General features: G+C 37.4%; 1 protein-coding gene and 1 pseudogene across 3 annotated transcripts; one reads left to right on the top strand and one right to left on the bottom strand.

The window, feature by feature from the left end:
* The first annotated feature begins 76786 nt into the window (after window positions 1-76786).
* Window positions 76787-78156, top strand: LOC122454194 (annotated as a pseudogene).
* A 79777-nt stretch (window positions 78157-157933) lies between these two features.
* EMB (embigin) lies at window positions 157934-280550 on the bottom strand. Of its 3 annotated transcripts, none has more exons than XM_043488930.1 (11): window positions 280291-280550; window positions 206000-206092; window positions 203633-203722; window positions 184121-184201; window positions 183825-184008; window positions 183274-183362; window positions 173112-173239; window positions 167602-167881; window positions 166581-166614; window positions 164379-164433; window positions 157934-163816 (listed from the first exon to the last, which is right to left on the bottom strand). In XM_043488930.1, exons 1-11 carry the CDS (start codon window positions 280520-280522, stop codon window positions 163799-163801), a joined length of 1284 nt encoding a protein of 427 aa, XP_043344865.1. In that variant the 5' UTR covers window positions 280523-280550; the 3' UTR covers window positions 157934-163798. The 3 variants fall into 3 exon arrangements, with proteins under 3 accessions (XP_043344865.1, XP_043344867.1, XP_043344866.1); XM_043488932.1 differs by lacking the exon at window positions 280291-280550 and adding an exon at window positions 220152-220616; XM_043488931.1 differs by lacking the exon at window positions 184121-184201.
* Window positions 280551-288358: the final 7808 nt, after the last annotated feature.

Below are 288358 nucleotides of genomic sequence, written 5' to 3'. Positions count from 1 at the left end.
ATGATCTCAAACACGTATTTATAGCTACATGTTTAAGGAAAGAAGACAGCTGTTAGTGCATATTGGGTGGCTTTTCTTTTTCTCGTTTAACATTTTACCGTTTTGTTCATAGTTACAAAGAAGAATGTTTTGGTGAGTTTCATCACGGAGAAATAATGTGTGCAAAAGTAAACTTAGGCTATTTTCAGCATTGTTACTATTGTTACTAAGCAATGCTAAGTTCTAGGTATTGCTGCTCATTAATGCCTCTGGAAAACACACTGAAGAGAAGGTTTGCATTATGTTGCAGATATGTCACCTATTTTTGAAACAATACTTTAGCACTTATTGTATACTATGTTCCTAAGGCCAAGATAGACTATTTTCTCTGCCTTGTAACTCCTATTTTAAATCAAATATAATGGGCTATTTGTACCTTTCAGAATTTTAACAATAGAAACTTCAACATGGTGTGACTAACCTTAAACAAAACCACCAAGTCAAACATCAAGTATTGGAGCAAAGAGAAATAGGGTGGTAAAATGTCATATTAAAGTCATCAGTAAAGCACAGGTTAGCCATATAATCAATACAAGATAAAGGGCCATTGCCATATTATTGTTGTTTGGGTTTTTTTGTTTGTTTGTTTTTGGTTTGTTCTTTTGAAGTCACATTTTATGCATATAAAAATAATAGCTTGTGAAGGAAATCATATTATTCAGGGGCCAGAGCAGGTAATGTAGAAATGGTCCTTCTGAATGGTATTCATATGGAACAGAATGTTTAGTAATCTTTGTTTGAGGTTTGATGAAGAGAGAAATAGGTTTCAGCTTCTGAGGCTTTAAAATTGAAAAGAAAGGGAGGGTCAGGATGGGGAAAACATGTACACCCATTGGTGATTCATGTGAATGTATGGCAAAAACCACCACAATATTGTAAAGTAATTAGCCTCCAACTAAAATTTTAAAAATAAAAATAAATAAAAGAAAAAAATTGAAAAGAAATCACTGTAATAATTTATCAAATATATTTTACATTTTGTATTTTTAAGTGACTAAAAATCTCAAAGTTACATAAATTGTATAAAGTAGGTGAAACCCAATCAGTGTTGTAAAAGTGAAGAACAAGGAGAAATGCTTTGATAGTCACTGACATATTATCTGCTGGTTCATCTGGAAGCTAATATCTGTACTCTTAGGACAAGCATATCCTGGTAGGTAGCCAGGGATCTTAAAGTGTATCAGGATCATAAAATGTGATGTTGATGTAATCTAATCACCTGCATAATTCTGACTTCTCCAAATTCTCACTTATCATATTCAAAGTAATAATAAGCAGTCCTGTGAGAGCAAGTTTTCATCTTTTCACAACTAGGCTGTTCCCTGTCTTAAATTAAATTTTGTCATTACTTCAGATATTTTGCTTTCTCAATCTTCTTTCTCTGGGCTTTCTGAGGACAAGCAGAACACCATGATTCCCTGTGAGGCCTCAGATCTGTTCTTTCTTTTCCAAGTTGACCACCACTGCTCCACTACTGCTATAATTAATTAACTTCTTTGCAAGGACAAGCTATTTTCTGTTCCATGTATAACACAGCACTGATACCCATTCAGATGTTATCTGATTATCATGTTTATAGTAATAACAGCCGGATTCATCATTCATAGCAAAAAGATAAATATAATTTGGGGAAGTAAAGTAGTAAGAGAATGGTCTTGGCTTGCATATAGATTTTGGTATATGGCTTCTTGAAATCTACTTTGTGGGAGAAAAATCAGAGAAAACATTACGTTGCACAGACAGATAGAGCATGTTAAGAGATGGAAAAGTTGAAGTTTCTTAAAAAACTATATATATTCTCTCTTTATTGGTCTTTAGATGCAAAATAATTTCAAAAAAAAATCAAAATGGATATTTGGGTAAATTTACAAGCTGATTCTTACTTTAATGCAAAAGAGCAAAGACATAAGTATGGTCAATATGCCTTGAGGAACAAAAATAAGGCAGGTGAAATTGCCGTACGATGTATCAAGACTTACTAGAATGCCACAGCAACTGAAAGAGGTGGTTGGGGGTCTCAGAAAGAGAAAATAACTTAAACTCAAGAGAAAAAAGAATACAAAATTCAAGATAGCAACAGACTAGGGCAAAACTAGCAGGAAGATGAAAGCAGTACATACAAGTAGCTTCTGTGGTACTCATAATCTTCAAATTTTTCAGATGTGAATTATTATGCTTCATAACTCACCTATAAATGTACTATTTTGTGTTACATATTTATGTTTCAAATAAAACATATTAAATACGGTAGCAAAATAATATATCATTATTTAAATAAATACAAAAAATAAAACTATACATTTAAGTGCATAAGAAAAAAATGTGGCAAGATTCACACCAAACTTGTAACAGCTTTTAGTCTCTGAAAGTGAGAATGGACTCAGAAAGAACAGTCCGTTATCTTGGTGCACTAGCTTTTCACCATAAGAAGCCACTCATACTTTTGCTTCATTAATTTGAAAACATTAATAAAAAATGGGAACTTAGCCAAAAAACTTCTTAATATAAATCTTTACAAACCATTTGCATTACAAAATATTTTAAAAAAGTACCATCTTCCCAGTTTCACTTATGCCAAATAACATGAGTATCCATAACTTTTTTTAACACAGCAAGTTAGAATTGGACTGCAGATTACACTGGTCTATTCTGGAAAGAGAGCCCAAGTATTTCAGCTAATATGACCTCAGATGATAGACTAGCATAAAAAATTAATATATTATATAACTAATATAAACAGTATATTTATAATTCATATAATTAAATTATGCATATTTATATATGATATATAAAATATATAATGAAGTGAAAAATTGAATGTCATATTTTTGGGGGTATGCTTAAATATCTAGAAATAGCTGCTATGATAGTCATTGTTACTTAAAATTCCTAGGGACTATATAAATGAATGTAATAACTTGAAATACTTCACCAATTTATAACAAATGCCTCTGCATCAAGGGGTAGAAATCACCTGAGGAGGCCCCCAAATAAATTAAACTCCTTTTTCCTTCTTAAATTTCAGTTGATCAGGCTGTTCCACTTTTTGTGAGCCCATCGACTGCAACACGCCAGGCTTCCCTCATCAGCAACTTCCGGACCTTACTCAAACTCATGTCCATCCAGTCGGTAATGCCATCCAACCATCTCATCCTCTGTTATCCCCTTCTCCTCCTGTCTTCAATCTTTCCCAGCATCAGGGTCTTTTCCAATGAGTCAGTTCTTCGCATGAGGTGGTGAAAGTATTGGAGTTTCAGCTTCAGCGTCAGTCCTTCCAATGAACATTCAGGACTGATTTTCTTTAGGATTGACCAGTTGAGTCTCCTTATAGTCCAAGGGACTCTCAAGAGTCTTCTCCAACACTACAGTTCAAAAACATCAATTCTTTGGTGCTCAGCTTTCCTTATAGTCCTACTCTCACATCCATATATTACTACTGGAAAAACCATAGCTTTGACTAGATGGACCTTTGTCAGCAAAGTAATGTCTCTGCTTTTTAATATGCTGCCTATGTTGATCATGGCTCTTCTTCCAAGGAGCAAGTGTCTTTTAATTTCATGGCTGCAGTCACCATCTGCAGTGATTTTGGAGTCCAAGAAAATAATGTCTCTCACTGTTTCCATTGCTTCCCTATTTGCCGTGAAGTGATGGGACTGGATGACATGATCTTCGTTTTCTGAATGTTGAGTTTTAAACCAGCTTTTCCACTCTCCCTTTTCACTTTCATCAAGAGGCTCTTATTTCCTCTTTGTTTTCTGCCAAATGGGTGGTGTCATCTGCATATCTGAGGCTATTGATATTTCTCCTGGCAGTGTTGATCCAGTTTGTGCTTCATCCAGACCAGCATTTCACAAGGTGTACTCTGCAGGTAAGCAGGGTGACAATATACAGCCTTGACATACTCCTTTCCTGATTTGGAACCAGTCCATTGTTCCATGTCTGGTTCTAACTGTTGCTTCTTGACATGCATACAGATTTTTCAGGAGGCAGGTTAGGTGGTCTGGCATTCCCATCTCTTGAAGAATTTTCCACAGTTTGTTGTAATTCACTCAGTCAAGGGCTTTGGCATAATCTTAAGCACAAGTAGATGTTTTTCTGGTATTCTCTTGCTTTTTCTATAATCCAACGGATGATGGCAATTTGATCTCTGCTTCCTCTGCCTCTTGTAAATCCAGCTTGCACATCTGGAAGTTCTTGGTTCACGTACTGTTGAAGCCTGGCTTGGAGAATTTTGAGCATTACTCTGCTAGCGTGTGAAATGAGTGTAATTGTGTGCTAGCTGGAACATTCTTCGGCATTGCCTTTCTTTGGGATTGGAATGAAAACTGACCTTTTCCAATCCTGTGGCCACTGCTGAGTTTTCCAAATAAGCTGGCATATTGAGTGCAGCACTTTCACAGCATCATCTTTTAAGATTTGAAATAGTTAAACTAGAATTCCATCACCTCCACTAGCTTTGTTCATAGTGATACTTCCTAAGGCCCATTTGACTTCGGGCTCCAGAATGTCTGACTCTAGGTGAGTGATCACACCATCATGGTTATCTGGATCATGAAGATATTTTTTCTATAGTTCTTCTGTGTATTCTTGCCACATTTTCTTAATATCTTCTGCTTCTCTTAGGTCCATACCATTTCTGTCCTTTATTTTGCCCATCTTTGCATGAAATGTTCTCTTGGTATCTCTAATTTTATTTTTTTTAATTAATTAAATTATTTATTTTAATTGAAGGCTAATTACTTTACAATATTGTAGTGGTTTTTGCCATACATCGATGTGAATCAGCCATCAGTGTACACGTGTCCCCAAACCTGAACCCCTTCCTACCTCCCTCCCCATCCCATCCCTCAGGGTCATCCCAGAGCACCCGCCCTGAGCACCCTGTCTCATGCATCAAACCTGGATGGGAAATCTATTTCATGTATGGTAATGTATATGTTTCAGTGCTGTTCTCTCAAATCATCCCACCCTCGCCTTCTCCCACAGAGTCCACAAGTCTGTTCTTTACATCTGTGTCTCTTTTGCTGTCTTGCATATAACAATAACAGGGTCATTGTTAACCATCTTTCTAAATTTCACACATATGCATCAATATACTATATTGGTGTTTTACTTTCTGACTTACTTCACTCTGTATAATAGGCTCCAGTTTCACCCACCTCATTAGAACTGATTCAAATGCATTCATTTTAATAGCTGAGTAATATTCCATTGTGTATATGTACCACAGTTTTCTTATCCATTAGTCTGCTGATGGACATCTAGGTTGCTTCCATGACCTAGGTATTTTAAGTAGTGAATTAGTAGTAGTAGCAGTAGCAGTGAAAGTCACTCAGTCATGTCCGACTCTTAAGACCCCGTGGACTGTAGCCTGCAAGGTTCCTCTGTCCGTGGGATTCTCCAGGCAAGAATACTGGAGTGGGTTGCCATTTCCTTGTCCAGGGGATCTTCCCGATCCAGGAATCGAACCCATGTCTCCTGCATTGCAGGCAGATTCTTTACTGACTGAGCTAGGAGGGAAGCCCAGGTATTGTAAACAGTGCTGCAATGAACATTGTGGTACACATATCTCTTTCAGTTCTGGTTTCCTCGGTGTTATGCCCAGCAGTGGGATTGCTGGGTCATATGGCAGTTCTGTTTCCAGTTTTTAAAGGAATCTCCACACTGTTCTCCATAGTGGCTGTACTAGTTTGCATTCCCATCAACAGTGTAAGAGGGTTCCCTTTTCATCTGCACCCTCTCTAGCATTTACTGTTTGTAGACTTTTTGAGAGCAGCCATTCTGACTGGCATGAGATGGTACCTCATTGTGGTTTTGATTTGCATTTCTCTGATAATGATTGATGATGAGCATCTTTTCATGCAGTTGTTAGCCATCTGTATGTCTTCTTTGGAGATATGTCTGTTCAGTTCTTTGGCCCATTTTTTGATTGGGTCGTTTATTTTTCTGGTATTGAGCTGCATGAGCTGCTTGTATATTTTTGAGATTAATTCTTTGTCAGTTGCTTCATTTGCTATTATTTTCTCCCATTCTGAAGACTTTTTTTCACCTTGCTTATAGTTTCCTTCATTGCGCAAAAGCTTTTAAGTTTAATTCAGTCCCATTTGTTGATTTTTGCTTTTATTTCTGTTACACTGGGAGGGGGGTCATAGAGAGTCAGAGAGTGTTTTGACTATGTTTTCCTCTAAGAGTTTTATAGTTTCTGGTCTTACATTTAGATCTTTAATCCATTTTGAGTTTATTTTTGTGTATGATGTTAGAAAGTGTTCTAATTTCATTCTTTTACAAGTGGTTGACCAGTTTTCCCAGCACCACTTGTTAAAGAGTTTGTCTTTTCTCCACTGTATATTCTTGCTTCCTTTGTCAAAGATAAGGTGTCCATAGATGCATGGTTTATCTCAGGGCTTTCTATTTTGTTCCATTGATCTATGTTTCTGTCTTTGTGCCAGTACCATACTGTCTTGATGATTATAGCTTTGTAGTATAATCTGAAGTCAGGCAGGTTGATTCCTCCAGTTCCATTCTTCTTTCTCAAGATTGCTTTGGCTATTCGAGGTCTTTTGTATTTCCATACAAATTGTGAGCTTAGTTGTTCTAGTTCTCTGAAAAATACTGTTGGTAGCTTGATAGGGATTGCACTGAATCTACAGATTGCTTTGGGCATTTTCATTTTCTTATTTCATATTTCATTTTCACTATTGATTCTTCTGATCCATGAACAAGGTATATTTCTCCATTTATTTGTGTCATCTTTGATTTCTTACATCAGTGTTTTATAGTTTTCTGTAGATAGGCCTTCTGTTTTTTAGGTAGATTTATTCCTAAGTATTTTACTCTTTTCATTGCAATGGTTAATGGAATTGTTCCCTTAATTTCTCCTTCTGTTTTCTCATTGCTAGTGTATAGAAATGCAAGGGATTTCTGTGTGTTAATTTTATATCCTGTAACTTTACTATGTTCATTGATTAGTTCTAGTAATTTTTTGGTCTCCTCGAGGTTTTATATGTAGAGGATCATGTCATTTGCAAACAGTGAGAGTTTTACTTCTTTTCCAATCTGGATTCCTTTTACTTCTTTTTCTTCTCTGATTGCTCTGGCTAAAACTTCCAAAACTATGCTGAATAGTACAGGTGAGAGTGGGAACCCTGGTCTTATTCCTGACTTTAGGGTAAATGCTTTCAATTTTTCACCATTCAGGATAATGTTTGCTGTGGGTTTATCATATATGGCTTTATTACGTTGAGGTACATTTCTTGTATGCCTGCTTTCTGGAGGATTTTTATCATAAATGGATGTTGAATTTTGTCAAAGGCTTTCTCTGCATCTATTGAGATAATCATATGATTTTTATCTTTCAGTTTGTTAATGTGGTGTATCACATTGATTGACTTGTGAATATTTAAGAATCCTTGCATCCCTGAGATAAAGCCTGCTTGGTCACTATGTATGATCTTTTTAATATGTTGTGGGATTCTGTTTGCTAGAATTTTGTTAAGGATTTTTGCATCTATGTTCATCAGTGATATTGGCCTGTAGTTTTCTTTTTTTGTGGCATCTTTGTCTGGTTTTGGTGTTAGGGTGATGGTGGCCTCATAGAATGAGTTTGGCAATTCATCTTCCTCTGCAATTTTCTGGAAGAGTGAGTAGGGTAGGTGTTAGCACTTCTCTAAATTTTGGGGAGAATTCACCTGTGAAGCCATCTGGTCCTGGGGTTTTGTTTGTTGGAAGATTTTTTATTACAGTTTTGATTTCTGTGCTTGCGGTGGGTCTGTTAAGATTTTCTATTTCTTCCTGGTTCAGTTATGGAAGGTTATACTTTTCTAAGAATTCATCCATTTCTTCCAAGTTGTCCATTTTATTGTCATACAGTTGCTGATAGTAGTCTCTTATGATCTTCTGTATTTCTGTGTTGTCTATTGTGATTTCTCTATTTTCATTTCTAATTTTGTAGATTTGATTCTTCTCCTTTTTTTTTATTGATGAGTCTGGCTAATGGTTTGTCTATTTTATTTATCTTCTCAAAGAACCAGCTTTTAGTATTGTTGATTTTTGCTATAGTCTCCCTTCTTTCTTTTTCAATTATTTCTGCTCTAATTTTTATAATTGCTTTCCTGCTACTAACCCTGGGGTTCTTCATTTCTTCTTTTTCTAGTTGCTTTTGATGTAAAGTTAGGTTATTTATTTGATTTTTCTCTTGTTTCTTGAGGTAAGATTATAATGTTATGAACCTTCCACTTAGCACTGCTTTTACTGAATCCCATAGTTTTGGGGTTGTCATGTTTTCATTTTCATTTGCTTCTCTGCATATTTTTATTTATTCTGTGATTTGCTGGTTATTCAGAAGCATGTTGTTTAGCCTTCATATGTTTGTATTTTTAAAAGTTTTTTTTTCCTGTAGTTGACTTCTAATCTTACCTCATTGTGATCAGAAAAGATGTTTGAAATGATTTCAATTTTTTTGAATTTACCAAAGCTAGATTGATGGCCCAGGATGTGATCTATCCTGGAGAAAGTTCCGTGTGCACTTGAGAAAAAGGTGAAATTCACTGTTTTGTTGTGAAATGTCCTATAGATATCAATTAGATCTAACTGGTCCATTTTATCATTTAACATTTGTGTTTCCTTGCTAATTGTCTGTTTAGTTGATCTGTCCATAGGTGTGAGGGGGTATTAAGGCTCCCACTATTACTGTGTTACTGTTAATTTCCCCTTTCATACTTGTTAGCATTTGCCTTACATATGTGGTGCTCCTATGCTGGGAGCATATATATTTATAATTGTTATATCTTCTTCTTGGATTGAGTCTTTGATCATTATGTAGTGTCCTTCTTTTTCTCTTTTCACGTCCTTTTTTACAAACTTTATTTTATCTGTTATGAGTATTGCTACTCCTGCTTTCTTTTGGTCTCCATTTGTGTGAAATATCTTTTCCCAGCCCTTCACTTTCAGTCTGTATGTGTCCCTTGTTTTGAGGTGGGTCTCTTGCAGACAGCATATACAGAGGTCTTGTATTTGTATCCATTTGGCCAGTCTTTGTTTTTTAGGGCATTCAACCTATTTACATTTAAGTAATTACTGATAAGTATGATCCCATTGCTATTTACTTTATTGTTTTGGGTTTGAGTGTATAAACCTTTTCTGTGTTTCCTGTCTAGAGAAGATCCTTTAGCATTTGTTGAAGAGGTGATTTGGTGGTGCTGAATTCTCTCAGCTTTTGCTTGTCTGTAAAGCTTTTGATTTCTCCTTCATATCTGAATGAGATCCTTGCTGGGTACAGTAATCTAGGTTGTAGGTTTTTCTCTTTCATCACTTTAAGTATGTCCTGACATTCCCTTCTGGCCTGAAGAGTTTCTATTGAAAGATCAGCTGTTATCCTTATGGGAATCCCCTTGTGTGTTATTTGCTGCTTTTCCTTTGCTGCTTTTAATATTTGCTCTTTGTGTTTGATCTTCATTAACTTGATCAATATGTGTCCTGGGGTGTTTTGCCTTGGGTTTATCCTGTTTGGGACTCAGGGTTTCTTGGAGTTTCTTGAAGGCTATTTCCTTCCCCATTTTATGGAAGTTTTCAATTATTATCAAGTATTCAAGTATTTTCTCATGGCCTTTCTTTTTGTCCTCTTCTTCTGGGACTCCTATGATTCGAATGTTGGGGAGTTTAACATTGTCCCAGAGGTCTTTGAGGTTGTCCTCACTTCTTTTAATTCTTTTACCCCTTCTTCTTCATTTACTTTCACTATTCTATCTTCCACCTTCACTTATCCTATCTTTTGCCTCAGTTATTCTACTGTTGGTCCCCTTCAGAGTGCTTTTGATCTCAGTTATTGCATTATTCATTATTGATTGACTCTTTTTTATTTCTTCTAGGTCCTTGTTAAACATTTCTTGCATCTTCTCAATTCTTGTCTCTAGTCTATTTATCTGTAACTCTATTTTATTTTCAAGATTTTGGATCATCTTTACTATCATTATCCTGAATTCTTTTTCAGGTAGACTCCCAATCTCCTCCTCTTTTGTTTGGTTTGGTGGGCATTTATCATGTTTCTTTACCTGCTGAACATTTATCTGCCTTTTCATTTTGTTTAACTTGTTGTGTTTTTGGTGGCCTTTCTGTAGGCTGGAAGTTTGTGGTTCCTCTTTATTGCGGAGGTTGCTGCCTGTAGGTGGGGTTGGACGAGTGGCTTGTCAAGGTTTCCTGGTTAGGGAAGCTTGTGTCAGTGTTCTGCTGGGTGGAGCTGGATCTCTTCTCTCGGGAGTGCAATGAAGTGTCCAGTAGTGAGTTTTGAGGAGTCTATGAGTTTGGTGTGACTTTGGGCAGCCTGTATTTTAATGCTCAGGGCTGGGTTCCTGCGTTACTGTAGAATTAGCGTGGTATGTCTTGTTCTGGAACTTGTTGGCTCTTGGGTGGAGCTTGGTTTCAGGGTAGGTATGGAGGCTTTTGGATCAGCTCTTGTCAATTAATGTTCCCTGGAGTCAGGAGTTTTCTGGTGTATTCAGGTTTTGGATTTAAGCCTCCTGCCTCTGGCTTTCAGTCTTATTCTTACAGTAGCCTCAAGACTTCTCCATCCATACAGCACAGATAATAAATCACATAGGTTAATGGTGAAAAAATTCTCCACAGTGAGGGACACCCAGGGAGGTTCACAGAGTTACATGGAGAAGAGAAAAGGGAGGAGGGAGATAGAGGTGACCAGGAGGAGAAGAGGGGAGTCAAAAGGGGAGAGAACAATCTAACCAGTAATCAGTTCCCTAAGTGTTCTCCACAGCCTGGAACACCCAGAAAGATTCACAGAGTTAAGTAAAGAAGAGAAGGGGGAGGGAAAGATAGAGGTGACCTGGGGAAGAAAAGGGAGAGTCAAAAGGGGAGAAAGCAATCAAGCCAGTAATCATACCCCTAAGTTAAAATGAATTCTGAAGATTAGATTCTTAAAGGTACAAAATTGATAACAAATACCAAAAAGCAAAGATTAAAAATCTAGAGTAGAGGTTAGACTCTCAAAAATACAATATTATAAACACAAAACAAAATCAATCACAAAATTATAAAAAATATATATATGAAATTTGCCTTAAAATAGGCTTTTTTTTGCAAGGTAATAGTAGGTTATAAAAATGAAAATTAAAGGAGTAATAAAGAACCTAAAATAAAAAAATTAAAATTAAAAATTAAAAAGTGATAATAGTAAAAATATATCTAGGAATTTCTCTCAAGCTGTTGAGGGCAGTGTGGGGTCAGTTCGGTTTTAGATAGTTCCTTGTTCCAGCTTATACTTCTTCTCAAGGTCTAGAGGCCCCTTCCAATGCTTTTCCAATGTTAACTACAGGGTTTTAATCTGTTGTACCTGTCACTTCGAGAGCGGTTCCCTCTTTGTTTATTTTGGCTTCTTCTGTTTGCAAGTCTCTTTGGTGTCTAATTTCCGCCCTGACACAAGGGGGTGAAGGTGGTCACTTATTTAGGCTCACTTGTTCGGTTGTGCTGTGGGGAGGGAGGACACTGCAAACAAATATCACTGGCGTGTGTGGGGAGTGCTCGCAGTGTGTGGACCACGCTGGGTTTGCCCCAGCTCAAGGCAGCGTGTGCTTTCCGGGTCTACACTGCTCTGGCTCCAGGGTGCTCTGCAAGGGGACTGTCCGAAGCGGGCCCTGCAGTTTTGTGCACTTCCCAGGTCTAAGCCACTCAGGTTCAGGTTCTCAGGTACTCCATAAAGGCACAGACTCGGTCGGGCGTGCATTTTGTGCTCTTCACAGGTCCGAGCAACTCAGGCGACCCGGTGATTGGAGAGTGCACTGCCCCATGTGGACTGTGTGTCTTAATCCCCCCAGGGTCCCAGCCACTCGGTTTCCCAGGTGTGCCACGAGAGTGCTGTCCCAGCTGTCTCCTCTGGGGAGCTGATCTCTGGCTGCGACCCTCCTGGCAGATGTCAACCGTCCAGGATCCCCAAAGACTTGGTTAGCAACTGGGAGCCTGCTCACACTTTGGTGGAGGATACCATCTCTGGGGCCGAGATTGCCCCTTGCTTTCCTGCTCTGGCTGTCGCTTGCCTGCCTCTTTGCCTCAGGCGGGGAAGGGGGATGGGCCGGACCACAGCCAGCTAGCTCTCCTTTGGTATTCCCTCAATCCTTTGTTCTATGAATGGGCCAGGCTACACCTTAGGTTAGAGCTTTTCGCAGGAAAGTTCTCTCTCTGTCTCTCTCTCTCTCTCTTTTTTTTTTTTTTTTCTCTTTCTGGCTATCTCAGGGTTAGCTCCCTCAGATTGTCCTCAGGGCATTCAGACCCAGTCCTTACCGGAAGCATGCAACCTGCACCTCCCCGTCCAGCCACCAATCAGTGGTGGCAGCCACGAGCATCTGGGCTACTTCTCTGCTGGGAGTTGTGGTTAGGCACCTATTCTGTGGGAATTTTTTTTTTTTCCCTCCTGGTTATGTTGCCCTCTGAGATTCCAGAACTCCCCACAGACCCACCAGTGAGAGGGTGTGGAAACTTCTCCTCCTTCACGACTTCCTCCCTGGGACGGGTCTCTGTCCCTAACTCTTTTGCCTCTCTTTTTGTCTTTTATATTTTGTCCTACCTCCTTTCAAAGAGAATGAGCTGCCTTTCTGGGTGCCTGGTGTCCTCTGCCAGCATTCAGAAGTTGTTTTGTGGAAGTTGCTCAGCATTCAAATGATCTTTTGATGAATATGTGGGGGAGAAAGTGGTCTCCCTGTACTATTCCTCCACCACCTTAGGACTGCCTCTTTAATTTTCTTGAAGAGATCTCTAGTCTTTCCTATTCTATTGTTTTCATCTATTTCTTTGCATTGATCGCTGAGGAAGACTTTCTTTTCTCTCCTTGACTAGTCTTTGGAACTCTGCATCCAAATGGATATATCTTTCCTTTTCTCCTTTGCCTTTCCCTTCTCTTCTTTCCATAGCTATTTGAAAGGCCTCCTCAGACAACCATTTTGCCTTTTTGCATTTCTTTTTCTTGGCAATGGTCTTGATCATCACCTCTTGTACAATGTCATGAACCTCTGACTATGAACAATGACTATGAACCTCCATAGTCCTTCAGAAACTCTGTCTATCAGATCTAATCCCTTGAATCTATTTGTCACTTCTACTGTATAATCATGAAGGATTTGATTTAGGTCATACCTGAATGGTCTAGTGGTTTCCCTACTTTCTTCAATTTAAGTCTGAATTCAACAATAAGGAGTTCATGACCTCCCTACTTAATTCTGTTTTATTAAAAAGTAAAACAAAGTGTCAACATAGAGATTGAAGCATCATCCTTATTCCTAGGAGGTGAAGCAGGTGGCTGTGTTCTACTTCTTTTGGCCAATATGACTTGTTAATATGTGAAAAAGCTGATGTTCCCACTCAGTTCTGTCAGTGCTAGAAGTGGATCCACCCCAGAAGGGGCTGAGACCCTAAGCACTAGAATGGCCTCATGCTCCGCATCCCAGGAGTGCTAAGGGGAAAAGGCCTGCTAAACCAACTTCTCACAGTGACCTATTAAATAAATCACTCCACACCCAGGGGGTCTTAAGAGGTTAAAAAGAAAGAAACAAGGAATGTCACACAAACAGTTCTTTTTCTGTCCAGAAGGTGATATCTTTTCCTCTCCTCTTCACCAACACAGAACAATGCTCAGGCTTGTTTCTCGAGGCATCTGCAGGATCTGAGAGTGTGGTAGAAATGCTCTGGGCTCTTTCCCAAACATAAATCAGAGTCTCTGAAGGTAGGTTCCAGCAGTTTGAGTTTGAATAAGCTTCCAGTGATTTTAATGCACCTTAAGTTTGAAAAATGTTTTCCCTTATTGCATTTCATTATATACATGAACTTAGATTTTTCTGCTTCAACATGAAGACAAATAAAATAAGACACTATATCTAAAATAATAGTGCAAATACTTTGATGAGATTTGATTAAATGAAAAGATCAATACACTGGGGGAAAAAAAGAGGCCAGTGTTGAAATACTTTTCCCATTTATTTCTCTCTTAAATTCTATCAAATACTCAGATTCATCTTTTATAACTACAACAATAAGATTGGACCAAATAACTTCTCTGGTTTCTTCAAACTCAATTTTTAAAATTCTTTTTGATCTCTGAAAGTGCAAAAATCATACTGAAACATGATCTTAAACATTTTTTTAACCATTTCCTTACCCCTGTTTTGTGGACTCTGGTCCTGTCAGTCACTCATGTAGTCAACATACATATATTGGATACTACAGTTCAGGCTTTGAGGAGTGGGGTGAGAAATACAAAGATGAATAAAACCCTAACAGAATACACACACCTATAAGACAGAGGTGTATTCCCAGTAGAAATAAGGGGAGGAAAGTGACATTGTGACTTAGAGAAGAGCTACTGTAGCCATTTAATTAAAAATCAGAATGTATTTATGATAATAAAAACAAAACTTACAACTTATTTGTTGGTTATTTCATTTTTAGTGATTTAGTGAATAAGAATTATTATTTGCACTAATTAGAATGTTAGGTTTTCTTAGAACTATTATTCTTTGTGCCAAATTATTATATAGAAAACAGACTTTAAAAAAAGGAAAAAAAAAGAAAACAGACTTTCTTTTATACATTCTTACAAAAAACAAGCCTATTTTCTCCTGCTGATGCATGCTCACCTGGAGAAAATGAGCTTCTGCTCTGCCATCTCTCTTATTTTGCTAAGACTAGATTTCAGTTGGGGTTTGCCCTCAAAACAAAAACAAATCTTTTTCAGCTGTCCAGTTCTGTTCCCTGAAACACTAACAAAAAACTCTTCATCCAAGGGTCATTATTTGAGGTTACTCAACTGCAAACTTCTACCCTTAAAGTCTGAAAAACAACCCAAGTTCCTCTTAGCCTCAAGGTGACTATACTGATATTCTTAGTTGCCATAAAATTATTAATGTATTTTCATGAATTGAGTTCAACTTTTAATAAAACATGGGTTCAAGGAGCACAGTTTGCTTCTCTGAATTTACCTAGATTTTTATGGAGAAAGGTGGTTCAAGAAAAAAGTGGTTGTTCCAAACATTTTTTCAATATTTTTTTGACCTACGTGCTTAGATCTCAATTGCATTTGGACTTTGAGTATTATCATTAAGAGGAGTGGCAGATCCTCATTTAAAGTCACAAATTAAATTTACTTGGAATGAATTTTGCATTTATATTCATTCCCAGGACAATAATCAGCCAAGTCCTAAAGATAGCTCAAGACTGTGATTCTTCCTCACTCACAACTTCAGTCTTCCTGTATGCTACCCAGTCTATAACTACTTTTACTCTGTCAAGAGTCTCAAGCAATCCACTCATGCATTCTTTAATTTATTCTTTAATGTATATTGCAAGGGGTTTTCCCAGGTGGTGCTAGTGGTGAAGAACCTGCCTGTCAATACAGGAGACATAAGAGACGAGGGTTCAATCTCTGGGTCCAGAAGATCACCTGGAGCAGGGCATGGGGGATGAACCCCACTTCAACATCTTTGCCTGGAGAATCCCATGAGCAGAGGAGTCTGGTGGGCTACAGTCCAGAGGATCTCACAGAGTCACAGAGGCAGACATAGCACAACACACATATGCAAATCTATTGTGTGCCACACACTCTACTGAATGCTCCAGCAAATACAGCATTGCTTAGACACTCAGTTCCCTAAGATCTTGCAATCTTAAGGGAAAGATGTTTGAATGCAAGTGGTTGAAATATATGTGGTGAGTCCCCTGTACAAACTTCATTACAAATCTACTTCAAAATAAAACATTAAACATATACTAAGAAGCCAAAATAAAAAGTTTGGAGCTTTCCAAAAATATCTTTTTGATTTATATCTTTATTGTAGATATAAGAATAATTCCTTATAAAAATTTGCTCCACAAAAAATAAATGGATTGCTTAGAACATTATAAAGAGTCCGAGTTTAGTTGAGGAGTCATAAGACCCTAGTCTTATTCTCAGACTGATGACTCTCCATGCATGTGACCTTGACAAAAATAACCCCTCTGAACTTCAGTTTCTTTATCTGTACAAAAAGAGATATTAATACCTGTTTGATTACCTTTCAGGTATAATATGGATGAAAAGTAGAAGTTAATTTTAACTTGTAAACACAGTAAGTGCATTTTTTATTTATGACTAATGAGCTAAAAGATAATGGACCAATTTATTTAACTATTGAACATCATCCTTAGTAAAGGATTTCTGAAGGATTTGTGAAGCATTGTTACCTATTTTCTCTGTCTTGTGCAGTGAGTCACATCCAAATGCATAGAGGATAAGAAAGTCTTACTTTTCAAAAAAAAAGAAAAAGAAAGTCTTACTTTTCCTCCTCTTCATTTCTGATTATTATTAACAAGTAAAAACATTGTCTATCTGAAGCTTCACCCCTTTTCCTTGCTCTTTCTCTCTCTCTAGGACAGGTGCTAATGAGGAACAAAATGAGGAAAAGCAAAACATCAGGAAAGCAAGGACTTTACATTTCACACAGAAGATAATCAAACTCTAAATAATTATAACTTGATATCAAAGGAGTGAGAATGTCTATGAGTTTCCATAATTGCTTTTTCTAAAATAGAAACAGCATTTCAACTTTTGTGATATTTAACATTTCAGGTTCAGATTCTTTTTAGGGAATATTTACTGGGTATTTCTAAACTGAAGGCTTATTCAAAGGGCATCTTTTTATATAAATCAATATCCAGACATGTTGAAAATAATTTAACCATTTTGAAACCAATTCTACTTCCTTTACTCAACTAATTTCAGGGCATCATATTAATTTCAATAGAACATAGTATTAGATTAATTTACATTATAAATTATGGGTAAAATTTTGGTCTCAGTTTAGTCTGAAGGGCAACAGACTGTGACACCAACCCTGCCACAAAATGCGTGACCACAAGTCAAGTAAACTCTACAGGTCTCTATTATCTTGTATATTAAAAGAGAAATTAGTTCTAGTTGATCCTTATGTTTACATCTACATTTAACTTTCTGGTTTTTATTTCTTTCCTTCGTATAATTACTAGCTACATATGTACAAGAAAATTATTATCAAAGATTAATTTGTGGAACAATTTCTCTGAAGTTAACAGCCATATTTAGGAAAAGATCTTTCTCCAGGACCTCAGAAATACAACATTCTAAAGATTGAGACTTACGGACCATGTCATTGCAATACAAAAATCATATCAGGCGGCAGGCTTTCTCAGCTTTGGCCCTATTAATACTGTGAGCCTGATGACTGTGTCAAGGGAGAGGCTGACTTGTGCACTGTAGGATTTTAACTGCATTCCTGACCTCTACCCTCTAAATGCCAGGAGCGCTCCCCCAAATCTCAAAAAATTTCCATATATGGCCCCAAATGTTCCCTTGGGGAAAGGAGACAAAACCACCCCTAGCTGAGAACCACTGAGCTATAAAAATGGTCAAATTCTTGGGTTATCAAGATTTGTTACTCCAAAATCACTATTTTTTTTACATAAGTATATTTTATGGTCCTCAAATACCGAAAATTTTCCTGAAATTCTTCAATTCTATAAGCAGCATTATCAACATAATGATTATGCAATATTTCTGAATATAACAATAATTTCCTTTAGAATTAGATAGTGAAAATATACATGGTATATTAATAGACTAAGATATTTTTACTTCTACAGTTATCTTATTAGACTGTTAATTTCCAAAAGAAAATCCTGGGGCAGCAAATTGCTATGGGATTTTATTTTTAATGAGTGAGCTAGAAAGAGATTGAACAAGAAAAGATAGTTTCTTATGATGATAGTTCAATACGGAAGAAAACAGGCTTAAGTCTCTGGAAAATTAGACAACTGTAATGCCACTTCCTTTAAGAATAACCTCTAATAAAGCAAAATTTTTTCTGATGTGGTTTGAGAAGGAAGAGTAGAAAGTGGTTCAAAGATGGGGCGAGTGTACATAAGTCACGTGTTGACATTTTAAAGATCATGCAGTTGTTTTGCATATAGGGTTGTCGTTACCATCTTTCTAAATTCCATATATATGTGTTAGTATGCTGTAATGTAAGCCACAGTGGTTACTCTTAAGTTATGAAGAATTTTCTAATAGTTCATGCCCTGTAGGTTTACTACTCATTCCAAACAGGTTTGCTTGAAACATGCTGTTCATTCAACACGATTTTTGATAGTTATTTATATTTTAGCAGACTGTTTTGCATAAGATATAGGTGCTTTTAAAAAGTAATGCCTGAGGACAAGGCATGACTCATATCTTGAAATAGAAACTTTTTAAAAGTACTGCACATTGCAGGTGCTGTGAAACTAAAGACTAGAGTGGCAAGTGTTTTTAAACACACAAGTATATGTAGGCCTACACTATTTAGTCTTCTTTCCCTGTTCATATATACATTCCATGAGAAGATATTCCCGAGATTTTTCTGGAGAAGTATGTCAGGGAAAAAAGTTTGATTGCCTTCACTTCCTTATGATTCTCTGCTAAAGTTAAATTTAGTTGAATTCTAGAGTTTGATGTAACTTTATAAATACAAAATTCAGATCTACAATGTCATTAGCATCAACTGGCCCATTAATGATTTCATTGTCTTGGTTTTACAAACAGGTAACATTTTCATTCAAAAAGTGAATTGGTATTATGTGATACTGGGGACTAAGATATGTATTCATGTATCATTTAATGAGCTCATTTCTTTATGTATCTACTTTTGATCATCTGTTCATTTGATAATCTTTTCAGCTTGCATGGCACATGGTTAAACTGTGCTCAAATTTAAGTATACAGAGGTTCAAATTTTATGTTAATAACAATGTCTTTGCAATAGCAATAATCTTGTTCAACTGATCTCATTCCATTCTCAGGTTTGGACCTTATACAGGTCTATTGATACGGTTTTTTTGAATTATTTACACACTAGTTCACAAAGCTATTGTAAGCAGTCTCTCCAATAGATTCAGAAAACAGAAAAACATTTTAGGCAGTGAAGATACACTTCACAAAGACACATTTTCCTCTAACTGTAACGTAATTAACAATTAAAAGCCATTGAGTTGCTGCTTGGGAAAATGAGGTGTAACTATAAATTAATGACATTGATTTTGCTAATGTGTCTTTAGAACTCAAGCACATTAACTAAAACTCACACCACACATGTTAATCCTAAGATTAAAGACAACCAGATCTTGGAAGGTACATTACTCTAATTAATAACCCAAGTCAAGGTCTATCCATTTCAGTTCCTTGGTTTACTTTTCTAAACTCAAGTTCCACCTTGGAGGTGTTTTCTTAGCTTTTTAGGTTTCTGATAGATCCTTGTAAAACACTCCTGTTAAAGACAAAACTAGTAAAAAGGAAATGACTTGCCTTTCGTATAGAACTTAGAAGTTTTTTTGGGAGAGATTGGCCTAATCTAGAAATATTGCTTTTGATACATAATGCCCACATCTTTACGCTAAGCATCATTTTAGGGAAAACATTTCAATCTTTCATATTTTGAGTTAAGTATCACTTCCTAAAAATAATACATTAATAACACTAAAGCACTAAGCCACTAACCCCTTAGACCCATATTTTTTTTACTACTAAAGATGCTATTAATATATAGCAAGGAGCTCCAAATTTTATGAACTAGCACTTTATGTATATTCAATAAATATGTTATTTCACACATACTTGAGCACATGAGGCTAAAAGACTTGTAAGCAGATAGATTTTAATTCCAATTCCCATATAACTTGGAATGTAATTTTAGACATTTGATCTTTTGAAATGAATTTTTGCAGGTTTAATAAATAATAAGGGCTTCCCAACTGGCACTAGTTGTAAAGAACTCGCCTGCCAATTCAGAAGACATGAGACATGGGATCCATCCCTGGGTCAGAAAGATCCCCTGGAGAACTGCATGGCAACCCACTCCAGTATTCATGCCTGGAGAATTAAGGAGTAGTCTCTGACACACAAAAATACACAGAAATTATGAAATTATTAAATATTATTTATTAATTTTTATTCAGTATAGATTCTACTTTGAAAATATTTTAAAATATTTATATTGAAGAAAATATATAAGTTTTTAATTATTCAATTTCACATATTTACAATCAATTTACACTGAAAATACAATTACTATCTTATGGAGCATGCATAAATTTTGACTATAGAAAGAGCTTCTCACTATAAAATTTTGAGTACAACTGCCATGGGAGAAAAGACTGTCTTAAGACCACACAGTATATCATACAAGTAATTAGAACAGGAATCAGAGGGTATGAGTTTGAGTCCTGAATCCACATTACCCAGGTGTGTGACCGTGGGCAAGTAATTTAAAATCATAATCCCAATCTCTTAAACGAAACAATGAGAATAGCACATTTTAACATTCTTAATTAACAGAAGAGACAAATTGAACTATGTGAAATCACTTTAAAATCTTAAGTACTAAAAATATAACTTTAAATAAAACTATTTCTATCTTGAACAGGAAAGGTAGTCATAAAATGAATGGATTCCAGACAGGTGGCAAAACTGTAAAGAAGGAAAAAAGATCGCCAAAATTAAACTCAGCCTATTTATGCTGACATGGAAATGAGAACCAACTTCTAGCCAGTAGAGCAAACTTCCAGCTTCACTGTTTCCTGGATTGAGGAATGTTTGCAAAGTTACTTAAATTTTCTATGATAATTTTCTCATATAAAATGAGGTGAGAGAACTATAAATTGGCTAGTAAGTATTCCCTCTTCCTTATTAATTAAATCCACATTTGTTTAGAATAGTTGGATATCCCCAGGCAAAGAGGAAAAAAACAAAAAACAACCTCACCATTCTTTCAGCTATGAGTTACCAATGAGAAATTGGTGGCCAAACAATAGCCAGTGATATCATAAGGGTGAATCAAAATGAAAGTTCTTTAGAAGGAAGAGACCAAGCTGAGTTGGACTATAAAGAAAGCTAAGTGCTGAAGAATTGATGCTTTTGATCTGTGGTGTTGGAGAAGACTCTTGAGAGTCCCTTGGACTGCAAGGAGATCCAACCAGTCCATCCTAAAGGAGATCAGTCCTGAATATTCATTGGAAGGACTGACGCTGAAGCTGAAACTCCAATACTTTCACCACCTGATGCAAAGAGTTGACTCACTGGAAAAGACCCTGATGCTGGGAAAGGTTGAAGGCAGGAGGAGAAGGGGACAACAGAGTACAAGATGGCTGGATGGCATCACCGACTCGATGGACATGAGTTTGAGTAAGCTCCAGGAGTTGGTGATGGACAAGGAAGCCTGGCATGCTGCAGTCCATGGGGTCGCAAAGAGTTGGACATGACTGAGTGACTGAACTGAACTGAAGGATTTAAGAGACAAACTTGGGAAAATAAGAAACCCTTGGATTGATTGGGGACAGTTGTCTGCTATCAAAATTTTAGAAATTAGATATAGTTTTATTAATACCATTCAGTTACAGAAAGGTATTAAATCATGTTTTCCTTGGTGAAAAGATCCAGAAATATAGAAATATAAATGTATATAACAAAGGAGGTCTCAAATGGAAAGACAACTACACTCATCTTAAAGTTCCCCCATGCTTGGAGGACTGGTAGATTGAATACACAAGTGTCTCACTAGGATATGCTTGAGAGATGGTGGAAATAACACCATAGTTTTGGAATTGTTCAAAAGTTTTCCTATGAAAAGGATTTCCCACAAGCATCACCTAAAATCAAAGATAAGTAATATAAGATAGTCTCAAAGACTAAAATACAAGTGGGTGGCAACCAACAGCAATAGCTACAAGACCTGTCTGGTGTTAGTGGCTATGGAGAAGAAAGTAACAGGTTGTCTTATAAGTCTGAAAACTCGAAAATATATACAATACATTCTTATTGATAACTCAACAAAGCCACTGGAAGATATCAGTTAAAATTGGGAGGGTTTTCAGAATACGATAGGAGATGAGTAAAAGATGTCCATGTAAAAGTTAAAAGATGACTCCTATGAATTTTAAAAAACTAATTAGAAAAACCTAAGACAGGGGCATGTCACAAGAACAGAAGAGCTAATTTAAAGGGATTATCACTGGCTTGGACTTCCCTTGTGGCTCAGACGGTTAAGCGTCTGCCTACAACGCGGGAGACCCAGGTTCGATCCCTGGGTTGGGAAGATCCTTTGGAGAAGGAAATGGCAACCCACTCCAGTACTCTTGCCTGGAAAATCCCATGGACAGAGGAGCATGGTAGGCTACAATCCATGGAGTTGCAAAGACTCGAAGACGACTGAGCGACTTCACTTCACTTCAAAGATAAGATAAATTGAAAATAACTAAGGATATTGATAGCAGGAGAACAAAATACATTAAATATGCTTTGATCATTGAATTCATAATAACTTAAGAAACAAAACAACTAATTGGTCAACTTTGTAGAATCTTAGAAAACTATTTAGTTTGAGAATAAATAAGTTTGAGGTAAACAAAGTTTGAGGTAAATAAAGTTACAAATCAAACACTAGCCTTCCCCTTGTATTGTATTAACCAATACAAATCTGGTTTGTATTGTCTAGTCCTTCACAAGTCTCAGGAAACAGACATGACCTCAAGTCTAAGTGGCGGCACAGCCCAATGTAGATGGGATGACGGCCATGAGGAAAAAAGGAGACATCAAATGAAATCTATGAAGATGCACAAAGTTTGGTGCTATATAGATCCAAACTTCTGTCTCCTAAATGAATTAACATTTATGTCTTGACTAACTTACTTAACCAATTAATTAGTTGCAATTCTTATATCAGAATATTGTCTAGAGTGTCTCGCAAATTATGCTAAATAAATCAGTACAGGGGCATTGAAAAAAAAGTCAATAAATATATGATAAATCACTCAAAGTTTGTAAAGGGATTTTATAAAGGGAAAACACAAATAAACAGTAAGGAGCCAGGTAGGCTACAGTCCATGGGTGTCACAAAGAGTCCCACATGATTTAGTGACTGAACAACAACAACAAACAGTAATTGAATTGTAGTTCAAAAGTAAATGAAGGAGATTCTGGGAAGATAATAATAATAGTGTCATAGTCTCTGACACTGTCCAAATTGCAACACAAAATAAGTCTAACGACATAGCCAAAAGCCCAAGGACAGCATTTCTAATGAAACTTTGAATATCCATTAAAGTCAAAATAAAAAGAGACATTTGAGTGACATCAACAGTCATAAGAACTGCATGATTTCAGTGTTGGTGCAGGATCGAGTGGAGGAAAGAAATATGTCATCTAAAAATCTGAGAATAGAAAAAGCCTGGAAATAGTCAACATATATTCATTGGAAGGCACATAAGGTCAGGTAATGGGAGAACAACAGCTGACACTGGGAGAGATCTGGCTCACCACAATAGCAGATGAGTTCCAGTGGCCTACAGCATGACCATGGTGGGGGGTACAGTCCACCTCCTTATAGACTTGACACCTGGCAAGATGTCCTCCCTGCACACAGCCTCACACATGGGAAACAACACAGAGTAGAAGCAAACTTGAATACATAAGGTGTGACAGAGATGATTTACCGTCTGAGCCACCAGAAAAGCCCAAAGGAAAGAGGACGACCGCAGAAAAGTAGAGGCAGGTAGACATAGGCAGGCAATCTCAGAGCAAACTCTCTAATTTTAACACAACAGGAAAACCACAGAAACGGGAAGTGTGAACTTAGAAAGTCTACTCTGGACTACATCTAGGTGTGTGCATACTCAGTCATGTCTGACTCTTTGTGACCCCATGGACTGGGGTCAGGCTCCTCCTAAACCCAGCAGGCTCCTCTGTCCTTGGGATTCTTCAAGCAAGAATACTGGAGTGAGCTGCCATTTCCTTCTCCAGGGGATCTTCCCGACCCAGGGATCAAACCTGAGTCTCCTGCGTTGGCAGGCAGACTCTTTACCACTGTGCCACTTGGGAAGCTTAACTATAAGGAAAACTAATTTTATGTTAAAATGAGCAAGAGAAAACTATTGAGGTCAAATCCCATACAAAGAAAAAAGAGAAAAAGGAACAGAATAATATCTGTAAAATGCCTGCTAGACATCTTGTAGAAGAGATAAAAACAATAATATTCCTCTTTAAAACAAGCTAAAATACATTAATAAAATAATTAAAAACATGAAAAAATAAAATTAATTAGAAATAGAAATACTCAAAAAATAAGAACATAGAACTCAGGAAAGTAAAAAGAATAAAAGGAAAAATAATTATTTCAGGAAAAAACTAAACTAGAAGGTACACAAGAATGTAAAACAGATTATGTCTTAAGAAAAATAAAATACTAAATAAAAAAACAAGTTCAAAAGTAAAAGGAAATGACTCAAGAAAAAACTGAACATTAAGTAGACAAAGAATAGACAGGCTCTTATGTTTGACTCAGTTTAAGACAAGTGTTTAACTTAAACCAATCAATTGCAGCGGGGCGGGGCGGGGCGGGGGAACAGCATCAAATTGCAATGTATAAAAACAGTTTTCTCTGATGTTTTCTAAACGCACAGATATTCCCTCAGGCCTCAACCACCAGGACAAATCCTAATAAATTGCATATACATTTTTTTTAAGTTTATAACTTGGCTCATCTCTTCTTCGGTATTAATCTATTATCACCTATCAGTATTACTCAGGATTTACGGGCTTCCCTGGTGGCTCAGTAGTAAAGAATCCACCTGCCAATGCAAGAGACGCAGGTTCAATCCCTGGGTGGGGAAGATTCCCTGGAGAAGAAAATGCAACCCACTCCAGTATTCTTGCCTGGGAAATCCCATGGCTAGAGGAGCCTGGCAGGCTACAGTCCCTGGGGTCACAAAAGAGTCGGACATAACAACTCAAGATTTATAGGCAATATTTAGAAATAGTTCAACATTATTGTTAATATATTCATGTACACAAAAGATCTTTTTTCCAATATCTGTTTTTGTTGCATATATCAGCTTTTGCTGATTGGAGAAAATATTGTTTTGAAACACTTCTGCTTAACAGTCCCTAATATATACAAAGACAGGATCCTCTATTAAGCCAAAAAAAGCTAGATTATACACACAATAATACCTTTATTATAATACTGCACACTCAGAAGAACGAACAGTTCAGGAAAAGGCAAAAGCAGAATGGTGTATCTCCCAAGAGCACTCCCCAATAACCATGTGTGGTCATCGGTCTCAAAGCCTGTTTCCAAGAAATTCAATCTAAGACAGCAGGATCCCATTCAAAAGCTACAAAAAAAAAACACGTTTTTTTCCTCTACAAATGGAGATCTTCCACTCCAAGAAGCTCCTTCCTGCCTTCTTGTCTCTTTTCCTTCATTCCAAACTCCTCCATTCCCTAGTCCAATCCATTGTGAAATTTGTCTTTGAGATTGTCTTTCCTCCCTAGGTCAGATTTCTCAGACACTCTGAGATAAAGACTCACAAGAGAGTGATTTTTTAAGAGAAGTTCCTCAACATAGGAGTGTGGAAAACATTCTGGGCAGGCAAGGAATCCAAGGAAGGGAGAAATCTCAGTTAAAGTTTCATGGAGCATCACTTTGGCTCAATCCCACAGAGAAGCTCTGAAGGCAATGTCAGTCTGGGGTAAGAAAGTGGAAGTATTTCTAGGCTGCAGCATCACTGGTTAAAAGATAAGCAGGGAGGATGTCAATTCCCAGGGACTTCTGTCCTCCAGACACACAACAGTTTCCATCAGCCTGAGGGCAATCCTCCACAGAGCCCCAGGGGCTGACCTGAAAGCACAGTGGGAGTCCAGGAGCACAAAATGAAAAGGATCCAAGAGGATAAGAAAGGACTGAAAGTAGGCTACAAATCTAGCTTCTTCTATGCACCTGCAGATTACTGTCCTTTCCAAAGCAAGCAAATTCAGCTCTCCAGGCACTTCTCTGTTCATCTGTCTTCTATAAACCACTTCTGCCCCCAGATTGGGAATTGAACAAACAGATTCAGAGTTCTCCTTTGTAAAAGAGATTTCTCTTTTCTTTAGTGTTAGGAAAAGGATATGACTTTTAAAATCACATTTATACAAACTTCAATCTGTTTAATAAAGTTTCAGATTATAGAAAACAATAGATATCTAAGTGAAATGGAAATGCTGTTTTCTGGTCAATTCAGGGTAAAACCAAACATAAATAATTATGTTGGCCCTGATTAGCTGCTTGGAATAGGGTAGCACATTTTGATTTGGATTATCCAAATAATTATATAGAATTTCTATTTAAATACCTTTCTACGATTTAACCTTAGTGTATGAACTTAACTACTTCTAACCATAAATAATAATAATAAATAGTAGTAATGTAAAGTAAAGATTAGCAATGAAAAGTTTCAGAAAAAACTAATTACTTCAATTTAAAGTAAAAGTCCACTTCCACAATACTAGATGACATCATTCAATTTTGTAGTATGGCTTTTCTTCTGAAAAGAGGAGAAATATAACAAAATAATACCTAAGTTTAAAATCCTGAAGTGAAAGGAGCTAAAATAAAAACTGTTTTCCTTTAATGAGAACAGCATAGTTAAAACAGCTCCTCTTTTCTATTCACTTCTCCAAAATATTCTACTACATAAAACCTGGAATCTTACTTCTATTTAAAAGATAAAGTGAAAGCATTCTTTAACAATATACAGAAAAAGAAAGTGAGAGTGTAATTCTTAACGTGATATTTCCCAGTTTATTATTGAAAACATTTCCAGTCACATGGATTCGAGTCTTATTCCTGCCACTAACTAGCTCTGTGATCTTAGACAAATCTCTTGAACTTCTCTAAGCCTCAGTATTCTCAATAATATGTTGAGTCAGGCTTAACAGTATTAAAGATCATTTTCAGGTGAGGGTGGGATGATCTGAGAGAATAGCATTGAAACAAGTATACTATCAAGGGTGAAACAGATCACCAGCCCAGGTTGGATGCATGAGATGCTCAGGGCTGGTGCACTGGGAAGACCCAGAGGGATGGGATGGGCAGGGAGATGGGAGGGGGGATTGGGATGGGGAACACATGTAAATCCATGGCTGATTCATGTCAGTGTATGGCAAAAACCACTACAATATCGTAAAGTAATTAGCCTCCAACTAATAAAAATAAATGAAAAAATAATAATAAAGATCATTTTCAATACTTAGAGTATGAAATAGGATATATGGCTACAACATAATGGGTCTGATTTTTAACAAGCACTGAAGAATTTTAAAAATGAAAAAGTTTCTGTTCTTTAATATTGGTATGTGGAAAACTATACACTTATTCTCACTTATTCTATTGATTTTGCAATTACACCAAACACTCGTTAATTTTGGGGGGTCTTGTACTATGAGAATTTTGGTTGCTATACAAAGAAATAAGGTTGACTAATTTAAGTACATATTTGCCTTTTAAAACAAATAAGATAGCATAGCCTACTAAACCACTGTTTTTATTAAATTAACTTGGAAGGAATTTTAATTATTTCAAAAAGTAACATCCACCCTAGTGGATTCAGTTCAGTTCAGTTCAGCCGCTCAGTCGTTCTGACTCTTTGCGACCACATGAATCGCAGCATGCCAGGCCTCCTTGTCCATCACAAACTCCCGGAGTTTACTCAAACTCATGCCCATCGAGTTGGTGATGCCATCCAGCCATCTCATCCTCTGTCACCACCTTCTCCTCCTGCCCCCAATCCCTCCCAGCATCAGGGTCTTTTCCAATGAGTCAACTCTTCACATGAGGTGGCCAAAGTATTGGAGTTTCAGCTTCAGCAACAGTCCTTCCAATGAACACCCAGGACTTATCTCCTTCAGGATGGACTGGTTGGATCTCCTTGCAGTCCAAGGGACTCTCAAAAGTCTTCTCCAACACCACAGTTCAAAAGCATCAATTTTTCAGTGCTCAGCTTTCTTCACAGTCCAACTCGCACATCCATACATGACCACTGGAAAAACCATAGCCTTGACTAAACGGACCTTTGTTGCAAAGTAATGTCTCTGATTTTTAATATGCTATCTAGGTTGGTCATAACTTTCCTTCCAAGGAGTAAGCATCTTTTAATTTCATGGCTGCAGTCACCATCTGCAGTGATCTTGGAGCCCAAAAAAATAAAGTCTGACACCGTTTCCACTGTCTCCCCATCTATTTCCCATGAGATGATGGGACCAGATGCCATGATCTTAGTTTTCTGAATGTTAAGCTTTAAGCCAACTTTTTCACTCTCCTCTTTCACTTTCATCAAGAGGCTTTTTAGTTCCTCTTCACTTTCTGCCATAAGGGTGATGTCATCTGCATATCTGAGGTTATTGATATTTCTCCTGGCAATCTTGATTCCAGCTTGTGCTTCTTCCAGCCCAGCATTTCTCATGATGTACTCAGCATATAAGTTAAATAAGCAGGGTGACAATATACAGCCTTGACGTACTCCTTTTCCTATTTGGAACCAGCCTGTTGTTCCATGTCCAGTTCTAACTATTGCTTCCTGACCTGCATACAGGTTCCTTAAGAGGTATGTAAGGTATAGTCATTGAGAAAAATGGGTGAAAAGTATAAAGGAGTTCACTGAACTACCTTTCCAACTTTGCGTGTTTTTAATCAAAATAAGAGCATTCAAAAGTATATAACAGATTCAATATCCCATTTACAGTAATACCTGTACTAGCTAGGGTTCTCCAGAGAAATAAAACTGATATGATAAAACCAACTGTCACAGCAACCTAGCCAAATATTGAGGAATTAAAAGAATAAGGTATAAGCATAAAGTAATGTATTTGATTTAATCCCCAGTTTGGCATTTTCTTCTTTTGACATAATAGTTTAGGCCAAGGGTATTGCCAATGTTTTTTTTTAATTCTGCTTTTGGAATTATCATTCATTAGTAGTTTTTTTTTTGTTTTTTTTGTTTTTTTTTTACTATTCTGAGTATAGCAAAGTTAAAAACATTGGCAATATCCAAAAAATATTTGGCTAGGTTGCTGTGACAGTTGGTTTTATCATATCAGTTTTATTTCTCTGGAGAACCCTAGCTAGTACAGGTATTACTGTAAATGGGATATTGAATCCGTTATATACTTTTGAAAGCTCTTATTTTGATTAAAAACACGAAAAGTTGGAAAGGTAGTTCAGTGAACTCCTTTGTACTTTTCACCCATTTTTCTCAATGACTATATCTTACATAATTATAGTACAATATCAAAACCAGGATTTCCACAATGCACAATGTGTGTATGTAATTCTAGGTCTTTTGTCACACGTGTAGATTCACATAACCACTACCATTATTAAGCTATAGTACTATCTCATCATGACAAAGATTTATCTTGTGCTAGCCCTTTATAATCACACCCACCCAGCTTCCTTTCAACTCTAGCCCCTGATAACAGCTAATCTGTTTTCCTTCTCTATAATATTACCATTTCTGTATATATGATGAAATTAAAGAATATATCCTTTTGAGATTGGCTTCTTTTACACAATATAGTACTTTTGAGATTTGTCCAAGTTGTACGTTTCAGATGTTTATTGCTTTCTACTGCTGAGTAGCATCCTTGGTGCAAATATACTACAGTTTAACAAGTCACCTACGAGGGACTTTTTTGTTGTTTCTGTTTTTTTTGTTTTTTTATACTACAGATAAAGCTGCTTTGAATAACTGTGTTCAGGTCTGTGTGTGGACATAAGTTTTCTTTTTTCTGGGGCAAATGACAAATAGTGCAATTGCTGGGTTGTATGGTAAGCACTTGTATGTTTCCTTTTAAGAAACTGCCAAACAATTTTCCAAAGTGACAGCAAAGTTTTATATATGAGTGATCCAGTTTCTCCACACACTCACTGGTTGTTGGTATTGCCACTATTTTTATTTTAATTTTTCTGATAGGTATATGGGCTTCCTTGGTGGCTCAGACAGTAAAGAAGCCACCTGCAATGCAAGAGACAGATTTGATCCCTGGATTGGGAAGATTCCCTGGAGAAGGGAAAGACTATCCACTCCAATATTCTTGCCTGAAGAAGCTCATGAACAGTGGAGCCTGGCGGGCTGTAGTCCAAGGGGTTGCAAAGAGTCAGACACAACTGAGTGACCAAGCACATAGCACAATAGGTATATTGTGGTGATATTTCACAGTGATTTACATTTATATATTTCCTAGTGGATACTGAGTTCAGACATCTTTTAACATCTTTATTTACCATCTGTATATTCCCTTCAGTTAAATGAAACTTCATGTTTTTTGTCTGTGTTAAAAATGTATTGTCTTCCCTTTTATAGCTGAGTTTTGAGACCTATGCATGTATTCTAGATATGAATGAATCCTTTGTCAGATATGTGGTATACAAATGTTTTTATCAATGAGCAGTTTTATTTTTATCCTCTTAGATCTTTCAGAGAGCACAAATTTTTGAGTTTTTTTGATAAGGTCCCATTTATCTTTTATTTTTAATAGAATATGTTTTTGGTAGCATGCTTAAAAACTCTTCCACATGCCTTGGGCCCAAAGATTTTCTCATGCTATCTTCTAAAAGTTTTATAATTTTACTTCTTGCACTTAATCTAGAAGCTATTCTTTGGTAAACGGTCTGAGGTTTGGATCAAGGTTTTTTGTTTTTGTTTTTTGCCCATAGACATGCAATTAATCTAATTCCATTTAATGAATATACTAGCTATCTTCCATTTAACTGCTTTTGCAACTTTGTCAAAAGTGTGTGGGAAATAGTTTTGTGGGGTCATCTCTGGGTTTTCTATTCAGTTCCATAGATCCATGGATCTGTTCCTCCACTAATATGACATAGTCTTCAGTACTGTATCTATATTATATCTTAAAATTTCATAGAACGATAACTCCAATTTTATCCTTTTTTGAAAATGTTTTTGTTATTTTTCTTTTCATATAAATTTTACAATAATCTTGTTAACATCTACAAAAATTCATATTGAGGTTTTGATAGGAATTATGTTAAATCTGTTTACTAATTTGGGAAGAACTTGAGATCTTTACAGTGTTAAGTATTCCAAACTATTAAACAGTATGTCTCTTCAATTATTCAGATCTTTGATTTCTTTTTTATCAGCATTTAGTAGTTTTCAGCACAAAAGTCATGTTCTTTGCAAATTTCTCTTTTTGAGTAATTTAAATGGTACTGTAATTTTTATTTCAGTTTTCACATTTTCATTGCTAGAAATAAAACTATAGTTGATTTTTCTGTATATATTTTATACCCTATGGCCTTAAACTGGCTTAGTGGGTAAGATTTTTTAATTCAATATTTTGGATTTCCTATATAGAAAATTGTCATCTATAAATAGGGACAGTTGCATTTTTTTGTCTTATCCATTTTCTCAAATATTTTGTCTTCATTTTCTTTGATTCCTGCTCTATATTTATTATTTTCTTTATTCTGCTTGCTTTCGTTTGCTCCCCTTTTCCTAACTTCTTGATATGGAAACTTAGACTACTGATTAAGGATTTTTTTTTCTAATTCAAATGTAAGCAATTAGATTTGTATGTTTCCCTCTCAACACTGTTTTAGGTGCTTTACACATGTTATAATGTATTTTTATTTTTGTTCAGTCCAATTTGCTTCCCTTGAGACTTCTTTGACCCATGGATTATTTAGAAGTGTACTGTTTAGTTTTCCAATGTTTCAAGGATTTCCTGTATGATTTCAATTTTACACTGGCTGAAAGTTGTTTTATGATCCAGGCTATGGTTTATCTTAGTATATGCTCTGTGGGCAACTGATTTTAAAAAAAGTTATTTTCAGCTAGGGTTGTGAAAATTGTTCTATAAATGTTGGTAATATCCTTTTGTTTGATAATAGTGAGAGTTCTTCAATATTCATACTGATTTTCTATCTAGTTGTTCTATGAATTATTGAGGGGTATTGAATTGGTGGCTCAGATGGTAAAGCGTCTGCCTACAATGCAGGAGACTCCGGTTCAATCCCTGGGTCGGGAAGATCTCCTAGAGAAGAAAATGGCAACCCACTCCAGTATTCTTGCCTGGAAAATCCCATGGATGGAGGAGCCTGGTAGGCTACAGTCCATGGGGTTGTAAAGAGTCAGACATGACTGAACAACTTCACTTTATTGAAGTTTCCAATTATAAATACGTTTGATATTTGATTAGGCTGATATTGTAAACAGGATATTATGGTTCATAATATTTTAAAAGAGTTTATTCCTTATATTCAAAGATGTTACTCGATTTTTTACATTTGTCTTTTACCTGCATGCTAAGCCACTTTGGTCGTGTCTGACTCTTTACAACATCAAGGACTGTAGCCTGCCAGGCTCCTCTATCTATGGGATTCTCCAGGCAGTGGGTTGCCATGCCTTCCTCCAGGAGGTCTTCCTGACCCAGGGATGGAACCTGCATCTCTTACATCTTCAGCATTGGCAGGCAGGATCTTACCACTAGTGCCACCTGGGAAGCCCCTAATATCCAGTCAATTTCTATGCATTCTTAAAAGTTCTGATAATTCAATTAGTGCTCTATATTCTAAGTAAATCATCATTTCATATGCAAAGAACAAACATATTCACTTTGTTTTCAATTCCTTTATGCCCTATTTCTTTTGTTATTTACATTGGCTAAAAATTCTGGAAAATATTAAGATGGTTGTCATCACTGTACCTCATATTTACATACTTATCTTTTCCAGTAGTTAAAAACGTTAATACTTAATATGTTCTACAGCGTGGAAAATATGTAACAACATAAAAATTCCATACTGAACTCACTTTTTAAAGTGAGGGTGCAGAAAGGAGAAGGGGAGAAACTTAGTGACTGAGACAATTCTCTTATGCACCTTCAGCAACATCTAAGGGAAACTGTGGAGGTCAGGCAAAAATATTCTCCTACTGAGTAGTATATGCTTCGGTCTCCTTACTAAACTCAATAGGATTAACTGATTTCTATTGCTCCAAGACCTACTCTTTTTTTTAACATCCTCTCTGTATTTTCTAATTTGTTTGTCATTTGTTATAATGAATATAGATAGATATATTTTTATCAGGATCGAATATTGTAAAAGGTAGTGATTCATGTATATCATTAACAGAAAAGTAAATACTGAAGAGTACAAAATGTTCTGAGCTTGTATAATGGAATCTAAAAGATGTTCATATGTTTAAAAAATAAATTCATCTTCTATTTTCAAACTATTTTGCAACAAGCGCAGACTGTTTTAGAAGCTGTTTTCTCTTCTACCAATATAGGATGAGGTTACAATGACCAGAAAGTCAAAGGACAGAGATAATTTGATCATTATGGTGGTTTCTCATAAAATTTTGTATTTATAACAGAGAGTACAGATCCAGGTAAATTGGAGAAAGAGAAAGAGACAGACAAAAACAGAGCTAGATAAAGGAAGAGGGAGATAGACTCTGCAAGGAAAAACTTAATTTGTGTGAGTGGCTGGCCTACTGGTGTTATAAAAGTAAACCAGTCTATAATAAATTTAACTAAAATTTTTAACCATAACTATGGTTTAAAAAAAACTTTAGATAATTTTTGACACAATGTTGATAATTGGGTGCTCTATAATCATGCCATCCAAAAAACACTTTTATACAAACAGAATGAAATATTTATTTGAACAAAAAGTAGAGTATTAGGAATCTTAAAAAACAATAATAATACTGGTGTACCAACCCACTGGGCTTCCCTGGTGACTCATTGGTAAAGAATTCACCTGCCAATCCAGAAGATGCAGTAGACTCGGGTTCAATCCCTGGCTGGAGAAGAGCCCCTGGAAAAGGAAATGGCAACCCATTCCAGTATTCTTATCTAGGACATCTCATGGATAGAGGAGCCTGGTGGACAACAGTCCATGAGGTCATGAAAAGTCAGACGGGACTTAGCAACTAAGTATGTGCACACACATCAACTCCTTAGTTAATCTTCTTTCAATAATATTTTTCATAGAAGAAAGTTATTATGCATTTCCTGAAAGAATGAAAGTAAATTTAATTTAAATGACCTATGGGTATATATACTTTTAACTCACCATTTTTCACTGGAATAATTATAAGTATGTATATATAAATATATTTTAAAAGAGATCAATATTTTAAACAAAATAAAAATTCTACTTAAAAGTCTGTTTTACAGAAATAGTCACCCCTCAATGCAATTATCATGTGAAACTTAGAGGAAAAATAATCAGTCCCACCAGGCTCCTCTGACTATGGGATTCTCCAGGCAAGGAGTGGGTTGCCATGCCCTTCTCCAGGTGATCTTTCCAACCCAGGGATCAAACCCAGGTTTCCCACATCGCTAACTAATCTTAAATATACACCCAGGGAGAATATGAGAATGCAAATATGGGTAAACCAGGATTTGTAATGTATTTATTTTTTATTTAAACATTTGATAAGATTTTTTCAAAAAGAAATTATGTGACAGAAATATGTAAAAGGAATTATTTCCTGGCTTAGAGGGAGGAAGCAGGAAGAGGATAATTGAAAAGTCCTCCTAAGCCTGTGTAAACAACAGATTCCCTGAGGAATACACTTGGACCAGCTTTACATGGTATATTATAAAATCGCTACTTAAAAGTCTGTTTTACAGAAATAGTTGTCCCTCAATGCCATTGTCACGTGAAACACAGAGAAAAAATAAGCAGTCCTTAGTAATAAAACAGTACTTGTTCTGTCTTCAAAACAGGTTTTATAACAGTCAAGGTTCAATGTAGCTGAAGACGCTGATACATGTAAGTAAGAATATCATTAAGCTCATATTGTATTCATTCAAGGGTGAAAAGAACTGAGAGGAAATGTGAATCCTGTTTTTCAAAACAACCCTGGCGTTAAAGATATGCAGAATGCTTGAATTAGCTCTACACATGCAAAATCATTTGAGGAAAATACTGAATAGGAATTCATCTCGTTTTGGGCAAATTGACCAACTCTGAGGTGAAATACCAAATAAGCCAACATAAATTGTTTGTGCTTGGTGAGGGCCAAGGACTGTGGGGAGACTCATGTCTAACTAATCTTGAAGTATTCACCCAGGAAGAAAATGAGAATGCAAATATGGGTAAACCAGGATTTGTATTTATTTTTTATTTAAACATATGATAAGATTTTTCAAAAAGAAATTATGTGACAGAAATATGTAAAAGGAATTATTTCCTGGCTTAGAGAGAGGAAGTAGGAAGAGGAAAAGTGGAAAGTCCTCCTAAGCTTGTGTAAACAACAGATTCCCTGAGGATGACACTTGGACCAGCTTTACATGGTATTTTATAAAGATCTCCAATCTTCCAAATAATGTTAAAGTTTCCATGGACTCAAATGTCATTCTGATGGATAGAAAGCAGCCTTAATGTAGAAAAATATGAGTGGATAGAAAAATAGTAACTGATTTTTAACCTTCTATATATGATACGTTTGTCAAATTTATTCCCAAATCTACTTATAATGAATTAGATTCCAAAGAAAGAACTAAACCAAAGAGCTACATTTTTTTTTTCATTTATTTTTATTAGTTGGAGACTAATTGCTTTACAATATTGTAGTGGTTTTTGCCGTACATTGACATGAATCAGCCACGGATTTACATGTGTTCCCCATCCCGATCTCCCCTCCCGCCTCCCTCCCCATCCCATCCCTTTGGGTCTTCCCAGTGCACCAGCCCTGAGCACTTGTCTCATGCATCCAACCTGGACTAGTGATCTCTTTCACCTTTGATAGTATACTTGTTTCAATGCTATTCTCTCAGAATATCCCACCCTCACCTTCTCCCACAGAGTCTAAAAGTCTGTTCTGTACATCTGTGTCTCTTTTTCTGTTTTGCATATAGGGTTATCATTACCATCTTTTTAAATTCCATATATATGCGTTAGTATACTGTATTGGTCTTTATCTTTCTGGTTTACTTCACTCTGTATAATGGGCTTCAGTTTCATCTATCTCATTAGAAATGATTCAAATGAATTCTTTTTAATGCCTGAGTAATATTCCATTGTGTATATGTACACAAGAACTACATTTTAAAAGTCAATGTAAATTTCCAACTGTTGACCAAAACCATCAGGGTGGAATGTTGACTAAATGACTGTAAGTGAAAAATAAGTAATGCTGGCCATCATAAAAACAATTTATTAGAAGAAAAACAAATTATTCATGTACCATTGTACAAAGACAACATTTGTTTGTGCTTGGGAATCTTTGTTTTGTTTTTTCCACTGATCCTCATAAAAGCTAAATTTTTTAAAATAATAGTCCTGTTCCTTATAATGCCCTGATGCTGCATCTATTTACACATGTTGTCCCTGAAGAGAGAATGCAGTATAGTTCAGAGCCAAAACCATCACTTTATGGATGACAGAAATTTAAGAAGTTAGTTCTACTTAGAGAAGAAAGTTAAAGCCACATAGGAATGCTGTTTGCTGTTGTTTTTTCTGTTGCTCTTATTGTTCATGGTGGTAGCGGTTTTTGGTGGGGTAACTATTATTATTATTCATCTTTTTCTGGAATCTACAACCCAAGCAGGTGAACTGATAAAACAATATTTGGGCTTCCCTGGTGGTTCAACTGATAAAGAATCTGCCTGCAATACGGGAGACCTGGGTTTGATCCCTGGTTGGGAAGATCCCCTGGAGAGGGGAATGGCTACCCACTCCAGGATTCTGCCCTGGAGAATTCCATGGACTGTATAGTCCATGGGGTCACAAAGAGTCAGACACAACAATATTTACCATAGGTCAAATAATTTTTAATTAAATTTTTGCTGATGAAGAATCTTCTACCCCATTAACTGACACACTCTGTGCTCATAAGAAGATATCAGTGACAGATTAGACCAGCTCTTCACTAGACCTCAGATAAAAATAATTTTCGTTTATTTTGGTATGCTATTATTTGGCTTCATTTCAACTTGGCTGTTCTGACTTGCCATCCAAAATGAAATTAGGGTTTGATTGTAAAGAAAAGAACTATAGAGCCCTGATTCCATATTTCAGATAACATTAAGACTTAGAATAAAGAGAGAAATTAGTTTACCACAGAGGTATGACATCATATCTCTAACTAGTAGTTCAGTAATTTGCCTGGCTTTGTCTTTAACTCACATCTCTCCTCTGTAACACCGAGGCAGCTATAAGAAGCTAGTTGAGGATTTCAAGAATTAGGATTTCATCCATCTCAAATACAGTTTTATCTCCTTAGAAATAAGAGACAAGTGAAAAAAATTTTTCTGCTACAAAGGACATTCTAAGATTAAATGATAGAAGACTTTATATTGATTCTGATGTGGTAAATATAAGATGCTAAGGGGAAAAATTCAACCTCTAGGAGATTTTGAAGGCCAAAACAGTTTTAAACAATAACAAATGTCGTAACAATATTAGTCAATTTCATTCAATTCAAAGGCAAGATCTGAAGGAACTGCCATAGTGAGTCAGCATCTACCTAAAGAGAGCTGTTGCTGTTTGGTAACGGTGGTTCACTTCATTGTCAGTTTTGTGGCCTGTGGCCATTTGTGATTGCGTTCTTGATTGACAGTGGTTGGATTGAAAATCAGGTTGGAAATTAATGAACAGGAAATCCACTCTTGCTTTCAAAAATCACTTAATCAATTACAATCACTCCATATTCTCATCACTCATCACTTAATCCCTGGAAACTTCCTAAATACTGATGTAAAAATAAATAACTATTTTGGAGATACTGAATATTTCTTGATAATTCCTGAGTTCAAGAAGTTATAACTCAAACGAGGAGACAAGATTAACACATCTGATATAGTAACAAATAAAATGTACAAAATTATGCTCTGAGATAGAACAAATATAAGCTGAAAGGAAAATGATGCTGTGAAGATTTTTCTAGACTGAAAGTAAAAGAATAAAAAAGGGGGGAAATGTAGATTTCTTCAACTCAACATTGATTATGGGTTTCCTTGGTGTCTCAGATGATTAAGAATCTGCCTACAATGCAGGAGACCCAGGTTCGATCCTTGGGTCAGGAAGATTTCCCTGGAGGAGGGCATGGCAACCCTCTCCAGTATTCTTGCCTGAAGAATTCCATGGACAGAGGAGCCTGGTGGGCTACAGTCCACAGGGTCGCAAAGAGCCAGCCACGACTGGGTGACTAACACTTTCACTTTCATTAGTGAGAACTCTACAATTTTCTAGGTAAAGGGGATAATTAATCATAAGTATACTCGGGTATATTATGTATGAAAGTAAAGGTCAAGTGATCGAACCATCAGAACTGCAGAGAGAGCCCATTTAAGCCTTAGGAAAAATAGAAACAGAATCAATTTTCTTTTTTTTTTTTTTTTTCGTAATTGAAATAATTAAGATCTAGTCACTTAGCAGGCTTGATGATTATAATGCAATATTATCTGTTTCACTATACTGTGATTAGATCTCTGGGACTTATTTGCTACTAGTTTTAAATTTCTGCCTTTAACATAAGACAGGTACATTGAACTATCACTGCAATGGCTATCATATGACAATATATAAACATATCAAATCAACATGCTATAGACCTTAAATTTACATGATGCTATTGGTGGACTATAGTCCATGAAGTCTCAAAGAGTCAGACAACAATTTAGTGACTAAACAATAACAACATATGTCAAATATTTTTCAATAAAAAAAGAAAACAGAACTCAAATGCCACTAACAGTACAGTTTGCTCTCTCTCTCACTCTTTCTTGCTCTCTCTCTCTCTCCTCAATTCCAGGCAAAGTTAGAAAAAGAAATCTAGGATCAGACTGGCCTAACTTAAGTGAAGTGCCTATCTGATCTGGCAAATAAAATGACCCCCCCACCTCTCTCCCTGCCAGGGGGTAGAGGCAAGTAAAACATTATTCTATGAAGCAGGTTTCAAAAGAAAAATAGGGCATGCAAGAAGTTAAGGATTCTCAGTAAATAAATAAACAATACAACTGTCCAACTTTGGGGGATAACAAAATCTATCAAATTAAACATTCTAGTCAATTACAGAGCATATTTTAGATGGTATAAATATTAAAATGTCAAAAGTGCATATATCTAAAGTTTTAAAAATACATCCACACCAAAGTTTCAGAAGCACTAAGAATATTCAAGAAAATAATGAGGAAAGAAGACCTGAACTCTAACTCATGAAAATAGTAAACTTTACTAGTTAACCTGAAAGAGTAGGTAAATGTACACACACATAAAAGCCAAACCAACAAACAGCAACAAATATAGAAAAAAGTATATTTTGTTCAAGAGGCATTGAAAAATTATTCAGAATTTGTTGCTCCTTTATTTTTTTTAAAAAATAAGTAAAAATAAAGCATTCACACTCTGGATATGTGCTGTGCTTAGTCCGTCAGATATGTCTGATGCTTTGCGACCCCATAGACTATAGCCCGCCAAGCTCCTCTGTCCATGGGATTCTCCAGGCAAGAATATGGGAGTAGGTTGCCATTTCCTTCTTCAGGGGATCTTCCCAACCCAGGGGTCAAACCCAGGTCTTCTGCATTGCAGGGGGATTCTTTACCATCTGAGCCACCAGGACCTTGATAATATCCTTCATGCTGTGCTTTGCTTAGTCATTCAGTCTTGTCCAACTCTTTGACACCCTGTGGACTGGCTCATCTATCCATGGGGATTCTCCAGGCAAGAATACTGGAGTGGGTTGCCATCCCATCCTCCAGGGGATCTTCCCAACCCAGGGATCGAACTCAGGTCTCCTGCATTGCCAGCAGATTTTCTTTATCATTTGAGCCACCAGGGAAGTCTGAGAATACTGGAGTGGGTAGCCTATCCCATCCCAGGAGATCTTCTGGACCGAGGAATCAAACCAGGGTCTCCTGCACTGCAGGTGGATTCTATACCTCCAAGCTACCAGGGAAGCCCAATATACTTCATAGCTAAGAGCCATTCCCAGTGGAAAATAGAGGCAGTATACTTGTAATTAAAAGGCGGTGCTCTATTTACTTGTTTTGTATAGTAATTTTCTTGGGTTGTCAAATTTGATTACTAAAAAAAAATCACCTATTATAGAAGTGAATTGAAATAAAATTGGCACAATTATTAAAATGGATGAAGTATTATTACTGAGAGAGAAAAAAATTACTAAACAGAAAGATGTCATATATTAAGCTGCCTTTTTCTCTTAAACACTAGAAATTTTAAATCTCCTCAAATGTAGCACTTTCTTAGGTGAGAATTTTCCAAGAAATATTCTGTTTTTTAGTGTAAAATCTGTGCAGATGTCAAACATCTGATGGTGAAAAGGCAAGATTATATTTAGCTTTAACTCAGACTCTTTTGGAAAAGTGGATTTATGTTTACTTTACAAAGGCATATGTTCATTTTGAGTGTTAGTGTGTTGATGAGAAGAGAAGAGAAATATTTTAAGGTAACAATTATAAAGGCAAGAGGAATTAAAAATAAATAACATTTGTTGCTGAAATCTCAAAGATTACTTAATCCAAACAAGTTAATATGCATGAAACTATATTTTCTAATAGATATGACTCTAGAAAAATTGAAAGTGTCTAACATAGATGCTTATTAGAGTGTCTATGTTAGTGTCTACATAGTATGTTCCCATTCTAATATAATGTTTCCCATTTCTACCAAGAGTCTAATAAAAATATTATAAAATTAAGCATAATCAAGTTTAACTCAGAGTATATATTTCTGCACTGTATATGCAACTAGATCATTTAAGGGTTATTCACTCTGTTATAAAAATTTTTTTCATTTCTGTTTAGTTCCTAACCAGCCAATGAGTAAACTATATTAGCATGTCAAAAGCTGACATTTAAAACCTAATTTTATTATTATTAAGACTTAGATATGTGTGCTAAGTTTCTTTCATAGTGTCTGACTCTTTGCGACCCTATGGACTGTAGTCTTCCAGGCTCCTCTGTCCACGGGATTCTCCAGGCAAGGATACTGGAGTGGGTTTTCATTTCCTACTCCAGGGGATCTTTCCCACCCAGGTATGAACCCATGTCTCTTAGTGTCTCCTGAATTGGCAGGAGAGCTCTTTACCACTAGTGCCACTTGTGAAGCCCCTAACTCAGATATAGCTGGAAACAAAAGCTACTTTCTTGCAATTCCAAGATTGCTGGAAAGACTGCCACCAGCCTAAAACAATCTCTCCATGTTTGTTAGTACCTATACTTCCTGTATAGGAGTTTACAATTCTTCTCATGGTTTTGAATCCATTAAAATTAAAATCACATGGAAAGGGTAATACTTTGAGGAAATTATTTGTTAAATATCCTTCAGAACAAGGGAGATTCAGACTAGAATGGCTATTATCAAAAAGGCAAAGAATAACAAGTATTGGGAAAGACATGGGAAACGGGAATTCATTTACTATTGGTAGGAATGCAAATTGGTGCAGGCATTATAGAACAGTGTGGAGGTTTCTCAAAAACTTTAAAATAGAATTACCATATGATCCAGTAATCCTACTTCTGGGTATATATGCAAATAAGCAAAAGCAATCTATTGAAGAGATACCTGCACTCCAATTTAACTACCACTTACTCAAAATAACAAAGATAAAACAACATAAATGTCCATCAATGCATGAATAGATGAAGACATGAATGTGATATATACACATAATGAAATTTTATTCAACCTTTATAAAAAGGAAATCCTGCCACTTGCAACACCACGGATGAACCTCCAGGACGTTACGCCAATTGAAATAATTCAGACACAGAAAGACAAATATTGCATGATGTCACTTACATGTGGAACCTAAAATAGTGTAACTTATAGCAGAGAGTTGAATGATTGTTGCCAGGGGTGGAGGGGTAGAGTACTGGAATTAGGAGATGTTGGTCAAAAGGCACAAAGTTTCAGTGATGTAAGCTGAATGAGTTCTGGAAGCATATATCAAGGGGACTACAGTTAATAGTACTGAATTCTATACTTGGAGTCTGCTAAGAAGACAGATCTTAAATTAGGTATTTTCAGTATACACACACAATGGTAACTTAATAATGGTGACAGATAAGTTATTTAGCTTGATTGTGGATCTTTTCACAATGTATAAATATATTGAAACATCAAGTGCACCATGTTAAATCTATACAATTTTTAAATGTCAAAGATTTCTCAATAAATTTATTTTTTGAAAAATAATATAATTTGAATAGGAAACAACATCATGATTCTGGGATGTAATATGGAAAGAAGAAAAACTTGGGTAGGAATGAGAAGTAATCTGGGGAAGGATAGGCTTCCCTGGTAGCTCAGCTGGTAAAGAATCCGCCTGTAATGCAGGAAATACCAGTTCCATTCCTGGGTTGAGAAGGTCCCCTGAAGAAGGGACCAGTATTCTTGGGCTTCCTTGGTGGCTCAGATGGTAACGAATCTGCCTGCAATGTGGGAGACCTGGGTTTGATCCCTGGGTTGGAAAGATACCCTGGAGTAAGAAATGGCAACCCACTCCAGTATTCTTGCCTGGAGAATCCCATGGACAGAGGAGCCTGGCGGGCTACAGTCCGTGGGTCGCTAAGAGTCAGACACGACTGAGCAACTAAGTGCACACAGCACAGCTGAGAGGCTTACTCAACACCCACACAGGACTTTGATGAATCAGGAAACAAGTTTAAGAAACTACAGCAAGTAGCTAAAGACTCCAGGATGTATTACAAGTCCTAAAGCACTCAAAACAATCATACCCAAATAATATATCATTTAGGGCTCTACATTTGTGATAAACTGTTTTTTTTTTAATAAAGGGAATAATAAAACAAAAATTAGATTTGTGGTTACCTGAGGGAAGCTGGCAGAGCACTTAGGTAGTGTCAATGCTATTGCCAAGGTAATTAATCTTAAATTGGAAGGTGGATTCTCAGGTGTTTATTTTAATTTCATGCTTCACAGTTTTCATATGCCCTTTGATATAACTCAAATATTATTAATTTTTGAATGAAGCACAGAAGAAAATAGTTACATTCATACAGTGCTGAAGACTGGCACTAGGTTAAACAAGGCTAAGTGTGTGCAGAAGTACTGGAAAGAGGTCTTGGATTTCCATATATATATATATATTTTTTTTTTTTTTTTTGCATTAATGATTAGCTCCCAAGCTGCATGCATGAGGACTGGAGGTACTGCCACAAGACCAGGAAAACTCTCTGGGAGGTGTGCATGATAAGAACTCTGACAGGTCTCTGGCCCTTTGAAGACAGAGGCAGACAAAGAAATTGAAACTGGACACATGAATCTGGCTGAAAGGCAAAACTCACCCTGGTGAGCAACGTCAGAGCAAGGCAGTAGCTAAGTCAAGAAATATTTCAAGTTGCTGTGCTGTGCTTAGTCACTCAGTCATGTCGCACTCTTTGCAACCCCATGGACTGTAGCTTACCAGGCTCCTCTATCTGTGGGGATTCTACAGGCAAGAAAACTGGAGTAGGTTGCCATCCCTCCTCAAGGGGATCTTCCCAACTCAGGGATCATACTCAGGTCTCTGCATTGCAGGCAGATCCTTTACCATCTGAGCCACCCTGGTGAACAATGTCAGAGCAAGGGAGTAGTTAATTCAAGAAATATTTCAAGTTGCAAGAAGACAGAAATAACATAGGAGGTATTTCAGAGTTTAAAAAAAAACTTTTATTAAAAAATAAAAGGATAAGACAAGACAAAGACAGGGACAAAATATTTACAGAAGACATATCTAATAAAGGACTGTTACCAAAATATACAAAAACTTTTAAAACATAGCAATAAGAAAATGAACAGTCCAATTAAAAGATGGGCAAAATACCTGAACAGATAACTCAGCACAGAAGATATATAGATGTCAAATAAGCATATGGGAAGATGTTCAAAGTCACATGTCATTAAGGAACTGCAAATTAAAACAATAATGAGGTACCAATAAATATCTGCAAACAGTTAACTCATTGGTAAAATCCCTGATACTGGGAAAGATTGAGGGCAGAAGGAGATGAGGGCTTCAGAGGATGAGATGGCTGGATGGACAAAAATGTGGGCAAACTGCAGGAGATGATGAGGGACAGGGAGGCCTGTCCCTGCAGGCATGCTGTAGTCCATGGGGTCGCAAAGTCAGACATGACTGGGCAGCTGAACAACACCACCACTAAATAACCTATTGTGTATTAGTCGCTCAATCATGTCCAAGTCTTTGCAATGCCATGGACTGTAGCCTGCTAGGCTCCTCTATCCATGGAATTCTCCAGGCAAGAATACTGGAGTGGGTAGCCATTCCCTTCTCCAGGAGATCTTTCCAACTTAGGGATCGAATCTGGATCTCCTGCATTGCAGGCAGATTCTTTACCATCTGAGTCACTATAGAAGGCCACCTATTAGAATGACAAAAATCCAAAACACTAATACCACCAAATGCTGGCAAAGCTATGAACCAAAAATTACTCTCATTCATTGCTAGTGGGAATTCAAAATACTTCAGCTATTTAAAGGACAGACTGGCAGTTATCTTTTATCCTAAGATCTAGTAATCATGCTCCTTGGTGTTTACACAAGTGAGTTAAAAAGTTAAGTCCTCACAGAAACTGTACACATATTTGGACAGCAGCTTTAATCATAACTGCATAAATCTGGAAACAGCCAAGAAGTCTTTAAGTAGGAGAATGGATAGACCAACTTTGATATATCCAGCCCATGGAAAATTATTCAACACTAAAAACAAATGAGCTATCAAGCCATGAAAAGAAATGGAGGAAAATTAAATGCATATCACTAAGTCACAAAAGCCAATCTGAGAAAGCTAAATAATGTAGGATCCCAACTGTAAGACATTCCAGACAAGGCAAAACTAGAGAGAGTAAAAAGGTTAGTGATTCCCATGTGTTGGGGCAAGGAGAGAAGGAGGGATGAATAGACAGAGCGCAGACAATTTTTATGTTGATGGCATTATTCTGTATGATTCTACAATGCTAAATGCACTTATTAACACACGGAATGTACAACATCACAAGTAAACCCTAATATAAACTGAGGACTTCAGGTGATAATGATGTGTCAATGTAGGTTCATTAGTTATAGCAAATGTACCACTCTGGTGGGAAATATTGACAGAAGGGAGGTCTTATCTGTGTAGGGTCTGAGAATAATTGGGAATTCTTTGTACTTTCTATTCAGTTTTGCTGTGAATCTAAAACTCCTCCATTTCAAAAAATCACCTTGAAATCACTGAAGACCAGGTATAATCAGAAAGTGGATAATGAGAGTATATTGGCATCAGGAACACAGATAAGCAATCTCCAAAAAAGATTCAAATAAAAGTAAATTTTAATATTAAATCAACTTTCAATCCAGCAAGAAAACACATTTCAGTCTGTAAAGAATCAAAGTTTAGAGTATCAATATGAAAGTAGGTGAGCCATGTTTTTTTAAGAAAGGATAATTGACTGAAGTAAAAAATATGAGTGCATAAGTAAATTTAGATGTGGATCCAATAAGTATATTCCCTTTAAAAAGAAGTCAGGCTTAAAACAGTAGAATAGTGCTCAGAAATGCAAAGATTTGAATAATCAAAATCAACTATCCTGTTAATATTGCCATTATAATGTGCATTCAAGAAGCAGCTTCTACTAGGTTTGAGCAAGCTTGTCAGATGAGTAGAATAAATGTCAAGCTCCATCTAGGATAGGACAATTCTTATATCCTGTTCATCTCAGAGATCTGAATTTCATCAGGTTTGCTCTGAATAAGATTTAATCTTCCAATGTGAAATTTTAGATACACCATCAGAATAATAGAATAGATTTGCTACAGTAAGACCAACAGCAGAAACTATCAGAAAAGCTCTTTTTAAATGATGATCCAATTATAAAACTATGGGATTGTATTTCCAAAACCCAGATAAGGAAACATATCCAGGTATAGGAAGCATAGGGGGGTGGGTCCCAAACAAGATGACCCCAAAGAGATATACAACAGGACATATCATAATTAAAATGGCAAAAGTTAAAGAGAGGATTCTAAAGGAAGCAAGAGAAAAACAGAGTTAGTTACAAGGGAACCCCCATAAGGCTATCAGCTGGATTTCTCTGCAGAAATTGTTCAGGCCACAAGGGAGTAGCAAGATATATTCAAAATCCTGAAAGGTAAAAACCTGCAAACTAGAATACTCTACCCAGGTTATCATTTAGAATAGAAGGAGAGATAAAAAATTTCTCAGAAAAGCACAAATTAAAAGAATATAGCAATACTAAACTTACCCCAGAAATGTTGAAGGGTCTTCTCTAAATGGGAAAGAAGCAAGAATCTATAAAAAGGAAAAAAAGTCACAATAAGAAAGGCAAATATATAAAATGATTGAAGATCAATTAAATAATCCAGCACATAGATGAAAGAATAATCAAAAAATTCAGCAAAAGGATGAACAAGAAGATGTAAAACAGGACATCAAAATCACAAAATGTGGGGGAGGGGAGTAAGAAAACGTTGGTATTTTAGAATAAATCTACACTTACATGACTTCCAGTCTGAAGCAAGTGGATATAGTTATGGATTAATGTGCTTGAAAATCAGGTTTATCACATATCAAAGACATATGACAGATTTAAAAACAAAATAAACACAAGCATAATACAAAAGAAAACCATTAAACTACAAAAGGAAAAATGAAAAAAAGAAAGGAACAGAGAATAAATTGCACAAAATCAACTGGGGAATAAAGTTTAAAATAGCAGTAAATATACACTTTTAAATCATAACTTTAAATATCAATGAACTAAATGTTATGACTAAAGGACTAGAATAGCAGATTGGTTAATAAAACAAGAACCTACAATATGCTGCCTATAAGAGACACACTTTAGGGCAAAAGATACACACATACTGAAAGTGAGGGAGTGGAAAAAGACACTTCATGCAAATGGAAATGATGAGAAAGTAGGAGTAGCAATACTCATACCAGACAAAATAGACTCTAAAACAAAGGCCATAAAGAAAAGAAGGATACCATATAATGGTATGAGTCAATATAAGAAGAGGATATAGAATCATCAGGCAGCATCACCCCTCAGCATTTTTCATTCTGTCTCATTTTTCCCTTCTTTAATTTCCTTCTCTCTGAGTTAACTGCAATATCATCCATGTAAGAAGGTATCATTTTCTAGATGCAATCCTTTCTATTACCAAGAACTTTTGCTTGAGGGAAAGCACTGAAAGATTTTTTTTTCTAATTCATAAAAATTCTTGTTATTATGCAAAACTAGAAACAATAGAAAATTTAAGCTTAAAAAAAATCTCAAATTGCAACTGTAACACTGGGAGAAAACAGTAACTATGTTGTATATGAATTTATAAAAATCTTACTTGGGCTACCTGAAGCTTTTGTTTGTTTGATTGTTTAAATCTGAAGCTTTGTACTCTCACTTTTAAAGTAGATTTTTAAAATATTTAATTAGCTTTCATATCAGCTGATTCATGAAACCGGGGCAAAACTTTATAGTCAAGAACTAAGCATAAATGAAGGCACTATTCTATTTAGAAGTCACTATTCCTTTGACCTGGATAAAAATATGCATGGCTATGTTAGAACTCAATCTGAGTTCAGATCACATAAAACAAGTATAATGATGAATTATACAAATTTCCTACAAAAGAGTTAATTTTTGTTGCCAAAACTGAATTTCTAAAAGCCGGAATACTTCTCATGCATCAGCTTTTTTAAAAAAATACTTCAACTGAATAAGAACAAAACTTACATGAAAGTGTTCTTAAGAGTTTGGAGAGTGAGAAGTAAAGGAGACAAGCAATAGAAAATAGAACTGAACCATTTCTTGAGTCTCTTTATGCAAGTTTTGCTGATTCTTTAGTGAGTCAGAAGATTAAAAAAAGAAAAATAGTTACAGATTCCATGTTACTCTTTTTTAAAATATGTGCCCAATACAAAACTTCTTTCCCCAAACACTTCTAACTTCTTACATTGGGAAGGGTCCAAATTTGGCACCTTCTATCTCAGAGCCAGGGCTGGGGCTGCGGCAGCCTGTGGCCGGTATGGGAACAAGGCGGGGCTCTAGGAATGTGAACTCTCTCAGGTCCAATCTTTGCTCATCCGTCCCTGTTTTTCCCGACTCCTTCCTCAGCAGAATGGTGAGATGAGTGACACACTTGGATATGTTTCCCTGCAACCACCAAATGTCTCTCAGTTAATAAATGAATCCATGGAGAAGACATATTTAGACAGAGATATCAAGCATTATGTCTGAATCACCTGTTAAGCCTGAACATAGAAGAGGAGTTTGTAAGTAATGAAAACAGTCTTCTAGAATTGTCAGCAACAGGGTTAAAAAAAATCTAAATTCACGCAGTTTTTGGTGGTAAAATGTATTATCTGTAAATAGCTAATGGGCTTCCCTGATAGCTCAGTTGGTAAAGAATCCACCTGCAATGCAGGAGACCCCAGCTCAATTCCTGGGTCAGGAAGATCCCCTGGAGAAGGGATAGGCTACTCACTCCAGTATTCTTGGGATTCCCTTGTGCTTCAGCTGGTAAAGAATCCACCTGCAATGCAGGAGACCCCAGTTCGATTTCTGAGTTGGGAAGATCCCCTGGAGAAGGAAAAGGCTACCCACTCCAGTATTCAAACTTAGAGAATTCCATGCACTGTATAGCCCACTAGGTCACAAAGAGTCAGACATGACTGAGTGACTTTCACTTCACTAAATAGCTAAATACAGCCAGTACTGAAATTTTGAAACTTTTAAGGAAAAAAAATCAAGTAAATTATTCAAAAAATACTAAATAGTCCATAAAATATTAAATACTAAAAAAATATTTCACAAAATAAAAATAGCAACTAAGCTTTTATCATGTTCAAAGAAACTCTGGTCAAAATTAAGGTCAACTTTATTCCAATCATCTCATTTTTTCTTAGCATACTAGATTCCAAAAATTAGAATATTTTTATTTTTTAATTAAAAATTATTTCTAAGAGACATAACTAAATGTCTTGGTACTTACTAGAGTTTCCCAATCTACTCTAATCCATAAACTACCTACTAATATAATGACCTACCTCTCTCCCTACCTGATGCATCTATTGTACATTTTAATGTATATCATATTGTCTAAAATCTATTTCTCTTCTCTAGAGTGATAGTGGATATTCACGACACTGGTGCTAAGATTCCTTCTAAGTAACCCCAAAGAGAGAATATTACATTTTGACTAGTTCTGATGCCCTGTGTATTTTTATCAAATAGAAAATAATTGCATTGTTGTATATTTGTCATCTTCTTGTCAGTAGGAATTAAGATTGGCATTTCTTTTTAGCCTCACTATATCAATATTACCTCACTACTAGTCAATGCCCTTCGAACACACATGAATTGTGTGTCCAAACTGTTCATGAAAAGGAAGTTAATCTGTCCACAATGGTCACTTCTCTTCTAAGCATGTTGCATGGATGACATAGAAAGAATATCATAAACAGTCTGAAGACAGCCAGAACACACAAAATAATGACAACATGTCTTTACAACACCTTAAAGTATTCCAGAGAATGTATTATGATATATATTTCATTTATTTTAAATGAGCCTGACTCTTGCTACAGAATATTCAAATCAACATAAAACTGTGTAAGGTATAATAGTTTCTTATAGGATATGGGAAACTGAATTTGAAGAGGTCACTGTCCGAGACTGAAAAAACACTCTAAACTGAGAAACGAGCCATTCTCATCCTTAGAGATGATTTGTAAGTGTATTGCTGCTGGTTGAGATGAAGTCTTCCTCAGTCTCCATCAAGAGGATCAAATTATATTCACAAGATACTGTGAACATAACATTTTAAAGAAATTAGTCATTCAGTTAAAGTGTAACTTAACTGACTTAAAGATGATCCTTGTCTCTTTAGCCCAGAAGGGACACTGCCCATGCAAAGGAGAATTTTACTTCATTTTGCCAGGCAGAAGCTTACAAGGAAAAGGGAATAAGAAGCTAATATAATCAGATGAAACTGTTCACTAATATCATCCAGCTCTCTTTCCACTGGTTCTGTATAAACCAAGCTACCTTTTTGCATTTTCATGTAAATTTTTTTCTAAGTCAATTTTTTTCTAAGAGAGAATATGCTGACCAGCTGTATTTCCTTCCTCTTGGCAGATTTATTTCTAATTATGAATTACAGAACTAGCCTTCTGCTCATCATGGGTCTCTTACAAGTTTCATTAGCATGAGTCAGTTCCCCTGAGTCAGATCAAGTCTGTGTTTAATGGTGGGATTGAATTTCTGGGCTCACAAAGCTGAAAATCTAGTCTCTAAGGACCAGCAGACCCACAAAGGTATCACATGCCTAGGGACTATAGCTGAATTTCCAACTGAACTTTTAGCATGTCTCTTTAAGTGAAAAAAAAAAAAGAAGTATTTGAAAAGCAGGCAATTCCCTTTCAAAAGTTCAGAAAAAGATAAGTTACCTAAGAGGTTAGGTAGGCATATCCCAAGGGAGAGGCCCTCTCAGCACTATTTCAGTTCTCACTTGGCCAGTCTGAAAGTGCAGAGTGAAGCACAAATGTAAGCATTTATTAGCTGAATCACATCAACTCAGATAATTATATCTCAGTCAAATCAGGCCACAAAACCTGCATGTCTGCAACTCAAAGAGGGTTAGGGTGGTCAATGCTTACTTTATCAGACAATTGCAACTGTCCATCTTATCTGCCTAGATAGATAAAAACTTGCTCCCTCTTAGGTAACTACAGGCAACTGTTTAAAAAGTACAAAATAAAATTTAGAAACTCATCATCTGTTCTTTCTAATTTAGGTTAATGTGGAGATTCTTCAGTTGTCCAAGGTGAGAAATTATATAAACCAATATTTAGAATATACAGAGTCACATTACAATTTTAAAGACAGTGCATTTTATAAATGTAATTCCAGTTGAGCTATTTTAAAATCCTAAAAGATGATGCTGCTAAAGTGCTGCACTCAATGTGTCAGTAAATTTGGAAAACTCAGTAGTGGCCTAGAAAAGACCAGTTTTCTTTCCAATCCCAAAGAAACACAATGCCAAAAAATGTTCACACTACCGTACAATTGTGCTCATTTCACATGGTAGGAAGGTAATGCTCAAAATCCTTCAAGATAGACTTCAGCAGTATGTGAAGCAAGAACTTCCAGGTATACAAACAGGATTTAGAAAAGGCAGAGGAACCAGAGATCAAACTGTCAACAAACTTTGGATCATAGAAAAAGCAAGGGAATTCCAGAAAAAAAACATCTCTCTCTGTTTCCTTGACTATGCTAAAGCGTTTGGCTGTGTGGGTCACAACAAACTGTAGAAAATTTTTAAAGAGATAGGAATACCAAACCACCTTACCTACCTCCTGAGAAATCGGTATGCAGGTCAAGATGCAACAGTTAGAACTAGACATGGAACAACAGACTGGTTCCAAATTGGGAAAATAGTACTTCAAGGCTGTATATTGTCAACCTGCATATTTAACTTCTATAAAGAGTACATCATGTGAAGTGCCAGGCTACATGAAGCACAAGCTAGAATCAAGATTGCTGGGGGAAATATCAACAACCTCAGATATGCAAATGATACCACTTTAATGGCAGAAAGTGAAGAGGAACTAAAGAGGCTCTTGAAGGTGAAAGAGGACAGTGAAAAAGCTGGCTTAAAACTCAACACTCAGAACACAAAGATCATGAGTCCCATAACTTCATGGCAAATAGATGGGGAAAAAGTGGAAACCATGACAGATTTTATTATCTTGAGCTCCAAAATCACTGCGGACAGTGATTGCAACCATGAAATTAAAAGACATTGGATCCTTGGAGGCAACACTATGACAAACCTAGACAGTGTATTAAAAAGCAGAGACATAACTTTGCAAACAAATGTCCATATAGTCAAAGCTATGGTTTTTCCAGTAATCATGTATGGATGTGAGAGTTGGACCACAAAGAAAGCTCAGCAGCAACAAATCAATGCTTTCAAATTGTGGTGCTGGAGAAGACTCTTGAGAGTCCCTTGGACTGGAAGGAGATCAAAGCAGTCAATCCCAGATGAAATCAACCCTGAATATTCACTGGAAGGACTGATGCTAAAGCTGAAGCTCCAATACTTTGGCCACCTGATGCAAAGAGCTAACTCATTGGTAAAGACCCTGATGCTGGGGAAGATTGAAGGCAAAAGAAGAAGGAGCTGTCAGAGGATGAGATGGTTATATAGCATCACCTACTCAACAGACATAAATTTGAGCAAATTCTGGGAGATAATGGAGGACAGAGGAGCCTGGCAGGCTACAGTCCATAGGGTCACAAAGAAATCAGATACAACTTAGTGACTGAACAACAACAATGGACACCATATTTCAGCACTAAGATAAGATATGCATTATGTTCTCATCAACCCAAGAGACATGGAAACCAATCACATATACTGCAAGTAGTCCTGACTCTTCTCTACATATCAAAGAAAACGTTGTTTCATTGGCTTACTAGAATATATTTTCTGAAATGCAACTGGAAAATATGTTAAATAACCATAACCACATGAAAAATAATGCTGATACTATTTTATTGGAAGCATTTATTTACAAAATATTTTGAATAAGCTGAAAGATACTATGGTGAAACATCTTTGAAAAAAGTATTTAGAATCCCCTTTTCTCTTAAGATTGCTTTAACTATTCAGGGTATTTTGTGATTCCAAGCAAATTTTAGGATTGTTTTTCTATTTTTGCAAAATGTCACTGGAATTTTGATAGAGATTGCATTGAATTTGTAGATCACTTTGGGTATTATGGACATTTTAACCCTTTCCATCTATGAACACAGGATATATTTCCATTTATCTATGTCTTCAATTTATTTCTTCAGTGTTTTATATTTTTCAGTGTACAGAACTTTCACCTTCTTGGTTAAATTCTTTTCTAAGTATTTCATTCTTTTTGATGCTTTTATAAATGGAATAGTTTACTTAATTTCTTTTTTGGATAGATCATTGTTAATATATGGAAGCACAACTGGTTTCTGTGTTGCTTGTATCTTGAAACTTTACTGAATTTGTTTGTCAGGTTTAATAGTTTTGGGGCGTGTCTTTGGGGTTTTCTATATAAAAGATCAAATCATCTAGAAAAAGAGACAGTTTTACTTCTTCCTTTCTGATTTGAATGCTTTTGTTACTTTTTCTTGCCTTATTACTTTAGCTAGAACTTCCAGTACTACATTGAAGAGAAGTGGTGAGAGTAGGCATTCTGTTTTGCTCCTGATCTTAGAAGAAAAGCTTTTAGTTTTTCACCATTGAGTATGATCTTAGCTGTGGGCTTGCCATAGATAGCCTTTATTATGTTGAGTTACATTCTATCTAATCTAATTAGTTGGGTTTTTTCACTAAAGGATATTGAATTTTGTCAAATATTTTTTCTATATCTCTTTAGATGAGCATATGACTTTTATCATTTCTTTTGTTAATGTAATCTATTAAGTTTATTGAACAAGAGAACAAACCTGGAGTCATCACACTTCCTGATTTCAAACTCTATTAAAAAGTTGTAGTAATCAAAGCACTATGGTTATGTCATAAAAAGGCATATAGATCAATGAAACAGAATAAAGACGCAGAAATAAACCCATGAATATTTGGTCAAGGAATTTTCTACAAAGGTCCCAAGAATACACAATGAAGAAATGACAGTCTCTTTAATAATTGGAAAACTTAATAAATGAATAAATGGAGTTGGGAAAACTGGATAGCCACATGCAAAAAGATGAAACTAGACACCTATCTTACATACATACACAAATGTCAACTCAAAATAGATTAACGACTTAAATGTAGGGCTGAAACCATAAAACTGCTGGAAGTAAACATAGGGGAAAAATTCCTTGACATTAGGTTTTTTGGCAATAATTTTTTTGGGTTTGACACCAAAACAAAGACAACAAAAGAAAAATAATTAAGTGGGACTAAACCAAATTTAAAAATTTCTGCCCAGCAAAAAGCAAACAAAAATCAAAAAAATTTTTAAAAAGTATACGAAATGGAGAAAATATTTGCAAGTCATCTATGTGAAAAGGCGTTAATATCTAAAATACATTAAAAATTCATGAAGTCAACAGCAAAAAAAAAAAAGACAACCTAATTAAATAATAGCAAAGGCTCTGAATTTAACCTAGTTAAATTAAAACATGTCAGGTTCTGACATTTTCCAAAGAAGATCTACAAATGGCCAATTGGAATATGAAAAGGTGTTCAGCATTACTAAACATCTGGGAACCACAATCAAAACCACAATGAAATACCACCTCAAACCTGTTAGAATGCCTATTATCAAAAAGACAGAGATAATAGACGTTGGAAAGAATGTAGAAAAAGAGAACCCTTGTATACTATTAGTGGGAATGTACATTGGTATATCAATTATGGAAAATTGTATGGAGTTTTCTCAAAAAAATTAAAAATAGAGCTGTCAGCAATCTCACTTCTGGGTATATATCTACAGGAAATGAAATCACCGCATTGAAGAAATACCTGTATTCCCATGTTTGCTGCAACATTATTTTTTTTTTTTGCAACATTATTTAAAACAGTCAAGATATGGAACAACCTAAGGGTCTGCTGACAGATGAATGGGAAAATGAGATACACACACAGACAATGGAACATTATTCATCCTTAAAAAAGAAGGCAATTCTATCATTTTAGCAAATAGGTGAACCTGGAGGACATTACGCTAAGTAAAATGAGACAGGAAAAAAGACATACAGGGACTTTGTTGATGGTATAGTGGTTAAGAATCTGCCTCCCAATGCAGGGGACCCAGCTTTGATCCCTGGTCAGAGAACTAAGATCCCACATGCCTTGGGGCAACTAAGCCCTTGTGCCACAACTAGGGAAGCGCACATGCCACATCAAAGAACCCACAGGCTGCAGTGAAGACCCAGCTCAGCCGAAAGTTTTTAAAAAGAAGACAAATACTCTATGTTTTCACTTATATGTAGAATCTTAAAAAAAAAAAAAAAAAGTTGAGCCAGAAAGTATAATGGTGAGAGAGGTAGAAGAAATAGAGTGAGATTCATTAAATGGTACAGACTTTCACTTACAAGGTGAGTAAGTTCTAAGCATCTCTTGTATAGTATGGTGACTCCGGGGAATGGTTGTGTTAACTAATTAATACCTTGACTGTAGGAATCACTTAAAAACAGATATATCAAATTATCACATTGTATAATATAAATGTTTTATAATTTTACTTGTCAATAACACCTCAGTAAAATTGGAAAAAAATTAAATCAAATAAAATTTCCTTTTCTGATTGTCATGGTACATTTTTCCAAGTCTTAGAATAGTTCATGCCAAATCCAAATCTCTTTTCTTCATGGGGATGATGCTGAATCAGGTCAAGTGGAATAAGAGGATTATAGATGTATTTCTGCTAATGGATTTAGCAATCTGGCCTCAATCATTTTGAATCATATAAGTCAAGATAAGAAATATTGGGTAAAGGTGTGGACATGATACTTGGAACAAAGAAAACTGTCTCACAGTGGTGTTATATGATTTATTAAATAACACATGCATATAGTTCTAATATGAGTGTAAGCTATACTAGGATCATGAAAATTAATCAGTAAAGATTTCAGTTCACTAACAGTTACAAATGCCACACCCACTGTGTGAAATATCGGATAATGATGAACTGTTACTTTAATGACAAAATCATTATACAGGTAATATAGGCAATAAGAAGAGATGTCTAGACAGGGAAAAAATTAACCATTCTTTAATTTCATAGGAAACCACTACCAAAATGAAGAGGAGTTGACTATTGCTGTTGTTGTGTAAAGTGTGTGAACTGACAGTCTCTCTAAAAGAAAGATGATGGCCAGGAGTTTCTATTCCAGTCAATCTAGAGCACATTTTTTCAATGGCAAGAAGTCATTTCTTGAATTTGAATTGTAGATAGTGAAGATGCACTGCCCCCAGGTGTCTGCACTAGGATTTATTGGATTAAGAAAAGCATTATTTTTTGCTCAAGGCAAATTGGCCTTCAAGAAAAAGAAATTTGTATTTTTTATCATCGTATTTTGTGTTTTTGTTAGAGCTTTGGTTCTTTCTTCAGTTGTATCACAAAAGATAAAAATGAAAATACTGAAGTAGCAAAATCTTCTTGAAGAGAACTGAAGAAACTGAAGAAACTATTATAATTGCAGGTATATTTCAATGGAAGTTCTTTATTTGAAATTCTTTATCACAGAAGTATAATAGGGCATTTATCAACATTGCAAGCTTTTATGGCATAGGTAAAAATGTTGAATTGTGTTGAGAAACCAACTATCTTAAATCATATGCCAGAGAAATAAACAATTTCTTTTAAACAAAATAACAAAATAAATAATTTCTTTTAAAAACCTAACCCTCCTAGGACTTTCTGTTCATGCATTAAATAATATATTTGAAGCTATATATATATATATATGTATATATATATTCAAAGTTAGATCAAAAATAATGTGTACTGCCTTTTTAATGCATGTAATATATTTTTCTAAATGCTTTCATGTGCATTATAACACCTGATTTCATCTTGGAGTCTGGAATCAGTAATCCAGCAAAATGAGTCAGATATGTTCCAAAGATGGAGTAGTATTGCAGCATTTTAAGTATATATTCAAATGCTAATACCCAAGACTATTACTTCATAACACAGACCCTTAGAAAATGAAAAATTCCACCTACATTTTATTCTCCTGAAACAGTCACTAATGTTCCTATGTCTAAGGACATGCAAGTATAAGAATAATTGCAAAATTCTGCCAACCCACTTCACTTTTCTTAAAAGGCAGTACACATTATCTCTAAGAAGTTTGCAGAAATAAAATTAATGAAGTTTAATTCTGTAAAGTTGCAAATGTACCAAAAAGTTGTTAATCCTAGATACATACACAGGTACAATAAGAAAGACCAAATAGTCCTTGCTCATTTATCTATTTAAATTTGAAATAAAACAGACCTGAACTTCTACCCCTGTTGACTGAAGTGTAGTCTTTGACCACGGTCAGTATAAGTCAAAGGTTGTCCCCACTGGGTTTATCAACTAGTTTCATTCCAGAATTCTACTTCAGTCTCTCAGACTTCAATTTTCCCAGCACCTGACAATAAAGATTCTAAAAATTCTCGCTCAAGGGAATAAGAAACACAAGTTTGCTTCGTGTGTGTGCTTAGTCGCTCAGTCATGTCTGACTCTTTGGACCCCATGGGCTGCAGCCCACCAGCCTCCTCTGTTCATGGGGATTCTCCAGGCAAGAATACTGGAGTGAGTTGCCATGCTTTCCTCCAGGGGATTTTCCCAACCCAGGGATCAAACCCAGGTTTCTTGCTTTGCAGGCAGATTCTCTACCCTCTGAGCCACCAGTTCAGTTCAGTTTAATCGCTCAGTCGTGTCCGACTCTGCGACCCCATGAACTGCAGCACGCCAGGCCTCCCTGTCCATCACCAGCTCCTGGATCTTGCTCAAACTCACGTCCACTGAGTTGGTGATGCTATCCTACCATCTCATCCTCTGTCGTCCCCTTCTCCTCCTGCCTTAAATCTGTCCCAGCATCAGTGTCTTTTCAAATGAGTCAGTTCTTTGCATCAGGTGGCCAAAGTATTGGAGTTTCAGCTTCAGCATCAGTCCTTCCAATGAATATTCAGGACTGATTTCCTTTAGGATTGACTGGTTGGATCTCTTTGCAGTCCAGGGGACTCTCAAGAGTCTTCTCCAATGCCACAGTTCAAAAGCATCAATTCTTTGGTGCTCAGCTTTCTTTATAGTCCAACTCTCACATCCATAAATAACTACTGGGAAAACCAAAGCTTTGACTAGATGGGCCTTAGTTGGCAAAGTGTCTCTGCCTTTGAATACGCTGTCTAGGTTTGTCATAGTTTGTCTTCCAAGCAGACAGTGTCTTTTAATTCCATGGCTGCAGTCACAGTCCACATATGTAAATTATGAATGATAATAATTTCTCATTTATCTCATAAATTAATTTGTTAGAATGAAACTGGTAAAATGCCAGGTCCTATAAGAACAAGGTTATATTCAAATTAAAATTTTTATAGAGGACTTAATCTCTCCCTTTCTGTGGATATCTCTAAATGTAATTCATAAAGCCTAAGTGGAAAATGGTTGCAATATCTGACTATTTACAATTTAAAACTATTGTAAAATAAAATAGCATATAAAATAAATGACCCAATAGAAAATACATTATGATTGTGATAGATAAGCCACCAGGGAAACCCTCACAAAAATATCCTAATAGCCAAAATTGCAAGAAATTGGTGTTGAATAAATCAAGAAAATGCAAATTGAACTACATACATTTCTGTCTCTTCCACAGCATAAGGACACATATTAGAATACTGCATAAGAGCCTCTGCTTACAGCAGATCAGGAGCTAGTAAGGCTTTTTTTTTTTGTCTTTGGAGAACAATTTGATAATATTTATTACAACAAATATGCATAACCTTTGATAGAGCAATTCCACAATCAGTAATATCTCCAAAAGTATAAAAAATGATGCTTAATGTAGCATTGTTTGTTGAAGTGAAAAAAGTTGGAAACAATCTAAATATTCATTAATAGAGGATATTCTATCTAATACATTAGAACCTTCTACCAAGTGATTAATGTAAAGAAAATGCTCATATAATATTTAAATATCTCTGAGAAATACAGTAAATTAAAGATAATGAAAGAAAATTATGAGGAAAACATATTAATAAAACAGAAACAACCATGCACATATACATGCTATTGTGCTAGTACTGTGTATGTGCTAGATCAAAACAGAGAGAGAGAGAATATGCAAGCTAAACCATTATCCTGAAAGTGAAATTGTGAACTGTATGATGACAAAAAGAAAAATTCTCCAATTTTACATGCATACTTACAGTGCTTACATATTGTACCAAAAAAAAAAATACATATAGATATGCATCATTTGAGACAAACTAAACCAGACAGATGGGATTGAAAAAGGCACTGGGCTCTATTTTATTCATTCGGCCAACAAGGTTGTTATTAATTAAGATCAACTGTATGTGTTTTCCAGGGGGCACAGTGGTAAAGATTCTGCCTGCCAATGCAGGAGATGCAAGGGACATGGGTTCAATCCCTGGGTCAGGAAGATCCCCTGAAGGAGGGCATGACAACCTACTCCAGTATTCTTGCCTGGAGAATCCCCATGAACAGAGGAGTCTAGAGGGCTACAGTCCATGGAGTCATAAAGAATCGGACATGACTGAGTGACTGAGCATGCATACATAAAAAGTATACATGGGATATCAAAAATCAGGATAAATGTCATAAAACATGTGCCTTAATGATTAAAAAAAGAGAGAATACAACAAAGATTAAGTATCAGGACTATAATAAATGCTTTTCTTCCCAGGAAGAATGAGTATTTTTGTTTATCTATATTTTATTTGTTTACCCATTTATTAATCATTTTTTAAATATGTCCTAAGTACCTGGTTTCCTGCATGCCTTTGGGCACAGCCAGATAGAATAATAGCTAGTCTTTAAGGTTCCACAAGTTAGTGAAAGGAAAAGCCATGAAACTTTGCCCCGAAAGATCAGAAGAAATTTGATTGAGCTTAAAGACAATTTTGAGTTCTTCAGGAGGATCACAATAGGAATGGACATCTATATATGAAAGCAAGAGGATATGAAATAGCATGACCTACTCTGCTTTAGCCCCATGCTTTTGTCTGGGGATCTGAAGATTAACAGAACACAGGGAAGAGATAAGTAGGTTGTGTGAGAGTGGAGTGTTTGTGGCAGCTGTGGATATCAGAGTGGAAAAAGGGTCAAGTCATGTCAAGATATATTAACAAATGGTCTTAGAGAACAATGAGATATTGGCTATAAGAAGGAGGAATGATGCCAAGTTTTCTAAGATTTTTTTTTTTTTAATTTTGACACCAAGAACTAAATGGGATAAGCAAGTAGAGAAACAAGTTTTGGAGAAACATGAGTTTTGTTTTCAATATAGTAAATCAAAGCTGTCTCTTCAGAGTGAATCTTTGTAAACAGGTGGACACAAGGAAATAAAACTAAATAAAAAAGTAGCACTGAGAGTTATCAGTAAGTAAGTGGAAATTTATGCCAGAGTAAAATGGTGAGCCAAGTTAAACAAAATACAGTAAAATGGGAAGGGAGAAAAGAGTGGAGTTCTGAGCAAAACCAAACAATACACAGAGGATACATTAGAAAATATCTACAAAGGAAACAAACTGGAATAGTCTTCAAAACAAATTTCCAAATAGCTATAAAAAAAAAAAAAACTGTAAGATTAATTAGGAAAAGGAAGTAAGGAGTAAAAGAGAGTAGTAACTAGTTGGGGAGGTCCCACAGACCCTAAACTACAGTATCTGATTCCTAGGAAAAGAAAGCAGACATGCAATCAAAATTAAAGGAATTGGATATACATTCACTAGGAATGCCAAGTCCTAGGATTCCTACAGAAAAGAGGTTTTCCTCATGTGAGATACTCATGTGCTTAGTAATACACATGTTTTAGGTGTACAGTTTTTATTAAGCTAAGAAGAAAATGCTTAGAATAAAAATATTTGAAGTTCCTTGATTTATTCCAACAGAGATTTGTCCTTGTGCTTTTTGATATTTTCCCATTTCTCAGTTTTCAGTTATATATAAAGTAGGCATAGGTATTCTCGAAATTGAAACATGAATAAAGCAGAGTCCAGAAATCAACATCTGATTTTTTATCAAAGGTGCAAATGCAATTGAATGAATGAAGTAAGCATGATCTTTTCAATAAATGATGCTGAAACAATCGATGTCCATATGCAAAAGTAAAAAAAGGGACCTAGATGGAGATCTCATATCTTACACACACACACACACACACACACACACACCCCACTCAGAGTGGGTAACAGACCTAATGTAAAATGTAAAATTACAAAATTTTTAGAAGCAAATGTAGGAGAAAAATTATGTAAATTTGAGTTTTGAGATGAGTTTTTAGGTATAATATCAAAAGTATGACCCATGAAATAAAAAAGGTAAGCTAGACTTAATTAAAATTAAAACTTTCTGCTCTGCAAAAGTCATTCATAAGAGAATGAAATGACAAGACAAATTATGGACTAGAAGGCAATATTTGCAAAAGATATGTGACGAAGGACTTATCCAAAACATGCAAAGAACTCTTAAAACTCAGCAATAAGAAAAAGAACAACATGGTTAAAATTAAGCAAAAGATCTAAAGAGGTATCTCACCAAAGAAGATAAACAAATGGCAAATAAGCATATGAAAAGATTCTCCACAACTTTTCTCATTAAGGAAATTCAACTTAAAGCAACAATGAGATACTATCGCACACTTATTAAAATGGCTAAATTCCAAAACCAGACAAAGCCAACTGCTGGCAAAGATACGCAGCAACAGAAACTCACTTTCATTGCTTATGGGAACACAAATGGTACAACCACTCTGGATGGCAGTTTGGAAGTTTCTTACAAAACTAAAAGTGGTCTTATCACAGGATGACAAAATTCCATTCTTAGATATTTACTCAAATGACTTACCCATGTACATCCACATAGAAATCTACAGCAAATGTTTAGAGCAGTTTTATACATGATCATTAGTTAATGATAATGTGTTCATATTGGTTCATTAATTGTATGACAAATAGACAATACTAATGGAAGATATTAATAATAGAAGATACTGCATATGGGGTATACAGCAACTCTGTACTAACTGAATCTTTTATGTAAATCTAAAGCTTTCTAAATTTAAATGTTTACTTCAAAAATTAACTTTGACATGGGATAGAACCATTTTATAAAACACTGAAATTCAAATAATAGTTATTAGTGACTAATCTAATTCGGGTAACATGATTCTTTGGGACACTAGCCCACCATCTTCTAAGTCTGCTGCTTTCCAAATAAATTTGCCATTCCTTGACCCAACAACTTGTCTCTCGATTGATTGGCCTGTAGTGTGGTAATAAGAGCTTAGACTCAATAACAAATCTACTTGGAAATCTATAGGCAGCCCTGAGAAAAATGTTCTCTGTTTGGGGTAAAGGGTATTAGAGAAAGGAGAAAGACAAAGGAAAGATTCAGAGTAAACAGCCAAATAAAGCACAGATGAGGATAGAAAAGATGCAGGCCATGAAAAAAACTGAGACCGTCCCCCCCCTTCAGATTGGAATATCTATGTTTAACAAAGAACGTGATGGAATCTTAGATAGAGTCATTGCTGTAGTAGTGATGTCACTGGCTCAAGTACAAGTGCGGTGAGATTAAAGAATGAAGTTGTTCACACCCAAGTTAAATGAGTCTTTCTAGTCTCATTTTATTTCAAACTTTTTTCAGATTTTAATAGTGAGAAGTGAAATTCTTTGCTGAGAAGTAATTAAAACCATACAGCTAATTAAATAAAAGCAGATTGGAAAATAAGCACGTTTTTAGTATACTGAGCTTGTGAGTTTACTGCAAAATGTATGCACTGGGAAAACAGCTTTGCTATGAATTAATCCCCAATGGGCTTTTAAACTAAAATCATTTACAACCAAATTTAATTTTTAAGAAGTCATTAAGCTTCTCTTGAACAAGATGTTTATTTGAATATTGCTTCTATTAAGTATTCATAAAAAAAACCCTAAGCATTTAATCTGACATAGTACCTAATTGACATAGAGGCCAGATATCAAGGTTATAGTAATCACTGACACTAACTGACTTTGCAAACTTTGGTAAATCAATTACTAGTGTGAGTCAACCCCACTCATAGTACATATGAAAAGCTATTTCTGTCCCACCAATCACAGAATTGTATTAAGGTTCTAGAAAATCCAGTGTTTAAAATATACAACATGTAAGAGCATCTTGTAAAATTTAAAAATGGCTAAGTAATATAAATTGAAAAGAATAATCCAAAATAATAAAAGATATTTAAAATATAGTAACTATCCACTATTTACTAGACAGATAACTTTTAGGAGGAGTAGTTATATAAACTGAATTAAGTTTCTAAAAGGAAGCCTAAGGAAGTGAGTCATTAAAATATCTTAGCCATTAAAATTTCCTGGTAAATCCCATGTCCTGAGAACTAATCATGTCCATTTTAAATTTCAGGTATATGTTGAAAATTTCAACTTTATAATGATACAACAATTAATTTTATTTATTGAAGCTCTTTTAAAATATACAGGCACAATTTTTCAAATTTCATAAATATCATTTGATCTAGAGAAATTAAAATAAGAATCTATGTAAACTGAAAAGATAGTTTCAACACTGAATAAAAATAAAATACAAAACTTAAAAGCTTTTGCACTACAAAGGAAACTATAAGTAAGGTGAAAAGACAGCCGTCAGATTGGGAGAAAATAATAGCAAATGAAGAAACAGACAAAGGATTAATCTCAAAAATATACAAGCAACTCCTGCAGCTCAATTCCAGAAAAATAAATGACCCAATCAAAAAATGGGCCAGAGAACTAAACAGACATTTCTCCAAAGAAGACACACAGATGGCTAACAAACACATGAAAAGGTGCTCAACATCACTCATTATTAGAGAAATGCAAATCAAAACCACAATGAGGTACCATTACACACCAGTCAGGATGGCTGCTATCCAAAAGTCTACAAGCAATAAATGCTGGAGAGGGTGTGGAGAAAAGGGAACCCTCTTACACTGTTGGTGGGAATGCAAACTAGTACAGCCACTATGGAAAACAGTGTGGAGATTTCTTAAAAAACTGGAAATAGAACTGCCATATGACCCAGCAATACCACTTCTGGGCATACACACTGAGGAAACCAGATCTGAAAGAGACACATGCACCCCAATGTTCATCGCAGCACTGTTTATAATAGCCAGGACATGGAAGCAACCTAGATGCCCATCAGCAGATGAATGGATAAGGAAGCTGTGGTACATATACACCATGGAATTTTACTCAGCCGTCAAAAAGAATTCATTTGAACCAGTCCTAATGAGATGGATGAAACTGGAGCCCCTTATACAGAGTGAAGTAAGCCAGAAAGATAAAGAACATTACAGCATACTAACACATATATATGGAATTTAGAAAGATGGTAACGATAACCCTAGATGCAAAACAGAAAAAGAGACACAGAAATACAGAACAGACTTTTGAACTCTGTGGGAGAAGGTGAGGGTGGGATGTTCCAAAAGAACAGCATGTATACTATCTATGGTGAAACAGATCACCAGCCCAGGTGGGATGCATGAGACAAGTGCTCGGGCCTGGTACACTGGGAAGACCCAGAGGAATCGGGTGGAGAGGGAGGTGAGAGGGGGGATCGGGATGGGGAATAAGTGTAAATCTATGGCTGATTCATATCAATGTATGACAAAACCCACTGAAATGTTGTGAAGTAATTAGCCTCCAACTAATAAAAAAATTTAAAAAAAAATAAATAAATAAAATAAAATACATACAGTAATATAAATGGACTATAAAGATTCCATGTTACTTTGACAGTATTATTTTATTTTAGCATAAAACTACAAAATGGAAAGGTCAAGAGATAGACAATCTACCAGACTGATAATCAATGAATTTACAAAATTTGTCTAGGCAGTACTAATAAAAACTGTAGATACAATAAATTAACCAAAGGGCCAAGGAATGCCAAGAGCCCAAATTCCCACCAGAGATGTTCAATCATAAATGTGCTTGTAAGCCCCAGACTAGGATTCTAAAATTAGATAAATTTCTAATTATTACATTATGTATATACCAACCGGTCTGATCCCCTGAAATAAACATGGACTCTTCTTTTTTCAGAAATCCATAGTAGTTGGCATTTCTTATTACATTCTATCTTCTTTTATAGCAATTGTTTCTTCAAATTATTTGATCACAAACCTGCCTGGGTTTTCTTTTTTTATGTTTTGCTTTTTTTTCCAAGTTATCATCTTAAATAAGATGTTCTTTGGAAAACATTTGGGAAGTGGTTATTTGTAACCACTGCTGTATTCATCAAAAGATGACTTCAAGAACACACTTGAAAAATGTGCCATGCCTTATTCATAGATGTGTACAGTGCTGGATTTACAGTGTCATGTACACAACATATGACACTTATTGAAAAGCACTCACCAGTAAATTCTGCTTCTCATTTGAAGAATTTAGTAGGCACAGGATTTTGAAATATGATAATTTAATGTCCAGAAAGACTAAAAAAATCTAAAAGATACCATGTATTAATTTAAAGTATAGTGAAAGCATTTAAGGCAAACTTAAAGAACTTAAAAATTATTAATTATTTTAGAAATGATGTAGTCTTAATGCCACCATTTAGTAAAATACATATAATAAATAAAATATTTTTATTTAAAAAAATAAAAAATAAATAAAATATTTTTATTTTTAAACTTTTATTTACATATAAACAAACTAGTTGTGAAATAGTTCTCAAACTTTACAGTAAATTTTATGTTCATTTAAAGATACAGGTATAAATTACAGAGGTTTAAATATTATTTTAATTTAAAAATATTGGATGTGCGCAGCACTGTTTATAATAGCCAGGACATGGAAGCAACCTAGATGCCCATCAGCAGATGAATGGATAAGGAAGCTGTGGTACATATACACCATGGAATATTACTCAGCCGTCAAAAAGAATTCATTTGAACCAGTCCTAATGAGATGGATGAAACTGGAGCCCCTTATACAGAGTGAAGTAAGCCAGAAAGATAAAGAACATTACAGCATACTAACACATATATATGGAATTTAGAAAGATGGTAACGATAACCCTATATGCAAAACAGAAAAAGAGACACAGAAATACAGAACAGACTTTTGAACTCTGTGGGAGAAGGTGAGGGTGGGATGTTTCAAAAGAACAGCATGTATACTATCTATGGTGAAACAGATCACCAGCCCAGGTGGGATGCATGAGACAAGTGCTCGGGCCTGGTGCACTGGGAAGACCCAGAGGAATCGGGTGGAGAGGGAGGTGGGAGGGGGGATCGGGATGGGGAATAAGTGTAAATCTATGGCTGATTCATGTCAATGTATGACAAAACCCACTGAAATGTTGTGAAGTGATTAGCCTCCAACTAATAAAAAAATTAAAAAAAATAAAATTAAATAAAATTAAAAAAAAATAAAAATATTGGATGTGAAATAAATAATAAAGTGTTCAGCATTAAAAATTGTAACATATCAACATCTCACCAAAATGGCTAAAATTTAAAAGACTGACAATACCAAGTGCTGATGAAAATTTGAGTAACTGAAATGTTTTGATAGCAGAAAGTAAAATGGTAAAAACACTTCAGAAAACTACTTAAATACTTTTAAAAAATCAACATATATATCTCAAAAACTCAATCATAAAGACATACATCCAATTGAAATAAATACATGTCCATCAAAAGATATGTACAAAAGCTGGAATAACCAAATATCTATCAAAAGTTAAATAAATGCATTGTTGCTTATTATTTATTCAAGGCATTCTAAGAAACAAAGAAAAAGAATGAACTACTGCCATGCAGAGACAAGGAGAAACCTCACAAACATAATGTCGTGAAGGAATAGAACTAATAACAAACTAAAACTATAGTGGATACAGATTTTCAGATATTGGGCAACAGGTAGCAAAGAGATAAAAAGTGAAGTGAGCCCACAATGTGGTCCATGACTAGGGGTACTCTACGCTCAGTGATGGACAATAGACTGATGGTCTCACTGAGCTTTGGAGACAGAAATTGGAATCTGGGGACTGAAGAGGAAGCTGGGAAGGGTACCAGAGAGAAAGCATCTCCAAAAGAGAGAACTAGGGAGTCTAATAATATTGATCATACAATTAATCATCTAAACTATTTTAGGGAACAAAAGACCATACTATTAATAATCATGACAGGACAACACATATAAATTTGACATGTCTTTAGCAAACAGGTATAATCAACCCACATCCATTTTCCTTGTTTCCACAAAGAATTTCTGTTGAAAGTTGGTCCTAAACTTTATTCTGAAACATATTGGTTGTCTCTGTTGGAGGCTCTTTTCCTGCCAGACCCAGTTGAGAGATTCTCTCCTGCAGTCCATGTTCATAGTGCATCTGGTTTATATGCATATATGCAGTCACTGTTAACTGAAACTCCATGATGGATTAGAGATTCTGGCTTGAACAAACTTATAGCATCGCTCATATACTTTGCCAAACTCAGCTTCCATGGATCTTTTTAAGGGGCTGTCATGGTTCGCCAATCTTAAAAATATACTAAAAAATGTGAATTGTGCACTTTAAAAGGTTAAGTTTCAGTCAGTTCAGTTCAGTCACTCAGTCGTGTCCAACTCCTTGAAACCCATGGACTGCAGCACACCAGGCCTTCCTGTCCACCACAAACTCCACTTACCCAAACTCATGTCCATCGAGTCAGTGATGCCATCCAACCACCTCATCCTCTGCCATCCCCTTTTCCTCCTGCCTTAAATCTGTGCCAGCATCAGGGTCTTTTCCAAGGAGTCAGTTCATATCAGGTGGCCAGAGTACTGGAGTTTCAGCTTCAACATCAGTCCTTCCAATGAATATTTAGGACTGATATCCTTTAGGATGGACTGGTTGCATCTCCTTGCAGTCCAAGGGACTCTCAAGAGTCTTCTCCAACACCACAGTTCAAAAGCATCAATTCTTTGGTGCTCAGCTTTCTTTATAGTCCAACTCTCACATTCATACATGACTACTGGAAAAACCATTGCTTTGACTAGATGGACCTTTGTAGGCAAAGTAATATCTCTGCATTTTAATATGCTGTCTAAGATGGTCACAACTTTTCTTCCAAGGAGCAAGCATCTTTTAATTTCATGTCTGCAGTCATCATCTAGAGTGATTCTGGAGCCCTAAAATATAAAGTCTGTCACTGTTTCAATTGTTCCCCCAACTATTTGCCATGAAGTGATGGGACCGGATGCCATGATCTTCGTTTTTGAACGCTGAATTTTAAGACAATTTTTGCACTCTCCTCTTTCACTTTCATCAAGAGGCTCTTTAGTTCTTCTTTGCTTTCTGCCATAAGGGTTGTATCATCTGCGTATCTGAGGTTATTGATATTTCTCTCAGCAATCTTGACCCCAGCTTGTACTTCATCCAGCCAGGCATTTCGCATGATGTACTCTGCATTTAAATTAAATAAGCAGGGTGACAATATACAGCCTTGACATACTCCTTTCCCAATCTGGAACCAGTCTATTGTTTCATGTCCAGTTCTAACTCTTGCTTCTTGATCTGAATACAGATTTCTCAGGAGGCAGGTCAGGTGGTCTGGTATTCCCATTTCTTGAAGAATTTTCCACAGTTGGTTGTTATCCATGCAGTCAAAGACTTTGGCGGAATCAATAAAGCAGAAGTAGATGTTTCTCTTATATTCTATTGCTTTTTCGATGATCCAACAGATGTTGGCAATTTGATCTCTGGTTCCTGTGCCTTTATGAAATCCAGCTTGAACATCTAGAAGTTCACAGTTCACGTACTGTTGAAGCCTGGGTTGGAGAATTTTGAGCATTACTTTGCTAGTGTGTGAGGTGAGTGCAGTTGTGCAGTAGTTTGAGCATTCTTTGGCATTGCCTTTCTTTGGGATTGGAATGAAAACTGACCTTTTCCAGTCCTGTGGCCACTGCTGAGTTTTCCAAATTTGCTGGCATATTGAGTGCAGCACTTTCACAGCATCATCTTTTAGGATTTGAAATAGCTCAACTGGAATTCCATCACCTCCACTAGCTTTGTTTGTAGTGATGCTTCCTAAGGCTCACTTGATTTCTCATTCCAGGATGTCTGACTCTAGGTGAGTGATCACACTTATCAGGGTTATCTGGGTCTTGAAGATCTTTTTTGTAAGTCCTTCTGTGTATTCTTGCCATCTCCTCTTAATCTCTTCTGCTTCTGTTAGGTCCATACCATTTCTGTCCTTTATTGTCCCCATCTTTGCACAAAATGTTCCCTTGGTATCTCTGATTTTTTTGAAGAGATCTCTAGTCTTTCCCATTCTATCCCATTTTAAGTTTCACAGAGTTGAAATAAATTTCTATGTCCAAGATGGAGCCACTCCATCTTGGCACATCTTTGGTGCCATGTCAGTACCAGAACTTACATAACTTTGCCATCCCTGTAAAGCCATTTGATTAGAAATGCAGTATATCCAGTCAGTCAATCCCAAACACCAAACCAACCCTTGGCTCTATACTTGCTTCCCTGTGCTTAATCCATTTTTTATTTTTCTTATCCTTGCTTCTTATTCTTTACCCTATAAAAAAGGTTCCTGCTTTCTGCCCTATGTTGCAGTTCTCTGGATTCTTGGGAATGAATACTGCCCCCTTCATGAAATATTAAACTACTGAAATGTTACAAAGAATTTTTTTTAACTTGTGTCGGGCATAAAACACTAGTCCAAACTTTCTATCAAGTGATTTTACTTTGGGATCCTCATGAAATCTCCACTTCAGTCACGCTGTTCTAAATTTGCATCTCAGCCGACTTCCCTGATGGGAAGTTGATGGTTGATAATCCACCTGCCAATGCAGGGGACATGGGTTCGATACCTGGTCTGGGAAGATTCTACATGTTGCTCAGCAACTAAGCCTGTGCACCACACTCTGGAGCCCACAAGCCACAACTACTGAAGTTCAAGCACCCTAAAGCCCATATTCGGCAACAAGAGGAGCCACTGCAGTGAGAAGCCCACCCACTGCAACTAGACAGTGGCCTCCTGCTCACTCCAACTAGGGAAAGACTGCACACAGCAACAGAGACTTCATGCAGCCAAAAATTATATAAATAATAAAAATGGTAGATATGCACCCAAAATAAAATCAATATATTTAGATTTCAGAAAGTACAAATGGTGAATCTCCAAATGTCTCTCCCATAAGGTTAGCTCTAGTTCTCTTAAGTAAATTGGCACACCAATCATTTCATTGTGCCTCCACTTTATCTCCTATGCCAAAATCTAGCACAAGTGATTTGAGCATCTAGTTGGGGAAAGGAGACAGGTTTTCTCTGTATAGCATGTCTCTTCAAAACAATTGATATTAGAAGGACAGTAAGGGGAGGATCAGAGCTAGCTAAAGAGTATTCTTCTATGTAGTAAATAAAAATTTTGAGAATTCCTCCTTGCAAGGACTTGATTTAAACCATCTTTATATAGCTCTCACTATAGTTCATGTTTTACATTTATCTATTTATCTGATCTTTCCCTTCAAACTACAAACTCCCTGAGGGCAGGGTCTGTGTCTTCTCTATCTTACAGTTTTTTCATATCACCTCTCCCAATTTTCTTCCTACAGAAGGCCCTTAACTGTGTTTTGAATTAATAACATTGGGTTGTATTCAGGTTTGGAGTTTAGAATGCTGCATAATGGTTCTCTTTCTGGAACTCATGCTGCTCATAGTGGAGAGCAGTAAGTAAACAATTCATTATAGGAATGAATAAACAATCCTGCATTCTGTGAAAGCATCCAAGGAAATGATACCTATGGACACAGGATAAAAATAAAAGCAATGTTGTGGGCCCTCTCTCCCAACAGCTTCAAATATGTGCTTTGATTTGAAACAGATGGATTTTCTTTGAGCACAATACTCTGACAGCTAAAAATAAAACAAATGCCCTTTCTGATACTTTAGAATACCCAAGGCCCATGATTCAAGAAAATATATGGAGAAATGTTATCACTTATTTAACTCCTGTAAAGAGTTTCCAAAATAAAATTGCTGATGCTGCTTAGCTTGGTTCGTGTAAATATTTTTAAAGGAAAGAATCTAGATGCCTTTTTGTGCCTCAGCACTATGATAGATAAGATGTAAAAAGACTCTTAAGACCCTAGAAATAAATCAATAATATTTTTATATATATTAGAAGCTGTTTTAGTTCACAGAATACTCAGAGAGGCCTCATTTGATTTCTTTCTTGTAAGCATTTGGGAGATACAAGTGTTTTATTTCAATTTTATAGATGAGGAAACTGAAGGGTACAGAACTGAGGTGATTTTTCCAAAGTCATCACCCCAAGGTTAATGCGTCCACATCCTGAACTCTTTTATTTTTTAAATCATGCAGTTTTGCTACTGATCTTTTGGTACTATAGTGTTCTTATTCCCCTTTATTCTACCTTGGTGCCTGTGGAAAATATTACTAATGAGGTACTTTCCTCTAGCAGGGTTACCATATGATAGCAATTTCCACCTTGACTCAGAGCAGTAGGAAAGATAACAAAGGAAAAATCACAAAGAGCATCTGCTGATGATAGCAAAGGCTGTAGAGGGGCTAGAATGGAAAATTCTGGGAACAAGACTAAAGCTTCCCTTAAAAGCTACACAGCACTTTATGCATGGATCTCTCAACAATTTTTCTTCAGTCATCAGTAGATGACAATGATCTAGAATGTAGGACTGCAGTAAGCAATTTTAAGTGGGCTAACCATAGAAAATGACCTGAGAATTTGCATGTACTGCCACAATTTATATACAACCAAGAAATTTTATGGTACAGCATTAAATAAGAATGACAGCTAGTTAATGTCTATAAGTGATGACCTTCCACTTCCCTCATGTCTTTGCAATAGCAGCGGATGCCTTATACCAGTATTGATTCCTGCCATTCTAAAGCTGCTTTCAAAGGCTTTTCTACTGCTGCAATAAGTGCCAATGCAGCTATATTGCTCCGCTTTAACTAAGCTCTTTCCATTATAATCTAAATCCTACATGCTTCATGCCAATTACCATAACTATCGGCTTTAATCTGACATTTCAAAAAACAGAATTTCAAATATCAAATACACATTGCATATTTCTCTTCCTACAAAAACATTCAAACTGTGCCAGTACATGGTTTCAGGATTCATTCATCTGATCAAAAATTAAGTAATAAACTGGTTGAAGAAAAACTCTCAAGTCAATTTTGGAAGAATTGAGGAAAATTTTATTATGGACTGGATGTTAAATGATATTAAGAAATTATGTTCTTTTATTAGGTGTAATATGATATTATGCTTTTTAGGGGGAAGACTATTTTTAGGAAATTACCAATTGAAGTATTTGTAGGTAAAGTGTAATGATATCTGCAACTTACTTGTTGAATTTAATCCAAAAGTAAATATACATATGTACACACAGAGAAAGTTATAGATGATAATATAGATTAAACATATGAAGCATATATAAAAATTACTGAATAGTTTGTGGATACATTTGCTAACAGAGGAACTGAGGTAAAACAAATAAAACAAAGTTCCTGACTTCATAGTCCAGTAGTCTAATTAAAGGTATGCAAATATAATAACTATTGCAATTTGTAATGAATATAGTACTAGCAGTGGAGGAGGTAATGGCAACCCACTCCAGTATTCTTGCCTGGAAAATCCCATGGACAGAGGAGACTGGCGGGCTACAGTCTACAGGGTCGCAAAGAGTCAGATATAACTAAGCACGCAAGCACACATAGTACTAGCAGTAGGTTGCAAGATACTTGAAAGCATAAAAGGGGAAGAAAATAATTCTACCTACAGATGTGAAGTAAAGATTTCCACAGGGAGTGATGCTTATAGAGGGACTTAAAAATATATAAATGAAAAGGGAAGACATTGGCAGAGGCAAGGGATGGGCATCACCGTAGAAGCCTGAAATAGCATAAAAGGGTTAGGAAACAGCACACTCTAGGTGACTAGGCCACTGAGCATGAGCTGGAAAGAGTGAGAGATGAGTCTGGAAAGTCATGCAAACTGGGGATCTGATAAGAAGAGTACATTCTATTAAAGAGTTGCAGCATTTTCCTAGAGGCAGTATGAATCTTTAAAAAAATTTAAAATTGTTGTTAACTTGACTTATTGTGGTGATCACCCCACCATATATACAAATATGGAATCATTATTGCATATATCTGAAACTAACAATGTTACATGTCAATTATATCACAATTTTTAAAGAGATGTTAAGAAAAGGATGGGCTTCCCAGGAGGCTCAGTGGTAAAAATTCCACCTGAAAATTCAGGAGATACCCGGGGTTGGGAAGATCCCCTGGAGGAGGAAATGGCAATCCACTCCAGTATTCTTGCCTGGAAAATCCCATGGACAGAGAAGCCTGGTGGGCTACAGTACATAGGATCACAAAGAGTTGAACACAACTGAGCAATTACACATGCACATATGCAAGAAAGGGTATGGCATGCTCATTAATCCGTGACTTATCAACTGAGTAGTTATTTGAACTCAGATCAAAGCAACTTCTTGGTCAGCATCTTACAGAAATAATCCTAAATATCCCAACAATTTGAAGAAAATAATGACAATTTTTCTGATTAAGTGAGCCAAGTCTAACCAATTAGGCCCAGAGAAAGTATACCAATGGAGATTAAATACTAGAAGCTGTTAACTAAATAACACATAAATAAATATGTGCCAATTAAGAAAATATGACATGCACTTATAAGGACTAAAAACTAAACCAAAGAAAAGATAATTTAAGGAAAATGGTTCACAAATATTAGAAGATTAACTTTTAAAGGAAACCAACCCTGATGTTGGATAGCATCACCAGTTCAGTGGACATGAACTTGAGCAAACTCCAGGAGATAGTGAGGGACAGGGAGGCCTGGCATGCTGCAGTCCATGGGGTCACAAAGAGTCAGACACAACTTAGCAACTGAACAACTCTGAATATTCATTGGAAGGGCTGATGCTGAAGCTGAAGCTTCAATACCTTGGCCACCTGATGCGAAGAGCTGGCTCATTGGGAAAGACCCTGATGCTGGGAAAGATTGAGGGCAGGGGGAGAAGGGGATGACAGAGGATGAGCTGGTTGGATGACATCACTGACTCAATGGACATGAGCTTGAGCAAATTCAGAGAGACAGTGAAGGACAGGGAGGCCTGCTGTGCTGCCATTCATGGGTAAAGGGTCAGACACAAGTTAGTGACTGAATAACAACTTTGAAGAACTTTTCACCAGTGTGTTAATCCACCCATGAACACTGAATTTTTTTCATCAAAGATAATTGGCTATTCATTCAAGCCTATGAACAAACAACCCTCCTAAATTTTTAGGAGTCAGTTGATACTGGATAACAAATGGCAAATGAAGATAAGGTCTCAGTGAAATGATTATCCAATATGGAAACTATGTTTTTTTTTTTTTAAGCCTATATTTACCTTTTTTTTTAAGCCTATATTTACCTTTTAAAATTTGGTTTGTTTTTTTTTAAGCCTATATTTTTTTTAAGCCTATATTTACCTTTTAAAATTTGGGTTTTTTTAAGCCTATATTTACCTTTTAAATTTTGATTTTTTTTAAGCCTATATTTACCTTTAAAAAAATTTTTTAAGCCTATATTTACCTTTTAAAATTTGGTCAGTATAAGATTAGCTTGGTTGCATCCTCAGACTCAATTTCCCTATTTTTTTTAATTTTAACTTTTTCTTCACAAATCATATATACTGAATACTGTAAGAAAGTATATTTTAAGTAATTTTTCATTTTAGTTCTGTCAGATGCTGTGTGTATGCTGGTAATGCTGTATATTATCACCCTACATATTTAACTACTATGCAGAGTACATCATGAAAAATGCCAGGCTGAATGAAGCACAAGCTAGAATCAAGACTTCTGGGAGAAATATCAACAACTTCAGATATGCAAATGATACCACTTTGATGGCAGAAAGTGAAGAGGAACTAAAGAGCCTCTTTTTTTATTTATTTTTTTTAATTGAAGGATAATTGCTTTACAGAATTTTGTTTTCTGTCAAACCTCAACCTGAATCAGCCATAGGTATACATGGGAGCCTCCCTCCCATCTTCCTCCCCATCCCACCCTTCTAGATTGACACAGAGCCCCTGTTTGAGTTTCTTAGCCATACAGTAATTCCCGTTGGCTATCTATTTTACATATGGCAATGTAAGTTTCCATGTTACTCTTTTCATACATCTCGCCCTCTTCTCTCTCTCCCCATGTCCACAAGGCTATTCTTTATGTCTGTTCTTCCACTGCTGCCCTGTAAGTGAATTCTTCAGTACCATTTTTCTAGATTCCGTATATATGCATTAGAATATGGTACTTATCTTTCTCTTTCTGGCTTACTTCACTCTGTGTAATAGGTTCTGGGTTCATCCACCTCATTAGAACTGACTCCAAGGCATTCATTTTTATGGCTGAGTAATATGCTATTGTGTATATGTACCACAACTTCTTTATCCATTCATCTGTCAATGGACATCTAGGTTGCTTCCATGTTCTAGCTATTGTAAACAGTGCTGCAATGAACAATGCGATACATATGTCTTTTCAATTTTGTTTTCCTCAGGGAATATGCCTAGAAGTGGGATTGCTGGGTCATATGGTAGTTTTATTCCTAGATTTTTTAAGGAATCTCCGTACCATCTTCCATAGTGGTTGTATAGTTCCCTTTTCTCCACACCCTCTCCAGCATTTACTGTTTGTAGATTTTTTGATGATGGCCATTCTGACCAGTGTGAGGTGATATCTCATTGTAATTTTGGTTTGTGTTTCTCTAATAATAAGCGATATTGAGCATTTTTTCATGTGTTTGTTAGCCATCTGTATGTCTTCTTTGGAGAAATGTCTGTTTAGGTCTTTTTCCCACTTTTTTGGGTTGTTTGTTTTTCTGGTATTGAGTTGTATGAGTTGCTTGTATATCTTGGAAATTAATCCTTTGTCAGTTGTTTCATTTGCTATTATTTTCTCCCATTCTGAGGGTTGTCTTGTCACCTTGCTTATAGATTCCTTTGCTGTGCAAAACTTTTTAAGCTTAATCAGATCCCACTTGTTTACTTTTGCTTTTATTTCCATTACTCTAGAAGGTGGGTCATAGAGGATCTTGCTTTGATTTATGCCATCAAGTGTTCTGCCTATGTTTTCCTCTAAGAGTTTTATAGTTTCTGGTCTTACCTCTTGATGAGGGTGAAACAGGAGAGTGAAAAAACTCATGTTTCAGAGTGAAAAAGTCACGTCTGACTCTGCAACCCCATAGACTGTAACCCAGTAGGCTCCTTTGCCCATGGGAATTTTCAAGGCAAGAATACTGGAGTGGGTTGCCATTTCCTTCTCCATGGGATATTTCCAATCTAAGGATCAACCCACGTCTCCTGCGTTGGCAGGCTGATTCTTTACCATGGTGCCACGTGGGAAGCCTGCTGTGTATACAACATACTCCTAATTACATGAGATGTTCTAACTTCACTTTTCAGACTTAAAACTTTTTCAGGGCTCAATATAACACTATTTAATTTTTTTTCTCTAATGTATAAGAATGAGGGATTAATGGCTTATAATCACATGGTTATAATCCAGTATGGAAGAAAAATAAGAATTTTAATGCAAAGATCTATTTAGAAGATAGTTTTTGAGAAATTTTAGAAATAAAGTAAATATACTTAAATATAGTTTCTTAATAGATTGCTGGAAGAGTACTCAAAGAAAAGAAAAGAGACAAGAAACTTTAAAGTAAACAACATTAAAATCCTTAGTAAGCACTTGTATACTAGATCCCTAGGAGGAATTATCACATCTGCTGGGATTTTTCCTAATGTGAATTCCTGGGCTACCAATTAGAAATGGAAAATTACTTGAGTTGTGCATGTAGCCCAAGTAACTAATCAGAGTCTAGGATTCTCCCACACTAGCCTTTGGTCATACCACTAGAAGAAAACAAAGAAAATGTTGACATTGTCAAAGAAGAAACAGGGAGGTCTTTATCTACTTAAAACTAGGATGGGTGGAGTAGAGGGAAGCAGTGAGGTTCTGAAATCTCCTTGAAGCAGCTCAGATTAAAGAAATCAAAGCCACAGTCTTTGCTACCTGGGGAATGGACAGTTTGGGTTCCTTCAGCAATGATCCCTCTGATAAGCCACCTTGCGGAGGCTGCTCCTCCTGCCTCATGGAGCTTTATCTCAAGTGCGCAGTTTCCTTTTTTCCTCTGCTTACCGTGTTTCATTCGAGGATTTGAGTACAAGAAACATCAAAGTGATCATACTTATGAAATAATGACCTCAGATTTTCCTGTTCTTAACCCTAGCTGAACTTCTCAAGAAGAAATGGCCCTTTTACAAGCTGTGATGGACTGTGGCTTTGGAGATCGGCAGGAGTAACCAATCAGATGTGCACCAAGACCAAGGAGGAGCGTGAGAAGCACTCTATTGAAGCATTTCATCAATAACCCTCTGTTCGCATTACCCTGCTGAACCTGAAGCAAGCGGAGGAGGCAAAAACTGCTGACACTGCCATTCCATCTCACTATGCAGATGACCCTCCCCGACCTACCTCTGACTCCTTGCTTTCTCAGGACGTGGCGGGATACATGCCAGCTCAAGCAGATTTCATAGAGCAGTTGGACAATTATGCGAAGTGGGACTTAAGAGATATTGATTTTGTCGAAGATGACTGGGACATTTTACACGCTCTGAAGATGGCTGTAGTAGCTATCTATCATGCCAGGTTAAAGGAGAGACAAAGATTAAAAAAAAGTTATGAGATTAATCAACCTTGGGAAGTTTCAGTTAATGGAACGACGATACCCCAAGGAAGTCCAAGACCTTTATGAAAAAATGAGGCAATTTGCAAGGATAGTGGGGCCAGTGGAGCCTGACAAGTTCATTGAAAGCCAGGCATTGGAATTTGAACTCCGAAGGGAAATCAAAAGGCTCCAGGAATACAGGACAGCAGGCATTACCAATTTTTGTAGCCCCAGAATCTACAATCACCTCAAGAAGAGGAACCCATCAAACGCAGAATGCACTCCGAGATCCCCCAGTACATCCAGGACAGCAGCGTCTGCCTGCAGTGGCTCCGCCCGCAGGCTGACATTGATTCTGGCTTGAGTCATTCTGTTGGAATGACTTCGAATTCAGGTAGACGAAGTGTACTGCCCTTGAAACTCAGTGGCCTCCCTGGCACAGAGAAGTTGAGTGAAAAAAAAAAAAAAAGGAGCTCTGTCAGATGGTGAGGTTGGTCCCAGGAGCTTATTTAGAATACAAATCTATTCTACTGAACAAATGCAACAAGCCAGGGGGCTTGAAACTGGCACAGGCAAGAGCACTCATCAAGATAGACGTGAACAAAACCCAGAAAACCTGTGGTTTCCTCATCTGAGAAGGATACATCACCAAAGCCTGTGAGGCTCCCCAGGAGTGTTGTAGGCCAAAGGGCCGCAGGGCATTCTGGAGCCTCGTTTTTTAACTGACTTCTCATTGAGAAAAGAGGGAAAGCAAAAAGGAAATCTTCAGTTGTATTACAGTCTACTTTCTTCTCCACCCTGCTTTAAAATACTCCTGTTGTTGGTATTGTGCTGCAGAGTTATGTGCTAGATAAGCTATTATTAATTGTGTGTGGGCATTCATTCCTAACACCTCTTGTAACTAAAACAAGAACCATAGTACCTCACATCACAGTAGTGGTAGAAATAGAGCTAAACCAGTCTGTAGTCCCAGGAGTCCAGTTCAGATCCTTGTACCTGTTTGGGAGGTTGGTTTTCTGATTATCTGTTTTGCCTTCAAACATTACAGACAGACGTAAGATAAAGAGGCTATATAAAGAGAAAGCTTTCTCCTTCTGTCTGAGGTTTTCTTTTTAAGCTAACAACTTGTATTTATGAGCAGAAAGGAGGAAAACCTCCCCCCTGATGGTCTTGTCCCAAACTGTACCTTGAACTTGAATGTCTGGCTCTATAATCTGCAGTCTGACTCTCTCATCTGCAGAAGACTTTTCGAGTAGGTTACACCAGATATAAAATGTCTCTGTTATTTTTAGAATGAATGGATTAAAATGTTTTGCTACTTAAAAAAAAAAACTAGGATGAAGAATGCAAGATGCAAACAGCCAGATTATTATTACTTTTTAATCAAGAAGCACCTGAAATAATCCTGCTAAGTTTTCCATTGAGTTCATGGCCTAGAAAATTTAATACAGCCCTCAGAGAGCCTGTGGGCACAACACAAAGGTGCCATCTAAAATTTGAAATATTTAAAGTCCCAGTATAACCTTTAAAAATGCTTGCAAATTTTGTATTCTTCTCCTTAATATATCAATGCTTCTTTTGAAGTAAAAATGGCTTCAGCTACCTACAAGTTAAATTACTAGCCTTTTTCATAAATCTTTGAATAAAATCAATGCTTTCTAAGAGAACCATGCTTATTTCCAGCTTTATATCCCCAAAGCATACTCAGCTGGAGAAGAATGACCCAGAAAAAATCTAAAGGTTTCCATGTAAAGATCATATGCTTAGGATAACACTGAGGTCTCTAGTGCTCCAGAGAAGGACTATCTGCTCTTCAGTTAGTGACGACTTTTGGTATTTTATTCACTCATTCGTGTCTGATTCTTGCAACCTCATGGACTGTAGCCCACCAGGCTCCTCTGTCCATGGGGATTTCCCAGGCAAGAATACTGGAGTGGGTTGCCAGGGGATCTTCCCCACCCAGGGATTGAACCTGAGTTTCCTAAAATGTAGGTTCCCACCAGGGAAGTTGATATTTTAAAGATATTTTTCATTACTAGGGGAACTACTAGTACTACGATACTACTGGTCATGTCTTGAGATCAGAGAAGAAAAAGAAATTACACTTTAGGTTAAACTAAGAAAAATTCAAGGGAAAAACAATGATTTTCCCAGCTTTGGCCATGCTATGCTCATCTTTAGAGCAACAGCAAGTGAACTTAGACGTGAATGCCACGATTTTGCCAAAAGAAAACTGTAAGGTTTTAGGTCCCACAGTAGTCAGACAGCATAAGGTGAGGCAGTATGATTAGAAATCTGAACAAGAACTTTCTTTTCCTTCTTTTTTCAACTGACCATATAACTGACTATATTTGTTGCAGGTGTACAACATAGTTTTTCAACACATACACATTATGAAATGACCTCCATAAATCTAGTAACCATCTATCACCATACAAAGTTTTAAATTATCATTGACTATATTCCCTATGCTGTACATTACCTCCACAGGACTAATTTATTATATGACTAGAAGTTTGTACTGGGCTTCCCTGACAGCTCAGTTGGTAAAGAATCCACCTGCAATTGCAGGAGACCCTGGTTTGATTCCTGGGTTGGGAAGATCCCCTGGAGAAGGGAAAGGCTAGCCACTCCAGTATTCTGGCCTGGAGAATTCCATGGACTGTATAGTCAATGGGGTCACAAAGTCAGACACAACTGAGTGTAAATGCTTTGCTCTGCAAAAGTTTATACTTATTAATCTCCTTTGCCAATTTATCCATTCCTCCACCTGCCTCTCCTTTGGCAACCCACTGGTTTGTTACCTGTATCTATGAGTCTGTTTCTGCTTTGTTTGTTAATTTGTTTTTATGTTCCACATACAAGTGAAATTATACAGGATTTGTCTTTCTCTGACTTTTCTCACTTTGCTTAATACATTCTCGATCCATCTATGTTGTTGTAAATGGAAAGATTTCATTCTTTTTCATGACTAATATTCCATTTCATAAATTAACAACATCTTCTTTATCCATTCACCTATCAATGGACACTTAGGTGGCCTCCAAGTTTTGGCAACTATAAACCACTGTGCTGAACAAAGGGTTGCATATATTTCTTCAAATTAGTGAGTTTTGTTTTCTTTGTATAGATTGCAAAGAGTGGAATTGGTGAGTGGTATGGTAGTTCTATTTTTATTTTTATGAAGAATCTCTATGCTGTCTACCATAGTGGCCACACAAATTTATATTCTAACCAATAGTGTAAGAGGGTTCCCTTTTGTCCACATCCTTTCTAGCATTTATTGCTTGTAGATTTTTTGATGACAACCATTCTAACTGAAGTGAGGTGATACCTCACTGTAGTTTTGATTTGCAACTCTCTAATAATTGGTGATATTGAGAATCTTTTCATGTGTTTGTGTTCCATCTGTATGTCTTCTTTGGAGAAATATCTATTTAGGTCTTCTGCCATTTTTTCACCAGGTTGTTCGTTTTATTATTGAGCATGTGCTGTTTGTATATTTTTGAGATTAATCTTTCATCAGTTGCCTCATTTGCAAATATTTTCTCTCATTCTGAAGACTGTCTTTTTGTTTTGTTTATGGTTTCTTTTGCTGTGGAAAAACTTTTAGGTTTAATTAGGTCCCTTTTGTTTGTTTTTATATTCATTACTCCAGGACATGGGTTACAAAAAAATCTTGCTGCAATTTATGTCAGGGAGTGTTCTGCCTGTTTTCCTCTAAGAGTTTTAGTGTCTGGTCTTACTTTTAATAAGTCTTTAGTCCATTCTGAGGTTTGTGTGCATGTGTGTGTGTGTGTGTGTGTGTGTGTATGGTGTTAAGGAGTGTTCTAATTTCATTCTTTTACATGTAGCTATACAGTTTTCCCAGCACCACTTATTGGTGAGACTGTCCTTTCTCTGTCGTATACTCTTGGATCCTTTGTCACAAATTAGGTGTGTGGGTTTATCTATGGGCTCTCTACACTGCTCCATTGATCTATTTTTTTGGTAATGTGCCAGTACCATACTGTCTTGATTACTGTAGCTTTGTATTATAGTCTGAAGTCAGGGAGCCTGATTCCTCCAGCTCCGTTTTCTTTCTCAAGATTGCTTTGGCTATGTGGGGTCTTTTGTATTTCTATGTAAGTTGTAAAAAAATTTTGTTCTAATTCTATGAAAATTTCCATTGGTAATTTGATAGGGATTACACTGAATTTGTAGACTGCTTTGGGTAGTACTGTTAATTTTTTTTTTTATTATTCTTTTTGTAGTTCTCTCCTTCTTCTTCTATTGCTCTCTTCCCTTGTGACTTGATGACTATCTCTAATGTCATAACTGAATTCCTTTTCTTTTAATGCTTATGTATCTACTGTAGACTTTTGGTTTGTGATTACCATGAAGTGTATAAATAATGACATATAAACAATCTAAAACCTATATATATAGGTATATAGGTTATATATTTTAGGTTATAGGTTATATATTATATATATTATATGGTTATAGGTTATAACCATATATATATATTGTTGTCTCTTTTAGGCTGTCTCTTAAGCTGAAATGCATTTTAAAAGCCTTATATTTTCATACCCCCAAGTTTTTATATTTTTGATGTTATATTTTGCATGTTTTTATTTTGCATATTCTGTAAGTGGTTATTATAGATTTGGATGATTTTTACTACTTTTGTCTTTCAACCTTCTTACTAGTTTTGTAATGTTACTATATGTTTGCCTCTACATGAGATTTTTTTCTTTCATAATTTTCTTATTTCCAGTTGTAGCCGTCTCTTCTCCACTTAGAATAATCCTTTTAACATTTCTTATAAGGCCAATTTAGTGGTGATGAACTCCTTCAGCTTTTGCTTGTATATAAAACTCTAAATGATAATCCTGCCAAGTCAAGTACTCTTGGTTGTCGATTTTTTTCCTATCATATCATTCTACTTCCTTCTAACCTGCAAAGTTTCTTCTGAAAAGTCAGCTTATTGTATTCTGGGAGCTCCCTTGTACATAATTAGTTGTGTCTCCATTGCCACTATTAGTTTCTTTATCTTTCCTTTTTTCATTTTAATTATAGTATGTCTTGGTGTGGACCCTAGATCCATCTTGTTGGGGACTCTCTGTGTTTCTTAGACCTAGATGTCTGTTTCCTTGCCAGGTTAAAGATGTTTTCAGCTATTATTTCTTCAAAAAGTTCTTTGCCCCTTTCTCTATCTCTTCTCCTTCCAAGACCCCTATAATGTGAGTATTCGTGCACTTGATGTTATCCCCAAGGTCCTTTAAACTGTACTAATTTTTCTCATATTTTTTTCTTTTCAGTTTGCATTATTTCCACTACTCTTGTCTTCTAGATCTCTGGTCCATTCTTCTATATCATCTAATCTACTGTTGATTCCCTCTAGTGTACTTTTTATTTCAGTTGTATTCTTCAGTTCTGGTTGATTCTTTATACATTTTTTTATCTCTTTGTTGAAATTCTCATGGTGTTCATCCATTTTTATCCCAAGTTCTGTGACCATATTTATGACCATTATCTTGAACTTTTTATTGAGTAGATCAAAACATTTCCATTTTATTTGGTCCTTTTTCTGAAGTTTTGTCTTGGTCTTTCATTTGGAACATATTCTTCTGTCTCCTCATTTTGCCTAATTCTCTGTGATTACTTCTTTGTATTTGGTAGGTAAATTACATCTCTCAACCTTGGAGAAGTGGTCTTATGTAGTAGATGTCCTCTGGAACCCAGAAGCACACCCCGCTCTGGCCACCAGAGCCAGATGTGTAACAGGTATCCCCAGTGTGAGCTGTACGCCCGTTCTGTCGTGGTGGTACTGACTGCCACAGTCACACTGGTATTCAGGGCTGGCTCCTGGCCCGGCTGGCTGCAATGCCCAGCAGTGTGTGACTGTCGGTACATTGCAAATAGGGTAGGCCCTCAGTGTGACTGGGTATAAGGTACAGTGGTATGTTACTGCTGCTAGGGGGCAGAGATCCCCAGTTCACAACCATGCAGAGGTCCTGGTAGGCAAGGCAAGCCCCTAGCACAACTGGCTATGAGACCTGGTATTGCATGACCACTGCAGGAACTGGTTGGTGGGGCAGGCCCCTGGAAGTAACAGACGAGAAGGAGTATTTCAAAAGGGCACCCCCTCTAGTACAGCTGTCTGCAAAGTAGAATAAGATCACAAAAATCACTGCTGCCAGAATCTCAGTCCCCAGGGAGTGTTACAGCTGCCTCCTATCTCTCTTCAAGTTTAGCAAGTGGCACCTTTCAAATTGCTGCCTCTACACTGGGACTCAGATTGAGTGAACTTCTGCAAGTGCCCTTTAAGAGTGGAGTCTCATTTTCCCACAGTTGTTTGTCTCTCTAAACATAAGCCCTGCTTAGTTTTCAAAACAACATTTTGGGGGCTCATATTCCTGGTACAGACTCCCAGGCTGGTGAGCCGGAGTGAGGGTCAGACTTCTTGCTCCTCAAGAAAGACCTCTGTAGTTGTGACTTTCCTTCCACTTTTCTGTTTCACATACTGGACATACGGGTCCTGACTAGACCATATCTCCAACCCTCCTACCTATCTTGTTGTGGCCCTTTCTTTATATGTATTGTGGTGGAACATTTTTTCTGCTAATCTTCAGGTCATTCTCAGAGATGGTTGTTCTGTAAGTAGTGGCAATGCTGGTATGCCCATGGGAAGAGGTAAGCTCAGGATATTCTTACTTTATAATCTGGATTCAGACCCAGAACCAGAACTTTCTGCTGGGGTAGGGAAGAGTGCCATCGCTGATGGAGAAAGGTACTATCTCTGAATGCATATGATAAGTAAAAATGAAAGTGTTTGTTGCTCAGTCATGTCTGACTGCGACCTCAGGGACTGTAGCCTGCCAGGCTCCTCTGTCCATGGAATTCTCCAGACAAAAATACCACGTGGGTTGACATTTCCTTTTCCAGGGGATCTTTCTGACCCAGGGACTGAACTCGGGTCTCCCACATTGCAGATTCTTTACCATCTGAGAGGTGCTAGGCATGTTCAGATGAGTCACTAAAGTTCCGTTTACCCTTCAGATCTCAGTCTAGCCATTGTTCCCTCAGAGAGGTCTCTCCTGATTCTCTGGTGTTAGTTTCATCAGTCTCTTCACATATCCTATCGACTCTTCTTAAACCAATAAATATTTGTGTTCTCAACTTAAATGTGTGAACCTTTAAGGTATACTGCAGGCAGTGTATCTTATTCTCACTGTCTTAAATATAGTGAGCCCTCACTAAATGTAAATTGGTTACTAGATTAAATAATGACCACTTTACTACCAGACATCAGTGGTAAATAAGTAATAATATTGGCTTTATGCTCCCTCTCTTTCTCTCTTTTCGTTAATACATTCCTTCCATTTATGAGAAGTGTATATATGCCTAAATAACCTTAAAACTTTTCTGTAATGGCTTATTTTCTGAATAAAATGAAAGCAGATCTATCTTATCTTTCCCAGATTAATGTATGTTGGATTAACATGCTACCCTCAGCAGCTCTGAGTGCTGCTGAACTACCCTTCATTCATATCAATATCATCATTCTGGTGAGGCTATTAAACATATAACATAATACCTGGTGAAACAGCTTAAAATTAAGATACAATACAGCCAAGATAATTGCAATAAACTGGAAAGATACATGGAGAAGGTGAGTTTCTTATTTATTGGGGCTCTTCCCAAAAATAAAGATGCAAATTTTTAAGAGAGAGAAAAACAATTTAAAACACACACAAAACAGGTCCTATTCAATGAATTATGACTTTTTGGTTATTTCTCCCAAGTAGTTGTGAATGCAGACTGTAAAATATTAATCAGGTTCAATCTCTATCATGCAGGACAGAAGGAAAACTCAGATATAAATGTTATTAGTCTTGATTCAGGTCATTTGGAAAAGTATATTCTGGAGCTAGCATGCACTGGTCAGAGATTAGAACAAATGTGATTGGACAGTAAAAGCAAAATGATGTCATTGGTTAAGTCATTTGAGACAGGTGGTCTGTAGGCTGCACCTTAATTCCCATACCATCTTCAATCTGTCAGATAAAATTAATGACTCACTCCAAACAACAAATGACTGTTGTTTGGGGCTACAGAACAAATTCTTCTGCAAGGTCACTACATATGAGCACCACACACTTTATTCATCTCTGACTGAGACAATCAAGGGAGAAATAACAAATTTGAATCTGACATTGCAGTCCTACCACTGTGACATTAGGAAAGCAAGAGAATCAGGACCTTTTATATAAAGAATATGACATGGCCAAAGTGCTACAAGGAATAAATTATTTAAGAAAAGAAATTTGATCCTCAAATATATGATTTAGAGATCAGACACATAGAAAAAAGCCCCATCTCTAAAATGTTGACATAGCAAAGGAACCTGCTATAGTATCAAAAATTTATTTTCACAAGAGTCAAGGAATTTAAGAACTATAGCATGTGGTGGCACGCAGATTTTTTTTTTCAGGCATTCTGTCATCTGTCTCAGCACTGTACTCAAATGGGTGGGGAAGTCCAAGTGAGTGAGGAAGTCCAAGTTTGCTAGGCTACAAATTGTTGATTTTTTTTAGGAACGAATGGACTAAGTAACTGACCATGGATTTCCCATCACAAGAGTTCAATCATAGGCCAAAATACCACTTAGTAGAGATTTTAGGTATAGATACAGTCTTTGACATCCCTTCTAAGTTTGATATTTCAGACTACCAAATTATCCTGTACTTCTCCATATCACATATAATTATTTCTTTAACAGCTTTCTTCCTGTAAGTACCACAAGGTCAGGAGCTAATTCTACCTTCCCCATTGTTGTGTGCTCAGAGACTAGCACAATGTCTAACAGATAGTGTTTAATATAATGCTGTTTATTAACTGACAAGTCTTATAAACCTAAAAAAGAGTGATTGTTGAATTAAATGTTTTGAAATAAAATTGGCATGTGCTGTATTGTACTTAGTCGCTCAGTCATGCCTGACTCTTTGCAACACTGTGAATTGTAACCCACCAGGCTTCTCTGTCCATGGGGATTCTCCAGGCAAGAATATTGGAGTGGGTTGCCACACCCTCCTCCGGGGGATTTTCCTGAGCCAGGAATTGAACCCAGGTCGATTTAGTATCTGAGCCACCAGGGAAGCCCAAAATTGGCATGACTTCCTCCTAAATTTAAGTGGAAGGTATTTTAAAGAAAGTTTAGACTATTGTAACTTCTGAAGTTTCAAGTTAAAAAATGTGGAGTTTCAAGCTGACTTCATGTTTCATTATTACAGGGAAATAAATATCAAGTTAATAATCATAAATATCATTTCTAGTTTCCTAAACCACTCCTAGTAAATATTAGTAGGTATGTGTGTAAAAAAAAATATATATATATATATATATGAGAGAATACATGGAGAGAATAGGGGCTTCCCAAGTGGCGCTAGTGGTAAAGAACCCATCTGCCAATACAGGAGACATAAGAGACGCAGGTTTGATCCCTGGGTGGTGAAGGTCCCCTGGAGGAGGGCGTGACAGTCCACTCCAGTATTCTTTTTTTTTTTTCACTCCAGTATTCTTGCCTGGAGAATCCCATGGATAGAGAGCCTGGCGGGCTCCAGTCCATAGGGTCACAATCAGTCAGACACAACTGAAGAGACTTGGCATGTACATGCACACATATAGAGAATATATGTAAAAGAATCATATAAAGAGAGATAAAGCATAAATAATATAAATAGAGGCAGTTGTATTATTCCAAACTTTTATTTCCCTTGAATTATCATTGAAATGATAAAATTTAGTTAAATATTTTCTTCCAAATAGATAATGTTGCTACTTCTGTCAAAATTCTTTTGAAAGTTTTAGAAATTTTTGACAAGTGCAATAATAAAAAATAAAGATGCCACAAAATTAGGTATGATTAACATTGAGAAGAAAAATCATAAAATCCAAAAAGACTCTGTCTTCCTATTACTTCAAAACTGACTTCAATTTCCCATTTTATTTTCATGAAACTAAAAATCAGAACTGTTTTATTTTGCATACTCAAATGAGAGATAACTGACTTACATCAAAGGACTGACAATGAGAAGTTTATGAATTTTAACTTAAAATGTGCAAACTCTGAATATACAATTTCTATTGTTCCCTTCTTTCACTTTTTTTTTTTCAAATATCACACTGATAGCATTAATTGTATAAATCAGGGATTTCCCACACCTCTCAATGTCTAGAGCTGCAAACTCAGGGCTTACAGGTGGAATGACTGCAGACAGATGTATCTGTAAAACTGAATGCCTTTACAAGGATCATGCATCCACCAGTTTGCTGTAGTTGATACCACTTTCCCTTATTCTACACTAGCCTTCTTATACATGTGCACAATCTCCCTGGCACTTTCTGAGGTCATTTGATTTTTTTGACTCCAGACTTAGACAAACCCCTAAGAAATCACAAAACCTTTTTTCATTTTATTCAATCAAACTATCATGCTTCATAGATATATGTATAATTATGTGCCTTCATGGAAATAATTCAGTGCTCCAAAGGTAGTAAAAATATTAATGCAACATAAAAAATTCAGAATAAAACATATATGAATAAATAATGAAATTTAGAAAGATTACACAGTATCTAGGCACATAGCCAGATGTTTTTTACGCAGTATATTATTCAGTGCTCAAAACTATGAGAAAAGGTAATATCATTATCACCATTTTGTAGATGAGAGTACTAATGTTCATCAAGATAAATATCTTGCCCAAGGTCAGCTAGTAATGGCTAGACTGAAATTCAATCTAAGTGCACTGACTACATATTTGCACTGTAAATCACAGTAATATTTTATGTGTGTGCATGCACGTGTGTGTGTGTGTGTGTGTGTGAAGACAGAAAGACAAAGATATTGCATATATGAAAGGGCAACTTTTCCTTTCTTCTCATGAATGGTTTCTTGAAGAATGTAGATTTTTGACAAAGGTAATATCTTCCATTTACACTATGCTGAACAGATCACTGGCTGAACAAACTTCAGTGACCATGCAGCCATTTGGCAGAATAGAATCTTCAACATCATTATTACATGGGGTGTCAAATTGTATTATAATACACTAAAGCATTTATTATCTTTATTGCTTTTTTTATTGATGTGATGGATACCACAGGACATAATGCCTGAAACTGTAACAAATATAATTTAATATAATGACTTTAAAGAAATAAGTTGGAAAAGGTATGAAAAGATAGCAATAGCTTGTTATATGGCAAGAATTGACTGACATATTTTACATGTAGAGTATAACAACAATTTTTATAACATTTTCTATAAGGATGCCCTCTAGTTTTTGTTTTAGTAATATGAAAACTCCTTATTAACTGAGTAGATTTAATAAGCCAGAACCATAAATTTAGCTGAATATGTACTTCAGTTTTAGCAATACATAGCTTGATTGTACTCATGGAATAGTATGAGTTTGCACTTTCCATATCAAAAATAGCATCTATTGTATGCTGTTAATAGTAAAGGTCAAATTATATAAAACAAGAGAAGCACTTACATAGTAAACACCAGTCATCATAGCTGTTATTAATATTAAAACATAATGATACACATGATGATACCATTAAAGATGTAGGAATGGGAAGAGCACAATGATTAATTTCTATAAATCAGACTTACCACTGACCTTGTCTTCTCTCTGAATATAAATTTGTGATTCCTGGTTGGTCTGATGTGATAAGCATCTGCAGGGTGATTGCCTATCAGATGACAGGTTTAATTGTTAGTTTTGAATGACTAGACTCAGAAACAGTACTAACCACAGAACATTTTTAGAAATAAAATGAAAAATAATGAGATTATTTTCTTGTTTCAGCAAGCATCCTTCATCTTGTCTCTCTTATTGAATGCATCTATAAATCCTAAACATAATAGAGGGAGCAGCTATCTGAGAACGTCAGTCTTTTCTTATCTGGTTTCAACAAAATCTCAGATCTGTAAGTGGACATCAGCACGCACAAGAAGCTATGGAGGAGAAGACATCAAGTCAGGTAGGAGGATTAGGAAAGCGGCCTCATAATGCTCAGAGAGAGAAGTGGACAGCTTTCTCTTTCTTCTCACTGTTGTCTCTTGCCCAAGCCCATGATGACTCATGAAGGCTTAACACTATGGGGGAGGATAAATATTCCCTCTGATAAATGGAACCATGAAGCCAAGATATGGGGAGTATATTGACTGCTTTTATGTCTCTCTGTGATTCCACTGTTTGGCTCCCGACATGATCACATTCAAAGGAAATGAGTGGAAGAACAGTGCAAATAAAATCCCATATTTCAAGCCAGAGGATTCCTGGGGAACCAGAAAGTATTAATGAGATTATAAAGAGGGAGAGTATTGGTAAATAATGCTTATAAATGAATTTATGAACTACTGAACTCACCACTGAGCTGTGCATATATACTTTTGACCCTAAACAATATATAATAGACTTTTTGTAAACAAGTAAGATATAGATCACTGTCTAGATCTCAGACTGACTACTGGGTAGCACACACATGTGGCAGATACAAAGAGCACTGTAAAGGCTTTGAAATAGAACTGATGTGGTAAACACAATTAAAAGAAGGCCAAACTAGAACTTTTCATTTGAGTGGCATTGAGTGTTTTTCCTGCTAAAACAAAAATGTAAATATTTCTAATAAAATTTTAAGAGACTCAGTGTCTCATAAAGCAAAATGTCCATGATACAATCCAAAATTACTTGGATATGAAGAATCAGGAAATCTAAATTTGCATGGAAAAATCAATAAACATATACCAACACTAAGTTGACAGAGATACCAGGACTTGTTTGACAAAGACTTTCATGAAGCTGTTTTTTTCTTTTTAAATCTTACAAAAAATAGAGACAGAAACTCTTGAAATGAATGGAAAGCTAGAAACATACTACTAAGAAACAGAAGTTACACAGAAAATAAAATTGAAATTTTCTAACTGAAACAATAACCAAAATTCTAAAATATCATTTGATGGGCTCAATAATCAGAGCTGAAAGGACAGAGCAGATAAAACTTCAAAAGAGATCAACAGAAATTATGCATTTTCTTTAACAGAGAGAAAGCATTTTTAAAAATACTTGAATGCCAATCCAGTGCAAAGCTCTTCTGGTAGACAGGTTACTATCACTGGTTCTTCTGACAGTATTAGTCTGGACTGATATTTAACTAATGTCAGGCTTTCCTCTCCAAGGGCATGGGGTATAGCTGGAATAGTATAGGCTCACTCATAAGTATTTTCTGCTGTTTCCCCATAATCCAATTGTGTGATTTCTGATTCTAGGTTTTAAATAAGTTGTAAGTGTTCAGTTTCTACACAACTTCATCACCTGCTAAGAATTTAAAAACCACATTCTCTGCTCAGCTGTTAATGCTAGGATCCATATTAGTTTTATAAGCTTTTCCCTGTTTTAAACAGCTTTGTTTGAGGCTTTTGGCTTATGAATTTTATTTCTGTTTGTTGATAAGAAATGTAAGAGTGGAATGTTAATAAATGTCAGTATAGTTCTGTAATGTCAAGAATTTAAAAATTTAAAAATAGATTGGTTAAAAAATGCTTCATATTTGAAAAAACTGAGAACTACCATCTTAAAAAAAATAAAAACAGCAGAAAGTAGAAATAGGAATTAGTGAAATAGAAAACAAAAATAATAAAGGAAATCAATGAACCTAAAGACTGATTAATAAAATTGATAAAATCCTAGCAAGACACACAAAGAAAAAAATACAGAAGACATAAATTCCCAATGTGGAGAATTAGAGAAAGAATATCACTACAGAGCATGTAGACATTAAAATGGCCGTTATGGAACACTATAAACAACTCTACACACATAAATTCAACAACTTAGATAAAATGGACCAATTTCTTGAAAACTGTAAACTACCAAAACTAATCTAAAATTAAATAAATAATCTGAATAGTTTTGTAACTACTAAAGAAACTGAATCAATAGTTTAAAATCTTCTTTTAAAGAAATCTACAGGTCTGCATTGTTTTGCTGATGACTTCTGCCAAACATATAAGGAAAAATTAACATCAACCCTATAAAACATCTTCCTGAAAATAGAAGAGTAGAGAACACTTTCTAACTCATTTTCTGAACTCGAGCATTAGTCTGACACCACAGCTGAGTAGACAGGATAAGAAAAAACAACTACCTACCAATATTTAAGGAAGCAAAAAAATCTTCAGCAAAATAGTCATAAATTAAACCTAGCAATATATTAAAAGCACAATAAACCACAACTAAGTGGAGAATTATAGTTAGAATGCAAAGTGAAGTTAAAGTCACTTACTCCTGTCCGACTCTTTGTGACCCCATGGACTATACAGTCCATGGAATTCTCCAGGCCAGAATACTGGAGTGGGTAGCCTTCCCCTTCTCCAGGGGATCTTCCCAGCCCAGGGATTGAACCCAGGTCTCCCGCATTGCCGGCAGATTCTTTACCAGCTGAGTGACAAGGAAAGTCCAAGAATACTGGAGTGGGTAGCCTATCCCTTCTCCAGCAGATCTTCCCTACCCAGTACTTGAACCCAGGTCTCCTGCATTGCAGGCAGATTCTTTACCAAGTGAGCTATGAGGTATGCAAAGGCTGGTTAGTATTTGAAAATCAATCTGTATAATCTCTCACATTAATAGTAAAAAAAAAATTATAATTTCATGTAGAAAAAACATTTGACAAAATTCAAAATTTATTCCTAATAAAAACTCTCAGCTAACTCAGAATATAAAGGAATTTCTTCTATCTTACTTTAAAAATTATTTAGAAACCTTCAGTGAATATCTTATTTAAAGATGAAAAACTGAATGATTTGCCTCTAACACTGTGAACAAGATAGGATGTTGGTTTTCACCACTCTTATTCAACATCTTACTAGAAGTCCTAATCAGTGAAGTAAGCCACCAAATAGAAATTAAAGGTATATGGATTGAAAAGGAAGAAATAAGATTTTTCCTATTCATTAATAACATGATTGTCTATGTAAAAAATAATAATAAGTCTATTTTTGAAACTCCTAGAACTAATTTGTGAGTAAAGTAAAATTACATAATACAAGGAAAATACACAATATATTTCTATATATCACCAATTGGAAATTGGAGCAATTATAAACCAATATTAAAAAATAATAGTATGTACAATATCTCCAAAAAATTAAATTATTAAGTATGAATATAATAAAACATCTGAATGCTCAAAAGTGAAAACCTGATGAAAAATTAAAGATAGCATAAATAAATAAAGAGGTTTATGTCTGTTACTACATATTAAAATTACTTTCAATTATAAATTTCTGACAGTGTAAAGCACTAGTTTGGATGTGGAACAACTGAAACTCTCATTCATTATGAAAATGCAAAATGAAACAGCCATTCTTGAAAACAGCTTGACAGTTTCTTGCAAAGTGAAGTATGGATATATTTACCATATGACTCAGAACTTCCACACCCAAGTATTTGCCCTAGCATAATGAAAACATATGTTTACATAAAAACTTTTTTCACAGATGTTTTCAACAGCTCTACTTATAACCCTCCAAAACTGAGAACAACCCAATGTCCTTTAGTAGGTTAATGATTAAACAAACTGTGGTACTTTTATGCAATGAACTCAACAGTAAAAATGAACAAACTCAATACATACAGTAGTTTAAATAAATCTCGAAAACATTATGGTGAGTGAATTAAGCCAGTCTCAAAATGCTGTGTACTGTACAATTCAATTTTTATGATATTCTCAAAAAGATATCTGTAGTGACAGAGAACAAATTATTGGGTACCAAAGTTTAGAAGTAGGGGCAGGGTATTACTACAAAGGGGTAGCAAGAGTGAGATTTTGGGAGTCACAGAGCTCTTCATGTAATTTGTGTAAACACTACCTTACTGTTGTAGTGTTTACACAAATTTATAAAATTCACAGAGCTGTACCTCCCAAAAGGCAATTTTACTGCATGTTAATTTTTAGAATTAAATGAAACTAAAATATAGATCAACAGAAACTACTTGTATTCAGGATAATTCTCAGCCTAAAATAATAGGGAGCTAAACTAATATTGCCTTAACCAAAAATGCTTTATTTTTCATATCTAAAAAGTCTCCATATAAGCATAAAAATGATTAGCTGCTTGAAAATGCTGTCAATACACAGGTACTTTCTATTTGGAGGTCATTATCCTTAGCCTATTGACTTCTCATCCTCTTGCTAAGGTTGCCTCTTGACTAAAATATGGCCACACTTGCTCCAGGCATTAAGTTCTTATTAAGGCTGGAAGATGTGGTTAAGAAGAAAATCATATCTGCCTTTATCAAGAAATCAAAGCCTTTCCAGAGACCACTCACTCCAGCAGATTTCTCTTTACATTTTATTGGCCAAAATTGAATCATTCACCCACCACTGTACCCTGATTGTGTATTCAGTCACTAGTGAAGAATTCAGTTGTTGTTGCTATTTAGTCACTAAGTTGTACCTGACTCTCTGGTGACTCCATGGACTGTAGTTCACCAGGCTCCTCTGTCCTTGGGATTCTCCAGGCAAAACTATGGAGGGTGTTGCCATTTCCTTCCTCAGGGGATCTTCCTGACCCTGGGATCAAACCTGCATCTCCTGCACTGGCAGGTGGGTTCTTTACTACTGAGCCACTGGGGAATTTAGGGATTACCTTAATTCTACAAATCATGATTAATCTCCAGGGGCTAGAGGAGAGGCCTACTGCCTGAAAATTTAGCAAAATGTACAAGAAACTGTTTCTGCTAATTAAGAGCATGACCTAAAAATATCTCGTCTATTATTTCCACATGATACACGAAATTTTTTAAAGACTACTTCACTCTTAAAGTATATTCTTTTTCTCTAATTAAAACAATCATTTCAGATCTCACCACAGTACTCTAATATATCCAGCCTATATGATAAAAAATGCTTTTGGGATAAGATTAAATTTATTTGTCTTCAAAGACTTTTAAAAATACATATTTAAAAATGTATATGAATATATACACAGAGCAACTACTCCTTTGAACAAAGTAAACTGCTACAAATATCTGACAGAAATGTTAACAGCCAAAATGTTTTCATTCTATGCACAAATCTTTCAAAACATTTTCTTTCATACAGTTTTCCAACTACCTTAAGAAAGAGTATTTTCTTCAGAATTGCCTGAGTCCCAATATCATTTGTTTAAGTACTGCATGATAACAGGGCATTGTCAAGTAAAGGATATTTGAGGAAGGCAACAAAGAGGTGAGGATATATTCTCACAAAGTTCACATTTCCTTTTTATTTTAAAAGTCTGCAATGTTTTGGTGCAGCCTTTGCTCCCATCTTCATCATTTATTTGCTCTGAGCAAAACTTCCAACCAGAGAAGAAACATTTGGTACCTTGGGTTGTTTGTCCTTTTATAGCCTTGCTGATCTTTGCTTCTGGCAGCTCCTTACATTTTGTGGTTTCCCATGGAGTATGCAAAACACAAAGCAAGGTGTATTTTAGTCTAAGGTGGTGTCAAAGAACAATATCAAGTGTTCTTGTAAGCGCTTGCCAGTGCATCAGCATTTTAAAAAGCTCAGACGGAAATCCAAATGGCATTCGAGCTCTTTCTTAAGATCTTATATAAGTCATCTTGCTAACCTAATGGTACATTAAAAAAAAAATACTAAGGTCTTCTGAGCAGTGTGCAGGTAAATCAAATATAAACTGCTAACTACATGCTGTACCAGCTATAAAAGACAGGTACAGTGTCTGGTTACCTTCCCCTTAGGGAAAAAGAGGAAGCAGTTTTTCTGTCAGGGGAGTGTATTATTTCCTTGGTTCTGTCTCGTCACAACAAAAATTTGGAGCGACGGACGTTAAAGCCCTTGGACAGACGGTGTCACAGTTATCAGACAGATCAGTGTTACAGCTCTCAAACAGATCAGTGTTACAGCTCCATTTTATTTAGAAAATAAAGGAAAATACATCCCCAAGGCGTGAGGGCATGCCAACCTAAAGGACGCGAAGAGAAGAGAGAGAGAGACCCGGCCCTTTGGCTCCTCTTTTTATATGTTTTTCTCCTCCCCCTGGGCCTGCCCTATGTAAATTGGGCTACCCTGGAGCGCTGTTTGTTCTACCTGGAGTCTTCACTCCTCGGAGCTTCCTTTGTTCTATTTTCACGGGCTTTTCCCTTCCTTGTCTTTTAGCCACCACCATTCTGGACTCCTTTTTCCTATTCTAACTACCTAACAGTTCGAAGCAATTTCTGTCCATTTCAGAAGATGACAAGTTTCTTTAAAGATGGCAACCTATTAAAAGTAAGATGGATATGACTGAAATTTCACTCATCATCTAGAAGAAGCCAAACAAAGTAAAGTATCCTTCTTCCCACTCTCAGTTCAATTTCTGGCACTTGGTTAAAGCATTCTGTGAGGAGAGAATGAGGATGATTCTCTGCATGCACACACCGAAGGAAAACAGTACTGACCACCATGTTCAATGAATAGATTTATCCAGGTAATATCATTTCAGAAATCTAATCCAATACCACAGATCAGGTTTTGTTCACAAAATATATTCTGTAAAGTTATAAAATTGTCTGTTTCTGTGAAAAGTCCAATAGTTTACTTGAATGTGTAACTCACTAAATTATAAGATAAGTTTTAAAATTCCCAGCACTTCCTTTTACTCTTAGAAAATTAATTTAAATTCAGCTTCATCAAGAAAATAGCATCTATCAGATATAAACTCCCATAAATTGATTACACTTTATTCTTACCTACAATTGCTTTCACTGAACTTTACCTCTAAGGCTTCTGCCTCAAAGGAGTTGGGGGCAGGGGGTATTAACTAGCAAGACAAAGAATCCCTCTTGTAATACTCAACTTCCCCTGGGATTTTATTTAATGTTTTGTAGAACTGATACTACCTCTCTGGTAAACTTCTTCTAGCTCCCACCAATCAACTGTTGCCCTTTCAAAACACAATATTAATTTGACATTATTACTGTCTTCTCTTTATTTCTTTTACTCCCAAATTCCTGCAATGAATAATGAATGTAAGAGAAAATACTTTTCTCATTGTATTATTCATTATAAACAATCTTCTCTACTGTTAAGTGTGTGCATGTGTGCGCATGTGCATATAGACACACACATGCACACACACACATACACACACACACACACACACACGCCTCCCGTCACTCTTCAGTGCAGGTCAGCGTGCCATGTAGTAGTCATCTGGAGACCTACACTTGTGAAACAATCTTGGAGGAGAAAGAGAGATTAATACTGTGGTTTTACAATGACTTTCTCATTTTAGGGCTTCCTAAAGTGGTGCCTCCGATGGTGAAGAATCACCCTGCAATGCAGGAGACCTGGGTTTTATCCCTGGGTCAGGAAGATCCCCTGGTAAAGAGAATGGCTATCCACTCCAGTACTCTTGCCTGGAGAATCCCAGGTGGGCTATAGTCCATGGGGTCACAAAGAGTTGGACATAACTGAGTGACTAACACTTCCTCATTTTATATGTCAGCAATGCAATGTTAAGTGTGGAGAGATCGGAAACTAGTTTAAGAGGCTGTAGAATAAAGGGAAGAAGCACAAGAGCCCTGCTAGTTGTCATAACTAAACATAAGGTTCACCTCCTTTGGAAAGCATATCCAAAGCCCCAGATCTACCAGTCCCAGAGTTCAAATCCAGGCTCCACTACTTACTAGGTGTATGACCTTGAGCAAATTAGTTATCATATCTGAAAATCAATGTATTTATCTGTAATGTTAGTAAAGTAACAGCACCTACCTCAAAGGATTATCCTATAAATTAAATGGATTACTATCCATAGGGTATTTTAAAAAGCACAGATCACACAACAAGCCAACCCAAAAGGTTAGATTTTATTTTTCCATATTTTCCCCTAGATTATAAATTCCTTAAGTACTGGCACTTTGAAAACCTTAACAGTGCCTGGCAAACAGTGTTTGCTTAATACAGGCACGTCAAATGTGTAGCATATATAAGTGAGTGAATGAGTGATGGTCGCTCAGTTGTGCCTGACTCTGCATCCCCAGGGACTGTAGCCTGCCAGGCTCCTCTATCTATGGAATTCTCCAGGCAAGAATACTGAAGTGGGTTGCCATATCCAAAATCTCCTGTGATATACATATATACAACATATTGGAGAAGGAAATGGCAATCCACTCCAGAATTCCTGCCTGGGAAATTCCATGGACAGAGGAGCCTGGCTCACTGCAGTCCTTGGGGTTACAGTCAGACATGACTTAGAGACTGAACAACAACAGTACTATATATACGTATGATGTACATATATATAAGCTCATATAATGCTTTCATGAGTTCCATAAGATAAATATTTTAATCTCCATTTTAATAGATGAGGGAAAAGAGGTTAAAAGAAATCATATAATCTACCCAAAATCATACAACTAATCAGAATTCAAATCCAGGCCTCTCTTTCTGTAGTGTTCTTTTCCATTACTGCACACCATCTAGAAGTAGGTGAGCCAATTTACCTACTATACCACCATAGCAGCATTTATTACATAGCTAAAATTATTTTTTGTGTGAATCTTCTCCAATTCTGCCAATTATTCAATTAGCAGGCAACATGCTATATTTAATTAACGGCCAGTGTTAGCAACATGGATTAAAACGGGATCAAAGAACAAACTGAATTAGAGGGAGAGCCAATTAATTTTTAAACAACTGAATATCTTTGGTGAGGGAAGACTCATGATGACTCCAAGGTTTGTAGCTTAGCCATTAACTAAGATTTAGAGCATTGCAAAAAGAGAAAGTTGGGGAAGAAAGCTGTCTAGGCAGGGTTGTCAAGTAAGCAACAGGGCAAACAGACTCAGTGCTCAAAAGGAGAGGTCTGCCCCAGATACAGCTGTAGGATGCATCATCATATAGTCTAAAAAACATAGATGAAAATGAGTTCACTCAGAGATTTAAATGAGACTTTTTTAGGTGTATGAAAATTCAGGCAGCATACAAGCAAAGTGAACTAATAGTAACCTAATATCTCTCACTTTTTCCAATGCATCCCATAGTTCTAATGTATTCCTGGATATAATTATTTTGCCTACTCTCCAATTTATCATTTCTTCAGTTGGTTAATGATATTAAGATATTAATTAAATGAGACCATTAGACTAAGGTGGTTCTAATGCCTATGTAAGGAAACCAAACTCTAACCTAGAGCCAATTCAAGTAAACATATTTGTATTTGAGGAGGTGAAATTTATGAACAACCAATCACAAACAGGAAACTAGGCTTTCCCGATTAAGGCAACAACTAGAGTTACAGTCAATCAAACAATTTTCTTGCTTTGCTACCACATAGGGGCTTTTCAAAAGCCTTTCCTCTGAGTCCTGTCAGCAAAAACTTCTAACCACTTTCTATTTGCACGCATGCTAAGACACTTGAGTTGTGTTTGACTCTTTGTGACCCCATGAACGGTAGCCCACCAGGCTTCTCTGTCTTTGGGATTCTTCATGCAAGAATACTGGAGTAGGTTCCAGTCCCTTCTCCAGAGGATCTTCCCAACCCAGGGATTGAACCTGTGTCTCTCCTTATCTCCTGCATTGGCAGAGACGTTCTTTACCTCTAACACCACCTGGAAAGCTTTTGGGTTGGCGCTGCTCAATTCAAATTGATGCTTGCTAAAATTCTTGAAAAATTTAATGTGCCTGTTTATTTTTCAACAGGAGAAAAATGTACAGCACAAATGCAATACACTACATTGCATTTTAAAAACTGACCTTGATTACTGTCTTCTAAAATGAAAGATTTTAACTTGAAGAAGTTTCTAGCAACTTCTAAATGAAGAATGAATGGGAGCCAATGAAGTATCAGTGAATAGAAAACCCAATTTTGGAATAAGACACCAATGCTATTTGGACACTAATGACCACCTATCCTAAATGGAAATCATTTTGTTTTTCCAGGATCTATTCTTTCTTCTGGTAAAAGTATCACAGTTTTGTTTTAAGGAAAAAACTTTTCCCTATGGAGTACAACCTTTTAAGATTGTAAACCAAGGAGTTTAATTCTCTTCTGACCAATGGGTGCATGGATGACCCCAGTTTGGTGAGTAAAATCTGGTTATCTCTCAAAACTAAATGAAATTTATTCAGAAAATACATCTATTACACTCTCCACATATCAGACTCATTCTAGAAATAAAATATTGACTTGTGCTTCCCAGAAAGCTATTTGATTTTGAATGTATGCTTTACTTTCCTATGTACTAGATTATTCTATACTAATCACAAGAAATATAAATCACAAAATGGAGTATTTGTCCTTCATTAACATTATTAAAGATGAAATTTTACTTCATTTTTACCACAAATATCTAGACAAAAATATTGAATTTAAGAAAAATAAAAAATAGCCTACAATGATTGTTTAAAAATAATATTTAAAATATTAGGTGTTATATAGGATCATAAATAGGGAAGACTTTCCAAAATATATAACTAGCTCACAACCCATCTCTCTGTCTAACCTCTATTTTGATAGAAGTGATATAATTATCATTAGAAACAGTTTAAGTATTCTTTCTTCAAATTCACCTGGATATGGTCTCCTGAGACAAAATGTAGATACCTTGAAGCTGTGGAGGGGATCAAGCACCCTAAGGATAATGGCACTGTGGTTATTGTTTCTGTGGTTTTGGAGAGCATACTTGGAACTGGGGCCCCAGAGCTCCACACTAGAATTCCAAGTCGCGGCTCTGAGCTATAGATTCACAGCCCTTGCAGGTACAGTTTACTTTTCTGGCCTCAGGTGTTTCCCCAACTCTTTTGCACCAGAACCTGCCCCCTGACTCCCCTGCTCCAAAAGAGCCCCAGCACTTTGGGGGCAAGGCATAAAGGAGAATTTGGGTTTACTCGGCAGGTGGTATGAGCCACACTTCCTAAGAAAGCGTGTGAGACAAGAAGCCTCAGGCACCTGAAGCACCCAGGACTCCTCGGAACACCCCGCAGTCTCGCGAGATCCCAAGCAATCCCCCTTCCTCTGGGAAGAATGGTTAACAGCAGCCCCCGCCACCCGCCCCCGGGGTTGATTTTGCCTTTCTCGGAGCCTCGGAGCGTCAGCCTCTGGGCTCATCCTCACCCTGCCCTTCCACGGGACCTGCACTTACTTCTCCAACACACCAAAGCCACACAGCACACCTCGCTGGCTGCTTCTGTGGGTTCCCGTCTGCCTTCCTGGGAAGCCCCACACTCCACCCGCCCACAGGCCTCAGCTCCACCCTCAGTCATTACAGATGTTAAAAAAAGAACTTTTCCTAATGAAGCGGCTTAGCGGAAGGGGCCAACTCCCCATAGCAGGGTGCTGGCAGAAGGCTGGGTTAGAGAGAAGGGGCCATGTCTTGAGACTGTTCTTTAGCAGAAAGGCTTGAGGAACAGTCTCCCGAGGCAAACTCTAGATGCCTCACAGCTGCCTGGAGGAACGACTGCCCTCGAAGATAAAGGAACTGTGAGCTCGGCTTGCTGCAGCCTGTGACCTTGCCAGACATAGACCTGGTCTGCTAGGAGCCTGTACCTGTATCCTACTGCTTCGGCCTGGTGTCCTGCACTTCCGGAAAACGGCAGACTCCGGTAGGTGCAGTGCAGGCCCCTCCGTGAGCAGGGCCTCAGTTGTTACTGCCCTTCGTCTCTGCTGGGACAAGAGTTCCACTTCTCGCTCTTTGCCAGCCCCCAGGACAAATTAGGGCCACCGTGTGACTCTCATTGTTGGGTCCGTTGGGTCCAGGGAAGTGTCTGCAAGGATGCATCTTCGCTTGCTAGGGTCCCCGAGACAGACTTCAGAATGACGAGCCTGGGTAGAGTCGCGCAAGGCCTGGTCCAGCAGGTGTTCCTTGGTTCTGTCAGTAAGTAGCTTCTTGCTTTGAGTTGCTGGGTGAGAGATCTAGTTAATGCAGTTGTACGGAATTCGCTTTGACATGATCTCGCGAGATTGACCAGGTTCAAGGAAGGGCGGGAAGGCATAGAAACCTCTATCAAGGTGACACATACAGCCCGAATGAATGAGTGGGCATCTAACGTGCTGAGATTATTATTCGTGTGGAATGGGAGACGAGGATGAGGGGGAAGATTCCTAAGATTTACAGCCAAAATGATAATTAATGTAGTATTATTAAAGTATTTGTTTATACATGTAAAATAGATAATATAGAAAGATACTCATGAATCACACCTCTGTATAAAAGTAGACAAACATATAAACAACCATAATTTCATCACTATTATTAATGAGCACTATAATTATTACTTTTTAAAATTTTTTTTAAGGTTTCATAGTTGTAGCAGCAGCAACAAAACAGCCCTCTTTCCCAAAGTTTCTCTATCAAAAAATAAATAAAAATAAAAATTCCCTGGCTTACTATTTAGATTTAATGTAATAATCTAGTTAGCCATTTTAGATTAATTATAGGTTGGATAAAATAACCAATAGTTAAGAATGACATATTTGCACTTAGTTGAAGATCTGGGGAACGTAAAGATAAATAGCCTAACAGTAGAAAGAGGAGTGTGCAGACATACCAGATCATCAATCCTCACTGTCAGTTCCCAGGCACAAGTCTATTTTCTCTCACTCTGAGTCCAGCTGTCAGTCACCAGTTGTTAGGAAAAGTGGAAAATTAGGATAGGAAAATTGTTACTCTCCCTACTCTTAGTAATGAACAAATTCCAAGAATAGAAGACAATCAAATGGAAATTAAACTAGTCCTCACAGAACTTACTAAATGAGGCCTCACAGAACATACTAAATGAGGATTGTTCCAAGAAATAATCTTATAATGGTTTTCTGTAAAATGTCTAAAATTAGCTTTAGACAGAAGAATTTTTCTTACATCTCTCTATTCCTTTGTCTTTTTTATTCCCTCTTCTTGCCTTGTTTTCCCCTTTATACCCAATATGTATATTATTGTCTCTTACAAGCAGGCAGATTCATTTCTCGGGGGAAATAAAATGATATCTAATGTTTTATAAACCTTCTTCCTATTTCTTTTAGCTTTTTAGTTCTGAATGATACTGGAGACTATTTATATCCTTAGAATTTCTTTAATTTTTAAAAACATATAGAACAGTACCTAGAAGAAAATAACAATTACCAAAAAGATATATCCATTTTTAATAATTTATGTTTTTGGATCACAGTTGTTTATTTTTAATTCACTTTCTTATTTCTCAGAGTTACATTATTATATACCTCAGGCTTTATTTTCTGGTATATATCAATTTTTAGCATGTTCCTCAGTATGAGTTATATGTTTAAGTGAGTCCAATATTTTCAGCTTCTCATTATTAGAATTCATGGCCTCTGTTTTGATGTTTGTTTTGTCAATCCTGAGATTTGGTTATTTGTTTCATACTAGGGATTCTACCTCACTAGAGTTGCCAGATATAGCAAAGAAAAATGTGGGGTGCACAGTTAAAACTGAACTTCAGATAAGAAGTATTTTTGGGTATAAGTATGTCCCATGCAATAGTTGGGTATATGCATTATAAATAATATTGTTTATCTGATATTCAAGTTTAAGTGCACAAGCTATAGCAAATAAAAATATAAGACATTTAGTTAAATTTTAATTTCAGATAAACAATGAATAATTATTAATAAATAATTATTATAAATAAATAATTAATTAATATATATAAATAAATAATAAATATATAAATAATTAATAAATAAATAAGTATTTTATCTGGCAACTCTATACTCCACCGAACTTAGAATGAGGGTAGAGTGGAAGGATAGGACAGTTCTATGTGGGATCATTTCCCCAGTTCAGAATGTAGCACTAGAACTTCAATTCCTAAGGCCAGGGTCTCCACTATGCTTCTTCAGAGGGTAGGAGCTGGGGAATGGGTGAGGATCAACATTATATTTTCCTCCAAGTTGGGGATATTAATGGATATTCGCCCCTCACTAAGAGGGATTCTGAGCTTGGGTTTAATGTGTGGAACCATACCAGGCTGTGCTTTTCTGTTCTGTTCAGAAATATGTCTCATTCTTCCCAGAGAGTCTGGGTTTTTGTTTGTTTCTTTATTGTGGTTTTTAAATTAAATTGTCCTATTTACCCTATGTGAATGGTGTTGGCAAATTTACTGTTAGTTGCTTTTTTTCTCTTTTCCATTTTTCTCTCATGTTTTCAGGGTTTGACAGGGAGAGTGGAGTCTATGAAGATCTTGCTTAGCTTAGAAATGCTGTCTTTAGAATTTCTTTTAAATCTACACACTTTATAAATAAAATTGTTTCAGGTAAAATCTTACAGTAACAGACAAGAGCATTTAGTGTGTTGATTGGTATTAGAGACTGCCTGACTCTCAGGCCTTTGAGTTAAATCGCTCAGGTTCAAAGCTCAGTTCTACACTTTACTCTCTGGAAACCCAAGCAAGGCTCAGCTTCATTAAACCTCACTGTCAGCGGGACATAATAACACTGCCTTCCTATAGATGTTTTCTGAGGATGAAATGAATAAGGCATGTTATTTAACAGTGTCTGGCACATAGAAAATGCTCAGTAAACATTGATGACTCATTATTTCAGCTATTAAAATATATCTTTCTATTGTTAGAATCACAAAATATTAGAACTGGAAGAAACCTTCACACTTGCAAAATGTTAAATGCATGTGGTAATTTATTATTTCTAGGTACAATAAATAGTGAATAAGATACTGCTGTCCAAATGTCACATTTCTCAGCATTATTGCTTTCCTGGGAGTCAGTTCAGTCAGTCAGTTCAGTCGCTCAGTCATGTCCGACTCTTTGCGACCCCATGAATCGCAGCATGCCAGGCCTCCCTGTCCATCACCAACTCCCATAGTTCACTCAAACTCATGCCCATCGAGTCGGTGATGCCATCCAGCCATCTCATCCTCTGTCGTCCCCTCCTCCTCCTGCCCCCAATCCCTCCAAGCATCAGGGTCTTTTCCAACGAGTCAACTCTTTGCATGAGGTGGCCAAAGTATTGGAGTTTCAGCTTCAGCATCAGTCCTTCCAATGAACACCCAGGACTTATCTCCTTTAGGATGGACTGGTTGGATCTCCTTGCAGTCCAAGGGACTCTCAAGAGTCTTCTCCAGCACCACAGTTTCAAAAGCATCAATTCTTCAGGTGCTCAGCTTTCTTTATAGTCCAACTCTCACATCCATACATGACTACTGGAAAAACCATAGCCTTGACTAGACGGACCTTTGTTGGCAAAGTAATGTCTCTGCTTTTTAATATGCTATCTAGGTTGGTCATAACTTTCCTTCCAAGGAGTAAGCGTCTTTTAATTTCATGGCTGCAGTCACCATCTGCAGTGATTTTGGAGCCCCAAAAAATAAAGTCTGACACTGTTTCCACTGTCTCCCATCTATTTCCCATGAAGTGATGGGACCAGATGCCATGATCTTAGTTTTCTAATGTTGAGCTTTAAGCCAACTTTTTCACTCTCCTCTTTCACTTTCATCAAGAGGCTTTTAGTTTCTCTTCACTTTCTGCCATAAGGGTGGTATCATCTGCGTATCTGAGGTTATTGATATTTCTCTTGGCAATCTTAATTCCAGCTTGTGCTTCTTCCAGCCCAGCATTTCTCATGATGTATCTGCATATAAGTTAAATAAGCAGGGTGACAATTACAGCCTTGATGTACTCCTTTTCCTATTTGGAACCAGTCTGTTGTTCCATGTCCAGTTCTAACTGTTGCTTCCTGACCTGCATACAGGTTTCTCAAGAGGCAGGTCAGGTGGTCTGTTATTCCCATCTCCTTCAGAATTTTCCACAGTTTATTGTGATCCACACAGTCGAAGGCTGAAGGAGGGGTTATTAAGGAAAGTCGAGATTTATCTATAGTAAAAAGAGCAATACTGTATTTAGAATGATTTTTCTAAATAACATGTTAATTTCTGATGCTAGGAACCTTCCATTTCTCAGACTGGGTTTGTTTTTTAAACTGTTGGTGGTGTTGTGAAATAGGGGTCTTTGAATGAGGTAAAGACAAGGCAATACAAACAATACAAATACAAAACAATACAAACAAATACCTTGTGGCTTAAAACCAGGAGCAAATAAACAGATTTTTTTCAGCATTTGAGTTCACTGTGATGCCTTCCTCAGTGACAAGGGATGTCTCTGTATAGTGTGACAATGTCTATGGCTGGTTTTCTCCCCAGAAGGCTGTATGCGTAAGCTGCAATTCATGTCCTTCAACAATTTCAGGGCCCAAGAGGGCACTCGCTCTGCCAGACTTCATGCAAAGACTTGATTCAGTAGCCTGACAAGCATGGTTATTTCTCTTGTCTGAGCTCAGTTTTTATTTTAAATTTTAAAAAATTATTTTATTATTATTTTATTTGCACATTTTGATTTACTAAGTGATTAAAAAAAGAAAAAAGTTATATTTGGAAAATTCAAACTGTTGTTGCTAAAGCTTCTTTTTTTTAAATGCATAGGATCTAGACAATAACATTCAATATTGAGACATACTGATGAAACTAAGATTACAAGTTCAATTCCCTCATGAACCAATTAGCTTCTTTTGTTTCTCTTTCAGAAGATGAGATGGTCGTTCATTCAGCCGTTATTTAAGCACTTAGTATTGGCCAAGCCTGGGCCACAGTCTAAGAAGAGATCAGTGCTTAATTAGGACAAGTCTTTGCAATCAAAGAGCACATTCAATTGACTGTGCCCCTGATTCCATCTGGCCAAACTATAAAAGTAGAAAAAAAATCAAAGAAATCGAAGAAAAGGTGAAGAAAGAAATAGAAATGTAGTACAACTTCTGGAAACTAACCTATGGTGGAATCATTTTTGTATACAAATGAAAGTTTACTCATCTTAACAGATACTGCTTTCACAAGTCAATATCCAATACACGACAATAGTGAATAATATTGATATGAAGCATGGCGGTTCCATTGCAGGAAGATTGGTGATACAAAAAAAGAGAAAAGGTAAAGTTAGACTCAAGATCACAGTCCTTGAGGAAACAGACTTATGTAGTTAAGACAACTTGTTCTTGCAACAAAGAAGTCTCCTTGACATTTCAGAAGTGGGCTCTTTTGTAGAGTCAAAGAAGATAGGGGCTGAGTCAGACAACTACAGATATGTGCAAATGAAGAGCAGAGTCTTTTAATTCATACAGTAATGTCAAGCTATTTTAGAGTCTCAAAATTCAATTATTGTTTGTCCAATTAGGAGCTACCTCTGGATGTTATAAAAAAGATTTCCATTAATCGTTTGGTTGATCATACTGTGAATTCAATAAAGATTTTTAAAAACATGAAATTATTTTAAATGTTTTAAGGGACACTTAGAGTAACACAAATCACTATTTTATTTTATGGACTTCAAGACCATTCAGACATCCTCTGATAATGTGTTATACAAAAATATTTTGAAACTTGTGAAAGTAGGAATTAAGTGGAATCAATAAGATAGCCTTCCTAGAGAAAGAATATGTCTTGCATGTTTTGAGACTACTGGCTGCTTGGTAAGTTCTTTCTCAAAACAACAAATGTTATTTCTTCTTTGCCATTCCATAAGCCCTTTTCCTACAAAAAAAGATGGAGGTTAAAAACAAAAAGAAAGGAAGGGAAAGAGAAGAAAATAGAGAAAGAAAGGAAAGAAGGAAGAAAATAAAAACCAATTCAGTGTAAAAACAAATTTGTGTGTATAAAAATCAACTAACAAATATAGTCAAGTAATCTAGTCTTCAAAAATAGATGAATGAGTTATTTCAAAATCTTCATTGAATCTGTCCTCCACAGATAACAATAGATAGTCCTGGTCTGTTGTTTCATAAACTTAATTTTTCCCATGGTTGATTTTGTGCTTCAGCTCTTTTCATGTGGGCCGTGGACCCTAAGGGTCCATTTGTTCTGTTTGTTTTCATGAGAAGCTTCAAACATTGGCTCAACAAGTTTGGTCAACCTTCATGAAATGTTTTTCCCCTTCCTTTCTATTCTTTTTCTTCTTCCTTCCTTCACTTCTGGAGCCCTTCCAACTCCTAGTACAATATGTTTTGGTTTTGTTTTGCTTTTTACTACTGACCATTATAGAGATTTTCTTTCCATGTAGAACTATTTCCCATCAGAAGCATTTGGACAAATTATATTGTAACCAAAAAACAATAAAGTATAACTGGTATTATAAATTTAGGTTAATTTTATTTATTTTTTAGGTTAATTTTAAATACCTGAAATAATAATTGTCACTTAAAATCCTTTTGAGTTAACTTTAGTTCAAAGCCATGCTTAAAATTTCAGAAAGGAAATTAAATCTTTACAAAAAGTAATAAAGCTTATTAAACTCCAGTAATTTTGAAAGAAAATAGAAAATGAATTCAAATATACTTCTAATATTTAATGTACTTTTTTGCATAAATGTTGCATTGACTACATGCATTCACAGGAGACAAAAATAATATGTCTAGACAGCTGATGGCTACGTGAGTAGCCTGGAAGTTTTTAGGGTTCAGAACTGAATATATTTAGTTAGAAGCCTTTCTATATAATTTCACAATTAAGATACATTTTAAATTACATTTTGGATAGTGGCCAGCTCTTTTCAGAACTTTATTTATCATGTAAAAAAATTCTAAGAACCTTTGAGTCATAGATGGCAGCAATTGTAACACTTCCTGTCAGAATTTTTATTTTAGGGGAATATGTAAATTTTCTTCTAATGGACAAAGATTTCTGAAAGTTATGAAGAATAGATAGTACTTTTGCCCATGGTTTCTCCTATAAAAAAATAATCTGCCTTGTTAATTCCAAAGTCATCATTCTTCATACACAGGGAAATGTATTCCATAATGCTGTACTATGAGTAGTACATCCTCATCTCAGCAGATATGAAAGTTGTACTCTAGCAAGAAATATTTGGGTACAAGAATCTCGCGTATCGATTTCAACAACATATTTACATTTCAGTCCGGGGTTCCTTGACCATATATTGTCCCCTCACATCAAAAAGAAAGCAAGCAAACGAATATAAACAACAATAAAACTTGACTACATATACATGTGTTGAGTTCCAGGTAAAGTACCATAATGCAATTCAACAAATAATGAAAAACCAATGACAAAGCTTCAGAATGCCTAACATTTCACAGCTGTTGTTGTTAAGTCACTCAGTTGTGTCCAGTTCTTTGAGACCCCATGGACTACAGCGCACCAGGCTTCCCTGTCCTTCACTATCTCCACAACTTCTTAAAGAGTTTAGCTAGTGTTCTGCACAACTTAGTATCCTTGAGGCAAAGCCATTCATTGGAGCTGACAGTTTATCCTTTCAATCACACAAGGTGCAATTAAATGATAATTGCACTGGAAAGACATATGCTAATGGGAAATGCAAACTGCATATCTGAGAAACTAAAATGTAAATATTGTAAAAAAAAAAAAAAAGCATATGAAAATTAAAAAAACAAAACCCAGTAGAGAGACCCACTGAAGTATGAAGAAATGGCTCCAAACAGTGGAGACCTAGGAAATAGCAGCAGCATGAAAAAGATTAATTTGTCCTGGATTAATCATGAGTCTCTCTCTCTCTCTCTTTCAGTCTCTGCCACTGCCTCTGATTCTCTCTCGCCTTTATGAAACAAAGAAAGAGGAATTTGAAAATTATAGTTTTTCATGTGACTACTCGTAACCAGTCCACAAATAAAATTATTCCCATACATCTTAGAAATTGTGGGAAGCTTCATCTGAGTTAATAATGCAACATGAGATCATTAAACAATTAAACAATTGCACTGATGTAATAGATATACATTTGACTTTTAAAATTTAATTTTCTCCTTTTAATCTATCTTGATGTACTGGAAAATACTTGTGAAATATTAATCAATCCTTTTCCTGCTATTTTCTCCCATACTGTCCTTTTTGCCTTTTGCCATGTTCAAATTACTATTAGTTTCTTTTTTTAATGCCCATTTCCTCAGGAGAGGGATACATTAGATAAAAGGAATTTGAGGGTCTGGGAAACAAGGAACAGGTGCTCAATAGCCCAGAGAGTCATAAGAAAGTACCAACATCATGGATAAATGGGTGGAATCTGAGAATAGGAAGGTCAGTATGCTACCTGGAGAATAAAACACCCCAGAAGCAGCGAGACCCCAGGCGACAAAATAGATATCTATTGTGCATGGGCTTCTCAGGTGACATGGTGGTAGAGATGCAGGTTCAATGCCTGAGTCAGAAAGATCCCCTGGAGAAGGAAATGGCAACCCAATCCAGTATTCTTGCCTGGAAAATTCCATGGGCAGAGGAGCCTGGCAGGCACACTTCGTGGTGTTGGAAAGAGCTGGACACAACTGAGCATGCACCTGTAGCAGTGCATGGGCAGACAGGGCTGTAGACCAAATTCTCAGAGTTCCCTGAGCTGGTGAGGCAAGAAGGCAGTCAGACAATTCCCATTATCACAAGAACGGCATGCAAACAGAAGTACCCGCTGATGTAAAATAGTGTTAAAGACAGAAACATAAAGTTGTATTTCTTTACATCTAATTTCCATGGACTGAGATTTGTATCCAGCTAATTTTCAAAATAATTATCACTTTAAAATGTCATCCTCCATCCATATGGCATTTCTGGGTTTAGCTGAGGAGTTAGAACATGGAATCTGACTGCTTCATTTCAAATCCTACCTCCTCTGCTTATGAGCTGAGAAAGTTATTTAGCTGCTCTGTGCTTCAGTCTCCTAATTTAATCAAAATAACACCTACTTTCTAAAGTCATTATGAGAATTAATGTCAATGTCTGTGCTACTTAAATACCTAATAACGAAACATGAAATAATATATAAAAACAGATGACATCGAGAGATGTGGCTTCCAGTTCAGGATGGTGGAGTAGAAGGATGTGGATTCATCTCCTGTGAGACCACTAAAATCTCAACTAGCTGTTGAACAACCATAGATAGGAGGAAGACAGGAGAACCCGCCAAAAAATACACCCCACATTCAAAGATAAAAAAGAAGCTGCAAGAAGATGGTAGGAGGGGTGAAAACATGATAAAATTAAATCCCTTAACTGCTGGCTGGGCGACCCACAATCTAGAAAACAATAATACCAAGGAAGTTCTCTCACTGTTTCAAAGGTTCTGAGTCTCATGTAAGGCTTCCCAGTCTGGGGATCTGGAAAAAAGACTGGAATCACCAGAGAATCTGACTTTGAAGACCAGTGGGATTTGATTATACAACATCCATGGGACTGGTTCACATACTGCTGAAGACTAGCTTCAAGGATTTGGAACATTACCTTGCTAGCATGTGAAATGACAGCATTTGTATGGTAGTTTGAACATCCTTTGGCATTGCCTTTCCTTAGGATTAGAAAGAAAACTGACCCTTTCCAGTCCTGTGGCCAGTGCTGAGTTTTCCGAATTTGCTGGCATACTGAGTGCAGCACTTTCACAGCATCTTCTTTTAGGATTTGAAATAGCTCAGCTGAAATTACATCACCTCCACTAGCTTTATTTGTAGGAGTGCTTTGGTATGTGAACTGAGAACTTCCAGATGTACAAGTTGGATTTAGAAAAGGCAGAGGAACCAGAGATCAAAATGCTACCATCCGTTGGATCATAGAAAAACAAGAGAATTCCAGAAAAACATGTACTTCTGCTTCATTGACTACACTAGAGCCTTTGACTGTGTGGATCACAATGAACTGTGGAAAATTCTTAAAGAATTGAGAATACCAGACCACCTCACCTGTCTCCTGAGAAACCTGTATGCAGGTCAAGAAGCAACAGTTAGAACCAGACATGCATGAAACAACAGACTGGTTCTAAATTGGGAAAGGAGTATGTCATGGTTATATACTGTCACCCTGCTTTTTTAACATAAACAAAGTACATCATGTGAAACTGGTATCAAAATTGCTGTGAGAAATATGGAGGTGATATGGATATCGATATCCTCTCCTCAGATATGGAGATGATACCACTCTAATGGCAGAAGGCGAAAAGGAACTAAAGAGCCTCTTGATAAGTGTCAAAGAGGAGAGTGAAAAAGCTGGCTTAAAACTCAACATTCGAAAACCTAAGATCATGGCATCTTGTCCCATCACTTCTTGGCAAAAAGGTGGGGAAAAGTGACAGATTTTATTTGCTTGGGTTCCAAAATCACTACAGACAGTGACTGCAGCTATGAAATTAAAAGACGCTTGCTCCTTGGAAGAATAGCTATGATAAACCTAGACAGCATATTAAAAAGCATAGACATCACTTTGCTGACAATGGTCCATATAGTCAAATCTATGGTTTTTCCAGTAGTCATGTACAGATATGAAAGTTGGACCATAAAGAAGGTTGAGCACCAAAAAATTGATGCTTTCAAACTGTGGTACTGAAGAACACTCTTGAAAGTCCCTTGGATAGCAACGAGATCAAACCAGTCAATTCTAAAGGAACTGAACCCTGAATATTCATTGGAAGGATTGATAGTGAAGCTGAAGCTCCAGTACTTTGGCCACCTGATGTGATGATCAAACTCATTGGAAAAGACCCTGATGCTGGGAAAGATTGAGAGCAGGAGGAGAAGACATCAAAAGAGGATGAGATGGTTGGATGGCATCACTGACTCAATGGACATGAGCTTGAGTAAACTCCAGAAGATAGTGACAGTTGGGAAGCCTGGCATGCTGCAGGTCATGGGGTTGAAAATAGTCAGACACAACTGAGTAGCTGAACAACAACAACAACACAGGACTGAGGGAAACACAGACTCTACTCTCGGAGGGCACAAACAAAATCTTGTGCAAGCCAGGACCCAGGGGAAAGGAGCAGTGACCTCACAGGAGAATGTACCACACCTACTTGTTAGTGATGTAGGGTCTCCTGTGGAGGTGTGGGTTGGCAGTGACTTGCCATGGAGACAGGGGAACTGACATCATCAGTCCTGAAAGGGGCCTCTTGGCATAAATACTCTTGGAGGTTGCCATTATCCCTACCATAGAGCCTGTAGACCCCAGGTCTGGGTCACCTCAGGCCAAACAACTAACAGGGAGTGTGCATAGCCCCACCCATCAGTGGATAATTGGATTAAAGTTGCCCACCAGAGCAAGACCTAGTTTTTCCCCGCCACCAGTCCCTCCCATCAGAAAGCTTATACTAGCCTCTTGGCCTCATGCACTAAAGGGTAGACAGAAGAAACAAGAGGAACCACAATCCCTCAGCAGCTAGAACTAAAACCACATCACAGAAAGTTAACCAGGATGAAAAAAATAGAGGATTTTGTCCCAAATGAAGAGACAAGATAAAACCCCAGAAAGATAACCAAATGACGTGGAGATAGGCCAACTTTCCAGAAAAAAAATATTCAGAATAATGATAGTGAAGACGATTCAGAATCTTGGAAAATAATAGAGGCAAAGATTGAGAAGATGCAAGAAATGTTTGCCAAAGGCCTCGAAGAACTAAAGAACAAACAAACAGAGATGAACAATATACTCTGCTGTGCTTAGTCACTCAGTCATTTCCAACTCTTTGCGACCCCATAGACTATAGCCCACTGGGTTCCTCTGTCCATGGGATTCTCCAGGCAAGAATACTGGAGTGGGTTGCCATGTCCTCCTTCAAGGGATCTTCCCAATCCAGAGATTGAACCCAGATCTCCCACATTACATCCAGATTCTTTGCTATTTGAGCCACCAGGGCAGCCCAAGAATATTGGAGAGGGTAGCCTATCCCTTTTCCAGGGGATCTTCCTGACCCAGGAATCGAACCAGGGTCTCCTGCATTGCAGGCAGGTTCTTTACCAGCTGAGCTATCAGGAAGTCCAGAATCAATAGCAGAATAACTGATGCAAATGAAAGGATAAGTGACCTGGAGGACAGAATGGTGAAAATCACTGTTGCAGAACAGAATATAGAAAAAAGAAAGAAAAAAAATGAAGATAGAATAAGAGACCTCTGGGACAACATTAAATGCATCAATATTCCCATTTTAGTTGTCCTGGAAGGAGAAGAGAGAGGGAAAGGATGTGAGAAAATATTTGAAGAAATAATAGCTGAAAACTTCCCTAACGTGGGAAAGGAAATAGTCAAACAAGACCAGGAAGCACAGAGAAGCCCAGGCAGGATAAACCCAAGGAGGAACACACTGAGACAGATAGTAATCATAATGATGAAAAATTAAAGACAAAATATTACAAGCAACAAGGAAAAAATTGCAAATAACATACCAGGGAACTCCCATGAGGTTATCAGGTGATTTCTCAACAGAAACTCTGCAAGCCAGGAAAGAGTGGCATGATATATTTAAAATGATAAAAGGGAAGAAACTGCAACCAAGAATACTCTACCCAGCACGACTTTCTCACAGGTTTGATGGAGAAATCAAGAATTTTCCAGACAAGCAAAAGTTAAGAGAATTCAGCACCAACAAACCAGCTTTACAGCAAATGCTAAAGGAACTTTCCTAGACAGGGAAGCACAAGAGAAGGAAAAGACCTACACAAAGTAAATCCAAAACAATTAAGAAAATGGTAATAGGGTCATGCATATTGATAATTACCTTAACTGTTAAAGGATTAAATGCACCAAATGAAAGACAGATTGGCTGGGCAGATGAGAACATGTGCATGTATGCACTTCCACTTGTCACATCACTCTACATAACCCCCCAAGTTGTATATAATTATTTTATATTGTTAGGTTAATCATGTTTCCATTATGGCTTGCAATTGTAATTATCTTTTATTTTTTACCTGGCTATTGATTGTGAAAACTGATAAACATCTTTTGCTATTGTGTTATGTAACTTAATACCATTGTATCATGATTTGTCAACAGAAAATAATAAAATTCTATGTCACTAAAACTATTATTTAATAGAAAAACTTGTAATCATTTTTTTAATCAGATGCATAACTGAATTATCTTAGAATTTTTTGAAAAATGCAAATGCCCAGGTAGTGCTATTTTTCTCCAAAGTTCCAGATGTATTTCTTGAGCATCCATGAGCAGCCATGTTAAATAATGAGCAGCCATGTTTAAAAACATATGGACTATATGATGATCTTTTACTTTTATTTAGTTTGTTTCACTTTTTCTGTTTCATATTCAGTGCTCCCATTTCATCTAGTTAATATTTTCGTTTCTCTGTCTCTTTTTGTTGTTGTTGTTCTTTCTTAAGCCTTTATCAACTGTAGTAGAAAAGCTTCTGTATGCACACATATATAGTATGTATAGTATAGTATATATATATTTTAAAATATATTAATTTTTGCTTAGCTAAAAAATGCATGACATTTTGGTTCCACTTGTTTGATTTTGTATGAGTAGAATGCTAGATTTCTAATTTATAGTCACTCAAAACTTTGATATAGTTCCATGTATTTTAGCAACTTGTATTACTGCTAAAAGTCTAGGAAATTTATTATCTTAGTAGTGATTTAAGGGCTTCCCTAGTAGCTCAGCTGGTAAAAGAATCTGCTTGCAGTGCAGGAGACCTGTGTTCGATCCCTGGTTTAGGAAGATCCCCTGGAGAAGGAAATGGCAACCCACTCCAGTACTCTTGCCTGGAGAATTCCATGGACAGAGGAGACTGGTGGCCTACAGCCCATAGAATAGCAAAGAGTCGGACACGACTGTGTGACCAACTTTCACTTTCTTTCAGTGATTAAAAAAAAAGTTCTAATTCTGTTCTGAGAATATAAAGAAATGCTATCTTAAAAAAAAAAAAAAAAACGGAAAATTAACAAGTGATACTCATTAACTCATTACAGATTTTTTTTCAAATTTCACAAAATTTTATGCTAGTGTCCATTATTTGTTTTCTTACTTTATTCAATACTCCACATTGTATTTAATTGCATTGAACAGCTTCAGCTGCATACAATAAATTCTGGTAAATTCTCTTTTCATTTTTATTCTATTACAAGTATTTTCTAATTTTCCTTGTTATGGCTTCTTAGATACACCCATTATTTAAAAGTGGACATTTAATTTCCAGATACATGGAATTTTGTTTAAAGTATCTTTAATATTAATCTCTCACTTTGATACTAATTTTTCATTTAAATGCTTTCTTCTCTGCAATCACCCTCTGTGTTTTTTTCAGTCTAACTTTAGTGAGGCTTTTGATGGCTAAGTTGAAGATCTCTCTTGGTAAATGTCACATGGCACTTGAAAATATGTGGGTTATTTTCAAATATCTTTTGATTTTGATTTCTAACATAATTCCACAGTAATAAGAGAACAGACTCTGTACAATTTCAATACCTTTAGACCGTGACATTTTTTCACCTGGTTTTATGTCCTTGATATATTCCACCGTCTCCTACTTTACAGTCTATGAGAAGTTGAATAGAATTTGTTTCCTACTGTTATGTAAAAATTATATAAATCTTAATTATGTTGAATTGGTTCACAGAGTTTTCAGGTCTACTATATCCTTCTACTTCTCTGTACATTCATTCTGTTAATTTTTGAGAGTTTGATATTGAAACTCCAACTAAAACTTAATTTATCTACTTAAAAAGAGTGTAATATATAATGCAACTATAAATAACCTTGTTCTGTATTTTCCAAGTCTCCTGTAAATGTGTTATCTTACTTTCATAGTTTAAAAAAATAGGTGACATCAAAAATGAAAAAACTGAACCAGTTTGCTTGAGGATAGTACAAGCGCTAAATAAAGCACCGTGGAGAGCAGGCTAAGGGAATGCACGAACCAAATTCCAAAACCATGCCAGTCACAACTACATTTCTTCATTAAAGGTCCCCATCATGTATTAAGAAAAAGGTGCAGAGAAGTGAGACATTTAAATACAACATCACCATTCATAAACCATCATTGTTAACAATGTGATACCCTTTACGATATATACTTTTAAAAATTATCATTTTTTTAATATATATCATAATACCCATTATATTATATAGCAATATATGTGTACTTTATACTGTTTATGGTATTTTTCACCTAACACCACTATAAAATCATTTTAATATTTATACATAAATGTTTACCTCACTTTTAATTCAAACACTACAAATTTTTTACCTTGATTATGAATAAATAATGCCAAGTTACTTTCTAGATCTTAGCATTTTATAATAAGTAGATATTTATTATCTAGAAACATGTCTTAAATGTTCTTTTCCACCAGTACAGTATTGTACATTTTCCTCCCTATATTCTAATTACGTTTTTGAATATCTCAGAGTCTCAAAACTAGCTGCTTGTCTAACAGGAATTTGTGATATTACATAAGGCAGTATGAGTCTGACACCTGCTGGCTACCTGTGAAGTTGCACAATTACCTGTTTAAATTGTAATGTCATTTTATAGAACAAGGAGAATCTGGTCTCCATGTTTTTTTGTAAAGTAAAGATCATTTGTCATTTTTGGCAGGTATTTTGGATTTTAATTTTCTTAATAAATGTTTATTACTTCATATTTTTGATTCTTGAAATGGGTCGATATTTTAAGTTGAAGTTTAAGAAAGACTTAAAACTCAATATTACTTAAATTTTATTTTAAAACCGTCATTTGACAATACTTTAACTTAATATCAAGTATAATATCTTAGCAATCTTTTGTAGATTAATATTACCAAATCAATTATTCTTTAAAACATTTTTTGAAACAAAGAAATATTGCTCCACCATTCAAATAAAAAATAAAACTCCCATTCAGGAATTTTTATTATTAGTTTCTAAAGCTGAAACCTATCAGCTTACCAGTATTGTAATTATAATGACAGTATATCAGTATTTTGATCTTTGCACTACTTAGAATTTTTTTCCCCCACATAATCATAAGCATCTTTGCTTTTCATGGATGCTTTGAGTACATCCTGATTTATTTAATCATCCACCTTCTTATTTAAGTCTCACTGTTACCAATTTTGCTTGACTCAAAATTAAACAAATTAATCATTTATCATAGATACTTTATTTTTAAAAATTAGACGTTCTTACACTTCAGAGATTTAAAGTAGTGTCCAAGATGAATGTTCTTTGGGCATTTAAAACTAGTATTAAATATATGTAAATTCTAAAGCCAACTAGGTATGATAGATATTTATGTTGTAATCTGAAATATTTCTAAAAGACAACTATTTATTTGATCTGCATTTGTGTGAAAAACTGACCTAAGCATAAGAAGGAATAAGACAGTTATCTCACTTCTTGCACTAAAAAATACCATTTTTTGTGGAGATTAGATGCAAATGACCATTTCTAATGCAAAGCAGAAGTGAATCACTGAATGAATGGAAAAGGTCAAAGAAAGATGTGACTTCCAGAAAGAATATTCAAGGAAGGCTTCATCTATTTAAGTAAATTTAAATTTAAAATTGAGGTATGAATTTCATGTTTCTTCTTTTACCCACTCCATTTCTGCATGTTAGCAAAATTATGATTTTTATGGTCTGAATCATATGAGAAACCTATGAGGTACTATTACTAGATATTGAAGTGGGATTAGGTGGAATTTGCTGCATAATTTCCTATGATTAATTATTTTTAAGAAATTGTGGTACATTGTGGTCAAAGGAATACTAGTAGGGCTGACTTTCTGCAGATAAGGCTATTCTTCCCAGATTTACCTATTCCTTGCAAGATCAGCTTCAATCCACACATTACACAATCACTGCCTCTGTTATGACATATTAATAAAGACACACATATTATGACATACTTATAAAGATACAGTGTGGCTTTCAAGTAATAGAAGGAATTTTATGAAGATGCTCAACATACAAAGTAGCTTAAATTGCAGCTCCTGTGTTAAACCATGTGGGAAGAAGCCTGTGAAAGAGCTGGTCAGACAGATGTACAGAACAGACTTTTAGACTCTGTGGGAGAAGGCGAGGGTGGGATGTTTCGAGAGAACAGCATCGAAACATGTCTGTTATCAAGGGTGAAACAGATCACCAGCCCAGGTTGGATGCATGAGACAAGTGCTCGGGGCTGGTGCACTGGGAAGACCCAGAGGGATGGGATGGGGAGGGAGGTGGGAGCAGGGATCGGGATGGGGAACACATGTAAATCCATGGCTGATTCATGTCAATGTATGGCAAAACCCACTACAATATTGTAAAGTAATTAGCCTCCAACTAATAAAAATAAATGGAAAAAAAAAAAGAATACCAAAGCAGAAGGAAAATTTAAAAAAAAAAAGAAAGAAAGAGCTGGTCAGATTTCCCCAATACCTACCTACACTGAAACTTGCCCTTCTTAGAGGAGCTATAGCAGAAAGAAAAAAGCAGCCCCTGACGTTAGAGAACCAAGCTGACACCATAGCCACAGTGTTTTTAGAAGCTGTCTGGGTGCTCATGTTCTTGTCTTGCTGGACATAAAGAATCTCACAGAACAAGAAGGTCACTCTTCAACCATGAAGCTGTGTGACAAAATAAGACTGCTTAATAGTTTTGTCTAAGCAGAGAAAAAACAAGGTCGCCAAGCAAACAGCAAAATATCTAATAGCTTCCTCTCCAAGCTAATATGACTACATTGAGTATATTTCTTCTTTAGAATGATATACTATATAGTAATATACTTTATGCTCACTTGGACCCTTCCTCCAATCACCTAAGTAAAACTCAAGTCTTGTAATAAGTTCTTTCCAACACACTCTTTTTGAGACCCCCATGGTTTCCTATGGTGTATGCACTTCCAGTGTGTGTTACTGGTGGTCTTTGATGGAGAAGTACAATTAACTTTTATGTTAATCTTGTATCCTGCAAACTTAATTCATGAATTAATTTTTCTAGGTGTTATATTTGATTGTTTTGCCAATTCAACAATTTTCTGTTGACTGTCATATTGCCCACAAATAGAGTTTTGCTTTTTCCTTTCCAGTCTGAGCACCTTTTATTTTTTGTATTTCACTGCCTAGCTGTTGAATAGAAGTGCTCAGAGTATAAATCTTTGCTCCTGATCTTAGAGAGAAAGTAGTTTCTCACTATAGTGTACAATATTAATTGTAGTTTTAATCGATGCCATTTATTAAGTTAAGAAAGTTCCTTTCTATTTTTACTTTCAAGAGAGTTTAAATTAGAAGCGACTGTTGGAATTTTTTGAAATGCTTTCTCCTGCATGTATTAAGATGCTCATATAATTTTCTCTTTTAGTTTGTTACTAAGGTAAATTGATTAATTTTTTAATATTAAATACACTTTGCATTTTGGGGGTAATCCAGTTTGGTCTTCCCAGGTGGCACTAATGGTAAAGAACTTGCCTGCTAATGCCAGAGACATAAGAGACACGGGTTCGATCCCTGGGTCGGGAAGATCCACTGGAGGAGGGCATGACAACCCATTCCAGTATTCTTGCCTGGAGAATCCTGGTGGAGCCTGGTGGACAGAGGGCAGAGGAGCCGGGGGGATGATAGTCCATAGGGTTGCAAAGAGTCAGACACGATGAAGCAACTTTAGCACATGCATTTGATCATGATGTGTTATTCTTTTAATATATTGTTGGATTTGATTTTGGTGAAATTTTGTTAAGAATTGTTCATGCATATCATGGAGATGTTGATCTATAGTTTGTTCAGCTTTTTATTGTAACCTCCATGTCTACTTTGGATATTAGGGTGATATTTGCCTCATAAAATAGTTTAGAAGCAACCCCTCCACTCCTGTTTTCTGTAAGCACTTTTTTCTTCCTTAAATATTTGATATTTTCACTCCTTTTGTTTCCTAAGACAAATATGCTGTCATTTTTATTTTTATTTCTTCAAATGTAACTTGGTCCCCAATCTGCCTGGAAGAAGGGGAGGAAATTTAATATTTATCTCTATATCAGTGATTTTTCACAATTTTATTATGTGACCTCTTCACTCTCATCTCTGTCTGCTTCTTCTGCTCACTGTTATATAGCCACACTGATTTGTTGGCTGTTTTTCTGAGTATTCCAAGTATACTCCAACCTCAGAACATTATGCTGACTTTTCTATTTTGGGAAAAATCTTTATACGGCTCATCACCTCCTTCAAATTTTTATTCAAATAGCACTTTTCCAATGATGCCTACATAATCATCCCATGTAAATGACAAATCTCCTAGCACTTCCATACCACCTTTCTTATGAGCAGTATAATTTTCCATAACACTCATCCCCTTTTAACTTTCCATATAATTAATACATTTTTATGTTTCTCTTCTGCTTCCCCAACTGGAATGTAAGCCATAAGAGAGCAAGAAACTTTGTCTTTTTTGTTTACTGTTGTATAATTAGAATCTAGAACAATGCCTAGAATAGTCTATTGTCAGAAAATATTGTTGAAAGAGTTAATTATTGAACAAATGAAGACTAAATTAAATTTAAGCTTTGAAAATAATATTTGAAATAATTTTTTTTTGTTATGATCCATCAGTACTATGATATACCTGATTTTATCTTTGTCTAAAGTGAAAGAAATGGAGAAGAAATTGGAGAAGGAAATGGCAACCCATTCCAGTGTTCTTGCCTGGAGAATCCCAGGGACGGGAGAGCCTGATGGGCTGCCGTCTATGGCGTCGAACAGAGTCGAACATGACTGAAGCGACTTAGCAGCATCAACAGCAGAAAAACATCTATTTCTGCTTTATTGACTATCTCTAAGCCCTTGACAGTGTGGATCACCACAAACTGTGGAAAATTCTGAAATAGATGGGAGTGGCAGACCACCTGACCTGCCTCTTGAGAAATCTGTATGCAGGTCAGGAAGCAAAAGTTAGAACTGGACATGGAAAAACAGACTGGTTCCAAATAGGAAAAGGAGTACGTCAAGGCTGTATATTGTCACCCTGCTTATTTAACTTATATGCAGAGTACATCATGAGAAATGCTGGGCTGGATGAGAAATACAGGCTGGAGTCAAGATTGCCAGGAGAAATATCAATAACCTTAGATATGCAGATGACACCACCCTTATGGCAGAAAGCGAAGAAGAACTAAAGACCCTCTTGATGAAAGTGAAAGAGGAGAGTGAAAAAGTTGGCTTAAAGCTTAACATTCAGAAAATTAAGGTCATGGCATCCAGTCCCATCACTTCGTGGCAAATATATGGGGAAACAATGGAAACAGTGGCTGACTTTATTTTTTGGGGCTCCAAAATCACTGCAGATGGTGACTGCAGCCATGAATTTAAGAGACACTTACTCCTTGGAAGAAAAGTTATGAACAACCTAGACAGGATATAAAAAGCAGAGACATTACTTTGCTGACAAAGGTCTGTCTAGTGAAGGCTGTTGTTTTTCCAGTAGTCATGTATGGATGTGAGAGTTGGACTCTAAAGAAAGCTGAGCACCAAAGAATTGATGCTTTTGAAATGTGGTGTTGGAGAAGACTCTTGAGAGTCCCTTGGATGCAAGGAAATCCAACCAGTCCATCCTAAAGGAAATCAGTCCTGAATATTAACTGAAAGGACTGATGCTGAAGCTGAAACTCCAATATTTTTGTCACCTGATGCAAAGAACTGACTCATTTGAAAAGACCCTAATGCTGGGAAAGATTGAAGGTGGGAGGAGAAGGGGACGACAGAGGAGGAGATGGTTGGATGGCTTCACTGACTCAATGGACATGAGTTTGAGTAAACTCTGGGAGTTGGTGATGGGCAGGGAAGCCCAGAGTGCTGCAGTCCATGGGGTTGCAAAGAGCCGGACACTACTGAGTGGCGGAACTGAATTGATACCTTTTAGGGGCTTTCCTGGTAGCTCAGTTGTTAAAGAATCCACCTGCAATGCAGGAGACCCTGGTTCGATTCCTGGGTCTGGAAAATCCCCTGGAGATGAGACAGGCTAACCACTCCAGTATGCTTGGGCTTCCCTGATGTCTGAGTTGGTAAAGAATCCACCTGCAATGCCAGAGACCTGAGTTTGATCCCTGGGTTGGGAAGGTCTCCTGGAGAAGGACGTGACAACCCACTACAGTATCCTTGCCTGGAGAATCCCCATGGACAGGGGAGCCTGACAGAGCTACTGTCCAGGGGGTCGCCAAGAGTTGCACCCGACTGAGCAACTTTCGCTTATACCTCCTGCCTTCAAACAATGGATATTCTACAAAGCTCAGTTTTGGTGTTCACGAACAGATCCAATTTATGACTTTAATTAAACCTGCCACACATTTGATTTTCAAACTTATGTATCCAATTCATTTTTCTATCTCCCCCTCCCCCTTCCTTCCCTCCCTCATGATTTAAACTAAAAGTGAGATCTGTTATCTAGAAAAGAGTAAGGACATCTTCAGGCAAGACTTGGTCCTGCTCAAACTTTTATCACCAATCACATTTTCTTTTTTTTTTTTTTTTTACCTTTTTCTTCCTCTAGTCTTCTGAAGTGCTCTGTTGATCCTTAGACTTGACTTACTTGTCTCTGGAACATCTGAGCCCTTCCCTTATGGGGGGAAAGTGGTTATCAAAGATGTAGACCTCACTTTCTTTAAAAGAAAGAGATATTTCCCATTTCCCATAGTCCCAGAAACATCCCTCATATCTCACTGACTTTGCTTTTTGTGTGTAACTGAGTATTTTTATTATAATTTATTTTTGCACTTTTTTTTTTTTCCCAGTGGGTTTTGTCATACATTGATATGAATCAGCCATAGATTTACATGTATTCCCAATTTTTATAAGTATATAGTTGAGTTATATACTTTATATAACTTATACATACTTTATATACATAAATATGTCAGTTCAGTTCAGTCATACAAAAGTTATAATTGATGTGCAATATTATATATGACAAGTAAACTATATAATTATTCAAAAATGTTAAAGGTTGTGCTCCATTTGTGGGGCAGGGGTTGGGGGGGTGCTTCCTGGGTGGTGCAGTGGTAAAGAATCAGCCTGCCAATGAAGAGACACAGGTTCAATCCCTGGGTGGGGAAGGTCCCCTGGAAGAGGAAATGGCAACCCACTCTAGCATTCTTGCCTGGAAAATTCCATGGACAGAGGAGCCTGGTGGGCTACAGTCCATAGGGTTGCAAAGAGTCAGACATGACTGAGCGCACATCCATATACTCCATATACTCCATTTATACTTAGTGCAAAATATTGGCTATATTCTCTGTGTACAATATGTCTTTGTAGCTTATTTTATACATAATAGTTTGTACCTTTTAATCCCCTACCCCAATATTGCACCTCCCCTGTCTCCTCTACCTGCTGGTAACTACTGCTTGTTCTCTATATCTGTAAGTCTGTTTCCTGTTTGTTTTATTTTTTAGATACCACATATAAATGACTTTAATTTGCCCAATCCTGTACTAATCACTGAGGATAGAAGTGGTACAAATTTATTAGCTTAAACAATTTAATCCCAATAGCTGAAAACAGGAAAGAATACTTTGAACATCATAAAGGTGGAATAAATGTCAGGGAAGAAATGAACAAATGTCTACTACATTCAGTTCCAGTTTTCTAATTTTTATTGCCCTCAACTCCAAGTAGGATATTCCTCAAAATGGCATCTCAAGTACCTTCCTTTTGTCTTTCACCCCAGTAACTCATTCTCTACTCATGTTTTGGGTCTTACTCACAATTGACCTTTAACCTTTCTGAGTCACATTTTCTTCCCCTTCTCAATATTCCTTTAATTTACTTTATTCCTCAGTTATCTATGTTTCTTTCAATCCAACTAGATTATACATATATTAGAAGCTCAGGATATGTTTAACATCTTTCATATCTGCCTTCAGTATCAAATAGATTATCAAGCACATAATCTGCACTCAATAAACAATTGCAGGATAATCCTATTATCATCAAATAGGCAACATTTTGAGGCAAAGAGCAATGAAGTTGAAAATAGACGTGTGCCTTTAGTATCAGCCCTATCTCTTACTCACTGGCCAATTTTGCACAAGTTATTTAACCTACAAGCCTCATTATTACTATTGTTACTCTGTCCAAGCTCATACTGCTCATCACAGGACAAGCCAATCAATCAAGAGATGAGGTGTTGGGGTAAGGAATAGCAACTTTATCTGGAAGGTCAGCAGACTGAGAAGATGGTGAACTAGTGTAGTGTCCCAAAGAACCATCTTACCCAAGTTAGAATTCAAATTACTTTTATACTAAAAGAGGAGGGGATGTGGCAGGTTATTGAAAACTTTTCGGTTCTGGAATCCTTTGTTCTCACAGCTGTCCTAGGTCTGGCTACAGTATTCCTATAAAACTCCAACAAGACAATTATTATTTTGTTTTCTGAGACTGTTCACTATGCCTTTAAAAGTTAAGCCTGGGAGGCAGTGCTTTGAAAATGGGCTGTCATTTATAATTCCGTCTATAGGCAACATTCTTTTACAGAGGGACTGAGCCAACATGAATAAGCACAGACAACAGAGCACAAAGGTTAGAGTTAGAGGAATAGATTCAATATAGACTCAGGTTTGTTCTTCTCTGTTACACTCTATAAAATAAGCAAATTTCTATATGTTGTGCCTATCTCACATTCAATTGTGGAATTAGTTAGAATGAAGTATTTTCAAAAGTAAAGAGCATTCATATAGAAATTCAGAGAAGAATCTGGCAACAGATTCTGAAGTTTTTAGGGAACACTTGCAGGAGGAGACTTTAAGTGTGAATACCCTTAGAATGAGGAGCTGGAAAAAAAAAAAAAAAGTGTTCCAGCTGGGGGAAGGGAGGAGGGCCAGAAGTTCAAGAAGGAATGTAACATTTTCCTTGAACCACAAGAAAAACAGCCTAACCTACACTTATTCCTTTCAAATGTGATTGGAAAAAAGAAGACTTTTGTCATGACTCTTGACAGTTGGAAATGTGGAATTTTCCAGTGTTTTAAGTGATTCTCAACTCTGACTCCATGAGATGTCAGGAGTTAAAAATCACAGAAAGGGAAGGAACAGTAAGAAACTATCTGGTTCTTACCACTTTAGTTAAGAGAATATCTTAACTTTCTAAATCAGACAAGAGACCAACTTATATATGAAAAGCTTTCACAATCTCCTTTAAATGTAAATTCTTACTGTATCATTACATTCATCATAATACACATATAAATGCATTTAGTGCCAAATGCCAAAATGGCATCAATGCCCAAAAGCCTTCATTTTGAAGAATCAAACTGTCTGCCAAACAGAAAGCTACAGAAAGGCTGCCAGAGAGTTCTTTGTAAAACAGCTATAGTCCTGTGAGATCACAGAAAATGCTACTGAACCAAACTTGAATCTACTAGCCCACAAGCAGTAAAGTCAATCTACTGACACTGGGTTGTGGTGGAGGAGAAGGCAGTTTATTGTAATGTGCTAGACAAGGAGCCTGGGGCAACTAATGTTCAAGCCCAAGTTCCCCAGTGGGTTTTCAGGGAGGCATTTTTAAAGGCAAGGTGATCACAGGGTTTGTGACCAAATCAGCTCATGTATGATCCCCTGATTGGTTGATGGTAGAGTAACAGTGCAGTATCACAGAAGTTAACGTTATTAATCCTCAAGCTCCTGTAGGTCTTGGGGCTACATAGTCATGATCATCAAGTGCTTAACTTAAAATCTTCTGTTTGATGGGCATTTTAGCATCTGTAAAGCAACTCAGGAAATGTGCATGAGACACTTATCTAAATAGTCAGAGAGGCACTAGATCAGAGGACATGGGGACAGGGTCTGTTCCAGGAATACCCTATAGGGTCCTGCTCAGTTACAAAAAATATACGTGCTGTTCTCTGCCCCTAGTTCCTAGCACAGTGCTCCTAAAACCCTTGTAATTCCCTAAGTAATGAAAACACTGCTGCTGCTGCTAAGTCACTTCAGTCGTGTCCGACTCTGTGCAACCCCTTAAATGGCAGCCCACCAGGCTCCTCTGTCCCTGGGATTCTCCAGACAAGAATACTGGATTGGGTTGCCATTTCCTTCTCCGAATGAAAACACTGGGAACATCTTTTCTTCTAATGAGGTGACCTTGGGGGCACTCCTTGATAGCGGCTTGTCACCACAAAGAACAAGCCATGACTAGAAGCTTGGAATTTTCAACCTCCCCCAACCCCTACTTCTCCGGAGAATGGAAAGAGGCTGAAAATATAGTTAATAACTAATCATGCCCATTCCCTGGTGGCTCAGGCAGGAAAGAATCTACCTGAAATGCTGGAGACTTGGGCTTGATCCCTGGGTCAGGAAGATCCCCTGGAGAAGGAATGGCTGGCAACTCACTCCAGTATTCTTGCCTGGAACATCAAATTGCCAGAGGAGCCTGGCGGGCTACAGTCCAGGTCACAAAAGAATCATGAGGTCATGACTTAACAACTAAACAACAACAATATACAGAAGCCACTACAAAAATCCCAATAGCGTGGGAGCTTCCAAGTGAGTGAACATCTCCACCTGCCAGGAGGGTAACACCCTCTCCCCTAAATCTATGGGACAGAAGCTCCCACACAGCCCTCCCAGTCTTTGCCCTATATATCTTTTATCTGTATCCTTTATCATTTTCTTTAATAAACTGGTAAATGTAAGTATTTCCTTGTGTTCTCTAAGCTTCTCTAGCAAATTAATCAAACCTCAGGAAAGTGTCATGGGGAATCTTTGATTTGTAGAAGTTATGGACAACCTAGGGACCTTCTACTTGCAGTTAGCATCTGAAGTAGAGTGGGAGCTATCTTGTGGGACTGAGCCCTTAATCTGTGGCATCCGACACTATCTCTAGTTTCAGAGTATTAGAATTTAGCTAAGTTGTAGGATACCCAACTGGTGTTACAGAAAATTGCTTAGTGTAGGGGGGAAAATGTCACACATTTGGTGACCTGAAGTGTCAGAAATGAGGTGTTCTTTGTGAGTAAAGGAGGCACGCTAGGGATAAACAAAGGAGGAAACCTGAGTCTCTAACACAAACCTTACCTCTGCACCTGATTCTTTCCATGGCTGTAGCCTCTCATTGTTGGCCTGTGGTTAATGTAAACGTGATATTCCTGAGAGAAATATAAAATACCCAACAGGATTATTACCTAACGATAAGGACAAACAGGAAAACAAATGGAGGTCATGAGTTATGTTTCAAATCCCTGGCCATTTGACTCTAGCAAACAAATGTAAGCAATTGTAAAAATAACATCTACAGGACACCAATATACTTTCTCTAGTATTTGAGCCATCTAATTTTAGGAAGGAATTCTTAGGAATTATACTGATAAGTTTAAAATTTAATAATCACATAATATTAATTTTCCTAAATAATCAGCTGAAATCTTTCTTAAATAATGCTACTTAAGTTTCTTGAACTCAAGGATACATCTTTATAAATTTCAACTTTCTAAATATTTTATAAGGAATAGATAATATCCTTATGAATAATAAATATAATATACCTAATTCATATTTATTGACTTATTCACGTCACTATTCATGTGCACTTTTTCACAAAAAAATTAATTATAACAGAGCACTATATTTCCTCAGTATTTACCTTTAAATATAAGACATTTAAAGGTGTTTCTCAAGTGAAAAGATTTTTATTGCTGGTAGGAGTACAGAGAAAGAATACCACACTCACTGTTGAGTATATAACAGCCCAATGCTTACCCCTATGTATTTATGAATGATGATTTAATCCAACCAGTCCATCCTAAAGGAGATCAGTCCTGGGTGTTCATTGGAAGGACTGTTGCTGAAGCTGAAACTCCAGTACTTTGGCCACCTCATGTGAAGAGTTGACTCATTGGAAAAGACCCTGATGCTGGGAGGGATTGGGGGCAGGAGGAGAAGGGGGCGACAGAGGATGAGATGGCTGGATGGCATCACCGACTCGATGGACATGAGTTTGAGTAAACTCCGGGAGTTGGTGATGGACAGGGAGGCCTGGTGTGCTGCGATTCATGGGGTCGCAAAGAGTCGGACACGACTGAGCGACTGAAATGAACTGAACTGAACTGAATTATATTTAAAATTTTCAGCTAGAAATCCCAGTGTCAGGATTTTGTTTTTATAGGTAAATCTACAAATTGTATCAAAATATATGATCAAGGATGTCATATTTGCAAATAACAGCAACAGCAAAACACCAAGTACAAAATCTGTTTTGTCTACAGGAGATTAATGCGTTTGGGGATACTTACTTACCAAAATGGAAAACAAAAATGACTGCTAATAGTTAAAGCTCTTCAAAGTGCATAGTCAAATGTAAAATTCAAGGTGCAAAATGTGGTGTATTATATGATCTCCTTTTTGTATGAAACAGCAACAAAAAGAATATATGTGAAGACACACCTCAATTTTCTTTTGCCTTCTTTTTGAAAAAACTGGAAGAACTCAGAAAAAAATTAAAAGTTTAATGATAACTGCCTTTGGGAGGTGGAATGAGAGAAAATAGGGGAGGAAATTTTTATATTTTAATCCTGTAACTTTCCATACTGCTTAGTTATCTATCTTTGTATGTCTATAGTTTTTACTATTGTTTCTAATTGCTTTTAATACCACTAGTGTTATGTGTAAAGTGAGATTAGAGGCTAATGTAATCTTTTCCTTTCTGGACTATTATGTGCTTTTTTAAAGAGAATCATAAGTCATAGGTACATGTTTTAACAAAGAAAATTGGAAGTCTGGCTGCTTAGGGCCTTATACATGGCTATGAGTGTGGGGACTTTGCAGGAGAGGAAGATGTGTGTAATGTTTCAAAATTATTTAACTGCATAACTTTTTTTAAAAAGAATATCCTCAGAGACCAATATTTCCCACAAGAAACGTTAGAAAATTTTGACTTCACCTATCAATAAAATATGCATTGAGTGTATTCCTTCTTGTTGTTGTTAATTATAGAGATGATAAAATATAGTTGACTTAAGTCCTATAAGTCCTTTTACCTTGATTCATATTTTATAGCAACTAAATTTATAATATCATAGTTTAGACCAGAAGTCAGCTTTTTTGGGAGAAAAACAGATAGCAAATATTTCAGGCTTTGTGAGCCATATGTCTCTGTTGCAGCTTCTCAGCTCTGAAGATACAGAAGGAAGCAACCATGGACAATGTATAAACAACTGGACATGCCTATAGCTCAGCAACATTTTAACTATAAGACATATAGTAGTCTGGATTTGGCTCATGGGTCATAGATTGCCAATCCCTGATTAACATTATTTTTCATGCACATTATTTAAAATAAGAATCAAAGAATTCTGTAAGTAGTAAGTTGTATTTTTGGATCCGACACTCCATAATTGGCTAGGCAGTTCTATTTAGCCAAGGGTAATTCTCCTGGATGGCTGACAGCTGAGAGCTGTCTGCCTGCAGCATTCCCAGCAAGTTTTGAGAAAAATTCCCTTAGTCCATAAAGGGGATTTGGGGACACACAGTTTTCACTATGATCCTCATTTTAACATATCCAAATCTGATTGCTATCAATATATATTTACTTATTTGTTCAATGCTAGAATATACAAAAAGTATTTTCAAAACTGCCAACCTATCTCACTGAGGGTTTGAAGGAGGAAAACTAGTAACTAGAGTTCAACACTGGTTTAGCTGTTTTTTCATCTTAAGGTATGTAATTCAGTCACTGTGTTCAGAGGTTACTAGTGTTCTTTATTTCTTCCCTTCAGTGTGCTCTTGGTATTTATTTGAAATATACTTAGATTGGATCGTTTCTGTTTGTATTTCATTTTAGGATTTTTTCTTCAGTCTCTGTTAGTTTTATTCATTCATTCACTCCTTCACTCTGGTTTGGGAAACATAACATGGTTCCATAAGTCAAACCCATACAAAACATACACTCAGAGAGCTATCAGTGCTCTCCACATCCCTTCCCCCCATTCATAACCCTTAATTCCCCCACTGTGATCTCACCCTTTCACTGTGAGTAACCACTCTCACTCTAACAAATAATGTTGCAATTCAATTTAAGCAAACAAGGTTTTCTCTTTTTGGAGCTGTATCTTCAGAGTTAACTCATAAAAGTAGGATTGCTTGGTGTTTTATATTATTACATTTTAAAATATTGAACCCTTGAATTCCTGACTTAAATTCCATTTATGTATAATACATTATTTCATTACTGTAGTAATAGACTCTGTTCACCAATATTTTATTTCATATTGTTGCAATAACATTTATAAGTGTCATTAGACAGTAATTTTATATTGTTGTACTGACCTCATCAGGTTTGGGCATCATTGTTACACTTTCATCTAAAAAAAGAATTAAGAAATTTCACATAGCATTGGGAAAATTTTATTTTTAAAAGTTTTGTAGAATTTTCCTGTAAAAATATATGACATTGGTGTTTTTATGTAGAGTATTTCTTAGAAAATGTTCTGTATTTCTTCTACAGAACTGGTTATGTCTTCTAGAAACAGTATCTTTTTAATCTAGGCTTTTATGTTATTTATAGGAAATGTCAGCAGTTTCATATGTTTAAAATTTATTCTCAATATCTTATTTTACTCATTGTCATGTGTTACATTTTCTGTTTTGTTCCATTTTTCTTCCATTTTTTTGGTGTTTCTTTCCATTTTTCTAATTAAATCTGTTAGTGGTTTATTCTTTTCAAAAAAATAAGAATTTGAGTTATAAATTAGATACAATGTTTTTATGTTCCTACTTCATTTAATTTCCATTTTTATATTTATTAGTTCCTTGTGTGTGTTTGATATGTATGTGTTGCTTTATTTGGTGTTCTTTTATTAGATTTTTGAGTTGGGGATTGTATTAATTTTCATTTTTTTATTTTTATTAATACAAATGTTTAAAGTTATATATACATTTTTCATTGATTCGTCATAAATTCTGAGATGTAGTAATTATTTAACATTTTATTTTAAGATAATTGTAGATTTACATGCACTTTAAAAATGTGATACAGAGATACGGTGTATCCTTCATTCACCTTTCCCCAGTGATAACAATTTGCATATCTATGAAACTTATTCACATTTCACCAGTTTTTCATGTGTTTGTGTGTATTTAATTCTATGCAATTTTATCACTTGTATTGATTTGTATAACTACCCATCACAATCTATTGAGCAGTTTTATTACAAAGACCCCCTGTGTTGGCAGTCTGATCCCTAGCAACAAATAAATCTGGTCCTCATTTCTATAATTTTATAATCTTAAGAATCCTGTATAAATGGAAGGAAACAGTATATAGTCTTTTGAGATTGGCTTTTTTCACTTAGCCTGATACTTTAAGATCCATCCAAGTGGTGTACATATATAGCTCATTCCATTTTATTGCAGAATAGTATTCCATGACATGCATGTAGGACACTTTATTTCACCATTTGCCTATGGTTCAGTTCAGTTCAGTCACTCAGTTGTGTCCGACTCTTTGCGACACCATTTACTGCAGCACACCAGTATTCCCTGTCCATCACCAGCTCCCTGAGTTTACTCAAACTCATGTCCATCAAGTCGTTGATGCTATCCAACCAGCTCATTCTCTGTTGTCCCCTTCTCCTCCCACCTTCAATCTTTGCCAGCATCAGAGTCTTTTCAAATGAGTCAGTTCTTCGAATCAGGTGGCCAAAGTACTGGAGTTTCAGCTTCAGCATCAGTCCTTCCAGTGAATATTCAGGACTGATTTCCTTTAGGATTGACCGGTTGGCTTTCCTTGCAGTCCAAGGGACTCTCAAGAGTCTTCTCCACCACAGTTCAAAAGCATCTATTATTTAGCACTCAGCTTTCTTTATAGTCCAACTCTCACATGCATACATGACTACTGGAAGAACCATAGCTTTGACTAGACAGACTTCTGTTGGCAAAGTAATGTCTCTGCTTTTTAATGTGCTGTCTAGGTTTGTCATAGCTTTTCTTCCAAGGAGCAAGCATCTTTTAATTTCCTGGCTGCAGTCACCATCGCAGTGATTTCGGAGCCCAAAACAATAAAGTCTCTCACTGTTTCCATTATTTCCCCATCTATTTGCCATGAAGGGATGGGAATGGATGCAATGATCTTAGGATCATGATTGTAAGATGCCACTATGATAGGACATCTGAATTGTTTCCAAGGTTTAGCTGTTATGAATAAAACTTCTCACAAACATTCATGTACAGGATTTTGCATGGACATACATTTTTGTTTCCCTTGAAATCATGTCCAAGAGTTTAATTATTAGGTTGTAGAGTAAACAAGTTTAGTTTTATAAAAAAAAACCTGCCTTATTTTTGTCCAGAGTGATTGTATCATTTTATATTCCCATTAGCAAATTATGAGTGGCCTTATTAGCCTTATTAGCATTTGGTGTTATGACTACTTTTTTATCTTAGCCATTCTGACACATGATAGGACTACCTCAATTTGGTTTGAATTTGCATTTTCTACTGGTAAATAATGTACCTCTTTTCACATGCTTATTTGCCATCTGTATATCCTCTTCAGTGAAATGTCTTCTTATGTCTTTTACCAATTTTCTAATTGGATATTTTTATTATTTTAGAGTTAAATTTGAGAGTTTTATTTTACATATTCTAGCTACAAGTTCTTTTTCACATATGCAGTTTGCAAATATTTTCTCCCAACCTCTAGCTTTGTCATTTCATCCTCTTAACAGGATAGAGCAAAGGTATTGTAGAGCAAAGATTTATAACATTGATGAGATTCATTTTATCAGTTTTTACTCCTATGGGTTATGCTTCTTGTATCAAATCTAAGAATTTTTCACCTAGTCCTTTATCTTGAAGATTTTCTTCTATATTTTTTCTAAAATCTGATAGAGTTGCACTTTACACTTAAGTTCATAATCTATTTTGGTTAATTTTTGTAAAAGGTTTGAGATTTAGATTAACGTTTATTTTTTCTCCTGTGCCCAGTTGCTCCAGCATTGTTTGTTGAAAAGTCTATCCTTCCACCATTGCATTGCTATTACATCTTTGCCCAAACTATGTTTGCAAAAATATAGCTGTTCTTCTACCAATACCACATAGTCCTGATTCCTATAGCTATATAAAAAACTTTACTATCAGGTAAACTCTTTCCTCCCATTTTATTCTTGTGTTTTTTTTTTTCCTAAAGTATTTTCACTATTCTAGGTCCAGTGACTTTCCATGTAAATTTTAGGATATGTTTATCTATGTCTACAAAAGAAACTTGATGAAATTTTTTTTTAAATAGATGTTACATTATAGCTATAGGTCAATTTGGGGAGAACTGACTTTTTTGTTATACTGAATGTGACAAGTGAAAGTGTTAAGTTATTCAGTCATGTCCAACTCTTTGCGGCTCCATGGACTTTAACTCACCAGGCTGCTCTGTCCACGGAGTTCTCTAAGCAAGAATATTGGAGTGGGTAGCCATTCCCTTCTCCAGAGGATCTTCCGAACTCAGAGATGCAATCCAGGTCTCCTGCATTGCAGGCAGATTCTTTACCATCTGAGGCTTCAGTAAATAAACATAGTTTGCCCCTTCATTTATTTAGATCTTTCTATATTTCTTCATCAATATTTTGTAATTTTAACCATACATGCATTTTACATTTTTGCACATTTATTACTTAAGAATTTCATTTTCTCTGGAGCAACTGCGATATTGTGTTTTTTGGTTTGATTTCACTCTTTGTACATGAATTAATTTTTGTCTGTTAACCTTGTATCCTGTAACCCGAGTTCACATTTTTAGTTTGAGAAATTTCTTTTTCTGTGTGCTGTGCTATGCTAAGTTGCTTTAGTCATGTCTGACTCTTTGGAACTGTAGCCTGACCCTATGAACTGTAGCCTGCCAGGCTACTCTGTCCATGGGTTTCTCTAACTAAGAATAATGGAGTGGGTTTTCATTTCCTTCTCCAGGGGATCTTCCCCATCCAGGGATCAAACACATCTCTAATACCTCCTTCATTGGCTGGCGTGTTCTTTACTACTAGCACCACCTGGGAAGCCTCTTGTAATATTTTACATAAACAATAATTGCAACAGTAAATATAAGCCATTTATTTCTTTCTTTCCACCTGTAAGCATTATTATTATTTTTCTTACTTTATTGCACTGGCTATAGTTTTTATCATTATTTTTTGAAGTTCTTTCATTTTAAATTGCGTTTTCTCTTTCACCAATATGTAAATAGTCTTTTATGTATTTTTCATCCTTTGACATCTTGGAGACTTACTGACTCAGGAGAGACCGCCCTCTCAAGGCAACCTAATTCCTATAGACAGTAAACAATTTACCTGGAGCTCATCTTTCATAAGAAAATCAAACGATTCAAAGCCCATACTCCCAACCACTTCCTTTATCAGGTTCTCACAATCTGGACCACTGTCTTCCTGTCCTAAATGCCCCAAAGCCTGGTGTCAGACAACTAGAGACAGCCCCTTTGCTCTAGAGTCTGCTAAAATTCTTTGTACTAGTCAGTGCATAGACAACGTATTAAAAAGCAGAGACATTACTTTGCCAACCAAGGTCTGTATAGTCAAAGCTATGGTTTTTCCAGTAGTCATGTATGGATGTGAGAGCTGGAACATAAGGAAGAGTGAATGCTGAAGGATCGATGCTTTTGAACTGTGGTGTTGGAGAAGATTCTTGTGAGTCCCTTGGACAGCAAGGAGATCAAGCCAGTCAATCCTAAAGGAAATCAGTCCTGAATATTCATTGCAATAACTGATGCTGAAGCTGAAACTCCAATACTTTGGCCACCTGATGCACAGAGCCAACTCATTGGAAAAGACCCTGGTGCTGGGAAAGATTGCGGGCAGAAGGAGAAGGGGATGACAGAGGATGAGCTGGTTGGATAGCATCAATGACTCGATGGACATGAGTTAAAGCAATCTCCAGGAGATCGTGAAGGACAGGGAAGCCTGGTGCTGCAGTCCATGGGGTCACAAAAAATTAGACATGACTAAGCAACTGAACAACAACCAGCCAATCCAAAACCTGTTTCTCCTGGAACAGCCTTGCCTGTTCCTTCCAGCAGAAACCACAATAAAAGTTCTTGCCTGCACACACACACACACACACAGACACACACACACATATATATATATATATATATTTTTTTTTACTCTGCTTTCTGACCAGCCCTGGTGCTTCTCTGTGGACCCCCAAAGCAAGGTATGCCCCTTTTTCTTGGGATCTGTGAGTATAACAAACTATCTTTTCAATGGCAGTTGTCTCCCGATCTATTGATGTTGTTATACCTAAATAATAATAAAACCCATATTTTAAAATAATCAAAGAGTTGTTTAATAGAAGTCTTTTATTTCTGATGGAATGAGTCGTTTGATTTTTGTGCCTTGTAACTGACTTCTAGATTTATTGCATTGTTAAAAAATCAGTCTATTCCGTTTTATCAGTGTGTAGAAAACAGAATCTAACTATAAGGTCTACCTAGTTAATTTCATTGTACAGATCTTTTATATACTTACTGTTTGTTCTCTTTGTGGCCCTTTGGACTATAGCCCACCAGGCACCTCTGTCCATGGGAATTCTCCAGGCAAAATACTGGAGTGGGTTGCCATGCCCTCCTCTAGGGGATCTTCCCAACCCAGGTCTGCTGCATTGCAAGCAGATTCTTTACCATCTGAGTCACCAGAGAAGATTTTAATCTTAGAAAAATATGTAAAAAGTCTCTTATTTTTAAAAGTATGTTTCTATCAGTGTCTTACTTACATTGTGTGTAATGTCCACTTTGTATAGTTATTTGGTGCATAGATATTCATAATGATTACATTTTCAATTTAAATTTTGGCTTTGAGATAAGATGTAACATTTTTTTCCATGTTTAATACATGTTGACTAAAGGTCTTCTTGTCTGATGTCAGAATTGCAACCCATGCTTTCTTACTGTTTCCATTTGCCTGGTATACCTTTGTCCATCCTTTTGTTTTTAATCTTCATAAATCTTTTGTTTGGGTGTGCTCTTGAATGCGTTACAGAATTGAATCCCACTTTGTCAGTTAAACTGGAAATCTTTTTCCTTTCAATAGATGAGTTATGCCCATGCATATTTTTTTAAAGTCTAATATGTTTAGTCTCTATCTGTCCCAAGTATTTATGTTACAATTACTATGTCTGTTATATTTACTTTCTCTAAGAGATATGCTTACTTTACACGTTTATTTTTAAAAATAAATAATTGTGTTCTTGTCCTAATGGTTATCCTGATACCTTTTTCAAGAGTCCCTTTATTCTAGTCTTCTTATTTAATTTTTCCTATCTCATTAATTTGTAATGGTACCCTTTAACACATATCATCTGTACAACAGTTAATGGATTTATTTTTACTCTTTTTCCCTCCCCCTTCTCCTACTCTATATTATTTCTATCATCATAAGATATGCTAGTAAGTTATCCTTTAATGCTCCATTCCACAGGTTTTTCAGTCTTAGATCATCAGGTTAAAATATTAAATGCTCACTATCTGTTCTTTTTTTTTTCATTTATTTTTATTAGTTGTAGGCTAATTACTTTACAATATTGTAATGGTTTTTGTCATACATTGACATGAATCAGCCATGGATTTACGTGTATTCCCCATCCCGATCCGCCCTCACTATCTGTTCTTTTGCTGCAGTTTCCTCTTGGTTGAATAAAGTTTCTGCTCTCTTAGATTGCTTAAAAAGTAATCCCTAATATCTTGAACACTTCACATTTTTCATCTGTCACCTTAACACTTGAAAGACAGTTAAATAGGTAAAAAAAAGTCCTTATTCATATGTTCTTTTCTTGAGTAGTCTGAAAATACTGCTAATTGTTTTCTTTCTTTATGATTGCTTTTGAGGAAACTGATGAAAGTCTAATTTTGATTTGTTTGTCTGGTTAGGCCTGGAGCCCATGTTAATTTCTTTCTTTATTTTTAAAATTCAGTAGTTTACTGAAATATGCCTGTGGCTTGCTTACTCTAGATCAGTTTTCACAGATAACTGGGAAGCTCTGCAGATTTATGTCTATTTTATTTCTGCAACGTGTTCTTGTCTAATAAATATAGGATATTAATATTATTCCAGTGTTTTTCCTTCTTTAGTAATTTGCTATATTTATGTAGATTTTCTTTGCTTGTCTATTTCAACCATTGCCTCTCTGATAAATTTTACTCCTAACATTATTTTAATTTTTATCCTCTTTGATGTTTTCCTAGATTTATTTCTGAGGTATCTTGTAATTTAGTCTTATATTATTTTTCTCTCTTTTCTATTTCCTTTTTTCAGATCAATCATCATTTTATCTCTTTATAGTTTTGGTACAGTTCTGTTCTTTTTAAAATTTCTAATTCACTATTATTGGGATTTTGTTATATTAACAAATGTTTGGGAATATTTTATTTCAGAATATTGGCTAGTTTCCTTCTGTGATGTGTGTGTGTGTGTATACATACGTGTGTGTGTGTGTACTGGAAACTTTCATTAGCTATAACAGTTTAATTCTCATTTGTGATCTGATCACTTCATGGCAAATAGATGGGGAAGCAGTGGAAACAGTGGATGACTTTATTTTTCTGGGCTCCAAAAATCACTGCAGATGGTGATTTCAGCCATGAAATTAAGAGACGCTTACTCCTTGGAAGGAAAGTTATGACCAACCTAGACAGCATATTAAAAAGCAGAGACATTACTTTGTCAACAAAGTCTGTCTAGTCAAGGCTATAGTTCTTCCAGTAGTCATGTATGGATGTGTGAGTTGGACTATAAAGAAAGATGAATGCTGAAGAATTGATGTTTTTGAACTGTGATGTTGGAGAAGACTCTTGAGAGTCCCTTGGACTGCAAGGAGATCCAGCCAGTCCATCTTAAAGGAGATCAGTCCTGGGTGTTCATTGGAAGGACTGATGCTGAAGCTGAAACTCCAATACTTTGGCCACCTGATGTGAAGAGCTGACTCATTTGAAAAGACCCTGGTGCTGGGAAAGATTGAGGGCAGGAGGGGAAGGGGATGACAGAGGATGAGATGGTTGGATGGCATCACCGATTCAATGGACATGGGTTTGGGTGGACTCCGGCAGTTGGTGATGGACAGGGAGGTCTGGCGTGCTGCGATTCATGGGGTCGCAAAGAGTCGGACATGACTGAGCGACTGAACTGAACTGAACTGTGGTCTTATAATAGCTTTGTGGAGATCAAAAAATTCATTTGCATTGCATTTTATGAACAAAGCTGCTGGTTTATGGTGGTCAGGAGTATTCTTAGTCAAAAAGTGGCTCTCCTTTACCCATTTGTCAGCATAGGATAATGCAGTATTTTTAATAATATGGCACTTTGGGGGCAATATTTGTGTTTTGAGTTTATTGTTTTTGTTGTGTCTTTCAAAATTTCTCCATACTTGCTCTTTTTTCTCTTCCTGTGTACAATTTCCAGAGTCTGCTTCTCTCTTCCTTTCTATCCTATTTTTCACAGAAGAAATAACTTTCTAAACTGCATACTTTTGAGTCCTTTATCTACAGCCAGTGCTCTGATATACAAGGGATTTTTGGCAGTATTTTAGCACCTAGTATAGACTTTCTTTTTTATGGTGGTGATTTTAGTTCAATATTAGGTGCTCTATTTCCTTCTCCTATCTTCCAGACAGTTTTTTTCAAGATGTCTACCCTTTACTGCGTACAAACATTTGGTAGGAACTCAAGAAATAGCTCATCTCAAAGTGGTATTATTTTTCTGCTTACAGGCAAGTTGAATTGTAGTGTCCTCTGTTTTCCACACACACTGAAGGCTTGGGATTTGTGTGGTTTTCTTTGTTATCCTTGTTGATTTGTGTAGTTTTGAAAGATATGTTGGCAGACATTAATTTAAGTGGCTCCCATTACTTTGACTATCCCAAATTAAGGTACATAATTTAAAGAATAGTAATTGCGTTCTATCAGTAAGCTCTTAATTAACTCCTTAAGATTTTAAGATTTTTCATATTATGGATCTAATTTACTTTTGTAGGTTCATTAACCAACACTTAACTCCCAGTCTCCTCTTTCTGTCCTTCCTTTCAGTAATTGGTGTTACAATTTCTAGCATTCCTTGATTTTGCCTTGTATTTCTTATCTCTCTACATTTATTTATGCTTTCTTCTCCTTGACAAATGTCTCCATTAATTATTCAGTAGTTAAAAATACTATTTGTCCATTGAGTTTCTACCTTTTTCTTCCTTTAGTTGTAATCAAATGCTTACTCTATGATCATATATAAAAAGAACTCAAATTAGGAGTCCTTTCCCACTCTTCACATTGGTACCTCAGCATGGGATGACTAGAAGTAACTTACAAGGGAGTATTTTTCTCCTTCTCTACAAAATGAGTAAATTCAAGTAAATCAATCATCTATGACTCACTAAAGTTGAATTCCCACTTAGCATTTTGATAACATATATATAACATATATAACATAACTTTTCCTTGATAAACATTATAATTATCAAGTTTCAGTTCCTGCAATATTTCATATTCTTCCAAAGAGACATTTTAAAGACAGAAAAATTATATTATTAAATACCTGGATTTTTATTCCTAGCATGAATATTTTCTACTCTTGTCTAACTGCTACATGAAACATAATCAGGAGCTTGAATGCCCATTTCAGTTTTTTTTTTTTTATAAAGCCAGGCTTTTGTAAAAACAGGCCACTTTGATGTTGTCTAATTTATAACTGTGGAGTAATTGACCTATACTGTCCCTGGATTCATGAACTTAGGTGTTCTTTGCATTATATACAAACATTTACAGCAGAATAAGAAGGAAATAAAACTTCGAGGAAGTCTAATTCTCTGACAATCCATTATGACTCTATCAAGATTCTAAAGGAATTACTGCATTTCAGTTCCTAACCATTCTTAGACTGTGGGGATTGTTCTTGTCAACTTAAATTTACCTAGTCCTTATAGCTCCAACTTTATGGCATAAGTTTGATACTGATTTTTTAAATTTTGTTTATTGAAGAGCTTCTTGATATAATTCTGGTAAACCCCAAAGTATACTAAAATGAAGTATAAAAATATTGAAGCATTATTCCTCCTGGCCTGTATATAGGCAGGCACCGCATCATCTACCAAACTGCCCCTTACAAAATTGATTTTTGGTGTCTTCTTTATATGTCCCTGACTTTCTAAGTGGTGCTTTGCCAAATCAATTATTTCACTGAAGGAGTGTAGGGAATTTTTGTAATTAGTGGAATTTTCCTAATACTCCTCAAATCAGACCACTGCACAGACAGCTGGCCTTGATATCAAGACACCAAACACAGGCCTTTTCAGAAATCAAGTTTAATGCTCTTTAGCTGATGAAAAAATAATGACTTGTTTCCTGGCTACTTTTCTTACTTTCTATTTTTCTCTCCTTCTACCTTGCTCTCAAGCATGCACACGAATTGCATTTTTTCCAGCCAAGTTGGAAGATGTGTCTGCTCAGAAGCAGAGCATAATTTTTTCTCTCCTCCATCAAAAAAAAAAAAAAAAAAAGACATGTTATTTTAAAAATTTGGTAAGAATTATTAATATGAAAAATAGTAGGAAAACAGTCAAAACTGTTAGTAACCTTGCCAGATTATCTTCTTTGCTGCCTTTTAGCCATGACCTTCCTTCCATAAGGATGACTGTCATCTTTTCTTTCTCTCTCTTCCTTCCTTTCTTCCTTCCTTCTGTCTTTATCTCACTCTCAACCATTGCCTGCATTCTCACGCAGGAGAATAGATTAGAATAGGGGAATGGGAAAGAGATTTCTACTAAGTGGAAATAATATTTCAAATTCTAATCCATGTAGACTGGCAGGAGAATGATGGCAAAATGCTTTGTACCAAGATTATACTCTGCAGTGTTTCAGATTGATTTCAGTGATTTCTCTAAAGACTGCTAATACCACCAAACATATATTAATTTGTTTTATCATAATTTTTGCACTAGTTTATATGTTTAATATACAGATGGAATTTCCTGTCAATGAGATTTGATGTGCACCCCACTGGAATAGGGTTCAGAAAAAGACTTCTCTATTGTCAATTGACTTTACCTTGTTTTTGAAGCAAGTATTAGGTGAATAATTAAGGAAAGATAAACTTGGAGAATTAACACCAACAACTGGTATTTGCTTGTTCCAAAGTAAACCCTACAAAGACTGAATATATGTATCTATTAAACCATAACTAGTGAAAGTGTCAATCTCTCAGTCATGTCTCTTTGTGACCCCATGGACTGTAGCTTGCCTGGCTCCTCAGTCCATGGAATTCGAATTCTCCAGGCAAAAGTACTGGAGTGGGTTGCCATTCCCTTCTCCACGGGATCTTCCTGACCCAGGAATCGAACCCGGGTCTCCTGCATTGCAGGCAGATTCTTTACCATCTGAGCCACCAGGGAAGCCAAACCATAACTAAGGTGACCTTAAAGAATTTAGATAACTACTGTACACTTTCAGCTCGTCTCCCTGCCTCAACATTTGCAATCCTCCATTCTCCGCACAACAGTCAAAGCAATCCTTTAAGAATGTAAATCAGGTCATGCCATGCTTCTGCTCAACAACGTCCTGTGACTCTTATGTCAGAGCCTGCGTGTTTCTGACATAAGAAAATACCTATTTAGAGTACCTATTTGTCATTCTTCTTTAAGAGTCTAACCCTTGGTATATTCACAAATGTCTAGAATGAACACTATGTGTTCTGCTTTCTCTCAGAGCTAGGTGTGGCCATAAGACAAAGTTTTATTCAACAGAATGTAATTATGCCTTGATGCCATAACACTCCTAGATGAGAACATAGGCAAACCATTCTCTGACATAAATCATAGAAATGTTTTTTACATCAGTCTCCAAGACTAGAAATAAAGGCAAACATAAATAGTAGGACTTTATCAAACTTACAAGCTTTTGCAAAGCAAAGGAAACCATATACAAAGCAAAAAGACAACCTACGGACTAGGAGAAAACATTTGCAAACCATGCGCCCTACAAAGGTTTAATTTCCAAAATATACAAACAGCTCATACAACTCAATAGCATTAAAAACACAATCCAATCAAAACATGGGCAGAAGACCTAAATAAACATTTCTCTTAAGAAGGCCATCACTAATTATTAGAGAAATGCAGATCAAGCTACCATGAGGTACCACCACACACTAGTCAGAATGGCCATCATTAAAAAATGTACAAATAACAAATGCTGGAGAGAGTGTGGAGAAAGCACCTTTCTACAGTGTTGATGGGAAAATAAATTGGTGCAGTCACTGTGGAAAACAGTATGGAAGTTCCTTAAAACAACTAAAAATAGAGTTGCCATATGATCCACCAGACCTACTCCTGGGCATATGTCTGGAAAAAAAGATATATGTGCTCCAGTGTTCATAGCATCACTATTTATTATAGCCAAGACATGGTAGCATCCCAAATGTCCTTCTACAGATGAATGGATAAAGAAGATGTGATATAATATTCAAAGGAATACTGCTGCTGCTGCTGCTGCTAAGTCACTTCAGTCGTGTCCAACTCTGTGTGACCCCATAGATGGCAGCCCATCAGGCTCCCCCGTCCCTGGGATTCTCCAGGCAAGAATACTGGAGTGGGTTGCCATTTCCTTCTCCAGTGCATGAAAGTGAAAAATGAAAGTGAAGTCGCTCAGTCGTGTCGGACTCTTAGCGACCCTGTGGACTGCAGCTTACCAGGCTCCTCTGTCCATGGGATTTTCCAGGCAAGAGTACTGGAGTGGGGTGCCATTGCCTTCTCCGAAGGGATACTACTTGGCCTTAAAAAATAATTAAATAATGCACTTGCAGCAACATACAAGGACCTAGAGATTAGCATACTGAGTAACTCAGAAAGAGAAAGGCAAATATTATATGATATCACTTGTGTGTGGAATCTGAAACATGACACAAATGAACTTATTTATGACACAGAAACAGACTCACAGTCACAGAAAACAAACTCATGGTTACAAAGGGGAACAGTGCGTGGGGAAGGGATAAATTAGGATAAATTAGGTATCAGCAGATACAAGCTATTGTATATAAAATAGATAAACCATAGGACCTACTGTATAGCCCAGGAAACTATTCAATAGCCTGAAATAAACCATCATGGGGAAAAAAATGTATATGTATTTATAACTGAATGACTTTGCTGTACACTAGAAACTAAAACAGCGTTTAAGTCAAGTATATTTTTAATTTAAAAATATCTTGAACATTGTTTGGGATATAACTTTATAAATAGAGTAAGTCCCTTTCATAGGAATGGGTTCCATTCCAAGAGCATTTTCGTTAAGTCCAATTTGTTCATCCAACACTTAGCCTAGGTACTCACCTAACACAATTGGCTATTTAGTACTGTACTGTAATAGGTTTACAATATTTTTACACAAATAATACATTAAAAAGTAAACAAAAGTAAAACATTTTTAATCTTACAGTACAGTACCTTGAAGAATGCAGTAGTACTGAACAGCTGCTGATGCTTCTTAGCAGTACCAGCTACATCACTGCTGCTTTTACACTTGCTTCTGGACATCCTGGGTTTGAAATAAAGATATGGTACTACTGTACTCTATACAATACTGTGTGTGAGATAGTTACTCAGTCGTGTCTGACTCTTTGCAACCCCACTGACTGTTCCCTGCCAGGGTCCTCTGTCCATGGAATTCTCCAGGCAAGAATACTGGAGTAGGTAGCCATTCCCTTCTTCCCAACCCAGGGGTTGAACCTAGATCTCCCACATTTCAGGCAGATTCTTTACCACCTAAGCCATCAGGGAATGGCTAATACAATACTGTATAGTAAAATATACAAAATACACAAATAAAATACAAAATACAAAATAAAATACACAAAAGCGCAACTACTTGTAGAGGGTGAATGCATGTGACAGTGTACACTAGATGTGTGAACTCACTTACATGATTGGACATTTAAGCACATGTTCACGTCCTTGAAATTTTGCAACATTTGCGTGTAGGGACTTAACTGTAGAAGCATTTTCTTTGCTCCCTTGTACTTGCTGATGATTGAAATGCAGAGCTGATAGCTGGAGCTCCTTCAGTCATCTCAATTCCTGAGGCTAAAAGCCATTCTGAGAATAACTGAAGAGCAAGATAGAAGGAGCTATGACCCTGCCAATTTTTTGAAATTTTTGGTGTCTGTATATTGATGTCTTTATACGAAAAACAAGCAATCTTCTATCTTTCAGAAGCTAGTCTAAATATAAATTTTTCATCACTTGCAGCTGTACCTAATTCTAACTTTCACGTGACTGAGAATAAAATTAAAATTCTCTCTATGCCCTACATGTTCCTTGGCTAATTTTATCCCTTATTTCATACCCTTCATCCACATTCAGTCTAGTCCAGCTGTACTGAACTTCTTGCTACTCACTGGACACATCAAGCACATAATTATCTTTGGGTCTAGGTGCTTCTTATCCTTCGGTCTGCCATGCTGTCCTGGAGCACGGGACTCCTGTGCATGTCTGGTCTCTGCCTGGACTTCCTCTAGAAAAGACGTCTAACCAGTATATCTTAAATAAAAGCACAAGTTAATCTTTCATCATCTACTTTATTTTTTATAGCATGTATTAATCCCAGTTAATGTGCTTTTTATTTGCCTCTTAGTTTATCTATCTTTCCCCTAGAAGCTAAATTCCATGAGGTACACATTGAATTGCTCCTCTGCCTCCCAGACCAAGAACCAGTCCAGGCATTTGGTCCATCCGAAGACCAAGAATGCACATTCCAGTGTGCATTCTTGAATGTATGAGCATATGAATAGTTGATATTCTTGTACATACCCATTTATTCTTCTTATATTATTATCCTACCTGTTATACCCAGGATAGTTTAAGCTGGTAAACTAATATGATGCTCATCATTTTTTGATGATGAGTTTGTTAAAGTTCCCTTAGATCCTTCGAAGTTCCATTTTGTTTATTTTCGTGTTGTTGGTTTCATTTTTACACACAGGAAACAGGAAGAATCTTGGTGAAATAAGACCCTAAATTTAGTTTTCTTTGTTTGTTTTTGATGGGAAGAGACCAAAATGGAAATGCAGTGAATTCCACGTATCCCATCCTGATTTTGACTGTTTTTGGCAAGGTATAATCTCACATTATTACAATTCAGAATTCAGGACATACACTGATCTCACACTACTATGGCATTGTTTGGCTATATTGATTTATGAGCAAGAGTGGAATTTTCCCTCAGTGAATTATTGTACAGTCAGTCATATGATAAGATGTTAACTCTGGGGAAGAAAATCAACCTGCAGTGGTGTGCCACAGGCAGAAAAGTTTGAAAAGCTTTCATCTTCTCTAAACATTTTGGACATGCAGCCTGGGCTCTAAGAGAGACACTGGGAGTGCTATTGGTAGAGGCAGGCTGGATTTAAACAGGAATGAAGTTGGGTAAGTACGCTGTCATATAGGGCTTATCATTGAGTAATTATAAATTATTTTCTATGTGATATTTCCCTTCCAGTATGGTCAAACCTTCAATAACACCTGGATAAATATTTTCTATGTCATGATGAATAAAGAGAAAGGAAACTATTCCACATCTTAGAATGAATCAGAGAGAAAGCAGAAGCCTCTTCCAAGATTCACAGTGCCAGGTCTGTCCCCAAAATAGTGGCAATTAACCCAGGCAGTACAGCTGAGGCAGCATCATCATAGCCTAAAAGGAAGTTGGACGGACAAACCAGAGCCTGAACTCTGAAAAACTGTCATGAATTGTTAAAATTGAGAATTTTTAAGAAGCTATTCATTTTTGCACTAAAGCCCTTGGGAGGGTAATTCCATTTTAGTGAAGGCTACCTAGATAAGATCGCTTCTGTATTTTCTTTTCTTGTCTTGTCCAGAAAGTTTTCAGCAAAGAAGAACTCATTTTTCACATTGTACTGAAAATTGCTGCTTATTTTTCCCCCCAGCTCTAGCCTGTAAATTCTTTAGGACCTGCTTCTTTCATCTATGTATTCCCAGTGGCTAGCACCCTACTGAGCAAAGTAAATCCTCAATAATTGCTTGTGGAAGGCATAAACAAGCCTTTCTCAGAGCATTTACAGTCATCCCCATGATTTGAATGAAATAATGTACATAAAATATTTGTCATAACAATGTTAATTGAATCTTAAGTGGTGCTGAGGGCCTTTTATAATCACACTAAAAATGAGCAAAGAAAATTTCAGTAACACTTACTGCAAAAATGCTCTTGTATTGTCACAGAAGAGGATATGAAATGAAGTGAAAAGAATGCTCTGTACCACTTAAATTCAATAATTTAATTCCGACATTCTTGCCATTCCTATTCTGTCTTTCAAGACACACAAAAGTAGAATTTGGAGTGGGAGAGAGCCTGGGACTTCCCTGGTGGCTCAGCAGTAAAGAATCTGCCTTCAAAGCAGGAGATGATACTGGGTTTGATCTGTGGGTTGAGAAGATCCCCTGGAGTAGGAAATGACACCCCACTCCACTACTCTTGCCAGAATAAGTCCCATGGACAGGGGACCCCGGTGGGCTACAGTCCTTGGGGTCACAGAGTCAGACAGGACTTAGAAACTAAGCACATGCACTTGGGGCCTGGGAAGAAACATGGGAATAAATGGATGCCTTTCTCTCAGCCTAACTGTGACCTAATTCTAAGAAAACAACCTAGCTTCAAGTGATGGTCTCTCTTAAATACTTTAATTTCCTTCCCCAAAGGTAAGTCCTTGAGGTTTCTGAGGCTAAAGTAAAGGACTGACTGATGCCCAGCTTTCTCCCTCACTAGGTAAGATAACTAGTTTGCAAGTTTTGCTAGGTGTAACTTAGTAAACTCTACCGAATTCTATGTGGTATAAAAGGAAAGCCAGATAGAAAATGAACATGTTAAGTTTTTGTTTGATTCTCAGTGGTTCAAAGCTCATAGAAGTCAACTGTTTGCCACAGATCACAGGATTTTGCAATTGGACTGTCATAGTCCATTCATTTGGCAACATTCTTTCTCAAGTCAGTCCAGATAAGGGCGCCTGTCTTTTAATCTCAGTTGGGTTGAGAAGTTTCCAGCCTAAACTCAGTCCTATGGATACTGATTGCTCTTCTGAAACATATTATGTAATTGAGCCCATTTAGTTTAGTGCACAATGGTAGGGACACAGATACAAAATAATTAGTACTTTGGCAAATTTCTATGATTAAAAAGTAAGAAAAGTAAGAATGACAGACACATTTCACATGGTTTAAAGTCAGGTTAAGTGCCCCAAATCATAGAATGTCTGCTGCCATTTAACAAAGGAATATGATTTCTTTCTACAACTGACTTTAATGTACACATTTTTGCATCATGAACTCAGACTGTGCTTTCACCATGAATTAAGTCCAAATAATACCATAGAAAACAGCAAGGCACCACTTAATAGGTGTGAAACCAGAAATCTAATATCCATAAATAAGGATCAATTTTCTAAATTGTGGTTTTCCCCAAATAAATTTCTATCATTTCTGTCATTCCTTCGTATACTTTCGTAACATTTTAAAAGAGCACAAAACTTTGATTTATTTCTCTTTAGATAAAATATACATATTTTATAGAGCTTTAACTCTTTTTTTTTAATTTAACTGAAGATTTTTCTTTGCACCAGCTAAGGAACCTTCAGTGCATCACTGAAAGCAAAATTAGGCTATAATTTGATCACTGTTTTCAGAATTTCAGGAGACGTTTTTAAAACAGAATATTTCTTCACTCAGAATTTTAATGCTTTCTGAGCTACCTGACCTAGAAGAGTGTCATCAAGAGACTGGTGTATGTCTCACTTGCAAACTCATAGTGCTGAATACTGTCTTATCCACAAACTGTCTCCTGCCACTATCATCACTGTGAGCACCGGTTGATCACCCTTATCTCCTGCTCCACATGAGAGCTACTACAATGACCCCAGAACCTCTACTCAAAGAAACAAATATATGAATGAATGTAATCAGGATAGGGAGGTGACATGAATGGTAATATATATATACTCTGGTATTTTATGTGTGCAGATATATTTTTATAAATGGGCAACATTTTGATTCAACCTTGATTATGGATTTATTTCCAAAATAAAACAACTTTTTTTCCTTGTCAGCAGAAAGCTAAAGTGGCTCTTGTAGCTCTGGCTAGGAACAGTGAGAGATTTAATAGAAATTATTTATTTATAATTTATATATGTAAATTATATTATATATATATTATTTATAAATAATTTCTACCTTTTGTATAACTGCTGTCAACTGAAGAAAAAAGCACACTTAAAAGCTGTGAGTTAGGGGAAAACACAGGCAAAGCACCCTCTGACATAAACCACAGCAGGATCCTCTATGACCCACCCCAGAGTAATGGGGAAAAAAGCAAAAATAAACAAATGCGACCTAATTAAACTTAAAAGCTTTTGCACAATGAAGGAGACTATAAGCAAGGTAAAAAGACAGCCTTCAGATTGGGAGAAAATAATAGCAAATGAAGAAACGGACAAATAATTAATCTCAAAAATATACAAGCAGCTCATGCAGCTCAATTCCAGGAAAATAAATGACCCAATCAAAAAATGGGCCAAAGAACTAAACAGACTTTTTTCCAAAGAAACATACAGATGGCTAACAAACATGAAAAGATGCTCAACGTCACTCATCAGACAAATGAAAATCAAAACCACAATGAGGTACCATCTCACGCTGGTCAGAATGGCTGCTATCAAAAAGTCTACAAGCAATAAATCCTGGAGAGGGTGCAGAGAAAAGGGAACGCTCTTACACCGTTGGTGGGAATGCAAACTAGTAGAGCCACTATGGAGAACAGTGTGGAGACTCCTTAAAAAACGAAATAGAACTGTCACATGACCCAGCAATCCCACTGCTGGGCATATACACCGAGTAAACCAGAACTGAAAGAGACACATGTACCCCCCAGTGTTCATTGCAGCGCTGTTTACAATAGCCAGGACATGGAAGCAACCTAGATGTCCATCAGCAGACAAATGGAAAAGAAAGCTGTGGTACATATACACAATGGAATATTACTCAGATATTAAAAAGAATGCATTTGAATCAGTTCTAATGATGTGGATGAAACTGGAGCCTATTATACAGAGTGAAGTAGGTCAGAAAGAAAAACACCAGTACAGTATATTAACGCACATATATGAAACTTAGAAAGATGGTAACAATGACCCTATATGTGAGACAGCACAAGAGACACAGATGTAAAGAACAGACTTTTGGACTCTGTGGGAGAAGGCAAGGGTGGGATGATTTGAGAGAATAGCATTGAAACATGTGTATTACCACATGTGAAATAGATCGCCAGTCCAGGTTCAGTGCATGAGACAGGGTGCTCAGGGCTGGTGCACTGGGATGACCCAGAGGGAGGGGTGGAGAGGGAGACGGGAGAGGGGTTCAGGATGGAGAATACATGTACACCCATGGCTGATTCATATAAATGTATGGCAAAACCACTACAATATTGTAAAGTAATTTCACTTTAGTTACTCAGTCGTGTCCAACTCTTTGGGACCCCATGAACTGCAGCATGCCAGGCCACTCTGTCCATCACCAACTCCTGGAGTCCACCCAAACCCATGTCCGTTAAGGCGGTGATACCATCCAACCATCTCATCTTCTGTCATCCCCTTCTCCTCCTGCCCTCAATCTTTCCCAGCATCAGGGTTTGTTCAAATGAGCCAGCTCTTCCATTATGTGGCCAAAGTACTGGAGTGTCAGCTTCAGTATCAGTCCTTCCAATGAACACCCAGGACTAATCTCCTTTAGGATGGACTGGTTGGATCTCCTTGCAGTCCAAGGGACCCTCAAGAGTCTTCTCCAATACCACAGTTCGAAAGCATCAATTCTTCAGTGCTCAGCTTTCTTCACAGTCCAACTCTCACATCCATACATGACCACTGGAAAAACCATAGCCTTGACTAGACGGACCTTTGTTGGCAAAGTAATGTCTCTGCTTTTTAATATGCTATCTAGGTTGGCCATAACTTTCCTTCCAAGGAGTAAGCGTCTTTTAATTTCATGGCTGCAGTCACCATCTGTAGTGATTTTGGAGCCCAGAAAAATAAAGTCTGACACTGTTTCCACTATCTCCCCATCTATTTCCCATGAAGTGGTGGGACCAGATGCCATGATCTTAGTTTTCTGAATGTTGAGCTTTAAGCCAACATTTTCACTCTCCTCTTTCACTTTCATCAAGAGACTTTTTAGTTCCTCTTCACTTTCTGCCATAAGGGTGGTGTCATCTGCATATCTGAGGTTATTGATATTTCTCCTGGCAATCTTGATTCCAGCTTGTGCTTCTTCCAGCCCAGTGTTTCTCATGATGTACTCTGCTAGTTATGTTATCACTCACCTAGAGCCAGACATACTGGAATGTGAAGTTAGGTGGGCCTTAGGAAGCACCACTACGAACAAAGCTAGTGGATGTGATGGAATCTGGTTGAGATATTTCAAACCCTGAAAGATGATGCTGTGAAAGTGCTGCACTCAATATGTCAGGAAATTTGGAAAACTCAGCAGGTGCCACAGGACTGGAAAAGGACCATTTTCATTCTGATCCCAAAGAAAGGCAATGCCAAAGAATGCTCAAACTACTGCACAATTGCACTCATCTCACACGCTAGTAAAGTAATGCTCAAAATTCTCCAAGCCAGGTTTCAGCAATACGTGAACCGTGAACTTCCAGATGTTCAAGCGGGTTTTAGAAAAGGCAGAGGAACCAGAGATCAAATTGCCAACATCCAATGGATCATCGAAAAAACAAGAGAGTTCCAGAAAAACATCTATTTCTGCTTTATTGATTATACCAAAGCCTTTGACTGTGTGGATCAACATAAACTGGAAAATTCTGAAAGAGATGGGAATACCAGACCACCTGACCTACCTCTTGAGAAATTTTATGCAGGCCAGTAAGCAACAGTTAGAACTGGACATGGAACAACAGACTGGTTCCAAATAGGAAAAGGAGTATGTCAAGTCTGTATATTGTTACCCTGCTTATTTAACTTATATGCAGAGTACATCATGAGAAACGCTGGGCTGGAAGAAGCACAAGCTGGAATCAACATTGCCGGGAGAAATATAAATAACCTCAGATATGCAGAAAGTGAAGAACTAAAGAGACTCTTGATGGAATTGAAAGAGGAGAGTGAAGAAGTTGGGTTAAAGCTCAACATTCAGAAAACTAAGATCATGGCATCCGAAATAGATGGGGAAACTGTGGAAACAGTGTCAGACTTTATTTTTATGGGCTTCAAAATCACTGCAGATGGTGATTGCAGCCATGAAATTAAGATGCTTACTCTCTGGAAGGAAAGTTATGACCAACCTAGACAGCATGTTAAAAAGCAGAGACGTCACTTTGTCAACAAAGGTCTGCCTAGTCAAGACTATGGTTTTTCCAGTGGTCATGTATGGATGTGAGAGTTGGACTAAAAAGAAAGCTGAGTGCCAAAGAATTGATGCTTTTGAACTTTGGTGTTGGAGAAGACTCTTGAGAGTCCCTTGGACTGCAAGGAGGTAGCCTCTGATTAAAAGAAACTAATTAATTAAAATAGAGAGAGTTGTGAGTTATGTTTATTCAAGGACCTTACTGAGGATTATAACCTAGGTGACAGGCCATTCAGATATCTGTGAGGAACTATTCCAAATAGGTAAGGGAGGAACCAGGACTTATAGGAGTTTTTTTCTGAAACATATAGTCAAACTACAAAAATTACTGCTAATCTCTAAAATCAGACATGTCAAGTTACTGATTTTAGTGCTTTTCTATGTATGGGAAGATGCAAGAGTCTGGGATCATTGCAATTATTCCTTAGATATGCATCTTAACCATCTAGGGCTAATATCCTGCTCTTTTTCTGCATCCTGAATTCTCCTCAGGACACCTATAGTGGCTGATGGCTTAACAACTTGATGGTGGACAACATTCCCTGTCTACTAGAACGGCATGCAGCACTTTTTTTTAATCTTCACTTCAATAATACACAATAAAAATTCTTGTGCTCAGATGATTGTTCTCAAGTTTGTGCATAAATATTGTCAATAATTCAGTGATAGGGAGGAATTTATAAACTTTATTGTCATTTGAGTGTGTGTTCAGCTGCTCAGTCACGTCTAACTCTTCATGACCCTATGGACTGTAACCCACCAGGATCCTCTGTCCATGGAATTTTCCAGGCAAGAATACAGGAACAGATTTCTATTTCCTTCTCCAGGGGATCTTCCTGACCCAGGGAAGGAACCTCTGTCTCCTGTGGTTCCTGCATTGGCTGCCAGATTCTTTGCCACTGGGAAAGCCCCTTTACCTGGGGAAGCCCTTTATTGTCATTCAAATAAGAATGAAAAGTAGATTTGTCTCTTCTTTTTGGCAAGTACTATTCTGATAATGTATTATAATATAGCACAGGGACTTGTAACTAATCCTATACATTTTGTCAATGGTTTTTTTTGTTTGTTTGCTTTTTTTTTTTTTTTTCAGGGCAGTTGTTGAGGTTACATTTTTTTTTTTTTTTCATTTATTTTTATTAGTTGGAGGCTAATTACTTTACAGTATTGTAGTGGGTTTTGTCATACATTGTCAATGGTTTTAACGGAAGTTTTAGGTTGATTTTCTACATGAACATAAAAAAGGGAGGAAATCCCTACCATATTTTCTAATTCTGATTACTTAATAATGCTCAGACTACTCAGCTGATTGAAATGTTTTTTTGAAAAAAAATTATATATTCATAGGAAATAGCCAAGATAATACAGAAAGGTTCCATTTATCTTTAATATCATTTTCCCAATGGTTGCAAATTAAATAATTATAGCACAATATCAAGAGTAGGAAGTTGACATTGGTAAAATGTGTATTATAATTCTAAGGATTTTGTCACATGTGTAGCGTCACTGACTCTTCATTTCAGTTCAGTCGCTCAGTCGTGTCTCACTCTTCGTGACCCCAGGGACTGCAGCACTCCAGGCATCCCTGCCCATCACCAACTCCCGGAATCTACTCAAACTCATCCCCATGGAGTCAGTGATGCCATCCAACCATCTCATCCTCTGTCGTCCCCTTCTCCTCCTGCCTTCAATCTTTCCCAGCATCAGGGTCTTTTTAAATGAGTCAGCTCTTTGCATCAGGTAGCCAAAGTATTGGAGTTTCAGCTTCAACATCAGTCCTTCCAATGAATACTCAGGACTGATTTCCTTTAGGATGGACTGGTTGGATCACCTTGCAGTCCAAATGACTCTCAAGAGTCTTCTCCAACACCACAGTTCAAAAGCATCAATTCTTCAGCACTCAGGTTTCTTTATAGTCCAACTCTCACATCCATACATGACTATTGGAAAAACCATAGCCTTGACAAGATGGACCTTTGTTGGTAAAGTGTCTTTTTATTTCATGGCTGCAGTCACCATTGGCAGTGATTTTGGAGCCCCCCAAAATAAAGTCAGCCACTGTTTCTACTGTTTCCCCCTCTATTTGCCATGAAGTGATGGGACCGGATGCCATGATCTTGGTTTTCTGAATGTTGAGTTTTAAGCCAACTTTTTTACTCTCCTCTTTCACTTTCATCAAGAGGCTCTTTAGTTCCTCTTCCCTTTCTGCCATAAGGGTGGTGTCATCTGCATATCTGAGGTTACTGATATTTCTCCCAGCAATCTTGATTGCAGCTTGTGCTTCTTCTAGCCCAGCATTTCTCATGATGTATTCTGCATATAAGTTAAACAAACAGTGTAACAATATCCAGCCTTGACATACTCCTTTTCCTATTTGGAACCAGTCTGTTGTCTCATGTCCAGTTCTAACTTGCTTCCTGACCTGCATACAGGTTTCTCAAGAAGCAGGTCAGGTGGTCTGGTATTCACACCTCTTTCAGATTTTTCCAGTTTATGGTGATCCACACAGTTAAAGGCTTTGGCATAGTCAATAAAGCAGAAATACATGTTTTTCTGGAACTCTCTTGCTTTTTCTATGATGCATTGGATGTTGGCAATTTGATCTCTGGTTCCTCTGCCTTTTCTAAAACCAGCTTGAACATCTGGAAGTTCACAGTTCACATACTGTGAAGCCTGGCTTGGAGAATTTTGAGCATTCTTTACTAGCATGTGAGATGAGTGCAATTGTGCAGTAGTTTGAGCATTCTTTGGCATTCCCTTTCTTTAGGATTGGGATGAAAATGGTTCTTTTCCAGTCCTGTGGCCACTGCTGAGTTTTCCAAATTTACTGACATATGAGTGCAGCACTTTCACAGCATCATCTTTTAGGATTTGAAATAGTTCAACTGGAATTCCATCACCTCCACTAGCTTTGTTCGTAGTGATGCTTCCTAAGGCCCACTTAACTGCACATTCCAGGATGTCTGGCTCTAGGTGAATGATCACACCTTTGTGATTATCTGCGTCATGAAGATCTTTTTTGTATAGTTCTTCTGTGTATTCTTGCCACCCCTTCTTAGTATCTTCTGCTTCTGTTATGTCCATACCATTTCTGTCCTTTATTGAGCCCATCTTTGCATGAAATGTTCCCTTGGTATCTCTAATTTTCTTGAAGAGATCTCTAGTCTTTTCTATTCTATTGTTGAGTTTTGCTTTGCTTCCACCCTTGGCTATTGTGAATAGTGCTTATTGTATGAATATGGATGTGGAAGATTTAGGTGTAAGCTTTATAATGAAATTTGTGATCCATTTTATTTTTGCAAAACATGTGTGGTTTAAGATGAGGCTCATCATTTGGATAATCAATTCCTCCAGCAACATTTGCTGAAAGACTCTTTGGCAGTACTTGTATGGGGCTATTTCTGATTTCTTTATTCTGTTCCATTTTTCTGTATATCTGTCCTTCTGTCAGTACCACACAGTCTTGTGTAACAGTTGTGTAATAAAACTTAAAATTAAATGAAGCAATTCCTCCAACTTTATTCTGATTTTTAAATAGCATTTCAGCTTTACTTTTTCCCTTTCCAAATAAATTCTAGAAAAATTTTGCTTTATTTATTTATTGTTTAGTAAATATCTTCAGGATACAATTTTATTGTATTTTAACATATAAATCTGTATATCACTCAGAGAAATGGCACTCCTAATTTCTTTTGATTTACATGGCATGTATTTCCATTCTTTTACTTTACTGTTTTATCATTCCGTTTTCTTTTTCTCGCATTCCTGTGGGTTACTAGAACATTGCTTTACACTCCATTTTGATTTTTCCATAATGGCTTTATATATCTTTGTTAGTTGTTTCTCTAGGTATCATATTATAATCCATAATTTATTACAGTTTACTGATGTAGATGTTTCACCAGTTTGAGTGAAGTATAGAAACTTTATCTTCTCTTACATCCCTTTATACTTCTGTTTATAATGAAGGATATTAAATATTTTCTCTACATTTGCACTACATTGACAACCAGATCAGGAAATGTTGTGACTTGTGCTTTAATAATCAAAAATAAAAGAGAAAAGTCAAAGGGAAAAGAAAGTCTACTATATTCGCTGATATTTTAACTCTTCCCATTATTCTGTTTATAATATTCCAGAATTTCTTCTTTTATAATTCCTGTCTCCTCAGAGAACTTCTTTTAATCATTCCTTTAGGGTCGGTCTGCTGGTGACAAAGTTTTTTAGTTATGCCTCATTGAGAATGTCTTGATTTCTACTTCATTATTGAAGGATCATTTCACCAGACATAGAACACTAGATTTACAGAATTTTGAGCATTTGAAAAATGCTCTGACACTTCCGTCCTTCATGGTTTTCGGTAAAAAAAATCTGCTATCATTCATCTTTTTCCTCAGTAAACTGTTTCTGTATTGCTGCTTTCAAGATTATTTTTTTATTCTTAGTTTTCACAGCACTGATTAGTGTGTCTTGGCATAGATTTCTTCAGGTTTTTGGTTTGTTATTTGCACAGCTTCTGGAATCTGTTGGTTTATGTCACTTGCCACATTTGCGGAAAGTTTTAGCCATTATTTATTTCTCGGAGTACTTTTTCAGTGCTACTATTTCCCTTTTCCTTCTGGCACTCAAATGACACAAATGTTTATCTTTTGTTGTCATCCCACAGGTCCCGAAGGCTCTATGTTTTTTTAATCTACATTATCTATGTTGTTGATTGGGCAATTTCTGTTGTTGTCTTCAGTATCATTGATTTGTGCTTCTGTCACCTCCACCCTGCTGTTGAGCTTACCCATTAAGTCTTTTAAAATTTCAGATATTGCATTTTTCAGTTGTGAAATTTCTATTTGGGTTCTCCTTATATCTTCTATTTATTTTCTGATGCTTTCTGTTATTTTTACATTTGTTCATAAATGTTCACTGGACATTATCATCATATAATTCTATTTTCATCTTGATATTAGCATCTGTGGATTGTTCTTATTCAAAGAGAGATGTTGATGATTTGTGATATAACAAGTGAGGCTTTTATTGAAATTTGGATTCTTTAGGTACTGTGAGACACTTCAGTGCGGAAAGATTACTGTCAGGAAGAGTCGGAAATGTGAATTCTGTTGCCTTCACTGACATCTAAGGAAGGAGGGGTACCTTGCTCCTCTAGGATAGAAGTGGGCGTTCAGCCTTCCACCAGGAGTGAGGAGGGGGCCTTGTTATCCTTCCAGGTGTTACCCCCCCAGGTGGGGTAAAATCTCCCCGCTCAGCTTTAGGTGCTGGTTGTGCGGGTGGGGCCACAGTGGGAGTGTTTGGCTGGAGTGGAACAGTTACTATCTAAATGTTTTTCTGCCTTACTAGATTCTTTCTTTCATGGTTCTTTGGCTAAAGAGAGAGTTTCCTGTATCTGAACTCACTGATATTTCCAGGCTGTTGGCTTCTGTAGCACCTCGTCTGGGATATATGAGGCAACCAGAAAAATCAGGAATCTCATTGGTGTGTCATACCTTGTGTCCCAAAGTTCCTAGTTGGTCTGAGTTCTTCTCTCCACATTTCAGAATATTTTACTGGTTTTTTAATAAGGCAAAATGTTGTTAGCTATATTTAGGGAGCAGGATAGGGGAAAATATGTCAACTACATCTTTCCAGAAGTGGATCTCCCCAATCATTGTTTGTTTGTTTAATCTAGTCACTACCCAAATACAATTACTCACCCCCCTTTAAACTGACCTAAAATGCTTTACAACACAAACACTTATTAGCCATTTGTCATTTTAATATGTATATATAATGCAGTTGAGTCAAGTATAATATATAGTGAAATATATTATTATCCTCCTTAATGAGTTTTTCTTTTTGCCTTAACTGTTAGGATCATTAAAATGCTCTATTTGGAATATTGATTCTCTTTTGCAGCAGTAGACATTTATGTAGATTACAAATTTTGAAATATTTTGTAAACAGTTTTACTAAAATCAATTGAAAATGACATTGCAATGTTGAAAAAAAAATTTTGTGCAGGACAAATATGTCCCATACATTAATTCAATTTAAATGTCCATTAATGTCAAGGCCACTGTTGTCTTTTTTATTTCTAAATATATCTTGGTATGTTTTGAAAATTCCTTTCTAACTTCCTATTTGATGTGTCAAAATACAGAATCCCAGCTGTAGGTACACTTTTTTGGTTGGACTTGGGAAAGGTGAATTGTTTTACAAGACTTGAATCTCCTGTGTGTATAATTTTTAAAAGTCAGTGTTTTCTATTATCTAGTGCCTTTAAATTCACATTTAAATAATTAAAAATTTAAAATACAGTATATAATGTTTAAATTTTTAATTCAGAGTACATTTTATTGAATTTAATTACATATTAGGCATATCCTTTGAGTTAACACAACAAAAAATTTAAACATTCTAATACAAACATTTTCTGTACCGTCTACATAATGCAAAATGGCATTAATGAGAATTTAGACATACATGTTAAAAAAAGAAAACCACAATTATTTGGAAATATGCCATAATAAATCCATGGTCCTTGATTTTTTTTTTAAAGTAAAATTTATGGACAAATTTCTATCTTAAAAGACACAAAAGCAGTTCATGTAATCATACTGTGTGATATTTTTATAGCATTATGTAGCATTACAGTTAATTACAAATACTATTAAATCTAATAATTTCATTTGTTTATCAAATAATCTTTAAAAAATAATTTGTGCTAATTATATTCTGAAGTAAATTACAAATTAAATAGCAGAATCAACTTTTATGAACAAAAGTGCTTAAACATAATAGATAACACACCAAATAATACAAGGACTTTAACCAATACTCTAAACAAGTTTCACTAGCTTTCTCCCATTTAGGACATGAGGAATGAAGAAATAGATGTTATAGGTCAATCACATGATTAAAAGTAATTTTGACAATATTAGTCATGAGTAAGCTTTACTGATTTCATAAATATTATAAAGGCATAATCAGGCATTCCTGACTTATTGAGAATCATACAGATATTATCATTATGACACATTAATCATGAAGATAAGCAAATCCAAAGAATTGTCCAGTTCATTTCACAGGCCATCAAAAATACAACTTTGCTTCCTAGCTTCTCTTACAACTTGTGAATCACATTTTTTAATGCTGATACATTTTAATCATAGTACTGCTGAAAAGTAATAAATCTTTAAGCTTACTAAATTGTCTCATAGACATCTCACCTAGCATTTACTAAGGACAGTTCTTTCCCTGAAGGTGAATTTCAAAGTGTTTATTATTCAGATTTACAGATGTTACTCCTGTGCCTAGGCTAGATTATCCATTCAATTCTTCGCTCCTACCTACAGGTTAAAAATGTGACTTACCATCTGTTTTCCATTTGTCCTGATAAAATTATACATAGCTCTTTCTTTCATTCTCATTGTTTGGATGATAAATTTTATGGTCACACTAGTTATTAGGAAGTAAAATTAGGGAAAAAAATTAAGACTCTCCAAACAAGCAAAAATATATTGATTCCTTAGCACCACTGCAGGGATAGCATAAATATGCCACAGCATAGGTTCTATAAGCCTTAAGAATAAAATTATGGAACTTATTATTTAACTAACCATCTAAAGAAGTCCAATTTTTTTTAATGACAGTTTATAGATAATAGCCTGATTTTTCTAAGACTCTCCTTAGTAGAAGGCCAAAGTTGTTCACCATGGTTGTTTAACCTAGACTCTTAAGGAGAACTCCTTGAATTTCAATTCCCAGTCCAAATACTTCATCTCTCAAGCTTGTTTCCTCATGTATAGCAAAGTATGTAATAGTTTCTATAGCATAAGATGATGTGGAAATTAAATGAGATAAAACATTTCAAAGTATTTAGCACAGTACCTGTCACATGCTAAGTACTCAACAAATGTGAGTCATTACCATTTAACAATATGATATACCATCAATAAAGAAATCAGTTGATAAGCTGCACATGTAACTGACCTTCCAGATATACTGCAAATACATTCCTAAATATCATGTGAAAGAAATACACATAGGATTCCAGTTTTCTTTATATCTCTGCTAGAGAAGATAAATTCAGTTAATTAATCAAATTCAAAGTAGATAACATACATATGTATAATTTAAGTATCCAAAATAATTGAGTCATTCATCTATTTTTCATTCATTCAATAAATATTAATTCAGAGAAAGCTATAATAGGTCAGTGTGCCTTTTAATTAATACTAGAACACACACTTTTGAACTTGCTCCCACCTAAAAATCTTAATAGGAAGTACCTAATTCATTGCAAAACCTGTTCCATTAGAGAAGATTCATTTTCTATAAAGAAGTAGATTCAGTAAATAATTTTGCATAAATCTGCTTAAATGCCTCAAAGATGAAAACCCAGGAAGTATGTGAGCAGAACTGACATTCTTTTTGATGTATTTGATTATCAAATACAAACTTACAGAGACCAAAGTAAAGACAAACTTACAGGGACCAAAACTAAACAATGAAAGTTTTCTAAAAAATATATTTAAGATAAATTTTTGAATTGGATTCTGAGATATTCTAAGGGACTATGAGGTATTGGCAGGGAGGAGGAATAAGAAAGGTAGTGGAGTGGACACTAATATCTACAGTGCCATGCAGAGAACTACAAATTGCTAAAATTCTTTATATATATATAAAGTCAATACATTACCTTAATGAAATAAAGGATAAAAATAAAATTAACATTTGCACTACCCATAAAAAATAAAGGACAATGGGAATTTAGATAAGTTGAAAGCCTGTATAATACCCTGTATAATAGTTTAGGAATCAGAACTCTCTTTGCTCATTATTACACATTATTAAAATTCAACAGAAGTTTTTATTATATTGCTACTATTTTTCAAAGAAGTGGAAGCAAACACTGAAGTTATAAAGGATTGGTTTATCTTTGTTAAAATATTTTGTTTCACTTCTGATGTCACAATTTAGATTGTTCTTCTAAAAATAAGTATAAATTTATAAAATTTTATTTTTACCTATACATTTATCCATTCACTACACACTTCATGACCTCTACAATGTATCTTCTCTGTGGTAGGTATAGGACAAGCAAATAAAATCAGAATCCAAGAAGGAACATATGTATATGTATAATACAGGTAAATAAGCACAAAAAATAGGGAGTTATTTGAGCACATATGATGGTACACAGTCAACTGGGAATGAGGGATCTGCCAGGAAGTCGCCGATTCAAGTCTTGAAGGCTAAACTTGAGTTCATCAAAGGGGAGGAGCACAGGGGCAGCATTCTGAATAGACTCTCTCTTTGTCAAGGCTAAATCAAGACAGTGGGGAAAAACTGCAGCATTAAGATATGGCAAAGGGGAGCCTATAGAGGTCTGTCATGGGAACTGGGACATTATGCTCCATAGTGAGAGTTGTGTTTTAGAAATATGGCCTGGCAGCAATGCTAAAGAGGCATCTCAGGTGGTTCCGTAAAGAACCTGCCTGCCAATGCAGGAGATGTGGGTTCAATCCCTGAGGTGGAAAGATCCTCTGGAGAAGGAAATGGCAACCCACTCCAGTATTCTTTCCTGGAAAATCCCATGGACATAGGAGCCTGGTAGGCTACAGTCCATGGCGTTGCGAAGAGTTGGACACGACCGAGCAACCAAGTGCACACACACACACAAAGCAATGCACAAAATGGATTAACAGTAGATGAGGCAGATGTAGGAAAATCAAGACCTTAGCTGTTGCAGCTGGTGAGCATGGGGGTAGGGGAGGCAATGAGTGGATTGATGAGGCCAAAGGAACAGAGATTCATGACTAATAAATATTAGTTCACAGAGGAGAAGAAAATGGCACTGTGAACTTTAGGTTTCAGCCTGGGTAACTACATGCTAAGAAAAAAGAAAAGAAAGACTACAAAGTGAAGATTTATATTAAAGCATAAACTGAACATGAAAATACCTGGGAATTTTAAGACATCATTAAATCTACTTAATATGCAGCAAAACTCTGTTAGCTGGAAAGATGAATAGAATTTCCCAAGGTGTCTAATATATAAACATGGCGTAATTTTCCGACTTCAGCTTTTCTGCTTTCTTAGTCAATTTACAATTGGTCATTTTTAGTTAATCCATTCATTTCCATGAGGTTACTTAATGGAAGCATTCCATTTTTTAACCTAACAGTGGTGAAATAATTTTCTGGAGGTTCTCCAGAGAGACTCTGAAAAGTCAAAATTCAACTTTAATTTCCTGAGTACCTTTTCTGCTTAAAGTTCCTTTATTTTCAAGGAAAAATAGCAAACACTGACATTTAAAATTTCAATTTACTACATAAATATTTCAGATTATTTTACATTGGGACAGCAATTTTTCTGCCTGAGAATCATTTTAGTCTAAATAATGGTGGCGAAATAGAAGAATACATACTTCACATGAGCTACAAATTGTATAGGGATTTGTATATATCTAGTCACAAATGCATTTGAATTGGATTTAGTCAAAAAGCGAGTCTGACTAATTTTTCATTGAATTCAAATTGTTCAGATTAAGTGAACTGCTTGGTTGCCATCACAGAGATACCACCCAAGATCATTTTGTCAAATTAATAATTAACCAAACCAAAACAAATGCGTGGCTTGTGGCTCTGAGACAAGAATATGATGAAACCTGTCATTACTTAAATGATGTAGTCTATTCAATAAAACTTTTGTGGATAGTTCACATGTTTTATGCAAAACAGTGCTGCAACAAACAGAAAACCTTCCAAGTCACACTTCATGTGTATTATTCATACTAGTAATATTTTAACATTAGTTAAGATGCCATATAAAGCATAATTTTTTACTATCTCAATTTTATTATAATTTTTTCAACCAGAATATCATACAAATTTCCATAAAGCATTTTTTTTCAAATAATTGAACTTCTCTTTTTCAAGCATTAATCCCCTAGGTCACCAAGACTGTGGATTCTTCACCACCATTCCAAACCGTCCCTCTTTGCCTGTAATTGTTCTGATCCCTGCTGCACTGTGAGCTGGGGGACAGTGGACTCATAAGCACCAAGGACCCCCCAGCAGGCTTCACATATTGTCTTCAACCTAACCTAGTATCCTGCTGCATGATACCAATATTCCATTCAAAGCCACTGACAACTTTTGATGTCTCTTCAGATTTCATTCGACTTGGCTACAATGAGTTTTATAAGATAGTTTAGTTATATACACAACAGAAAGCCTAAGGCACTGGCAACAACGTAGAACAACTTTAATACTTCTTGATTTCAGACAAAGGCATTAGTATTATAATCCACTAATGATGCTTTTTGAGATATTTAGCCAGCCATGGATAACACCATGAAACACAGAAGCATGCCTATAGCAGTGAGACATCATGTCTATGTGAACCTTAATCCTACATCAACAACAGCTGTAACTGAAGAAATCCAAAACCCACAGCTTAAAATAAAAAATGCTCTCTAGGAAGTCTAAGAATCACTTTAGCTTAATGTGGGGAAACAGTGGAGATGAGTGGAATGAGACTGAGAAATTTGCTTCTGTGGTGATGGAGAATCGGGGCAAGTGTATGGTTTTATTTCTTTGCCTTCAACCAATGTTTTCATAGGAAAAGTACGTTTTCCTTGTGGTGACTGCACAGTAACCATCATTAACAAAGGTAGAAAGTGCTAATTTCCCCTTGATGACACTTCTTTTCAGTATGACTGAAGAATGAACTTTACATGAAATTATTACAAATACTTCTACACCTAGTAAACATGATTGGGGAAAAAACCTTTTAAGACAAATGGCAAAGCTTTGTTTTTAATGAATTCTTTGGTTATAAACAGGTCTTGAGTGACATTCACTCTGTGTACTATTTAGTTTTGCTGGTGTCTGTTCTGCATGTCCCTTAAGGACTGGAATGAAATTAATTATCCTGGGTTATAGCTCATAGCACATACTTAATACAATTTACCTTGCTTTATTGTAAAATACAGAATGAAAATATATCTGTAGATCTGAAATTGCATATATTATTTACAAAGCTACTACTGAGCATTTTACATAAACTTTTCATCCTTTTAAAAGTAAAAAATCACACGTTCTTAACAAGAAGCAGAAATAAAGCTGAAATGCAAACTCTCTGTACGTCTTCCTGGGACTCTTGACATGATGTTTGTCCCTCACTGGCCCATGGATTCCTGAGTTACATAAAGCATAATGAAACATAATTAGCACATCCTGGTTATTCTGTAACAAATTATCATTTTAGCAAAGCAAAAATTTCTGGAAGGAGGTGATACAAAATTGCTAAACCAAACAGTTCCTAAATACTCAAGAGAAACATGATGAAATAAGGAAATTTTGATCCTTATCAGTAAAGAAATAAAACTAATATTGATTCATTCACAGACTAGATGTGTAGGAATATGTGAGAATAAAATAGGAGAATCCAGAAAAACTGAAACAGAAAAAAAATAAGACTACATAAAAAGTTATAAAATAACTGGGCCTGTGGTGACAGAAGAAAAAAATGTATATCTGCAGTGCAACAGATTCACTTTTAGATTGGTTGTTACATGTTCTCTGGTGGAAAAAGGATGCCATTTATTTACTGTGTAACTAGTATATTCTCCTATAATATCCAAGCACATAGTGAATGACTAGGTCTTTTATGAAACTAAAAAAACGAGATGGATTAACAGGCTGTGCATATTGAATTTTACGTTTTATTTAGAAGGTAAGCATTTGGAAGCAACTTACATTTTTCCTGTGCCTAGGGCCACTATTTTCTATACCATTGCTATCATCCAATTTCCTGTATAGAAAACAAAAAAGGAAATTACTATATGTTTACACTGCATCAGACTAAGTCAGTACACCATCTATATCACAGCCATCAAGTTAAAATATGAGGTCAATACAGATAGGATTTATTCTTGCTAAAAATGGTGTTTAACTCATAACGTTGATTTTATTTGCATGCCATTGCTTGGAGAGGAACCATTACCACAGCTGAGTGACAAAGGCCTGTTTATTTTATGCAGAGAGAACTGCCTTTCCCCAAGCGTGAGTGAAGGCTTCAGTATATGGCCTAACATATGTTGCTTTGACCGATCAAGATAATAGCCACTCTAGAGGTCAGCCAGTATGTAGATAAAGGTGCTATAATCCAACATGTTTATACACTAAACTAGAGGTTAAGCATGGCTCTTTGTCTCCTCAAAGTGCATCAGAATAAGACCACAACGTGGGCTCCAGATTCTTAAGAAAGACTAAACCAGGTCACAAGGGTACATAATTAATACCCTTCTAGATCTTATGGGCAGGCTTGAGCGTATTAAACTAGTCTCACCAGATAATAAATTCAACCATATAATCAGTTACATCAAAATTGCGAGGAGGAGTTGTAGGTAAAATTGTGTGGATTAAATATCTTGGTGGATCAATTAATTAGCTCTTAGATAAATTAGATAAATTAATGAGCTCTTCACTGAACTGTTTGAAATGAGTAGCTTATTATACTCCTCCTACTATTTTTAAAAGTCATTTTAAAAGTCATTCATTCTTTTAAATGAATGCCTGGTATCTAAACACATATATAAGCATCAAATATAAAATATATTGATAAACAATATTCTCTTTAAAGACAAATTTATCTCCTAAACTAAAAATTTTTAAAAAAGCATTGGTGAAAGGCTGCTCTAAATGAGTCCAAGTGCCCTTCATACTTGTATTAAATCTAAAGATACTAACAAAACCTAAAGATGAGAAATGTGACTGCAAGGAAATGGAGGGGAACACTGGGGAGGCTGAGCTGGGAGAACAAAAGAATCCAGGCAAGGGAATAATTGTTTCAAATATCTGAGTAGCTGTCATGTTGTTCATGATTCCAAGTGCAAGAAAGTTAATCAGTACATGCAAATCAGAAAGATAACATGTTCAAATTAATACAAACAAGTTCTCCAGAAAGAGGTTCACATCCTTTTCAATCATAAGAGTCTGATTCTAAGACTAACAGTTTTTGTTGTTTTTTTTTCCCCTTATCTGGGGTTATGGAACTCTTGATATAATTATTGTATGCCCTGACTTTAGAAACTTGTGTCCTGTTAATTTGAGTGAAGTGAGTAAAAATAACTATTTGAATAATGTCTATGAATATACGCATGACAACTATCCACCCTGGTCTTGCTATTTAACTGTGGTTATAGCGCTCACACCTCAAAGCTCGTCTTGACTGACAAAGATAGACTCCAAGTGTCCATTTGGGCTGGTAATAGTTGCTCAGGCTTCCCTTTTCCTAGGTTTCTTTTGGCTGCTTTACTCTGGTCTCATTTTCCAGACCCTGGCTCTAATACTTGAACTTCAAACCCAATTTCGGGCAACTCCCTCAGCCCAGTGGAGCTGGGCGCCACTCTCAGTTCCCTGGCATGGTGGAACCAACAACTCCCACTGTCACCAAACCAAATGACGTCACTGGTAATTTTCTTTCTAGTTCTCCTCCTGCTCAGCTCAACTCTAAACAAGGGGGACTGTAAAAGAAATAGTGACACAATTTGTGTTCTCAGAAAAATAATAACAAATAGAATCTTAGGTCAGTGATTTTCAACATGACAGAGAATCAAACTCAGTGATGGAGACTTTAAAGAAACATAGATGCTCAGGCATAGAAGGCATTCCATAACCAAAGCTTACGCTAAGCACTTTTACACAGATAAAGTCATTTAATCCCGAAGCCTTATGTGGTAATGTCATTAAACCCATTTTGTCAAAGAGAAAACGGAAGTACAGCGAGGTGTTGCAGACAGGTAAATGCCACTCTTCACCACAAATGGACATGTGCAGAAAATAGCACACAATATACTCCTGTACCTTTTTTTCCTCTAACTGCAAACATTTTATTTAATATCATATTTATCTGTATTTTATTCAAGGGAAAATTATTCTATAAAAAATAATACTTACAGCTCTTCACCTTGTTCAAATTCTTTCCCATCATCTGTGTAACAAAAGAAGAACTTAACTGTAAGGCTGGTTTATTATTCTTGTGGAACATATATGCTCAATTCTACTTTCCCCTGGATTCTCTATCCCTGACTGCCCATGCTGTGAGAGGCGACAGCGGCACGTCTGCCGTGTCCACTCCTCCCCCGCTCTCCTGACTTGCAGCTTTGATCAAGCAAAACACTGGCTTCCCTGATGGCTCCGTGCATAAGGAATCCACCTGCAATGCAGGAGACATGGAAGACACGGGTTCAATCCCTGGGTGGGGAAGATCCCCTGGAGAAGGACATGGCAATCTGCTCCAGCATTCTTGCCTGGAAAACCCCATCAACAGAGGAACCTGGCTGTTTACAGTCCACTAAACACAAGGTACATGCTGAGGTATAACTGACAAAAATTGATCAAGCCTAGTCTAGTGCCTGGGATCATCAAAAATAGCACTGACTGACTTGTAATTATTAAAGTTACTAAACAGCACAAAATAGGGAAAAATACAGAATGCAAGATAAATTTTCCTAGGGGGCCAATGGTTTCTCAATCTGTAATCCATCAGGAACAGGCTATGAAAACAGATCTGGCAGGCAATGTCTCTTTCATGAGAATTGAAAAATGTTTGATAAAACATTTTTAAAAATGAGTTATCTAAGTAAAAGAATAACTGCTTATCTTTGAGATCTTTTCTATTAAGTTATCACAGAATTTTCTAATATTCTAGTACCAAAGCATGTTATCACTTAAGTGGTGTGTTGGTACCAGTAACACCAAAGAAAGGGGGATAAAAGGCATATTTTAACACTAAAGCTTTTTAGGAAGTTGAAAAAAGAAGTCCATCAATATAAGCTCCTAGCTCACAGTCATCAGTGATATTAACATAAATACCACTACAAATAACAAAAGTTAGGTTTTTTCCCCCAAAACTCTAAAGCCGCTGTAATGTAGTAAGTCATAACATGAAAATGTTATCTGAAAAAAGAAATCTTACCTGAGGGCTTCTTTTTCTTTTGAGTATACATTTCAAAAAGCAGAATAATAGTCACTAAGAGAACAACCTCAGCAACTATTGCACAAAATGCTTTAAGGGGTACCAAATAGCTGAGCACAACGAGTTCAACGTGTCCTTCACTCTCCCCTAACTCGAATATTGCATGGCACCAGTAAGTTCCCTGGTCATCCTCTGAAAGTTGCGTTATCTTCAGGCTTGTTTCATTAGCATGTTTTCTACTGATCACATGCTTATCATTCACTGGAACACCAATAGGAACCTAATATAAGGAGACATTAAAATCCATTCCTGTCATAGTGCATAAAAAATGTATGTCCTGAATGATCTAGTTTTGAGTGAAAGCTACAATACAGTACCAAGAAAACAGCTTACTAGCAAAAGGGCATATTGAAATTTGTGAGAAGTTATACATAACAGCCTTGTCTAACTCAATGAAACTATGAGCCATGCTGTGTAGGGCCACCCAAGATGGACAGGTCATGGTGGAGAGTTCTGACAAAACGTGGTCCACTGGAGACGGGAATGGCAAACCACTTCAGTATTCTTGCCTTGAGAACCCCATGAACAGTATGAAAAGGCAAAAAGATAGGACACTGAAAGATGAACTCCCCAGGTTGGGAGGTGCCAAATATGCTACTGGAGATCAGTGGAGAAATAACTCCAGAAAGAATGAAGGGACGAAGCCAAAGCAAAAACAACACCCAGTTGTGGATATGACTGGTAATGGAAGTAAAGTACAAAGCTATAAAGAGCAATATTGCACAGGAAACTGGAATGTTAGGTACATGAATCAAGGCAAATTGGAAGTGGCCAAACAGGAGATGGCAAGAGTGAACATCGACATTTTAGGAATCAGTGAACTAAAATGGACTAGAATGGGTGAATTTAACTCAGAAGACCACTATATCTACTACTGTAGGCAAGAATCCCTTAGAAGAAATGGAGTAGCCATCATAGTATACAAAACAGTCTGGAATGCAGTACTTGGATGCAGTCACAAAAATGACAGAATGATCTCTGTTCATTTCCAAGGCAAACCATTCAATATCACAGTAATCCATGTCTATGCCCCGAGCAGTAATGCTGAAGAAGTTGAATTGAATGGTTCTATGAAGACCTACAAGACCTTCTAGAACTAACACCCAAAAAAGGGGTCCATTTCATTATAGGTGACTGTAATGCAACAGTAGGAAGTCAAGAACTACCTGGAGTAACAGGCAAATTTGGCCTTGGAGTACAAAATGAAGCAGGTCAAAGGTTAACAGAGTTTTGCCAAAGAACGCACTGTCATAGCAAAAACCCTCTTCCAACAACACAAGAGACGACTCTATACATGGACATCACCAGATGGTCAATACTGAAATCAGATCGACTATATTATTTGCAGCCAAAGATGGGAGAAGCTCTACACAATCAGCAAAAACAAGACCGGGAGCTGACTGTGGCTTAGATCATGAACTCCTTATTGCCAAATTCAGACTTAAATTGAAGAAAGTAGGGAAAACCACTAAACCATTCAGGTATGACCGGAATCAAATCCCTTACAATTATACAGTGGAAGTGACAAATAGATTTAAGGGATTAGACAGACAGAGTGCCTGAGGAACTATGGATGGAGGTTCATGATACTGTACAGGAGGCAGTGGTCAAGACCATCCCCAAGAAAAAGAAATGCAAAAAGGCAAAATGGTTGTCTAAGGAAGCCTTAAAAATAACTGTAAAAAGAAGAGAATCTAAAAGCAAAGAAGAAAAGGAAAGATATACCCATTTGAATGCAGAGTTCCAAACAGAAAGGAGACATAAGAAAGCCTTCCCAAGTAATCAGTGCAAAGAAACAGAGGAAAACAACAGAATGGGAAAGACTAGAGATCTCTTCAAGAAAATTAGAGATGCCAAGAGAACATTTCATGCAAAGATGGGCACAATAAAGGACAGAAATAGTATGGACCTAACAGAAGCAGAAGACATTAAGAAGAGGTGGTAAGAATACACAGAAGAACTGTACAAAAAAGATCTTCATGACCCAGATAACTACAATGGTGTGATCACTCACCTAAAGCCAGAAATCCTGGAATGCGAAGTCAGGGGGCCTTAGGAAGCATCACTAGAACAAAGCTAGTGGAGGTGATGGCATTACAGTTGAGCTATTTCAAATCCTAAAAGATGATGCTGTTAAAAGTACTACACTCAATATGCCAGCAAATTTGGAAAACTCAGCAGTGGCCACAGGACTGGAAAAGGTCAGTTTTCATTCCAATCCCAAAGAAAGGCAATACCAAAGAATGTTCAAACTACCACACAATTGCACTCATCTCACACGCTAGTAAAGTAATGCTCAAAATTCTCCAAGCCAGGCTTCAACAATACATGAACCGTGAATTTATTGATGTTCAAGCTGGCTTTAGAAAAGGCAGAGGAACCAGAGATCAAATTACCAATATCCATTGGATCATAAAAAAAGCAAGAGAGTTCCAGAAAATCATCTACTTCTGCTTTATTGACTACGCCAAAGCCTTTGACTGTGTGGATCACAATAAACTGTGAAAAATTCTTCAAGAGATGGGAATACCAGGCAACTTTACCTGCTCTTAAGAAATATATATGCAGGTCAAGAAGAAACCGTTAGAACCAGACATGGAACAACAGACTGGTTCCAAATTGGGAAAGGAGTACGTCAAGGCTGTATATTGTTACCCTCTTTATTTAACTTATATGCAGAGTACATCATGAGAAATGCTGTACTTGATGAAGCACAAACTGGAATTAAGATTGCTGGGAGGAATATCTACAACCTCAGATATGCAGATTGTACACCACCCTTATGGCAGAAAGTAAAGAACTAAAGAGCCTCTTGATGAAAGTGAAAGAGGAGAGTGAAAAAGTTAGCTTAAAACTCAACATTCAGAAAACTAAGATCATGGCATCCAGTCCCATCACTTCATGGCAAATAAATGGGGAAACAATGGAAACAGGGAGAGACCTTATTTGGGGGGGTCTCCAAAATCACCTCCAATGCTGACTGCAGCCATGAAATTAAAAGACTCTTGCTCCTTGGAAGAAAAGCTATGAATAACCTAGATAGCATATTAAAAAGCAGAGACATTACTTTGCCAACAATGGTCCATCTAGTCAAAGCTATGGTTTTTCCAGTGGTCATGTATGGATGTGAGAGTTGGACTATAAAGAAAGCTGAGTGCAGAAGAATTGATGCTTTTGAACTGTGGTGTTGGAGAAGACTCTTGAGAGTCCCTTGGACTGCAAGGAGATCCAACCAGTCCATCCTAAAGGAAATCAATCCTGAGTGTTCATTGAAAGGACTGATGCTTAAGCTGAAACTCCAATACTTTGGCCACCTGATGTGAAGAACTGACTCAACTGAAAGACCCTGACGCTGGGGAAAGATTGAAGGCAGAAGGAGAAGGGGACAACAGGATGAGATGGTTGAATGCCACCACTGACTCAATGGACATGAGTTTGAGTAAGCTCTGGGAGTTGGTGATGGACAGGGATGCCTGGGGTGCTGTAGTCCATGGGGTCGCAAAGAGTTGGGCAAGACTGAGCAACTCTACTGAACTGAACTGCTGCATAGCTCAATTCTTATCAGAGTTTGACCTTTCAGAGGTAGCAAACAAAGGAAAAGGATACTTTTCGTTAAGTGCTTAGCACTGAGTATTTGAAACTACAGCATGCAAGTCATCATGGGTAAATATTCTATTGAAAGTAGACATACAGGAAAATTCCAGTCTTCCAGGCTTCATGTTAGAATCCCTGACTAGTTGTTCAAAGTACTTCCTCCTTCACAAGTGCAGGTATACATTCATTAAATCAACTATTAAGTTAATAAAGCTACTAAATTGATCATTCCTATTAAGGAAGCTCCCTGGTTCTTGACACTGGGAGCTCCTCAGACTGGAACGGAAATCTTCAGGCCTTTGAAGCTGATGTAGAAGGACTAGTAGACCTTCCTGTGAGTCTGGTAAAGAAGGTGGTTTGTATACTTTCTGTCTTTTCAAAGCTCAATTTCTCTGTTTTTCAGTCAATTCGGTTTCTGGAATTCACTGGGTTTTCTTCAGTCTTTTAAGATCCATACCAAGCTATTTGGGGGCTGATTTATTTAATCTATTTAAATTAACTTTTATTCTTATGCCATTTGCTGCCTTCATTGCTCTATCATTCAACTGCAGTGATCAATAAATTCTAATCAGAATACAAGTATTCTTGGAGATTATCTGATGAAGAACTGTGATTTTATTATTTGCCAAAAATTATATCAACCTGGCTCCCTGTGCACAGCATTGCCTGTGATCTCTCTACCTCAGGGCTGATAAATCAAAGCATTGCATGTTTAGTAGGCACCACAGGTAGAGTCTGATGCAGATGGTTCATGTACATTTAAAAAAACACTTGACCTAAAGTTTTGACTTGTACTCTCTTCGCTGCACTTTTCTTATATCCTAATATGATCCATGCTTGGGGCTAAATTGAGAGATACTTAGTAAGATGGAAAGAAGCACAGACTGTATTCTGAAAGTTCAATATAATTAGATTTGTCTATTTTTTGTCTAGTATGACATATGCGGGCTTCCCTGGTAGCTTAGCTGGTAAAGAATCCACCTGCAATGCAGGAGATCCCGGTTCAATTCCTAGGTCCAAAAGTTCCCCTGGAGAAGGGATAGGCTACCCACTCCAGTATTCTTGGGCTTCCCTGGTGGTTCAGACAGTAAAGAATATGCCTGCAATGCAGGAGACCTGGATTCAGTCCCTGGGTTGGGAGGATTCCTTGAAGGAGGTCATGGCAACCTACTCTAGTATTTTTGCCTGGAGAATCCCTATGGACAGAGGAATCTGGTGGGCTACAGTCCATTAGGTTGCAGAGAGTCAGACAGGACTGAAGCACTTAGCAGCAGCATGTTTTTCTTAATATCAGGTCTTTGAAAAGTCATTCATTTTTTAGTAGGAATTTAAAGTATCTGGCTTCCCTTAGGTCCCTGGAGGCCTAACAGAGGTCAATGACTCTAAAAGAACCCAAAACCTAAGTTTAAGTTACCTAATTTTCATTCTTTCCTTAAATAGTGCCACTATATTGCATTCCATCACAAATGTTTCCAGAGACAGAAGAAGGAAAGATAACATCTTTTTTTTTCAAGTTACTTTCATGAAATGATAAGGAAAAAAGAATCATTTCTGTTGGGGTTATACTTAAGCTTATCAACTAAAAATGAATTGTAACTTTCAGTGAATTTAAATAAATTGCTAAATGTAAAAACAAAGTACCAGCTAATGAAACATTGGGAGTATCTTCAGATGTATAATGTAAAGTGCTAAAAACATGAAACAACTCCATTCATCACTGCTCTTTCTCCATGATCATGTATTTAAGAAGAAGATAAGAGAAGTAGAAATAGTCCTAATAACTTTGAGTATAATGCAATCTTATTACTTATCAAATAAGTGTGTTTATTTTGTAAGCCAAAGAAATATTATCTTACCTGTACACTCCCATTGCCACCGTACCAGGTCCAATTTAAAGGAAGACAATCTTGACATTTACACATCAAGACAACTGAATCCCCCACGTAAGTGATCAATGGTTTGGTTTTTCCATTAACTTCAGGAACTAAGGAAAATGTAGAAATATACATATTACTAAAAAAGTCTGAATGGGGGGATGTATTTAAGTTGAATAGAATTTATCCTTTCATTTTTTCATTTATATATGATTTTCTTTCTGTAGTTTTAGTTCTATCTAAAATGAATCAATGTACAGTAGTTAGGACAGACCATTGTAGTAGGTATGTAGTGTAACGTAATTGTCAGTAGTATAGAAACAGAAGAAAGGTCTTCTATTATGAGCCCAATAACAGTTATAAATATTGTAATAAACTGTTACATACTTTGGATACGAAAGAAACTTCATGTTTTTCAAGTCTATTTTTTCATCCCACCTACTAAATTACTTTAGAACAAATATTTCTCTTAAAGTTTACCCTTAGATGGCACTTAAGTAAGGAGATAAATTTTTAGGATTTAAAATTCTTAGTTCATACAAATTTATGAAAAGGGTTGGAGAAGGTGAGAAGATGAGAAACAAACAATGGAAATTTAAGAGAGAAAAGAAAGAAAGAAAATGAGATGAAAAATTCTTACATGTGGTTTTGTTTAAAAAAAAAAACAAACCAAACACCTAATAGTCACTGCGATCATCATATTTCATAAAGTTAGAAGCAGATGCCATTAGTAACAGACTAAAACTGAGTACTGAATTTAGAAAAATTAAGTTTTAACGGTATGAATAATTTGGTATATGTGTGCTAAGTCACTTCAGTCATGTCCAACTCTTTACAACTCTATGAACTCTAGCCCTCCAGGCTCCTCTGTCCATGGGATTCTCCAGGCAATACTGGAGTTGGTTGCCATTTCCTTCTCCAGAATAATCTGGTAAGAAAATTAAAACAGAACAACATAAGCAAAGCAATAAAGGTCAACCAGTAGCCTCCATGATGAAATCAATTCCTTCTGATGGGCCTCAAGGGATGTATTAGAGAATGTACACTTACACTGGAGACAGAGACTTATCAACAAAGATGACTTTTGTTGATATTTTTTCTTTTACTAATTTTAGCAGGTTTTGTGTTTTGTTTTTCCTTTTTGTTGGTTTGCTAGCAGAGAGTGTTTGAAATTATGTGTACATTTTAATAATATTATGTTGACAAATTTTATAGATATTGTTTGCTATTCATTTGTTATCCTATTTTTAGATTTTATTTTGGGGAAGGTCAGGGTGGAAAATGGAAAGATCAATTTTAGTTGCTAAATTAGGTTTCCAGAATAAATACATTTTCTAAATGTTCTTGGCTTTCTACTACCCAAAGATAACTGAGCATTTTATGGATATGTGAATTATAAAGATGAGGAAGGGGAAAATAATCATAACTAGAAAATAAATTCTGACTTCTATATCCACTTGTTTGGGCTTCCCTGGTGGCTCAGACGGTAAAGAATCTGCCTGCAATGCAGGAGACCAGGGTTTGATCCCTGAATCAGGACGATCCCCTGGAGAAGGGAATGAAAACCCACTCCAGTATTCTTGCCTAGAGAATTCCATGGACAGAGAAGCATGGCGGTCTACAGTCTACGGGGTTGCAAAGAGTCAGACACAACTGAGCAACTAACACACACACACACACACACACACACACACCCCTCCACATAACCACATGTATAGGGGATAAAAATAGGGTTGGATTTCTTCACAGTTTGTCTTTAGGTGATTAATGTTATAGTGATGAATGTGGGAAGTCTTCCATTTTCCTTATGGTTTCACATGGGGCTAAATACAATTGCACACATCACCCTCTCCTTCATAAGTAAATCTGCCCAGCATAGTGTTGAATGAGGTACTGCTAAAAACAAAGAGATGCAAATGAGAAAGATATATCACCAGTGCAAATGTTCCAGAAATCTTAAGATGGCAGAGCAATCTGTAAGGCAATGATTACTATACCTATTATAACCAAGGAAACCTGTTTTGACAAGATGGAATGATGTACAATTTTACAAATGTGTGAACTGCTAATCATAATTTATAATCACCCCTACTAACAGTTTATAAGCACTTAGTAAGTACCACTAGGGTGCTCCTGAGGAAGGAGAGATGTGAAACATGTATGACTATTGTGACTGAGGTCATCCCAGTCACAAGAAACTGGTGAGCCGACCTTGCCAGAGAATATTCCGAGCACTCCTCCTGAGAGGCTACTAGTGTCCCATAGTCCCTTTTGGTCACCATGAGGCTGAGGGACTTTCAGGGAAATGTGGTCATTATTTGTCCATTTCAAAGACCAGATCATGAGTGTTTGAATTAGTCAGCACAATGTGACAGGGACGTGACAAACGTAAGATTTAGGTCCAGGAAATATCTGAGTTAGAATTATAGTTTCAGTGTTACTAGCGTTGAGGACACAGGTAGATTATACCCTCCCCTACAGTGTTACTGTAACACAGGAACACAATATGTAACGTTGCTTGGTATAGAGCAGTTGTTGTGGTTTAGTTGCTAAGTCGTGTCCAACTCTTTTGTGACTCCATGGACTGTAGCCCACCAGGCTCCTCTGTCCATGGGATTCTCTAGGCAAGAATACTGGAGTGGGCTGTCATTTCCTTCTCCAGTGGATCTTCCTGACCCAGGATCAAATCCACGTCTCCTGCACTGGCAGGCGGATTCTTTACCACTAAGCCACCAGGAAAGCCCTTGGTGTAGAGTGAGCACCACAAAATTCAAACTTTTGTTGTGTCCATGTACTGGTACTGCTCTTCTTAATAGAGCTTTCTTATAATTTACAATGCCCATGGCCTTCCTACATTAGCCAGCTTAATGGCGTGGATTATTGGCATGTGCAGGAAAGATTTCTAGGCTATGTGGAAGACAGAAGAAATAAAACATAGAATGAAAGAACTGGAAGTTCATCTGAATTCATTTCAGAACTTTAAGAATGTATACAAACACCCCTGAATGAGGAAAAGCATCCAAACGGAGTCCTTTACAGAACACCCAGCTCATCTGAGAAAGGTGATTAAAAGGGATTAAAATGATGGAAAATAAAAAATGAATTCACAGGGGACAAGGCCCAGAAGAATGAAAAAACAGTAGCTTTGAGATGCTGGTGGTGGTACCAATTCATCCTTTAGTAATATATATATTTAAAAACTTTGCTGTGAAGCTGTAAAACAAATTCTACTGCTTGAAAAACTCATTCAAGTCCTTGGCTAAAGCAGATGAATAAGTGTTTGTTTGTATAAGAATTACAATGTAAGTATAAATTAGAACAATTTAAATCAGGGGACCTAATTACCTCTCCTTTCCATAAAAAGAAATGAAATTGGTAAAAAGTTAAAAAGAAATTATTGTTTCCAGACCTATGTAGTATATGGAGCAGAAAGAATAAATTGAATAATGACTTTACATATTATTATAAAACCTAAGAATATAAAGGAAATGGCCCATTCAACACCTACTGAATTTAATAAGGCAGAATAAAGCAAGTAATACTTTGATATACCGTGAGTTAAATTTTTAAATACTATACACATGTGTCTTTTTATAATAAAAGTAAAGAGGGTATCTCTCATGTAAGTGTTCTTACTAGATCAAGTTATTTTTGTTATCCAGTTCAATTTCCTCAGTCTGTGGCTACCCCTTCAGGGCCATTTGTAGATCCAGACAGCACTCTTAATAGAAGAACCCATATAAGAAAACCAGAAGCAAAGCTAGCACCCAAGAGAAGACTGACCATACATACTGACATGAACATAAGAACTGTATTTTAAGTTCCTAAAAAATAAGACAATAACTTTAAACGTCACAATGTTAAAAGGTTTAATTTAGATTGAACCACAGAACATCATATTTTGTTTCATTTTTCTGATGGTAGAGCCAGTTTCCTCACGAGGCACTGGAGAAGAAGACAACAGAAGTCTGGGCAGTGGCTGGACTGAATTCCCTGGTGACCTCGGTATTAAATTCCCTACTCTCATTCAGCCCTCCAGTTTTTCAGTCCTGGGCGGCAGGCAGTGAGTCCTGGATGGGTCATATTCCAGGGCACAGATTGGGCCTTGTTTTCTAGGGCTAGGAATCTGGAGGTATAAATAACTCATTCTCATACTCAGCATGGTTTTTTTCTGGTTTGGGAGGGGCTCTCCTCCTATCTGGGGAAATAAGTACCAAATTGAGCTTGGACTGGGAAAGAGTAGGTGACTGCTTTGGTTTAAGGTTAGTAAGACCTAACTGAGAAAAAAGAAGCCACCCAAGGATTTCAGCAAGGTTTGCAGCCAAGTCTGGCCGATAATGAGACGTTATTTTCTTTGGTGTCTCTCTTCTGTGTGTGTTTCCGTATTTGAGATTTTGTTGTGAAGAGGAATGACTGTACCAGGTAAGAATGGAGTTATTCTTGGATCTCCTGACAAAACACCATAAACTCAGTAGCACTTTCTAATCAGACTCCATTCCAATATTCCCAAGCGCTGATGTGGTTTTACTACTAAATGGAGTATGAGAACACAGAAGCACTTTGAGGGATAAAGTCCTACCGGGAAAGATCAACTCTACTTTTGGAGAGGCCACTGGCTTCCCTGGTGGCTGAGGGTAAAAGAATCTGCCTGCATGCAGGAGACATGGGTTCAATCCCTAGGTCGGGAAGATTCCTTGGAGAAGAAAATGGCAACCCACTCCAGTATTGTTGCCTGGAAAATCCCATGGAGAGGAACCTGGCAGGCTACAGTCCATGGAATTGCAAAGAATCAGACATGACTGAGTGAGTAAGCAACGAAAGACCTGCAGATTAAGTAGTTTTGAGCTTGGCTAAATAGGGATTCTTTTCTGAAGCCACAAGGTTCTTTACAAACCTCAGATGGAACAGAGCCACCCTTCTTGAATTCCACATGGAGAGGTACAACATGTACATATTTGGCACTGCTTTTTCATAGTGTAGCTCTGATACAGTTATTTCTAGAGCCAGGCTAGGCTCACCTTAAAACAAGCAGTGCTTTGAAGACAGACTGTGAAACTGGTTTTGTTAAGCACCAGTTAAGGGCACAGTTTCTGCTTTCCCAGCTTGTGGATCTCCCAGACACCTATCCTGCTTCTCAATTTCAGCATGATTCTTTTTGGAAATTAATCAGGCTATGCTTCAGCAGGGGAATGTGTGTTGAAATATGATCGAAATATTGAAATTCACCCACAAGCTAAGAATCAAAAGTGGAAGACAGGTAACATTTGAGACGGCAGAAGATACATTGGTCGGCAGTAAGCCTCTAAGAGGCACAGTCTTGGGAGCCACAACTGGTAGCTGAAGGGTGCTTTACAAGAAAATCCTGGGTATTTTATGAGGTTTGGGTGAGGAACACATGGGTATGCCATGAAAGCATCCCAGTTAAATGTTAACTGCAGATAACTGACAGTGACTGAGGGATACTACAGGGAAACAAAACTCACATCTTGTATTCTTTGCATCTCTTCTGTTTCCTTGATGATACTCTAAACTAAAAGCCAAATGACATTAATCACTGCTCTGGTATGCTTTCTTTGGCTGAGAAGAATGATGTGCATCCAAATTGGAAAAGGCACTATACTCAGGGAACACTAATTCATTCAAACTTCTCCAGAGGTAAGTTGGTTCTGGGTTTCTGCTTATGTTTAGAAATATTTATGAATAGAAGGACAGTGTTAGAGCATTCTAATGTGTCCTGTTGACTTAATGGAACTCTGGATAAAGTAGGACACACACTCTTTGGGTTGAAAGAATTCAAGTTTTAAGACAGTAAATTTGCTGATTCAGACATGTCAGGGAAGGTAAGGTCTAGGAACTACTCGGTGGAAATGAAAGCCCTATGGAGTTGTAAGCTTAGAGATTTCTATTTGCATATTTGTGGACTAGAAAATATCAGCCTGTGTCACTTCCGGCTCAAGGATGTTTAGGTGTTATTGAATTAGAAAAAGATTCTTCCATGTAGTCAAAGCCAGCTAACTAGCATTCTATTAATACACTATACACTTCTATCAATACACTTTGAAGCTGAAGTTCCAACTGTTTCTATATTCTGTTCTTCCCTACTTTGACTTGTTGGATGCTCCCAGGTGGGACAGATGGCTGGGAGAAGAGAGATTTCATAGCACTTGGTACGTTCAAAATCTCACTATGTCTTCTAAGAAGTTCTTTGTCCTATTACTTATTCTTTACCAACAAAGTTTCTGCATCTTGGTACTAAGAGATTTTAACACTGATTGTTATTATAGAATTTTCAGTGTCCACTTTAGAATATTTCACCTTCTACTGAAAAACATGGTAGGCCATCACTGCTCTTTCTCGGTGAAAGGTAATCACTGACATATTAGCCTTTGCAAGCTTCAGGTGTGACCTTTGCTTTCCCCTGTATTGTCACCAACAGACAAACACACAAAGTCAGCACGTTTTTTTTCCACAACATACTAATCAGGGATGTTCAGGGTTTTTTATAATCTTGTAGTACAGTCAAAGATGGAGAAGCTCTATAGAGTTAGTAAAAACAAGACCTGGAGCTGACTGTGGCTCAGATCATAAGCTCCTTCTTGCAAAATTCAGGCTTAAATTGATGAAAGTAGGGAAAACCACTATGCCATTCAGGGATGAGCTAAATCAAACCCCTATGACTATACAGTAGAGGTGGCAAATAGGTTCAAGGGATTCAATCTGGTAGACAGAGAGCCTGAAGAACTATGGATGGAGGTTTGTAACACTGTACTAGAAGCAGTGACCAAAACCATCCCAAAGAAAAAGAAATGCAAAAAGGCAAAATGGCTGTCTGAGGAAGCCTGACAAATAGCTGAGGAAAGAGGAGAAATGAAAGGCAAAGGAGAAAAGTGAAAGATATATCCATCTGAATGCAGAGTTCCAAAGAACAGCAAGGAAAAATAAGAAGGCCTTCTTAAATGAACAATAAAAAGAAACAGAGGAAAACAATAGAATGGGAAAGATGAGCAATCTCTCTTGAAGAGCATCGGAGACCTCAAGGGAATGTTTCATGCCAAGGATGGGCGTGATAAAGGACAGAAACAGTAAGAACCTAACAGAAGCAAAAGAGATGAAGAACAGGTAGCAAGAATACACAAAAGAACTATACAGATAAGGTCTTAATGACCCAGATAACCAGGATGGTATAGTCACTCACCTAGAGCCTGACATCCTGGAGTCTGAAGTTAAGTGGGCCTTAGCAGGAATTACTAATTTTAATTGGAAAAGACCTTGATGCTTAGAAAGACTGAAGGCTAAAGGAGAAGGAAGCAGCAGAGGATGAGATGGTGAGATGGCATCACCAATTCAATGTACATGAATTTGACCAAACTCCAGGAGACAGTGAAGGACAAAGGAGCCTGGTGTGCTTCAGTCTGTGAGGTCACAAAGAGTTGGACACAACTTACTGACTGAAAAACAACAGTAATAAATCAACCAATTCCCATAAAAGGAGAAAGAGGGACTTTGCTGATGAACTGTTTGGAGGTCTCAGGCGCATGCACTCTAGTTGACTCATGTAGTCAATAGCAAAATTTGGTGGGGGGGAGCATCAATTAGAGGATAAAATAGGCTCAAATAGAGGATAAAATGGGCTTTTCATCTACACTCAATTGAAAAGATAACCTTTCTTAGGAAAAGTCATAAGCAATCCACATGGAAAAACAGTAATACAGGATATTTGTAAAAATATACACTAGTCTAGAAGTCTTACAAGATCTAAACAACTATAATATGAATTATTCTGCAAATGCTGTTAAATTATACTCAAATGAAATAATTCCTCCAAGTAATAGTCACCTTAAATAAACACAATTATTTTACCAAGAAGAATCTGGAAGGGCCTAAATTATTAACTATATAAAATCTTTAAGATATAGGACACACTTAAAACTTACACTGTTAAGTGGGCAATTAAAACTAATAAACTGAAAATAAACTGTTTCAAGAAAACTATCAAAAGCAAAAAAGTAAATATTCAGTGGCTCTTTGTATTCCTCAAGCACTTGATTTCAAACCTAGACCTTGTGTAAGTGCTTCTAACAAAAGCCAGCATCAACCTAGTTACTCAAAATAGATATAAATCAAGAGGCCTTCTTCAAAACTGGCATTAAATTTATTAGTGTTAAAGTGTTAGTCACTCAGTCGTGTCTGACTCTTTGCTACCCCATGGACTGTAGCCTACCAGGCTCCTCTGTGCGTGGAATTCTCCAGGCAAGAATACTGGAGTGGGTAGCCATTCTCTTCTCCAGGGGATCTTCCCAACCCAGGGATCAAACCAGGGTCTTCTGTAATGCAGGCACATTCTTTACTGTCTGAGCCACCAGGAAAGTCCCCAAAACATGGTACATTGAAAATCAAAATGCTTCTCTTCACATTAGAGGCCAGAATGATCAGTTCCAAGTAGTAAGTAATTTATTATGAGTTCTAATAAGAAAAAATGAATTTAATATTTAAACTTTGAACAGGTATGACAGAACATACTTCTAGAAAACAGTCCTCTTTAGATGAAGAGAAAAAGCTATTTTTAAAGTTGAATCTCCTGGAGGCACTTTGAGCCTCAAGATTTGATAGGCATTTCCTCAAGACCTCTAGCCTTTCTTTATGCATTTAAAGGAGACATAATAAATTGTTTACTAGGGTTGTGTGTGTGTCCACATGTTTAGTATCTGTTAGCTCATTAGAATGGTTGCAGGGGGCAGAGAAAAAGACTAGGGGAAGAAAGGAAAAGGGAATGGAAGAAAAGAAATAAGGGAAGGAAATTTATATGACATATCTAACATTCACTAGGTTAAATTAGGCAAATGGAGGAAAGATGGTTAAAAGAGAACATCCATGATCAAAATAATCAAAAGATGATAACAGATTCAGCCTTTGCAAAGACCAAAGTGCATAAATACAGGGTTTATTATATTTATTCAGTAGGAACATACACAAAACCACCTGAAGGAAATGAGTCTGTGTGCAGAGGGACTACAGGGAGGCATGAATGAGGGAAAGATCTGAAATCATGGCAGTGATGGAGCAGGCCATCCTGCTATTGATGGGACTCTGGGGACAGTATCCATATTTTGTCAGAGCAGCTAGTCAGATTTCACAATCTTTAGGAAACATAAAAAAACAATTTCTCGTGTGCCCTGGGAAATTAACATGAAACAAAGCCCAAAACATGGCAACAGACTGCATTTTCCAATTACCATCAGAGACAGTGACATTCACTAAGCTGTTAATATCATAAAATATGATTTTTTTGTGAAGATAATTACCCAATTTGAACAACTAGTCTATATTATGAGATTAAGACCTTTAAAGTTTTGGTTTAATGATGGTAAGAGTAAAATACTTTGACTTGTTTTTTTTTTTTTTTTCCCATGAGGGAGAGCTGTGGATTACCTTCTAGGGTTTGACCTTATTTGATTAAAGCAAAAGCAGGCAACCTTTGTGCATCCCCTTATTATTATTATTATTATTTTTTTTTTTTTAGAGCTTCCCTGATGGCTCAGACAGTAAAGCATCTGCCTACAATGCAGGAGACCCAGGTTCAATCCCTGGGTCGGGAAAATCTCCTGGAAAAGGAAATGGCAACCCACTCTACTATTCTTGCCTGGAAAATCCCATGGATGGAGGAACCTGGTAGGCTGCAGTCCATGGGGTCGCAAAAAGTCAGACACAGCTGAGCGACATCACTTTCTTTCTTTCTTATTATTTTGAAATTTTATAGGTCCCTAAAATCTCAAGTCCTAGAGTCACTGATACAGAACACCAAAAGCATAATCTCTCAAGTTAGGAGTGCAATAACTCAGACACCCAGAAGAATATTATGAAAGCTCTGAGTTTAGAGAGCTAAATAAATAAATAAATTCAAAAGACTGCTACAAGAAATGTATAAATAACCTGGCAGCCTGGTCTTTCAAACTAAAACCTGTATTTTCAACTGGGAAGACACTGGGAAACTCCATTTTCACCATCACCACTTATAATTCCATGGAAATCATATGATGACTTTCTTAGTATTGTAATAATCATTTTAAAATTTGAGGATTCAGAATTCTGTGAATATAACGCTAGATTACTTAAAATTATTACTCTATAAATGATTAGTACTGACCTTTCAAATTAAATGTGCCCTTTTGTTGCTTTTTCTTGCCAAAGAAACAAGAATAGCTTCCCATCTGTTTGCTGTCAATGACGGCGACCCTAAAGATAATTTATGTTATTATTTTTTTGTTTGGTTGGTTTTTTTTTCCATTTATTTTTATTAGTTGGAGGCGAATTACTTTACAATATTGTAGTGGTTTTTGCCATACATTGACATGAATCAGCCATGGATTTATATGTGTTCCCCATCCCGATCCCCCCTCCCGCCTCCCTCTCCATCCCATCCCTCTGGGTCTTCCCAGTGCACCAGCCCTGAGCACCTGTCTCATGATAATTTATGTTATTAATACAGGCTTAGTTCTCAAAAATGCTTCTTAATGAAAATGAAAAGACTCAGCCATTAACCAAAAATTTAAAAAAGAAACAATCCTGTAAATGTGCAAATTAGAGTATTAGCATAACATTCAAGTGACAGCAAAGGAAAGAATGCTCAGTCAGCAAAAGTATCTAGAATTTAACTGATTTCATCTAGCCATACAGGTTAAAATTTTATATACTCACCTATATTGGGTATACAGGATACTTCCCGTTGCATTGACGAGATAATTATCCTCAAGTAATGTATCACCTTTTTTCCAAGTCACATTTACTGAATTCAAATCTCCAGATGTGAATTGGCATGTGAGTTCTACATTAGAAGGTCTTTCTAAAGTGATATTTTTTTCTACTGGCATACTGGAGTTTTCTACTTGCCACAAAATAAAACAAACAAAAAAAAGATGTAAAAGTTACATTTAGGGAAAATGCAACATATAAAAAGTTTAAATAATCAACAATAGTGCTATATCTACGGTTACCTAATGTAACATTCCTTTGAAGCATTATTCCTCTGTCAACACAGATTTGGTTCCCCTTATTATTTTCTTTCATAGGCATAGCTGAAAAAAAAAGGTTTGTTGCAACAGTAATGGAATCACAAAAGCCTAACTCTATGATCTTAATCTACTCAAACTCTTGCTAGCTGACAAGGATATAGGGGGAAGAGTTCTATTTAAAGAAGTGCCACATGCTCTTGACAGGGTAGAAACAGTATAACTGGAAAAGCAAAAACTAGTGGGGACAGAGAGATGTGACTGTTTTAACTCCTTATACTAATCATGTTATTGGTAGTTACTACAAGAATGTTTTGTGAATATACTTTGTGTGATATACTAATTCTCTCATTCCCAGTTTTCTTAAATCCTTAAGAACTTGTAGGGATGGGATAAAGATGCAGTTGTGAGACAGAAGAATTTAAATAAACATCCTGCAGTTCTGAATTTTCACTGAATTTGAAATACCAGTGCAAAGCCATTAGGTGATATATCTATATATAAATAGGAATATGTAAATATCAATATATATAGATATATCAAACTTTAGGAAGATATGTAGAGCCAACTTATTAAAATTTTGAACAGTGGTAAATAAAAAAAAAATCAAGTAGGCACACTGCTCTTTCTATAATAATTGTACCACTGGTAATCAAATAATAAAGAAGGATAACTTTCTCTTTATAGAATTCCAACAAATAAATGCAGAAATCATAGGAACAGGCATTTTGCATCAATCGCTGAAATCATCTCAAAAACAGAATTGTGTGTCTCCTGAAGAGGAGCACCCCATTACCTAAGTATTAAGTTTGTCCAAAAAAAAAAAAAAAGTAAAGTGGAAGGGAGCCCTAAAACTTAAGTCTCTCAGTCCAATTACTAGTTTTTAGGAAATACAGAGAATAGGAAAACATTTTAAAACATGAATTTTTTAAAAAGTAAAATAAACTATAATATTTAGGGATGTACACCTAAGTGATAAAACAATTTTAAAAAGCAAGGAAGAGACTATATAAAAATCAGAACAGTGATGCTTACTTCAACTGGGAAGGAAAGGGGTGGGTTTGGGAGGGGACATTGCTTTATAGAAACACATTTTTCCATCTCATGTTCATTAGTATAGTATCATTGAAAGTGTAATGCAAAGCCAAAATGTAGAAAGAAAAAAACCTGAATTTAAAACAGCATAACAGCACTCTTAATTACATTTAAAACTTTACAAAAAGGCTTCTTTAAGCAATGGCTAGGTGCAGTTTTTCGAACAGTGAAGTACAGCTAGTGTGAAGTGCTTTGTGAGTGAGCACATGCTTGAAATGACTACCCATGTAATTCCAACAATGCTGAATTGAATTTTATGCCTAAAAAGCAAAACAAAACAAAACTCCTAGGTATGGAAAGACCTTAACAAAATCCAATTATACAGGAGAAAAAAATATGAGTCAGGTAAAACTGAAGAGATTTATACATTTCAGCATATGTACATGCACAAATTATACTAGATACTAATAACAGGAGAAAATGTTTCTAGATCTGCTGTATTTGGTCCTGAGCTTCTGTTTTCTGTAAATTTTCCTCGCTCTAGGACAGCCATAAATCTTAGTCCTGTCTGTCAAAGAAATCTACTTCTTCCTAAGAGTCTCTATCTTCACCCACACCCTCATTTCAATATAGAATATTCTATCTTACCACATTAGAGAAAGTGCTTTCTCTTGGGTTAAAAATGGCCTATTTAACCTGATGACTTCTTTTCCAAGCTCATGTTTTGTCTGATGTCTTCGAAATATCAGATTTTGCCAGAGACTACTCTATGTGCTGAGTCGCTCAGTCATGTCCAACTCTTTGTGACCCCATGGACTGTAGCCCACCAGGCTCCTCTGTCCATGGGATTCTCCAGGCAAGAATACTGGAATGAGTTGCCATTTCCTTCTCCACAGGATCTTCCTGACCCAGGGATCGAACCAGTGTCTCCTGTACCTCCTGCATTGGCAGGAGGATTCTTTACCACTGAGCCACCTGGGAAACCCGAAATTCCCTTAACTTTGCTCCTGTTTCACAATCCTAACATTGTGAAAATGTGTATATTAATTAATGTGTACATTAATTCTTCCAACTACCCCTAAATGTTGGTCTCCGTTGGGACTCTGCTCGCTAGTCTTTTTACTTTTCAATTTGACCTTCCCAGGTTGGACTCAACTATTATTTCTAATATCCTTTATTTGTAAAACTGTTGGCTGCATTCAAAACTTTCTTCCTGACCTCCAGGCCCACAGCTCCAGCTGTCTACTGAGCATCTAAATCTAGATATTCCAAATGTTCTTCAAACTCAAAAGGGCCAAGGGAGATGCCTTAGCCTTCTCTTCTCCTGACCCCTAAGAAAATCGCATCCAGTAGAATTCAGTTGATTTTTATCTCTGAAATGTCAGATTTGCCCAGTTGTCTCTAATCCCCCTTACTGTGGGGCTTTGATGAGATTGAGAACACGCTACCCCCAAAATATGGCACCTTGGTATACTAAATATCTTAAGCTGAAGGAGTTTGTGAAAACAGCAGAAGCAGGAAGGTCACTGACATTCCCCTTGCCCACCTCTCCTGAAACAGCTCATAAAACCCTGATGGAGAGGTGCCCTCTCGTACCTGGGGGAAAGGAGCATCTTTATCTCTAAAGACAAAGGGACACATAGAAGAATTCTAACAACAGGATTTTCTAAATTTCTCCCAGTTTATCAAATGTATCTCATACCCTCTATCATATTCTCCTACAACTGTCCACTTTTCATCAAGCCTAGCATAAAAATATGCAGATTTAACTGTTTCCTTGGGTCTTCATTTCCTTCTGAAGGATGTGTGTCACATAAAACTTACATTAAATTAATATTCATGCTTTTCTCCTATTAATCAATTTTTTCAGTTTAATTTTCAGACCCAGTCAGGGACCCCCTAAGAGGGTCCAGGAAAATCTTTTCCTCCCCTACACTTTCATTATCTTTCACCATGACCAGAAAAATGACTTCCTAACTTCTCTTGACTACAGTTCCTCTTCTACTTGTTCTCTATAACAACAACAAAGTTGTCCTTCTAAAGCAAAACTTGGATTATTTATCTGCTCTGATTAGATACCTTTCATCTGCCAAAAAAAAAGGGGGGGTATTCTTTTTCTTTTAATCATAGAAGGAACACTTACCATGAGACCTACCATCTTATCTGTAGGCACACTGTTGTATAGTAGAACTTACTCATCTTGCATAACTGAAACTTAGTACAGTTGACTAATACCTCCCCATTTCCCCCTCCCACTAGCCCCTGGCAACTACCACTATATACTTTGCTTCCATGAAAATGTCAGTCACTCACTTGTGTCTGACTTTGTGATCCCATGGATTGAAGCCCACCATGCTCCTCTGTCCACGGAATTCTCCAGGCAAGAATACTAAGGTGGGTAGCCATTCTCTTCTCCAGGGGATCTTCTCAACTTAGGGCTCAAACCTGGGTCTCGTGCATTACAGGTGGATTCTTTACCATCTGAGCCACCAGGGAAGCCCTTGCTTCTTTGAATTTGACTATTTTGGATACCTCATATCACAACAGCCAAGATATAGAAACACCCCATCCATCCATCAATGATGAACAGACAAAAACAATGGGATATATACAAACAGTGAAACATCACTCAGCCTTAAAAAAGAAGGTAATTCATTCAGCAATATACAACAACATTGATTAACTCCAAGGATACCATGCCCATGGACACCACACCATGTGAAATACGGCAGCCACAGGACAAACACTACACAATTCCACACATATGGAGGGGTCTGCGTCTCTGTAGTCTCTGCTCATAGCAGTCACAGCCTTTGCTGGTACCGCATGGCTCCTCAGAAGACTGAACTAGTTTGGTTTATTCCCCTCCTTCATTTTTGAAAGGAAAGCTTAGTTTGTAAAGAAAGTCTCAGGAAGTCAAAATGTCTAGGAGATGTGGCAGATAGATGCACCAGCACTCAAATCTCCAAAACACCCTTTCATATCTGACAAAACTCTGCTTCAGGGATAAAGTCTTTGTAGACATCTGTGAATCTCTTTCCCAAGTCGGAGTTGAGTTTATTCCTGCTGAATCCTGAATGCCGCTCAGCCCGTCTTAACTCTGGCAGGGTTCCCCTGTTCAGAGTAAGGAGAGCCGGGCCTCGCTGCAGGGCAAGAGATGCTGAAGGTCAGAGAACCCAGAAAAGGCTATTTGATTCTTGCATTATACCTCTGGCCCCTCATAGGCTGATGACAAACTTTCCTGGGGAGAACTGGCAGGGAGATGCAATGCCATTATCACTCCTAGCAGGAAGCAGTGTAGAGATATTTATGTTCCAGAAGGTGGTTCCAGGGCACCATGCTCTTCTTGGTGATGCAGTTAACTGGAGCCTCCCAACATAGCAGGAAGTTAGAATATGAATCATTCCCCCATTTCACAAGAGAGCGGCCTGATGTTAGGGGCTCTTGTAGGGGAAGGGCAAAACAAAGTATATTGGACACTTCAATTTCCCCATTTATAAAATGGGACAATACATATTTTATGAGACAATAGAAAGGATGAAATGAGCTATCATGAGAAAAGGAGTAGTCATATAACATAGTAATTGCTGAATAATTACCCACTTCTTTCCTCTCACCATTTATCTCACTGGGGAATATAACAAAGTTATCATGTATGTTGCTAAAAGTTATATATTAATTATATCATTTAATCTTCACAGCAGTTCTACAGTGTTAAGTACCATTATTCTCTCACTATTTCATGGATGAGGAAGCTAAAGCAAGCAGAGGTTGACTATCTTGCCCAAAATCAAGCATAAAGATAATAATAGCAGAGATTCTCAAACTTAGGTGTGGCTGAGTCCAGATTCTCATAACCAATAAACAGTATATCCCAGCTCTCAAAGATGTGAAATGCTCATGACAATGGAAATAACTTCATCACTTTCAAACTATTGAACCAAGATTTTAAATGAAAGAAAACACTACCAGAGATGAAACAAATTTATAACATAGCAATATACTTCTTCTGCTTGCTCCTCAGAAGAAAAGCTATGACAAACCTAGACAATGTATTAAAAAGCAGAGACATCACTTTGCCAACAAAGGTCCATATAGTCAAAGCTATGGTTTTTTTCAGTAGTCATGTACAGATGTGAGAACTGGACCATAAAGAAGGCTGAGCACCAAAGAATTGATGCTTTTGAATTGTGGTACTGGAGAAGACTCTTGAGAGTCCCTTGGACAGTAAGGATCAAACCAGTCAATCCTAAAAGAAATCAACCCTTAATATTCATTGAAAGGACAGATGCTGAAGCTGAAGCTCCAATACTTTGGCCACCTGATGGGAAGAGCCAAGTCACTGGGAAAGACCCTGCTGATGGGCAAGACTGAGGGCAGGAGGAGAAGAGGGCTACAGAGGACAAGATGGTTGGATGGTATCACTGACTCAATGGACATGAGTTTGAGCAAACTCCAGGAGATAGTGAAGGACAGGGAAGCCTGGCATGCTGCAGTCCATGGGGTAGCAAAGAGTCGGACACAGCTGAGCAACTAAACAACAAAGCAATACAGCAGTGTGTTACTAGATGAATGATGTGATTAACATTTTTAATTAAAAATTCGGTTCTCCTCCAGTTTGAGACATAATTGCCATATAACACTATAATAAGTTTACAGCATAATGTTCTGATTTATGTACACTATGAAATGACTACCATAAAGGTTTAAGGGACATCCATCACCTCATACAGATAGAAAATAAATGAAAAAGAAAATATATTTTACCTTGATCAACATATTTTAAACATTTATACTTTCAACTAAATGCTTCCACTAAAAGTGCAGTGTAGCCTTTCTTCTTGCCAAGTCACTCTCCAAGCCCTGTTATCTCACTGCTTTTTATATATGCTAGTGTTTCTGCAGCCTGATTTCCTTCCTGTGGGGAAATCACAAGCACTGAAAACATGTAAAAAGTTTTATCTCTAACATGGAAATATTTTTGGTTAGCAAAAAACTAGTCTGTCTATTTAACTCAATGGACAATGTTTCAACTTCCCCAAAACTCCACAAGTACAATGCATTTCTGCTGTTTCACTGTGTTATAAAAGCATCCATAACATCTATATTTCTCAGACCGTACTTATTTGCTCAGTTTCTGAATTATATTTTTAAAAAGAATGTTCTTTAAATCATAGAGTAATTTACCTCTTTCCTAATACAGTCTTAAAATTTTAAACGTATATGAACCTTTCTCAACATAAAAAAACTGCATAAAAAATCGGCAAAGGACCTGAATAGAAACTTTTCCAAAGAAGGCATACAGATGGTCAACATGCACATGAAGAGATGTTCAACATCACTAATCATAAAGGGAGATGCAAATCAAAAGCACAGTGAGATATCACACCTATCAAAATGGCTATTACCCAAAAGACAACAAATAGCAAGTACTGATAAGAATGTGGGAAAAAGGGAACCCTTGGGCACTACTGGCAGAAATATGAATCGGTGCACCCATTATGGAAAACACTATGGAGGTTTCTCAAAAAATTAAATATAAAAAAAATTAAATATAGAAACACAAAACAATCCAGAAACTCCATTCCTGGGTATTTATTCAAAAAACAAAGAAGCATTAATTCTAAAAGATATATGCACCCCTATAGCCACTGCAGCATTATTTACAATAGCCAAGATATGGAAGCAACCTAAGTGCTCAATAAGAGATGACTGATAAGGAAGATGCAATGTACACACACACACACACACACACACACACACACACAGGAATATTACTCAGCCACAAAAAAAATAATGAAATCTTGCCATTTTGCAACAACATGAATGACTTAGAGGGTATTATGCAAACCAAAGTAAGTTAGAAAAAGACAGTTCCATTTGCAACATGAATGACCTAGAGGTATTATGCAAACCAAAATATGTCAGAGAAAGAAAATTACTAACTGATTTCACTTCTATATGGGATATAAAAAGCAGAACAACTGAACAAACACAACCAACCAGAAACATAGTCACAGATACAGAGAACAAACAAATGGTTGCCAGAGGAGAGGTGGGTAGAGGGTTGAGAGAACTAGGTGAGAGAGATTAAGAGGTATAAACTTTGTTACAAAATACAGAAGTCACAGATGAGAAATATGCAGTGTGGGGAATATAGCCAATGATAATGTAACATCTTTTTATGACTACAGATGGTGTAGACTTACTAGACTTACAGTGTTGATCATTTTGAAACATAGAGAAATATATAATCACTGTACTATGCACCAGGAACTAAAATAGTGTTGTAGTATTATACTGTAAAAACAAACACACTCATAGAAAAAGGTATCAGACCTGTGATTACCAGAGGCGGGGGTGGGGGGAAGGGAAACAGGATGGTGGCCAAAAGGTACAAACTTCCAGTTATAAGATAGATAACTACTAGGGATGTAACTCAAAATGATCAACACCACCGCACAATTGCACTCATCTCACACGCTAGTAAAGTAATGCTCAAAATTCTCCAAGCCAGGCTTCAGCAATATGTGAACCGTGAACTTCCAGAAGTTCAAGCTGGTTTTAGAAAAGGCAGAGGAACCAGAGATCAAATTGCCAACATCCGCTGGATCATCGAAAAAGCAAGAGTTCCAGAAAAACATGTATTTCTGCTTTATTGACTACGCCAAGGCCTTTGACTGTGTGGATCACAATAAACTGTGGAAAATTCTGAGAGAAATGGGAATACCAGACCACCTGACCTACCTCTTGAGAAGCCTATACGCAGGTCAGTAAGCAACAGTTAGAACTGGACATGGAACAACAGACTGGTTCCAAATAGGAAAAGGAGTACATCAACGCTGTATATTGTCACCCTGCTTATTTAACTTCTATGCAGAATACATCATGAGAAATGCTGAGCTGGAAGAAACACAAGCTGGAATCAAGATTGCCGGGAGAAAGCAATAACCTCAGATATGCAGATGACACCGCCCTTATGGCAGAAAGTGAAGAGAAACTAAAAAGCCTCTTGATGAAAGTGAAAGAGGAGAGTAAAAAAAGTTGGCTTAAAGCTCAACATTCAGAAAACTAAGATCATGGCATCTGGTCCCATCACTTCATGGGAAATAGATGGGAAAACAGTGGAAACAGTGGCTGACTTTATTTTGGGGGGCTCCAAAATCACTGCAGATGATGATTGCAGCCATGAAATTAAAAGATGCTTACTCCTTGGAAGGAAAGTTATGACCAACCTAGATAGCATGTTAAAAAGCAGAGATGTTACTTTGCCAACAAAGGTCCGTCTGGTCAAGGCTATGGTTTTTCCAGTGGTCATGTATGGATGTGAGAGTTAGACTGTGAAGAAAGCTGAGCGCTTAAGAATTGATGCTTTTGAACTGTGGTGTTGGAGAAGACTCTTGAGAGTCCCTTGGACTGCAAGGAGATCCAATCAGTCCATCCTAAAGGAGATCAGTCCTGGGTGTTCAATGAAAGGACTGATGCTAAAGCTGAAACTCCAGTACTTGGGCCACCTCACGCGAAGAGTTGACCATTGGAAAAGACCCTGATGCCGGCAGGGGTTGGGGGCAGGAGGAGAAAGGGACAACAGAGGCTGAGATGGCTGGATGGCATCACCGACTCGATGGACATGAGTTTGAGTGAACTCCGGGAGTTGGTGATGGACAGGGAGGCCTGCCGTGCTGCGATTCATGGGGTCGCAAAGAGTGGGACACGACTGAGCGACTGAACTGAACTGAACTGAGGGATCTAATGTACTTCTTGCTTCTTCTGTCTCCCTTCTGTTGGATGAGGATAAGAGGCTTGTGCAAGCTTCATGATGGGAGGGACTGCCTGTGGGGAAAACCGGGTCTTGCTCCAATGGGCATAGCCATGCTCAGTAAATCTTTAATCCAATTGTATGCTGATAGGTAGAGCAGTGCTCCCTCCCTGTTAGTTGTTTGGCTTGAGGCGACCCAGTCCTGGAGTCTACAGGCTCTATGGTAGAGCTAATGCTGACCACCAAGAGGACTTATGCCAACACGTGCCTTCCAGGATTGGTGCTGCCAGTGTCCCGGTCCCCACAGCAGGCCACTGCTAACCCATGACTCCACAAGAGACCCTAAAACACACACAGGCAGGTCTAGTTCAGTCTCCCGTGGGGTCACTGCTCCTTTCCCCTGGGCCCCCTGCACAAGGTCTTGTTTGTGGCCTCCAAGAGTTTCTGCTTCCCTGAATCCCATGGAAGTTCTATGATCAAATTTAGCTGGCCTTCAGAGTCAGATTCCTTGGGGACTCCCAGTCCCTTTGCTGTATCCCCAGGTTGGGAAGTCTAATGTGGAGCCCAGAACCTTCATAACATTGTGAGAAATGCTTTGGCATTACTGTTCTCCAGTTTGTGGATCGCCTACCCAGCAGGTATGGGAATTGATTTTAACATGACTGTGCCCCCTCTACTGTCCTGCAAATCAAAAAACAACAGATAGAACCAGATATGGAACAATGAACTGGGTTCAAAATTGGGAAAGGAGTATGTCAAGGCTATATATCATCACCCAGCTTATTTAACTTAAATGCAGAGTACATCATGCAAAACGCCGGGTTGGATGAATCACAAGCTAGAATCAAGATTGCCAGGAGAATTATCAACAACCTCAGATAGGCAGATGATACCATTCTAATAGCAGAAAGTGAAGAAGAACTAAAGAGCCTCTTGATGAGGGTGAAAGAGGAGACTGAAAAAGCAGGTTTGAAATTCAACATTCAAAAAACTAAGATCACAGAAACTGGTCCCGTCACATCACAGCAAATAGATGGGGGAAAAGTGGAAATAGTGACAGATTTCATTTTCTTGGGTTCCAAAATCACTGCAAACAGTGACTGAAGCCATAAAATTAAAAGACACTTGTCCTTGGAAAAGAAAGTTATGGCAAACATTGACAGCATATTAAAAAGCAGAGACATTACTTTGCCAACAAAGTCCATATAGTTAAAACTATGACTTTTCCAATTCATGTACAGATGTGAGAGTTGGACCATAAAAAATGCTGAGCACCGAACAATTGATGCTTTTGAATTGTGGTGCTAGAGAAGACTCTTGAAAGTCCCTGGGACAGCAAGGAGATCAAACCATTCAATCCTGAAGAAAATCAACCCTGAATATTCATTGGAAGTACTAATGCTAGAGCTGAAGCTCCAATACTCTGGCCATTTGATGCGAAGAGCATACTCATTGAAAAAGACTCTCGTGCGAGGAAAGATCGAGGGCAAGAGGAGAAGGGGATGACAGAAGATGAGGTGGTTGGATGGCATCACCGACTCAATGGACATGAGTTTGAGCAAACTCTGGGAGATACTGAACAACAGAGAAGCCTGGTGTGCTGCAGTCCATGGGGTGGCAAAGAGTTGGACACAACTTAGCAACTCAACAACAAAATGGGATGCTATCCTGTACAACAGGATAAATATGATTAACACCTGCTGTTTGTTATATATGAAAGTTGTTAAGAGAGTAAAGCCTAACAGTTCTTATCATAATGAAACTTTTTCTTTTTTTGCTCATACCACATGGCTTGCAGGATCTCAGTTCTCTAACCTGGGATTGAATCTGGGTCACAGAAGTGAAAGCCTGGATTTCTAACCACTAGGCTACCAGGGAACTCTCTTTTAATTTTTTTATCTACATAGGATGGTGGATATTCACTAAACTTATATGGTAATAATTTCATGATGTATACAAGTCATATTATGATGTACACCTTAAACAGTGCAATATGTCAATGATACCTCAATAAAACTGGAAGGGGAAAAAAAGCATGTGGACCTTTAAGCCATTTGCAACCTTCAGAGAAATGACAACAGTTAGACCTTAATGGGTTCATTTAGGAATCATATCATGTGAAATAAAAATCTACTTTGTTCTTGCATTAAAAAAAAAGAAACAAATGGAAAAAGCCAATGAAAATTTTGCACATAGGACAGTGTTTTCAAACATGCTTTAAAAATAGATACTCTTATTAAAAAGAGGTAAGTACATTAAGGACATTTTGCTAAGTGAAATAACCCAGAAAGAGAAAGAAAAATACTATATGATTTCACTAATATGAAAGTGAAAGTCGCTCAGTCATCTCCGACTCTTTGTGACCCCATGGACTCTATAGTCCATGGAATTCTCCAGGCCACAATACTAGAGTGGGTAGCCTTTCCCTTCTCCAAGGAATCTTCCCAACACAGGGATCAAACCCAGGTCTCCCACATTGCAAGCAGATTCTTTACCTGCCGAGCCACAAGAGAAGCCCAAGAATACTGGAGTAGGTAGCCTGTCCCTTCTCCAGCAGATCTTCCCAACCCAGGAATCGAACCAGGGTCCCCTGCATTGCAGGCAAATTCTTTACCAACTGAACTATTAGGGAAGCCCCTTCACTAATATGTGGAATCTAAAAAGAAAGTTGAATTCAAACAAGCAGAGAGCAGAATGTTGGTGTTATGAGGGACAGAAGACGGGTGGGGATGGGGCGATCAAAGGGTATGTATGAGGTTGCAGTTACATATAATGAGTAAGACTAGAGAGTCTAAGACTTTATGCCTAACTAAATAGATACTCCAAGTCAAATGAGATCTAAATCACAGCTGACAACAGAGTATTATAAAAATACTAATTCTCCCCCCAAAATAATCCATAGATTCAGTTAAAAATCAGTCAGATCCAAAAAGTATTTTTTATGGAACTTGGTTCCAAACAAAAAATCCACTTGAAAGAGTAAAAGTACAGGAATTAGGAAAAGCTATTTTTTGGAAAAAACTAACAAAAGTATAATGTTTCAAGAAGTAATATTAATTTGTTAGTGATGCTGGAAAATACCAAGAAAATCAATGATATAAAATAAGCAGAATTTTTCAGATTGCAAGTTGGAAACAATTAGTGGACCAGGAAATCAACTTAGTTACCACCAGATGTTTTTTTAATGGGTTGTAAAAGAGAAATCATTAAAGTGTAACACATCTATTACGTGTGGGTGTTGCTTGACATGTGCATGCATGCGTGGTAGTACATCAGTTCACAAGGTAAATCATTGATTACTTTGTAGAGCACTACTAAAAGTTTGAAAAACATTGAAACGGTAGAGAAACAAAATAGCATAGGGGAATTTGTAATATGACTAGGGTGGTATTTCAAAATAGTAAGGAAAAAAAGAACTATTCAGGCAAGGATTTGGGGACATTAACTACATATATAAAATATCTATATAAAATAATATGTCTATATAAAATAATACATCGATGTAATAAAGTTAGTGTTCTATCACACACAATACAAAAAAACCATGTTTTAAATGGTTTAAAAATGGAAAGTTAAAAAACGCCTATGAAAAGATTAACAGAGGTGCATAAATAAAATTTAATACACAATAAAAAACCATGTAAAATTTTAAAGAAAGAATATTTGCAATTTTTATAAAAAGTAAAAATTGCTACTCAAAATTTATAGCTGTCTCATTTGTGTAAACTGAAGACTATATGAGCCCAATGGTTTCCCTGGTAACTCAGACAGTAAAGAATCTTCCCACAATGCAAGAGACCTGGGTTCCACCCCTGGGTCTGGAAGATCCCCTGGAGAAGGGAATGGCTATCCACTTTAGTATTCTTGCCTGGAGAATTCCACAGACAGAGGAGCCTGGCAGGCTACCATCTCTTGGGTCGCAAAGAGCCAGACATGACTGAGCAACTAACACTTTCACTTTTTTCATAAGCCCAATAGACAAGTGAATAAATGATATTAACATATAAATGCACACATATATATGTATGTCTAACTCCAGAATGCAAATTAAAACAATGGATAGACCTTTTCATGCTCATAATAGCAAAGAGTTTAATATCAAGTCTGGTCAGGATCTAGAGAAAACTATACTCAAATATGCAAACGGGGGAGAGGAGTAAATTATCAAGATACTTTGGAGGGTAGTTTGCAAGTAGGGATTAAAATGTGCATAGTTTCTAATTCAGCAATTCTATTTTGTGGTATTTATCCTAGAAGAACACAAACAACCATGCCCAGAAAGAGATATGTAGAAGTGTCTGTTGCTCTGTGGTTTACATTAGAAAAAAATTTAGGCAAACTAAGGTCTCTTAAGAGAAAAATACCCAAGCCTGTGTATCTATACTGTGCACACAGGTAAAGAACATGCTACATGCATAGATGATATGGCTAGAACCCCCAGAATTAATGTTGAATGATGACCAAAAAAAAGCAATTTTCAGATGGATACATATGGGTTTATACTATTAATATTAAAGAGTAGCCAAAAACACTATAAAGTTTCTATGGTTACTACATACATAAACACATACATTGAACAGAGGTTACCACTGGAAAAGAGAGAGATCTGAGAATGGAGGCAGTGAATAGTCAAGTCTGACAAGTTTTGTTTTTATCCCGAGAAGTTCTATTCGGCTATTTTTCAAAAGTGATTTTTTTCCCCTTTCAGTTTTACTGAGATATGCTTGACATACAGCCCTGTGTAAGTTCAGTGCATACATCATAATGACTAGACCTACATATATTGAAAAATGATTATCTATCACCTTATACAGATACCCTCCAACAAATTTTTTTTTAATAGCATAATGTTCTTTTCTCATGTTTCAAGTATTTCTTCCTTCACGTTCTTCCCTATTCTAGAGTCTGAAGTTCTGGAAGGTGTAATCCTACTGCTCCTTAGTGGACGTTCAGTGTTAGAACTGCTTCATTGCACTTCACATTTCTGTCTTGCAAGCAGGTGCAAATATGAATTGCAGAGCCAAGGAGAATGACTCCTTCTTCCACAGATGTTTTTCATTTGCTTTCCTGCAGAAGTATCACCTGTCAGGGGTCATTTTTGTGTTATTTCTCAGTTTGGAAGCTCCTGTATTGTGCAAGTAATGTAAATCTGAATTCCAGCCTCAGGGAGAGCAGGTTCTTGTCTTAGAAAACTCATGGAAGTCTTTTGTTTCAGTGCAGAACAAGGCTAAAACCAAGAAGCCAGCTGAGCATCTCCTTGTGCTAACCAGCTGTTTTTTACACTATGTGAATCCTTTCTCTGTGTTTATAGAATTCTGAGGGTTTTCAGCTCCAGCTTTCTGGGGCTTTTCAGTTCCAACTCCGCTCCTTGCCTAACTTCAAGGCCTTGTTCTAAGTCTGTGGCTAAGAGAACTCAAGTGCCTTGGCAACAAACACAAGGAAACCTAATATGATATCAATCCACAATTGGATCCCTGGTCTAATTATAATTCTTGACAAACAAGTTAATTTTACGGTCTTTGCCTTTATAAACTTCCCCATTTTGTAGTCCAGAGGAACACAATTCAAGTGCTTCCTGAATCTGTCTCCTGGGCTATAGTCTTCCATTTGGCTCAAATAACACTCTTTTCCATTTCTATTATAGACTGGTTTATTGATTATATCTTTTGGCAGTACTTAGCTATATACTTAAAAGATTTTATATTTAAAAGAATGAATGTTTGCTATATTTTAGATTTTCTAGATGTGTCAAGAGAACTGTCAGAGTCTCTAATTTATTGTGGGCTAGAAATAACATTTTAGTATTTCTTAAAATGAATTCATTTTTATTTATGTAATTTAAAATTAATTTTAAAAATACTGGATACATATCAGAGAAACAGAAACAGTACTTCTCTATTTGTGCTTTATGGGGGACATAGCTTTTAACTTAATTCTCAAAGATGGGGAGGATTTGAAATCGGCAAAAGGGCAGGGAAAAGGCTTTTAATTGATCAGGTTCCCTGTCCCACTTATGTTCAGCACCATCATCTAAATTTTAGGTGAAATTTTTTATTAAATGTTAACAACCATGTGATTATTAAATCATCTGTCTCCCCAAGCTGAGGGGACAGGGAACAATAATATAGCTATTCGTTTTTATGTGCCAAGCAGTGGTTTACAATTGAGGATGTTTTTGTCTACCAGGGGACATGTGACAATATCTGGAGACATTTTTGGTTGTCACAACTTGGTAGGTGCTACTCAGATCTAGTGGAGAGAGGCCAAGGATGATGCTAAACATCCTACAGTGCCCCCAAACATGCATGCCCCCGACCCCAGCAACAGAGAATTATCTAGCCCAAAATGTCAGTGTTTATGATAATGAGACACTCTAGCGCAAAAAAAGCTGCTGACAGCTATTATCAATTGTGTTACTATGACGGATCCCTCTTCCACCTTCTCTTTCACTCTCTGTGTATATTAGGATTCACAGTCCTTTTCCTCTGTACATCAACAGTCTACTTAAGATTTGATAGCTGGTGATCTGCTTCTGAGAAACATCCTAAACAAGTACGCCTCACTGGAATCAATCTCAGATCTTCTCTGCAACAAAGCGTCTGAGCAGCCAAATGTGAGGGACACTCATTTCTTTCAGTTCAGTTCAGTTCAGTCACTCAGTCATGTCTGACTCTTTGGGACCCCATGAACTGCAGCACATCAGGCCTCCCTGTCCATCACCGACTCCCAGAGTCCACCCAAACCCATGTTCATTGCGTCAGTGATGCCATCCAACCATCTCATCCTCCGTCGTCCCCTTCTCCTCCTGCCCTCAATCTGTCCCAGCATCAGGGTCTTTTCAAATGAGTCAGCTCTTCGCATAAGGTGGCCAAAATATTGGAGTTTCAGCTTCAACATCAGTTCTTTACATTTTCTCCAACTCACTGACCAGTCACTTGAACCTGGAATCTGAGTCCTAACCCAGACTTCCTGCCTAGCTGGTCTAAACAACATGGCTGCCTTTCCCTACCTGGACTAATCTTCCCAAATTTTACTCTGTGCTTTAATATACTCATCTGTACCTCCAATGCCTGCTTTGTCTACCTCCCTGTCTCATCAGGTCCTTGCCAGGACAGCTAATCACATCTTAAAATGGTAAATAAAATGTGCCAGTGGGGACAGACTACGCCAACATTACCGGGGTAGTCAAGAAAACTGCCAGCAGATGTTTTGATTGTAACCTCTTTGGTTAAACTGTAACACACGGATGGAGACACCAATCACCATAACATACACAGAGAAAGAAAAAAATAAAACAATAAACACTCTGATTGCTGAAATGCAAACAATGACTTCCGAATATTGACACTGGGAAACCTAGCGGAGTGATATAAAAATAGTCCATTGTTAAAAGATCAATTTTGAAACCCAGTGGTATCAGACAACTGGAAAAAAAGCATACCTTATTCTTAGTCAAGTCAGTTATACTTTTACAAATATATCCCCTATCTTAGCAAGCGCGATTTCCAAGACAAACCTATTGAGCAAGGAGCAATTAAAATACCTCGTTTTCATTGGTTTTGAAACTTTTTCCATAGTCTCAAAAACAAAGCTATGTTTCCTTAAAATAGGTATAATTATATTAGGCACTCTGTTGAAAGAAATGAGTAACTGGGCGTTAAGAAAGGCTGTGTAGGAAAAAAAAAAAGAAAAGAAAGGCTGCGTACATAGTATAATGGTTAATAGTAGAGCCCCTGGTGCCAGAGAGTCTGGTTTGAAAATCAAACTCCCAACTTACACCTGTGACTGTGGCCGGCTCACTTGGTCTCTCAGTGCTTTTCCTCATGAGCAAGTTGCAAATAGTAGCAATATCTATTGCTTAGGGTTCTTATGAGGTTTAAGCTCAGTTATGTGTAAAAATACACACCTGGCACCTAGACATTACCTTGTATCTGTTAGGTAAATTACTAGCAATATTTTTAAAACATAAAACCAGTAGACAGTTTGCTATCATGACTCAAAGGTCATGCTGTTCACTCTCCAAGGCACAGGACCTGTTTCTCAGTCTCAAGCATCTGTGAGTCAGTATGCTATGAACTGGGGTCCACTCTGCAACCAGTGTCCACATTTAGATCTCTCTACAAGAGACATTCTGTCCCAAAAGAGATGTTAAAAAGGCCAGAGGAAAAGAAAAAATAATAAGCAACAAAACAGAAATGTTGTTAAGCACAATTCAAATAAACAAGGTGAAAATACATGAAAACATTCTCTTTATGAAGTACCTTAAAAATCCTAGTGATAACAATAAGAAGAAAACCGGCTGCTGCTGCTGAGTCACTTCAATTGTGTCCGGCCCTGTGTGACCCCCTAGACGGCAGCCCACCAGGCTCCCCCGTCCCTGGGATTCTCCAGGCAAGAACACTGGAGTGGGTTGCCATTGCCTTCTCCAATGCATGCAAGTGAAAAGTGAAAGTGAAGTCGCTCAGTCGTGTCCGACTCTTAGTGACCCCATGGACTGCAGCCCACCAGGCTCCTCCGTCCATGGGATTTTCCAGGCAAGAATACTGGAGTGGGGTGCCTTCTCCGAGAAGAAAGCCTATGGTTCCTAATAAACTTAAGTACACCTTCAGATTTAAATTCTATATTTCAATAAAAGCAGTTCCTAAAACCAAACTTTTAGATGGAAAGGCAACCAGAACAACAGCCTGTGATGAAAACGGTCACAGCTCAGAGACGCTGTGTTTCAAAGAAAAGTGAAAGTGAAGGTAGGTCAGTGAAGTGAAGGTCGGTCAGTTGTGTCCGACTCTTTGCGACCCCATGGACTATAATACAGTCCGTGGAATTCTCTAGGCCAGAATACTGAGTGGGCAGCCTTTCCCTTCTCCAGGGGATCTTCCCGGCCCAGGAATCAAACCCAGGTCTGCATTGCAGGCAGATTCTTTACCAGCTGAGCCACAAGAGAAACCCAAAGTTAAGGTCAATTTTTTTTTTTTTTGAGTAAAATCAAATCCAGACTTAAATAAGCAACAACTATATTCCAAATGTCTACTGCAATAGGGGAAATGCTGCAAGCTTTGGATCTACAGGCATCTCAATGTCAAATAGAAAAAAAAACACTTTTATAAGACAGGATAAGAGGGCTGGAAGGAACTGTTGAGAAGAAATGAAGCTTCTACCCAGTGGTAAAAGCAGACAGCACCATTGGAATGGTGTAATGCATTTACTGCTTGCACAGACTGGGGGCAAGCCAAAGTCCAGGTGTCTGAGAGGAAGAAAAAAGCATGACTCAAGTTTGATCAGGCCAAGGTAGACAGGGTGTTGTATTAGCTGCTCAGTCATGTCCAACTCTTTTGTGACCTCATGGACTGTAGACCACCAGGCTCCTCTGTCCATGGAAAACTCAGGCAAGAATATTGGAGTGGGACGCCAGTCCTTCTCCAGGGGATCTTCCTAACCCAGAGATCGAACCTGGGTCTCCTGCATTGCAGGCAGATTCTTTACCATCTGAGCCACCAGGGAAGCCCCAAAGCAGACAGAGAGTGATGGACAGTTGTGAACACCTGCTCTCTTGGTACTGTAGGAACACTGGTTTTAATAGCAGTTATCAGAACAAAAGAGTGGTTAGGAGCGAAACCCTCCAAACAGGTTAAGTAAGTAAATAATCAGCCTGACATCAACTAAAAGTCCCATTTTCACTCCTTCACTGGGCACCTGATCCTTTTTTCACTGAGCTCCAGCTATACAGGATACATGAGGGGCGTCTCCTGCCAGCATTACCAGGTTAATGAATAGATTTGCAAACTTATGTCCTTACCTAAATCTCTCTTAAAGAAACACTCCGCCCTCACAAAGGAAACCAACCACCAGAACCTGTGAAAGGTAAACAACAAGCAGCAACACAGGAGTGTGGTGAGTCCTTTTTACAAGAAGGAACACACTCCAGATACTAGAATGGGGACATCCGGAAACAAACATGAGTGGCACCAAGTCATAGAGATGTTCTTCTGTCAGAAAACTCACTGTGAACATTCCAATGGTATGAGATTCCAGGGAGGGCACACCTTTTACTCATATTAAACAGAGACAGAGAAACCGTTCTTAAGACTAGAGGACAGTTAAAGACTGGACATATACTTGGATAAAACTTATCAGTGACTTAATAAACAGGTTTTCGAATTCTAATTATACTTTTAATATTGTTACTAAAACAGGTAACTACTCTTAGTCATTTAAAGGGCTCTGAGATTACTTTTAAAACACTGGAATCCAAAACTGTGAAAAGAGAAAGCCAATCTGGATTTCAGGATTCTTTACTTGTTTTCCCCACAGCACTGTCCCTGACTCATAGATAACATCTTTAATTTCTTTGCCTGAAATTCTTCCAGTAGATGCATGAATTCTCCTCTCAAGGCAGAGTGGCTTGATTGGCTGTACCAGTAAGGTGTGAGGACAACAGAAGAGTATCTGCAAATTAAAATGAACCCTCCCCTCTCCTCCCGTGTCTGTCTTCTAGAGAGCCTTCCTTAACCCTCCCAGCTGGACTGGTCCTCCTCCCTGCACTGGAGCCCCTCACAGTATTTTATCTGTATGAGATACTGGTGTGCTTCTCCCACCAGACTGTGAGCAGAGATTAGTACTTCATAAGGCAAAATACAATGGCTTAATTAGAAATAAAAATTATCTGGGTATTATATTATTTGAAACATGAAACATGATACATTTACCAGTCATTGAGATGCTGTGACTCTCCAAGGAAAGGTTAGAGTACTTTGTCATCATTTCTTCCTGGACAGGTAGACTTGTATAAGGTGCAGCTGTAAGAAAAAGAACATGTGATTACATATTATTATCAAGGTTAAATGACTGCATAAAAGTTACTTCACAGCAGCTAAAATACTATATTGTATGCTAGTAATGAAAAATGTTTTTAGGAATCTCTGATTCACTATGTTTTATATGCTCCATAGACATTCAGAAATACACTGAGCTAATGAAGGTAACAAAATTTCCAGTCTTTCTATTTTTTTTTCCTGAAAAATCCCTACTGACTTGTATCAATTGGCTTAAAAAAAAACTTTCCTTATCCTACAATTTGTAATTTCTTTCTAAAACACGAATGAAGACATTGAGAAATTAGATAAAGAGTGCCAGAAAATAAAAGACATTGAAAGGCAGAGAGAAGATGGAAGGACAAAAAAGGACAGACAGATCATAATAAAGGACATAAAAAGTGAAGACAGAGAGAATGTACTGGGTGCTGGAGGACAGAGAACACACAATACATGCACAGGAAAGTCTGTGCTGTTGTTTTCCAGCTATGGGACAGTACAGCCTTGTTTGTTTTTATTTTTAGTTGCTAAGTCATGTCCAGCTCTTTGGTGACCCCACAACTGCAGCATGCCAGGATACTCTGTCCATGGGATTTCCCAGGCAAGAATACTAGAGTGGGTGGCCATTTCCTTCTCCAGGGGATCTTCCTGACCCAGGGATAGAACCCGTATCTCCTGCATTGGCAGGAAGGTTCTTTACCACTGAGCCACCATGGAAGCCCAAATAAGGACAGTCTTTATTCCAAAAATTCTACTGTAATCAGGGAAATGCTACAAGCTTTGGATCTACAGGCATCTCAGTGTCAAATAGAAAAAAACACCTTTCTTTTATACAGAGGGATAAGGCTGGAAAGAACTTTTAAGAAGAAATGGGGCAACCGAGTGGGGAAAAGCAGACAGCACCACTGGACTGTGGTCATGCATTATTGCTTGCTCAGACTAGGGGCAAGCCGAAGTTCAGGGGTCTGAGAGGAAAAGGAAGGCCTGATTCCAATTTGATCAGGCCAAGGCAGACAGTGAGTAATGGACAGTTGTGAACACCTGCTCTCTTGGATACTGTAGGAACACTGGTTTTAATAGCAGTTATCAGAACAAAAGAGTGGTTAGGAGCGAAACCCTCCAAACAGGTTAAGTAAGTAAATAATCAGCCTGACATCAACTAAAAGTCCAATTTTTACTCTTCCAGTGGGCACCTGATCCTTTTTTCACTGAGCTCCAGCTATACAGGATACATGAAGGGCGTCTCCTGCCAGCATTACCAGGTTAATGAATAGATTTGCAAACTTATGTCCTTACCTAAATCTCTCTTAAAGAAACACTCCACCCTCACAAAGGAAACCAACCACCAGAACCTGTGAAAGGTAAACAACAAGCAGCAACACAGGAGTGTGGTGAGTCCTTTTTACAAGAAGGAACACACTCCAGATACTAGAATGGGGACATCCGGAAACAAACAGGAGTGGCACCAAGTCATAGAGATGTTCTTCTGTCAGAAAACTCACTGCGAACATTCCAATGGTATGAGATTCCAGGGAGGGCACACCTTTTACTCATATTAAACAGAGACAGAGAAACCGTTCTTAAGACTAGAGGACAGTTAAAGACTGGACATATACTTGGATAAAACTTATCAGTGACTTAATAAACAGGTTTAGAATTCTAATTACATTTCTAATATTGTTACTAAAACAGATAACTACTCTTAGTCATTTAACTAAAAGTCCTAGATGTTAAGTCTTAGATTACTTAAAGTCTTAGATTACTTTTAAAACACTGGAATCCAAAATTGTGAGGAAAAGCAGACCTGCATTTTGTTTCAGGATTCTTTACTTGTTTTCCCCACAGCACTGTCCCTGACTCATAGATAACATCTTTGATCTTTCTGACTAAAGTTTTTCCTGTAGATACATAAATTCCCCTCTCAAGGCAGAGTGACTTGAATGGCTGTACCAGCAAGGTGTGAAGACAACAGAAGAGTATCTGCAAATTAAAATGAACCCTCCCCTCTCCCCAGGTGTCCTTCTTCTAGAGAGCCTTCCTTAACCCTCCCAGCTGGACTGCCTGCCTCCTCCTTGCACTGGGGCACAATGCCCTATTCACATTCGACTCTCATCACACTATATTATAACTGTTTTAGGTACTGGTGTGCTTCTTCCTCCAGACTGTGAGTAGAGATTAGTACTCCATAAGGAAAATACAGTGGCTTAATTAAATATAAAAAATTATCTGGTTATTAAATTATTAGAAACATGATGCATTTACCAGTCACTGATATGTTATGACTCTCCAAAGAAAGATTAGAGTACTTTGTCGTCGTAATTTCTTCCTGGACAGGTAGACTTGTAAAAGGTGCAGCTGTAAGAAAAAGAACATGTGATTACATATTATTATCAAGGTTAAATGACTGCCTAAAAGCTACTTCACACAACAGCTAAAATGCTGTACTGCATACTATTAATGAAAAATAATGTTTTCAGGAAACTCTCATTCACTAGGTCTTCTATGGTCCACAGACATTCAGAAATACACTGAGCTACTAAATGTACCAACATTTCCCATCTTTCTATATTATTTTTTTTTTTTACTGAAAAATCCCTATTGCTTTACATCAAGGGGCTTAAAAAACAAAGCTTTTCTCATCCTACAATTTGTAATTTCTTTATAAAATATAAATGAAGACATTGAGGAATTAGACAAAAGTACCGGGGGGGGGGGTGGAACAAAGGCATAGAAAGGCAGAGAGATGAGAGGACAAAAAGGGACAGAGACCATAATAAAGAACATTAAAAAAGGAAGAAGAGAGTGTGGCAGCTGCCAGAGGACAGGGCACACACAACGGATCGACAGGAGAGTCTGTGCCGCTCTCTCTTTTCCAGCTATGGTGGCAGTCCAGTCTGCCCTCGGCCAAACTGACTTTCAGTCTTGCTCTGTCACTCATCTCTTCTTTCGAAAACTTTCATCAAAAAAGCAAGATTTCTGTTTCCACCTGTCATACTCTCCTTAAAAATTCCTTTTGTTTTTTTTTGTTTTTTTTAAACACCAGCTATTCTCTCTTTGACTTTAGGACAGAGACATTACGTCCCAGGAAGACCACCCCAACTCTACCAAACAAGGCAGAGAAACAGAAAGGCTCATTATTGTAAACTTGACTGAATTCTGAAAACTTTAAATTAAACTTGGGCCTCTTTTATACCACATTTTTTAATTCTCTGCTTAAAAAGTTATTCCATTTGCAAGATTAGATTTCTAGTTGTTTCTTTTTCTAACATGTATGAAAAATCTTACCAAAGCAAGTTATCACTTTTGTTGCTTCAGCTACACACCACTTTTACAATATTGCCTAATTTTTTTAAAAAAGTACTTTGCAGAATCTAACTCTCCAATATACCATGTTCCAAAGATTTGGTCACTTCTAATACAACCTTGGAAGGTAGGATGCAGTTTCCCATAAAATAATCCTTTAACAAGTAACATACCTAAATCACACTGCTCTTTGGGGCTTCCCTGGTGGTTCAGCTGGTAAAGAACCCGCCTGCAATGTGGGAAACCTGGGTTCGATCCCTGGGTTGGGAAGATCCCCTGGAGAAAGGAACAGCTACCCACTCCAGTATTCTGGCCGACAGAATTCCACAGACTGTACAATATATGCATGCTTTATATTTATGGTGGCTTCCCCAGTGGCTCAGATGGTAAACAATCCACCCGTAATGCAGGAGACCTGGGTTCGATCCCTGGGTTGGGAAGATCCCCTGGAGGAGGGCATAGAACCCACTCCAGTATTCTTGCCTAGAGAATCCTCAAGGACAGAGGAGCCTAACTCTCCAGTAAGTCATGGAACAAAGATTTGATCACTTCTAATACAATCTTAGAAGGTGGAATGCAGTTTCTCATATCCTTTAACAAATAACATTCCTAAATCACACTGCTCTCTGACAGGGATTATTTAGGAAAATATGCCCTGAGTTTCTCACTAGGCTGTCAGGAATACAAACTTCTCCTTCATCCACACCTAATATTCATTCATTCATATTCTCTGTCACTCTCTCTCTCAAACACACAGACATTGCCAAACAGTTTATCAACACTAAAGTTCCTTTTTTTTTTTTTGTTATTGGGCATAGCTCACTTAGAGGTTGCATTAAAGAGAGAGCATCTCAAGGAGATCAAGACAGATCCTCCACTCTATCATCTGTTCTGTGAAGCCTGCAGACACAAGCTTGGATATTTGTACTTCCTTTGCTTGGGAGGTCTTTCCACTTGGCCTAGCCTACTGTACAGTGAAATACCATCATGAAGGTCTTCATCACACTCTATTCCTAAAACAAGCTCATACCCCTTTTGAGATGGTCTGACATTTATTATCATTACTATTATCCACACTATCAACAACAATATGAGTGACATAAGCTGGAAGAAACACTGTCATTATCATTTCACGTAAATAAGTGAACATATAGAGCATACATGCAGGATGTCAATATGGAATATAAAGCTACACGGATCATAATGATATTGACTGAGGCCCACCATTTGTGACTGAGAGTCATTAAAATTTCAGAGTAGCACCCATTCATAATATTGACTATAACTAGCCTGTGTGTTATACACAAGCTTGCATGTCATCTACAGAATATGAAGCATGATCTACATCTTTGAACAACTCTTGTGGTGGAAGAGAACTGGAGGTAACACTAGGGAGATGAGAGCTGAGGCTGGGTTATCTTCACATTGTGCATCATCAGGACGTGGGTGGATGGGTCCACCTAGGGCCTACATTAGAGCAAGAAGGAAAAAAGGGGTCTAGGCTTGGCTTGGGCAAAAATCTGAATTTACAAAAGTTGAAGGAACAGGAGAAAAAGGAAAAACCAAGCTTAAAGAGTAGGAAAACTGGGATAATTCCAGTTATTCTAGCTGTTGTGACTACTTCCAATTGCCAGCTCCTATATTAAAAACACAATCAGACATCCATAAACCAGCCACCACCCGTATCCTAACTTCATATTGCCTTTAAAGCATTCATGATCAGGCTCTGGATTCCACTGAAGAAGTCCCAAGTGCAAAAGGGCATGTCTAACTGTTGTGAATTTTGTCTTGGGAAGACCTTTAAGAGTCTTCAGTACAAGAGCAGGGCAGTCTGCACAAGGTGTCAGAATAGCAAAGTGAGAAGTTCTTTGTCTAGCCAAGATATGTTTTAATCAAAAAAGTGAGAATGTAAACCTTATTGCTTTCAGTAGGACGACAGGAGGCTGACTCAGCCAACGATGGTGTTTGAAGGAAACTGGCAGGAGAGTCAGGCAGATGTGGTTTGAATACTTCCCTGAAAGGATTAGGCTGAGTCACAAAAGAGAAGTACACAAAATGGAGAAGCAGAAATTTGTATCCTGATCCAAATACTGCCACCAACGTGTTCTCTGGGGCTTCATTTCACAGAGGAAAGAAAGGAGGATCGGAAAAGCTGCAAAATATTGAGTGATGCCACTGAGATCAGAACACACATTCCCCAAGTGACCATGCTCACTCGTTTCTTAGTCATTGCTGCAGGCTTTCCACTCAGTATTCTTTTACAGGTAGTGGCCAAAATGCCAACATAAGAGAGTAGCTAGCTTCTAGTAGTTGTGCCAGAGATTAAAACATTCTCTTTCTCTCCTCAAGGAATCGGGTTTCCCAGGCGGCACAATGGTAAAGGATCCATCAGCCAATGCAGAAGATGCAAGAAACGTGGGTTCGATCCCTGAGTGGGGAAGATCCTCTAGAGAAGGAAATGGCAATCCACTCCAGTATTCTTGCCTGAGAATCCCATGGACAGAGGAGTCTTGAGGGTTACATTCTGGGGATAACAAAGAGTCACACATCACTGAGTGACTGAGCATGCACACCACACTTGGCAAATGGGGCATGAGGGTATTGTGTCAAAGAACTGAGTAACATCTTGTTTTCACCCGTTATTATTGTTTCATGGGAAATTGCAAAATGGTCTCTACTTAGATATCTTTAACATGTTATCTTTTAAAATAGGCATTGCTGGAAGGGTTTATAATTTATGCTATTAACATTTTTTTAAATGAAATAAGCATGCCATGCTTTCTACCTAATATTAAGGAAACATTTTCACATATTTAAATGGGGCCCTATTCAATTGAAGTAAATTCTGAAGAAAAAAAAGAGGATGAGTTCAGTTCGGTTGCTCAGCTGTGTAGGACTCTTTGTGACCCTCTGGACTGCAGCACGCCAGGCCTCCCTATCTATCACCAACTCCTAGAGTTTACCCAAACTAATGTCCATTGAGTTGGTGATACCATCCAACCATTTCATCCTCTGTCATCCCCTTCTCCTCCCACCTTCAATCTTTCCCAGCATCAGGGTCTTTTCAAATGAGCCAGTTCTTTGCATCAGGTGGCCAAAGTACTGGAGTTTCAGCTTCAACATCAGTCATTCCAATGAATATTCAGGACTGATTTCCTTTAGGATGGACTGGTTGGATCTCCTTGCAGTCCAAGGGACTCTCAAGAGTCTTCTCCAACACTAACGTTCAAAAGCAACAATTCTTTGGTGCTCAGCTTTCTTTATAGTCCAACTCTCACATTCATAGATGACTACTGGAAATCCCATAGCTTTGACTAGATGGACCTTTGAAGGCAAAGTAATGTCTCTGCTTTTTAATATGCTGTCTAGGTTGGTCATAGCTTTTCTTCCAAACAACAAGCATCTTTTAATTTCATGGTTGCAGTCACCATCTGCAGTGATTTTGGAGCCCCCCAAAATAAAGTCTGTCACTCTTTCCACTGTTTCCCCATCTCTTTGCTTTGAAGTGACAGGACCAGATGCCATGATCTTAGTTTCCTGAATGTTGAGCTTTAAGCCAACTTTTTCACTCTCCTCTTTCACTTTCATCAAGAAGCTCTTTAGTTCTTCTTCACTTTCTGCCATAAGGGTGGTGTCATCTGTATATCTGAGGCTATTGATATTTCTGTCAATCTTGATTACAGCTTGTGATAAGTAACACTAGAAAATTGCATTGGGTTTTAACATTTGCTTTTACTTAAGTCAGAAAATAAGTTTAAGAATAAGCATTTTCTCTAATCCCTCCTGAAAATCTCTTAAATTTTATAATCTCCAAAGGATCTGAACTCCATTTAGAAAAAAGTGTAAGTAAAAGCTATTGGTAGGATAAACACCATTCCTTGCCTCTCTCTTATTCACATAATGTGCTGTACTGTGCTTAGTTGCTCAGTCCTGTCTGACTCTTTGTGACCTCATGGACTGTAGCCCACCAGGCTCTTCTGTCCACGGGGATTCTCCAGGCAATAATACTGGAGTGGGTTGCCATGCCCTCTCCAAGGAATCTTCCCAACCCAGGGATGGAACCCAGGTCTCCCGCACTGCAGGTGGATTCTTTATTGTCTGAGTCACCAGGGAAGCCTTTATTGATTGCTATCAAGATATTGTAAAATTTAAATTATTTTAATAAGTCTTAGTTTTAGCATTCTGATACATAGCATTATGGGCTTCCCAGATGGTGCCAGTAGTCAAGAAGCTGCCTGCCAATGCAGGTGGATGTAGCCATGTGGGTTCAATCCCTGGGTTGGGAAGATCCCCTGGAGGAGGGCATGACATCCCACTCTAGTATTCCTGCCTGGATCCCATGAACAGAGGAGCCTCTCAGGCTACTGTCCATAGGGCTGCAAAGAGTCAGACATGACTAAGCAACTTAGCACACATATAGCATTATAAACGTGAAACTCAGTTACAGAAACAAAATAACCTAGGAATATATAATGTATACTATTTATGAAACAAAGGTTTGGAACTCAGAATATATTTCCCCATGGAAGGAATGCTGTATATAACCATGAAACCCCAGGCCAAATTCTAAAAGCCATTTAAGTCATGATACAGCTGAACTACAGCATTAAAATATCTAATTACCAATACTGCTTGTAAGCAATACATTTAGAGTTCTACCTCTGGGTTCTAGAAATATAGTATTTCTATCCACTGTCTACAGCTGCAGTACAAAAATGAAGAAGAATAAGGCTACCTGATTCCTACAGACCCTACAGATTCCTACAGGAGAGAGTGTGTCAAGAAAAGATGTTTGGTAAGAAAATAAATTCCTGTTGGGAACATTTATAAGTAAGACTTTCTAAGTCATGGACAGATAACAGTCTAGATAGGGAATGCATATATTTTTTACATAGTATGGGGACTATTAGACAAGAAGGTCATTTTTAGATTCATTTTTAAAAAATTAAAAAACAATTAAAAAGCCTAATGACAAAAGCAATGTAGACTTTTACACAGCCTTATAAACCTGTTTTTAAAACTTGGTCACACAGAAATGCAAACAAATTGAACTTCTCTTTAAATATGATGTTTGCAATAAAATATATTTTGAAGGGCAGTGTGGAAACCCATATTTTAAACTACCTTTACATAGGTCATGAAGATATTTTTAACAGTGAACTTATGCTAAATAAAACTAGCATTTCTGCTCTTTCTAGAGACTGGGTTTTTTAAGTGTTTCACTGACTAGGTTATTCTTTGGAGACTGAGATATTGTTCCATAGTTTTCAACTAGGGATGATTGTGCCCCCCACCATCACCATGCCCAGGGACTACTTAGCAATGTCTGGAGACATTCAAGTTGTCACAATTTGTAGGGTACTACTTGTATCTAGTAGGTTATGTTAGTTTCATAGGGTTGCTATACCAAATTACCACAAATACAGTGCCGTAAAACAACAGAGGTTTATTTTCTCATTGTTCTAGAGGCTAGAAGCCTGAAATCAAGGTGCAGGGCCTTGTTCCTTCTGAAGGTGCTAAGTAAGCACTCTTCTGGGCTCCAAAATCACTGCAGATGGTGATTGAAGCCATGAAATAAAAAGACGCTTACTCCTTGGAAGAAAAGTTATGGCCAACCTAGACAGCATATTAAAAAGCAGAGACATTACTTTGCCAACAAAAAGTCCGTCTAGTCAAGGCTATGGTTTTTCCAGTGGTCATGTATGGATGTGAGAATTGGACTATAAAGAAGGCTGAGCACTGAAGAATTGATGCTTTTGAACTGTGGTGTTGGAGAAGACTCTTGAGAGTCCCTTGGACTGCAAGGAGATCCAACCAGTCCATCCTAAAGGAGATCAGTCCTGGGTGTTCATTGGAAGGATTGATGTTGAAGTTGAAACTCCAATACTTTGGCCACCTGATGTGAAGAGCTGACTCACTGGAAAAGATTCTGATGCTGGGAGGGATTGGGGGCAGGAGAAGAAGGGGACGACAGAGGATGAGATGGCTAGATGGCATCATCGACTCGATGGACATGAGTTTGGGTGAACTCCAGGAATTGGTGATGGACAGGGAGGCCTAGCGTGCTGCGGATCATGGGGTCGCAAAGAGTCAGACATGACTGAGCGACTGAACTGAACTGAACTGAAAAATTCTTTCTTGCTTCTGCTAGCTTCTGGGGTGGGTGGGTCAGGGGGTGGGTGAGAGGGTAAGAGAGAGAGAGACAGAAAGAGAGAGAAAGTATGTGCATGTTCAGTCACTAAGTTGTGTCCGATTTTTTGCAACCTCAAAGGTTTTACAATGTAAAACCCAACTAGCAGAGATGTTAGCTGAGGACACATGGTCATAGATAGCAGTAATGACCTGGTGACCATCCACAGAAAGAAGGGCCTTAACTTCCACTCACGTTTTTTTTTTTTTTTTTAACGTTTTCTTTCTTGTATTGTCTTGTATATATTTATGTATCTTCACAATTTTCCCCTCTTCTTTTCATCTCTCCCTTTATTTATATAGGGTATGGTGGTTGAGTCACTAAGCTGTGTCCTCCTTTTGCCACCCTATGGACAGTAGCTCACCAGGCTCCTCTGCCCATGGGATTTCCAGGTAAGAATACTGGAGTAGGTTGCCATTTCCTTCTCCAGGGACTCTTCCCAAACCAGGGATTAAACCCCCCTGCGTTTCCTGCATGGACAGGCGGATTCTCTACCATGAGCAACCTGGGCAGCCCCTGCTAGCTTCTGGCAGTTGCCAGCATTCCTTGGGATTCCCTGGCTTGTAGCTGCATCTTTCCAATCTCTGGCTCCATCTTTATCTGGCCATCTTTCCTCTGTGTGTCTGTATCTCTTTATCCCAATCTCCCTTTCCCTTCTATCATAAAAACCAGTCACTGGGTTAAGGGTCCACCCTAATCTAACATGACCTCATTTTACCGTGATTACATCTACAAAGACCCTACTCTCAAGTTCACTTTCATAGGTACCAATGGTGAAGACTTGAACATTTGAGGGGGTGGGGACACAACACACCCACTCACAGGTAGAGACCAGTGATACTGCCAAGCATTCGAAAGGATGCCCCCCCGCCCTGCCCCGCTCCACCCCTGCACCGCCCCAGCAGAGAATTTTCCAGCCCCAAAGGTCAATACTGCCAAGGTTGAGAAACCCTGATTTCAAAACAGGTACATCTTCAACCCTGATTCCTCAATGCAGTATTTGAAAATCTTCATATGACCCTGTGGCTCTGAGTTCCTATTTCACAGGTTTAGGTGCAGCTATTTTAAAGTGTGAACTTTTCTTGCAACCTTCATGGCTGGGGCCTGTTTTGAGAACTTGTTACAAAGATGCACAAAGTGCTACATGAAGTTTTTTTAAAATGCAAACCAAGAAACCACTTAGAGTCATTAGCTAGCTCCAGGCTCTTGGCTACCTCACAAAAGCACTCTAGGCTTCAAGATCAATCAGATGAGACATTCAAGTTCCCTTTCAGGATCTCAGAACTATGTAATTATGAGGCTGTAATAAAAAAAGATTCTATCTTGAGAGTAGGGATACATTAGTAATGATAAAACCACAATAACCTTACAGATACCAGAAAAATATTTTTTCCAAGTATAAGAGAAACACCATTTTTAAACATAATATCTATTATTTCTACACTAAAATATATTGAGATGTGCCTGAATAGTGACGTTTTATTGGGAGTAGAGAGCTTATTTTTAGTAAAATACTGTGAGGTTTTTTTTTCTTCTACGTCAATGCATGTGTCTAAAGTTGTTTATCTCTAAGGTTCACCTAGTATTGTGAAATATGTGAGGCCAGCTATACAAAAGTAACTTGAAACGATTACAGTCCAGGACAAAGAGTCTCAACACTTATAATCTGTCTCTGAGGACAAATATTCCTTTGGAAAATAGTACCTAATTATATAAACCAATGACTGTTTCTCAACTATACTTGTGGTGCCTCAGTCAACTCAAGATTTCTCAGAGGTAACTTTTTTTTCTTTCTTTGCTTCTTTTCAAGCCATCTCAAACTAACAGAAAAGTTTTAAGTTCAGAATAAAGAATGTTTCCCCCACTGGAGAATAAGTTGCTGACCTAAAGACCCACTTGACCTTGGGAAAAATAGAGTATGTTTCCTACAAAGGACACACCTCACAACACCCCAGTACTGCTGCGAAAATCAGGAAATTAGTATTTTATGCCCTCTGATCTCATCCCACACCTTACTGGAGTTTCAACAAAAGTCTTTATAATGTACTTTTTATTCAAAGGTTTCAGCTCAGGATCACATGAGCTGCCTTGAGCCACCATGTCTCTCTATTCTCTTCACTCTCACAGCTTTGGTCTCTCCTGACTTTTATGACCTTGATGCTTATGAAAGTTCCAGGATAGTTATGTTGTAATACAATTAGATTCAGAGTAGACATCTTCGGCAGGAATATCACAGAGGAGACACTGCCTTCCTCTCATTGCATCCTACCAGATGACACACAATTTTTATTTCTCTCCTTAATGATTTACACTTTGATCATCTGACTCAAGTGATGTCAGCCAGGATTCTCCACCTTATTCTTTTTCTCTTTTCATTAATACTTTGTGGCAAGTTACTTCCCAAAACATTGTGGGAAGATACTTTGAAACTGGATAAAAAAATAACAACCCACTCCAGTATTCTTGCCTAGAGAATTCCATGGACAGAGAAGCCTGACTGGCTACAGCCCATGAGGTCACAAAGAGTCAGACACAACTGTATGACTATCACTCACTCACTCACTTTGAAACTATATAATTTTGTGCCTCATCAAACTTTCAATTAACTCAATTAATTCAGTTAAATGTGTACTCGTGAATACCTATATAAGTCAATGGACATTTTTCAGTGGCTATGGATACTAGTCCATCAGTATTATTATTTACTTTGACGCTCTGTTTATCAAGTGGGAGCCCTTTCCCTCTGGCTTCTGCATCCTTTCCCATTACTCATCATTCTTTGAACACTTCATTGCTTTCTGGCACAAGAGGGTCCAAGCTTATCACATCCTCTCTCGACTCCAGTCCTAAAATCAGCCATTTCTATATAAAGTTCTAGTGATTATTAGGAAAAAATGTATTCAGAATCAAGATTTGGGTGCTAAGTATGCTCATCACTATGGGAAAATCTTTGCTCCATTTCACTGAACAGAGCTAAGAATACATTGTGCATATTCATACACACAGATGCATAACACATATTTATATACACCTATATGTAATGGGCATAATATATATACAGTTGGCCATGAACAGTGAAGATTCAAACTTTAAGGATCCATGTCTGCACATATCTTTTCAGTAGTAAAAAATAGATTACTATGTGGTCCACGGTTGATTCAATCCTCGGATGCAAAGGAACCACACTGATACAGAAGGCTGACTGTAAATTATACACAGATTAAGCTGTGTTGTTCAGTGGTCACCTGTAAATATATATGACATATATATGCATTATATGGGCTTCCCAGGTGGTGCTAGTAGTAAAGAACCTGCCTGCCAGTGCAGGAGATGCAGGTTTGATCCCTGGGTTGGGAAGATCCCACGGAGGAGGGCATGGCAATCCACTCCAGTATTCTTGCCTGGAGAATCCCAGGGACAGAGGAGCCTGGCGGGCTACAGTCCATAGGGTCACAAAGGGCTGGACACAACTGAAGCGACTTAGCATGCACGCATGCATATGCATTATACATATATTTATAAATACACGTTCATATCGATGCAACCATTTATAGAGATAGAGAGACATAAGAGATACAGATAGATATTTAAAGTCACAGCTTCACACGAATGCTGCCACTTGCAGTCTAACACTGCAAGATTCATGTTAGTTTTCCCTGTTTATTTCCTTCTTCTCTAGAGGAAAACCTCGGTTCTATTATCCTTGCCAACTTCACTCAATCTAGTCTCCCACTGCCGCTGCTGCTCATAGCTCCAAAAAGTGTCTTCCTCACCCACTCAGGCTCCAGCGTCCTGCCCTGGCTGCTCCTGCATACCTGACCTCCATCCCATGATCAGGATCAGACCCCGAGTCATGGCCGTTTAGAAGCCCTTGCTTCTAAGGCCTGAGGTCTGGCGCCAGCTTTCTGCACCAACAGCCACCTCCTGCGCTGAGGCTCTAACACTTCACACGGGGGGCTCTTCTACCTGGAGGCCATTCTGACTGGCTTAGCTTCTAATGCCCTCACCTGAATCCTCAGGTTCTCTTCACCAAAGGGGATGATTCCTGCCTTTCCCCACCTAATGGTTAGTAGGCCGGCTTCCCGGAAGGGAGGGAAGAAGGTGGGGACAAAAGACCGGGAAGAGGAAGAGCGAGTTGAACAGTGTGTATATAATATAATTGTAAATGTAACAATTTAGGGTCAAAATTTTGATCCATCAGATACAACCCTATTAAAGACAGGCTTATAGCTAATCTGTTCCTTTAAAGTTTAAACACTATGAAAAGTAAAAACAGCTAAGGTTTTATACTCAGATACAGACCAGCAATGTCAGGCATATGTAGGTGCTTGAATAATATCTATGGCAATGAGCATTTATTACTGGGCAGTTGCTCTGTGTGTCTCTTGAAAAGAAGGGAGCATTGATCAAGGAGGCAGGTAAGCAACATCATCTAGAGGTTAAAAATGATCATTTCAAATGATTCCCCGGCAACATTTTTCACTAGATAAGCATGGCTCATTCCTTCAATTTGTACCCCCCCCCAAAGAGTATAGTGGCATTTAAATATTCCCAATTATGTAATATTTCTCCTTCAATAAAGCTATTTTACATTTCTTAATTAAGAAATAGCCTAAAAGAGTTAAGGTGAGTCCTTGTGCCAAACTATTCTAGGACTCTAGACTGAGTCAGCATGCCCTTCAGTCCATATGTAAATAAAGTATTTATATCTACACACTCTGCTGTCAGTGATTCCAAACTTTCATACACATACACACCCACTTCAGAGAGACAAGTGAGTATTGTGTATAAGAAAACAGTATTGGGAGTCAGATTGAACAATGCTAAACTTCCTGCTCTACTACTTAACTAATTATGTGTACTTGGGCAACTATTTAGCTCTTTAAATTGCAATTTCCTCACCTGAAAGTCAGGAATAATAAAAAACTAACCCATAGAGCTATAAACTACATAGCGCAATGCCTGGCATACAGTTGTTACATAGTAAATATGATACATTTATGATAAAAAAATACAATAACCATTTTTATTTTCAAATTTGGCCCCAAATCTTAGGTTTATAGAACATCTCTTTTCAAGTAGTTCAAAGCACCTAGGTTTAAAAAAAAAAGGGGGGGGGGAGTAAACTTCACAATGGTCTTTAGCAAAGAGGAAACTGAATCTCATCAAGTTCGATACAGCATCTATAAAGTGAGATGAGGCTGCCTCACAATTTTTAATTCTCCCTTGAAATGAGATGCTAACCTCATGTTTTTTTATATGTCACATTCTTCCATAATTTTAGCTTTAAGCGGCAGTTAAAAGTTCAGGACTTACACTACATATATACACAGACATTCAACATAACATACATAGCATACATCATTCTACTTAAGATTCATTTGTTAATTTATTCCACCTTCATGTGTTTCCTACTTTTTTTCTCTTTAGAAGTCTACTCAAGCGTCAATTTAAACCTGACTCCCTGATACCAATGGAATACCTATCTAACAGTGTACTCTCTAGGTTGTATCATTTTATTTTTATTTTTTTTCATTTATTTTTATTAGTTGGAGGCTAATTACTTTACAATATTGAAGTGGGTTTTGTCATACATTGACATGAATCAGCCATGAAAGCAGTGGTTTTCAACCTGCTTAGGATCATATGATAAAAATCACATGGGAGCTTTTAAACCTCCTCACATCTAGACTGAATCCCAGGACAACTGAATCAGAATTTTTAAGGCAGGATTCACCATATCAGTATTTTTAATGCTCACTAGTAATTCGAACATACAGTCAAGTTGAGAAACCAAGTTCTAGCACACACCTAAGATGCATTGGTCCTCAGAAGTGCAATCCTCTCAGGTGAATGACACGTGAATGCATGATAGCCCCAGGGTGGAAAAAAAACTGTCCTTGACCATTCTTTATAAGTGGTATGAATGAGAAAGTGGAGCAAGGAAATTTGGAAACTGAGGCAACCCAAAATGTTTTGTCCAAGTAGTTAACAGCTAGACCCCTTAAAGTGCATTTATTTAAAAATGAACAATCTTATTATTTGATTATCTCTCCATTTTTAAAATATGTTACAAGTCTACATGTGATAAGCTCATAAAAATGAATTCCTATGAAACGTTCAAAACCTTGTGTAGAGTAAGATCCTGACTTGAGTCACTGGTGGGCAATATTTGCCAAGCTAGAGGTGATCTACTATCCTAATTAGCAGGTAATACTCTGAAATTTATAACACAGAAACTTACATTAGAAAGTACGTGAGATGAAATACCTTCATCATAAAAATTATAAACAGGTGAAGCGAAAATGGGCAAATCTGGTGTTGCTTTGCACCAAAAATCCCTCTTTCAAAGTGTCTTACACAACCAGAAAAACAAAAATAAACAAACGAAAAACCTACAGTCTTTCGTTTTCAAAGACCAAGGTGTAAAAGCAGACACACACTCACATTATCCTCCTGTCGTGGGGCTTTGTTTGGTTAGTTGGATGGTTGGCTGTGTTGTGTTGTTATTTAAACTCAGCTCTAAAAAACATCCTCAAAGCCAACCCGCCTGCCAGGAAGGAGGAGGTGATATTTAAGCCTCACTATCGCGACTGAGCACACACGCATCGATTCAAGTGAAGGGAGGTGGCCTTGGAAAACGTGTCTTTCAGAAATCCTGCCACTTTAGACAGGCCAAGTCGCTGCCTTGCTCCCACCCGCACCCTCACGCCCTCTCCTAGAAACACACAAACACTGCCCTACTACCCACGTCCCCGTCCCGCGGGGCGCCCCAGTCTCCCGGCAGGTTTCCATAACCCACGCGTGGCCCATAGGCGGAGGCGGCCGTGGCCCCCACCCGCGGCCGCCAGCATCCCGGGACTTCTGCCTCCCGACGCCCGCGCGCGCTCCGCCCGCCCCTTGGCCCTGCAACCATCACACCTGTGGAAAGGCCGTCCTCCAGGCTCCGGCGCACGGCAGCGAGGAAGCACAGCAGGAGCAGCCGCAGGGACGGCGCCCGGGGCCCCCGCAGACCCGGGAGGGCGCGCATGACGCCAACAGGTCAGCCGCGGTCCTCGTACACCCGACCGCCTTCGGTGTCGCCGCGCACACTCGCCCGCAGCCCGGCGCCGGCTGCCAGGCCCCGGTGTGGACACTCGAGAAAAGGCGGGGTGGGAGGGGCCGGCCGCCCTGCCCTCCTACGCCGAGACACTCGCACCGCGCCCGCAGCCGACCCGCAGGACCGTCCGGCTCTCCATCAATTAGGCAGCGCGCTGCCGCCTACAGGCGCGCCCGGATGTGCGGTGGTCACCCCCGCCTCCGTCCTCTCCGCCGGGCAGGTCAGGGAGGGAGGTTGCTAAAGACGCTGGCAGGCGACGCCTAGCCCATCTCCTGGGGGAGAGAGCGAAACCCTTAATATCTATAGATTCACCAGCACACTATATGCGCAGAGGTGCACACATCTCTGCAGCTCATATAAACCAAGGTTCACTTATTTACTTTAGTGGGACTGAGGATGGAAAACATTTCTTCCTCCCGGCCATCCTGTGTTATTAAAGAGGCTTCTCTGTACGCGCTGGTGGAAGGCAGTGTCCCTCCGCCCTGCATCCTGGGCTAATCAGTCTTTGCTCTGCCTACCAATCGTACCCAGCCTCTGCTCTGGTCTCTGAAGGCTTAACCGGTTCGCTCTAGATTAAGCTTTCAGAGTCTCAGGGTGTCCCAGTGTATGTTTTCCTTTCGTTTGCTTAGCCTAGCAGTTTCTGAGAAGCCACCTAGAGCTCCAGAAACAAAACTGTCGAAAGTAGACAGCTGTGTAAAATGCACAAGCCTGTTGACCTTTGTCAAACTCTGACACTAATGTTATCCCTTGCTTATGTAGCTTGGAATTTTTCAGTGCTCCCAATGAAATAAAACAACTAAAAGCTACTGCTTTATCTGAGGAGGAGGATGAAGGCTATGGATCTTTGAAAAAAAAAAAAAAATATAGACTGGGGATAAGGCTAAAAATTATTAAATATATAAAGAGTAGTTTTCACAACATAAAAAAGCAATAAGATGTGATAATTCTCCAAGATGTTATAATATGTTAAAAGATACATTTTAAAGTGTTTTTCATGAGCTTTGTTCCCTCTCCCTTTGTCTTTCCAATGTTAAGTTTGATAGTCATGAATTCAAAATTTATCAATGCCAAAAAAAAAATTGAAAGAAAATGTTAGATCCACGTTTTGAAAATTGAAGTGCTAAACAAGAGCTATGCTCCCCTCCTACAGGAATGACTAATTTTTAGTTGGTATATATTGTAAAAATATTCCTCTGTTTCCAGCTTATTACATAGACAAAACTTTGAGGGGAAAGGAAGGTATCTAAATTTGAAGACAGAGAAGATGAGTAATACAATTTGTTAAGCAGTGTTAAACATCTACCAAGTACCAGGCACTGTGTTCAGTACATGTACTGCACGCACATTAATCTAGAGAGCTATTTGTCTGTGAACTACAAACCTAAGGAATCCCTCTTCTCAGTCAGAAAATTATGCCTATAATGATTAAACCTTTCTGAAGGAAACCTTATGAGAGACCCTGAAGGACTAAACAGTTTTCCCAATTACCCTCTTAGGACCTTGAGCAGACTTGCTAAATCCAAACTGCCAGATCACTGTTTGCTAAATAACACCCTTGTCTTGCTGCCCTGCATCCTGTCTCAGGACTATCTACAAATGTTTCCCTAGGCCTTTGGAGAGTTCTAACAGAAAACACTTCTCAAAACAAAATGTACTCTGACCTACCTTCCCCAATTAACTCTATCATATCCTTAAGCTCAAATTCACCTTTTTTCAAATAAGCTGACCACATTTAAAGAAAAATTATCTTCACAGGCAAATCAATGTGTCTATGACCAGGAAAAAGTAACTTGCCACGTTGAAGCTAATTCCCACTTGCCTTTTGTTGTTAGAGCAAAATAAATTGATGAAGAAATATAATTCTTGTTTTGCTAAGTATTTTGAAAGTTTTCCCCATTACTCCTGTCTTATATTTACACACAATATTTTTTAGCCTTATTTCCATTCCTTTTTTTTCAAATGATCCATATCCTTTAAAACCAGTTTATATACTACCTTCCATATACAGCTTTTTCTGATCTTTCTGGTCCAAACTAACCTTTCCCTCCATGGTGAATTAAATAAGGCCACACCTGCTTTGACACGGTCCTTGTGGAGGTATGCTTCGTGTCCTACACTTCCTGTCCTCGGGCTGAGCGGTCCCTGTGGCTCCTGTTGACGTACTGAACGTTGCTGAAGTAACACTCTGTGAGTTTCCGTAGCTAGACCACAGGAGCCTGCATTTCCTTCCTCCCTTCTCTTACAAGACAGTTGTCAGGCCAGAAGCGTGACAACCTTGAGACCACCATGCTGTGAGAAGCCCAGACTACATGGAGTACCTGGAAGGATGAGATGCCATTTAGAAAGAAGGCATGAGGGTCAATAGGTACTAGATTTTTGCAGGACCCTTCTTGAAGCCTAAAACAAGACCCAATGAGTGCCACATGATGCTCCTTGAAGCAGAATAATTGCTCTGCTGAGCCCTGCCTGAATGCCTGTTCCACACAATTGTGAGATACAAGAACACGATTGCTTTAAGCCACTAAATTAAGAGTAGCTTGTCCTCCACAATAAATTATCCAAATGCTTTTCTCTAAACTCCTGCTATCCCTGGGATTAATTTGACAATTAATAATTTGCATCCTTGTCTGTGGCCTTCATTGTTGCAGTCTCCATTTAAATATCTGTTGTTATTCAGTTGTTAAGTCATGTCCGACGCTTTGCCACCCCATGGTCTGCAGTACACCAGGCTTCCCTGTCCTTCACTGTCTCCCAGAGCTCACTTAAACTCATGTCCATTGAATTGATGAAGCTATGCAACCATCTCATCCTCTGTCACCCCCTTGTCCATCTGTATTCGTTCCTTCCCAGCATCTGGGTCTTTTCTAATGAGTCAGCTCATCATATCAGGTAGCCAAAGTATTGGAGCTTCAGCTTCAGCTTCAGCATCAGCCCTTCCAATGAATACTCAGGGTTGATTTCTTTAGGATTGACTGGTTTGATCTTGAAGTCCAAAGGACTCTTAAGAGTCTTCTCCAGCACCACAATTCAAAGATGTGTATTCTTCAGTGCACAGCCTTCTTTATGGTCCAACTCTCACATCCGTACAGGACAAACAGGAAAAACCATAGCTTTGATTATATGGACCTTTGTTGGAAAAATAATGTCTCAGCTTTTTAATATGCTATCTAGGTTTGTATACCTTTCCTTCCAAGGAGCAAGCATCTGTTAATTTCATGGCTGCAGTCACCATCCACAGTGATTTAGAAGCACAAGAAAATAAAATCTGCTACTTTTTATATTTTTTCCCTATCTATTTGCATGAAGTGATGGGATCAGATACCATGAGCTTAGTTTTTTGAATGTTGTGTTTTAAGCCAGCTTTTTCACTGTCATTTTTCACCTTCATCAGGAGGCTCTTTAGTTCCTCTTCACTTTCTACCATTAGGATATATCACTTGCATATCTAAGGTTGTTGATATTTCTCCCAGCAATCTTGATTCCAGGTTGGCAGTCATCCAGCCTTGCATGTTGCATGATATACTCTGCATATGAGTTAAATAAGCAGGGTGACAATATACAGCCTTGACGTACACCTTTCCCAATTTTGACGTACACCTTTCCCAATTTCCCAATGTCTGGTTCAAATTGTTGCTTCTTGACCTGCATACATGTTTCTCAGGAGACAAGTAAGGTGGTCTGGTATTCCCATCTCTTTAAGAATTTTCCACAGTTCGTTATGATTCATACAGTCAAAGGCTTTAATGTAGTCAATGAAGCAGAAGTAGATTTTTTTCTGAAATCCTCTTGCTTTTTCTATGATCCAACAAATGATGGTAATTTGATCTCTGGTACCTCTACCTTTTCTAAATATTGTACATCTGGAATTTCTTGGTTCACATACTGTTGAAGACTAACTTGAAGGATTTTAAGCATAATCTTGCTAGCGTGTGAAATGACCATGAAAGTGCAGTAGTTTGAACTTTATTTAGCATTGCTCATCCTTGGGATTGAAATGAAAACTGACCTTTTCCAGTCATTTGGCCACTGCTGAGTTTTCCAAATTTGCTGGCATATTGAGTGCAGCCCTGTAACAGCATCAGCTTTTAGGATTTTAAATAGACCAGCTGGAATTCCATTACCTCCACTAGGCTCATTCTTAGTGATGCTTTCTAAGGCCCACTTGAATTCAGACTTCAGGATGTCTGGCTCTAAGTGAATGAAGACAGCATCATGGTTATTTGGTTCTTTAAGAACTTTTTTTGTACAGGTCTTCTGTGTATTCTTGCCATCTCTTCTTAATATCTTCTGCTTCTGTTAGGTCCATACTGTTTCTGTACTTTATTGCACCATCTTTCCATGAAATGTTCCCTTGGTATCTCCCATTTTCTTGAAGAGATCTCTAGTCTTTCCTATTCTATTGTTTTCTTCTACTTCATTTTATTGTTCACTGAGGAAGTCTTTCTCATCTCTCCTTGCTATTCTTTGGAATTCTGTGTTCAATTGGGTATATCTTTCCCTTTCTTCTTTGCCTTTTGCTTCTTTTCTTTCTTCAACTATTTGTAAGGCCTCCTCAGACAACCACTTTGCCTCTTGCATTTCTTTTTATTTGGGATTGTTTTGGTCACTGCCTCCTGTACAATCTTATGAACCTCTGTCCATAATTCTTCAGGCACTCTGTCTACCAGATCTGACCCCTTGAATCTGTTTGTCACTTCCACTGTATAATCATAAGGGATTTGATTTAGGTCATGCCTGAATTGGCTAGTGATTTTCCCTACTTTCTCTAGTTTATGTCTGAATTTTGCAATAAGGAGCTCATAATCTGTGCCACAGTCAGCCTCAGGTCTAGTTTTTGCTGACCTTATAGAGCTTCTCCATCTTTGGCTGCAAATAATATAGTCAGTCTGATTTCGGTATCAACCATCTGGTGATGTCCATGTGTAGAGTTATCTCTCATGTTGTGGGAAGTGGGTGTTTGCGATGACCATTGTGCTCTCTTGGCAAAACTCTGTTAGCCTTTGCCCTGCTTCATTTTGTACTGCAAGGCCAAACTTGCCTGTTACTCCAGGTATCTCTTGACTTCCTACTTTTGCATTCCAGTCCCTTATGATGAAAAGGAATTTTTTGTTTGTTTGGTTTTGGTGTAAGTTCTAGAAGGTCTTGTAGAACTCTTCAGCTTTGGCATTAGAGGTTGGGGCATAGACTTGGATTACTATGGTATTGAATGGTTTGACTTGGAAATGAACCAAGATAATTCTGTCATTTTTGAGACTGTACAGAAGTACTTCATGTCAGATTCTTTTGTTGACTATGAGGGCTACTCCATTTCTTCTAAGGGATTCTTGCCCACAGTAGTAGTAGCTAGAATAGTAATCTGAATTAAATTCACCCATTCCCATCCATTTTAGTTCACTGATTCTGGAAATGTCATTATTCATTCTTGCCATCTCCTGCTTGACCACGTCCATTGTACCTTGATTCATGGGCCTAACATACCAGGTTCCTATGCAGTATTGTTCTTTACAACATTGGACTTTACTTTCACCACCAGACACATCCATGACTGGGAGTCATTTCCTCTTTGGCCCAGCCTCTTCATTCCTTCTGGAGCTATTTATCCGCTTTTCCCCAGTAACATATTGGACACCTACCGATCTGGAGAAGCTCATCTTCCAGTGTCATATATTTTTGCCTTTTATACTGTTCATGGGGTTCTCAAGGAAAGAACACTGAAGTTGTTTGCCATTCCCTTCTCCAGTGGACCACGTTTAGTTGTTATGTGATTATATCTTCTTTCCCAACTACATTACAACTCTTTTCAACCTGGAAGTAGTTCTTTTTATGTCCTGCCATGTCTTAAAAAAATAGTACTTTTAGTGTGCTCTGTTTTTCACTTGTTAAAGGCTCACTATAGGCAAAATATATTCTGTTTTCTGTGTTTTCCATTTTTTTGTAGTAAAATAATGCTATAAAATGTTCAGTTTTTTTTTTTTTTTTTCCCTTAAGCCATCATTGAGTGAAAGGGTGTCACAAGATCCTCAGTTCAGTCACTCAGTCATGTCTGACTTTTTGCAACCCCATGGATTGCAGCATGCCAGGCTTCCCTGTCCATCTCCCAGAGCTTATTCAAACTCATGTCCATAGATCCATGATGCCATCAAACCATCTCATCCTCTGTCACCACCTTTTCCTCCCACCTTCAATCTTTCCCAGCATCAGGGTCTTTTCAAATGAGTCAGTTCTTCACATCAGGTGGCAAAAGCATTGGAGTTTCAGCTTCAGCAACAGTCTTTCCAATGAATATTCAGGACTGATTTCCTTTAGGATGGACTGGTTTGATCTTGCATTCCTAGGGACTCTCAAGAGTCTTCTCCAATGCCACAATTGTAGAAGCATGTGAGATCTAGTTCCCCGATCAGGGATTGAACCTGGGTTCCCTTCATTGGAAGCTCAGAGTCTTAGTCACTGGACCACCAGGGACACTCCTTGAGGTTTTTTCTTTAGTTCAACTCTCTGACAACTGTGTGTTGCACATTGTGGCACATGGGACACAAAGGTAAACCACACACTGTTTCCAAATTTAGGGAGCTAAATAACATAAGCAGGTGATTGCTGCTGTTGTTCAGTCATTCAGTTGTATCCAACTCTTTGTGTCCCATGGACTGAAGCACACCGGGTTTCCCTGTCCTTCAACACAGCCTGGAGTGTGCTCAAACTCATGTCCATTGAGTCAGGGATGCCATCCAACCATCTCATCCCCAGAGACTGTAACCTGCCAGACTCCTTTGTCTATGGAATTTTTCAGGCAAGAGTACTGGAGTGTGTTGCTGTTTCCTACTCCAAGGGATCTTCCCGACTAAGGAGTTGAACCCACATTTCTTGAGTGGCCTGCATTTGTTCTTTACAACTGAGCCACCTGGGAAGCCCTAATATAACTTCTACTCGTATCAAATACAGACACTCCATCCAATCTTAGTAATAGGCAAGTCTGGTTAGAAGGGGAAGTCAGATCCCTAACTCATACAGATGCATTTTAAGGCTCTGGGACTGGGACATAGTATTATGTTCATTTTCTGTATGATTCTTTTGTGAAATCTGCTAAAGTAAGTTTTTTAACTGAAACTACTTAATAGGGCCATCTATTTCTACTCTAATTTCTCGTGCATCATACTTTCTCACAGATCAAATGGCATGCTGTGACTGGTTTGGAGATCCTGCTAGAAGGGAATTAAAGATACACTTGGTGCAGGGGTTAATAGTTAGCCATCTGTTGCTCTGGCTAAGACATGAGAAACTCACCATGAGAAAAAAATAAAAGCAAAATGTAGCAATACAGCAGAACCCAGATAAAAGTATGTCAGGTAGATCAGTTGCAGTTCTCACTGCTAAACTAACGAAAAACAGTGTGGACCTTGAAATGCCGGGTCACTTCAAGTTCAGAACGCTGCTTGTGCACAAACCAAAATGTTTTCCCAAGGCATATGCAGGTCTATGACCTCCAGCTAGGTGATACCCCTTGTACAAGAAAATAACAAAGATCACTTCAATTCAGTCAGTTCAGTTGCTCAGTCGTGTCTGACTCTTTGTGACCCCATGGACTGCAGCACGCCAGGCCTCCCTTTCCATCACCAACTCCCGGAGTTTACTCAAACTCAGGCCCATCAAGTCGGTGGTGCCATCCAACCATCTCATCCACTGTTGTCCCCTGCTCTTCCTGCCTTCAATCTTTCCCAGCATCAGGGTCTTTTCCAATGAGTCAGCTCTTCACATCAGGTGGCCAAAGTATTGGAGTTTCAGCTTCAGCATCAGTCCTTCTAATGAACACCCAGGACTGATCTCCTTTAGGATGGACTGGTTGGATCTCCTTGCAGTCCAAGGGACTCTCAAGAGTTTTCTCCAACACCACGGTTCAAAAGCATCAATTCTTCGGCACTCAGCTCTCTTTATAGTCCAACTCTCACATCTATACATGATTACTGGAAAAACCGTAGCCTTGACTAGACAGACCTTTGTTGGCAAAGTAATATCTCTTCTTTTTAATATGCTGTCTAGGTTGGTCATAACTTTCCTTCCAAGGAGTAAGTGTCTCTTAATTTCATGGCTGAAATCACCATCTGCAGTGGTTTTGGAGCCCCCAAAAATAAAGTCAGCCACTGTTTCACCATCTATATGCCATGAAGTGATGGGACTGGATGCCATGATCTTAGTTTTCTGAATGTTGCGCTTTAAGCCAACTTTTTCACTCTCCTCTTTCGCCTTTCATCAAGAGGCTCTTTAGTTCTTCACTTTCTGCCATAAGGGTGGTGTCATCTGCATATCTGAGGTTATTGATATTTCTCCTGGCAATCTTGATTCCAGCTTGTGCTTCATCCAGCCCAGCATTTCTCCTGATGTACTCTGCATATAAGTTAAATAAACAGGGTGACAATATACAGCCTTGATGTATTCCTTTTCCTATTTGGAGCCAGTCTGTTCCATATCTGGCTCTAACTGTTGCTTCTTGACCTGCATACAGATTTCTCAAGAGGTAGGTCAGGTGGTCTGGTATTCTCATCTCTTTCAGAATTCTCCACACATAGTTAAAGCCTTTGGCATAGTCAATAAAGCAGAAATAGATGTTTTTCTGGAATGCTCTTGCTTTTCCAATGATCCAGCAGATGTTGGCAATTTGATCTCTGGTTCCTCTGCCTTTTCTAAAGCCAGCTTGAACATCTGGAAGTTCACAGTTCATGTATTGTTGAAGCCTGGCTTGGAGAATTTTGAGCATTACTTTACTAGCGTGTGAGATGAGTGTAATTGTTTGAGCAAAAAAAAGTGGTAGTTTGAGCATTCTATACCATTGCCTTTCTTAGGTATTGGAATGAAAAGTGACCTTTTCCAGTCCTGTGGCCACTGCTGAGTTTTCCAAGTTTGCTGGCATATTGAGTGCAGCGCTTTCACAGCATTGTCTTTTAGGATTTGAAATAACTCAGCTGGAATTCCATCACCTCCAATAGCTTTGTTCTAGTGATGCTTTCTAAGGCCCACTTGACTTCACATTCCAGGATATCTGGCTCTAGGTGAGTGATCACAGCATCGTGATTATCTGGGTCATGAAGATCTTTTTTTGTACAGTGCTTCTGTGTATTCTTGTCACCTCTTCTTAATGTCTTCTGCTTCTGTTAGGTCCATACCATTTCTGTCCTTTATTGTGCCCATCTTTGCATGAAATATTCCCTTGGTATCTCTTAAGTATCTTGAAGAGATCTCTAGTCTTTCCCGTTCTATTGTTTTCCCCTATTTATTTGCATTAGTTATTGAGGAAGACTTTCTTATCTCTCCTTGCTATTCTTTGGAACTCTGCATTCAAATGGATATATCTTTCCCTTTCTCCTTTGCTTTTGGCTTCTCTTCTTTTCACAGCTGTTTGTAAGGCCTCCTCAGATAACCATTTTGCTTTTTTGCATTTTTTTTTCTTGGGGATGGTCTTGCTCCCTGTCTCCTACAATGTCATGAACCTCCGTCCATAGTTCATCAGGCACTCTATCAGATCTAGTCCCTTAAATCTAGTTCTAACTTCCACTGTTTATTCATTAGGGATTTAATCTAGGTCTTACCTGAATGGTCTATCAGTTTTCCCCACTTTCTTCAATTTATGTCTGAACTGGCAATAAGGAGTTCAAGATCTGAGCCACAGTCAGCTCCCATCTTGTTTTTGCTGACTGTGTAGAGCTTCTCCATCTTTGGCTGCAAAGAATATAATCAGTCTGATTTCAGTGTTGACCATCTGGTATGTCCAAGTGTAGTGTCTTCTCTTGTGTTGTTGGAAGAGGGTGTTTGCTATGACCAGTGCATTCTCTCGGCAGAACTCTATTAGCCTTTGCTCTGCTTTATTCTGTACTCCAAGGCCAAATGTGCCTGTTACTCCAGATGTTTCTTGACTTCCTGTCTTTGCATTCCAGTCCCCTATAATTAAAAGGACATCTTTTTTGGCTTTTAGTTCTAGAAGGTCTTATAGGTCTTCATAGAACCGTTCAACTTCAGCTTCTTCAGCATTACTGATCGAGGCATAGACTTGGATTACTGTGATATTTTGAACTATTCAAAGATAGTTTTTTGAACTATTCAAAGATATTTTGAAGTAATCAATAAAATGGGAGACGTGACTGGAGACACAGGAGGCTGACTTCATCATAGCACAACAGATACTTTCTGCTTACGAAGACACTAAATAAAAGGGATGTGGCTCCGAGGAATGGGGCTCCTGATCCAAGAGGGCTTGAGTCCCCCAGTCCCATCTTTAAGACTTTGATTCTGTCTCTAGTTTGTTTTCCCCAAACTGTGCATCGACCACTTTTGATCCCTACCTGCTGCACTGGCTCCAGCAAGTGGCACCCAATGTTGGGCTGGAAACTGAAGGATTGCAGAGTGCAAAACTACAGCTGAAATATCAATATTGGCTCACGGTCCTGAAGAAGAGTGGGGTGAAGCCTCAGAAAACCCCTTTTTGCAGTAAGTATTACTCTCTTAGGTATTGAAACTGGGGTTAAGCATGGGAAATTCAGAAAGCTTGGAACAGTACCGGCCATATATATGCCTCTTAGAGCAGGTTCTAAAAGCAGAAGGAACAAAAATAAGTGAGGGCCGGCTACTGGATCTTTTACAAACCATTGAGAAACATTGCTTATAGTTCCCTTCTCTGGGTATTTTAGATTTAGGACCATGGAAGAAGGTAGGTAGTGAATTAGAGAAACTTCTTTGCAAGGGCGTGCCCTTGCCTGTATCTATCTGGTCAACTTGGACACTGATTAAAATCTATTTTAGAAACTTTTCAGACCCCAGAAGGCTCAGAAGGGAGTGAGGATGAATGTGAATCCCCATCAGAGGGAGGACCTGAATATGCAAGCCAGCGGGGATAGAACAAAAAACACAGGAGGATCTTAAAAGTATAGTTCCTTCTGTGCCTTAGCGGAGGATGAATTTCCTCTACCCCCACTTCCTCTCCCTCCTGTCTTAACCAGTGGAGTGACTTAAGCTTTTCCTTCCTTGCCACGAACAGTAGTTCTGTCACCCCTCCAGAAAGGTATTTGATGGGCTCGACAGGAGGGTGACTTGGAGGCTATGACTATGACATTTCCAGTGACAATACATGAATGAGTAACTCCTGGGACAGATCCTAATAATCCTAATGGGGTGTATGAGGCTGCTATTCCCTTCAAAATACTAAAGGAACTTAAGCAAACTGTTCAAAATTATGAAGTAAATTCTCCTTTTACCTTGGAAATAGTGCAGGGACTAGCTGAGGGTTCCCATTTGATTATGGTGTCTCATGACCAAGCCAGACAGATCCCCATCTCTTTAGATCAGTTGGCAGGCAGTGGAAATTGGGGGACAACTCAAGATTAAGTGCTTATGGAAGATCAGGCTATAGGATAGGTGAGGTGATACTGAATAAAAGCCTGGGAGAAAATAGAAGTTAAAGGACAGGCTTTCCTTACTTTAAGAGAAGACCTCACCTCATCAGAGAGACAATCCCTGCTGGGACAACATCTTATTAGTCAGGCTACCCCTGTCATCAGAGCCAATTTGAACATTCTCTGGTTCAATGTTTAACTATGAAACTATGACCACAAAAAGAGAGAGATGGCATTTTTGACACTGAATGGCCATGACGTTATTTAGACTCCAGAGAAAACTGGTTAAAATAAAATCTTTTTTGAAATTGCAGAACCGGTTCTCCTTGCACGTGCAATTAGAAAAAAGTTGGCTTGTTAAAATACTTTGTTGGAGCTCCAGTTCTTCCAGAGGAACAAAAACAGGCCTGGGAAAAAACCTAAAGTTAACTCTTATGTCCTTGGGATACACAGCCCACTCTGTCTGGGACTCCAGCCATGAACAAATTGGTAGAACTCAAACCAAGAAAAAAGGAAGGGACAAAGACATTTTAAATATCAAGCAGAAAACTATGAGATCTCTGTCTATCTGTCTATATTTATGTGTGGCTCAGTGTGTGTCTGTCCTTGGACAAAATTACTAAAGGCTGATTGGTCAATGCTGCTAAGTCGCTTCAGTTGTGTCTGACTCCGTTCGACCCCATCGACAGCAACCCACGAGGCTCCCCCGTCTCTGGGATTCTCCAGGCAAGAACACAAGTGGGTTGCCATTTCCTTCTCCAATGCATGAAAGTGAAAAGTGAAAGTGAAGTCTCTCAGTCATGTCCGACTCCTAGTGACCCCATGGACTGCAGCCTACAAGGTTTTTCCGTCCATGAGCTCTATTTAATTGGCCTAAAGAGAAGTAAGTGCTTACCAATCAAACAGTTCTAAATTCAAAAATATTAAACTAAAATGAATTTCAGGCTTGTGTGAACTAGTAAATATTCACTATTGAATTGATACCTGGTATTAATGTTTGTTTACTAATCTAATTCACATAGACATTGTAAAGATACTTTTGCAAATGATATAGCTTTGGGTGATTTATATTTACCAATCTACAGAATGATGATATAAAGTACAGTTCATGGTTGCTGAAGGAAAGTAGGATATGTACTTTCAATAAAAAGATATAAGGATGGAATTACATTCTGTTAAGGAAAAAGAAAGTAAATCTGAACTTACAGGTGGCTGTTCTCTGAATGGGCAAATAAAGTGATGAATACAGATGTGTAAAAAATGTCTACAGCAAGTGGAAGAGAGTTTTGTGCATGATGCAACTTTATTAAGACATTACACTGCCTTTGAAATCTTTTATTGTCACTTTGACTAAGTGAATAACTATTGTTTCACAATGAATATAAGTTGGTACCAATCTGGAATTTGGTTTTCCTGTTAAAAAAACAAAGTCTTCTTGGAGTATAGCTTTTGATAACAGACTATGTAAATTTATTTGTCTTTAAGTGATTCACACTTGCTTTTAAAATCTTTTGTTACTCTGATAAAAAGAATGAGTGTTATTTCTCAATGATCTATGGAGACTATGACACACATAGACAAAGCTCATTCTGCCTCTACAAAATTAACCCCTCATCAGGAAATTTAAAATGGATAAATAATGGCTATAAACCAAAGAGTCAGGGCTAGGGGAGGTCCAAGATGACCGCTTGGCTTTTCCTGCTCCCCGACAAACCTCACTTTTATTTGATAGGATAAAGCCTTTCCTGGCTGTAGGGTTAATATCTCACAATGGACAAAAAAATGATTAAAATACATTTTCTGCAATATCCAGTGATCAGGGCACCCACTTTGCTGGACAAGTCATACAGACACTGCAAAAACTTCATGAGCTTCTTGGAGACTATTACTTTCACTGACTTCTTGCCGTCAGGCAAGAACCACAAAACAAAAGGATTGGTTACATGAGACTGAACAGACTGCTAAATATGACTACAACTTTCATGATTTTTTGTCTGACATGTTACTGGCTTCTAATCTTTGTTTTCAGATATAAAGAAACTCTTCTCCTCAAGTCACTGATGGTTTAAAACAGTTTAGTGATTTACACCTGTGAGAAAAATTAAAACATTTTTCTTTTCTCTCTGCCTCATCCCTCCAGAAATTGGAGACATTTGGGTCCTGAACAGCCTCATCAAGGTACAAAAAAGACTGTCTCTAGACATATACAAAAATCTCAGAGTATACTGGGGAGCTCTAAAAAAAAAAAATCCATCTAACTGATGTCAAGTCTATGACATCTAATATGTTTCACTGAATCTTAAGTTCTAGTTTTGATAATTAATGTCCATATTTACTAAGACTCACTTCTTAAATAGTTCCTTGTGGTTATGTTACATTGCTAAAAGGCTTCATTAAATTAAATTTTAAAACACATTCATTAGTTAAATTAAAAAGATCCTTCACTAAAAAGGACACTCTAAGTTTGTTTCTAAAGCTTATCTTAGTAAGTCTTTAAATAAAGATCAGATGCTCTACAACCAGAAAATTAACAACAAGGTATGCTGCTGCTGCTGCTAAGTCACTTCAATCGTGTCCAACTCTGTGCAACCCCATAGACGGCAGCCCACCAGGCTCCGCCATCCCTGGGATTCTCCAGGCAAGAACACTGGAGTGGGTTGCCATTACCTTCCCCAATGCATGAAAGTGAAAAGTGAAAGTGAAGTCGCTCAGTCGTGTCTGACTCTTAGCGACCCCATGGACTGCAGCCTACCAGGCTCCTCCATCCATGGGATTTTCCAGGCAAGAGTACTGGAGTGGGGTGCCATTGCCTTCTCCGAACAACAAGTTATAGTCATTTAATAAACTAACTCAGATGACTTAAAGATGTCACTGGGCTATACTTAATAAAAGTTCTTGACTTAAGTCCTTACTTATAATTTTACTGTTACTGCTAACTAAGTTGTTTTCTAAATTACCTGTTTCAAGAATTGTTGTCCCTTACATTAACAAATGTGTTACTGAGCCACTGATATAATGATGGTATACAATTCCATATGAAATCCATAGTTATAATGGACGTAACTCATAGATCTTCCTTTAGTAAGCTCTCTTATGTACATATGAAAATTGATACATTCTCTCAATTTATATGGACCACTACTCAATCCGGTGAGACTACAAAACATGTACAAAGACATTTATATGCTTGTTTTGCTGTTATAAAACTACCAAAAACTATAAAAACTGATAATGGCCCTGCTTATACCAGTAGAACATTCCAACAATTTCTTAAAATTTGGTCTATAAAACATTCTACTTGAATAAAGCTTTATTTACTCCAAATTTTTTAAATATTTTGACACAAACTATGGAAACTTCAGCTGAGCAACATTTTCAGGCTACATGCACAAATACAAGTAAGCCTGTGATTTGGTGGAAGGCCCACTAACAAATGCTTGGTCACCAGGGAAGTTAATTACATGGGGAAGAGGGTTTGCTTGTGTCTCCCCAGGAGAAAGCCTAGAACCTGTGTAGATCCAAGGTCGTAGAGTAAAACTGAGCAGAAACAACGAATGACTCCAGGAAACCTCATCATGATTATGCTTGTCCTGATAACCATCGCAGTGAGTATACTCTGAGTATATTCATCACAGTGAGTATATTCACCAGAAGCAAAGAATTATACCTATTAGGCCTGTGTACCTAATCCCCTGTTGCTAAGGCCTGTCAATTGAGGTGAAGGATCTATCCCTGTTTATGTTAATGACTCTTCCTGGTCCAGAAGACAAGCATTTGCCCATTCATCAAAAGGAAGAGGGGACCCCCTTTAATAGTACTTTGGGTTATGACACTTGGCCTGTTTGCCTGGGTGCTGACCAGGGCTGTCTTAATCTATCAATGCAGACTTGGCTTTCTGTAAATTCTTTGAATAGAATTTACACTAAGGCTCAACTGTATTTACTAGATTGAGCTTTGGATATCAAGAGACTGATCAAAATAATCTAACTAAGCCAGATAGACCCTTATGTGAGAACAGACACATATGGGCCAACTGACAAGATCAAATACACTGGGATAATTGTCACGGAATTAAGGGGTGATCTTACTTAATGGTCCCCATGGAATTGTCTGGGACTAGTCACCTAAGGGGTATGCAGTCTCTAATTGCTCACACCATAACTCATCCTGCAATCCTTATAAGAAGGTGCATTGACGTATGTCTGTACACAAGCACACTAATGTTACTGCACGTTCAGAATATCCCATTATCTGCCATGGCAGTGGCGTGTCTCTGCCATAGCTACAGCTCAAATTGCTGCTGCTGCGGCTAGGTCACTTCAGTCGTGTCCGACTCTGTGCGACCCCATAGACGGCAGCCCACCAGGCTCCTCCGTCCCTGGGATTATCTAGGCAAGAACACTGGAGTGGGTTTCCATTTCCTTCTCCAATGCATGAAAGTGAAAAGTGAAAGTGAAGTCGTTCAGTCGTGTCTGACTCTTAGCGACCCCATGGACTGCAGTCTACCAGGCTCCTCCATCCATGGGATTTTCCAGGCAAGAGTACTGGAGTGGGGTGCCATTGCCTTCTCCACAGCTTGAATTAGGTAGGGCTCAAACAGAAATATGAAAGTTGGCCACAAGCCTGAAAAAATATCAGATTTGGTATGGAAATTATTCTCATTCCACAAATTAAACTTTGACAGTCAACACATCAGCAAATTGGACATTTTATACTCAAGTTTGTGTTGATGAAAATGAAAGAGGAGAGTGAAAAAGTTGGCTTAAAATTCAACATTCAAAAAACGAAGATCATGGCATCTGGTCCCATCACTTCAAGGCAAAAAGATGGGGAAACAGTGGAAAGAGTGACAGACTTTATTTTGGGGGGCTCCAAATCACTAAGGATGGTGACTGCAGCCATGAAATTAAAAGATGCCTGCTGCTTGGAAGAAAAGTTATGACCAACCTAGACAGCATATTAAAAGCAGAGACATTACTTTGCCAACAAAGGTCCATCTAGTCAAAGCTATGGGTTTTCCAGTAGTCATATTTGAATGTGAGAATTGGACTATAAAGAAAGCTGAGCACCAAAGAATTGATGCTTTTGAACTATGGTATTGGAGAAGACTCTTAAGAGTCCCTTGGACTGCAAGGAGATCCAATCAGTCTATCCTAAAGGAAATCAGTCATTGGAAGGACTGATGTTGAAGCTGAAACTCCAATACTTTGACACGAAGAACTGACTCATTTGAAAAGACCCTGATGCTGGGAAAGATTGAAGGTGGGAGAAGGAGATGACAGAGGATGAGATGGTTGGATGGCGTCACCAACTCAATGGACATGAGTTTGAGTAAGCTCAGGGAGTTGGTGATGGACAGGGAGGTCTGGAGTGCTGCAGTCCATGGGGTTGCAAAGAGTCAGACACGACAGAGCAACTGAATTGAACTGAACTGTGTTAGGGATCCATATGTGATTGTGATTGGCTCTATTAAGTATTAATCAGACATAAAGGAACCTGTCCTACCAGGATTGCAAACTGTATACCTGCTTGAACAGTTCTTTATTTAATCATTCCTATGTGTGGAGAAGGAAATGGCAACCCTCTCCAGTAATCTTGCCTGGAGAATCCATGGATAGAGGAGCTTGGCAGGCTACAGTCCATAGGGCTGCAAAGAGTCAGGCATGACTGAGCAACTATCACTCACTCATTCCTATGTGATTTTGCATAGATGTTTAGGAGTTTGGCTCCCAGTAACTCAAAATAGGCCTCAGGAACTCTCCCCTGACGTGCATACTTTGCTCACAGTACTAAATACTATTTTGAAAAGAGCCAAGCATTTTATTGGGCTCCTTATTGCTACCATAATGGGATTATTGCCATCACCACCACAGCAGCAATGGCAGGAATAGCTCTCCATCAGTCGGTACAAACCACCACCTTTGTGCAGGAGTGGCACAGAAAATGTCAGTTCTGCTTGGGGAGCCAAACTCATACAAGTGAGGAGATTAACAACTGGTTGGTGGATTTAGAAAATGCAGTGCTACTCTTAGGAGAAGTACAAAATCTTAAATTACAAATACATTTAAAGAGTGACTGGAACATTACTACTTTTTGTGTGACCCCTCAGGAATATAACCAATCTGAACACTCCTGGGAAAAAGGTAAATGGCACTTGCAGGGCCATACAGCTGACAACCTTACTCTAAATATTAAAAAGCTACAAGCAAAAGTCATTGGCATGCAGCATGCTTCTCTTAGGCTATTACCAGGTACAGATACACTTCAAGGAATAGCAGAGGGCCTGAACTCAAGTCCTCTCAAGTGGATCAAAGGCATCAGAGGTGGTCTCATTGGAACACTAGCTATGTTTTGCTGTTTCACTATAATCTTCTGTTTAGTCCTCAGATGCATGCGAAAAACCTTCCAAGCACGAATAAAGAAAGAAGTTGCGAGATCAACATATCTTCTGCTACAAAAACAAAAACGGGGATACGCAGGGGTTAATAGTCAGCCACCTGTTGCTCTGATTAAGCCATGAGAAAATCACCATGGGAAAAAAGTAAAAGCAAAATATAGCGATACAGCATAACCCAAATAAAAGTACATCGGGTTGATCAGTTGGGGTTGTTTTGCCCTGCTAAGCTAAGGAAAAACATAGGGTGAACCTTGGAATGCCAGGTCAGAGCAAGAATGCTGCCTGTTCACACACCAAGATGTTTTCCCAAGGCATATGCAGACATCCAGCTAGGTAATATCCCTTGTACAAGAAAACAACACAGATAGTTTGAAGTAATCGATAAAATGGGAGACGTGACAGGGGACACAGGAGGCTGACTTCATCATAGCACAGCAGATACTTTCTGCTTACGAAGACACTAAATAAACGTGATATGGCTCCGAGGAACAGGTCTCTTGATCCAAGAGGTCTTGAGTCCCCCAGTCCCATCTTTAAAACTTTAATTCTGTCTCTGGTTTCTTTTTCCCAAACTGTGTGTCGACCACTTTCAATCCCTACCTGCTGCGCTGGCCACAGCAACTTGGTAGAGATTTATTCAATTAAAATTTTGTGTTTTGCGATCCCTTTGGCATAGAAACAAGTTATTGCTAGCCACCCAGTCTAGAAATGACTTAAAGACATACAGACCTTTTACTGTGGGACTCACTCTGTACTTACTGAGGCAACTCTGGGCATCCCAGCATAAAGGTGAAGAGGGAGAGACTGAGTCCTGATATGCTATTATCACTTGGCACCAGAAGTAAGTTGATAGGGAAAAGGATATCTTTGCCAGATCAAAGTGTTATGGACTGCACTGTGTTCCCCCAAAATTTGTATGTCAAAATTCTAGCCTGCCAGCATCCTTGAGTGTGAGTGTATTTGGAGATGATTACTGACTTACTGGACATGAACCTGAGCAAACTCCGGGAGTTAGTGGAGGACAGAGGGGTCTGGTGTGCTACAGTCCGTGAGGTCGCAAAGAGTCAGGCATGGCTTAGCGACTGAACAGCAAGGTTAAACGAGGTCATGTGGGCGGGCTCAGAATCTAATATGTCTAATCTTGGACATAATCCAAGATTATGGAAGAGACAAGGATGTACAAAGAGAGAAAAGGCCATGTGAGGACACGGAGCAAAGATGGCCATCTACAGGGTCAAGGAATGAAGCCTCAGGAGAAATCAAACCTGCTCGGGTCACTTGTCACTGTCAATTTTGTTTTGGTGATAACTTTTCCCAGTATACCTTTTGTCTTATGACTTTATCACCAGCAATTATGTGTTATGCAGTGAAATTAATTAATCTTTCAAAAAATGGCTTTTGCTTCTGCCACATATAGAAAAGCCTCCCTTATTTTAAGAAAAATATAAAAGTGTGATTTCTTCTAGTATTGTTTTGCTTTCTCTCTTTATACTTGAATTTTGATGCATTTATAAACTGAACAGTTATGACTCGTCTTCCTGTCATATCCAATCATCTTTTATTTTAGAATTTCATTTTGCTTCTGTGTTTAGGGCAATAAAGTTATCCACTCATTTAAATGAATTATTCATTTATTATCTGTTTAATATTCTTGTTTCTCATATTTCAAGCAAGCTCAAACAAGTGACAATGTTTAATTAAAACTATTGGTAAGAGGGCTAACCACACATATGAATGAGAAAAGAAAATTAAATAACCTGAATGTATCCAATAATCTGATTATTTAGCCTAATGGAAGTAAAGATTTCACAGCTGGACTGATTCTCAAAGAGATCTCGTTCAAGTTCACATTTTAGAGATAAAGCAATTTACAGAAGGCAAAATCAAAGATGTCAAAGCCAGATGCATAAAATTTCATTTCAGCCTTTGTAATAGAAGTGAGAGGTAAAGCAGGGGATGGTGAGGGAGGACATTTTGCACTATAAATGATTTAAACATCTCAATTTTTATCCAAACATTTGATTTTATTCAGAGAGTTTTATTTCAAAATAGAGCCAATATATTATTTCCCGTGACATTTTAACTGTTTTGATAAATTAAAAAAAAATAAGATTGACAAGTTAAATAAAGCTGCTTGATCTCAACAGTTAGGTATTTGGCCATTTGTGGTGCTGTCCACAGGCTACCCCAATGGCTCAGTGGTAAAGAATCCGCCTGCAATGCAGGAGACAGGTTGGAAAGATCTCTTGGAGGAGGAAATAACAATCCACTCCAGTCAGTATTCTTGCCTGAAAAAATCCCCTGGACAGAGAAGCCTGGCATGTTCATGAGGTCATAGAGAAGCTACAGTCCACGGGATCACAGAGGCAGACATGACTGAGCACCCATGTACATTTTAACTTTAGTGTTGCCCTCACTTTTGCATTAAACTGTTGCCGAAAAAGCATATTGTATCTTAGTTTTTACAACCTGTTAGGTGCTCTATAAATGTGTTTTTGATGACATGGTATGAGAAATAAATAAATAAATCATTACCCTGATTTTTGTTCTGATACAAAGCAGCTTTGTAGTTCTGGAAGATTAATGGTTGCTAAGGAAAGTGTTTAGTTAATAAACTTAGGTATTATTTAAGGAGCTCTTGACAAAGAGGGAAAGACAGGAGGATTAGCTTTCCTCAATGAATAACTTAGCAAAAATGGATTTAATATTTTTAAAATATTAAAAAAGAGCAAACTCAGCCTGTGGATAAGACAATCTTGCATGTTCACACTGGTTAAGAGGCTGTTTAGAGGCAGCAATTTTGAGTCTGAGCATTACCACTTAAACTTTTTGTAAATTTGGGTACATCACTTAACTGCCCCAAGCTTCAGTTTCTTTTCCTATAAAATAGGGAGATAATGCATGTCTGCCAGTGTTGTAAAGGTAAAAATAACAGTCTTGGCAGCACTGCAAATGACAAAACAAAATATATGAATGTTTGTTGCTATTACTATTATTATTATAGGTTTCAAAAAAGTGATTTTTTTCTAGTTTTGTGCTATAAGAAAGGAAAAACATTTTTTTTTTCTGCCTTTCTAGGTTTTTCTGGCTGATCTAAGAATTAAATTAACTTGAGATAGATTAACAGGAGAAAATCAAAAGCTTCATAACATGTATAGAAAGGAGAGACCCAGGAAAGCTAAATAGCTAGCCAAAATGGCCAAAACCCTTGCCTTGGGACTTCAAAGGGAAGGAAGGCAACTGACGGAAATGGGAAAGCAAACGTTTGGTAAATAAATACTGTCTAGACCAGACACAATAGTAAATTAAGACGGCTCTGTTCTCCCAGCCTTGCTGAGTCTGCAACACACCTAGCCCAGATTCTTTGCAGATAGGCCTAATGATAGCTCTATTCTGGGAACAGACACTCTATATAAAGTCTGCTAGGTAGTTAAGGGGAAGGTAAAAAGAACAACGTTTTAAGTCTTCTGTTTCTTAAAAATAGCTAGCCTATGGTCTTCCCTGGCGGTCCAGTGGTTAAGAGTCTAGGCTTCTACTGGAGGGGGTGTGGGTTTCATCCCTGATCAGGGAATTAAGATCCCACATGCTGCATGGTCAAATAAAATTTTAAAGCAGGTAATGGTCAATAGTAGGAAATAAGAATTTAAAAAAAAGAAAACAGCCTAAATCAATCCTTATTCCAAAGAGCCACATTTTGAGGTGGCAAATTTTGTTCCCTCACAGTATTGAATGCATCCATTTGGGGCTGTGCCTTGTTGAAGCTGCTACCAAGTCAGTCTAGTGGCAAAGCACAAAGTATGTGATGAGCAGAAAGACAGGCACAGGTCCTCCAATACCTCCCCTTATCACACAGAGAGGTATTCTAGAGCCAGGGTTCTCCACTGGTCACACAATGTAGGGCTGGCAGTCAGAGGAAGGACCCTACCTCACTGTTGATAAAGAGTACTTATCAACAGACATTCTGAATTTGGATTGCTGGCCACATATAGGAGTGGCAGAGAAAAATCAGCTTCCGGTAGGCTTGGCCTTGGTGCCAGTGGAAAGCTATATTTAGGCACAGCTACTTTATGAGGAAGGGGGATGGAGGATAAAAGGCAGGGCTAGTGAATTCTGTGAGGTCCAACTTAGAAACAGTTAGATCCCTAGATGCCCAGTTGTATTATATGTTGTTAGGCAAATGCCCTTTTTCTACCCTCAGAGAGAATTGGAGAGGATAAAACTGAGGGTCTTTGGCCTTGGATCTGCAGACTTGAGGGTATAGATACCCAGGGCTGGATACATAACTTCTGGGGTCTATGATTCAAAAATTACAATTTCAAGATGATCATAGTAGACGATGAAATCAAGTACAGGGCTCTTCTTGAGGCTCAGTGTGACTGTACAACTTGATTCTGCCTCCATAGAGTTGGTCACATAGTATTTTACTGAAAATAAGAGGTCAATATCCACACACATACTGAATACTGAACTCTGGAAACCATTAACTAATGAGCCATTACATTTACTTTACAGATAGGAGACGGAAAGAATATTTTCAAGAATATATGACCAGCCCAAGGATCCCTCAAAACATATTATTTAAGACCATCATCAAGTAAAGTTTAAAGTCAAAGAAGTCCCATACACTCTCAGTGATTAAAATAAATGTATATTCCCACAATTTTAAACAAAAATAAACAACTACCAGGCTGCCAAACACTCAGGGAAGTATTTAATATGGAAGAGAAGCCAAAATAGAAAGAGCATGGTTTATAAGCAATATATATATATATATATAAATTTTAATAGAAAAATATCATAAAACCCCTCATATTGAGACAATATTACAGCTATGAAAAAAATGAACAAATGCAAATGAACATTTAGAAAAGCAAAAGGTGATCAGATTTTAAAACATGATAGAAAAAATGAAAGACATTTTGGAAAATAAAGTTAAGAGAGATCTTGTGGAAAGTGGAGCAGAAGGACAAAGATTATTGTAAGAAAGGAAAAAGAATATTAAATGATTAGTCCAAGTGGCTCAACAGCCAAATAAAGATTAAACAGAGACAACAGAGGGGAGATGATCAACAATGGGATATTAATAGTTCAAAAACGAAAACAGAAGGAAATGCAGGCTGAAGAGTTCCTTTAGTCGGATGAATGAAAATAGACCCATTCCAAAGGCACATCATTGTGAAATTTCAGAACACTGTGGTCAAGGAGAAAATCCTATACTTTCCATAGAAGGAGAAAGGGATATTAGAAGTGGGCAGAAAATAGAATAGCTTTGATGTTTCTTAGCAAAAGAGAAATGCCTCCAAAATTCTGAAGGAAAATATTTCCAACTTAGAATTCAAAGCCCTGTTGAAAGGTCAAATATGAGAACGAAATAAACCATATTAATGTATGAACTGTTTCAAAAATTTTATGTCCTATGCATACGTTTTCTCAGCAAGCTACTGAAGAAAGTCCTTCTCAAAATCAAGAAAGTAAATCAAAGTGAAGGGGGAAATACAGGAACAGAAATCATCAGGATGACACTGAAGGGATATGACAAATGCACGCAGCACAAAGCACCATGAACTCAGACTGGAGCAGTGTAACTTGTTGAGGGCTCTCATTCCTGTCTCTGCAACAAATCAAGGAAGAGGGAGATGGGAGCCACAAGCAATAGTTCCGGAAGAGAAGATGAAAAATTCGAAGTATGAAGGAAAAGGAGAGTCCTAGAATGACCATTGTGCTTCAAAAAAAGAGTCCAACCAGCTCACACAGGAAAAAGAGTGTCTCCAGGAGGGTTGTTTCCAGGAAAATAATTGAAATGTCTGAATTTACCAGATGTGATTGACCTTGTTGAAAATTATACTGTACTTAGAGTTACTAATGATAAGTGGTGGAGGGAAATAGCAATTCTCACAAACATGCACACAAACACACACAAGAGAGAAACAAAAGGAAGGAAAACAAGTATTCATAATATGCTAAAATTATCAGCTGTGAAATATACTTACATAGGCTTAATAATGTAAACATTGAATATTTAGCAATACCACCAATAACACCATAATAGAAATTTAGCAATAATACCACAAGGTCAAAAGGGGTATATTTTGAAAGAATAATTCAACATTAGGAAACTATAGAATCTGTCTTCCAATGCAAGAGACGTGGGTTCAATCCCTGGGTTGGGAAGATCCCCTGGAGTAGGAAATGGTAACACACTCGAGTATTCTTGCCTGGAAAATTCAATGGACAGAGGAGCCTGGCAGGGTACAGTCCATGGGGTTGCAAAGAGTCAGACATGACTGAGTACACACCCAAGCATGTGATTTACTATTTTATATTAGTGGAGAAAATATCCAATTATCTCTATACCTACTCAAAATGCATTTGGTAAGAAGTCAACATTGATTTTTCTATTAAAACAATAACCCAAAACTTGAGTAAACAAGGAATGGAAGAAAACTTTCTTTGTATTATGTAATTATGGGTATCTAGCAAAAACAAATATATACACTTAACAACAGAATACTATAAGAATTCCAATCAAAGTAAGAACAAAATAAATCACAAATTTTAACTATGTAAAATTTTAAATAAAATATATACACGGTCACTCAGTCATGTCTGATTCTTTGTGACCCCGTGGACTGTAGCCTGCCAGTCTCCTCTGTCCATGGAATTCTCCAGGTCAGAATACTGGAGTGGGTAGCCATTCCCTTCTCAGGGGGTTCTTCCCAACCCAGGGATCAAACCCAGGTCTCCCACATTGCAGGCGGATTCTTTACCTTCTGAGCCACCAGGGAAGGCCATACATGATGAAAGCCATGACAAAACAGAAATGAAATAAAGATGGGGAGAAAATATGTGCAGTGAGTCATCTACAAAGCTTTAATATTCTTAATATTAAAAGAATACTGATAAATCAGTGCAAAAGTGAAAGACTGCTTTTGAAAAGAGTGGAATGGGATGCATTTGAGACAACACATATGTAGATTTAGATTAGGCTTAGTCTTAAAAGTCTGGGTGGAAAGTGGAGTCTGTTGCAGTTTCTTAGCTTTCTTCACTTAGCCCCAAACACCAATCTCAGTTGATGGTTTCTATAATGAGTTTCTACATGGAGGAGAAATAAAAAGGACAGGTAGAGTCATCAGCAAAGTCATTGGCACAGAGCCAACCTGAAAAGTAACCACCAAGTTCATTCACATCATGGGATTCACAGAGGAGCCAGGTGCAAAGTGAGTACTGCAGGTTCTCTGTATCTTTCAGACCTGTGAGGGGATGAATTACATTCTTTGTTTGTGGCTCAGCCAGACTCCTTAGGCAAAGGAAAAGAGCTCTAATGTTTTGGCAATACTGTGGGAAAAAAAAACACATTTTAGAAATGCCAGCCCCATGGTTGGCAAAGCAAGTAAACAGTCCAGGCCAGGGCAGTGGTGTGCGTCTGAGTGAGTTGGCCGGAGCAAGCTGGCTTAGAGAATCTGGAGAGGTTTGCCACAGTGGTGGAGCCAGGAAGGATGGTCAAAGTATCTGTTACAGCACCTGGGAGACAGAATCACCAACCTGTAAGCCACTGTAGTATCCTCTCCAGAGCCTCTATAAGTTGGGCAGAGATAACTCGATAATTTGCAGAACTCAGTGCAATATGCAAATGCAGGACCCTTATTCAAAAAGCAGGAAGAAGTTCCATTACCAGTACTTAACTATACAGTTTTTTTTACTTTCTCCTGTGGTCTCTCCCTTGAATTATCATGTCTTTTTAATTTCCCATGTAATGGTGTTCTGAGTAAAGAAGTTTGTTTTTAATTATTAGAAAGAATTTTATCATTCATCTTTATCACGACCCTACGCTCTTCCCCAGTAGTATATTGAACAACTTCTGACCAGTGGGGCTCCTCTTCCAGTGTCATATCTTTTTGCCTTTTCATACTGTTCATGGAGTTCTTGTGGAAAGAATACTGGAGTGGCAAGAATACTAGAGTGTTGAGCCATTCCCTCCTCCAGTGGACCACGTTTTGTCAGAACTCTCCACCATGACCGGCTGTGATCCACTATGACCCCACTCTGTCTTGGGTGACCCTGCACTGCCTGCCTCATAGCTTCACTGAGTTACACAAACGCCTTCATCATGACAAGCCTGGGGTCCCAGATTAGGTACAAATATAACAGCACTGAACTCATTTGCACAATCACTGAAATCACCCAATTCATATTTCATAGCTTATATGTGTGTGTATTTGGTTCTTGCCAAGTACTGCACAAAAGTGACTCAACTGTTTTTATTTTGCTTTCTGACACATGCACGTATATCTTCAACTTACTACTAAGTAAAGAAGGACTGACATGTGATAGAACCAAGAGTTGCCTTAGCTTTCCTTCTATGTCATTTTCAGTGTAAGATGAGGACTCATACCTTCCATATATTGATTTCAAAAGTGATCCAACTTTTGCAATCAGCATTTATTAGTGATGAATACTTGGTACATTAACCTTTATAAGATTATAATGTATAAACAAAAATGTATCTTATATTTCAATATTTACTTTCCTGAATAGATATGTCTACTATATACCAACTATACCTCAATAAAAAGATTATATAATAAAACAAAACTTTAGAATCTACAGAGAAAATGTTTTATATTTAATCAAAAATTACTATATCAGAAATGACCATGAATACATAGCAAAATTTTTTTAAATTCAGAATTATTGTTTATTTTGACAGCAATTGCCAAGTTTTTGTCTTAAATGTGAATTTCCCAAAGTTCCAGTCAAATAGAATCTGGTCCTAATATGTCTAGTTGTCTGTGTGTGTGCATGTGTGTATAATGTATGGAGGTACTCATCACTGTATATTAAGTAGGATCTGTACCTTATTTATAGACTACCAGTTTCAGTTTGGGCTTCCCTCATGGCTCAACTGGTAAATCATCTGCCTGCAATGCAGGAGACTTGGGTTTGATCCCTGGGTCAAGAAGATTCCCTGGAGAAGGAAATGGCAACCCACTCCAGTATTCTTTCCTGGAGAATCCCATGGACAGAGGAGCCTGACAGTCTACAGTCCACAAGATCACAAGAGTAGGACACAACTTAACAACTAAATCACCACCACCACCAATTTCAGTTAAAGTAAATGCAAAGCTGCTTTTATGAAAGTATAATACTTAACTTTAACTATTACATATATTCATCAGATAACTACTGATGCATTCTGCATTGCATATAAATAGACTTGGACTATAAAATGATATCTTTCTCTATATTATCTTCTAATGAGGAATTTCATCATTATATGTATGCTATAAAAATTTCATACCATTAGACATACAATTAGACTTAAAGTATAACTAGAAATAGTTATCTATTTAATACCTTTTATTAACCTGAATTATAATTAATCATCTAAAACACTTGTTAGTTTGTCTAGAGTATTTTCCTTAATTCTATTTTGTCTGCAGAAAAAAAATATTCAGAAACTCTCAGATTACAAAAGTGGTACTCTCAGGTAATGGAAGTAATTGAGATGGCCTTAAAATACTTAAATTCAGTGCAAATTATACATAAAAAGACACACACATTTTTATATAGAACTATATATATTCATATATATTATTTAAAATCCATACATATGACAAATTTTTCAGTTTAATAAATCTGTATCCTCAAAATATGTGATTAAAGAAGTCAGAATATTTAACTGAAGGCCAAATATTTCACAAAAAAACAAATTTCAGTGTTTATTATCCTTTAAAATATAAGTATATATACAACTTAAAAATAATCAGAACATTTTTGTATGCTTGATTAGTAGTACTAAAATAGCAACACAATTCTGTCAAATAGCAATAGCTGTTACATCTAAACTTCAACCTTAAAAAAAATAAAAAATAAAAAAATAAACTTCAACCTTCTCTAGGATCAAACCTAAGCTACTTTCAATCCCTATCTTTCTCAAATTAAACTATGTAGTAAAAATAGACAAACCAGAAATGCACTGCAGTTTGAAAACTGCACATCACTGAAGCTCTGATACTGTGATCTTTTTTAATCCAATACTATTTGATTTTTAAAGATATTTGACTAGAACATACTTTTAAACATCTAAAAATCAAGGTGTCTCAAAATGTAACTACTACAGCAAAGTCCAACTTTAACATTGTAATCAATTGAAGTTATTTTGGTTAAAAAATCTGGACTCTGAATAGATAATGTTCTCTTTAATACTTCTTTTTATTGTTGTTGTTAGGAAAGAAGATTTTAATCATATTTTAATAATTTGAGATAGCATGGTAGGCTGTTCAGGGGTGCATGCTTCTTTATGGATCATGTTTTTCTCTGGTTATATGCCCAGGAGTGGGATTGCAGGGTCATATCGTAAACTCTACTTTTAGTTTTTTAAGGAGCCTCCATACTGTTCTCCAGAGTGGCTGGACCAATTTACACTCTCCATACCCTCTCCAGCATTTATTGTTTTGTTTTTTTTTTCAGGGTTTTTTTTTTTCCCATTTATTTTTATTAGATGGAGGGTAATTACTTTACAATATTGTAGTGGTTTTTGCCATACACTGCCATGAATCGCCATGGATTTACATGTGTTCCCCTTCCTGATTCCCCCCTCCCGCCTCCCTCTCCATCCCATCCCTCTGGGTCTTCCCAGTGCACCAGCCCTAAGCACTTGTCTCATGCATCCAACCTGGGCTGGTGATCTGTTTCATCCTTGATAGTATACTTGTTTCAATGCTATTCTCTCAGAACATCCCACCCTCACCTTCTCCCAGAGTCTAAAAGTCTGTTCTGTATATCTGTGTCTCTTTTTCTGTTTTGCATATAGGGTTATTGTTACCATCTTTTAAAATTCCATATATATGCGTTAGTATGCTGTATTGGACTTTATCTTTCTGGCTTACTTCACTCTGTATAATGGGCTCCAGTTTCATCCATCTCATTAGAGCTGACTCAAATGAATTCTTTTTAATGGCTGAGTAATATTCCATAGTGTATATGTACCACAGCTTCCTTATCCATTCATCTGCTGATGGGCATCTAGGTTCCTTCCATATCCTGGCTATTATAAACATGCTGCGATGAACATTGGGGTACATGTGTCTCTTTCAGATCTGGTTTCCTTGGTGTGTATGCCCAGGAGTGGGATTGCTGAGTCATATGGTAGTTCTATTTCCAGTTTTTTAAAGAATCTCCACACTGTTCTCCATAGTGGCTGTACTAGTTTGCATTCCCAGCAACAGTGTAAGAGGGTTCCCTTTTCTCCACACCCTTTCCAGCATTTATTGCTTGTACACTTTTGGATAGCAGCCATCCTGACTGGCATGTAATGGTACCTCATTGAGGTTTTGATTTGCATTTCTTTGATAATGAGTGATGTTGAGCATCTTTTCATGTGTTTGTTAGCCATCTGTATGTCTTCTTTGGAGAAATGTCTGTTTAGATCTTTGGCCCATTTTTTTGATTGGGTCATTTATTTTTCTGGAATTGAGCTGCAGGAGTTGCTTGTATATTTTTGAGATTAATCCTTTGTCTGTTTCTTCATTTGCTATTATTTTCTCCCATTCTGAAGGCTGTCTTTTCACCTTGCTTATAATTTCCTTCATTGTGCAAAAGCTTTTAAGTTTCACTAGGTCCCATTTGTTTATGTTTGCTTTTATTTCCAATATTCTGGGAGGTGGGTCATAGAGGATCCTGCTGTGATTTATGTCGGAGAGTGTTTTGCCTATGTTCTCCTCTAGGAGTTTTATAGTTTCTGGTCTTACATTTAGATCTTTAATCCATGTTGAGTTTATTTTTGTTTATGGTGTTAGAAAGTGTTCTAGTTCCATTCTTTTACAAGTGGTTGATCAGTTTTCCCAGTACCACTTGTTAAAGAGGTTGTCTTTTTTTCATTGTATATCCTTGCCTCCTTTGTCAAAGATAAGGTGTCCACAGGCACGTGTATTTATCTCTGGGCTTTCTATTCTGTTCCATTGATCTATATTTCTGTCTTTGTGCCAGTACCATACTGTCTTGATGACTGTGGCTTTGTAGTATAGTCTGAAGTCAGGCAGGTTGATTCCTCCAGTTCCATTCTTCTTTCTCAAGATTGCTTTGGCTATTCGAGGTTTTTTGTATTTCCATACAAATTGTGAAATTATTTGTTCTAGTTCTGTGAACAATACTGTTGGTAGCTTGATAGGGATTGCATTGAATCTACAGATTGCTTTGGGTCATATACTCATTTTCACAATATTGATTCTTCCAATCCATGAACACGGTATATTTCTCCATCTATTTGTGTCCTCTTTGATTTCTTTCATCAGTGTTTTATAGTTTTCTATGTATAGATCTTTTGTTTCTTTAGGTAGGTATGCTCCTAAGTATTTTATTCTTTCTGTTGCGATGGTGAATGGTATTGTTTCCTTAATTTCTCTTTCTGTTTTCTCATTGTTAGTGTATAGGAATGCAAGGGATTTCTGTGTGTTAATTTTATATCCTGCAACATTACTGTATTCATTGATTAGCTCTAGTAATTTTCTGGTAGATTCTTAGGATTTTATTTGTAGAGAATCATGTCGTCTGCAAATAGTGAGAGTTTCACTTCTTCTTTTCCTATCTGGATTCCTTTTATTTCTTTTTCTGCTCTGATTGCTGTGGCCAAAACTTCCAAAACTATGTTGAATAGTAGTGGTGAGAGTGGGCACCCTTGTCTTGTTCCTGATTTTAGGGGAAATGCTTTCAATTTTTCACCATTGAGGGTAATGCTTGCTGTGGGTTTGTCATATATAGCTTTTATTATGTTGAGGTATGTTCCTTCTATTCCTGCTTTCTGGGGAGTTTTTATCATAAATGGATGTTGAATTTTGTCAAAGGCTTTTTCTGCATCTATTGAGATAATCACATGGTTTTTATCTTTCAATTTGTTAATGTGGTGTATTACATTGATTGATTTGTGGATATTAAAGAATCCTTGCATTCCTGGGATAAAGCCCACTTGGTCATGATGTATCATCTTTCTAATATGTTGTTGGATTCTGTTTGCTAGAATCTTGTTAAGGATTTTTGCATCTATGTTCATCAGTGATATTGGCCTGTAGTTTTCTTTTTTTTGTGGCATCTTTGTCTGGTTTTGGAATTAGGGTGATGGGGGCCTCATAGAATGAGTTTGGAAGTTTACCTTCTGCAATTTTCTGGAAGAGTTTGAGTAAGATAGGTGTTAGCTCTTCTCTAAATTTTTGGTAGAATTCAGCTGTGAAGCCATCTGGTCCTGGGCTTTTGTTTGCTGGAAGATTTCTGATTACAGTTTTGATTTCCATGCTTGTGATGGGTCTGTTAAGATCTTCTATTTCTTCCTGGTTCAGTTTTGGAAAGTTATACTTTTCTAGGAATTTGTCCATTTCTTCCAAGTTGTCCATTTTATTGGCATAGAGCTGCTGGTAGTAGTCTCTTATGATCCTTTGTATTTCAGTGTTGTCTGTTGTGATCTCTCCATTTTCATTTCTAATTTTGTTGATTTGGTTCTTCCTCCTTTGCTTCTTAATGAGTCTTGCTAATGGTTTGTCAATTTTGTTTATCTTTTCAAAAAACCAGCTTTTAGCTTTGTTGATTTTTGCTATGGTCTCTTTAGTTTCTTTTGCATTTATTTCTGCCCTAATATTTAAGATTTCTTTCCTTCTACTAACCCTGGGGTTCTTCATTTCTTCCTTCTCTAGTTGCTTTAGGTGTAGAGCTAACTTATTTATTTGACTTTTTTCTTGTTTCTTGAGGTAAACCTGTAATGCTATGAACCTTCCCTTTAGCATTGCTTTTGCAGTGTCCCATAGGTTTGGGGTTGTTGTGTTTTCATTTTCATTCGTTTCTATGCATATTTTGATTTCTTTTTTGATTTCCTCTATGATTTGTTGGTTATTCAGAAGCGTGTTATTTAGCCTCCATATGTTTAATAGTTTTTTTTCCTACAATTGAGATCTAGTCTTACTGCATTGTGGTCAGAAAAGATGACTGGAATGACTTCAATTTTTTTGAATTTGTCAAGGCTAGATTTATGGCCCAGGATGTGATCTATTCTGGAGAAGGTTCCGTGTGCACTTGAGAAAAAGGTGAATTGATCATTTTGGGGTGAAATGTCCTATAGATATCAATTAGGTCTAGCTGGTCCGTTGTGTCATTTAAAGTTTGTGTTTCCTTGTTAATTTTCTGTTTAGTTGATCTATCCATAGGTGTGAGTGGGGTATTAAAGTCTCCCACAATTATTGTGTTATTGTTAATTTCCCCTTTCATACTCATTAGCATTTGCCTTACATATTGTGGTGCTCCTATGTTGGGTGCATATATATTTATAATTGGTATATCTTCTTCTTGGATTGATCCTTTGATCATTATGTAGTGTCCTTCTTTTTCTCTTTTCACAGTCTTTATTTTAAAGTCTATTTTCTCTGATATGAGTATTGCAACTCTTGCTTTCTTTTGGTCTCCGTTTGCATGAAATATTTTTTTCCAGCCCTTCACTTTCAGTCTGTATGTGTCCCTTGTTTTGAGGTGGGTCTCTTGCAGACAGCATATATAGGGGTCTTGTTTTTGTATCCATTCAGCCAATCTTTGTCTTTTGGTTGGGGCATTCAACCCATTTACATTTAAGGTAATTATTGATAGGTGTGGTCCCGTTGCCATTTACTTTGTTGTTTTGGGTTCACGTTTATACAACATTTCTGTGTTTCCTGTCTAGAGAAGCTCCTTTAGCATTCGTTGGAGAGCTGGTTTGGTGGTGCTGAATTCTCTCAGCTTTTGCTTGTCTGTAAAGCTTTTGAATTCTCCTTCATATCTGAATGAGATACTTGCTGGGTACAGTAATCTAGGTTGTAGGTTATTCTCTTTCATTATTTTAAGCATGTCCTGCCATCCCCTTCTGGCCTGAAGAGTTTCTATTGATAGATCAGCTTTTATCCTTATGGTAATCCCTTTGTGTGTTATTTGTTCTTTCTCCCTTGCTGCTTTTAATATTTGTTCTTTGTGTTTGATCTTTGTTAATTTGATTAATATGTGTCTTGGGGTGTTTTGCCTTGCGTTTATCCTGTTTGGGACTCTCTGGGTTTCTTGGACTTGGGTGGCTATTTCCTTCCCCATTTTAGGGAAGTTTTCAGCTATTATCTCCTCAAGTATCTTCTCGTGGCCTTTCTTTTTGTCTTCTTCTTCTGGGACTCCTATGATTTGAATGTCAGAGCGTTTCACATTGTCCCAGAGGTCCCTGAGGTTATCCTCATTTCTTTTGATTCTTTTTTCTTTTTTCCTCTCTGCTTCATTTATTTCCACCATTTTATCTTCTACCTCACTTATCCTATCTTCTGCCTCCATTATTCTACTGTTGGTTCCCTCCAGACTGTTTTTTATCTCATTTTTTGCATTATTCATTTTTAACTGACTCTTTTTTATTTCTTCTAGGTCCTTGTTAAATATTTCTTGTATCTTCTCAATCCTTGTCTCTGGGCTATTTATCTGTAACTCCATTTTGTTTTCAAGATTTTATTATCATTATTCTAAATTCTTTTTCAGGTATATTCCCTATCTCCTCCTCTTTGGCTTGGCTTGGTGGGCATTTTTCATGTTCCTTAATACTTCTATGTTATATTCATGACAGCATTGACTTTGAAATTTATTATGACTTCAGATTCTGTGTAGTTGTTTTCTTAGACTTTTCAATATTTTGTTATGGAATAATTTGGAATCATATTCCAGGTAATTTTGATATGAGAATGAGCTTAATGGAGTTGAAATGACAATTTTGAGTCATCTTTTTTTTCTTTAGAGAGCTCCTTCTTGCCATAATCACCCTATACCTACCCAGTCTCTATAATTTGCATTTTCTTACAGGCAATCCTTATTGCTATATTTCTTTCATATATATTATTGAATTTACAAACCTGTATCTAATTATTACAGAAGAGAAATGGATCAATAGAAATATAATTGAAAATCTCTTACTGCCTCAAAATTATTCTAATTACAAAAAATATTGAGAATTTTGAAAATAATATATCAGCATCTTTTTAAGGAAATGGTCAGTTTTCTGCATGTGGATCAAGTCAGAAAATTTACTGGTGTTTGGCTTATAGGTGATCTATGTAGAGAGCAAAAGAATGTGACCTAGAACCTTCATAACTCAGTTGGTAAAGAAACCGCCTGCACTGCAGCAGACACCGGTTGGATTCCTGGGTCAGAAAGATCCGCTGGAGAAGGGGTAAGTGACCCACTCCAGTATTCTTGGGCTTCCCTTGTGGCTCAGTTGGCAAAGAATCTGCCTGCAATGCAGGAGACCTGGGTTCGATTCCTGGGTTGGGAAGATCCCCTGGAGAAGGGAAAGGCTACCCACTCCAGTATTCTGGCCTGGAGAATCCCATGGACTGTATAGTCCATGGGGATGCAGAGAGTCGGACACAACTGAACGAATTTCACTTTCACTAGAACCAGGATAGTTATTCATTGATCCAATCCTGACTGTAGGTGTCACTAATATTCTAATGGTGAATCAGTAGCTTACACTGGATTCATATTATAGATGAGCTTTTGTGATTCTGCTCATTTTTCTTTCAATTTGTTACCAAACCCTTTAGATGATGGTTCTTAACCTGAGTTACACATCACCATCAATTCTGAAAATGTCTAAAAACACGGTTTCACAGTACAATCTGATTCAGATCTATTGATTCAGAATCTTTCAGAAGAAAATCTATAAACCTAACCCTAGCCTCCATCCCTCTTGCCCTACCTTCCTTCATCTTTTTCCTTCCTCCCCTCCCTTTTTCTCCCTTCATTTTATTAGGATGAAAGTCATTAGTGTAAGATGAAAGAGAGAAACAAAGAAATAATGAAGAAATCAGTATCAAAAAAAATCCTTGCTTAAAAGAACAAAAGCAAATGCTCAAATATCTTAGCTCTGAGTTTCTTTTTTTAAGTGAAACACACAATGGTTTATCCAGCTCATTTAAAAGTCACACTAAACTGTCTGAAAACATATATAAGACCAAAAAAAGACAGCCTCCACTTTATGCTCTTTAAGATATGAGCTTTTCAGGACTTCCCTGGTTGTCCAGTGGTTGGTACGTTGCCTTCCAATGCACGGGGTGTGGGTTCGATCCTTGGTCAGGGAGCTAAGATCCAACCTACCTCAGGGCCAAAAATCCAAAACATAAAACAGAAGCAATATTGTAACAAATTCAATGAAGACTTTTAAAGTGGCCCACACCCAAAAAGTTTTAAAAATAGAACATGAACACTACTTTCAGTAGTTCCCACTGTTATTTTCATGTAGTATTTTATTGAAACTTCTGGAGAAGCTTCTCTGAAGGCCCAATCTGATGGTTGGTTTATTTGCCTACCTGTATTTCAATAGTATGAATTCCTTAAAGGAAATTTAACAGTACTGAACTTGTCCTCAATTTTTCCTATGTGCCCTGATATTCATGGCTTCCACTGGCTAAAACACCCTTCCCCACTTTATTCACCTCTTGAATTTCTTCTTTATCCTTCTAAATGAAGCTTGAACATTCAGTAAATAATTATTGAGTGCCTCTCTAATGCCAAGAATTGTGATTGCACAGAAAATACAGAATTGAATTAGGCTTTGTCCCTTCACCAAGGATATTACTGTCTGGCTGTTGAAAGTGATAAGTAAATAAACAATTACAGCAATGTGTGATAAGGATGATGTTGAGAACACTTCGCTAACATTGCAAAGCAACATATCAGTTGAACTAGAAGGCCATGATAAGGTGAAGCTACCAGTAGCATGTGTCTGTACACTGTCCTTGAAACTTTCCTCTTAATATTAGTATTTTTATCATTTGAAAGAAAACATTAAAAAAAATACTTTTAGTAAGACTTGAGGGAAAGCAAAGCTTCAGATGGGAAATCTAATATACTAGAGAGATGAACTAAGATCCAACCTAATATCAACAGTCTAGTTTGAGGGTTTGAACTCAAAGTAATCACATTTAATAAGGGGAAACTCTAGCATGAAGTCCTAGGCAGGCAGTCAGAAAGGGAAGATGCTCATAAAATAGAGGAGACCAAGGGAAAGTAGGAACCCATAAGCACAAATTGAAAACACAAGAGGGCAGATGGAAACCTATGTCAACTTTTGCTGCCTGGGACCTTGGTGACAAGGATATCCTGCAGAATTTCCAGGGTCCTTTGTCACAGAGGTAACGCACACCCCTGACCCAGGATTCAGGGTCAGGTGAAACTGAAATGAAGCTGACCGCAGATTCGGGGCAAGCTAGAAACAGTTACAGGCCCAGCTAGCTGCTCCTCCACCCAAGGAAGTGAGTCAGCAGATCAGAAGCATGTGTGAGCTCAAACAGAGCTGTTGGTTCCCTTGACCCTCCAGTCTCCTAAGGATCTCCCTTGTGGTCCACTCTAGAACAGAAAAAAGAGAGTTATGAAAAATGTAGTTCCGCATCTCCAAAATGACACATTATGAAGTGTCATGGTCTGCACCATGGGTTGAAAAAGAATTTCCAGACACGAGGCAGAAGCAGAGGGGAATAGAGCTTGTGAGAGCAGGAGACTGTGTCAGAACAGACGACTGGCTCAAGGGAGAGCCAACGACCAACATGGGTCATCTGCCTGTTTTTATAGCCCGGAAAAAAGGAAGGAGGTAGAGATCTTGCCTTATGGGGGAGGAACATATACTTTCCTTATATGGAGAAGGAGAAGAACAGGACAAATGCCTTTCCTTACATAAGACAAAAGGAGACAAGCCAGGCTGCCCAGGAGAGCTAAGAAATTTAGCAACAGTTGCAACGTTGTGAGAAGGAAGATAAGCATCTGGTGCTTTCTGTTCCTGTGTTCTGAGGCTCTGCAAACTTATTTTGTTCTTTAGTCCTCTGGGCACCACTTGAAGCCTAAACAGTAATGACATCATGTGGACATGCCGGTTACTTAAAAATACTTTCGTATATTCGTATGAAGTATTTTTAAGAAACTGGTATGTCCACATCATGTCATTATTGTTTAGGCTTCAAGTGGTGCCCAGAGGACTAAAGAACAAAATAAGTTCGAGGAGCCTCTGAATAACTGAACTGTTTGGGTAAACAGTACCTACAATCAATTCTGGGTATTGCAGTTTAAGAGGGTCTTGGTGGATCTGAGGATGCACATTATAATTCCCAGGTGGCACTAATGGTAAAGAACCTGCCTGCCAATGAAAGAGACATAAGAGATGCAGGTTTGATCCCTGGGTTGGGGAGATGCCCTGAAGGGGGGCATGGCAACCCACTCCGGTATTCATACCTGGAGAATCCCATAAACAGAGGAGCCTGGTGGGCTACGGTCCATGGGGTGGGTCTCAAAGAGTCAAACTTGACTGAAGTGACTTAGCATATATTTATATACATATATATATACATAAAGATCCTGGTGATTCTTGAAATGTTTAAAGAGCTCTCGTGTAGAAGAGGTAATATGTTTATTTGGTTTGCTGCAGAGAATGAGCAGTTAAAATGTCACAGAGAGGTAAATTCTGGGAAATTTTTGGTTCAATTTAAAGTCTAAAACCCAATATGGAATGCACATTCTACAAAGGCAGGGAATAGTGTGTGTGTGTGTGTGTGTGTGTGTGCACGTGTGCTTTTAATTTCCAATGTTTAGTACATATCAGCTTGTGTGTAAAATGATTTTCAAAAGTTTGTTGGATTAATCAACTAACTAATGGACAACCAGGGAAATTTTCTAACAAATGAAATTGAACTAGCTAACTGAAATGAACTATGTATATATTCCATAATTCCATTATATCACAGTATAGTAAGCTCACCATCTCTTCACAAACCTGTGCTATTAATATTACAAGGTGGTAAAATTCAGGAAACAGGAAACTGAAAACATTAGCAAGCTTCATAAAAGATTCATAGAAATCTCAGATCTTAGAGAAATTAGTTCAATAAAATCATAGGGTCCAGTTATAGGATCCAGCCAATGAACCTAAGAAGGGTACAGGGAAAATAATTTTTTCTTCCCCTATACTCTGAAAATTGTATTTTATTTAGGGAGTGTAAGTGTTTTGAATTTCACTGATTGATTGTATTCTATTGGCCTGGTTGGTTTTCATTTTTTTTCAGTTTAACATTATTTAAAAATCTATCCATGCTCTTTAAATAGCTCATCAAGCTCAGTGTTTCTCCCTGCCACACTGTTATTCCTAGTATGCTTTGATATTTTTTAAATTAATTTTCCTGGTTAAAAACAGCGAGAACAATCCCTTATGATTATACAGTGGAAGTAACAAATATATTCAAGGGATTAGCTCTGATATATAGAGTGCTGAAGAAAATGGATGAATTTCATGACATTGTACAGGAGGTGGTGATCAAAATCATCCCCAAGAAAAAGAAACGCAAAAAGGCAAATGGCTGTCTGAGGAGGCCTTACAAATAGCTGAGAAAAGAAGAGAAGTGAAAGGCAAAGGAGAAGAGGAAAGATATACCCATCTGAATGCAGAATTTCAAAGAATAGCAAAGAGAGATTAGAAAGCTTTCTTAAGTGAACAGTGCAAAGAAATAGAGGAAATCAATATAATGGGAAAGACTAGAGATCTCTTCAAGAAAATTAGAAATACCAAGGGAATATTTCATGCAAAGATGGGCACAATAAAGGACAGAAACGGTGTGTACCTAACAGAAGCAGAAGGTATTAAGAAAAGATGGCAAGAATACACAGAAGAACTATACAAAAAAGATCTTAACGCCCCAGATAATGATGATGGTGTGATCACTCACCTAGAGCCAGACATCTTGAAATGTGAAGTCAAGTGGTCCTTAGAAAGTGTCACTTAAACAAAGCAAGTGGAGGTGATGGAATTCCAGTTGAGCTATTTCAAATCCTAAAAGATGATGCAGCTAAATTGCTGCACTCAGTATGTGAGCAAATTTGGAAAACTCAGCAGTGGCCACGGGACTGCTCAGAAAAGATCAGTTTTCATTCCAATCCCAAAGGGCAATGACAAAGAATGTTCAAACTACCACACAATGGCACTCATCTCACATGCTAGCAAAGTAATGCTCAAAATTCTCCAAGCCAGGCTTCAACAGTATATGAACCAAGAACTTCCAGATGTTCAAGCTGGATTTAGAAAAGGCAGCAGACCCAGAGATCAAATTGTCAACATCCGTTGGATCATAGGAAAAGCAAGAGAATTCAAAAAAAAAAAAAAAAAAACCCATCCACTTCTGCTTTATTGACTATGCTAAAGCCTTTGACTGTGTGGATCACAACAAACTGTGGAAAATTCTTCAAGACATGGAAGTACCAGAACACCTTACCTACCTCCTGCAAAAGCTATATGCAGGTCAAGAAGCAACAGGTAGAACCAGACATGGAACAACAGACTAGTTCCAGATTGGGAAAGGAGTATGTCAAGGCTGTATATTGTCACTCTACCTATTTAACTTCCATGCAGAGTACATCATGGGAAATGCCAGGCTGGATGAAGCACAAGCTGGAATCAAGATTGCTGGGAGAAATATCAATAACCTCAGATATGTAGATGACACCACCCTTATGGCAGAAAGCAAAGAGGAACTAAAGAGCTTCTTGATGAAGGTAAAAGAGAGTGAAAATTTTGACTTAAAACTCAACATTCAGAAAATGAAGGTCATGGCATCTGGTCCAATCACTTCATGGCAAATAGATGGGGAGACAATAGAAACAGTGACAGACTTTATTTCTTGGGCTCCAAAATCACTGCAGATGCTGACTGCAGCCACAAAATTAAAAGACCCCTGATCCTTGGAAGAAAAGCTACAACAAACCTATTCAGCATATTAAAAAGCAGAGACATTATTTTGCCAATGAAGGTCCATCTAGTAAAAGCTATGGTTTTTCCAGTAGTCATGTGTGGATGTGAAAGTTGGACTGTAAAGAAGGCTGAGCACTGAAGAATTGATGCTTTTGAACTGTGGTGTTGGAGAAGCCTCTTGAGAGTCCCTTGGACAGCAAGGAGATCAAACCTGTCAATCCTAAAGGAAATCAGTCCTGAATATTCATTGAAAGGACTGATGCTGAAGCTGAAACTCCAATACTTTGGCCACATGATGCAAAGTTCATTAGAAAAGACCTTGATGCTAGGAAAGATTGATGTCAAGAGGAGAAGGCAATGACAGAGAATGAGATGTTGGATGGCATCACTGACTCAATGGACATGAGTTTGAGCAAGCTCCAGGAGTTGGTGATAGAAGGGGAATCTTGGCGTGCTGCAGTTCATATGGTTACAAAGAGTTGGACACGACTGAATGACTGAACTGAACTAAACACCTGGGATAACTTGTGATGTGACGTATGACTCCAAATTAATTTTCTTGAATTATATCAGTTTCCTAATGCCATCTACCAAAAAAATCTATTGTTTTTGCCCTCACTTATAGTGCAGCATTATCATATAGAAAATTCACATGTGTTTGTACATGTGTGTATATATATTCCTGAGCTTGCCATTATGTTCTGAGGTCTTTCTATCTGTGATGAATTCCACATTGGTTTCATTATTATCATATCATTATTATGGCTTTGTACTATGCCTTGTATCTAGCAGGATGTGTTCCCATTCTTTGCTTTTTTTTAGATAAAAATAACTAAATTATTCAAAGACCTTTATTCTCCCATGTATAATTTTTAATATAATTCCTGCTGCTGCTGCTAAGTCACTTCAGTCATGTCCGACTCTATGCAACCCCATAGACGGCAGCCCACCAGGCTCCCCCATCCCTGGGATTCTCCAGGCAAGAACACTGGAGTGGGTTGCCATTGCCTTCTCCAGTGCATGAAAGTGAAAAGTGAAAGTGAAGTCGCTCAGTAGTGTCCGACACTTCATGACCCCATGAACTGCAGCCTACCAGGCTCCTCCATCCATGGGATTTTCCAGGCGAGAGTACTGGAGTGGGGTGCCATTGCCTTCTCCAAATATAATTCCTAAGTTCCCCTAAACATGCCTGATTGAACTTTGATTGAAAATAGGATAGCATCTCCTGAAAATATTGACCGGGCATATTTTAGACCCTTATTCTGTCTGGTCCATTAATCCTACTGACTTTTAGTTTTCAGTGTATTGCCTCTCTTTTATAACACTGCCACGACAGTTCCCTAATTTTTTTCCCGTGTGTTGGTATTGGAGAATTAACTACATTGACAAGTCATATGTGCCCATGGCAGGTTTGAAATTCAGGCCCTAAATTACAATAAACTGGAAAGTGTAGAAATGGGATGGGTCCAGAGAGCATGAGGTTTAACAATCAAGGCTCAGCCATTCTATTTTAAAATGTACCTTTCTCCATACAGCACCAGTAAGACCGAAGGACAACCTGGGGTCTCCGGTCTTCCCACCCCTGGTATCATCCAGCGTTTACCAGGAGAGCTCCAGCACAGCCCTGTATCCACCTTCTGTGTTTGCTTTATGCAGCTACTCTTCCATTCTAGGGTCGGCCTCCCCTGACACTGTTAATGTCACCATCACAGGTCCTGCTTATTAGTTCAGATTATCCAGAAAACTTATTAGAGTTGGCAGTTTGCAACATTAACAAAACACATTTTTAGACTTTTATTCCCCAAGTTAGTACATGAGGGAACTTCCCAAGTGGCATGAACGGTAAAGAATCTGCCTGCTAATGCAGGAGACATAAGAGATGCAGGTTCAATCCCTGAGTCAGGAAGATAGCCTGGAGTAGGAAGTGGCAATCCACTCCAGTATTTTTGCCTGTAAAATTCTATGGACAGAGGAGCCTGGAAGGCTACAGTCTATGGGGCTGCAAAGGATCGGACATGGCTGAGAGACCCAGCACACATATACTTATATGAGACCAGTCACAAAATTTCCAGCTTGCCAGGTAATGCAGTAGAAATTTATCAAGCTAGAAAAACTAACAAACAAACACCACTTTCTCTCTATCACAGTTCAGAGCATGACTGTACATACTTTTCCATGTAATAAAGTACACACACACACACACAGAGAAGGGACATAATCATTCATGGGGAAAGGGAGTGAGTATATGTACAGACTTGACAGTAAAATTGCCTGGATTGGAACCCAGTGATGCTTTTAAGTTACTACATGACCTTGCACTAATTATTCAACCTCAGTTTCCCCAACCTACCAGCTACCTACCTCACAGGGTTGTTGTGAAGTTAAAATGAATTACTATATATATATATGTGCATATAAAATTGGGCCCAGTACATGGTAAGTACCTTATAAATGTTGACTGTCGTTATTATCATTGCCCTCAGAGATTTCAGGAGCCTGAAATTTTTCAGTCTAGGAACTCACTGTTATTTATCCTTTTCCCCATTTTATGCCCTCTAGTGGTAATTTTAAACATAGCTTGTTTGATTTTACATGGATTCTTTTCCTTTTTGTTTTTTTAAATTTGTTTATTTTTTAAATAAAGGATAATTGCTTTACAGAATTTTGGTGTTTTCTGCCAAATATCAACATGAATATAAACATACTTTGTTTCTCTGATTTTATAAAACCCAAATTATTTTAAGTGCAATCTTATATGTGTATCATTGCAGGCAATTTGCAACCATCTTTTATGGATTTGGTAAGGAATGAAATTAAAAGATGCTTACTTCTTGGAAGGAAAGTTATGACCAACCTGGACAGCATATTAAAAAGTAGACACATTACTTTCTCAACAAAGGTCCGTCTAGCCAAGGCTATGGTTTTTCCAGTGGTCATGTATGGATGTGAGAGTTGGACTATAAAGAAAGCTGAGCACCAAAGAATTGATGTTTTTGAACTGTGGTGTTGGAGAAGACTCTTGAGAGTCCCTTGGACTGCAAGGAGATCCAACCAGTCCATCTTAAAGGAGATCAGTCCTGGGTGTTCATTGGAAGGACTGATGTTGAAGTTGAAACTCCAATACTTTGACCACCTGATGTGAAGAGCTGACTCATTGGAAAAGATTCTGATGTTAGGAAAGATTGAGGGCAGGAGGAGAAGGGGATGACAGAGGCTGAGATGGTTGGATGGCATCACCAACTTGATAGACATGGGTTTGGGTGAACTCCGGGAGTTGCTGATGGACAGGGAAGCCTGGTGTGCTGCGGTTCATGGGGTCACAAAGAGTCGGACATGACTAAGCGACTGAACTGAACTGAAGGAATAGTTTGAGGATTGTCTTGCAAAAGAAATTTTCTTCTCTTCAGTGCTTGTTTGGATTCATTTCTCAAGGAGAGCTTTGTCCAAAAGCAATCCCTTTCTCTAGAAACTAGAACTCTACTTTACCTTGCATTCCCTACAATCTCCATTTTAAGCCTTGTAAAAGTAATAAGGCATTTTTACATTAGCAGTATTACTTCCCTGCCTCCTGAAAAGTAAGCATTAATCTACAAAGAAAACAATGTTCCAAAAATAAAATGGTAGCATCCAGAAGCTATTGGAAGCTTAACCAAATAATGATAAAACACTTACCTGAAGCTATTGGTTGCCTTGAAAAATCAGTCAGCTTCCTTCCTTTCCCTCCCTTTCCTTATTAAAACCTTTACTTATTCTCATTCTGAATTTAGACATAGAGCAGATTATTCTTTTTTTCCAGATCCCCTGAGATATAACTTCATGTAAGTTTAAAGTATACATGTGGTGATTTGATACACATATATATTGTGAAACAGTTGCCATAATAGCATTAATTAACACCTCCATCACCTCACATAATTCCCATTGTGTTTGTGTGGTGAGAACATTTACAACCTACTCTCCCAGCAACCTTCAAGTGTATAATAAAATATTGTTGACTATAGTCACCATGCTGTACTCCTAGAACTTACTCATCTTCTACCTGGAAGTTTGTACATTTGATCAGCATCTCTCCATTCCCCCTATATCCCAGTCCCTGTCAACCACTATTCTACTCTTTAAAACAGATTATTCTTAACTGTTTTGTGGTGAAGGAGATTACTGTCAATTGGTATGAGCAACGGTTGCCCAGTCCCTTCCTTATTTTCTTTTCCCCTACTATTGCTGTTGTTGTTCAGTCGCCCAGTCCTATCCGACTGTTCACAACCCCATGGACTGCAGCACTCCAGGCCTCCCTGTCCCTCACCATCTCCCGGAGTTTGCCCAAGTTCATGTTCATTGCATCAGTGATGCCATCCCCTGACGCCCTCTTCTCCTTCTGCCCTCAATCCTTCCCAGCATCAGGGACTTTTCCAGTGAGTTGTCTGCTCACATCAGATGACCAAAATACTGGAGCTTCAGCATCAGTTCTTCCAGTGAATATTCAGGGTTGACCTCCCTTAAGATTGACTGGTTTGATCTCTTTATTGTCCAAGGGAATTTCAGGAGTCTTCTCCAGCACCACAGTTCAAAGGCATCAATTCTTTGGCATTCTGCCTTCTTTACGGTCCAGCTCCCACAACCACATGTGATCACTGGGAAGGCCATAGCCTTAACTATACAGACCTTTGTCAGCAGAGTAATGTCTCTGCTTTTCAACACACTGTCTAGGTTTGTCATCGCTTTCCTGCCAAGAAGCAATCACCTTCTGATTTCATGGCTGCAGTCACCGTCCACAGTGATGTTGGAGTCCAGGAAGAGGAAATCTGTCACTACTTCCACCTTTTTCCCTTCTATTTGCCTTGCAGTAATGGGGCCAGGTCTTAGTTTTGTCACGATTTTAGTTTTTTTAATATTTAGTCTTAAGCCGGCTCTTTCACTCTCCTCCTTCACCCTCATCAAGAGGCTCTTTAGTTCCTCTCGGCTTTCTGCAGAAAAAAAAACTTCGGTTTCCCCCCACACTATCAGAAAAAAAAAGCAAAGACCTAATTGAAATTTTTCTTTTTCTATTTTACAGACTTAATTTTTTAGGGTGGTTTTAGGTACACAGCAAAATTGAGAGAAAATTAGGACATTTCTCATATGCTCCTCACAGGGATAACCTTCCCTATAACCAGCATTCTTAATAACAGATCTTAGATGTTTTTACAACACAGCTCTTTATATACATTTTTAAAATATCAACTTGGACCACACAAACAGCAAATAGACATATAAAGTGGGCTATATTAAACTGTAAGAAATTAATCAAGTTATTTGAAAGACCTTTTATTTTTATTTATATCCCAAAAAATTAAGTCAGAAAGGAGAATTGGAATAATAAACTATACGATTTAGTGAGTGCATCAAATATTCAAAAAATGCTCTTGAGCTACTTAATTTGTTCATACATTATTTTGTCCTTGATCATAATAGGAACATAAATATAAGAGAAGGAAAGAACCTCCTTCATGGCTTAATGAGTCTGTTTGGTTTGACTGATAGCATTTATTTCATGATCCCTAAAACTTCCTTCTTTGAGCTTGGAGTGGAAAAAAGCTTACTATAAAGAAAATTTTATTACCTCCCCTTTCTGAGTTAGTGAAAGAAGACATGTCTTTCTGATGCAGATTGCAAATCATTACCATTGAGTAAGAAAGATAAGAGCAGAAAAAGATGGAAAGTCTGACTACTTGCTTCAGAAAAGAAGTATGAGTCACTCTAGGAATGGCCAACGAGGACTTTTCAGGAAAAGACATAAACCAGATCCATAAGCCGTGACTGGCAAACAGCACAGGTATTAGAAATCAATTTTTGCTACCAGTTCTTATCAACTTTCAGTTCTAAATTCTACAAGCATAAACCGTGTAAGCCAATATACCTATGATACATTTAGATTATATGCTAAGATTTATTTAATACACTTCATTTAATTCCATTGGATGGAAGAGTTAGCAAAAGCAAAATAATATTAAAAAGAGATTTTTTAAAGTATTCAAAGAAGAGACAAAGATTGTCTCTTCTGACCAAATTCTCGTCAGGCTCCTCCAAGTCCTACTCTCTACCAGACCTAAAGCTTGGTCTTTAAAGACTTAAACAGGGATTCCCAAGTAGTACTAGTGCTAACAAACCTGCCTGCCAATGCAGGAGACATAAGAGACTTGGGTTCCATCCCTGGATTAGGAAGATCCACTTGAGAAGCGCATGGCAACCCACTCCAGTATTCTCGCCTGGAGAATCCCATGGACAGAGCAACCTGGAGGGTGACAGCCATGGAGTCACAAAGTGTCAGACATGACCGAAGCAACTTAGCACAAACACATAGCTTCTAATCACTCAAAACCAGAGAAAACTCACAGCTGCCTCCAAAATTTACTATGTGTTCCAGCCAAAACCTGAAGAGGGAGCCCTTGTCTCCAGCCTTGATGGAGGATAGGAGCTTAATTTCATTAAACTATAAATGCCAGTTAGCAAACCCAGATGGCTTTCACATGGACCAATTCTCCTACCTGCTCTTTGTAAGTTTTCACTTTCTTGATTTTATGAGTCCTCAACCACTCCCTTCCCCAGTCACGCCTTCTCCTTTTAAAATGCCCAGTCACTTCCGTACAAATCAAAGCCGAGTTCAGTTCACACCAGACTCTTTTCTCTATGTGATATTATATTACTGATTATCTGTGCAATATTATGTTACTATCCTTATCACTTTCATGTCCAGCTTTATCTCTGACAGAGGAAGTGAAAGAAACAGAAAAAATAAGATGTTCCCTCTCAAAAGAAAAATGCCCAGTCCAGTAATATTGAACTAAAGGGAAATATATGAACTCACTGATTAAAAATGTTTTATTCGTGCTTTTTGTGGAGTCCTATCCCAATAATCTACAGGTGGGAGGTACAACTGAATAAAAAAAGCACCAGGCTAAACTGTTGGTCACTCAGTCAAGTCTGACTCTTTGCGACCCCAAGGACTGTAGGCCATCAGGCTCCTCTGTCCATGGAATTCTCCAAGCAAGAATACTGGTGTGGATTGCCATTCCATTCTCCAGGGGATCTTTTCAACCCAGGGACTGAACCAGGGTCTCCTGCGTTGTAGGCAGATTCTTTACCTTCTGAGCCACCAGAACTTACTCTATTCAAATCTTTAGGCAATGAATATACCAGAGGACAGAATGTACTGTGTAAATCAAAATACACAATACAATTACTACATTTCTTTGGTACAACACACAGACAGTGAATGGGAACAAAGAACAAAGACAAGTGAATTTCAATCTATGAAATAATAAAGCAGACAAAAAAGATCCAAGAAGTTGGAAATCAAGAAATTAAAATATGTAAATAGGTAAGAAGTGGACAGTTGGAATTTCTCCATTATTCTTCAGGAGCTACATTTAAAAAGATTAGGAAAATAACCATTAAGAAACACCACACCTTAAAAATCCAACCACCAGAAATATTCATGCAATTTTTACTTGAATTTTTAAATTATTGTACTTCTTCTCTCTGCCTGCAATCCAGGAGATACAGGAGATATGGGTTTGATTCCTGGGTCAGGAAGATCCCCTGGAGAAGGGCATAGCAACCCACTCCTATATTCTCGCCTAGAGAATCTCATGGACAAAGGAGCCTAGTGGGCCGCAGTCTGTGGGGCCACAAAGAATAGGACAAGACTGAAGTACTGGACATGCGTTTATTCTCTGTACTTTAACTGAATTTTTTAGTCATTTACATTTTTACATATTTTATTTGTCTGATAATTATGAAATGGGAAAAATCTTCGCTATTTTCCACTCAGATAAGAAATGCTGCTATGAAACCTGCAAATTTATACCAGAGATAGGCAATGAAGAACTTCTGGAGTTTGTTTGCTTTCTTCCTCTCTGCTCCAAAAACACACAATTTCAGAAACTTTTTTTGTTGGTTTTACCACACAAAGGCATAGTTCTCTTTAAAAATGGCATTGGACCCATTGGAAATTCTCTTAAACTACCAGTGCTAAGTATAACATGTTTTATATTTAACAGTAACAAGAGTTATTCTGTTCTTAGTGAGATTCTACATTACAAAATAAAGAGAATAGTTTCACTTAAATAAGGTAACTGATTCCATTAATTTCTTTCTGATAATTAATATATGTATATATTGCTTTAGGTGTATTTAGAAACTACTTTTATCTTATTCTTAACAGTACCTGTAAAATTTAGGTACTGTAGCAAAATTTTACAAGCTAGAATTTTACTCAAATCCTATCTTCTAATGGAAACCTGCCTGTGAATTCTTTTGGCAGTCTATTTTGCCATTTATCCATCTGTAAAATTTTTTGATCTTTTACAATGGACTGGACACTATTTTAGGTGCTGAAAATATAAGGCAAGCAAAACCAAAAAGGGCTCTGGCTCTACAGAACATGTGTTCAGTACAATGACCTAAGGCAAAGTGCAAAATACAATGCAAAGGACTTGGGAAGTTCTAAAAATCAAGAGCTCAGTGCAATAGAGAGAAGAAGTAAAATAGCAATAATAATACTGTAATCTATTGTTTTGCTCAAAAAGTGAGCCTCTGCTTCAAATTTTATTACAATTAAAGTACAAAAATGCCACTACAAAGACAACACTTGGGATCAAGGTGGAAATGTATATGAAACTGCTCAAGCTAATGGAATGGAAATAATCATATTTTAAGATTTCTAGTGTGTGATATTTCATTTTTTAAAAACAATTTAAATGTGTACATTATGTGCATACTCCCAAAGTATCTGCAGAGAGAATAGACTAGTATACAGTACAGACTCCTATCTTACTATGCTCACTGTAGCTGAATCTTTATTCCTTGGGCTTTGTGAATGAAACTAAATGTTTACTCCTTGGGCTGTGTGAAAAAGTGTCCTAAGCATTTCTTTCTCACAAATTTAAGTTAGGTAGAATATTGTTACTCATGCTTATAGCTAATTTTCTGGTAATTTTTTTAACAGTTTTTATACACATCCTTGCTAGAGTGTAGCTTAATTGTAGAGGTTTTAATCATTTGATTTTTCTTTCCTGTTCAATTGGCTTCGTTTTATGTTGTTTATTTGTTTTGTTTTATCTTGTTTTGTTTGCATGGAGATTTAAGAGTAAACAGTTTATATATGAAAAAAGACACAAGAAGCATCCTAAAGGGCTCAACTCTCATAAATATTTACATATGTGCATGTGTGCTAAGTCATTTCAGTTGTGTCCAACTTTTTGCAACCCTAAGGCTCCTCTGTCCATGGGATTCTCCAGGCAAGAATACTGGAGTGGGTTGCCATGCTCTCCTCCAAGGGATATTCCCAACCCAGGGATTGAACCCACATCTCCTGGGTGTCCTGCATTGGCAAGCAGATTCTTTACCACTGAGCCACAGGGAAAGCTCAATAGACTTATATTATATAAATATATGGGCTTCCCAGGTGGTGCTGAGCTTCCGAGGCAGCTCAAACTGTAAAGAATCTGCCTGCAGTGTGGGAGACCTGGGTCAGGAAGATACCCTAGAGAAGGAAAGACAACCCACTCCAGTATTCTTGCCTGGAGAATCCCATGGGCAGAGGAACCTGGCGGGCTACAGTCGATGAGGTCCCGAAGAGTCAGACACGGCTGAGCGACTTCATATAATATATACTGCAGGTGGCGCTAGTGGTAAAGAATCTGCCTGCCAGTGCAGGAGACACAGGAGATGCAGGTTCAGTCCTGGGCCGGGAAGATCCCCTGGAGAAGGAAATTACAACCGACTCCAGTATTCTTGCCTGGAGAATCCCATGGACAGAGGAGCCCGTCCATGGTGAGACAATCCATGGGGTTGCCAAGAGTCAGACAGGACACAGCAACTATGCAGACATGCATATCCATTTAGTCCTATAAGGAATTTGCTCATGCAGTCATGGAGACTGAAAAGTCCCAAGATCTGCAGGGTGAGTAAGCAAGCTAGAGACTCAAGAAAACTGAAAGCATGGTTCCAGTCCTTAGGCCAGTAGGCTTGAGACCCAGGAAGAGCTAGTGATTCGGTTCAAGTCTGAAAGCAGGAAGAACTATTATCAGTTCAAAGCCAGTCAGGCAGAAGGAGTTTCCTCTTACTCAGCTTTTCTGTTCTATTTGGTCTACTGATCCAAATATGAAATCTCATCCAAACACCTTCATCAAAATATCCAAAATAATGTTTCACCAAATACATGGGTCCAGTCAAATTGACACATAAAATTAACCATCATACGTGACTTTAATTAGCATCCTTTGTCTTCTCAAGCTTACAAATAATTCCATAGCATTCAGAGGAAAGAGAGAGAGAGTTGACACAATAACAACCCACAGACAACTATTTACTGCATACCTACTGTTTGTTCATAGACTGCCTTCTATGTTTTGGTCATCTGGCTGTGAATCTAATCCATGCAATCAGACCTAATCCATTTAGGTATATGCAGCAGGAGGTCAAGATGAGATGAGAATTTTCCTGGGAATTTAGGTAATATTAAAGGGGGAAAGGTGAGCACACAGATTGAACAAGCAGGAGTAAAGATAGGGATAGATATGACACGTTAGGATAGAGAATTCAGTTTACTTGGAGCGGAGTATGCCCACAGATCAGTGATGGGAAATAAGGTTAGACAGGTAGGGACGCAGTAGTCCATTTATGAGAAATTTGAAACTTACATAGTGCATCTGTATAGTGATCTACAATTTTAAAACTGCTTTGAGATATTTATCGTTTTTTAATCCTTAAAACCACTTTTAACAACTTTGTAAGGTATATATTGTCATTATTCATTTTTATAGTGGAGAAGGCTTATTATTATATAGACATTGGAGCACTCATCTGATTCCTACATCCGTGGTCTTTTCCCACTGAAGTGCCAGTCAAGGACCATTTATGATTCTTGAGCAAGGAGTGTTACTATAAAAACAGTGTTTTAGAAGGTGTGATCTTAGTTTATGAGATGCATTGAAGAGTGGCACCTGGGAAGTCAGGAGGCAGCAATAATGCTTTGTGTTTATCCAGGCATTAAGTGTTACCACAGAATAAAGAAATGTAGGAATATTGATATGGGTGCAGTCATTTTTAAAGGAAGAAATGAAAAATTCATATGTGTGATCTATTAACATGTATGTAGTTAGATATACAGTAAAGACATAGAGATAAGAGAAATAGATCCCCACTTAAAAATTTTAGAGAGATATATTTTATCTAAGTTTAAATTCACGTTAGTTTTAAAGCTGTGCAAATGTTCAATGTCATTTTTGTCTTACATCATCTTGTGATACCCCTCACATTTAAGGGGAAAAAACTCTCACAAGAAGTTCATTCTCATAAATTTAAAATCATCTCATGGAACACCTAACAGATTCAAACAACTTGAAAAAAAGATAATTGTTGAAAGTACTTCTATGTTTAAGCTACTTTTTTTTTCAGGTCTTTCTTTTCTCATGATAATGACCTTCATTATAATACTGCTAAATATATCTCACAAACACTTTTGGACAATGCTCATATATAGTTTTTTTTTTTCTTTTATTGGATACACAGAAAATTGAAAAATAGGCCCTCAGCGAGAGAGGATAGAGAGAGAGAGGAGGCTATTCTTAGAATTTAAAAATCAGAACAAAATGAATCATTAAATTTCCACTTATTTTTAAGATACACATTGAAAACAAATAAAATAAATGTAGTTCTTGTAGACTCAGAGCAAATCCAGTCATTTAAAAGACTCTGTCATCATATTTAAAGTAACAGTCAAAGAAAAATTGGCTTTTATAGGTAGAGTTTATGCTGACCAATTCTCTGTTTTGTTTGGTTTTGGACACTTACTCATTTAGAATTTAGATAAGAAATAAAATATTTTTTAATATTTTTTAAAGATTTTTTAATATGGATCACTTTAAAAGTCCTTATTGAATGTGTTACAATATTGCTTCTATTTTATATTTTGGGGGGGTTTTGACTATAAGTCGTGTGGGACCTTAGCTCCCTGACCAGGAATCAAACCCATACTGCCTGCATTGGAAGGCAAAGTCTTAATTACTGGACTGCCAGGGAAGTCCCAAAACACTTGTTCTTTATCTTACATAAAGATTCAAAGAATGGAAAAGAAAACACAAATAAATATGACATAGTTTCTACTATTTAAGAGTTTAGAAAAAGATTTATGAGTGCCAGAAAAATTTAGCAATTGTTGTTTTAGTCAAACTCACTACATATGAGGAAGAAATAAGTCCAAATTGAGTTTATCTAAATCAGTGGTACAGTTACTGGGGTCAATGAGAGTAGTCACGATGGGTATCAGGTATAAGAGGGAATGTACATGATAAAGCTTCATCTAGATCTGTCCTGCAGGAGGGAGCATATCTGCAATGCAGTGAGGAAGGACAAACAAGCTGGGTGAGTGTGAGAAACAGCTTGACTATTGGGAAGTGTGCGGCCAAGGGCCTTGCATGTTAATAAAGATTCTCTAACTCAGTGGAGGGGAAATTTTTTTAAAGCAGCATGGAAATATATCATGAGACTTCTATAGACTCAAGATACTTCAAAATGAAACTGGCCAAAATGCCAAACCTTACATACTTTCCACCAGAATACAGAAATGGAGATTCTCTCTAAAAGTATGATGTTTTGATTTCTTGTAAAAAGAGAAAGCAAGGGAAAAAGGAAAGAACATTTTGTTAGGCTGAATTAAGTACTTTCTTACAAAAATAAAGTTCAAGATTAATAGTAATTAGAAGGGAAGGCAGGCTGAGGGAGAGCAAAATGGCTTAAGGGATCAAGTGTATGGTGACGAATAGAAACTAAACTTTGTGACGAATGAAAACTAAACCATTGCTGGTGAGCACGCTGTAATGTATACAGAAGTCGGAATATAATCTGAAATTTATATAATGTTATCAGCAATGTTGCCTCAATTTTTTAAACCATCAGCAAAAAAAATGTAGTTCTGCCTCAGACTTTTTGTTTCCTATTGGCAGAAAAAATAATCAATACAATTCAAACAAACCTTAATATAAACTTTATTTTCTTCCTCATTACCTTATGCATAGTTGAGCTACCTATGGATCATTTATTCCACCTACAGAATTGCAGAAAAATTTTTTAAACCTTTTCCAAACATTTTACATAAATAATAACCTATTTGTGCTTCATATTTGATTGGCTTCATGTAAGTTTATTTTTCTTTAAAAAAAATCACATATCAAAATGTGAGAAACATTCCTTCCTCCATCTCAAGCTATGTTTAAAATTGCTCAGGTGGTGCTATCATCAGCATTTTACCTATTCTTTGTGCATATACGATAATCATCATTTGTGTTTCTTACAAGTCTTGTAATTTTTACTAAAATACTGATTTCCTGCTGAGATACTTCCAGTGCATACACACCATATTTTTGTATTCTTTCATCCATCTGCTAGTTGTGAACATCAAACTATAACTCATATCTAAATAATCAGAATCAATGTTAGTAGACGGTCAGAACTCAGTAACTGAAGACTAAAGAAACAAATGACTGGATGAATGACAAATGAATGGATGTTAAATACAGCCATGTGGAAGAAGGGATATATTGATTATATCTGTAATTGATCTGGAAAAAAAAAAAGATAAAATAAATATCCTGGCAAGATAAAACTTGTATTTCAGCATTAAACTAAAATTACAAGTAGAGAGTAGAAATAATTGTAAAATTGTATCTTGCATAAGTAATACATACAATTATTCTCTGTGTAAAAGCTTTATGATATTGTATATAAGATTAAGGTCACTTTGAATATAATACCATGGATGATACATATAATACTGATTTGTGGATATGTGGAGTTCTTTTCCCCAAGTGAACTTTGAACAGATGGTTTGTAATAGAAATGAGGGACAAAACCAAGGCAGACTATCTACATAGCAATAATAGAAATAGTTAAGAGCTCCTAAATTCCAGTCACTTTTTAAAATACTTGTGTGCACGTTAACACACTTAAGCCTTACAAAGACCTGAGGTAGTTACTAGATTCTTCCCATTGTGCAGATGAGTAAACTGAGGCATTTAGAGGTTAAGTGACTTCTCCACAGAAAATGTACAGAGAAAGGGGAGACTATGATTGAGTACTGATCACACAACTGTCATTGACATGCAGCAGGCATCTGTGTTGGTACAAAACAGGCTCCCACCCAAGTTAACTCACATTTCTCATGTGTCTGTGGAATACTCTAGCAAATTCTAGGATTTATATTCTGTTTAGCAATTGGTTGTTCTTCTCATATATGGGGAATCTGCTTCCGTTCTCAAGCGTGTTTCTTTTTGATGAATAATTGAATCAGATTCACAAGTGGGGACTCAGATATCCCAAGGTCTTCTGGGCATCAATATTAATATATTCTTGTTCAACATAGATGATACCAACTAAGCATCATGCCCATAAGCTACACATGAGGCATTTTTAGTGTGCCTGAATTGTCCTACCCTTGTGTTAGCTTTCACATTAAATTCTATTTATCTCTCAAATTCTTGCTAGGCTGCCATCTCCTCAGTGAAGTCTTGCTTCCCTGTATTTCTTCTGTCTCTTACATGCTGTTAGTATGGCACTGTTATTCTAGATTTTGAATTTTTTTTACATGCTATTCTCACACTAGGCAGTAAGACCCTTGAGATTATGCTGTTAGGGTTGCCCAGGTCTGATGGTGGATGCATTGCAAATGCCTGTGAAATAAAATTGAAATCTGACTACTATATCAGCATCGTTGCAGTCTGATTTACACGACTACCTTTGCAGCTCAGTTTTTAGCTAGGACATGAATTAACTCCTATCTGTGGTGAACAATTTGTTTCATAATTTCACCAAATAGTCCACAAAGCTATATTCTTCCCATATGCTTTATTCTTTCTATTTTCTTGATATTCTTAGTAGTATTTTTGCATGTGGAGGGAGCTTTTTATATGTCTATTAAATTTAAGAAGAATTCTACCAATTCAAAGTCCCCACATGTATTGATAGTGGCAAATTTAACACACTGCCCATTTTTACAAAAATGTATTGTCCTTAGAATTAGAAAAAACAATGTCTAATTCTACCAAAATGCGCTTACTAGCAATTGTTATTCCCACTCAAAAATGAATTCACTTTTCAAATAAATTTTCCTGACTGTAAGTTCTGTAAAAAGCAACTCCTATTTCTAGCAGGAAAGCCAATTAAGAAACCCTGCCATCACTATAAATACCTAGACACAGCAGGTGAAATATAACAAAACTTATTTTAAATGCCTAAGTAAGTTTTCAACGAAGAGGCGAATTGGTCAGTACCAGAAATAAACTGGAAACTGAAAACAAATGGTAAGCATGTGAATGGAACCTGAAACTGTCCTGTGATGTGTTTTTCCTCCCAGAACTTTAGGGACTCAAGCTGTACATCCCCCGAGAGACGGGGAAGAAGGGGTGTGCTCTCCAGTCTATGCAAGACAGAGAATTGGAACTGAGAGAACAGAGTTGGGACCCTCACATTTGGTGGATGATTCAATTTTTTAAACTGCCCAATGTCACGGGCAGAAAATAAGAGAGCTTATCCTGTCTCTTCCTCTGCTCTATGTGGAAAAAAATATATATTGGGGAATATATAAATGTATACAGATATATTCCCAAATAAAGTGAAATTCTAGTCTTATGGCTACAGTGGGTTTGAGGGTAAAATTAACTTGTACTATTAATGCATCATAGTGTCCCGAAGGCAGTGATTACCACCAGGCGACCCGGTGCAGCTAACGCAAAGCTGTTCCTTAAAGCTAGGCCACATGTATAATCTCACAAGAAAGGGAGGACAAAAGTGCAAGAATAAACTGACAATTAAGAACTAACAACACATATGGAAATCACAGAAAAAAATAGCCATGAAAGAGACTGATCAGACACAACAGGGAAATTAGAGAGACTCAAGAACTTGAGCTGCAGAGAGATAATCTAAACAGGAGTATAAAAATATGACATATCAGTTTTTAAAACTTTTATAAATGCCCAGAGGAATAAACATGGTTGTGTTGACAGGTAACACAAGTAATGAACAGACAGTGAGTGTGGAGGTCTACAGGAAGTAGAGATCAGACAGTCAAGATGAGAAAAACAGACCCATTTAAGGGAAACAGTTTGAAGGAGAAGAATTTAGTAAAAATAACCTAATTTTGGTGCATATTACAAAACCATGAGGAGTAAGGTTAACCACATAGAGTGAGTCCATTTCAGGGCTTCTCAGGTGGCCCAGTGGTAAAGAATCTGCCGGCCAATGCAGGAGCCACAGCAGATGCAGATTCCATCCTAGGGTTGGGAGGATTCCCCTGGAGGAGGAATTAGCAATCCATTCCAGTATTCTTGCCTGGAAAATTCCACGGACAGAGGAACATGGTGGGCTACAGTCCATGGGGTCGCAAAGTGTCTAACACAACTGAACGGACATAGCACGCATGCAAGCCAAGCTGAAGTAGACAGTGTGGGTAGTTTCCAACATCCACCCCCTCACTTCCCCAACAAGAGGCAGTATAATTGGGGAATGAAACTCAGCTTTGGATGGGTCTGCTTTATCCTCCCTGCCCAAACCATGTGTGACCTAGAATGTAGTACTTTAATAGTGAAGGACAGGGAAGCCTGGTGTGCTGCAGTCTATGGGATCTCAAAGAGTCAGACACAACAACGACAACTTTAACTGTAGAACTCTGCCTGCAAACAGCCCCTTGACACTCCATGCCTCTAGTAAATTCTATTCCCTTGCCTACTTCTCCCCCACGTTGTTTTCTGAAATTTTAGTGTCGAACAAGATAAAAACAAAACAAAACACACCAAAAAAATGAAGCACTTTTAAATATCCCTGCTGCCTTCAAAGCAGTACCTACGTAGTAGCCTAACAGATATTTAGAATTCAGGTTGGGGTAACGAAGGAGAAAGTACAAGTAGTACAAATACAAGTACTTGTGAGTACAAGTGATGAGTTGATAAATGTCCATAGCCGGCTGGGGGGTTAAGGGCTGATGTGTAGACTTTGGTGATTTCTATGATATAAGTCTTCCCACCATGACTGACTGCAAGCTTCCCTTTAACAACCAGCTTCAAAATGTCTCGTTATTTAGCACTTGATTATCTCAAACCCCTACAAGTTGGCTCCAGCACACTGCTGTCCGCCGACATTCAGAAGACAGTATTGTACCATCTCAGATACACCCTCCCATGAGAGTTGTCCGTTGTATTTTCCTAACAGGTTGTATCAACCCATGGATAGTAAATATTCTTCTCAGATTCTATAAGTAGTGTTACTGCCATCTTAGGTGTTGGATGGTAATATGGACTTTGTCTTTGTCTTTAGATAAATAGAAAATTTATACTAATGGAAAATTGGGAAACAATAAACCAGAGTCTATTTTAAATTGGACTCCCAAGCTATAAAATATTATAATATTTCTACATTTGTTGATCATTTACTCAGCAAAATGTATTAAACACTTTCTAGGCACCAACCAACCAAACAATTAAACCAACCAAACAATTCCAACCAAACAATTCCATCTCCCCTGCTCCCAGAAATGTTCTCTAATTTGGTTTTTAAATATTCCATTTCTTTCTTCTATGTAAACAGGATAACAAGGCAATATCTGTACACAATAATCATATTTTTAAAGTATAAATTCTGGAAGGAAAGAAACATACTTAAATGTTTAAAATATGACAGATCATGGTAAAACATCTGCAAGCATAACTTTTTTTTAAAGAAGCCACCTGAATTTTGGCAAGTCACAAGATCAATAATCCACCTTTGATAGTAATTAAAATAATTGATTATAGTACTTTTTGTGATAGAAAAAATCTGAAATGTCCATTAATTGGAAAATAAATTTGTGATAAATACATACAATGAAATGTTACATAGCAGAGAGGATGAATAAATCCAACCTATACAAATCCATATGGGTGAACCTTACAAATTTAATACTGAAAAAAACTGCTGGCTTATACATATAATATGAGGCTTTTTAAATAAAAACTTTAAAACCTTTGTATATCTGTATTATACATAGACATATATATATATAGTCTGCCATTCATGGTGGTAAAACAGAATTCTCATGAAAGTATTTCAGTAACCTCAGAAGTTGAAAGAAACTTGATGGTATTAAAAAGAGATTCATAATTAGCTTTATCTATATCAGAATGTTTTATTTCTAAGTTGGTGATTTGTGTACAGATTTTTGTTTACTTTTTGTCCTTTTGGAATGTATGAAAATTTCCATAATATATTTTAATAATTAAAAATGTAAAATCCATTGACTAAACATTTATAGCTTCACAATATTTTGTGATTTAAGTATTTAGTCAACAGAGTGTTATCCTGTGCATAAAAATCCTCATTAGTCTTTCCCACTTTCAAGTTTGGAAATTAATTTCTTCAATATTTAATTAACAATATGTCACTAATGTTATTAAGGATATTCTACTCAATTTCAAATCATAACTTGCAGAGTAATACATTTATAAAATATCAGAATTAATAACTAGGAATGAGAGATTAGTGTCATCTTACCTAGAATAAATATAATGATGACACAAATTCAATCTCTCTTTGTTATTCATCATCCACATTTCATGCCAGGAAGATCTAGTAGATTTTTCATGATCAAGATTTGTGATGTCATGTGAATGTATATGCTAGTACATGTGTGCACAGAAATATGTGTTCCTATGTATGTGTATCCAGAGAACAGTGTCTGTGATAAAATTTTTAATTATGGAAATTGATCCAAGGAATAGAACACAAATTGTAATCAAACAGGAATATTTAGTTTTTCTGAAACTAGAACATTGATTAAAGAGACTCAAAGAGATTAATTCTCTGACCTAGAAACCCCAGCTTTGCCAAATTCAGTATTGAAATTATATATTGGATATAAACACTGTTGAGAAAACTGAATAGGCTACAGAGAATATTTCTTCTCCTTCCATTGAATTTTAAGGTCAGATTCAGGGAAAAATTGCCTTGCAATGGGTTAGGTTTGGGAAAACAAAAGTCCAGTTAACCATAGATTTTCAAAATTCTATCCCCAGTGGTCTAGTGGTTAGAATTCTGCACTGTAGAAATTCTAGGCCTCCTTTGATCTCTGACCAGTTTTGTGACCTTACTTCTCTGATGTTATTTTTCTATTTCATTTTTCTCTCACTTGTGTAAATTATCTGATGTTCTCTGTGTACATAATCCATACTGATTACATTTATGTTATAAAATATTTAGTAGAATTTCTTTCCCCAAGACAACCCATGACTTACATGTGCCTCAGAATTTTCCCCTGAGATACAAGAAAGTTTCCTAGCACTACAAAAAATGAAACAAGATATTTCTCTGGTTCATCCTTGGTAGGAAAATATTAGATTACTTGGCACCTAAAAGAACAAATAATGTACATGTAGATGTATTTTCCCCAAAATGAGGAGAAATAGGATGATTTACTAGTGCTTGAACTTTTCTAGTAAGCAAGGGCCATGCAATTTTTTTTTTTTTTTGTATAACTAATTTAGCTTTATCAAATTCTAGCACAAATTTATTTTTAAAAAATAAAATATTTATCACCCTATATGGAATACTTTTATGCCCCAAATTACAATTTAAGTAGGATTTATTTACTTTCAAATGGATTTGTCTAACGTTTTAAATATTTAATTTTTAAAAATTAGATCTTAATTCAAATTTTAAGGTAAACATTTATTGTATAAGGTGGTATTCAGCTTTATTTGAATTAAAATGTTATATTAATTGACATCTTGCATACATAAAAATGAACTTATGATGATTCTTTTTATTCTGTTTTGTTTCATTTTTAAGTAAGTGTTGAGTTGCAGGTGTGACCAAATCAGAACCTCGATAATAATCCTCGTAGATGAATAAATATTCTGAAATGTACAACTGTAGTTTGATAAAGTAGTGAAGATGAGCTCATGGTGGAAATAAAATGTAATGATAATGAGACAAAGGGGTTCCCTAGTGTCTCAGTGGTAAAGAATCCACCTGCCAATGCAGGAGATGCAGGTTCAATCCCCGGGTCAGAAAGATCCCCTCTAGAAGGAAATGGCTACCCACCGCAGTATTCTCACTTGGAGAATCCCATGGACAGAGGAACCTGGTGGGCTATATACTCCATGGGGTCACAAAGAGTCAGATATAACTGAGGAACAACAACAATACCATCAAAAGAAATTTAATCTGTACCTTCATAAGAAATGTTGGTTTTTTTAGGATGAAAGTAAAATTAATTGCCAAATATCATTATTTGTTTGAAGTAATCAACTCCTTTGCCAAAAATAGTCCAAGAGGGAAAATTTCCCTTTCTTTCCTTACCACCACCAGCAAATTTCCCCAAAACTTAAAGGACAAGTTATCTTACACTTACAAATGCTCACCTGGCTTCTTGAGTCTTCTGACGCCAAGTATAGAACTTCTGTCAGGTGACTGCCAGGTTCCCATGCTCACATCTGCCCCCCGGACTTCAACAGGTTGTGGGTCATTGGGATGTCCTGCCGTCACCACTGGTGCTTCATCTGCCAAAACCGCCGGTGTCTCCGCTCTCCCAGGGGTCAGCTGGCCCAGCACCACCTTCATGCACCAGCCACCAGAGGAACTGCAGCAGCCCATGTGCCCGGGCCCAACTTCATAGAATTACCAACAGCTGTTTCCTCCCATCACGTCTAGATCCAGGTAAAGTATTCCGCCCTGAGACCTGAAACAGGGCTCTGCCAGCACCTGATAACACAGTTTAGAAGTGTGCAGGTTTAATGCCGCATGGACTAACTTCGGTTAAATAGAGTCAAGAAAATGGGAAAAGCTAGCAGATAAATTCCTGTACTTTCCTTGTCTTTCAGACTGTTCTGAGTTAACAAAGATTCCTTAAGACCTTCCTCGAAGACTTCTGAACTGATTGTGAGAGATATGTTGTTTTTCCTTCTGAAGCTGTGGTTGCAGGGTCATGGACCACCTTCCTTCCTGGACTCACCTCTTTGACCCACACTCTTTTTGCCCTGGCATTGACCCTCCCCATAAAGTCTTAGGATGCAGGCTCTATCTTTCAGGGAGCTTTAAGACATCAAACTTTGGGGGCATACCTAATCTTAAAGTTGTAAGAAATCTAAAGTACTATGGAAATAATTAGAAATCTTTCTGCAAAACTCCACTTGAATATCCAAAGTTATCACTCCTTAACAACATGGCCCCAGATTTAAAAATAAATAAAAAAGACAAAGTTCTCCTTAATCCAGGAAATTAATCTAGTTCAGGAGATTTTGTTTTTCATACAGTTCTATACTATGTGATGTAAAATTCTTACCATTTTTTTAAACCTCAGTATGGACTGGTAAATGATAACCAAATAATTTAAAAATGAATGTTTTTAAAGAAATATAGGAAACATATGATTAGTTTACTATGGAAAATAGATCTTATGAACAGTAACTATGAACATTAACAAAAACAAATTCATTCAGTTCTTTTTTCTTATGATCTTTTTTGAGGTGTAATGTATATATACAGTAAAGTGTATGCATTTAAAGTATACAGTTGAGTGAGTTGTGACAAATATCTATACCCATTACCATCATCACAATCAAGATTTAGGATATTTGCATCATCCTAAATAGTTCTCTCATGACCCTTTCCCACTCATAGCCCCAGGCAATCTCTGGTCTCATCCACTTTTCATCTGCTTTCATTTTCTGTCACCATAGAGTAATTTTGTCCATTCTAGAATTTCATAGAAATAGAATTATTACACACACACATTTGAGTTTATATGTGTGTCTAGGTTCTTTCTCTCAGCATAATGTTTTTGAGGTTCATCTATGTATTAATAGTTGTGTCTGTTAGTGAAGAAGTGAAGTGAAGTCTCTCAGTCATGTCCAACTCTTTGTGACCCCATGGACTGTAGCCCGCCAGGCTCCTCCATCCATGGGATCTTCCAGGCAAGAATACTGGAGTGGGTTGCCATTTCCTTCTCCCGGGGATCTTCCCAACCCAGGGATCAAGCTGTGGTCTCCTGCATTGCAGGCAGACTCTTTACCATCTGAACCACCAGAGAATCAGTAATTTGCCTTTTTCTTGCAGGGTAATATGCCATTGATCACATGTGAATGGACCTTTTCATTGTTTCTCATTTCTGCCTACTACCTACCCAGCTGCTACAAGCATTTATGTGCAAGCTTTTGTGGAGGTATATATTCACATTTATTTGGAGTGAATATCTTAGTAGTAGAATTACTGTATCATATGGTAACTATATGTTCAACCTTACCACCTAATTGTTTTCTAAAGTAGTTGGACTCACAAGAAATGCAGAAGAGTTTCAGTTGTTCTGTATCCTTCCCAGTGTTTGACGTCATTAGTCTTTATGATTGTAACCATTTTAGAAGGGAGTGTTATCTCTTGGCAAATTTCAGTTTGTGTTTCTCTGCTGAGTAATGGTGCTGAACATCTTTTCTTGTGCTTATTAACCATGTCCTATCTTTTTGGAAAGTGTCTGTTCACAACTTTTGTTCATTTTTATTGATATTTATCTTCTAACTCACTGTTAAACAACAGAAACCTTCAGTATCTACTGAAGGGTCTTGTGGTTTGCAAATATGCCAGAACATTTTAATTAAATTCATGAAATAAAAACAATTAATTACCTCATTTTCTGCTTTTAGCCTCCTTCCTCAGGAAACTCCAGCTCTTCTCACTTTCTGTCTGTTCTTAGAACAGGCCTGGTTTTATTCTCCACCTCACATTGCTCTTGCAATTAGCTCTGTTTGAAATTCTGCTTCCTTTTCCCCTCATGAAATAGAACCCTTCTCATCCTTCACATCTCAGCTCAAAAGTCATAACCTCAGAGATACCTTCCCTGACCACCCAATCCAAAATAAAGCCTTTTATGTCATTTCCTGTCACATCACCCTGTTTCCAGCACTCCTCATAACCTGCAATTACATTTTTCCATTTATATGCTTAGTTCTTAGTTGTTTCCATTCCCCTATACCTCTGCTCCCTGAGAACAGGCACCGCGCCCAACCTGCTTTTCAGAGACCCCCAGCACGTTGCACACTGCAAGGCCCACAGTGGGAGTGGAATAAATATTTGCTGATCAATGAATGACTACCTCAGTTCTCCATGAGTCATTAATTAGAGGGTCAGTATTTATTTAGAAAAATCACCCCCTAGAGTCCTGTTGAAGTTTTAGGCAGCTATCAGTAACTCACAACGGGATGTCCCTGAACTCTCTTTCTACTCAGGAGAGTCTAGGATAAAAGAGGCTTCAGGAATTTTCCTACATGACTGTGTGCACCTCCAAGAATTCCAAGCAGCTACAGTATAGTTTTGGCTTTTTGAGGCTTCCCTGGTGGTTCAGAGGTTAAAGCATCTGCCTACAATGCGGGAGACCTGGGTTCAATCCCTGGGTCGGGAAGATCCCCTGGAGAAGGAAATGGCAACCCACTCCAGTATTCTTGCCTGGAGAATCCCATGGACGGAGAAGCCTGGTGGGCTACAGTCCACAGGGTCACGAAGAGTCGGACAGGACTGAGCGACTTCACTTCACTTTCACTTTTCATCAATGTTGAAACTTTTCAGAATGAGTTTCTCAAAATAAACAGGATTATCCAAAGTCTATTGAGCTATTTCTGGCTCACTGAGAAACTAGGCAAATCACACAATGAGTAAGCCCAGTAGAAGACGACAGGGAGTGGTGAGTAGCTTGAAAGTGAAAATGTTAGTCACTGAGTCGTGTCCGACACTTTGTCAATGCATGGACTATCCAGTCGGCCAGGCTCCTCTGTCCATGGAATTTTCTAGGCAAGAATGGGTAGCCATTTGCTTCTCCAGAGGATCTTCTGGACTCAGGGATGGAACCCAGGCCTCTCTCATTGCAGGCAGATTCTTTACCATCTGAGCTGCCAAGGAAGTCTGGTGGGCAGCTTGGTGAGTGCCAAGTGTTGTCACACTAAAATGCAGGATCAGTTTTACCCAATATCCTGGTTTATGAATGATTAAGTGAGTGAAGACAGATTTACTCATAGGCTCTATCTCTTAGTAATTATGTTAATGTTGGCAAGCAACTTAATCTCTTTTTTAGTTTTTGTTTTTTTTTTTTTTTAATGTGTGTTAGTTGTTCAGTTGTGTCCCACTCTTTGCACCGGTTGTGGTGCACCAGTTTCTCATTGCGGTGGCCTCTCTTGTTGCAGAGCATGGGCTCTAGGGCACGCGGGTTTCAGTAGTTACAGCTCCCAGGCCCTAGAGCACAGGCTCGCCGGCTGTGGTACACTGGCTTAGTTGCTCTGCGGCATGTGGGGTCTTCCTGCACCAGGGATCACACCTGTGTCTCCTGCATTGGCAGGTGGATTCTTTAGCACTGAGCCAGTACCGGAAGCCTCTCTTTATCTTTAAAGTAGGGACAATAAGACCTAGTATGTAAGCTATTTTCTGGATCAAGTGGAAAGCTAGTAGTGAAGTGAAAGTTGCTCAGACGTTTCCAAATCTTTGGGATCCAATGGACTATGGAGCCCACCAAGCTCCTCTGTCCCAGGCAAGAATACTGGAGTGGGTTGTATTCCCTTCTCCAGGGGATCTTCCCGATCCAGGGATCGAACCTGGATCTCCAGCATCGCAGGCAGATTCTTGACCGTCTGAGCCACTGGGGATTAAGTGGAATGCTAGTAGAGTGCCTGGCATATGGTAGAAGTTTTTTATTTTGGTTGTTTATTTCCCAATGTAAATCATTTATGTTTACATGTATAAGAAAACAAACATTTCCCAAACACATACTGTATTTTTCTATTCAAATTGGCCCTAATAAATATTCACTAATAGCATTAAAAACGTAATGTGTCTTGGAGCTAATAGGTAGCAATTATATAACCTAGAGATTGCAGCAATAAATGAAATAAAAGTCCATGTTTTTAAAAAGAAAGACCCTAAATTCACATTACACAGTGAAAAGTCAATGTGAAAAGGCAGCATACTGTATGATTCCAACTGTATGACATTCTGGAAAAGGCAAAACTACGGAGGCAATAAAAAGGTCAGTAGCTGCGAAGTGTGGCGTGAGGGGAGGAGAGATGAACAGGCAGAACACAGGGGACTTTTTAGAGCAGTAAAAATACTCTGATATAATGATGATGGATATAGTGTATATGTCATTATACATTTGTCCAGACCCATGGAGCATATAAAGGGCTTCCCTGGTGGCTCAGACAGTAAAGCATCTGCCTGCAGTACGGGAGAACTGGGTTCGATCCCTGGGTTGGGAAGATCCCCTGGAGAAGGAAATGGCACCCCACTCCAGTACTCTTGCCTGGAAAATCCCATGGGCAGAGGAGCCTGGTGGGCTGCATTACATGGGGTCGCGAAGAGTCGGACACCGCTGAGCGACTTCGCTTTCACTTTCACTATGGAGCATATAACATCAAGAGTGAGCCCCAGGGTGCACTATAGGGTTTTGGTTAATTGTGGTGTCCTTGGTTTAAAAAAGAAAAAGCATCATTCTGGTGAGTGATATCAACAATGAGAGGGATTATTCATGTGTGGGGTTAGACAGTGTATGGGAAATTTCTGTATTTCCCTCTAAATTTTGTTGTAAACCTAAATTTGTTCTTAAAAATTGTCAAAATAAAGATAATAATTCAAAGAAAAAATTCTTTTTATAATAAGTTTAATACAGCAGAGATTCAGGCAAACTCAAAAATAATTTTTCTATATATTCTTATTAAACATTCTCTAAGGAATAAGTCATATAATTTGTGCTTAACTTTAAAAAATTGTTGTAGTGCCTTTATTTGGCAATATTATGGAATTGTATATTGTATTCTGCATACCTTTTCCAAAGAATCAAATCTTACTCTGTGAAATTTCCTTTTTAAAAAAATTATTTTTTTAATTTCAATTGGAGAATAATTATAATACTGTGATGGTTTTGGCCATACATCAACATGAATCAGCCACAGGTATACATGTGTCCTTCCATCCTGAAATTTCTATAAAAAGAACTTTGTCTAAATATATGCTGTCACTTATATGTGAAATCTAAAAAATCGATTTATTTATAAAAACAGATGCAGGTTCACAGACATAGAAAGCAGACTTATAGTTACAAAGGGAAAAGGAGAGGTAGAGGGGAAAATTCAGGGCATGGGATTAATGGATACACAACATAGATAAACAAGGGATTTACTGTACAGTGCAGGTCAGGAAGCAACAGTTAGAACTGGACATGGAACAAAAGACTGGTTCCAAATTGGGAAAGGAGTACATCAAGGCTGTATATTGTCATCCTGCTTATTTAACTTATATGCAGAGTACGTCATGAGAAACGCTGGGCTGGATGAAGCATAAGCTGGAGTGAAGATTGCCAGGAGAAATATCAATAACCTCAGATATGCAGATGACATCACCCTTATGGCAGAAAGTGAAGAACTAAAGAGCCTGTTGATGAAAGTGAAAGAGGAGAGTGAAAAAAATTGGCTTAAAACTCTACATTCAAAACACAAATATCATGGCATCTGCTCCTATCACTTCATGGCAAATAGATGGGGAAACAATGGAAATAGTGACAGACTTTGTTTTCTCGGGCTCCGAAATCACTGCAGATGGTGACTACAATCATGAAATTAAAAGATGCTTGTTCCTTGAAAGAAAAGCTATGACCAACCTAGACAGCATATTAAAAAGCAGAGACATTACTTTGCTGACAAAGATCTGTAGTCAAAGCTATGATTTTTCCAGTAGTCATGAATGGATGTGAGAGTTCCATACATGTTCCATCCATACATGTATGGATGCATGGACTATAAAGAAAACTGAGTGCCAAAGAATTGATGCTTGAACTGTCATGTTGGAGAAGACTCTTGAGAGTCCCTTGGACTGCAAGGAGATTAAACCAGTCAGTCCTCAAGGAAATCAACCCTGAATATTTACTGGAAGGACTGATGCTGAAGCTGAAACTCCAATACTTGGGCCACTTGATGCAAAGAACTGACTTCTGGGAAAAGACCCTAATGCTAGGAAAGATTGAATGGAGGCAGGAGGAGAAGTGGATGACAGAGGATAAGATGGTTGGATGGCATCACCAACTCTATGGACATGAGTTTGAGCAAGCTCTGGAGTTGGTGATGGACAGGGAAGCCTGGTGTGCTGCAGTCCATGGGGTCACAAAGAGTTGGACACAACTGAAGGACTGAACTGAACTGAACTGAGCAGGGAGCTATATTCTGTATCTTATAATAACCTATAATGTAAAATAATCTAAAGTTGTATACCTGAAACTAACACTAATCTACTCTAGTTAAATAAAAATAACTTTATCTAACTATAAATTATAAATGTGATGCAGGTATTATTATATAGCAACTGGACATCAGAAATTAGTCAAATTATACAAAGTTAAACAAAGAAGTCCCTAGTCAATGTCATCTTTGACATCTTGAAAGATGTCATCTTTCAGAATAGAGAAGAAGAGAAATTTGATGAAATAAAATGACTTCAAAAATCACACCTGAAATCAATAGATATATAAGTAAAGTCAGCACCTGTATACAGATGAGTCTCAAATCTACCTGACTACATACTCCACTTCATGCTGACCACACATACTTTTATATTCTGTTGTCACTTAAACTCAGCGAGCCTAGAAGAAATATCTTTGTCTCTGTAAAAATAGTTTCACTTTCTCAATTAAAAAGAATCTCCTCAATCATTAAAGGCTTCAAAGTAATCACTTGTCTTTCAGTCTTTGATTTCAAACCTCATGCCTAACCAGTTACCAAGTTCTAAACATTTTCTAGTGAGATAAGAAAAAAGATTGTTGGTTATTTCTTACTTCCTTTCTTAGGCCTCAAACCAGAAAGGGGAAAGGAAATTCTAAATGTAGCAAGCAGAGTTCAATCATTTGCTTACCATGGGAAGAAGGAGCCTGTGAATTTAAAAATAGCCCTTGCCTAGAGTCCAGTGATCAAAATCTATTCTTGTCTCAGCTACTAACTAGCCTTGTGAAATCAGATAAGACACTTCCCCTCTCTGCTTCAGTTACCTGATCTTCAAAATGGTGGGGAAGTGGGTGGTATTTTAAAATAGATTATAAAATTCTGTGTGATCCTCCCTCTTGTCATATATGTCCCCTTTTTTCCATCCCACTGTAGCTAGTCCAAATATAGACACTTATCATTTCATTTGTAGATTTAACATCACTTCAAAAATCACTGAAACTCTTTGCCCTAAAAGACACCTTTGACCTTATAGACAGATTTAGCTTTCTAAAATACCATCCTTTGTTCATTTCTTACCTAAAATGGCTAGTAGGGCTCGTTAACATCATATTCCTGATCTTTCTAAATCACTGAAATTTATCATACAAACCACTTACACAATTAACCTTTCTGCTCCAGTCAACCTGTGTCACTCATTCACATGAAAACATGAACTGAGCTTTCTCATTTCTTCTCTTTCGCTCATTTC

The sequence above is a fragment of the Cervus canadensis genome, chromosome 16 (genome assembly GCF_019320065.1).
Source record: "Cervus canadensis isolate Bull #8, Minnesota chromosome 16, ASM1932006v1, whole genome shotgun sequence".
NCBI lineage: Eukaryota > Metazoa > Chordata > Mammalia > Artiodactyla > Cervidae > Cervus > Cervus canadensis.
Note: the sequence above shows the minus strand (reverse complement) of the source record. Positions and strands in the feature narration are given on the sequence as shown.

What these genes read in the sequence shown, in the direction of transcription:
- EMB (XM_043488930.1), bottom strand. Translation starts at nt 280,522, where the DNA reads ATGGGCTGCTGCAGTTCCTCTGGTGGCTGGTGCATGAAGGTGGTGCTG. An exon ending in TCATAACATATCAGTGACTG is followed by an intron (nt 203,723 to 205,999) that starts GTAAATGCATCA and finishes TTTTTCTTACAG; the next exon opens with CTGCACCTTATACAAGTCTA. An exon ending in TTTGAACAAGGTGAAGAGCT is followed by an intron (nt 164,434 to 166,580) that starts GTAAGTATTATT and finishes TTTTCTATACAG; the next exon opens with GAAATTGGATGATAGCAATG.